The 235768-nt window shown below is 39.2% G+C and overlaps 2 protein-coding genes across 4 annotated transcripts; one reads left to right on the top strand and one right to left on the bottom strand.

Annotated features, from left to right (window-relative positions):
• Window positions 1–10116: 10116 nt before the first annotated feature.
• On the bottom strand, window positions 10117–14958 carry TMEM60 (transmembrane protein 60). Its single transcript, XM_025379496.1, has 2 exons — window positions 14595–14958; window positions 10117–10812 (listed from the first exon to the last, which is right to left on the bottom strand). Exon 2 carries the CDS (start codon window positions 10760–10762, stop codon window positions 10361–10363), a length of 402 nt encoding a protein of 133 aa, XP_025235281.1. The 5' UTR covers window positions 10763–10812; window positions 14595–14958; the 3' UTR covers window positions 10117–10360.
• A 155-nt stretch (window positions 14959–15113) lies between these two features.
• On the top strand, window positions 15114–178962 carry PHTF2 (putative homeodomain transcription factor 2). Of its 3 annotated transcripts, XM_025380416.1 has the most exons (19): window positions 55884–56039; window positions 70825–70926; window positions 115780–115836; window positions 116149–116160; window positions 122828–122897; window positions 123839–123997; window positions 131178–131343; window positions 132961–133125; window positions 143332–143524; window positions 145676–145831; window positions 152063–152281; window positions 159999–160127; window positions 161973–162245; window positions 162471–162602; window positions 164618–164704; window positions 171062–171217; window positions 173064–173159; window positions 175305–175430; window positions 176320–178960. In XM_025380416.1, the coding sequence occupies exons 1-19, from the start codon at window positions 55995–55997 to the stop codon at window positions 176338–176340; spliced, it is 2364 nt and encodes a 787-aa protein (XP_025236201.1). In that variant the 5' UTR covers window positions 55884–55994; the 3' UTR covers window positions 176341–178960. The 3 variants fall into 3 exon arrangements, with proteins under 3 accessions (XP_025236202.1, XP_025236203.1, XP_025236201.1); XM_025380417.1 differs by lacking the exons at window positions 70825–70926; window positions 116149–116160 and adding an exon at window positions 15114–15312 and having other exon boundaries at window positions 55960–56039; window positions 176320–178962; XM_025380418.1 differs by lacking the exons at window positions 70825–70926; window positions 116149–116160; window positions 171062–171217 and adding an exon at window positions 15181–15312 and having other exon boundaries at window positions 55960–56039.
• Window positions 178963–235768: the final 56806 nt, after the last annotated feature.

Genomic DNA, 235768 nt, shown 5'->3' with positions numbered 1-235768 from the left:
ATTAAAATTTGTAACTTGTATGTTTAATTACCGTGAACTGCCTACCAAGAACTGCACTGTGAACATGTGAGAACTCTGGATCATTCTGTACATTTTGAAATTTAGAACTTACGCATCTATGTTGTTAGAATGTTAAATCTACACTTTTCTGTAAAGTTCACTGCTGTTGTGCTACTTAAGACTACTAAGTGTACAGAGTCAGAGGCAAATCAGTATTATAGTCACACAGCCTGGCCAACATGGCAAAACCCCGTCTCTACTAAAAATATAAAACTTAGCCGGGCATGGTGACACGCACCTGTAATCCCAGCTACTCAGGAGGCTGAGGCAGGAGAATCGCTTGAACCCGGGAGGCGGAGGTTGTAGTGAGCCGAGATCGTGCCATTGCACTCCAGCATGGGTGACAGAGCAAGACTCAGTCTCAAAACAAACAACAAACAATATTATAGTCACAAATGTTGTGTAATAGAGAGTTGAGAAACTTCTTTGGACAGACAGTTTGATCCCCCTGCCCCGCCAACCCAAAGTTTTTTCTTGAAATTTTATTTGTCAACTAAGCCAGATTTTTACCTGCCTCTACCTCAAATCTGTTGTTTTTAAAAATACCTTTATCTTTAAGTCTGGCTTTTGTTAATGCTCTTGTTCCGTCTTTCTTCCGAAGTTCTTGGCAATTTCTGTCTGCCTTCACTTCCTCATCTTACATTTATTCCTCATTTCACTACAATTTCATTTAAATCCTCACATGTATGTTGAAATGGTTTTCTCAAAAGTTACCTTTTGACTGCCAAATCCAGTGGCTGCACTTCTTTTTTTTTGAGATGGAGTCTGGCACGATCCTGGCTCACTGCAAGCTCCGCCTCCCGGGTTCACGCCATTCTCCTGCCTCAGCCTCCTGAGTAGCTGGGACTACAGGCGCCCTCTACCATGCCCAGGTAATTTTTTGTATTTGTAGCAGAGACGTGGTTTCACCGTGTTAGCCAGGATGGGCTCGATCTCCTGACATCATGATCTGCCCACCTCGGCCTCCCAAAGTGCTGGGATTACAGATGTGAGCCTGCTGCACTTCTTAGTATTTCTATTTGACCCTTGCAGCACTATCATTTTACTCCTAAAACTCTTTATGACTTGTTCTTTTCATGTTGTGTTTCAGTGTCTTTGGAAGGATTATTTTGCCTGTCTGCCACTATTTAAGGCAGTCTCCATGGTCTTTAGGCCTCTACAGTCTGTCCCTGAGCTACCTTCATGATCCCACAACTTCAGTCAGCCTGGTTTTTCACTTTAGTTCTAATGATCCATATGGTCAAATCTAAATTCTTTTTTGCCTTGCCCTCAAGCATTAGCTGTTTCTTTCCTCCCAATTTGGTTATTGTCATCACTTCCTTCATAATCACCTTAATTTGACTTTTCTCTTTTCCTGTGTCCTTTTGTTTTGTTTTGTTTTGTTTTTTGAGACAGACTCTCCGTTGCCCAGGCTAGAGTGCAGTGACATGGTCTTGGCTCACCGCAACCCCTGCCTCCTGGGTTAAAGCGATTCTTGTGCCTCAGCCTCCTGAGTGGCTGAGATTACAGGTGTGCACCACCACACCCCACTAATTTTTGTAGTTTTAGTAGAGATGGGGTTTTGCCATATTGGCCAGGCTGGTCTGGAACTCCTGACCTCAAGTGATCCTGCCTCAGCCTCCCCAAGTATCGAAATTACAGGTGTAAGCCACTGTACCTGATTCCTGTGTCCGATTTGTTATGAGATTGAGTCAACCCCAGAAGTACTTAATAATTCATCTGTTGCTCTTGTCACATCACAGCCATAGTAGATGTTCATCTCACCTGGACTCAAAATACCCTAAAGTGTTCTAGTCCTGTGCCCTTTCCCTCTTTATTCCATTCCGTTCTTTGTGTTACCAACAGATTAACCTTTCTAAAATATAGAATTATTACTCTTCTTTGTAGAAGTACTCCTTGGCTTTTCCTTTGCTAACGAATAAAGGTCAAATGCTTAGCATAGCACTGAAGAGCCTTTATTATAGGCCCTCCCTTTCCAGCTTCATGTAACACAATTTCTTCTATTTGATGTGACCAGTTTTCCACTTTACCAGATGGCAGTAATTGCCATTTTGTGAACTTTTAAAATTCTTTGCCTTTGCTGGGGAAATAAATATCTGGAATACAACATTGTGAGATCTTCCTCTTTTCAAAACTCAGACATCATCTCCTGTACTGCCTTTACAGCAGTGGTCCCCTAGCTTTATGACACCAGAGACTGGTTTTGTGGAAGACAGGTTTTCCATGGACAGGGGTTGGGTGGGGGATGGCTTCAGGATGAAACTGTTCCACCTCAGATTATCAGGCATTAGATTTTTCAGGAGCATGCAACCTAGATCTGAACTGCATGTGCAGTTCACAATAGGGTTTGCCCTCCTATGAGAATCTAATGCTGCCACTGATCTGACAGGAGGTGGAGCTCAGGTGGTAATGCCCACTTGCACCCCACTCACCTCCTGCTGTGTGGCCTGGCTCCTAACAGGCCACAGGCCGGGACCAGGGGGTTGGGGACCCCTGCTTTACATACAGCGTTTCATAGGCTTTTACAGGGGACATCTCCAACTGTCCCCTCACCCAGTAGTTGGTATAGACCCAAATCTGTCTGCTGCCCTCTGCTCATAGCATTAAATATACATATTAAGTACATGTTGGACTGTAGCTAAACCATGAGCTAGAAGTTGGGTATTTTATCACTGTGTATCCCCAACACCTAATATATTTTATACTTGGTGTTCAATAAATATTTGATGGAACATACTGTACACTAGGGGTGGGGGAAGATTAGGTAGGTTTCCTTTCTTTTTAAAGACAGTCTTGCTCTGTCACTCAGGCTGGAGTGCAGTGGCACAATCATGGCTCACTGCAGCCTCAAACTCCTGGGCTCAGGTGATTCTCCCGCCTCATCCTCTTGAGTAGTTAGGATTACAGGCGCCCACCACCATGCTTGGCTAAATTTAATTTTTTTTTTTTTTTTGTAGAAACAGAGTCTCGCTATGTTGCCCAGGATGAACTTTAACTCCTGGCCTCAAGTGATCCTCCCACCTCTGTAGATTTGTATAATTTAAAGTCAGTCTGACTTCAAATTCAATTCTAGGATTACAATAGAAAGAAAAATGGAGACAAGTTGGATGAGAAGGTATTATAAAGAAACCAAGTTTCTTGTTTTGTACTGCAGTCTAACCAAAACTCTTATGGATACAGTTTAAGAAGGTAGTTATTAGACATCCAGGCCCTGTTGGACAGCTTGCAGAGAGTCAGTATTGTAGAAATAAACCCGTAAAACCTGTGAAACTTACCCAACATTTTTCCTTCAGCTGTTTTTTCTAGAGACACACTGAAAATTATAACAAACTAAAGATAAATTTTAGCTATTCCTAAAATGATTAAAATGGCAAATATAAGCACCTATTTTTTTTTTTTTTTTTTTTTTGAGACAGGGTCTCCCTCTTTCGCCAGAGCCACTTTATTTATCTTTTTGAGACGGAGCCTCAGGGAGGAGTGCAGTGGCACGATCTCAGCTCACTGCAGCCTCAACCTCCCAGGCTCAAGTGATCCGCCCAGCTCAGCCTCCTAGTAGCTGGAACTACAGGTGCACGCCACCATGCTCAGCTAATTTTTATATTTTTTGTGGAGACAGTGTTTCACCATGTTGCCCAGACTGATCTTGAACTCCTGGGCTCAAGCATTCCTTCCGCCTCAGCCTCCCAAAGTGATGGGATGACAGGTGTGAGCCACCATGCCTGGCTACATAAGAAACACCTTGATATCTCAGAGTCTGAGGCAGAATTTCACATTTTTAAGTCTTAAGTGGTAGATAAAGTCTGGTTATCAGACAGGCATTCTGTTTAAGCTTTTGTGGTTTTCCCTACTCATGTTTAAAAAAATTCAAAAATTGAAAATACTGAAGATGACAACCTGCCCTAGTTTTTTCCGGTCTATATCCATTCCATTGCAGGAATGGAAGAAGGACATAAAGGTTGCACATTTTCATACAGTTAGTCCTTCTGTAAAACCTGTAAAGCCACTTTATTATTTAGAAACAGGGTCTCACTCTGTTGCCCAGGCTCACTGCCACCTTGACTTCCCTGGGCTCATGTGACCCTCCCACGCCTCAGTCTCTCAAGTAGCTGGGACTACAGGTGTGTACCACCACACCCCGCTAATTTTTAAAATTTTTTATAGAGATTGTGTTTCACCATGTTGCCCAGACTGGTCTTGAACTCCTGGGCTCAAGCATTCCTCCCACCTCAGCCTCCCAAAGTGCTGGGATGACAGGCATGAGTCACTGCTCCCAGCCATGATATTTGACTGCAGGCATTTGTAGCAATATAGCTGAAGTTCAGTAAAAGGGAATAAGGCTGGGCATGGTGGCTCACACCTGTAATCCCAGCACATTGGGAGGCCCAGGTGGGAGGCTCACTTGAGTCCAGAAGTTTGAGACCAACATGGGCCACACAGCAAGACTCCCATCTCTAAATAATTAATAATAGTAGTAAAAACAGCCAGTCATTGTGGCACACACCTGTAGTCCTAGCTACTCAAGAGGCTGAGGTAGGAGATGGCTTGAGCCCAGGAGCTCGAGGCTGCAGTGAGCTATGATCAAGCCACTGCACTCCAGCCCGAGTGAAAGCGAGACCCTGTCTCAAAACAAAAACAACCCACCAAAACCACACTTGTATAACTGTGAGAAAATTACTTAGTCTGTATTTCTCATCTGTAAATGGGAGGGATAATATCTGTTCTGTTAATTTGTGGTGAAAGTTAAGTGACAGAACATGCCAAATGTTTACTGAGCACATTGCCTGGCTTACTCTACATACCTTACATGTTAGCTTCTGCTTCTGGAATTAGTCAAAAGAATAGTTAAAAGAGTTCTGTGCTGGGTCACTCCAGTCATTTCACACCTTCCTCACTAATTATCTCCTCTTTGTATTCTAATTTGGGGCAGAGGATAGGCATCTGTGAGGAGGAGTTTCATGAAGGGGTCAAGGCAAGGTATGGTAAAGGCAGGTGGACATCAAAAACTATCTTCCTAGTTCACTGTTTTTCCCAAGCTGGCATTTCAAAATCGTGTCTTATCATAGACTGCCTATTCTTGATTGAATTACAAATTTGTGACTGTCATGTATAGATGATAGTGGTAGACAGGCAAAAGTATAGATAGATGACAACTGCCTTATGGCGTCATACAGTATGACTGACTGACTTGAATACAGGGCAACACAAAATGAGAAACGTGAAGTGTAAGGCAGGTCCCTCAGAAAAGCTTGTAACCCAGTGGTATCTTCAGGGTTTGACAACTGGTATCTTCCACTGTTACTTTTTATTTTTTCCTTTAAACAGGAGACATATTTGTGGAAATAGCATCTGGAGTCCCACTCCTCTACTTATCCGTGACCATGGGCTAATTATTTATCTGGGCTTTAGTTTCTCCATCATTACAACAAAGAGATGTCCTGTCCTTTTCCACCCTATTCTAAAATTGTGTAACTTTTTTTTTTTTTTTTTTTTTTTTTTTTGGTAAGGTTTTCCTTGTGTCACCCAGGCTGGAGTGCAGTGGCGTGATCTCAGTTTACTGCAACCCAGCCACCTCCTTGGTTCAAGTGAGTCTCCTGCCTGAGCCTCCCGAGTAGCTGGGATTACAGGTGTGCACCATGACACCGGCTAATTTTTGTATTTTTAGTAGAGACAGGGTTGCACCATGTTGGCCAGGCTGGTTTCAAACTCCTGACCTCATGTTACGCCATGTTGCCCAGGTTGGTCTCGAACTCCTGGTCTTAAGTGATTCTCCCACCTCGACCTCCCAGAGTGCTGGGATTATAAGTGAGAGCCACCAAACCCAACCCTCTGCATGTTTTAATATTTATGCCACTAAGTATAAGGACACCAATAATACTTTGTGCTCACAGTGATGTTTACTGTGCAAACATGACCAATCAACAGTAAGGAAAACTCCTTTGGTAGTTTGTGGCTTGTATATATAACACCGAAAGGACTCTGATATATTTTCCTCTCAATAAAGAGAAATTGATTGATTTTCCTGATGACTCAGGTGCGTAGTGATATGCTGGCCCTTGTATGAAGATGATTCTGTGGTTTCCTCTCCTTTGGCTATCACTTCTGTTCATTAGTCAATAGTTCCCTCCTATTTGCTGCACTGTGAAAAAGCAAATTGGAAACCAGATGACCAAATTTATAAGGTTAATAACTTTTTTTTTTTCCCTGAGATGGACTTTTGCTCTGTTACCCAGGATGGAGTGCAGTGGTGCGATCTTGGCTCACTGCAACCTCTGCCTCCAGGGTTCAAGCAATTCTCCTGCCTCAGCCTCCTGAGTAGCCAGGATTATAGGTGCCGGCCACCACACCCGGCTAATTTTTGTATTTTTTAGTAGAGATGAGGTTTTACCATGTTGGACAGGCTGGTCTCGAACTCCTGACCTCGTGATCCACCTGCCTCGGCCTCCCAAAGTGCTGGGATTACAGGTGTGAACCACGGCGTCCCGCAGGTTAATAACTTTTAAAATTGCCGTAAGCTTGAACCCAAGGATAGATCTCTACTTCTTGAAGCTTTGTACAAGTATTTTTCTTGGTGCTTGAAAGCTCTTTGTTGGTAGATTTGTGTTCATGTTTTACATGTTTGGTTGAGGCTACCATATTTGGTCCCTATGTTCATGAAATGTTACTAAGTTCTGGATCATTTGAATGTTTTTTAAAATTATTATTATTATTTTTTTTGAGACGGAGTCTAGCTCTGTCGCCCAGGCTGGAGTGCAGTGGCCAGATCTCAGCTCACTGCAAGCTCCGCCTCCCGGGTTTACACCATTCTCCTGGCTCAGCCTCCCGAGTAGCTGGGACTACAGGCGCCTGCCACCTCGCCCGGCTAGTTTTTTGTATTTTTTAGTAGAGACGGGGTTTCACCGTGTTAACCAGGATGGTCTCGATCTCCTGACCTTGTGATCCGCCCGTCTCGGCCTCCCAAAGTGCTGGGATTATAGGCTTGAGCCACCGCGCCCGGCCTAAAATTATTATTTTATTTTTTGAGACGGAGTTTCACTCTTGTTGCCCAGGCTGGAGTGCCACGGTACGATCTCGGCTCACTGCAACTGCTGCTTCCCAGGTTTAAGTGGGACTATAGGCACCGGCCACCACACCCAGCTAATTTTTTGTATTTTTAGTTAAGACAGGGTTTCACCCTGTTGGCCAGGCTAGTCTCGAACTCCTGATCTCAAGTGATCCACCCGCCTCGGCCTCCCAAAGTGCTGGGATTACAGGTGTGGGTGTGGGCCACCACACTTAGCCTTTTTCTTTTTTTTTTGAGACAGGGTCTCACTTTGTCACCCATGCTGGAGTGCAGTGGCATGATCATAGCTTACAGTAATCTTGAATTCCCGGGTTCAAGCGATTCTCCCACCTCAGCCTTCCATGTAGCTGGGACCACAGGTATGAGCCACTGCACTCCGCCCCTTTTCATAGTTTCAAGTCTTATAAAAAGTTATTTTGTGCACAGGTTGCTTTTACTCAGATTGTTGATGACAAATCTTTTGCCCAAACCAGAGTAAGTTACATCCATGCTAACCTAGAAAAAATCGGCTTTGGTAAGAACCTCTGATGTTTAAGTTTCCTTCATGAGGCATTGTGTGTTTAATCTTAAAAAACGTCATTGGTAGATTTCTCTGTCATATAAACAAGAATCCTATAACTAAAACCTAGGAAGGTATTTTCGTACAGTACTGTTTACATATTCGTCCATTTGTTTTGATTTTTCTACCTGTAAGCATGATTTCTATCTTTAATGTCTTTCATTACGTAATGTTGTAATACATTATGGGAGTATTGAGGCACATATCCATGATAATTTATTGTGCTGCTTCAAGTGTTTATTTAGTAGAGCAGTTCTGCTTTCTGGGAATCCTTCAGATGCTGTAAAAATTCATTGACCCTCATGTGTAAACAAGTTGGTTATTGTGTTGCCGTTTACGTACAATTCTTACCTAATTTCTCTCTTCCTTCCTTGTAGAACTGTTTAGGGGAGCAAGAGACCTTTCCTCTTAACATCTCACACAGAATTCCATTCTGCTTTTATTGCCTAGCACAGGGGTCAGCAAATTACCTCCCGTAGGCCATATCTAACCACCAGTTTTTCTATGGTGTGTGAGGCAAGAATGGTTTTTATGGCATTAAATGGTTGACACAAAAGTAAAAATAGTATTTTGTGATATGAAAATCATTTGAAATTTAAATTTCATGTCCATAAATAGGGTTTTATTGGGATATAGCCATGGTCTATGGCTGCTTTCTCTGCCATAAAGACGGAGTTGAGTAGTTGCAAAAGAAACCACATCACCTAAAAGCCTAAACATTTACTGAGCAGCCCTTTACAGAGAAATTTTGCTGACTTCTGGCCTAGCTGGTTGTTTGCCGCGGTGCCATCCCTTCTTTTCCTTTTCCCTGTACTCCAAAATCCTCTTGGCTGGTTTTTTAGAGAAATGTAAGCTTTCTTCTACTTGGAATTTATTTAATGATAGATCCCATAAACCAAAGCATGGATGGATCTCTCAGTTGAGTTAGAGGTATCTGATCAAGCCTGGAACATTCTATTCCTAGTACTAACTATTCTCAATCCTATTTTTATGTACTGAAAATACTAATTATTGCCAATTATAAGATGAAAATATTTGCAGTTGATTAGTTTTTATTTAGCCTAGTTCTCTAGTTCAAATGCCTAATGAGTTACGCTGTATTAATCTGTTGTGTTGTGAAACTTGTTATCTGTCATTACAAGGCAGAACTAGACCTTCTGTTTCAGTAGCCAGAAATCACTTTTTTGTTTGATCTTTTTAAAACAGAAAAAAAATAAATCACTTTAGATTTCTCTTAAAGCTAAAGGTGAGGGTTGTATAGGGTAAGAACAATCATCGTGCTTCAGGGTTATAAAACACTTCAACCTCTTTGGAATTTTTATAAGTACTGCCACCTCTGCTTCATTGGAATTGATTAGTACCTTGAAGGTGATAATATGCTTTCTCAATTCAAGACACTTCTAATTGTGAGAGGGGCACTAATTCCTTGAGACCCGAGGACAACAGGTATAAACTGGGCCTGTCCTGACAGAATCAGGATTATTAGGTCCCCCTAACTTTAGTAAGTGGCAAGCTTCTGCTGTTTTTTGTTGTTGTTGTTGTTGTTTTTTTGAGATGGGAGTCTCGCTCTTTTGCCAGGCTGGAGTGCAGTGGTGTGATCTCTGCCTCCTGGGTTCAAGCGATTCTCCTGCCTCAGCCTCCCGAGTAGCTGGGACTACAGGCATCCGCCACCATGCCCAGCTAATTTTTGTGTAGTACAGATGGGGTTTCACCATGTTGGCCAGGATGGTCTCGATCTCTTGACCTCATGGTCTGCCCGCCTTGGCCTCCCAAAGTGCTGGGATTACAGGCGTGAGCCACCGCGCCCAGCTTTTCTGCTTTTTTAACATGCCACCTCAGAATTATTTGTCCCAACCAGAAGATAGAGGTAATAATGAATTTAGCCTAGATAAAAATTTGTCAAACTCAGATTCTTTCTAAATGTAAATACAAAATGGCATCCCTGTTTTAGTAACTAGGTTTTTTTTTTCCTTCATAATTTAGAAACACAAATGGCCATTTACTTTGGTCATAATACAACCGTCGTATATTAAACTTCTATTCAAATATGTAGGTTTTGTTTTGTTTTTGAGATGGAGTCTAGCCCTATTATTGCCCAGGCTAGTGCAGTGGTGTGATTTTGGCTCACTGCAACCTCCACCTCCAGGGTTCAAGTGATTCTCCTGTCTGAGCCTCCTGAGTAGCTGGGATTACAGGCGCCCACCACCATGCCTGGCTAATTTTTGTACTTTTAGTAGAGACGGGGTTTCACCATGTTGACCAGGCTGGTCCTGAACTCCTGATCTCAAGTGATCCACCTGCGTCGACCTCCCAAAGTGCTGGGATTACAAGTGTGAGCCACCTCGCCTGGCCCAAACATGTAGGTTAAAGGTTTTATATTTACTTACTTTAGATACTGACCACATACAACCGATTATTCAAGAGTCATGTAGAAAAATGAGGTCCAAAACAAACTTTATTTACATAGAGACAATAAGGATCTCAATAACTCAAATACTGAATAATTAAGCTGTAGGTTGACTGGAAGTCCGTGATTCACCAATCCTGTTTTATGGAAGTAGTATAAAACTACATTTGTTATTTTCCCTCAGTTCTCTGGTATTCTTGAAGCTTGAAAGATTCAGAACACTTTAATGGTAACTTGTTGAACAGCAATAGAAATGAGATGATGTACTTAAAAGTCAGTCTCTCACAAAAAAGACGTTATATCCGAGTTCTGTTAAAGCCCCAGTCAGCAAGGCCCATAAAGGAATGAAGACATAGGATAGATTCATGGTAGTAAACTGTTCCAGTTTAGCACAGAGTGCGAGGCAGAAGGCTAATTTAAGTAACATTGCAATGAGGTACCAGGCTTTTTTTTTAATATTGTGTGATCCATGTCGAGGGTCAAAGCCAGACTTACACCGCCCAGCCATTTTCACAATCAGCATGACAAGAAGGATAGTATCAAATATCCAGACTGGAATAAATATGAGGAACCAGTTCCAAGGTGCCTTCTCATCCAGTTTCAACACCAACATGATCAAGAAGAGTAATGTGAAAAGCCAGGTGAGTAGTACTCTCTGAGCCAAGGACATTCTCATTTAAACAGTTTAAAGAGGCTGTTGCAGGATCGAAAAAAAGGAAATACACCCTAAGAGAAGGAGAAAAAGTCAAGATTGTTTTGATACCAGAAAAAAAGTATCACTTCCATTCCTAGTGAACAAAACTGGTTCTTTCCCAACTGACTTCCTAATTTTGAAAACATTCTACTATTCTTCCTTACAAATCCTCTAAAACTTAGTGATCATTGACATTATATCCACCATTCCTTACAGCCCATGACAAAATACAATTTTTAGTATATCCACTGTATAAGCTCTATTCAAAATGTCAGGTGATTCCTTTTCAATGCTATCACTGGAGTCCAGGCACTTACAACTTTATTCTTGCACCGCAAAGATGTTCTTCATCTTCCTATACGTTTGCAAATCTGTAATTTTTCATTCAATTTCAAGGGGTACAAAGAAAAAAGCATTCAAAGTAGTGAAAAAGGGAAAGGTGGGTATCAAGCTGAGAAGAGTTTTAAAAGAAGGGAATGGGAAGGGTGCGCGACTCACGCCAGTAATCCCAGTACTTGGGTAGGAGAAGGTGGGCCTATCACTTGAGCCCAAGAGCTCCACGCCAGCCAGGGCAATATAGCGAAACCCTGTCTCTACAAAAAATAAAAAAATTGGCAAGGCGTGATGGTATGCACCTTGTAGTCGCAGCTACTGAGAGGCTAAAGTGGGAGGATTGCTTGAGTCCAGGAAGTAGAGGCTGTAGTGAGTGACCCGTGAGATCGTGCCACTACACTCCAGCCTGGGCAACAGAGTGAGATCCTGTCTCAATCAATCAATCCATCAATAAAAGGAGGGAACGATTAATAAAAATTACAAGAATATAAAGTAGAATTAACATTTTAGTGGCTGGAGGCAGTGGCTCATGCCCATAGTCCTAACCCTTTGGGAGTCCAAGCAAGGCAGGTGCATCTCTTGAGCCCAGGAGTTCACGACTAGTCTGGGCAACATGGTGAAACCCCGTCTCTACTAAAAATACAAAAAATTAGGTGCAGTAGCACGTGCCTGTATTCCCTCCTACTCGTGATGCTGAAGTGGGAGAATCACCTGAACCCGGGAAGTCAAGGCTGCAGTGAGCCATGTTGCTCACTGCACTCCAGCCTAGGCGATGGGAGTGAGACCACTGTCTAAAAAAAAAAAAAAGATTGTAAAGAGGTTGTTAGGCTATATAATATAAAAGGCATTGGTAACACTGGATTTTCACATAGTCTGAAACTTATATTCTTAAATTCTCACTTATTTTCTCATAAAAATTCTTACAAATATCTTCTTGATATAATAGCTTTTTTTCCTTTTAACAATACTCTCACTGATTTGTGGAGAGAGAGAGAGAGAGAGATAAAACTACTTGTTATCCATTCAATAATCAGGACCACCTAATAACTTTTGATGTTTTGTGATTATTAGATGCTAAATTTTGGGGGATATTTCTTATATCACTATTCTGCCTCCCTGATCCATATGTTTCTCTTTTGCACTAATACTGTATGACTTACTGTTGCTCTAGGAATGTATTAATATCTGGAAGACCTAGTATCTACTCGCTGTTCTCTTTTCTAGAATCTTTTTTTTTTTTTTTTTTTTTTGAGATGGAGTCTCACTCTGTCACTCAGGCTGGAGTGCAGTAGCACGATCTCGGGTTACTGCAGCCTCTGCCTCTCGGGTTCAAGTGATCCTCCCACTTCAGTTTCCCAAGTAGCTGGGGTTTCACCATGTTGGCCACGCTGATCTCGAACTCCTGATCTCAAGTGATCCACCCACCTCAGCCTCCCAAAGTGTTGGGATTACAGGTGTGAGCCATCATGCCGGCTTCTTTTCTAGAGTATTTTCTATTTTGTCCTTACAGTTTTTCAATGCTAAAATTGCTAAGCTGATTCTTAAAAACTTAGAATTTTGATTGTGAATGCATAAAACTTAGGGATAGCATTTATTTTATTTAATCTTCACATATAGGTTTATGATATGTTCCTCTACTTACTCAAGTTTTTTATACCAACCTTTATGACCATTTGGAAAAAGGATAAGTAGAATGGGAAATCAGAAGCCAGACTGTATGCAGTTAACAGAAGATCAAGAAATGGAAACAACTGAGAACACTTTATTCCTTTGAGGCATTTGGAGAAGAGAAAATGAAAGATAGGGTATATGAAACTGAAAGAAGAAATTTTCAGGAAAGGAAGAATTTATGACTACAAACAGAGAAATAAGCCAATGGGGAATGGCACTGAAGATGAGAGAGGATAATTGATGGAAAGAGAAAAAGATCAGAAGGTGCTACCCATAGGAACAAAAGCATGCGTGGTAGGAGGAAAGATGCAGGAAGATAATAGAGAAAAGGTGAAGAAACTGGCTAATTGAGCCAAATACCCTAGATTAGCGTGCTCAATTATGTTTTAGAACTAACTTTGATGTACTGTGCAACATCTATACTACTTTAAATAGTGGATGGCTATCACGGTGCAAGAGGACACATCTGTTCTATTTCAACAGTTAAGTATGAGTCTCCTAACTCACCTCTTTTCCCTTATACCCATCTAGTGGCACTTAAACTTGTTTACTTAATTGGCACAGGCTTCATACTGCAGTACTTTTGCTCCTAAGGAGGCATTTTTCTGTGTTGGTTTCCTTTCCCGGCCAGAGGCTGCCATATAGTGGGATGTGGGACTGAATTTGGAAGCAGGGTTGGATGGGTGTGTGTTGATTAATAACCATGGATGGATTTCATCCTGTAAATTGCACAATCCCCATCTCCAATCTATCTGGCCGTTTTTGTGAACCTCTGAAAAACGGTTTACGATTATACATTTGCTTAAACCTAACTGTTCCATCTGCCATCGGATAAGACAAGCTTCATTTTTTTCTTATATTTGGCTGCACTCACCACAGGTGCTTTAAGGCTGGAGGTGAAAGGATGCAAGTAACAATCTTATCGTGCCTACAAGATTTATAATGTGGGATGTAACAAAATTCTGTTATGTTCTTGCACGAAAATACCCTCAGTGGGGAAGCACTGCTGATACTTAAATGACGATTGAAGGATTGTACGCTTGTAGGCTGAGCTACAACGATGACATACGATCCCAGTTTTACATTTACGTCTTCATCAATTTGGGCAGTCGTTATGTTTCCTACTATTCTCTCCACATGAAAGGGGGAGGTGCGTACTCCAAAAATGTGCTCAACTAAAATGTTTCCCATTTAAAGTGGCTATTTCCTGCACTAGGAAGACACTTAAATATTTGTTAATGACTCCTTATTCATTTTTAAAACCTTCGGAGTGACCCCGTTATGGAAATATATAGAGCCCCACCCACATCGCCCGCGGGTGGGTATCAGCCCCCATTTCCCTTCTCTCGCCACTGCCAGTACTCTACCAAGTGAACCTGCCTCATCCCAAAGATAATTTTGCTTCATGAGTCCACATATTTATTCTTCATAATGAGTCGCTTTTGAAAAGCCTTGCAGCAACGGCCTTGCCAAAGGAACAGCGTTCTGCTTACAACTTAGCTTATCTGGGGGCCTACTTGCCCCTGGAACTTCAGGACGCTCCTAAACTATACTTGCCCTTCTGCAAACACCGACAGTCGGCTCGCGGCGCCCCACCCGGACGCTCCCCTTTTATGGGCTGTGGGCCCAGCACACGTTGGAGTTTACCACGGTTCCTGCTGGATGCGCACAGAAGCCCTGGAGCCAAGCAGGCGTGTGCGCGTTTGGGGCTGGCTGTGTGATGGGTTGGGGGTCGGCCGCACAGCCCACGGAAGCATCAGGAGACCAGCGCCGGTCTACCGTGCGGGCTAGGGCAGAGCCCCAGACTCACCTGGCAGCGCCACCGGCCGGAGAGCGGAGAGGGACGCGAAGATCAGGAAATTCGCCAGTTTGGATCCTTGTCCTTTTCCGCACTTTTCCCCCCATTAAATCCAGAACCCGTCACATGATAATTAAGAAAAAAATTCAGTTCCGCCTCCCCAAAACACTGCGGTATAGGATCTCTCAGTCCTACCTCAGTGCCGCGCCCACATCCGGGGCTGGTTCTCACCGCCCCTGAGCCTATCCGATAGGTAGGGAGGACGCCAATCTGGATTCAGAGGTCCCTTTTCCGCGGTAATTGGACCATTTGTCCTCCGGTGTAAACCAACCGACCTTTCCTAACTTTCGGGTTGGACAGAAAGGCGGCAATAAAAAGCCCCATTGGTCCCGCCTCTCTACTGTCACGGGTTAGGAGGGAAATCAGTCCAAGTTCAGCCTGGAGTTTCCGTGCTCCCATTGGGCCCACAGATGTTAATCAGAGCAGCCGGCGCTCAGCTCCGCCCTCTCGGGACGCCCCGCCCCTCCACCCATCCTCCCCGCCCGCGCGCAGTGACTGCAGGCTCCGGCGCAAAATCCTGCGGGAGAGGGGGTGGGGCAACGCTCTGGAGGCAGCGCGCCCGCCGGCAGCCTCGTTGTGGCTCCTCGGGCTCTGTCGGCGGCGGCGCTAGCCTCGGAGTCTCCCGCGCGCACCTCAGCCGCCTCCTAGCGGCGCGGCGCCCGCTCCTACGGTAAGAGCGGCATCACCTCCGCGCTCGGGTGGGCCGTGTGGAGGTCGTCGAGTTCTGACACAATCTCGAGGATGGATCGGGACGAGGGAGGATAGCGGTCGTCGGGATGGAGGTGGGAGCTCTGGGGCCAGCGCGTCGCCCTCCGCCGCCGGCGACTTTCCCGGCAGTCTCCCGTACCTGAGGGCCGGAGTCAGCCGCGACCCCCTCCTATCAGTCGGCTGGTGGCGGAGGCTCAGCCGCCTTCCCCCCGAGCTCGCGCGGTCCTCAAGCCTTGATGGTGACGGGCCGAACCCCAGCACCGCCATCCGCCCCTCGGGCCCCGCTCCCAGGCCCCTGTCCTTTGCTTCCTTCGCTTAGCGCTGTGCTGAGGGGACGTCGGGTCCTGGAAGGGCGTTCAGGGGTCTCGGGTGGCTAGCCCGGCGGGCAGGGAGAGGTCAGCTAGCGGCCGGAGGAGCGGGCTCGGGGTGGGGGGCAGCGGCTCGCGCGCTGGCGGAGGTGGAAGGAGGGTCGCTGCCCTGCCCCCTCTGAGCAGGCGGTAGTCGAGTTTTCCGATCCCAACACGGCGGAGAGGGTGCTGAGATGCTAGGCATGGGCCTTAAGGGGTAGTTCCCGTCTGGAAACAATACCGTGCTCCAACAGCATGCTTCGGTTTTTCTTATTTTTATCTGTCCAGTGTTGACAGCCAGCATTCTGGTATTGTCCTTCGAGTCATGGCTTTCTAACTCAGCACCTCCTTGTGTAACTTCAGGGATCATTCTGTCACTAATCTGTCACCCTTTTTATTTTTAGCGTGGCAAAAACAAGGAACTGCCTTATACTAACCTGTGCAGGATCTGGAACAATTTATTAATCTCAGTGCGTACTTTACATGCCAAGTAATTTTGAAATTCATGGTGCATATTAAATATTTTGTAGTTTTCGGTTAGTTTCTTTGTGTATAGTATATCCTCCTTGCTTTGAGACTACTTTTTAGGTGTGATACTTTAATCTTACAGTTTTTGGTTAGCTTTTGCCATTTTTAAACGTTTTTTTCATTTTTTTTCCTCCAAGACTTTGGCTAGAGACTTAGTATTTGATCTTGTTTTCAGGTATTTTTGTAAAGTTTGTTTTCTTTCAAACTGGGCTTTTTTCACCGTATTTTTAATACTGGAAGGGGAATTCTGAGAGTCTGGAAACTGCGCACTTTAGCCTAAAGAGTCACAAAACAGTATAACAATTTGAAATCCTAACTTGGATATGGTGTATGGACTGCAAATTTTAAGAGAAGGAAATGGATATGCCTTATCAGTTGCAGTGGCTCAACCTCCATAACCTAGAGGAGAGGAATCTGGAGGTCTGGGGAGAATGAGCCGTGTCTGGGGCCAGAAACAAAGTGGTTCCAGGAAATTTTTTTGCTCCAGAAATAGCCTGCCTCCCACACAGACTAGCTGTCTGAATGCATCTGATAGTTTTAAGTTAGGTGTTAGTGAGGTGGAGAGTTTTCGTGTTCTAATTTTGACCACTTTCTGGTGGAACATGAAAATGTGGTGAGTAAACAAGTATAGTATACAATAGGGGCACTCTTGCATAGTCAAGCCTCCATGAGTAAACTTTCTTTGAGCCCAAACTGGCACTGGACAGTTGGCCTTAAAAATAAGGTGACCCACCCAGTTTTTAAACCATGAACCTTTTTTGGCTGGTCCATTTAATGCAGAATTGCAAGGAATTTGTAACGAAAAAAACCTTCACTAAAATGAAGAGAATTTAGGGTGTCATGTGGATAAAATGAGACTTGAAATAGTTGGACTACTTGTATATTATTTAATCATTTTAGTCCTGTGAGATGGGTACTGATTACTGTCATTTTATAGATGAGCAAACCAAGACTTAGTTTAACTAATTTGTTCGAGATTTCTTCACTAATGAGTCAGTAGAGGTGAGATTTACACCTATACACTCTGATTCCAAAGCCTACATTCCAAGCCATTATACTTTATTACCACAATAAAATTGGATTCTTGGAGACTTTATAGTAGGAGACTACTCAGTGGAAAATAATGCTGCAAAACCGTAAATTGAATCCACTGTTGTACACAGTAACACTTTGAGATCATTGTATAATAGGCACTATTGGATTTTGCTGAAGATAAAGGGATGGAGTTACCTTCTCTGTGTTTGAGGAGCATCCATTTGATGGGAGAGATAGGTATTTGAACAAACTATGATAATACAATACGATATATACAGATTCAACATCTGTAAACTGAAAATCTGAAATGCTGTAAAATCTGAAACCTTTTGAGTGTCAAGATGTTGCCACAAGACACTTGACTTCATATGACAGGTTACAGTCAAAATACAGTCAAGCCGGGCGCGGTGGCTCACGCCTGTAATCCCAGCACTTTGAGAGGCCAAGGAGGGTGGATCAGCTGAGGTCAGGAGTTCAAGGCTAGCCTGACCAATATGATGAAACCCCGTCTCTATTGAAAATACAAAAAAATTAGCCGGGCGTGGTGGCATGCGCCTGTAGTCCCAGCTACTCCGGAGGCTGAGACAGAAGACTCACTTGAATCCAGGAAGTGGAGGTTGCAGTGAGCCGAGATTGTGCCACTGCACTCCAGCCTGAGTGACAGAGCAAGACACCATCTCAATAAAAAAATAAATAAATAAAAAAAGTCAAAACTTTGTTTCATGCACAGAATTATTTTAAAATGTTATATAAAATTACCTTCGGGCTATGTGTATAAGGTGTAAATGAAACATAAATGAATTTTGTGTTTATACTTGGGTCCCATCTCTAAGATATCTCTTTATGTATATGCAAATATTCCAAAATCCAAAATGCTTGTGGTCCCAATAATTCTTGAGACAAGAATTCAGTTAAAGTATAGACAGTCTGGATTTGAATTCCTGGAACATAATACCAAACCTCTTTTAGCATCAGTTCCCTTATCTGTTTAATGGAAGGGATAATACTTCAAAGACGATATTAAGCCTTAAATAAAATTATATAAAGTACTGGCACATGGAAAGCAGTGAATAAAAAAGAAACAATAATTTTAAGAGAGAACTAGTTGGGTTTCAGGGGAGCTAACACTGAAGCCTTAAAGGTCTGAAGGTGGTGTTTGTAGGTGGGGAAGGAGGGCATTCCATGCAGAACAGGAAGAGGCAGAGTCTCAGAACAGAAATGTGGATTGTTGAGGGAATGGTAAGTAATTGTAGCTTTGTATAAAGTGTATGTGTGAAGGCCAGGTTTAAGTGATAATGGTATGTAAATGTGGTTGGACAAAGTGAGTACTACCCAATTTTGATAATTGGAAATTGCATACTTAGATACTAAAATTACAGGAAAACCTCAGCAGTTTGTCCATTATTACATGTTTATTTAATATTTACCTTCCAATACTTATTTTCCCAGTTCAAAGTAAGACTCGAAGAATTCCAAAGTGACGGTTGCCATCCTTTAACCCCTTTACCTAGTCTGTAACCACCTGGAGTCATTATTGCAAACTCCCCTTTGCATATTTTGACTGTCTTTTCTTAACCCCTACTTGATATATGATAGTGGGCCAGAATTTTTTTTTATTTTGAGACAGAGTCTCATTCTGTCTTCCAGGTTGGAGTAGAAGTGCGATCACTGTAAAACCTTGAACTGTCAGGCTCAGGCAATCGTGTTGCCTCAGTCTCCTGAGCAGCTACACCTGCAGGCATGCACCACTGTGTCCAGCTAATTTTTTAATTTTTATTTTTTTGTAGATACAGGGTCTTGCTATGTTGGGCAGGCTAGAGACCTCAAGCGATTTTCCCACCTTGGCCTCCCAAAGTCTTGGGATTACAGATGTGAGCCTCCACACCTGGCCAGTGTGTTTTAAATTGGGACTGCCCTTGAAAATCTGAGAAAGTCTCATGCTTCTGTCTTCTCAGATTAATACCGAACCATAAATACATTAAATTTACAAATCTGAAACATCACTTGATGACCAGAATCATGTGAAAGTGGAAAATATTAAGTGACATTTAGGAAAACTGCATTTTTAGTCCACCTTGTTAGTCTCATGAAAATTGCTAATGTGACACAAAATATAGAAGTGAGTTTTCAGATGAGAACAACTGACTGCTTCCTAGAACAGGTAGTTGTAGAGCACTAGGAATGAAAATATGCTGGATTTTATTCTGGGTACTGAACAGGAACTGGGGCAGGAAATAGCTGTGGCTGAACCACTACCTGATAATAATCATAACATGATTAAATTTGACATTTAAGGAGAGGAAGTAAAGGGAAAAGTGCATAGTGTGCAGCTTTCCAGTTGCAAAAACAGTTCAAGAAAGGGGCTGTTCAAAGTATATCTACAGCAATTTTAAAGACATGTAGGCACTCATATTTGTTGCATGAATGAAAGTACTTTTGTAAGACCTTCTGTATAGGATTTGTTACAGATAGCAAAAAATGTATGAAACTTAGGTGGCACGGGTTTTGGTGCTCTATAGACCTAGGTTCAAGTCCTGATACTGACATCACTGGTTGTGTGACATTGGACTCCTTATGTAATATTTTTGAGGTTCAGTTTTATTTATTCACTAAATGGAGTTACCTACTTTCTGAGATTTTAAGAATTAAATGAGATAATAATGTATGTAAAGCACTTAACATATTCTTGGTTTATAAGACTAGCTAAAAAAGTGGTTGCTGCAATTATTTGACTAAGTTGAACAGGCGTGTGTGCGTGTGTGTATGTATGTTTTAAAATAACAATTCCCAGATAGAATAAGAGAAGCCAGAAAATGTCCAACAAGCAAATAAAACCTTAAAAGGAGGCAATAGGATTCAACAGGCAGAGTTGAATAATCATTTTACCCACACAAAAGAAGGGAAAATATATGGAGAGAGCTTCACATTATCAACTTTTTTCTGAAGAAAGTAAATCAAATTCATTAAACCAGATGGAGTGCATAAATAAGGTTTTGCTATTCGAAATGACAATGAAAAACATAAGTGAAGTAGGGTTTCAGTACCATGAATTAAGTGTATAGGGAAAGGGACTTGTTTTCTCAAATCTCTTAACCACTTTCTTATTTCTAAAATTCTTTGACAAGGAAAAGCTATTAATTGTATAGTTATAGGAATGCTTTAATTGCAAGTAATCCTGGGAGACAGAGCATACTGATTTATCTACACAGATTTCCTGCGTGTTCATTCCGTATATCCCATTGTCTTTTGTGTGTCTTTTAGGTGCTGAATGTATGAATGCATCATTTGTTGAAAAATAAAACCCATCTTCTTGTTCCTAAATCTGTTTTACCCTTGTAGTCTCTATCTTAATGAGGGTTCTTTTTTTCGTTTGTTTGATACAGAGTTTTGCTCTTGTTGCCCAGGCTGGAGTGCAATGGTGCGATCTCGGCTCACTGCAACCTCCTTCTCCTGACTTTAAGCAATTCTCCTGCTTCAGCCTTGCGAGTAGCTGAGATTACAGGCGCCCATCACCATGCCCAGCTAATTTTTGTATTTTTGGTAGAGATGGGGTTTCACCATGTTGGCCAGGCTGGTCTTGAACTCCTGACCTCAGGTGATCCACCCGCCGTGGCCTCCCAAAGTGCTGGGATTACAGGCGTGAGCCACCATGCCTGGCCTTAATGAGGGTTCTTTTAGTGTTCAAGCCAAGAGTCATGTGGTGTCCTTACTCTGTTCCTCTCCATATCTTTAATTGCCAGTCAATTACTACATCTGGTCCTCTGTCTGCTTCTACTAACATCCATCTTTCAATCTGGCCTGGTCCCGACACCCACAATTAAGAAAAAAACAAAACAACCATTGCCACTGACTTAGTTCAAACCTCATTATTGTCCCCAAATTATGTCATTTATTTCCTTTTAGGAAATTAAATTCTTCACACAGCTTCTTCATACAGTTCTTCACACAGCTTCCTTCAGAATAATTTTGCTGAAATACCAACATAATGATATCAAAATTATATTTTTAGTGTCTGCACATGACGGTTAATAAATATTTGATCCTTCCATGTATCTTAAACTTCAGACAATACTAAGTGACTTACATATATAGGCTTGTTAGGCTTGGGATTTTCTTTGTGGGAAGGATTTTAACTGTAAATTCAATTTCTTTAATAGACACAGACTTACTCAGTTTATTTCTTCTTGAGTTAGCATTGATAGTTTGTATTTTCCTAGGAATCTGTTCATTTCATCTAAAGTTGTTAAATTCATTGGCATAAAATTATTCATGACATTTTCTTATTAATCTTTTTAATATCTGTAACACATATAGTGCTGTCCTCTCTCTCATTCTGACTCTGCTGTCTTTTCTCTCCTGTTCTCCTGGCTAGAGGTTTATTGATCTATTTTATTGATCCTCTCAGAGAACCAGTTTTTAGTTTTTTGTATTGATTTTCTATCCTCAATTTCACTGGTTTCTATTCATCTTTATTATTTTTGTTTCTACTGTTTATTTTGCATTTTATTTGTTCTTGATTTGCTAGAATCTTAAGTTGGAAACTTGGCTCATAATTTGAAACATTTATTCTTCTCGAAAATGAGTGTTTAATTCTGTAAAATTCTCCCCTAAATAGTGTTTTGACTGCATCTCATGAATTTTGATATGTTTTCATTTTCATTAAAGTTCAGAATCCTTGATAAATTCCTTTGTGATTTCTTTGACTCCACTTGTTATTTAGAAGTATGTAGATGAGTTTCCAAATATTTGGGGATTTTTCAGATATTTTTTCCTTAGTTCTAACTTGATTTCGCTATGGTCAAAGAACATACATTGTATGTTTTGAATCATTTTAAATTTATTGAGACTTGTTTTATGGCCCAGATTATGGTCTGCCTTGGCAAATGATTCATTCACACTTGAAAATAATTTTGGGTGAAGTGGTTTATAAATGTCAGTCAAGGCTGGGTGGGATGGCTCACACCTGTAGTCCCAGCACTTTGGGAGGCCGAGGCGGGGGGATCATTTGAGGTCAGGAGTTCGAGACCAGCCTGGCCAACATGTTGAAACCTCGTCTCTACTAAAAGTACAAAAAATTAGCTGAGGTTGGTGGTGTGTGCCTGTAGTCCTAGCTACTCAGGAGGCTGGGGCAGAAGAATTCTTTGAACCTAGAAGGTGCAGGTTACAGCAAGATCACACCACTACACTCTAGCCTGGGTGACTCCATCTCAAAAAAAAAAAAGTCAGTCAAGTCAAGTTGGTTGATAGAATTGTTCAGGTCTTCTATATGTCCTTGTTGATTTTGTCTACTTGTTATATCAATTTTTGAAAGAATGGTATTGAATCTCTATAGATGTGGACTTGCTGATTTCTCCTTGCAATTCTTTAAATTTTTGCATTATGTATTTTGAAGTTCTATTGCTAGGTGCACGCATATTTATGATTGTTATGCTTGCTTGGTGAATTGGATCCCTTTATCACTGTGAAATGGACCTCTTTAATCCTGGTAATATGTTTTGCTCTGAAATCTATTTTGTATAGCCATTCAAGCTTTGTTTTCATTAGAGTTAACATGATATTTTTTTCCATCTTTTTACTTTCTACCTTTTTTATGTTTATATTTAAGTGAGTATCTGACAGATACACATAAAAATAGGTTTTGCTTTTGGGTCTTGGGTCTTGCTTTTTAAAATCCAGTTTCCTAATCTCTGCCTTTTAATTTAGACCATTTACATTTAATGTGATTATTGATATTATTGGGTTTAAGTCTATCATCTTGCTATTTGTTTTTTGTCTCATCTGTTCTTTTTACCTTTTTTGGATTCTTTGAGTATTTTTATGACTTCACTTTATAACCGTTTTTGACTTGTCTGTAACTCTTTTTTTCTTGTAGTTTTGTTTGTAGTAGCTAGTATGCATCATTATTACAGTCTACTTTTGAGTAATAAAACTACTTCATATATTTTATGAGAACCTTTTAACAGTATACTGTTTCCCCTTTCTGAAACTTTGTGCTGTTATTTGTGCTGTATATTTTAAATCCCAAACTATGTTGTTGATCTTTTAGCTTTAGTCAGTTCTCTTTTAAAGAGATTTAAACACACATACACACACATACATTTTATATACATAAAATTTTTTAAAGACTCTTAGATTTGCCCCTTTTAAGGTTGAATAATATCCTATCATATGTATGTACTATTTTTTGTTCATCCATTGATGGACATTTGGGCTGCTTCCGCCTTTTGCCTATTGTCAATAGTGCTGCTATGAATATGAGTGTGTGATTATCTCTTTGAAACTCTGCTTTCAATTCTTTTGGATATATTCACAGAAATGCGATTGCTGAATCATATGGTAGTTCTATTTTTAATCTTTTTGTACCATTTTACAATTGCATCAACAGTGCAGAAGGGCTCCAATTTTTCCACATTTTCATCAATATTTATTTTCTGTTTTTTTTTGTTTTGTTTTTATGATAGCCATCCTAATGGATGTAAGGTGATATCTTGTGGTTTTGATTTGTACTTTTCTGATAATTAGTGATGTTGAGCATCTTTTTGTGTGCTTGTTGGCCATTTGTGTATCATCTTTGGGCACATGTCCATTCAAATCCTTTGCCCATTTTTAAATCAGGTTATTTGATTTTTTGTTATTGTGTTGTAGGAGTCATCTATATATTCTGGATATCAACCCCTTACCAGATTTATTTTTTGCAAATATTTTCTCCCATTCTGCAAGGGAGAAAAATATATGCCTTTTGATGCACAAAAGGTTCTAAGTTTGACGTAGTCCCATTTGTCTGTGTTTGCTTTTGTTGCCTATACTTTTGGTGTTATAGCCAAGAAATAATTGCCAAGTCAGATGTTTTGAAGCGTTCTCCTGTGTTTTCTTCTAGGAGTTTTTTAGTTTTATTTCTTATGTTTAGGTGTTTAATCAATTTTGAGTTAAGTTTTGTAGAGGGTGTAAGATAAAGGTCCACCTTCATTCTTTTTGTTGTATCCCATTTTCCCAGCACCATTTGTTGAAGAGATTGTTCTTTTCCTACTGAGTGGTCTTGGTACCCTCGTTGAAGATTATTTGACCACATATATGAGGGTTTATTTCTTGGGTCTTTATTACATTTGTTGATTTATCTTTATACCAATATCACACTGTTGTGATTACTGTTTTGTAATATGTTTTGAAATCAGGAAGTGTGAGTCCTCCAAATTTGTTGTTCTTTTTAAAAATTGCTTTGGCTATTTGGGGTCCCTTAAGATTCGATATATATTTTAGTATGAGTTTTTTGGTTTCTGCCAAAAATGCTCTTGGGATTTTGATAGGGATTGCACTGAATCTGTAGATTGCTTTGGGTAGTATGGAAATTTTAACCGTGTTACATTTCTCAGTCCATGAACATGGGATTTCTTTTCATTTATTTGAGTCTTTAATTTCTTTTAGCAATGTTTTAAATAACAGATGTTGCAATATCCTTGTTTACAAGTCCTTTCATCTTTGTCATTTGTGGGTCTGATTCTGTTTCTTCATCATGAATTATATTTTCCTGTTTACTTATATGCCTGCTAATTTTTGTTTGAATGCCGGACATTTTGTATTTCACGTTGTTTAAAGCTGTAATTGGTCTTCCTGCTCCTTTTTGGTGATTCTTTCTCTTGCTTCAGGTAGTTTTTCCTACACTGCATATGCCAGTCAATATTCAACTGAAGACTTAAGGGGAATCCTCTACAGAGGTACAGAACTGTCTTTGTGCAGTTCTCTCCTCTTTGGATACTTTGCTCTAGGAATTCTAGCTGCCTTGATGTCTCTGAATACTCAGATCTGGCTTGTCAATGTAGGGATACTTCTGGGCTTTGGATTTTCCCCTTCTGGCACTGCATCCTGGAAACTTTGCAGACAGCACACTTGGACAATCATTGGGCTCACTTTTTGTTTCCACTCTTTCAAGGATGTGCTATCAGTTACCCAGTATCTGAAAACATTTCACTTTTTTCCCTAACTTTTTAGTTTTTAAATGGAGAGGAATAATCTGGTTCTCATTACTCCCATCATGGCTAGAAGTGGGAACTCCTGTATACTGAGTTTTGAAGTAATATTTTAAATGGAAAGTATAAAAAGTACCATTTTGGTTTTATTATTTTTAAATCCCAAATTTGTGTTTAGGGTGCATAAGCATTGTATAGCCAGAACCAGAGTAGACTATAGGTTTGATTGGCTGAATGTGTTTAGGTTCATTGTCAACATTCCTGTTTCCCTTGAAATAAATGTAGGCATGTATGATGAGTTAAAAGGTAAGCAAATAATTGCATTTTTTTATATAAACCCAGTTCATTTTTTTTTTTTTTTTGAGTTGGAGTCTCTCTTTGTCACCCAGGCTAGAGTACAGTGGCGTGATCTTGGCTCACTACAACCTCCGCCTCCTGGGTTCAAACGATTCTCCTGCCTCAACTTCCCAAGTAGTTGGGACTACAGGCAGGCACCACTGTACCCAGCTAATATTTGTATTTTTAGTAGAGACGGGGTTTTGCCATGTTAGCCAGGCTGGTCTCATCTGACCTCAGGTGATCTGCCCACCTTGGCCTCCCAAAGTTCTGGGATTACAGGCATGAGCCACCACTCCCAGCTGAATGATGTTCAGTGTGAGATTGGTTGATTTTTCCTCGTGATTAGATTTGGGTTATGTATTTTATTTTTATTTTTTATTTTTGAGACAGAGTTTTGCTCTTGTGGCCCAGGCTGCAATGCAGTGGTGCCATGTTGGCTCACTGCAACCTCCACCTCTTGGGTTCAAGCGATTCTCCTGCCTCAGCCTCCAAAGTAGTTGGGACCAGGCACCCGCCGCCATGCCCAGCTAATTTTTGTATTTTTAGTAGAGACAGGGTTTCATCATGTTGGCCAGGCTGGTCTTGAACTCCTGACCTCAAGTGATCCACCCACCTCAGCCTCCCAAAGTATTGGGATTACAGGCGTGAGCCACTGTGCCCAGCCCTGGGTTACGTACTTTAGGCAGGAATACTACAGACGTGATGTTGTGTACTTTCTAGTGCATTATATGAGGAGGCAAATACTGTTATTTCTCCTATTACTGGTGATGATAACTTCTATAATTTAGTTAAGGAGATATCTGCCAGGTTTCTACAAGGTAAAGTCACTGTTTTATTCTTTGTAATTAATACGTACCTGTGGTTAGATATTTTTAAGTTATGTTAGTATCCTACTACTCTTAAACTTACCCATTAATTTTAACATCTATTGATGATTCTTGTGTGAATCCATGATTATCAAGATGGGTGCCAAATGGTGATTTTTCTGATTTTGTAGTTTCTTTTATGTTTATTAGCTGACTTCTGTGATAAAGAAAAGCTTCTACCTCTTTTTTCACTTATTTATTCATATCAGTGTAGACTCATGGATTCTTGTTTTATCGTTTTGCCAATGACTCTATGATTCTTTGAGCATTTTCTTTCTGATCCAACAAGATATTCCACAGTCATCTGGTACTATCTCTGTGCCAGCCCTAGAATAAGACATTTCTCTTAGCAATGTTGGTTTATTTTACTACGAAGTGGTATTTAGAGATCTAGGTGTTAGGTGTGCTTATTGCTACTGAGGAGTCATTGTTTCTAGGCCCTCTCAGTGGACGTAAAGTATATATGTATATGGATGAGTATATATATGTGTGAGTGTGTGTAATACACTTTTATTTTCAGAAAGAATATTAACTAGTGTCATGGCTGCTAAAAATAAAAAGGTGAATATAAGCTTAGGCTACATGACCAAGTGATCATATCCTTATCACAAGAAATTGTAGCTCCAATGTTTTGCATTCTTTAAGTACATTGTTTTGTTGACTAACTGGATTCCAGGAATTACTTAGATCTTATCTGATGAGAAAAAGAACCTGTATGGTGAGGGGCCTGGAAATCATGTTATATGAAGAACAGGTGAAGGAACTGGGAACATTTAGTCTGGAAAAAGATAAATGGCAACATATGCTTATTATATTAAGTTGTTTGAGGCAGAAGAAATGACACACATTTATTCTGTGTTCACTTAGAGTACATAATTAATACAGATGAATGTATTTTAAGAGAGAGATAAATTTATCTCTGCATAAGGAAAATTTTGAGGCGAGTTTTCCTCAAATGGAGTAAAATGACTTGAATACCTCAAACCCAATTATTATCTCTAATCAGGAGAAGCTTGCTTATTACATAATTTGTGTGTGCTGTAAGACATTAGAACTACTTGAGAGATGTCTAAGTATGCTATATTTAGTGGCTTAGTCAATAGTATGTTTCATGAGATGCATCACGAGGAAAGGATTCTGTTCTAAATAAATGTAAGAAATAATGTGTACATAATCTTCTATTGGATATTTATAATGCAGAGTAACATGTTAAAAGGCTCTGAGAAGTCCTCAAGTAAGGAAACTTGTTTGACTTTTTCTAATATAGTGGATATAGGAACAGGTAAGGTTATGGGTATAATCTAATAGTAGCCATACAGTAGTCATCTATAGATGCATGGTCTTTCTTTCTTTCTTTCTTTCTTTCTTCCTTTCTTCCTTTCTTCCTTTCTTCCTTTCTTCCTTTCTTCCTTTCTTTCTTTCCTTTCTTTCTTTCCTTTCTTTTCTTTCTTTCTTTCTTTCTTCTCTTTCTTTCTTCTCTTTCTTTCTCTCTCTTTCTCTTTCTCTTTCTTTCTTTCCCTCTCTCTCTCTCTTTCTTTCTTTCATTTTAAACCAGGCCTTCAAGCATTTTATCCTTTGAGTTACAAACAATCCAGTTACACACTCTTTTATACATGGTATTTAAACCAAGATATTAGATGTGATCATCAAGGGACTGTGTGAAGATAGAGATGTGCAAAAACTGAGCTCAGGGAGAAGAGGCAAACTAGCAAAGAAACTGAGAAGGAGTAAGTAAAGAGGAACAAACTAAAGAGAGTGGTTTCCCGGAAGCTAAGTGAATAAAGTGTTCCGGGAGAAGAGAACATGATCAGCTATGCTTTATACTACCAGTAGTTTGAATAAGATAAGCAACCGAGACCTGACCATTGCATTTAGTGACTGGAAGTCATTGGTGTCCTTAAAGAGAGCTTTCAGTGGAGTACTGGGAGCAAAAGCATGATTGGATTGAGGAGAGGAGATGGAGAAGTGGGAGTAGATAGCAATGTTTTGCACTGAAAGGGAGAAGAGAAATGTATTTATTGAGCACCTTCTGTGTGTCATATTGCTGAAAATATTTAAGCAGTGATGAAATATATGAGCTATACATAGCTTAGCTCATCATTCTGGCTTAAATAGTAGTTGCAGTATGTTTATTAAGTACTTTTCTCTGTAATGTAGATTTGAATAGACTAGAAATTGAAATATTGGTTTCCTGACTTACAGAAAATTTCTTCAGATTAAAAGAACATTGGGGATAGTAGCTGTTAAATTGTATTGCATTCTCCAGTTTCTAGGTGGTTTAGGCTAGTTGGCTTAGTAGTTTTATCAATCATGAATTGATGATCTGGACATGTTAATAACGGTGTTACATAAAATAGTAAGATTTGGTGTCCAGTCATATGTTCATCATTTTTAAAATGACTTAGTATCAAGAGTAATATTTAAAGCCACATATCCTAATTTTAAATTGGCCCCTGTAACCATAGGAGGAGAAAACTCAGGAAACAATTCAGTCCTCATTTCTACTTCATTAACTTTCCATCTACCTTCTTGGAGCTAATTGCAAGCCCACTCTGTAAGTCCAATTGCGGCAACTTCTCATCGTTCACAGCTGTGTTAATATAAGGTCGCTGCAAACACTGAATTAGCCAATAGTGAAGCATTGCTCTTAGAGGAAATACAGAGTTGAGTTCCTGTGAGCCACACTGGTCACAACATTTTTGTCATCAGTGATCAATCCATAACCTTGTTTCATATGTGTTTCTATTTAAAGACACCTTTTTTAATTTTGTTGTTAATTTTGTTAACATTGAACTGACAACCAACAGCACTATAACTCATATCTGAATGAAACTTAGCTAACACAGTATTTTCTCTGTAAGACACATTAAATCTTTCTCGCATTTAGGAGCACTAGACCGCATTTCAGCACTACGCTTGGGGGGCATTTTTTGTTTGTTTGTTTGTTTTTTGAGACGGAGTCTCACTCTGTCACCAGGCTGGAGTGCAGTGGTGCAATCTCGGCAATCTCGGCAATTTCTGTCTCCCTGGTTCAAGCTATTCTCCTGCCTCAGCCTCCCGAGTAGCTGGGATTACAGGCACGTGCCACCATGCCCAGCTAATTTTTGTATTTTTAGTAGAGATGGGGGTTTCACCATATTGACCAGGATGGTCTCAATCTCCGGACCTCGTGATCTGCCTGCGTCGGCCTCCCAAAGTGCTGGGATTACAGGTGTGAGCCACCACGCCCAGTCCCGGGGGTGGTGGGGGGCATTTTTAAACAACAGTATCTAGGCCGGGTGCGGTGGCTTACGTCTGTAATTCAGCACTTTGGGAGGCTGAGGCGGGTGGATCACTGGAGGTTAGGAGTTCAAGACCAGCCTGACCAACATGGTGAAACCTAGTCTCTACTAAAAATACAAAAAAATTAGCCAGATGTGGTGGTGTGCACCTGTCATCGCAGCTGCTCAGGAGGCTGAGACAGGATAAGCATTTGAATCCGGGAGGCGGAGGATGCAGTGAGCTGATATCACACCACTGCAGTCCAGCCTGGGCAGCAGAGCGAGACTCTGTCTCAAAAATAAAATAAAATAAAACAGCAAAATCCCAACAAAAAGCAAAAAAAGAAAAAAGCTTAAAACATGACACACCACAAAAAAGGACACTTGTTTATAGTATAACAGCTATCTTATTTAAGAAGATAGTGTCACCTTCTTCAGCCTTTGCTGGGAACATGCATGTTGGGAACCTCAGATTTTTCTCTGCTTTGTGCATGTCTGTAAATGACTGTAAAAGTACCAGGAGTATTGATTTTAGCAAACAGGCAGATTTGCAGATAATGAACTCTATGAAAGTGGCTGTCCAGTATGTTAAATGGAAATTTTGAAATATATTGCATAATTCCATCATATTTATGATGGTAAGAATTCCAGTTTACTGAAGCTATAACTATTGGGAAATTGAAATTTAAAACTGGTTTCAATTTGTAGTTTTATCAAAGTTCTGCAGATAGATGTTTTCAGAGATAGTTATACAAAATTTAGGAAAATAGCAGCCCTAGAGCCCCTTTTCCACAGTTTCTGTTTCCCAGGGACAAACAGGTTCAGCTCTTTCAACTGATATTTTATTTACCATTCATAAAGATACATGTTTGACTTCCAGTTACCTGCAGGGTCATAGATAAAGTGGATCTTTTATTTTAACAGCTTTCAACTAGTCTGCCTAAAGATGGGACTAACTTTATTCCCATTTCCAGGGAATGCTTAAACCATGAATCCCTGAAACTTTTTGATTTTATTGCATAAATTGGGTTAATATTCTCCTTTCTCTACTATTGCTGTCTGCTATCTCAGATCTGCTAGGTCAGTTACAAGTCACATATCTTCTTTCAAGCTTCATTTTTGTTGTTTTTTTCTCTGTTCTCTCTGTTCTTGTGTACGTATGCCTTTGCTGTCATTTCAGTTAGATATTGTAAGGGAGTAAAGTTAGATGCCTATGTTTAGTTCGCCTTTTTTTTTTCCTCGTGGAAATTTGGTTGTTGTTTTTAATATATTGGAATAACTTTTTTTTTTCTTTGAGATAAGAGTCTTGCTCTGTCACCTAGGCTGAAATGCAATGGTACAATCTTGGCTGGCTGCAACTTCTGCCTCCTGGGTTCAAGTGATTCTCGTGCCTCAGTCTTTCAAGTAGCTGGGATTACAGGTGTGTACCACCATGTCTGGCTAATTTTTGTATTTTTAGTAGAGATGGGGTTTCACCATGTTGGCCAGGATGGTCTTGAACTCCTGACCTCAAGTAGTCTGCCCATCTCAGCCTCCCAAAGTGCTGAGATTGCAAGAGTGAGCCACCATGCCTGACATGAAATAACTTTTAATAGTTTTCCTGTTTAGAGTACATGGGTCCAGGACAGATACACATTTTGTTTTGCTCAATTCAATTACATTATTTAGAAAATCTACTTTTATTAATTGACAATGTACATATTTGAGGGGTACATAACGATGTTTCAATACATATAATGTATAGTGATCAGATCAGGGTAATTGACATATACATTATTTCAAACATTATTTATTGTAGCTATTTGAACTGTATATTATTGTTAACGATAGTCATCTAACAGTGGTATAGAACACTAGAACTTATTCTTCCTATCTAGCTGTAATTTTGTAACCTTTCACAAATCTCTTCCCATCCCTCTCTTCCTTATGCCCTTCCCAGTCTCTAGTATCCTTTGTTCTACTTTTTACTTCTATGAGATCAGCTTTTTAGCTTCTACCATGAATGAGAACATGCAGGGTTTAACTTTCTGTTCCTGGCTTATTTCACTTAACATAATATCCTCCAGTTCCATCCACGTTGCTGCGAATGACAAGATTTGATTCTTTTTATGGCAGAACACTATTCCACTGTCTGTAGACCCCATTTTCTTTATCCATTCTTCTGTTGTTGGGCATCTAGGTTGATTCCATATCTTGACTATTGTGAATAGTGCTGCAATAAACAAGGGGTGCAGATGTCTCTTCAATATACTGATTTTCTTTCCTTTGGATAAAATTCCCAGTGGTGGGATTGCTGGATCATATGGTAGTTCTATTAGTAGTTTTTTGAGGAATCTCCATGCGCTTCTCCATAGTAGCTGTACTAGTTTACATTCCTACCAAATGTGTAAGAGTTCCTTTATCTCTGCATCCTCACCAGCATTTGTTATTTTCTTGTCTTTTTGATCGTAACTATCTTAAGTGGGTGAGATGGTATCTCATTATAGTTTTGATTTGCATTTCCCTGATGATTAGTGTATTAGTTCGTTCTCATACTGCTAATAAAGACATACCCGAGCCTGGGTAATTTATAAAGGAAAGAGGTTTAATTGACTCACAGTTGAGCATGGCTGGGGAGGCATCAGGAAACTTAAAATCATGGTGGAAGGGGAAGCAAACACGTCCTTCTTCACATGGCAGCAGGAGAGAGAAGAATGAGAACTAGGCAAAGCGGGGAACCCTTTATAAAACCATCAGATCTTGTGAGAACTTACTCACTGTCATGAGAATAGCATGAGGGAAACCACCCCCCAGTGATTTAGTTACCTCCCACTGGGTTCCTCCCATGACACATGGGGTTTATGGAAACTACAGTTTAAGATGAGATTTGGGTGGGAACAGAGCCAAACCATATCAATTAGTGATGTTGGGCATTTTAAAATATATTTATTGGCCACATGTATGTCTTCTTTTATGTGTTTAGATTTTTTGCCCATCTTTAAATTGGATTGTTTGTTTTTTGATGTTAAAAAGTTTGAGTTCCTTTTATATTCTGGCTATTAATTCCCTGTTCCATGAATAGTTTGCAAGTATTTTCTCCTAGTCTATAGGTTATCTTTTTACTCTGTTGATTGTTTCCTTTGCTGTGCAGAAGCTTTTTGTTTTTATATAATCTCCATTTGTTTATTCTTGCTTTTGTTGCCTATGTTTTTGAGGACTTATTCATAAAATCTTTTCTCAGACCAATGCCCTGAAGTATTTCCTCTATGGTTTCTTTTAGAAGTTTTGTAGTTTTGGGTTTTACATTTAGGTCTTTGATCCATTTTGGGGTCAATTTTTGTATAGGATGAGAGATGGGCATCTAGTTTTATTCTTCTGCATATCTAGTTTTCCCAGAAGTATTTATTGAAGGGACTATCCTTTCCTCAATGAATGTTCTTGACACCTTTGTTAAAAATCAGTTAACTGTAGATACATGGATTGATTAATTTCTGGGTTCTCTATTCTGTTCCACTGATCTATGTGTCTGGTTTTATGCCAGTATTATGCTGTTTTGGTTACTATGGCTTTGTAGTATATTTTGAAGTCTGATGGTATGATGCCTCCTCTTTGTGCTCAGGGTTGCTTCAGCTATTCAGAGGCTTCTGTGGTTCCATATGTATTTTAGGATTGTTTTTTCTATTTCTGTGAAGAAGGTAATTGTTTTTTTGACATGTGCATTGACCCTGTAGATTTCTTTGAATTTTGGGGTCACTTTAACAATATTCTTCTCATCCGTATGCATGAGATGTCTTTCATTTGTTTGTGTCATCTTCAGTTTCTTTAATCAGTAGTTTATGGTTTTTCTGGAGAAGTCTTTCATCTCCTTGTTTTAATTTATTCCTAGGTATTCTTTTATTGTTGCTGTTGTTAATAAGATTACCTTTTTTGATTTCATTTTCAGCTAGTTTGTTGTTTGTGTTTAGAAATGCTACTGATTTGTGTATATTGATACTGTATCTTGTAATTGTACTGATTTCATTTATCAGTTCTAAGAGTTTTTGGTATAGTCTTTAGGTTTTTCTATATATAAGATTGTGTCATCTCCAAATAGACATTTTGACTTCCTCCTTTTCAACTTGGTTGCCTGTTATTTCTCTTGACTAATTGCTCCGACTAGGACTTTCAGTACTATGTTGAATAAGAGTTGTGAAAGTAGATGTCCTTCTCTTGTTCTAGTAGTCAGAGGAAACACTTTTGGCTTTTTCCTAGTCAGTATGATGTTAGCTTTGGGTTTGCCATATATCGCCTTTATTATGTTGAGATACTTTCCTTCTATCCCTAATTTGAGAGGTTTTAATCATGAAAGAATGTTGACTTTTATCAAATGCTTTTTCTGTATCTATCAAGATGACCATATGGTTTTTGTCTTTCATTCTGTTGGTGTGATGTATGATGTTTATTGATTTGTATTTGTTGAACCATCCTTGCATTCCTCAGATAAATTCCCCTGAATCATGATGTATTATCTTTTTGGTGTGTTGTTAGATTTGGCTTCCTAATATTTTGTTGAGAATTTTTATGTATATGTGCATTGAATGTATTAGCCTGCAGTTTTCTTCTTTTTGTTGTGTTCTTGTCTGGTTTTGGTTTCAGGGTTATCCCAGCCTCATAGAATGAGTTAGGAAGAATCATTCTGCTTCAATTTTTTGGAATAGTTTGAGAAAAATTGATATTAATTATTCCCTAAAGGTTCAGTAAACTTCAGCTGTGAAGCCATCCAGTCCTGGACTTTTCTTTTTTGGAAGACCTTTTGTTTTATTTTGTTTTGTTTTGTTTTGAGATGGAGTTTTGCTCTTGTTGGCCCAGGCTGGAGTGCAATGGCATGATCTCGACTCACTGCAACCTCCACCTCCCAGATTCAAGTGATTCTCCTGCCTCAGCCTCCTGAGTAGCTGGAATTACAGGCATGCGCCACCACACCCAGCTAATTTTGTATTTTTAGTAAAGATGGAGTTTCGCCATGTTAGTCAGGCTGGTCTCAAACTCTCGACCTCAGGTGATCTGCCCGCCTCGACCTCCCAAAGTGCTGGGATTACAGGCATGAGCCACCGCACCCAGCTTGGGAGACTTTTTATTAGTGATTCAATCTGGTTACTTGTTATTGGTCTGTTCAGGTTTTCTGTTTCTTCCTGGTTCAATCTTGGTAGGTTGTATGTGTCCAGGAATTTATCTAGTTTCTCTAGGTTTTCAAATTTGTGTATAGTTGTATTTTTTTGTTTTGTTTTGTTCTGTTTTGTTTTTTTAGACAGGGTCTCACTTTCTCCCAGGCCAGAGTGCACAGGTGTGATCATAGCTCACTGTAATCTCAAACTTCTGGGTTCAAGCAATCCTCCTGCTCCAGCCTGCTGAGTGGCTAGGACTATAGGTGTGCACCACTACTCCCAGCTAATATGTATATAGAGATAGAGTTTTGCTGTGTTGCCCAGGCTGGTCTTGAACTCCTGGAATCAAGTGATCCTTCCTCCCCGGTCTCCCAAAGCACTGGAATTACAAGCATGAGCCACTGCACTCATCCCAAGTTGTTTGTAGTTCAGTATTTCTGTGGTATCTGTTGACAAGTCTCCTTTTTGATTAAATGGGGAATTTAATCAGTTTACATTCAAGATGAGGCCCTCTCCTGATAGGCAAGACCTTCTCCTGTCATTTTATTGATTGTTTTCTTGTTGTTTTCTATTTCCTTTTTTCCTCTCTTATTGTTTATTTTTGTGGTTGGGTAGTTTTCTGTAATTAGATTTGGTTCTTTTCTCTTTCTTCTTTATCAACTCTACTGGTGAGTTTTATAGTTTCACATGTTTTTATGATGGTGGTTATCATCCTTTTACTTCCAACTGTGAGACTCCTTTGAACATTTCTTATAACGCTGGCTTAGTGGTGATGAATTTACAGAGTTTTTGCCTGTCTATAAAAGATTTTATTTCTCCTTCATTTCTGAGAGATAGCTTTGCTGGATATAATATTCTTGGATGGCAGTTTTTTTCTTTTCAATATTTTGAATATATCATCTAATTCTGTGCTGGCCTGTAAGGGTTCTATAAGAAATCTGTTATTAGTCTAATGGGAATTCCCTTATACGTGACTTGATGCTTTTCTCTTGCTACTTTTAGAATTTCTTTGTGTTTGACTTTTGACAATTTGAATATATTTTGCCTTGGAGAGGACCTATTTGGGTTGCATCTATTTGAGGTTCAGTGAGCTTCCTGGACCTAGATGTCTGTCTCGGACCCAAGATTTGGGAAATTTGCAGCTGTTATTTCGTTAAATATGTTTCCTTAACTTTCCCTTCTCTTCTGCTTGGCTGGCCTGTGGATATATCTGCTGTAGATGGCCCGTGGGGCTGTTTCTCAGGTTTGGGAAATGGGTACAAGGCTGCTCAGGGAACTCAGGAGTGTGTCCACCATAGACGGCCCTCAGAGCTATTTCTCAGGCCCTTGACATGGCTTCACAACTTCTTGACTGGCATGGGAGATGCCCCACATGGAACTGTTTCATAGGTCCAGGAGCAGGCACAGGGCTGCCCAGCCTGGGAATCAATCTGTCTACTAGGGGTGGTTCACACAACTTTTTCAGGTTTGGCATTGTGGGTACAAGGCTGCTTGGCTGGCTCAGGGTTGTGGCTCAGAAGTGAGCCCTCCATAGGGCTCAGGTGACATGTTTGCCAGAGGTGATCCACAGGGCTGTTTCTCAGGTACAGTCGTGGGCTCCTGGCTGCTTGGATGGACTGAGAGTATGCCCACCAGGGGCAACCTGCTGTGCCCAGGGACAGGACTGTTTCTTAGACCTTGATTGCAGGTGGAGAGCTAAGGGCATATCTGCAGTGGGGGAGTGCTGTAGGGCTGTTTCTCAGGACCTGAGTACAGATGTGTAGCCTCTCTGCCAGCCCAAGGGATGTATCAGCTGCTGAGAAACTTAGGGGGTGTGCTCCCACTTGGAGGGCATGTAGCAGTTTTCTCTGGCTCAAGGGCAGGTTTGCCTTGGGTGGGACTGCCAGACTGTTCCTCTGACTGGAAGTGTGGCAGTGGCGGCAGAGTGTTGGGGAGCGGAGGGTAAGGGAGGTTGATTTCCCTGCTGTGCAGGACTGGAGTCACAGCCGATCCTGGGCCCTGGCTCTGCATAGTTGGGGTTGTGGTGTTCAGCCACCCATGTGGGTTTGGTGGAATGAAGATGGAGCTCCAGTGCTAGAGAAATTCAGTGGCTACTAACCTCCAGAGCAGGGTGAGCTCCAGAGGTGGCTCTGGTCTCAAGATGGCACCATGCTGCAGCAACTTTTCTCCCAGGGAGTAGATGGATGGGGGAGGGGAGTGTGCACCTTGTGCTCCTAATCTGGGGCAGTGCAGCTGCATGAATTCCTGGCAGCTCTCCAAACTGGGCTGGAGGCTTGCAAGGACTGTGGGCTTCTCCTGTAGTAAGGATTGTAGGTGTTTGCAGTGGCAGTGGGGGCTGGTAGGGATCTTCTGCTTACCTTTTCCCTGAAATGGGAAGTCCCTCCTGGCTCTGGGCAGATCCAATTGGGTTGGGGAGACAGGGCTGCAGTGGCCAGGTATTTCCATGCTGCCCTCATAGACTTCCAGTCTCCACACCTGCATCTCCAGTTGCTTGCTGCACCCCAGTACTCTCCCATTGACACTCAAACTGAATCTTAGCTGTTTATTTGATGCCTAGGTTCTTTCTTATGGGGGGATGCGTGCTGGGTATCTCTAGTCAGTCATCTTATTGATGTCACCCTCTGAAATTAAAAATATTTAAATCTCAAATTACCCTTTTTTTTTTGAGATGGAGTCTTGCTCTGTCTCAGGCTGGAGTGCAGTAGCGTGATCTTGGCTCACTGCAACCTCTGCCTCCCGGGTTCAAGGGATTCTTCTGCTTCAGCTTCCCGAGTAGCTGGGACTACAGGCGCGCATCACCATGCCTGGCTAATTTTTGTATTTTTAGTAGAGATGGGGTTTCACCATGTTGGCCAGGATGGTCTCGATCTCTTGACCTCGTGATCCGCCCATCTTGGCCTCCCAAAGTGCTGGGATTACAGATGTGAACCACTGCGCCTGGCCTGAATCTTAAATTACTCTAAGTAGTCGAGTTATTTGAACACCATGGCTTGTATGTTCTCACAGTTTGATTTCCTTAGAAGGAATTTAGGTAACTTTTCAAATAGATCAGAACAAGGAGAAAGTTATTTTAGACAAGGAATATTACCTGGAGTAGAAGGCAGGCATGAAAGTATATGGTATATTTGTGAACCTGTGTAGCTAGAATGTAAGATATGTATATGGATGGGAGGTTGGGGAGGGCGGGTAATTGAAACTGTGTGGAACAAAGTAGAGATGATAGATGCTACTGACTGGAGAAATAATAAATCTATGGTCAAATTGTAAAAGAAGGGTTTTGAATACAGTGTTGATTAAATTCTTTTCTTCGGCAGTGGGAGACTAGAGATTTTTAAGTGATGAGGTCAGTAATTTAAAAAGATAAGAAGTGAAAGTAAAGCAACAATAATAGATTGTTAGTGTAGTCATGGTATTAGATATCAGCTTGTACCAGGTGTATGGTAGTGGGGCTAGAGAGGGATCATATGAGAGAAGTTTGGAGGTATGACAAATAGGTTATATTAATTTATTCCTTTATAATTATTGAGTGGTTTCTGTGTGCCAGGTATAGAATTTATAGTGGTGGGAGGTGGGAAAGGGGAGGAAACAAGAAAGATTCTAGGGTTCTTTGTTGGAAAATTGAACAGATAGTAAAAGATGAGTAGATTTGAGGAGGGAAAATACATCCTGTGTTTTGTTTTTTTTTTCTTGGAGGTAGTTGTAACAAATTCACAGAAGAGCTTAGTTTATGCTCTTACATTTTTTGCTTAGTATCTTGAGTTTATAAAAAGAATTGAAACTGGGTATCCTCCCTTTACTTCCTTCTGTTAGAAATAGCAGAAGTAAAAGTGCAGCTGTTGTTAGTTTAGAATCTTATCTTAGAATATTTAAATTTTACTTCTAGGCTGGAGTGCCGTGGTGCAATCTCGGCTCACTGCGACCTCCACCTCCTGAGTTCAAGCAATTCTCCTGCCTCAGCCTTCTGAGAAGCTGGGATTACAGGTGTGCGCCACAATGCCAGGCTAATTTTTGTATTTTTAGTAGAGATGTTTCACCATGTTGGCCAGGCTGGTCTTGAACTCCTGACCTCGTGATCTGCCCGCCTCGGCCTTCCAAATAAATTTAACTTTTTAATTGAGTCAGTAATGTAAAGAATTGAGTTGAGTACTTTAAAAATAAATGTTAAAAGAAGTAAAATGGCAAGCACAGTGGCTTACTTCTTTAATCCTAACACTTTGGGAGGCCAAGGTGGGAAGATTGCTTGGGGCCAGGAGTTTGAGACCAGCCTGGACAACATAGCAAGACTCCACAAAAAAAAAAGTTAGCCGAGTATAGTGGCTGGCACACACCTGTAGTCCTAACTACTTGAGAGGCTAAGAAAGGAGGAACACTTGAGAGCCCAGGAGTTCGAGGTTGCAGTGAGCCAAAATTGTGCCACTGCATTCCAGCCTGGGTGACAGAGCGAGCCTCTGTCTCTAAATAACAACAACAACAACAACAATAATAATAATAATTAGAGATTTCTGAGTAAAAATTAAGTGGGGTCACATAATTTTTCTTCATAAAACCAATTTAAAGAAGGAAAGAGTAGATGGTGGGTTGAAGAAAGAGGGCAGAAATGGAAAGAAGCAGACAAAAAAGGGGTATCTGTAGCCTTATACCAAATACTTCAAAAGTGGAAGGTAAAGAAAGAATGAGAAGATACTAGTTGCATATGACAAGTCTTCTAATCCCAGCCCCGTATCCCAGAAACAAGACTAAGGAAAGAGGAAGCCTACAAAATATTGCGATATCTCATTCATACTTTTAGAGAAGTAGACCTAGGAGGTGAGTAGGAAGCAAAAAGTCAAGGAAAAATCCTTGAGAAGACCCTACATACCAGTGCTGAGCCTCAGCAGAGGCAGCAAGCATTGACATTTTGAATGGTACTCAGAGTTAAGGGCAAGAGCCAAAGCCCATGAAGGTAGGCTAGATCCCTCACTAGGGAGATCAGTCTTGATACAGGACATTTAAGGACACCTCAGCCATGCCTGTGCTCAGTCCAATTTTAACTCTTCCTTTTCTGTGTCGTTGGATTATAGAAAAGTAGATTAAGAGTAGTTCCTAATTCTCAAACTGAAGTTTGTGTGTGTATGCATAAACATGTGTACACAAAAATAAAAATGGACCCAACTAAGATGAGAAAGGTGTTAGGGGTTGCCATGCAGAATCTTAGATATCAGAGTAAATAGGAGCTGAGGATAGCAGTTTCTGTATTAAATGTGATTTAAAAAAATATAGGATGACAACTCTACAAATATAGGAGAAAAATAAAGGAAAGAAGTAACTCTGAAAAGACTAGGTAAGAATAGCTGATATCCCTAAAATAGAGACTTCAACAAATGGAAGAGAAAAAGTATTCAGAAATAAAATCCAGACAAAAGCTTTTGAAATGAAATGTGTATTTGCAGATTGACAGGCACACTAAATGCTAGGAAAAAAATATGAAATGATTAAAATTGACCATATCCTAGTAGTTTTTAACTTCAGAAATAAGGAGAGAATTATTTTGTTATCCTGGCCAGAAAGAGAAAAACATGACCTATACAAAGAGAAAAAAATTCAAGGTGGCTGAATTTTAACTTCTCAGTTATTGTCAATTCCAGAAGACAATGGAAAAATGTTTACAAAGTTTTGACGGTAGGAATTTGTGAACCAGAAGTATTATACCCAACAGGATCAGATAGATTTGTTTTGGCTGCTAATAACAGTGGCTTAAACTACAATGATTTATAATCTTGGGAGAAGAAGTATAGAAATAGTCAGTCTAGAACTAGTATGGTGGCTTCACCCAAGGCAACCCAGGATCTTCCCTATCTATGAACACACCTGGTTTCTAGTCTCAGTGTCACTGTCCATGGTGGCTACTGGAGCTGTCATCATTAAAATAACATTGAAAAGATCAGGAAAAGGGAGGGGAGAAAGAACAAAAGGGCTTTTCCCAACTACAAGTACTACCCAACACTTTTGGGTGGTGTTTGGAGCAGAACTTAGTCTTGGCCACATCTAACTGCAAGAAAGGTTAGGAAAGGTCTTTATTTTGGGCAGCAGTGTGCCAGCACAATTTTCAAAGAGGATGATGGAATAATGGGTGTCAATTAGCAGTCTCTGCCATGCCAACCAAGTGGTTAATCAAATACACAGGAAGCAATGAAGATGTTCTCTAACATGTAAGAGCACAGAATATAGCAGTCCTTTCTTGAAAAATACTCTTTGATGATTAAATCAAGTCAACCTCAAATGAAACAAAATTAAATAGTAATGACTTCAGGTATGGCAAAGCCATCTTAAAATAATCAAGGGTGATCATCAAATCCATTTAAATACAGAAGAAAATGGAACAACTTTGAGAAAGGTGGCTGTGGAATAAAATCTAAATGTGAGATCTTTGGAGAAGTATAAGCATGTTAATTATGTCTGCTTTCATAGCAGGAAGCTATGGATACAATGTAAAGTTGAACATTGTAGATAAAAGTTAAAATCACTGTGGATTTATTAAAGAATGATTTTTGTCACTTTTTTCTTTTGTTTTGATGGCTCTATAAGCTAAGGAAACTTTTTTCTAAATGTTAGGAGGATGTTTTAAGACCTAAATAACTCTTGTGGCAAGACACCTGAAGTTCGTGAGTTCTTCCAGTTTTCATTTTCTTTTCTTAGAATTCATGGAAAATTAAATTAATATTTTATTTTCATTTTATTTTTATTTACTTATTCTTTTTGAGATGGAATCTTGCTTTGTCACCCAGGCTGGAATGCAGTGGTGCAGCCTCGGCCCACTGTGTCTGTTTATTTGGTAAAATGAAATCATACTCTTTATGATTCTGCATCTTAAAAAAAAATCTCAAGTGGGAATGATGGTTCATCATGCCTGTAATCCCTGCACTTTGTGAGGCTGAGGTGGGAGGATTGCTTGAGCCCAGGGCAACATAGTGCGGAAAAAAAAAAAAAAAAATTAGCCGGGCATGGTGGTGTGCACCTGTAGTCTTGACTACTTGGGAGACTGAGGCAGGAGGATCGTTTGAGTTGGTGAGGTTCAGGTTGCAGTGAGCCATGATTGCTCCACTGCACTTTAGCTTGGGTAACAGAGTGAGACCCTGTCTCAAAAATAAATAAATAAATAAATAAATAAACTCTTACTCCTCTGTTTAGTTTATTTCTTCTTTGACTTCTTTATTTTTATGTTTTGTAGCTATGGTTAACTTAACAGGCCACAAACTAAATTTTTGTGTTTCCTTTCATAACCATTGTTTTTTTCTGTCTCAGAAAATGGTTTAAGCCAAAAACCTAGATTCTTTTCTTCTTAATCCCTCCCTCAACCTGCCCCATCCCAGTCTATTCCTAGATTTTGTTGATTTTACCCATACATATGACTCAAAACTACCTCTAGTCCATCTATACTGCTTGCCTCTGAGCCCACTATATCCTCTTCTTTTGCGTGGAACTGTGATCATACTTTGTTAACTAGCCTCACAACTTCCACTCTGAGCCTTGCAGTCCTGTTCATTCTCTGTGCCACAATAAGAATGGTCTTTTGGAAATTGGATGGTCACTGCTCTGCTGGGATCACTTCAATTACTTTCTGTTTTATTTATAACAAAATTACTTGCTATGGCATCTATTACCTGATGCCTCCTATCTCCTTCTCAGACTTTATCTTGAACCACTGCCATTTGTGTCCCAAGGTCTTTGTGTTTGCTCTTTCTGCTGCCTGAAATGTCCTTTTCTTAATTCTTAGCATAGCTGGCTGTTATCCTTCAGATCTCAATTCAGAGTATTGAGAGGGGACCTTGTTAGCCATCCTTTCCAAAAGTATCCCATCCAGTCCCAATCATCTCCCTGTTTGTTTAGGGCACTTCCTCAACACAAGTCTTGATCATTTTGTATCTTCTCTGTGCAATGCAGGTTTCATCAGGGCAGCCATCTTGTTTGTTGTACACTGTTGTATCCTCAGGGTCGATTACTGTGTAGTGTTAGTAAATGTTCAGTAAATATTTTTTTAAATGATTAGATAGTGGCTGAAACATCTCTAAAGCAATGTTCAAATTTTATTCAATTGCATTTTTTTTTTTTTTTAAATTCAAGACAGAGTCTTGCTCTGTCACCCAGAGCTGGAGTGCAATGGTGTGATCTTGGTTCACTGCAACTTCTGCTTCCCAGGTTCAAGCAATTCTCCTGCCTCAGCCTCTCGAATAGCTGGGATTACAGGCATGTGCCACCATGCCCGGCTACTTTTTGTACTTTTAGTAGAGACAGGGTTTCACCATATTGACCAGGCTGGTCTTGAACTCCTGACCTCATGATCCGCCCGACTCAACCTCCAAAATTGCTGGGATTACAGGTGCGAGCCACCGAGCCCAGCCTCAGTAGTATTTTTGATGATGAGGTATTGTTAGCAAATTTTAATCTCTAAGTCATTTTTAAGGTCTGTTAACTCTTTAAGCCATTTAGTTAACTCTTTAAGCCATTTAGATATCATTTAATCCATTATTATTTTGATAAAGAGTACCTGGAACACTAATTTAGAATGTTTCTACTGAAAACGAGTAATAACATGTCCATGTTTTAATTGAGCCTGATAGGTTGGTGGTAAAACTTTCCTCTGAGTAAATGAGGAAGTTAAACCATTTAAATGGGTCATATTTCATTACTGATTTTTCTAAGCAGCACAGCAGTCAAATAAAAGAAAAAGCCAGTACGTTATAATTAGCTATTTAAAGGACATTTAAGTACTTAACAAAATAACAAAAAACCCAAATAATGCTCAAGGAATGGTAGAGTAAATTAATTCATCTGTGGTTGTACTTTGGTTGGTAATAGTAATACTGAAGTTAAGAAACCCTGAAATTTAAAAAGTTGCTTTAAAAGACATATCAGGTGGTTTCGTCGTACCCATCAGGAAATTCTGCAGAGGGCTTTGTGGTTAGTATCAAGATTATAACTCCAGGCCATGTACAGTGGCTCACGCCTGTAATCCCAACACTTTGGGAGGCCGAGGCGGGCAGATCACTTGAGGTCAAGAGTTCAAGACCAGCTTGGCCAACATGGTGAAACCCTAAAAATTCAAAATACAAAATTTATGTAGGAAAAAGATAGCAACATGTATGTTTGGTACTATCTGCTAAAAATACAAAAATTAGCTGGGTGTGGTGGCATGCACCTGTAATCCCAGCTACTTGGGAGTCTGAGGCACAAGAATTGCTTGAACCCAGGAGGCAGCAGTTACAGTGAGCCGAGATTGCACCACTGCACACCTGCCTGGGTGACAGGGTAAGACTCCGTCTCAAAAAAAAAAAAAAATTGTAACTCTAGGCTGGTCGTGGTGACTCATGCCTATAATCCTAGCACTTTGGGGTGCCAAGGCAGGAGGATTGCTTGAAGTCAGGAGTTTGAGACCAGCCTGGACAACAAAGTGAGACCCGGCCTCACAAAAAGCAAAAAAATAAAAAATATTAGGCAGGCGTGATGCTGTCCACCTTTAGTCCCAGCTACTCGAGAGACTGAGGTGGAGGAACTCTTGAGCCCAGGAGTTTGAGGCTACAGTGAACTATGATTTCACCATTGAACTCCAGCCTAGGTGGCAGAGTGAGACCCTGTCTCCTAACAAAGAGATTATAGATATAGAAATTCACTTAGATTTTGTAATAGCACAAAACACTTTTATTAGTACAGGTTTAGAGAGACGTTACTTGCCTGTAGTTTTTCTTCTTAGATTATGTATCATCTTCTAGCCCAAAGTACACAGACTATGCATTGGTTCCATTAAGGAAAATAAAAATTACAGATACTCATTTTATGACAGGTATAATAGAAAATGTATAGCTGTTTATTAGACCTTATTTTGCATTTCGTTTAAAATTACAACTTTGACCATAAAACGTGTGGTGTTTATTCTTCCAAACATTTCCATGAAATATTATCCTCATTCCAGATGAAGAATTAAAATTGTTCCTATAACTTGTAATAATTTATAGGTCACATGATTACAAAGTAGGAGCCCTGAAACTAGTAGGAGATTGCATTCTTTTTGTTTAGCTTTTGTATCAATATGAAAGATGTGATTTGAACCTTAGCATTTATTACCCTTTTAAGGGCAGAGCAACTTTGTTCCCAGTTTTCAAGGTCTAAAAATGTCTTGTTTTGTTTGTGGAGAAGGCAGCTGAGTTATATTTAACTTTAGCATTTAGGAATGGTGTTAGACTAGACTTTAACTTACTTTCATTGGACCTTTTAGATTTGCAATATATAAAACCTTTTAAATCTTACATATTGGTGACTGAGTGACAGATCAGTAAATAAACCAACCATATTTATTATACTTCATGATATCTTTGTACCCTTTAATGTTATGAAAAAGTATGTTTGTTTATGTGCGTGTTGGGGGAGTACAGGAGTTGGACAGGTAGAGTTTTCAATTCTAGCCCTTAAATTAATTAGTCTGTGGTGGTACTTTGGTTGGCAACTTTTTAATTTGATTTGTAAATATTTGTGTTTAATATAGGCGAAAAGTTTTAGGAAAAATCAGAGATAATAAAGACATTGGACTACTCTCAAAGAACGTATGGGTGGGAGGTAGGGGCACAAACAGAAAAGTACACTAAAGTCTATATAAAACAATATATTAAGTATATAGCAGTCCCCCTTATCTGTGAGGGTTATATTCCAGGATCCCCAATGGAAACCTGAAGCCACAGATAGTACCGAACCTATATTTGCTATGTTTTTTCCTGCATATACATACTTATGATAAAGTTTATTTTATAAATTAGGGACAGTAAGACAGGGTCCCCAACCAGTTGGTCTGCAACCTGGCAGGAACTGTGGGCTGCACAACAGGAGGTGAGTGGTGGGCAAGTGAGCGAAGCTGCATCTGTATTTACAGCTGCCCCCAGTCACTTGCATTGCCATCTGAGCTCTGCCTCCTGTCAGCTCAGCAGCGGTATTAGATTCTCATAAGAGTGCGAACCCTGTTCTCAACTGTATGTGAGGGATCTAGGTTGCATGCTCCTTATGAGAATCTAATGCCTGATTGTGTGAGGTGGAGTTGAGGCAGTGATGCTAGCTAGCACTGGGGAGCAGCTGCAAATACAGATTAACATTAGCAGAGAGGTTTGACTGCACAGAGACCACAATAAATAAATTGCTTGCAGACTCATATCAAAACCCTATCAGTGAGTTGAGTGCTTCATTTTTACAGCTGTATCTGGTGACAGGCTTTAAGTCAGAATCCAACACTTAATTTTAGTCCATGCATGGCCCAGCTATTATTTTACTTACCTTGTCCATCCACACGTCTTTCTCACACTGCACTTAACTCAGTCACAGATTTGGTTAAGCCCACAAGCTAACCTTAGCCAAAATGAGTAAATAACAAAACATTACTAGAGAGCTTCTTTGTAAAGGGGGAAGACCCAATGATGAGACAGCAGAAGACTGTAAGACTGCCAACAAAAAGAAAGCTGCATTTAAAAGAATACCAAGAGTCCCACTTAAATTATGGGTTCATTGCAACAGGTGATTCACATTCTCCAGGCCTGCTTTGTATATGTGGTGACTAGCTATCCAACAAAGCCATGAAACCTTCAAAACTGCGTTGTCACATGGAGACCACTTATCCTGCATTAAAAGACAAGGCTTTGGAGTTTTTCAGAAGAAAAAAACGTGAACCTGAAGAACAGAAGCAATTATGGAAGGCCACCACTTCATCAAATGTGTCTGCACTGAGAGCATTATTCTTAGTGGCTAACAGTATTGCTAAAGCTAAGAAGCCGTTTACTATTGGTGAAGAGTTGATCCTGCCTGCTTGCTGTTAAGGACATTTGTTATGAACTTTTAGGAGAGGCTGCAGTTCAGAAGGTGGCACATGTTCCTTTTTCAGCTATTACCATAACTAGATGATTTGATGAAATAGAGGATATTGAGGCACAATTGTTAGGATTAATGAGTCACCATGGTGTGCAATCCAGGTTGACAAGTCTACTGATGTTGACAACAAGGCTGTAGTGCTTGTTTTTGTGTCATATACTTCTCAGGAGGATGTGCATGAGGATATGTTATGTGCCCTTTTGTTGCCAACCAGTACCACAGCTGTAGAACTGATTTGGTGATTTTGTGTTGGTGTATACATGAACAGAGCGGCTGCCATGACTGGACAGCTTTCTGGTTTCACTACTTGGGTCAAAGAGGTTGCTTCTGCATGCATGTCTACGCACTGTGTCATTCATAGAGAAATGCTGGCTAGGCACAAAATGTCACCCAAACTTAACCAACATTTTCAGGATGTGATTAAAATTATCAACCACATTAAAGTACATGCCTTTAGTTTATGTCTGTTTGTGCAGCTCTGTGAGGAAATGGATGCAGAGCACACACAGCTTCTCTTATCCACAGAAGTAAGATGGCTTTCTAAAGGTAGATCAGTGGCCAGAGGTTTTGAGTTACAAGGTCTCTCCAGAGATTTTTTTTTTTTTTTTTTGAGACAGTGTCTTGCTCTGTCCCCCAGGCTGGAGTGCAGTGGCGCGATCTTGGCTCACTGCAAGCTCTGCCTCCCGGGTTCATGCCATTCTCCTGCCTCAGCCTCCCGATTAGCTGGGAGTACAGGCACCCGCCACCATGCGCAGTCAATTTTTTGTATTTTTAGTAGAGACAGGGTTTCACCCTGTTGGCCAGGATGGTCTCAATCTCCTGACCTCGTGATCTGCCCGCCTCGGCCTCCCAGAGTGCTGAGACCACAGGCGTGAGCCACCGTGCCTAGCTTTTTATTTTTATTTTTAGAAAAATTGTTATCACTGGCAGCACATTTCAGTGACACAGAATGGATCACAAAACTTGCTTAATTTGTGTGACGTATTCAACCTGCTCAAAGAACTCAGCTTGTGACTTCAGGGGAGAACGACAAATGTGTTCAAGTCAGTAGATAAAGTGGCTACATTCAAAGCCATACTGGAATTATGGGGGTGATGAGTAAACATTGAGGGATTTTTTGACATGTTTCAAACATTAGCAGAGATTTTGAGAGAGACTGAGCCAGGACCTTCTTTCTCCCAGCTGGTGCATTATCACCTATCTCAGCTTTCAAAAGAGTTTGAGCATTACTTCCCAACCAGAAAAGACCCCCGAACTGGAAAGTAATGGATCTGCAACCTGTTTGTGAATAAGCCAACTGTATCGACTTTGTCCGTGCTAGAAGAGGATCAACTGATTAAGGTCGCAAATGATGGTGGCCTTAAAAGTATGTTTGAGACAACTTCAAATCTCCATACATTCTGGATTAAAGTCAAGGCGGACTATCCTTGCCACAAAAACACTGAAAAGTCTGTTTCCATTTCTATCATCCTATCTTTGTGAAGTAGGGTTTTCTGTAGTATAGTTGACAGCAACCAAAGTGAGATTATGGAATAGACTGGACATAACACACTTTGGGTGTCACTGTCTCCCATCATCCCCAGATGGGACCATCTAGTTGCAGGAAAAGAAGCTCAAGACTCCCACTGATTTCTACGTTATGGTGGGTTGAAGAATTATTTCATTATATATTATTATGTAATAATAATAGAAATAAAGTATACAATAAATGTAATGCTTTTGAATCATCCCAAAACCATCTCCCCACCCTGGCCATGGAAAAATTGTCTTCTACAAAACCAGTCCCTGGTGCTAAAAAAGGTTGGGGACTGCTGTAAGTAAGAGATAGATAATAACAAATAATAAAATAGAACAGTTATAACAGTATACTCTAATGAAAAGTTATGTGAATTTGGTCTCTCTCTGTCTCCAAATAACTTATTTTACTGTACTGGAGTGACTGCAGTAACTGAAATGTGGAAAGCAAAGCCTTGGATAAAGGGGATGCTACTGTAAGGGGAACACAGAACAGGATGAGAAATATTGAATGGAAGAATTTGGGAGAAACATATGGAGAAAGTGAAATTTTGGAGGTCTTGTCACAATCTTCCTTGTTTTAGAAAAAGAAGTGTTAATTTTGGCACAGAGGTAGAAAATGTTGAAAGGATGGGATGGTTGAAACAAGTTGTATGAGAAGATCATGAGCAATAATGTTGGACAATTAAGGTCAGATTGTAGAGAGTCTAAATACAGTACTTGTGGATTTTATTTTATAAGCAGCAGAGAATGATACAAGGTTGTTGGAATGGAATAATAATATGAGGGCCTGAAGAGATTATATAAACTACTTTTAACAAATTAAAAGCTCTTTAGGGCCCAGCGTGGTGGCTCATACCTGTAATCCCAGCACTTTTGGAGGCTGAGTTAAGAAGACTGCTGAGGACAGCAGTTCAAGACCAGCCTGGGCAGCACAGTGAGACTCCATCTCTCTCTACAAAAAATTTTTAAAATAGCCCAGTTTGGTGGCATGCAACTTTAGCTACTCGGGAGGCTAAGGCAGGACAGTCGCTTGAGCCCAGGAGTTTGATGTTACAGTGAGCTATGATCAAGCCACTGCACTTCAGTCTGGGTGACAGCGAGACCCTGTCTCTAAAAACAAAATAAATAGATGTTTTTTATTTAGTCTAACAGTTTCTACTATGTTAAATTCCATATATGTAACACTTATTTAAGAAGTAATATTGGCCGGGCGCGGTGGCTCAAGCCTGTAATCCCATCACTTTGGGAGGCCGAGACGGGCGGATCATGAGGTCAGGAGATCGAGACCATCCTGGCTAACACGGTGAAACCCCGTCTGTACTAAAAATACAAAAAAAATAAGCCGGGCGAGGTGGCGGGCGCCTGTAGTCCCAGCTACTTGGGAGGCTGAGGCAGGAGAATGGCGTAAACCTGGGAGCCGGAGCTTGTAGTGAGCCGAGATCCGGCCACTGCACTCCAGCCTGGGCGACAGAGCGAGACTCCGTCTCAAAAAAAAAAAAAAAGAAGTAATATTAATGTTTTTTGGGTGTGTTAGTAAGAATTCAGAGGAACTTCTGTACATTATTGGAATTGGTAACTTGAGAGGAAGAAGCTGAAACAAAATTAATATAAGTAGAGGGTTTATTTGAATCAAGCTTGAGGATTGCAACTGGGAGCACAGATTTGAGTTGCTCTGAATATACTCTCTGATTAGCAGCAGTTCAAAGTGGATTTTTCCAGCCTGGGCAACATAGTGAGACCTCATGTCTACTAAAATTCAAAAAAATTAGCCAGGCATCGTGGTACATGCCTGTAGTCCCAGCTAGTTTTGGGGCTGAGGCAGAAGGATCACTTGAGCTGGGAATTCGAAGCTGCCGTGAGCCCTGATCGTGCCATGCACTCTAGCCTGGGCAACTGAGTGAGACTTTGTCTCAAAAAAAAAAAAAAAAAAAAAAAAAAAGATTTTTTTTTCCTTTAAAGGGAAAGAAGAAGCAGTTCCTGAGTTGTTTACTGAGAATTTATGTTAAAATAACATAAACTATTGATTTGCTATACATTGTACTTTGTATCACAAATTCCAGAAACATGAAGATAAATGAGTGAGGCAGCTAGTCAGGAAGGAATGACTTTAAACAGTTGTCCCCCAGGCTTGGGTATAGGGACTTGACTGAAGTCCTATACTCACATGTCTGTGCTTGCATACCTCACATGGCTCAGACTGCTCTGAACTCTTTCTTTTCACACAATTGTTATTTAACCTTTGTTGAGTTGTGGAATATTTGGCTAGATGGCACTTGGAAAAAACTGAGGTCCAGAGAACTCAGTACTTATTCAAGAGCACACAGCTCTTAGTATCAGAACTTGGATCTAGAACCCAGTCCTCTTGATGCTTAGTCATTACTTTTTGTCTGCTGTACTTCCTTTACCATATATTACAGTGTACTGAGTACTTAGAGACAAAGAAAGACTGATGCCACATTTTTTCTTTAGGAGTATTTACATATGACCAAGTGACCTGTGTGGTCACATATTGCTTTACATTTCTATTTAAATTACAGATTTTTGAGCATATATTGGTGCTAGAAGAGAGACATTAAGCTTCAGCATTTTTTAGTCCAAATGAAAGCTGGCCGAGTGTGGTGACTTATGCCTGTAATTCCAGTAGTTTTGGAGGCTGAGGCGGGCGGATCACATGAGGTCAGGAGTTCGAGACCAGACTGGCCAACATGGTGAAACCCAGTCTCTATTAAAAATACCAAAAATTAGCCTGGCATGGTGGTGGGCACCTGTAATCCTAGCTACTGAGGAGGCTGAGACAGGAGAATTGCTTGAACCCGGGAGGTGGAGCTTGCATTGAGCCGAGATCACACCATTGCATTCCAGCCTGGGCAATGAGAGCAAAACTCCATCTCAAAAAAAACAAAACAAAAGAAAAAAAAAGAAAGCTTCATCTTGGAGGAGTAGGATTTGAGCTGATTTAGAAGGATGTATGAGTGGAGAAATGGATGGAATAGGAATAATAATAACACACGCAAAGTGTCAGAGGTGGAAATAACATTGTTTTCTGAGCCTAGTTAGAGTCATGCCAGAACGGAGAAATTTGTTTCAGATAATGAGAGATGTACATTGTAACATTATATAGTATTTGATACAATTTTTGTAACATAGGGATTGGTTAAAAATCTGACAATGTGGGAGACCATATTTGTGCAAAGAATACTCATGGGCATTATTATACAGCTGACCCTTGAACAATTGAGGGTTGGGGTACTGACCCCTGTGCTGTGGAAAATTTGGCTATAACTTTTGAATACCCCAAAACTTAACTACTAATAGTCTACTGTTGACAGGAACTCTTACTAATAACATAAACAGATAATACATATTTTATATGTTATAGGTTTATGTACTGTATAATTACAATAAAGTAAGCTAGAGAAAAAGTGTTATTAAATTGTAAAGAAGGGAAAATAGGCCGGGCACAGTGGCTCACACCTGTAATCCCAGCACTTTGGGTGGCCGAGATGGGAGGATCACATGAGGTCAGAAGTTCGAGAACAACCTGACCAACATGGAGCAACCCTGTCTCTACTAAAAATACGAAATTAGCTGGATGTAGTGGCGCATGCCAGTAATCCCAGCTAGCAGGAGAATCGCTTGAACCTGGGAGGCAGAGGTTGCAGTGAGCCAAGATCATATCGAGATCACACCATTGCACTCCAGCCTGGGCAACAAGAGTGAAAACTCCATCTGGGAAAAAAAAAAAAAGAAGAAGAAGAGAAAATATATTTACTATTCCTTAAGTGGAAGTGGATCATGATAAAGGTCTTCATCCTTGTCATCTTCACATTGAATAGGTTGAAGAAGTGGAGCGGTTGGTTTTGCCTTCCTGGATAGCAGAGGCAGAAGAGGTAAAAGGGGAGGCAGGAGTAGCAGGCACACTTGGTATAACTTTTATTGAAAAAAATCCACATATAAGCGGACCAGCGCAGCTTACCCCCCATGTTGTTCAGCTGTATTTGATTGAGATTCCGTAGAGGCAGACTTAACATACCATCTGTTCTGTACTCATCTTTTCCCACCACCCTGGTCTTTGGCATTTTGTGTGGAAATCAATACAGTAAATAAAGACACATACACACATATGTTTATTGTGGCACTGTTCACAATAGCAAGGACTTGGAACCAACCCAAATGCCCATCGATGATAGACTGGATAAACAAAATACTATGCAGCCATAAAAAAGGGTGAGTTCATGTCCTTTGCAGGGACATGGGTGATGCTGGAAACCATCATTCACAGCGTATTCTCACTCATATAAGTGGGAGTCGAACAATGAGAACACATGGAGACAGGGAGGGGAACATCACACCCCAGGGCCTGTCGGGGTGGGGGGCTCAGGAAGGGATAGCATTAGGAGAAATACCCAGTGTAGATGACGGGTTGATGGGTGCAGCAAACCACCATCGCACATGTATACTTGTGTAACAACCCTGCACGTTCTGCACATGTACCCCAAAACTTAAAGTATAATAAAAAAAAAAGCTAAAAATAAAGAAGAATTTCAGATATTTTGTTAAGATGTGATAATTAAATCTGTGTCAAGGATAGTATTAGCTTAGAGTTAACTGCCCAATGTTATGCCTGCAGTTAGCCCTATGGTTTTAGGATTGGATTATTTCTAAATAAATAAGTATTATGCATCATAATACCCATGCTTATATCAGATCAGTTGATCAAAAAAGATTAAGATCCTCTAGTAAAGGTCCCCAGTAAGTTTTTTTGCTTTTTTTCTGTAAATAAACTTTAATATGATAATTTAACATTAAATCTGAGCTATCATGATGGTAGAGACTATAAAACTGTATTCCTGTACTATCATAGAATCGAAGAAGTTGGAAAGGCTTTAGAAATAATCTTCATTATTCATGAAATAACTTGACTTATTAATACATGTTGTTTATACCCACGTGTAATTTGGGTATCTTTGAGTGTGCTTTGTCAGATATCCAGTTCAGAAATCTATCTCAGCATGCTATAAAACCTGTTTTAAAAATAGGTATGAGCCATTCAGTTTGACTGAAAGGTTGTTGACACAATGGAAAAACTATTAAACAAGTTTGCACAGAAAATCACCATTACTGAAGAAAGGTGTTTTTTTTTTTTTTTTTAAAAAAGAAAATTCGCTGAATTTTTATTTCTATAGACCCAAATAAATATAGTTTAAAATATTTAGAACGCTTTATATAACTAGAATGCTTAGATTTTTGGTATTTATCTAAGTGTAGCTAGGTAAACCAAATATATATATATAAAGTCTTTGCGATTATTTTCTTGTGAGGCAGGCAGTATTTTTCTCACTTTCATTTGAGCTTTTTCTTTTTTTAAAAAAACTGTTATTTATATGTGAATGTTTAAATATTCCCTAAATATATTAAATATCTGATATGTTTAATATACTGACAAAATCCTTTCACATTTTGTATATGAAATGTATATTATTTACATTGTTAGGGGGTTAGGAAAGAGGATCTTTATTTTGTTAGATAATCTGGAATATTTGTCAATAAAGATTGGGTAAAGTGAAAAGAGGGTAAGTGAAAAGTTGATATTCTTATATTTTTGTACCATTTTTCATACTTTGCTTGGGGGGACAGGTTATAACCAATCTGGAAAGCATTTACAGTTGTCATGACAAACAAATATAATGAGGGTGTAATGTCTATTGAATAGTCCCCTAGCAAAATCAGTGGGGAAAACCTCTGGGATACAATGTGGTTAAAGTTAATAAATCATACTCAAAGGCTTCCAGGACAGAAAAACAAAAATGGGAAATTTTAAGTTGTAAGGGAAAGCTTCCTCAAAAAACCCTCGTGAGAGAAATAAAGATAGCCACACCTGACTGAGAAATTAGTGGAGGTGAACTTTGAAATCTGTAAATAATCCATGTGTATGTAATTGAGAATTGACATTGTAACCTTATGATAATTGGGTGGCTGTTTTTATTTTCAGTGTGAACAAAAACTGGTTGCATGTATTTCTCTTTAAACTGCTATGTTTAAAAAAGGAAATATAAATACTTTCTAGTTCCCAGATTGGGGAATTTTTTATATGAAAATTGATGATAAAAATAATTATAATTGAAAACCTACTGTATGTCCTGGACTGTGGCAGGCATCTTATGTATATTTATTGGTCACAAAGATCCTATAAGGGATGGGGAGGTACAGTTATTTCTAGTTTATAAGTGAAAGAAACAGGTTGAAAGAAATTCAGTGACTTCTTCAATTTTACGTAATAGATAGTGGAGCTAATATTTGAATTCAGGTCTTTTGACTATATCCTTCTTTTCTTTCCATTATATTAGGCTGTTTGTCAGGAAATTCAAAACATAGTTTGCTTGAATTTGATCAGTTAGAGTCACTAATATCTTAGGAAAGGTTATAAAATAATTTGGTTTATAACACTGTCAAAAATACAGGCATTAAATAAATTCTGCTTTAAATTTTAGAGGTTTATCATCTAAACATCTGAACTTGCTGATAATTTTTATTGTATCTGAATCTTAATATGCTCAAAAAACATGCATCCTCCCAAGAGTGATGTATAAAACCTCTGGTACTTTGTTTACTGAGGCAAACTAGTAGTAGTGTTTCTACAGTTGGAGATTTGTATGTACTAGGATTGGCTCAGCAGGGTGCTTTACCCCCAGGATTTTCCTGAGATCATCCTGTGTGGCCTTGGATGATCCTGGTTTGTAATGAGTTCTGGGGCCAATAACTGCTTTTGAACCTGTTCTAGGCTAATCCTTAACACTAGACTAGAAGTACCCTCTATGCCAGTGTCATCTTATGACTAAAATAGTATTCTGGAGTTGATGGGAATCAGTCTCAAATAACGTCTAGGGTTAAAGAATCATTAAGTTTAGTACCAATCCTGTTTTAGACAAATACAGAAAAGATGCTTATGAAATGGTTTTTGCTATTTGTCTTAGTTTAATTATTTTCAAAAGAGATTTGCAGTTATATAACATATCAACTGTTTTAATCTGTTTCTTGTAAGTTACAATTCAGTAGCTTAATTTTTTCAATAAAATAAACTTAGGGACTATGTTTTATAAACTGAAATATTAAAGTGTTTATTTTGATCTTTGAGGATTGTCATAATTACTTAAATGACAGTTAGCAAACAGTGATATCTGGGAAGTCTTTAGTGTTAATTATTCCTGTGTATTAACTCTAATATTGGCTTAGTATTTAACATAAATACTTTTTGGCTTCTTGGGTTATTTTAATTCAGTTTTGTGTTTACTGAGTATCAGGGAAAATTAAATGTCATTATAAATTCTGTCATCTCTATTAAGCCATCCTTCAGCAACAGTAACTGACACTGGTTTTTAGAAAAAAACTACATTACTGATTGAATTAATTGGTTTCTTGTGTGTGGATTTGTAGATGTACAATTTCTGGTATAACCTAGGAAATTCTGAAATTTATTTAAAATATTTTTTAAAAGAGACAATTCAACCTATTTTGTAAGAAAACAAGTGTTATTTATTCATGTAAATAGAACTTTCTTTTATTGTGGCAACTGATTTTTGTTTACTTAAGAGAACCTGTTGCTAAAATAGTAATGAGGAAGGGTGTAATATAAGTCTCGTCATACACCCCTTGCTCTGCAAGTAACCAGAGTGCTATGTCTGCATGCTGTTCTGTCTCCTTTTGGAAGGTGGAAACAAAGTCATTTGTATGTTTTTCTCTCTTGCACAGCCTAAAATGACTAATGTGTGATTTCAGTGGAATAAATGGCGTCCAAAGTCACAGATGCTATAGTCTGGTATCAAAAGAAGGTAAGTTGATAGTCAAAACTTTTAGCTTTCTAAATGTTTTAATTTCAAAAATATATGTTTATTTCATGCTATAGATGTTAGGATTTTGAGTGGAAAAGGAAGATTATTTTTATTTTCCTTGTACTTATTTTACTTCTAAATAAATTGGAAAGATGATGCTGAAAAATATTTTTTCTCTACTTTTTACTCTACAATAGCAAAGTAGCTAGATTAATTATAATATAATGCAAATCTCCAGGAGTGGATAAAATGAGCATTTTATACAAGCATTAACATTTTTCTTTAATTTTCTAAGAGAAAGATTAGCAGAGCTATTATGTAACAACAGTTATATATTACATATCAACAGTTTTTAATTTGTTTCTTGTGAGTTACAATTCAGTAGCTGAATTCTTCAGTAAAATAAAGTTTTGGGGACTCTATTTTACAAACTGAAATATTGAAGTGTTTATTTTGATGTTTTAGGATTGTCATACCTACTTTAAATAGCTGTATCATCTTATATATTTCAAAATAAGCTTTACCGATGTAATGTTTTTCTTTATAAAGTCCAAAAGAATATAGGCATTTTTGACAATACAGTAAACTGTTTACTCCTAATGAGTGTTGTTTATATTCTTTAAAATTTACATTGTTTCGTGTAATACCTTAGATCTTTTGTGTACATAGTGAATTATATTTGTTTTCACATTTTAAAACATTTTGGTACCTTATTCTTCAGGTGTCTATTAACAAAATATAATGATACATTTAAAGCTTTTCTTATATGGTAGAAAAAACACACTTTTTTTTTTTTTTTTGAGATGGAGTCTCTCTCTCTCTCTCTTACTCAGGCTGGAGTGCAGTGGCGTGATCTCAGCTCACTGCAACCTCTGCCTCCTGGGTTCAAGTGATCTCTTGCCTCAGCCTCCCAAGTAGCTGGGATTACAGACATGTGCTACCACGCCTGGCTAATTTTTGTATTTTTAGTAGAAACAGGGTTTCGCCATGTTGGTCAGGCTGATCTTGAACTCCTGACCTCAGGTGATCTGCCCGCCTCACTTAGCCTCTGAAAGTGCTAGGATTACAGGCGTGAGCCACTGCGCCCAGCCAAACAGATGATTTTAAAATTTTGTTCAATTGAAAATAAGTTATTTTAAAATTACTAATTTTAAAAGTAATTTTAAAAGTTAGACAAACCGAAGAATGTGGCCTTTTTTAAGAATATTTTTTGAGACAGGGTCTCACTGTATCGCCCAGGCTTGAGTGCAGTTGCACACTCATGGCTCACTGCAGCCTCAACCTCTTGGGCTCATGTGATCCTCCTACCTAAACCTCCCTTAGTAGCTGGCATGGGATTATGGTCTGTTTTTAGATGTGTTATTTGTTTTCTGGGTAGAACATGACACAGGTATGTAATTACATTTTTCATATAAGGTACTTTATTGGAAGTATTGATATCAATATACTCTTAATTGTCTTCTGTGTTTTTTAGTGCCTCCTTTTAAACTTTTAAACTTCCAGTCAAGTTAAAAATCAGTCTGCTTAGCTAAAGAGCTAAATAAAATTATAAATTAAGGAAAACAAAACAAAAAAAACTTTAAACATTTTCCTGTCTGTATCTTTGAAAGTTTTTCTCTTTTCTAATTTCTACCTAATAAACTTTTTCTCTGTTTGGCTTTTTACATTAAACACTTTAGAGTTTACTGAAGATCATTTATAGAACATACCTGCTTGACTGACCTTTCTTGGGATCAGAGGGTGTGAAATATTATACTCAGATTCAGTTAGCCCTGTAACTGAAATGACCCTCTTATCCAAGGGTCATTTACCTGGCAGCTTTGGATACATGCAACCAAAATATTCTCCAGAGCAACTATAAGAAATGTCATAAAATATACTAGCAAATGTAATCACATATTCTATTATATATATATTTAGTTATTTTTAAGACAGGGTCTCACTCTGTTAACCCAGTCTGGAGTGCTGTGGCACAATCACGGCTCACTGCATCCTTGACCTCCTGGGTTCAAGTGAACTTCCCACCTCAGCCTCCGAAGTAGCTGGGACTACAGGCATGTGCCACTATGCCCAGCTAGATCTTGTATTTTTAGTAGAGACGGGGTTTTGCCATGTTGCCCAGACTCATCACATAAATTAGGGAGTTGCCAGAACCATTAACTGGATTTGATTTGCTCTATTTTTTCCTTTTGCTTTTAAATTTAATTTTATTGAAGAAATACATGTGAATATGTTGAAAGATTAGTGTTTCAAGGATTATTGCAAAAAAAAAAAAAAAGGCAGCCTGCAATACTATCCATCCCTATCCTTACCTAGTCTTTGAGTTTTGCTCCCCCAGAGGCAATCATTTTAAAGTCTTTATAGCTCAGTGGTTCTGAAACCAAAGTTTCAAAGATGAGGAGTCCCACTCCTCATCCTAATGACTTTTGATGGAATACTGGCATTTATATGTAGGAGTCAGAGATACAAAATGTCATACAACGTTCTAAACTAGGATGGGATTGTCTGACTTTTTCTTTAAAGGAACAGATAGTAAATAATTTAGGTTTTGAGTCATAGGTCTCTGCTGCAACCACTCAACCTTGCGTTGCCATTGTAGCACAAAAGCAGCCATAGACAATATGTAAAATTAATGAGCGTGGCTGTGTTCCAGTAAAACTTAGTTTACAAAGACAGGCAAGGGTCTAGATTTGGCCTGTAGGCCTTGGTTTGCTGACCTATGCTCTAAGACAGCCTTTGCTGAATAACACCATTTTAAAAAATGATATTTCATGTTTTGAAGCATGCCTGCCTTGTTTTTTCTTGGTCATTTTATTGTAGTTGTTACTTGTTGACTTCTGACTATATGATTAGAATTTAGCTTTTTTATAAGCTTCCCCTAAGTTTCCTCCCTCTATCGTCCCAGTGACTCCAAATTTTGGTTAAATCAGTATTTGGTGCTTACATTATTATGTCTGTGTATGTATCATTTAAAGATGTGTTATGTTGTAATATTTCCAATCTGTGTAACTTTTCTTTCCCTTTGCTTGGTTTTTCAAATTCTTTTACTAAGTCTCTGATGAAATTGTAACACTTCTTTTGTTGCAGTCAGTCATATTCAGGTATTATCTCTTCCTTTTTTCCTTTCTTGGAACTGACCCTCCTAGAACTCTCTGTTTTATCTAGTCCATACTGAATAGATTGTTCTTAAGTCATGTCTCCCAGCTGCCATCTTAATATTTTCTTTTATCATTAGCTTGAGGGTTCCCCTCACTGGCTTAGGTCATACAGATCTGTTTGTCTCTTAAATATATGCTTATTAAAAAAATTTTTAGAGGCGTTTATGCGTCAGTGAAATGAAGGCAGGAGAACTGCAGTTGTACTTACTGATTAACCGCAGGCAAATAACTTTATTTCTCTGAGCATCAATTTCCACTTTTCTACATTGACTAACTAATAGTTCTCAGCCTGTTTTCAATCACGGACCACTTTGAAATTGTGTTGAAAGCTAAGGATCATATTTTGAGAAAAATGTATATAATGTACATATACAGAAAATATCACATCTATCTTAAAACCCAGGTTAAGAAGCCCTGGATTATATGATTTTTAAAAGTTTTAATATTGTAATGCTCTTTGATTTTGTAACTATCATTCGATAGTATCCAGCTTATACTGAGTAGTATCCTTGTAAATAAAAACCAAAAACATTTATCTTCATTTTCTTGAATATTTGTTTGGTAGTAACTCACTTCTTTTTATTTTTGAGGGAGGGTCTCACTTTGTAACCCAGGCTGAAGTGCAGTGGTGTGAACACGGCAGACTGTAGCCTCGACCTCCTGGGCTCAAACGATCCTCCTGCCTCAGCCCCCCAACTAGCTGGAACTATGTGCCTATACATGCTATGACTCCCACACCCACCTAATTTGTGTATTTTTTTGTGGAGATGGGATTTCACCATGTTTCCCAGGCTGGTCTCAAACTTCTGGCTTCAAGCGATCCTCCTGCCTTGGACTCCCAAAGTGCTGGGATTACAGGCCTGAGCTACCGTGCCCAGCCATAACTCACTTTAGAATCACCTTTCTCCACTAGAAAATTGTGACATTTTTATATTTGTATTTGAATATTGAATGGCCAAAAGCCATCACTTGATTTGTAAACTCTTGAACATGAGCTATAATGTCAGATGTGAAATTTCCAGGAGAAAATGAAAACAAACTTTTAAATTATTATAAATGTGTACAGAAATTCTGCTTAATTATCAAGTATTTTTAAATAAATTATTCTTTTGTTTTGTTTTGTTTTTTGTTGAGATGGAGTTTCACTCTGTCGCCCTGGCTGGAGTCAGTGGTGCTATCTTGGCTCACAGCAACCTCTGCCTCCTGGGTTCAAGCAATTCTCCTGCCTCAGCCTCCCGAGCAGCTGGGATTACAGGCGCATGCTACTACAGCCAGCTAATTTTTGTATTTTTAGTAGTGATGAGGTTTTGCTATGTTGGCCAGGCTGGTCTTGAACTCTTGACCTCAAGCAATCTGCCCACCTCAGCCTCCCAAAGTGCTGGCATTATAGGCATGAGCCATTGCAACCGGCCTAAATAAATTTTTCTATGCATGGTTTACTCTGAGATTTTAAAAGTCTTTTAATATCCAGTTTTAAACTTCATTTTATGCTGTTGCAGCCTTCATAGTTATGAATAATTTTAAAGTTCCTATTGGTCTGAAGTAATTTTCAGTTATTAACTTGGAGGAACTGTTAATGCAATAAGAATGATAGCAGGGGAGAAACCAGAATAGTTTTTAGTTAATAATGAGCTACTGAATGTGTTTTGTAGCAAAATACTCTGCTTTCATATTTCTAGTTTCTCATTTCCAAGGATAGGGAATGTAGTTACTTATCTTTTGGAAGTTATTTGAAATAGGGACCTGAAGTGACATGTATTCAAAGATAATTGACACCCTGAGTATTCCTTTAAACAGTATAATGACCCGTAAGATTCCACTGTGACTGTGCAGATAAAATTATGAGAGAACGAGGTTCTGTTTTCACTGGATAAATATATAGGAGAAAAGTGGCTTAGAAAAACTCCCCAAATTTAAAAGGGGGGGAAAAAAAGCACTAGCAACATTGTATAGTGATAGCAAAATAGTGAATTTAGCTTACAGGGCTAAGGAAGAACTGTATGATACAGATCTTGGTCATTGTCTTTAAGGAGTCAATTGGCAATGAGAAAACTAATGAATATGTTTAACGACTTTTAAATATGAGCCAGCATTGGGATTCATTTAGTAATTTAGATGAGAAACTAGCCTGAGTAATATGAACTTGACTGGTAACTGCTATCAGTTGTAAATAGTTGGGAACACCTTTTTGGTAAAGTTCAACCATGTTAATGTGCGTGTGGGCATGTGCATGTGTGCGTGTGTGTGTGTGTGTGTACTTAAGTATGTGTAGGGCATTTCAGAGTACTAACTTGCCTAAGGTTGCACGGATGGTTGAAAAGTATTAAGTCTCAGCTTTCAACTCCAAAACCATGTGCAGTCATTTAATATCCTTCCGCCATCAGTCTCCCGGATTCTTTTGCAAGTAAGACAAATCTAACTCAAACTATCTTAAAGAGGGAAATTTATTGGCTTTCAAGCTAAACCGTGCTTAGTGGTGAAGCTTTTCTCAGGGTTGACTTAATCCCAAGACGAGAGCACCATCAGATGTGTCCGTCTGCCTCTTTTTTCTTATTGCTTTTCTAGAGTTGGCTTATTCCTTTCTCCATGTTGTGAGAACAAGCCCCAAGGTCCTCCAGACTCCTCCTCTTTTAGCTCCTTGAGAAGAAAGGATGTGTGGAAGACTGCCATATAGAGGTTTCCTACCCAAAATTGTTCCTGACCTTTTTTCCTAGTGGAAGAGCCTCTACTTTGTTAAGGAATTCATTCCTCTCCACAGGCTTTATAGCCAAAGAATGTGTATCCAAAGTCTCAGAGGGGGTGAATCCTGGTAAGTCTAATCCAATCATGGCATTCTGTTTCCTTTGCCAGTGATTGGCATAGAATGGGACATGTATTCCAATTCTGGCTAATGAGAAATGAAGCCTTCTGGGAAAAGTCTCTCACATCCTAAAAACAACCAATAATAATAATAGCAAACTTTATGTGATGCTTATTATGTGCCACTTTTTCAGTGCTTTACATATATTAAATAATACAGTATAATGATATGAAATAGAGGGTTGCCTTCCTGTCTTGGGACATTGGTGGGTGAGGCATGTTGCCTGAAATTAGTCTTCTCTTCTCTTCTCTTCTCTTCTCTTCTCTTCTCTTCTCTTCTCTTCTCTTCTCTTCTCTTCTCTTCTCTTCTCTTCTCTTCTCTTCTCATCTCTTCCTGCCTGTCTTGCTCTGTCACTCAATCTGTTGTGCAGTGACACAGTCATGGCTCACTGCAGTCTCCGACTCCTGGGCTTAAGCAGTCCTCCTGCTCAGCCTTCCGAGTAGCTGGGACTGCAGGCTTGCACTATCATGCCTGGGTAGTTTTCTTCCTTTTTTGCTTTTTTGTAGAGGTGGGGTCTTGCTCTGTTGCCCAGGTTGGTCTTGAACTCCTGGCTTCAGGTGATCCTCTTGCCTCAGCCTCCCAAAGTGTTGATATTGCAGGCACGAGCCTGCAAGCCTGAAGCTTTTATAGTGACTTAGTTCCCATGAAAGGAGCTTTCTAATGGGCTGAGGATGTCAGAAATGAAAGATGGAAAGAAAACTTCAGCTTTTTAGGACTTTATGAACTGTAAAATTAATCAGTTCTGAATGACCTAATTTGGAATTTCTTACTGTGTGAGACAATAAATCCCTGTATTTTTTCAGTCATTTGAAGTTGGGTTTTTTAGTTTCTTGCTTCTGAAAGCATCCTAAGTGATACACAGAAGTGCCTTCTGAGGGGGTATGGTTTTCTATACATTCCTCTTGCCTTAGCTGGTTATAGTAGTAGAGAGAAAATTAAGATCTACCAAAAAGAAGTACTGAGCCATAGACAAAGGCGCTTATTACATTTTCACTTTTATGTCCTTTTCTTGAATGTAATTTTAAACTACCATGCTTTATAGTATAATAAGGTTGAAAGAGCACTGTGTATAGCATCGAGACCTCTATTTGATTTTGTGACATTTACCAGCTTATAATATTGAACATGTTATTTAATTTTTATGAGCCTCAGTTTTTTCTTTTTTAAGCTGCAGATAGTAATGCTTCCCTTGGATGAATCACACAGGTTGTGACAGGATAAGTCAACTTTAAATATAATTTTTAAATCTATTTTTATGTTTATGGGTACATAGTAGGTTTATATATTTATGGGGTACATGAGATATTTTCATACAAACATATAATCACATCAGTGTAAATGGAGTATCCATTACTTCAAGCGTTTATCGTTTCTTTGTGTTCCAAATGTTCTGATTATACTCTTTTAGTTATTTTAAATTGTACAGTAAATTATTATTGACTGTAGTCACCCTGTTGTGCTGTCAAGTACTAGATCTTATTCATTCTATCTAACTGTGGTTTTATACCCAACAACCATCTCTGTTTCCCATCCCTACTACCCTTTCCAGCCTCTGGTAATGATCATTCTACTCTCCATTTTCATGAGTTCAGTTCTTTTAATTTTTAGCTCCCACAAATGAGTGAGAACCTGTGAAGTATGTCTCTCTGTGCCTGGCTTATTTCACTTAACATAATGTCTTCCAGTTCCATTCATGTTGTTGCAAGTGTCAGGATCTCGTTCTTTCTCATGACAGAATACTATTCATTGTGTATATGTACCAAATTTTCTTTATCTATTCATTCATTGATGGACACTTAGGTTGATTCCAAATCTTGGTTATCGTGAATAACTGCTGCAGTTAACATGGGAGTGCAGATATCTCTTCAATATACTAATTTCCTTTTTTGGGGTATATACCTAGGAGTGGGCTTGCTGGATCATATGGTAGTTCTATTTTTAGTTTTTCAAGGAACCTCCATACTGTTCTCTGTAGTGGCTGTACTAATTTGCGTTCCTACCAACAGTGTACAGGGATTCTCTTTTCTCCACATCCTTGCCAGCATTTGTTATTACCTGTCTTCTGGAGAAAAGCCATTTTGACTGAGGTAAGATGATATCTCATTGTAGTTTTGATTTGCATTTCTCTGATGATCCATAATGTGAAGCACTTTTTCATATACATGTTTGCCATTTGTGTCTTCTTTTGATAAATGTCTATTCAGACCTTTTGCCCATTTTTAAAATGAATTATTAGATTTTTTTTCCCTATAAAGTTGTTTGAGCTCCTTGTATATTCTGGTTATTAATTCACTGTCAGATGGGTAGTTTGCACATATTTTCTATCATTCTGTACATTGTCTCTTTGTTGATATTGTCCGTTGCTCTGCAGAAGCTTTTTAACTTGGTGTGATCGCATTTCTCCATTTTTACTTTGGTTGCCTGTGCTTTGGTAGTATTACTCAAGAAACCCTTGGCCAGTCCAATATCTTGGAGAGTTTCCCCAATATTTTCTTGTAGTAGTTTCATAGTTTAAAGTCTTAGATTTAAATATTTAATCAATTTTGATTTGATTTGTGTATATGATGAGAGATTGGTGTCTAGTTTCATTCTTCTGCATATGGATATCAGTTTTCCCAGCGTCATTTTACCATTTATTGAAGAGAACATCCATTGTGATGTTCTTGGTACCTTTGTTGAAATGAGTTCACTGTAGTTATATGGATTTGTTTCTGGGCTTCTATTGTGTTCCACTGATCTACATGTCTTTTTTTATGCCAGTACCATGCTGGGGTTTTTTTGTTTTGCTTTTGTTTTTTTTTGAGATGGAGTCTCCCTCTGTCTTACCCAGGCTAGAATGTAGTGGCGCGATCTGGGCTTACTGCAACCTCTGCCTCCTGGATTGAAGTGATTCTCATGCCTCAGCCTCTGGAGTAGCTGGGATTACAGGCATGCACCATCATGCCTGACTAATTTATATATATGTGTGTGTGTGTGTGTGTGTGTGTGTGTATTTTTGTTTTTTTTTTTTTTAGTAGAGATGGGGTTTCTTCAGTTGGCCAGGCTGGTCTCGAACTGACCTCAAGTGATCACTCACCTCGGCCTCCCAAGGTGCTAGGATTGCAGGCGTGAGTCACCGCACCTGGCCACCATGCTGGTTTTGTTACAGTAGCTCTGTAGTATAATTTGAAGTCATGCAATATGATTCCTCCAGTTTTGTTCTTTTCACTCAGAATGTCTGGCTATTCTTGGTCTTTTGTGGTTCCAAATAAAATTCGAGGATTATTTTTTCTATTTCTCTGAAGAATGTCGTTGGCGTTTTGATAGTGCTTACATTGAATCTGTAGATTGCTTTGGGTAATATGCATATTTTAACAATATTAATTCTTTGCATCGGTGTTTCGTAGTTTTCACTGTGGAGACATTTCATTTGCATGATTAAGTTTATTCCTAGGTATCTTATTTTATCTGTAGCTATTGTAAATGGAATTACTTTCTTGGTTTCTTTTTCAGATTGTTCACTGTTGGTATATAGAAATGCTACTGATTTTTTTACGTTGATCGCATTCTGCAACTTTACTGAATTTGTTCATCAGTTCTGATAGATTTTTGGTGCAGTCTTTAGGTTTTTCCAAATAAAAGATCATATCATCTGCAAACAAAGAGAATTGGACTTCTTCCTTTCCAATTTGGATGTCTTGTATTTCCTTCTCTTGTCTGATTGCCCTAACTAGGACTTCGATTGCCGTGTTGAATAACATTAGTGAAAGTGGGCAGTGGCTGGGCATTGTGGATCATGCCTGTAATCCCAGAACTTCAGGAGGCTGAAGTGGGAGAATTGCTTGAAGCCAGGAGTTCAATATCAGCCTGGGGAACATGGCTTGACCCTGTCTCAACAAAATTAAAAAAAAAAAAAAAAAAAAAAAAAAAGGTAGCCAGGTGTGGTGGCAAGCCCCTTTATTTCCAGCTACTTGGGAAGCTGAGGTGGCAGGATCACTTGAGCCCTAGAAGTGAGCCTGCAGTGAGCCAGTTTGTGCCACTGCACTCTAGCCTGAAAGACAAAGCAAGACATTGTCTCAAAAAAAAAAAAAAAAAAAAAAAGGCCAGGCACAATGGTTCACACCGGTAATCTTAGCTAAGGCAGGAGGATCTCTTGAACCTAGGAGTTCTAGAGCAGCCAGGCAACATAGTGGGACCTTGTCTCTAAAAAAATAGAAAAAAAATAAGCTAGGCATGGTGGCATACACTTGTAGTTCCAACTACTTGGGAGGTAGAGGCAGGAGAATCACTTGAGCCCAGGAGGTTGAGGCTGCAGTGAGCCATGATTGTGCCACTGCACTCACTCCAGCCTAGTTCACAGAGCGAGACCCTGTCTCAAAACAAAACAAAACAAAAAAGAAAAAAAAAAGTGATCTGTTTTCTTCCCAGAATGTGGGGGCACTGGCGGGGGAAAGCAAAATGGGCATCCTTGTTGTGTTTCAGATCTTAGAGGAAAGTCTTTCAGCTTTTCCCTAATCAGTTTGATACCAGCAATGCATCCATCATATATGGCTTTTATTGTGTTGAGGTATATTCCTTCCATACCCAGTTTTTTTAGTGTTTTTATTATGAAGGGATGTTGATTGATTTTGTCCTTCATTTTGTTGATATGATGTATCACATTGATTGATTTGCATATGTTGAACCATCATGCATCCATGGATAAATCCCACTTGGTCATGATGAATGATCTTTTTAATGTGTTGTTATATTCGGTTTGCTAGTATTGTGTTGAGGATTTTTGTGGTTATCAGGGATACTGACCTATAGTTTTCTTTTTTTGATATGTCTTTGTCTGGTTTGGGTATCAGTAATACTGGCCTTACAAAATGAGTTTGGAAGTATTCCCTCTTTCTCTGCTTTTCAGCATAGTTTGAGAAGGATTGGTATTAGTTCCTTAAATGTTTGGTAAAGTATAGCAGTGAAGCCATAGGGTACTGGGCTTTTCTTTGCTGGGAGACTTTTTATTACAGCTTTGATCTCATTACTTATTGGTCTGTTCAGATTTTGGATTTCTTCATGGTGCAATTTTGGTAGGTTGTCTGTGTTTAGGAATTTGTCCATTTCTTCTGGGTTTTCCAATTTATTGTCATATAGTTGCTCATAGTAGTCTCTAATGATCCTTTGAATTTCTGTAGAGTTCATTGTAATATATCCCTTTTCATCTTTAATTATGTTTGTGTCTTCTTTTTTTCTTAGTGTGGCTAAAGGTTTGTTGATTATTTTTCATAAAACAAACTTATTTCATTGATCTTTTGTATTTTTTTGTTTCAATTTCATTTATTTCTGCTTTTTTGTTTTTTAATTTTTTTTATTTAGAGACGGGTCTCACTATGTTACTCAGGCTGGTCTTGAACTCCTGAGCTCAAGTGATCCGACTGCCTTGGCTTCCCAAAGTGCTGGGATTACTGCTCTGATCTTTATTATTTATTCTACCGATTCTGGGTTTGATTTGTTCTTATTTTCTAGTTATTTAAGATGCACTGTTAGGTTGTTTGAGTTTTTCTACTTTTTTGATATAGGGGCTGATTGGATTAAAGAGGATTAAACTTTCCTCTTAGTACTGCTTTCACTGTGTCTCATAAGTTTTAGTATGTTGTATTTCTATTTTATTTGTTTCAATAATTTTTAAAATTTTCTTCATTTCTTTATGGACTCACTGATAATTCTGGAGCATATTGTTTAATTTTAATTTCCATGTGTTTGTGTAGTTTCTAAAGGTTTTTTTTGTTTTGTTTTTTTTTTTTTGTGAGACAGCCTTGCTCTGTTGCCCAGGCTGCAGTGCAGTGGCACACTTACAACTCACTGCAGCCTTGAATTCCTAGGCTCAAGCAATCCTCCTGCCTCAGCCTCTTGAGTAGCTGGGACCACAGGCACGTGCCACCAACCTGGTTAATTTTTTAAAGTTTATTTTTGGATGGGCACGGTGGCTCCCGCCTGTATTCCCAACACTTTGGGAGGCTGAGGTGGGCAGATCACTTGAGGAGTTCAAGAGCAGCCTGGCCAACATGGTGAAACCCATCTCTACTAAAAATATAAAAATTAGATTTCTTGCTTTTTATTTTTTGTGTATCTGTTGTAGGTTTTTTGATTTGAGGTTACCATGAGCCTTGCGAGTAACATCTCATAACCCATTATTTTAAACTGATGACAACTTAATACTGATTGCAAAAACTAACAAGCAAAGAGAAAAGGAATAAAAACTTTATACTTTCACTTTATGCCCCTTGCTTTTTAATTTTTTGTTTCTATTAATATCTTTTTATACTGTCTTTATCTTGAACAGTTGTTATAGTTATTATTTTTAATAGGTTCATCTTTTAGTCTTTTTACTCAATATATGAGTGGTTTATATATCACAACTATAGTGTTACAATATTCTGTTTGTCTGTGTACTTAACTATTACCAGTGTGTTTTGTACCTTCAGATGATTTCTTATTGCTTTTTAACCTCCTTTCAGATTGAAGAACTCCCTTTAGCATTTCTTGAAGGGCAGATCTGGTGTTGATGAAATCTCTCACCTTTTGTTTGTCTAAGAAAGTATTTCTCCTTTATGTTTGAAGGATATTTTTCCTGGATATACTATTAGAGGGTAAAAGTTTTTTTCTGTCAGCACTTTAAATATGTCCTGCCACTCTCTCCTGGCCTGTAAGGTTTCCACTGATAAGTCTGCTGCCAGATGTATTAGAGCTCCATTGCATGTTATTTGTTTCTTTTCTTTTGCTAATTTTAGGCTCATTTCTTTATTCTTGACCTTCAGGAGTTTGATTATTAAATGCCTTGAGGTAGTCTTTGGGTTAAATCTGCTTGGTGTTCTATGACCTTCTTATACTTGAATATTGATATTTTCTTTAGGTTTGTTATTATCTCTTTGAATAAACTTTTTACCCCAATATCTCTCTCTCTACCTCCATTTAAAAGTAAGTAACTCGGCCGGGGGCGGTGGCTCAAGCCTGTAATCCCAGCACTTTGAGAGGCCAAGACGGGCGGATCACGAGGTCAGGAGATTGAGACCATCCTGGCTAACAGGTGAAACCCCGTCTCTACTAAAAAATACAAAAAACTAGCCGGGCGAGGTGGTGGGCGCCTGTAGTCCCAGCTACTCAGGAGGCTGAGGCAGGAGAATGGCGTAAACCCGGGAGGCGGAGCTTGCAGTGAGCTGAGATCCGGCCACTGCACTCCAGCCTGGGTGACAAAGCGAGACTCCGTCTCAGAAAAAAAAAAAAGTACGTGACTCTTAGATTTGCCTTTTTGAGGGTATTTTCTAGATCTTGTAGGCATGATTCATTCTTTTTTATTCTTTTTTCTTTTGTCTCTTCTGACTGTATTTTCAAATAGCATGCTCACTAATTCTTTTTTTCTGCTTGATCAGTTCTGCTGTTGACAGACTTTAATGTATTCTTTAGTATGTCAGTTGAACTTTTCAGCTCTGGATTTTTTTTTTTTTTTTTTGAGACAGAGTCTTGCTCTGTTGCCCAGGCTGGAGTGCAGTGGTGTGATCTCAGCTCACTGGAACCTCTGCCTCCTGGGTTCAAGCAATTCTCATGCCTCAGCCTCCTGAGTAGCTGGGACTACAGGCGTGCACCACCACACCCAGCTAATTTTTTGTATTTTAATAGAGACAGGGTTTCAGCGTGTTGTCCGGCTGGTCTTGAACTTCTGAGCTCACCTTGGCCTCCCAAAGTGTTAGGATTACAGGTATGAGCCACGGGGCCTGGCCACTCAGCTCCAGATTTTTTTTTCTCTCTCTTTTTTTTAAAGTCAGCCAGTGTATCTTGAAGCCCCAGAATTTGATTTACATTTTAAAATTATTTCAATCTTATTGTAAAATTTTTCTAATAGGATTCCAAATTCCTTCTCCTTTTTATCTTGAATTTCATTGAGCTTCCTCAAAATAGCTATTTTGAATTATCTGTCTTAACAGTCGCATATCTTTGTCACTCTGGAATTGGTCACTGGTGCCTTATTTAGTTCATTTGGTGAGGTCATGTTTTCCTGGATCGTCTTGATGTTTGTGGGTGTTCATTGATGTTTGGACATTGAAGAGTTAGGTATTTATTGTATTCTTTGCAGTCTGGGTTTGTTTGTACCTATCCTTCTTGGGAAGGATTTCCAAGTATTCAAAGGGAATTTAGTTTTGTGATCTAAATCTTTGGTCATTGCGGCCGTATCTGCATTAGGGGGCAACCCAAGCTTGGTAATGCAGTGACTCTTGCAGACTTGTGCAGGTACTGCTTTGGTTGTCTTGAGTAAGAAGTGGGAAAACTCCCTGGATTATCAGGGAGAGTCTCTTCCTTTCCCTTACCTTTCACCAAACAAATGGAGTCTCTGTCTGCTGAGCTGCCTGGAGCTGGGGGAAGGGTAGTGCATGCACTCCTTTGGCTACCACTACTAGGACTGTGCAGGTTAGACCCGAAGCCAGTATGGCACTGGGTCTCACCCAAGGCCTACAGCGACCACTCCCTGGGCTATCACTAACATTCACTGAAGGCCCAAGAGCTCTTCAGTCAGCAGGTAGTAAATCCAGCTAGGCTTGCATCCTTCCCTCCAGAGCATCAAGCTCCCCTGCCCCACTCTCCACACCCCCGACCCCAGCCCAGGGTAGGTACAGAAATGCCATCCAGGAGCCAGAGCCTGGAGTCAGGAATCTTAGAAATCTACTTCATGCTCTATTCTGCTGCAGTTGCATTGGCACCCAAGCCACAAGACAAAGTTCTTTGCACTCTTCCTTCTCCTTTGCTCATGTAGGAGTTTCTCCCTGTGGCCACCACCACCTCAAGCCCACAGCAAGTACTGCTTGGCTACTGCCAGTGTTCGCTCAAGGACCAAGGGCTCTTCATTCAGTGTTTGGTGAGTGCTGCCAGGCCTGTTTTCTCCGTTCAGGGTAGCAGGTTTTGCTCTGGCCCATGCTGGGTCCAGAAATGCTGACCGGGACCCAAGGCCTGGAATCAAGGAACCCAGGAGTCTGCCTGGTGTTCTACTCTACTGTGGCCGAGCTGGTGCCCAGGCTGCAAGACAAAGTCCCCCTTACTCTTCCCTTTCTCTTCCTTAAGCAGAAGGAATTATTCCTTGTAGCCATCACAGCTGAGAATGTGCTGGGTCACACCCAAAGCCAGCAGGACCCTGGGTCTCACCCAAGGCCTGCAGTGAGTACTGCCTGGGTACCACTTACATGTTTTCAAGACCCAAGGGCTGTTTAGTCAGCAGGTGATGAATCATGCCAGGACTGTGTCCTTCCCTTCAAGGCAGTGGGTTCCCTTTTGTCCCAGGGTGTCTAGAAGGGTTGTCTGGGAGCTACAGCCTGGAATGGGCACTTCAGTACTCTGCCCAGTGCCCTATTCTGTTGTGGCTTACCTACTATCCAAGTTCCAAGACAAAGTCTTCTTAGTCCTCCTTACTCTTCACTCTCCTTTCCCCAAATGGAGGGAAGGAGTCTCTCCCAGAGCTGTGAGCTGCGCTGCCTGGGGTTGGGGAAGGAGTGGTGCAAGCATTCTCTTGGCTACCCCAGCTGCTATCTCATTGGGTTGCATGCACACCAAGTCCACTGGCTCTGAGCCCAGCACAGTACCAGGACTTGCCTAAGAATTCCAGTCCTTGTGGCCTAGATTGCCTTTCACGTTTATTTAGGACCCCAGAAGGCATTAGTCTGTGGTGGTAGGGCTAGCCAGAATGCAGTTTCTGACTGTTGGGCTGGATAATACCCCTCTGCCTAGGACTGGTCTAAATGCTGCCTCCATGAGCACCAGCTGAATTTTGCCCCATGTTGCTTTCCACTGTGACAGGGCAGCACCAAGTTCCAATGCAAAGTCTCATAATCACTACACTTTCTGTCCCCCAAGCACGTTGATATACTTTGTTCACGCCACACGGCTGCTACTGGGAATGTGGGAGGGGTGGTGTTGACAATTCAAGACTGTCTTTCCTACCCTTTTCAGTGTGTCTTTCCCTGATAAGGGTTAAAACAAAGTACTGTGTTTACTCACCTGATTTTTGGTTCTTATGGAAGTGCTTTCTTGTGTAGTTTGTTCAATTTGGTGTTCCTTCTGGGAGCATGATTGCTATTTGGCCATCTTGCTCCAATAATCTAAATAAGATTTCTTGAAAATTTTTTACCAGGTATGATGTTGCACACCTATAGTCCCAGCTACTTACACAGCTGAGGCATTGATTGAGTCCAACATTTTGAGTCCAGGTTGGGTAGCATAACAGGACCCTCATCTCTAAAAAATAAAAATAAGTGTTTAAGTGGTTTATAAATTGTCAATAAATATGAAGTACAGTCAGCCCTCGAGGTCTGTGGGCTCCACATCTGTGGATTCAAGCAACTGTGGATCAAAAATACATTTTTAAAAATTTTTATTTATTTATTTATTTATTTTTAGAGACAGGGCCTTGTTGTCTCCCAGGCTAGAGTACAGTGGTGTGATCATATCTTACTGTAACCTAGAACTTCTGGGCTCAAATGATCCTCCCACATCAGCCTCCCAAGTAGCTGGGACTACAGGCACGCACCACCACACCCAGCTCATTTTAAAATTTTTTGTAAAGGTGGCGTCTTGCTATATTTCCCAGGCTGGCCTTGAACTTCTAGCCTCGAAGTACTGGGATTACATGTGTGAGCTACCATACCTGGCTTAAAAGTATTTTTAAAAAATGGGTGGTTGTGTGTGTACTGAGCATGTACAGACTTTTTTTTTTCCTTGCCATTATTCCCTAAACAATACAGTATAACCAGTATTTACAGAACAGTTATATCATATTAGGTATTATAAATAATCTAGAGATGATGTAAAGTATATGAGAGGATATGCATATGTTATATGCAAATACTACACCATCTTATATAAGGGACTTGAGGATTCATGGATTTTTAATATCTGCAAGTGGTCCTGGCATTAATCCTCCACAGATACTGAGGGATGACTATATCACTCTTAAAAATAATAATAATAACTATCTTATGACTTGCAATAAAATAGATGATAAATTAGCGTGTCTTTCAGTACTTAAGAATATCTCTAATGACCATGTTTTTGCTACGAATACTCTTCCTTTGATCCAGCCAAACTGGTGGATATATGGTTAAGGCAAAGCCAGAGATGATTCTTCATCCCCTTGGCCACAGTGATCAGTCCAGGTATGCGCAGTGACCTAAGCTGTCCTTTTATAAACTTTTCAAAAATTAGAGCTGATAGAAAAGACTCTTGCTTCTTTCATGGGGGAGTTAACAAGGACGAAAGTCTGGAGCTAGCTCTAGACGTGTTACCGTATTGGAGAAAGTTGTGGAAAGGAGGAAATGAGATAGCACTAGAGGTCATGAATAGGAAAAAGAGACAACCACAGGCCATCATGGTACTCTGGTCTCTGGATTCTCTCTACCCCAAGATTAGCTTTGAGTAGTTCAGCCGTTATCTTCTAAAGAATTCCCCTTTGTTGAAGCTAGTTTGAATTGGATTTTTTTTAAGAGCCCTGACTAAAGCATGGAGGGAGTATGTATATACAAACACATATTAATTTTTAAAGAGGTAATAGTATATATTCAGCAAATCACATGGACTATAAATCAGCCTGATGAAGTTTTACCAGCTGAACACTGTGTAAAATAGGGCTCAGACCAAAAACCTTGTCACAACCATCTGATGGTAACCACCATATGAGGCAGTGTATCTTAATAGTTAACAAGAACACAGGTTTTGGGTTTTAGAAAGCAGAGATTTGAATCCTTGTTCTTGACAGTCTGTGTAACTTTGGATAAATTGCCTAATTTCTCTGAATTCCGCTTTGTTCATGTATATAAAGGAGTAACACTGTCTTTTGTATTTATTTAAGGATTATTGATATATGGGTCAGCCGTCAACCCAGAGTGACTGCTTTATATTCCTTAAACTTGTCAGAGTACTCTATTTCATGGATTCAAAAAATTCTCATGAGGCTTAAAATTCCTTGTAGATGGAAAATCTGAAATAGTAGACTTCTAATATCCGGTGGTAGAAAAGTGGGTATTTAGTTGATGTTTGTTGTCTAACACTTATACAGCAAAATCATGATTAAGTAGCACTTATAAACCTCAATTTTGCTTGCTTCAGTCACTGATCATGTTTTCCACCTCTTCCTTTTTAATGTCACTTACTCGCCAAAAATAAGACTTATCCTAGCACAAATGGATTGGTTAGTTTAGTTGCTGTAACATTTGCATTTTCACTTAGGATTTTTCTTCCCTATTTTGGTTATGAAATTCTTACTTTTCCACTCACACACTGTCTCCAGTTTGGGTATCTCTAGCCTAAATAATTTGGGTTTTAGTTTTACTTGTTTACAAGGAAAAAAACTGTACTATGTGATAGTCGAGGGTTTGACATTAGAGGTTATCTAGTTCCTGTTAAACTTTTTGCTTTATAGGTAAGAAATTGGACACCCATAGAAGTTAATAACTTGATCATGAATTAGTGATTAAAGCCAAAACTAAGGTCTGCTGACTTTCAGGCCACTGGTCTTCCTATCCTAAAGTTTCTTTGAGAAACAGACTGAAGAGACTTTGATATAACCCATTTGTTTAATTTGAGAGGTTTGTTTGTTTGTTTGTTTTTAGGTGACTTCAGATGTCTCTGTCTTTGGAAAAGTATACACTTTTTTTTTTTTTTTTTAAAGAGTTAGTATTATAGATACATATGTGTTGATTTAACAATGACAGGAATGGTGATGATGTTAGAGTACCACCATACATTTATATAGCATTTTTCCCCAGAGTGCTTCTATATATAGTCTCATGGTTTAATTTATTGTGATAATGAAATAAATTAACTCAGTGGTTATAACAAGATATAAATTATAAGAAGTTATATTGGTTTTCTATATCTTTCATAACAAATGACCACAAACTGGGTGACTTAAAACAATAGAAGTTTATTTTTTCACCATTCATGAGTCCAGAAGTCCAAAATCAAGGTGTCAACAAGGATGGGTTCCTTCTGGAAAAAGGCTCTGAGGGAAAAACTGTTCTCTGCTTTCTCCTAACTTCTGGTGAACAATCCTTGTTGTTCCCTGGCTTGTAGATTCATCATTCCAATCTTCACCTCCATCTTTACATTGCCTTCTTCACACTCTTTCTGTGTTCTCTCCTCTTCTTATGAGGACAGTAGTCATTGGATTTAGGGCCCATCTAAGTTAAGATCTCATCTTGAGATCCTTAACTAATTACATCTGCAAAGACCCTATTTCCAAATAAGGAAATATTCTGAGGTTCCGGTGCATGTGAATATTTGTGGGACACTATTCAACCTACTACTGAAGAGTAACTGAAGTATATTACTGGTTTTGATGGATTTTGTGTGGAGATGTGTAGCTTTGTTTCCATCTGTGTAGCTCTATCCTAGACCACCAGTGAAGAACTGAGTAAGAGAAGATCAGGATCCTAAATATTTTCTTCGTGTTCTTAGATGTTATGATTGTCAAACACCTAGGTCCTCATTTCTCTTTTTTTTTTTTTTTTTTTTGAGACAGAGTCTCGCTCTGTTGCCCAGGCTGGAGTGCAGTGGAGCGATCTCAGCTTGCCGCAAGCTCTGCCTCCCGGGTTCACGCCATTCTGCCTCAGCCTCCTGAGTACCTGGGACTACAGGCACCCGCCACCACGCCTGGCTAATTTTTTGTATTTTCGGTAGAGACCGGGTTTCACTGTGTTAGCCAGGATGGTCTCGATTTCCTGACCTTGTGATCCGCCCGCCTTGGCCTCCCAAAGTGCTGGGATTACAGGCGTGAGCCACCACGCCCGGCCTTTCTTGTTTTAATTTAAAACATTTTAAATATAAAACATCCTTACAGATACCTTGCAGAACAGGAAGTGAGAATTTCTTTTCTTCTTTCTTTCTTTTTCTTTCTTTCTTTCTTTTTTTTTTTTGAAGCAGGGTCTCTCTGTTACCTGTGTTGGAGTACAGTGGCACCATCACAGCTTACTGCAGCCGCAACCTCCCAGGCCTAAGCGATCTTCCCACCTCAGCCTCTAGAGTAGGTGAGGCTGTGACTATAGGCATGCACTACCACACCTGGCTAATTTTGTTTTAATTTACAATGAGACAGGGTCTCATTGTGTTGCTCAGGCTGACCTTGAACTCTTGGGCTCAAGCAACCCTCCTGCTTTGGCCTCCCAAAGTGCTGGAATTACAAGTGTGAGCCACCATGCCTGGCACCTATCTCCTCTTATATGAAGTGTTAAGGAATACATTTGGGCAAAATCAAGCACAATTTTCTGCTTTCAGTTCTTATTAAATAAATAGATATTTGGGTTGTTTAACCTAACGATTTTGAGGTTTCCTTTCTTATTATAAATAATAACATTCTTCACTTTTTAAAAAGTGCATATAAGTTAAACCAGAGTGTATATTTCTCAATGTCCTAATCTTGGAGGATTGTCAAACCTACTTTGTGATAAATTATTGATTGTCTCTTAAAATGCTGATTGTGTCTATTAGGACCAAAAGACATTGAATATAAAAGTTTACATTTAGATGTATATAAAATATTAATCCATTGTTTTAGTTATAAAATTGGAGCAGTTGAGTTGACATGTGCAGTTTAAAAAATTTATACTCTCATTGAAATCAAATACGTGAGAATGTTATTTTTTCTGTAACTGCTACAGGCTACTGGAAAGCCATTCCTCTCTTTGAGGCTACAAGATTTTGTATTTGGGCCTAATTATACACAACAATTTGCAGTGATTATGTACTAGAGGACATATTTGGCTATCCAAAGTTAGCTGGTTTTATTTTTATTTAGCAACTTTGGGTGAGTTTCTTAACTTTCCTAAACCTTGGTTTCTTTATCTGTAATATTGAGAAAAGAATCCTTTTAAAATTGCTGTGATGATTAAATGACACAACGTATATAAACACCAAGTACAGTGCTTGGTGTATAGTAGCTATTCAATAAATACTGCTATAGCACTTCCTTTCCCTTCTGTTCACTTTTGCTAAATATAGACTGTTGTTATTAATAATATATTTAATTAAAGGTTTTTGTTAATTGCTCTTTTTTTTTCTTTTTTGAGGCAGGGTCTCACTCTGTTACCCAGGCTGGAGTGCAGTGGCACAGTCACAACTCACTGCAGCCTTGACTTCTCAGCTCAAGCAATCCTCCCACCCCAGCCTCCCACCCCGTGCCTATAGCTGGGACTATAGGGACGTGCCACCATGCCCTGCTAATTTTTTGTTTTGTGTTTTGTAGTGATGGGGTCTCACTCTGTTGCCCAGGCTGGTCTTGAACTCCTGGGCTCAAGTTATCCTCCCACCTCGGCCTCCCAAAGTGCTGGGATTACAGTCATGAGCCACCTTACTTGGCCTTAATTATTCTCTTAAATTGGACATTTCTATATCTGTTAAAATGGAAAAACACCATTAGAAGTGGTCAGTTTTCCTTTGTATTTTTGAAAATTATGTGCTTACATTTAATTGCTCTCTCCCTTATTCTTTAATTTCTTTTTTATTTTTATTTATTTATTTTTATTATTTGCTTTAATTTCTAACACAGTTTTTTCCTTAGCATGTGTCATTCTTTATCTGGGATCCTTTGAAGTACTTTGTTTTCATGGTTAAGAGGGGTGTTTTAGGAAGGAACAAAACAAATGATGCATTAAAAAGTGGATAGAATAGATAACTATAAAGACAGATATAGTTTCAGTTATATCTTACACTTAATTCTACATGGTAATTTTGAGGAATGCAGTATCCTATATGGTGAATTCTTTGGGTATGTTTTTTTAAATGATCAAATTTTCTTTTACTTTTGACTGTTTCCTTTAACACTGCAAATAGAGTAGAAATGACCATTTTCTAATATTTACCTGATTTGTGGTTGTTATTGTCTATTATGGCTTTGGTTATAATACATTGTGATAGATCTGTCCTTTATTGTGAGTTTTCTGTTTAGCCTTATCTTGATTTGTTGTTTAATCAGTTTGTAGAATTGTAGGTGAATAGGCCAGGCACAGTGGCTCATGCCTGTAATTCCAGCACTTTGGGAGGCCAAGGTGGGCAGATCACTTGAGACTGGGAGTTTGAGACCAGCCTGGCCAACATGGTGAAACCTCGTCTCTACTAAAAATACAAAAATTAGTCAGCTGTGGTGGTACATGCCTGTAATCCCAGCTACTTGAGAGGCTGAAGCAGGAGAATCGCTTGAACCTGGGAGGCAGAGGTTACAGTGAGCCGAGATCCCGCCATTGCACTCTAGCCTGGGCGACAGAACAAGACTCTGTCTGCAAAACAAAACAAAACAAAAAAAGAATTATAGGTAAATAAATTACGTTATTCTAAAGTAAAACCTGAATAAAGTTCTTTGGGTGAAAAGTCAAGTACTACTCCAATGAACTGATTTTACTGATAGCTCTTTTGATGTTTGTTTGTTTGTTTGTTTGTTTTGATGCCATGTCTCGTGTCTCGCTCTGTTGCCCCAGCTGGAGTGCAGTGGTGCGATCTTGGGTCGCTGCAAGCTCCACCTCCCAGGTTCAAGCGATTCTCCTGCCTCAGCCTCCCGAGTAGCTGGGATTACAGGCGCCCATCACCATGCCCAGCTAATTTTTTGTGTTTTTAGTAGAGGTGGGTTTTCACTATGTTGGCCAGTCTGGTCTCCATCTCTTGACTTCGTGACCTGCCGGCCTCTACCTCCCAAAGTTCTGGGATTACAGGCTGAGTCACCATGCCGGCCTTATTGTTGTTCCTTTGTTTTTGTTTTGCCTGAGGCTACAACTGTTTAGGCTACCTTGTGCTAGAACCTAACCTTACTTTTCGTTATGTACCCAGTAGTCATTCAGGAGCAGGTTGTTCAGTTTCCATGTAGTTGAGCGGTTTTGATTGAGTTTCTTAGTCCTGAGTTCTAGTTTGATTGCACTGTGGTCTGAGAGACAGTTTGTTATAATTTCTGTTCTTGTACATTTGCTGAGGAGTGCTTTACTTCCAATTATATGGTCAATTTTGGAGTAAGTACGATGTGGTGCTGAGAAGAATGTATATTCTGTTGATTTGGGGTGGAGAGTTCTATAGATGTCTATTAGGTCTGCTTGCTGCAGAGATGAGTTCAATTCCTGGATATCCTTGTTAACTTTCTGTCTTGTTGATCTGTCTAATGTTGACAGTGGAGTGTTGAAGTCTCCCATTATTATTGTATGGGAGTCTAAGTCTCTTTGTAAGTCTCTAAGGACTTGCTTTATGAATCTGGGTGCTCCTGTATTGGGTGCATATATATTTAGGATAGTTAGCTCTTCCTGTTGAATTGATCCCTTTACCATTATGTAATGGCCTTCTTTGTCTCTTTTGATCATAACGAAATGAAGGCAGAAATAAAGATGTTCTTTGAAACCAATGAGAACAAAGATACAACATACCAGAATCTCTGGGACACATTTAAAGCAGTGTGTAGAGGGAAATTTATAGCACTAAATGCCCACAAGAGAAAGCAGGAAAGATCAAAAATTGACACTCTAACATCGCAATTAAAAGAACTAGAGAAGCAAGAGCAAACACATTCCAAACCTAGCAGAAGGCAAGAAATAACTAAGATCAGAGCAGAACTGAAGGAGATAGAGACACAAAAAACCCTCCAAAAAATCAATGAATCCAGGAGTTGGTTTTTTGAAAAGATCAACAAAATTGACAGACCACTAGCAAGACTAATAAAGAAGAAAAGAGAGAAGAATCAAATCGACGCAATTAAAAATGAAAAAGGGGATATCACCACCGACCCCACAGAAATACAAACTACCATCAGAGAATACTATAAACACCTCTACGCAAATAAACTGGAAAATCTAGAAGAAATGGATAATTTCCTGGACACTTACACTCTTCCAAGACTAAACCAGGAAGAAGTTGAATCCCTGAATAGACCAATAGCAGGCTCTGAAATTGAGGCAACAATTAATAGCCTACCAACCAAAAAAAGTCCAGGACCAGATGGATTCACAGCTGAATTCTACCAGAGGTATAAGGAGGAGTTGGTACCATTCCTTCTGAAACTATTCCAATCAATAGAAAAAGAGGGAATCCTCCCTAACTCATTTTATGAGGCCAACATCATCCTGATACCAAAGCCTGGCAGAGACACAACAAAAAAAGAGAATTTTAGACCAATATCCCTGATGAACATCGATGCAAAAATCCTCAATAAAATACTGGCAAACCGGATTCAGCAACACATCAAAAAGCTTATCCACCATGATCAAGTGGGCTTCATCCCTGGGATGCAAGGCTGGTTCAACATTCGCAAATCAATAAACATAATCCAGCATATAAACAGAACCAAAGACAAGAACCACATGATTATCTCAATAGATGCAGAAAAGGCTTTTGACAAAATTCAACAGCCCTTCATGCTAAAAACGCTCAATAAATTCGGTATTGATGGAACGTACCTCAAAATCATAAGAGCTATTTATGACAAACCCACAGCCAATATCATACTGAATGGGCAAAAACTGGAAAAATTCCCTTTGAAAACTGGCACAAGACAGGGATGCCCTCTCTCACCACTCCTATTCAACATAGTGTTGGAAGTTCTGGCTAGGGCAATTAGGCAAGAGAAAGAAATCAGGGGTATTCAGTTAGGAAAAGAAGAAGTCAAATTGTCCCTGTTTGCAGATGACATGATCGTATATTTAGAAAACCCCATTGTCTCAGCCCAAAATCTCCTTAAGCTGATAAGCAACTTCAGCAAAGTCTCAGGATACAAAATTAATGTGCAAAAATCACAAGCATTCTTTTTTTTTTTTTTTTTGAGACGGAGTCTCGCTCTGTTGCCCAGGCTGGAGTGCAGTGGCCGGATCTCAGCTCACTGCAAGCTCCGCCTCCCGGGTTTACGCCATTCTCCTGCCTCAGCCTCCTGAGTAGCTGGGACTACAGGCACCCGCCACGTCGCCCGGCTAGTTTTTTGTATTTCTTAGTAGAGACAGGGTTTCACCCCAGGATGGTCTCGATCTGCTGACCTCGTGATCCGCCCATCTCGGCCTCCCAAAGTGCTGGGATTACAGGCTGGAGCCACCGCGCCCGGCCCACAAGCATTCTTATACACCAATAACAGACAAACAGAGATCCAAATCATGAATGAACTTCCATTCACAATTGCTTCAAAGAGAATAAAATACCTAGGAATCCAACTTACAAGGGATGTAAAGGACCTCTTCAAGGAGAACTACAAACCACTGCTCAGTGAAATAAAAGAGGACACAAACAAATGGAAGAACATACCATGCTCATGGATAGGAAGAATCAATATCGTGAAAATGGCCATACTGCCCAAGGTAATTTATAGATTCAATGCCATCCCCATCAAGCTACCAATGAGTTTCTTCACAGAATTGGAAAAAACTGCTTTAAAGTTCATATGGAACCAAAAAAGAGCCCGCATCTCCAAGACAATCCTAAGTCAAAAGAACAAAGCTGGAGGCATCACGCTACCTGACTTCAAACTATACTACAAGGCTACAGTAACCAAAACAGCATGGTACTGGTACCAAAACAGAGATATAGACCAATGGAACAGAACAGAGTCCTCAGAAATAATACCACACATCTACAGCCATCTGATCTTTGACAAACCTGAGAGAAACAAGAAATGGGGAAAGGATTCCCTATTTAATAAATGGTGCTGGGAAAATTGGCTAGCCATAAGTAGAAAGCTGAAACTGGATCCTTTCCTTACTCCTTATACGAAAATTAATTCAAGATGGATTAGAGACTTAAATGTTAGACCTAACACCATAAAAATCCTAGAGGAAAACCTAAGTAGTACCATTCAGGACATAGGCATGGGCAAAGACTTCATGTCTAAAACACCAAAAGCAATGGCAGCAAAAGCTAAAATTGACAAATGGGATCTAATTAAACTAAAGAGCTTCTGCACAGCAAAAGAAACTACCATCAGAGTGAACAGGCAACCTACAGAATGGGAGAAAATTTTTGCAATCTACTCATCTGACAAAGGGCTAATATCCAGAACCTACAAAGAACTCAATCAAATTTACAAGAAAAAACAAACAACCCCATCAAAAAGTGGGCAAAGGATATGAACAGACATTTCTCAAAAGAAGACATTCATACCGCCAACAGACATATGAAAAAATGCTCATCATCACTGGCCATCAGAGAAATGCAAATCAAAACCACAATGAGATACCATCTCACACCAGTTAGAATGGCGATCATTAAAAAGTCAGGAAACAACAGGTGCTGGAGAGGATGTGGAGAAATAGGAACACTTTTACACTGTTGGTGGGATTGTAAACTAGTTCAACCATTATGGAAAACAGTATGGCGATTCCTCAAGGATCTAGAACTAGATGTACCATATGACCCAGCCATCCCATTACTGGGGATATACCCAAAGGATTATAAATTATGCTGCTATAAAGACACATGCACACGTATGTTTATTGCAGCACTATTCACAATAGCAAAGACTTGGAATCAACCCAAATGTCCATCAGTGACAGATTGGATTAAGAAAATGTGGCACATATACACCATGGAATACTATGCAGCCATAAAAAAGGATGAGTTTGCGTCCTTTGTAGGGACATGGATGCAGCTGGAAACCATCATTCTTAGCAAACTATCACAAGAACAGAAAACCAAACACCGCATGTTCTCACTCATAGGTGGGAACTGAACAATGAGATCACTTGGACTCAGGAAGGGGAACATCACACACCGGGGCCTATCATGGGGAGGGGGGAGGGGGGAGGGATTGCATTGGGAGTTATACCTGATGTAAATGACGAGTTGATGGGTGCAGTAGACCAACATGGCACAAGTATACATATGTAAGAAACCTGCACGTTATGCACATGTACCCTACAACTTAAAGTATAATAATAATAAATAAATTTAAAAAAAAAAAAAAAAGGGTCAGGGATGGGAGAAAACCTAAAAAAATAAAAAAATAAAAAAATAAAAAATAAAAAAAAGAATCAGAAATGCAGAAAGGGAAAGATTCCTTGTAAATTAATCTTCTATTATCTTTATTTTACAGATGAGAAAACTAAAACATCGAGAGAAATGCAGAAAGGGAAAGATTCCTTATAAATTAATCCTCTATTATCTTTATTTTACAGATGAGAAAACTAAAACATTGAGAGATAAGGGAACTTAAAGGTCTTGTGTTTTTTTTGTTTTTGTTTTTGTTTTTAACCTGGTCCAAAGATGTTGTCAACTGTACCATGAATTTATAGAATTTTATGTTTAGAATTAGCAGTATGTGTACTTAATGGAGATTACAGATTCAACTCCCATTTGTAAAGAAAATGGAAAAATAGGCCAGGCGCGGTGGCTCATGCTTGTAATCCCAGCACTCTGGGAGGCCAAGACAGGTAGATCACCTGAGGTTGGGAGTTTGAGACCAGCCCGACCAACATGGAGAAACCCCATCTCTACGAAAAACACAAAATTTGCCGGACGTGGTAGCGCATGCCTGTAATTCCAGCTACTTGGGAGGCTGAGGCAGGAGAATCGCTTAAACCTGGAAGGCGGAGGTTGCGGTGAGCCGAGATCATGTGATTGCACTCTAGCCTGGGCAACAAGTGAAACTCCATCTCAAAAAAAAAAAAAAAAGGAAAAATAGAAAAAAATACCTTTCACTCTTCCCTAGCAGTACCTTTTTAGGCTTCTACACAGTAATGTTTATAGACTCCAGTGGGATCCATCTATAGTTCTCCTTAGTGTAAAAGTACTGACTTCATAAAAACATTATCAGCAGAAAATTCTTTAAGGTTTTTGAGATGTCTTTTTTACAGTGTTAAGGCACTATAATACATACATTTCTAAATTCTTAGCATTTTATATTTGTTCTCTTTAGAAGTTAAGTATTTGGTAATAGAATGTTTTTGGTTTTTGGTTTGCAAATACCTTGGTACATCAAGACTAGGAATTTCTACATAGTATATAATTTATTTGAAATACTGCAGTCATTTGCTTATGACTTTTTTTGGATAAAAGGAATAATTTTTCCATTAAAAGGAAGCAATCATTTGCCAATAGCAGTTGCCAGATACAGCACCTAAAAATTAAAGTAGTAGTTTACACAGGTATGAGGAGATCCAAGAAATGATGCTGTTTGAATAGAGCTGAAGTTCTTTATTGAATAAAGCTTCTTATACCTGTGGGGTATTGGAAAGAAAAATATTTTATGACATACTGGAAAACTAGCCTCTAACCTTTTTCGTTTTTTGATGAATAGGTTTAAAACAGAAATGTTCATCAATGATATAATGTTTGCCAGTTATATTCCAAATGTCTTGCAGTCAGTTTATTTTTAACCATAGCAACAGACATGATGGTGAAATAAAGTAGTAAATTACCATCAGCAGCCTAAAATTAGGCAAATGTACCAACTTTGAAAGGCCTGGGAGTGACTAAAACACTGTTGTTAACCTGCTGTGTGTTTAAGTTCTACAAAGAATGACATTTGCAAATGCCATTTAACAGGTCAACTTAGAAGCTAAATTGCTCTTTACCCAATGGACCATAGAGTTTATTCAAATAAAAGCTGTTGATTCAGCACCAAGGATTGATTCACAGAGAATAAAATGCCGAACATATACAACCTGAAAGTTTCCCATTTGAACGTTTGCCCTGAATCAATATCCTTATTAGGATATATTTTGCCTGGCTATTTTTAGTGAAGTCTTGCTTTAGTTTGCTTTCTGTTTTTGGTATCTTTTTCTCTACCCCTGTGGTGGATTTGAATTACAAAGAGTTCTGGTTTACCTAATTTGTGGAGAAGGGGGATAGTGTAATCTCCAATCAAGTAAGATGGTATATAAAGAGCTAGTTAGTAAGGTAGCCTTATTAAAATGTACTTCTTTTACAGCTTTGGGGAATCAGAGGAATGAGGTCTTATTTTTCCAATCTCAAAATGGTAGGCAGCAGGATGTATTTCTAATTACTGCTGTTTTGTCCACTGTGACACTTTATTATATGGTTTATTTTTATTTACTGGTGGAAAACCAAGGAGAAAATTACTAGGTAGAACCTCCCTCCATTGATTTCATATAGGGAAAATTCAATACATTTAGTTTTACCTGTAGAGATTGATTTTTAGGATTAAATATTTTTTCTTCCCTCCCCCCCCAACCTGGTCTCAGTGTAGTTCTTAAACTAAAGTTTATTACACATGGATTATTAAAGGCTTTTTTTTTTTAACCAAGACTTTCTCATTCCAAAAAATCATGTCCTGATAGGATTTACACGCATTTATGTTTAAATAACACTTACGATGTGTCTACTATGTATCAGGCACTGAGTTCCTTGTTTTTTTTTTTTTTTTTTTTTTGGAAGATAGGTTCTTACTCTGTCGCCCAAGTTGGAGTGCAGTGGCACGATCATGGCTCACTGCAGCTTCAACATTCTGGGCTCCTACCTCAGCCTCCTGAGCAGCTGGAGACTGCAGGAGTCAGCCACCATGCCTGGCTTAGTTGTTAAAAAATTTTCTGTAGGGATGGAGTTTCTCCATGTTGCCCAGGCTGGGCTCAAACTCCCGAGCTCAAGCTATCCTCCAGCCTCTGCCTCCCAGAGTGTTGGGATTTACAAGTGTGAGCCACCTTACCCAGCCCGACTGAGTTCTTATCTTTAGGAAACTGCATCATGGGGAGCCAAGATGTAAACAAGTAACTGTTATACTTTATGGTAAATGCTGCAATAGAATTACCTTGAAAGTGTTACAGTAACTCACACAAAGTTCCCTGTGAGTTTGTTCCTCTAGTCACCATTCTGTTACTGCTTTTGTCTTCTAAATATTTCTCAAGTCTGTTGTGATCTCCCTACCTTCATTATTCTTTCATTCTTGTTCCAGTTAAATATGTTTCACACCCACCAGAGTGATTTCTCTTAAACAAAAATTTGACGTTGTCACTCACCTTTTTAACACTCGTCAAAGGCTTTCTTTCATATGTGGTATAAACTCTTTGCAAGGCCTATAAGGATTTTTCTGTTCTAATTCCAGTTAGCTTTGTAGCCTCATTGCCTACCCCTTTCAGCCTTCAACTTTTCTTACCTTCTAACACCATCCCTCTGAGTAAAACTAGTTAAAGTCTTCCCATGCTATTTTTCACCTTAGTGTTTAGACTGCCCACTTAGGCTTTTAATTTTTTTTTTTTTTTTAACTAAAGTTGGTCCTTAAAACTCAAAACTGGCATCTTCCCCTCACAGATATTTTTCATAATCCCCTGAAAACTGGATTAGGTATCTCCTCCTGCTAGTGCTCCTATGGGAAAGTTGTGTGTGTTCTTTTTGTGGCAGTGGTATAGTGTTGTTTTTTTTTTCTTGATTCTTTCTCTTTACAGTTTACAGAGTAATGTTGTAGTTACCCAGCATCCTCCAAAGGTCACCACTGTGTTGCTTATTTATTTAATTATCATTATGAACTCATGGCTTTAAAAATATTTCATGTTTCCACCTGTTGGAGTTATTGTCCCTAATAATGTCTTTCCCATTGTCAGACAGATTGTTCTGTCTTAATAATAGGAGCTTATTTAGGTTGGCTTCTGAGTCTTCTTGACATGACCCTAGTAATATGTGATAGTATTCCTTGAGGAAAAAAATTTGAAAGGGGAGTTGTTTTTGTGTAGGGACAGGGAAAGCTACAGAGAGATCTTCATCCTCTTTTACCATGCTAGACATAAACATCCTGAGATTTTCCATATAAGCTAAATTCATTCTGCTCCATTTAACAATAATTTGGGAATCTCCCCCCCCCTTTTTTTTTTTTTTGGAGACAGAGTCTCGCTCTGTTGTCCAGGCTATAGTGCAGTGGCACGATCTCGGCTCACTGCAACCTCTACTTCCCGGGTTCAAGTGATTCTCCTGCCTCAGCCTCCTGAGTAGCTGGGACTACAGGCACGCATCACCATGCCCAGCTAATTTTTGTATTTTTAGTAGAGACGGGGTTTCACCATGTTGGTCAGGCTGGTCTCAAACTCCTGACCTCGTGATCCGCCTGGCTCGGCCTCCTGAAGTGCTGGCACTATAGATGTGAGCCTTGGCACCCAGCCAGTCTCTTTTATAATATCGGTTATTCTTCTACTTCTGTATGACAGTGGTATTTTGTTTATTCTACTGCTTATTACAGGCTGACTTGATAATTAATCTCCCCTGCTAATCCATGAGAGCAAGAATCATTATCTTTGTATCTCCATTATTTCAGGGTCTTACTGTATACTTGGTACTTGGTAAATGTTTACTGCTTTGAAAACAGTGCTGTCAGGAGACAGTATTTATATTAAACTTTTAGTTTATATAGTTTTTTTATTCTTAAGTATCTTTGATGTGCCATGAATCAAGCCAGGCACTTATTTCAAGGGACTTGGTTTGAGTTGTCAAATCTGTGAAATAGGCTCTTTATACTGATTATCTATTACATTAAGTATTAGGCTGGGCTCGGCTCATGCCTGTAATCCCAGTACTTTGGGAGGCAAAGGCGGGCAGATCAGTTGAGGTCGGGAGTTGAAGACCAGCCTGGCCAATATGGTGAAACCCTGTCTCTACTAAAAATACAAAAATTAGCCAGGCATGGTGGTGCACACCTGTAGTCCCAGCTGTTTGGAAGTCTGAGGCAGGAGAATCGCTTGAACTTGGGAGGCAGAGGTTGCAGTGAGCCAAGATCACACCGCCACACTCCTGCCTGGACGACAGAGTGAGACTATGTCTCCAAAAAAAAAAAAATTAAGTATTAAACGTAATGGTTTATTCTGTAGTAACATTTCCTGAAGTGTGCTCTGCATGATGTTAATAAGTATTAGGAGAATAAAAGGATTTCATAGTCAAATCAGTTTGGAAAATATTGAGTGAGACACATGTAAACAAGTTTTATGATTTCAGGATTTTCCAGGGCAAATAATGTGTAGTTGACTGTCTAAGAGACAGACAGAGAAAACATCATTTCTCAATTTATTTGACTTAATTTTTTCCCCTGAGTATCTGTTGAACGTACTTAGGAAAATACTGGCCTGTGGTTAACAAGTTACGTAAAAGAGTGTGGTGCAGTGGAAAGGGCATGGAATTGGAAGTCAGAAACTGGGTTTTACCAGATGTAAAACCTGAGATCTCTTAAAGCCTCAGTTGTGTCGTCAGTGAGAAAAAAGTTAATACTGGTCTGTACGGCGTAAGATTGTTCTCTTTAATGGTCTCATATTTGATTTCAAATGAATGAACAGCAATATTATGTTAGGTATTTTTAAAATAAGTAACTAAGATATGTTAATATTCTTGGCATTTAAATTGCTTTAAAATATGACATAGCTTTTCATGCTATTTATAGTAAACTATTAGAAATATGTAAACAAGGATGGTGCTGTAGCCTTGATTTATATTTTGTACACATTATTTAGTCAGAGTTGTGTTTTAGAATGATAAATCAGAGTATATGCTATGATGAGTAGTAAAAGAATGCAAATAGGCTTTTACATTCTTTCCTTGTCACATGCTGCAATATGAAGGAAAAGGAAGCATTAGGTAATATCCAGATGATGTAATGGCTAATTATTGAGCTTTTGCATGTCTGTTCCTGTTGTTAGCCCCATACGTATGAGCACATTTAATCCTTATAATTACCCTTTGATTAATAATACTAATTATTTTACATATTGTTAAGGCTAATTCTTGAAGAGTTTTGTATATTTTTATTTGCTTTTTTAATAAGCCCTGATGGCTTGCCTGCTGGCAAGATAGCCCACAGAAGGTAATACAGGGAGAAGTATATGACAATGATTAGGGATTAAATGTAACCCTTCCCAGACATCTCTTAGTGATCAGAACCAAGGCAAGTGAACGTAGGGTTGTTTTTGTGGATGTATATTAATGAAATTACTGGTGGGTAAGAGCACAGCTATGGAGCCAGGTTGTCTGTATTTGAATTCCTGTTTATTGCTACTGTTTAACCTTGTACAACCTAAGTTTTTATACTGTAAAAATAGAGATAGCAGTAATATCTACTTAGTAGTACTGTGGGAATTAAGTAAGTTAATATGTGGAAAGGGTATCAGCACTTGATAAATAAATTCTAACTACTACTTACTGCTGTTATTGTAATATTGTGAATATTAACGGCCTCAACTGGCATTTGAGGAGTGAAAAGCAGAGACGTTAGTATCCTTCAGTAACCATGGTTGGACCTTCTATCCAAGGTGGGGGAAGGGGGCACAGCTAAGGAGTTGTGGTATATCATAGGAAAAAAAATTATCTAATAGTAGATGGCAGTTGAGAAGAAATATGTGAGAGCTTTCATTTTTTTTCTTCTAGCATCATCTTAGATTGGGTGATAGACAGTGTAATAAAGTAAATACTTAATCTACAGCTTCATGCTGTAAAACATCTGTGCAGTTCTCCTATACATATGATCTTTTGTTTTAGTAGATTGATGAATCCCTGTTTAAGGAATTTACAAAGTTGGCAGAACTTTAAAGCAAGTTGTGTTCTGGGAGGCAAATCATGCCCAATACCTTTTATAAAGTAGTTAATATAGATGAGAGAATATCATAAATATACCCATTAATGTTAAGAAACATTTCCTTTTTTCCCCCCATTCTACATGAAGTGCCTTGGTGGAAACTTCCCAGTCTCCTTGGATGGCATTTAGCCTCTTATATGTGAAAGAAGTAATAAAATTTGATTTTTTGTTTTTTTCTTTTGAGACAGGGTCTCACTTTGTTGCCAGGCTAGAGTATAGTATCCTGCAGTATCATAGCTCAATGCAGCCTCCAACTCCCGGGCTCAAGCAGTCTTCCTGCCTTAACCTCCTGAGTAGCTGGAGCTACAGGCATGCACCACTTCGCCTGGCTAATTAAAAAAAAATTTTCTTTTTTGTACAGAACAGAGTCTTGCTTTGTTGCCCCGGCTGGTCTTGGACTCCTGGCTTCAAGCAGTCCTCCTACCTCAGCCTTCCAAAGTGCTGGGACTACAGGCATGAGCCACCTTGCCCAGCCAAAATTGGACTTTTTATTACAATCATGAATACAAAGAAAAAATGAAAGCTATTCTTAGTAATCTGATTAATTAAAAACAAATTTCAGCAAGTCAAAGAATGGATATACCTGAAATGGGTAGTATATTTACTTAATTCTCATCTCAACAAGTAGTTTGAAACGATTTCTGCCACTGAGAATAGCAATTTCCACATTGCTATTATTTTGAGAAAAGACAAATCAGATTTATCCTAGGAAGGCAGCATTATATAATGGAAAGCCTGTGGGCTTTTATGCTTTGCAGGTGGAATCCAACTTCTGTGTTTTAAAAACTATCTGACCTTGGGCTAACATCTCTGAGACTCAGTTTCCTCATGTTTAAAAGGGGAGTGATAATGTTAACTTTTAAATGATTTTTGAGAAAGCTCTAACATAGTATCTGAGAAATTTTAAAATAAATTTTCCCTTTCATTTGAATTCGTACCACACATAAATCTAGATCCTATTTGTATTTTATTAATCTTAGTGACTTAAAAATCAAGCAGGAAAAAAACAAAAACAAAAAAACAAAAAAGATCTTTGGAATAGAACATCCTTTCAGTCTGGTTCTGTCATTGGTTGTCTTTTGACTTTGAGCAAGTTATTGAAGGTCTTTACATCTGTTTCATTTTTTATCTTTAAAATTTTTAATTGATAATTATATGTCTTACGGGGTACATGTAATATTTTGATACTTACATAGAATGGGTAATGATTAGATCAGGGTAATTAGGCTATCCATTACCTCAAACATTTATCATTTCTTTATGTTGGGAACATTTTAAAACTACTCTTCCAGCTATTTTGAAGTATATAATAAATTATTGTTACCCTCCTGTGCTATCAAACACTAGAACTTATTCCTTCTATGTGTGTTTTGCACCCATTAACCAACCTTTCTTTATCCTCCTCACTTCCCAGTCTCCTGTACTACTGTCTACCTCCATGAGATCAATTTGTATAGCTCCCATATATGAGAACATAGCAATCAATATTTGTCTTTCTGTGACTGGCTTATTTCATTTAACATAATGACCTTCAGTTCCATCCATGTTGCTGCAAATGGCAGGACTTCCTTCTTTTATATTGCTGGATCATATGCTAGTCAATTTTTAGTTTTTTAAGGAGCCTTCATACTGTTTACCATGGTGGCTGTACTAATTTACATTCTTACCAACAGTGTATTAGCATTCCTCTTTCTCTACATCTCACCAGCATATGTTATTTTTTGTCTTTTCAATAGTAGCCATTTTAACTAGAGTGAGATGATATCTCGTTCTTTTGATTTGTATTTCCCTGATGATTAGTGATGTTGAGTTTTTTTGTTGTTACTGTTTTGGTTTTTTTTTTTTTTTTTTTTTTAACATACCTTTTGGCCACTTCCGTGTCTTCTTTTGAGAAATGTCTGTGGCGCTATTTTACCCATATATTTGAATTGGATTATTTGGGGTTTTTTTGCTGTTGAGTTGTTTGAGTTCCTTATATATTCTGGTTATTAATCCTTTGTTGGGTAGGTAGTTTGTAAATATTTTCTCCCATTCTGCAGGTTGTCTCTTCACTCTCTTGTTTTCTTTGCTGCGCAGAAGCTTTTTAGTTTCATATAATTTCATTTGTCTATTTTTACTTTTGTTGCCTGTGCTTTTGGGGTCTTACCCCAAAATTATTCTTTGCCTAGATCAGTGTCCTGAAGTGTTTCTCCAGTGTTTTCTTCTAGCAGTTTTATAGTTTTAGATCTTGCGATTTTGTTTCTTTTCTTTTCTTTTTTTTTTGTAACGGAGTCTTGCTCTGTCGCCCAGGCTGGAGTGCAGTGGTGTGATCTTGGCTCACTGCAAGCTCTGCCTCCCGGGTTCACACCATTCTTCTGCCTCAGCCTCCCGAGTACCTGGGACTACAGGCGCCTGCCACCATGTCCAGCTAATTTTTTATATATTTTTTTAGTAGAAATGGGGTTTCACCGTGTTATCCAGGATGGTCTTGATCTCCTGACCTCATGATCCACCCGCCTCAGCCTCCCAAAGTGCTGGGATTACAGATGTGAGCCACTGTGCCCAGCCTAGGTCTTACTTTTAAATCTTTAATCCATTTTTGTTTTTTTTTTGTATGTTGTATCAGGGTTCTCTAGTGGGACAGAACTAATGAAAAAAAATTATATATATATATATATGAGTTTATTAAGTATTAACTCACACTATCACAAGGTCTTACAATAGGCCATCTGCAGGCTGAGGAGAAAGGAGAGCCAGTCTGAGTTCCAAAACTGAAGAACTTGGAATCTGCTGTTCAAGGGCAAGAAGCATCCAACACAGGAGAAAGATACAGGCTGGGAGGCTAGGCCAGGCCAGTCTCGCTTGTCACATTTTTCTGCCTGCTTATATTCTAGCCACACTGGCAGCTGATTAGATTTTGCTCACCTAGATTAAGGATGGGTCTGCTTTTCCCAGCCCACTGACTCAAATGTTAATCTCCTTTGGCAACAGCCTCACAGGCACACCTAGCATCAATACTTTTTATCCTTCAATCCAGTCAAGTTGACACTCAGTATTAAGCATCACAAGCCCACCCCTAACCCATACACATCTCCTGAGATCATATATAATCTTCAGATAAAGACAATAATAAGCCTAACATAATACAACTATCCTTTGTACAACCAGAAATGCACCAATCCCCATTCCAAATAATATTACATGAAGTTAACAATACTTAAATGCTGATGTGAAGTCAATAAATTTTATGTCACATGATAAAGGAGAAAAGAAATAAAAATGAAGTTATTTTCTTAGTACAAGTGTATACATGCACACACATTTTTAACAGAAGAAGGTGGAAACACTCATGAGAGTTACAGTCCTTGTTTCTGCAGCTGATCATGTGATTGTAGCTGGTATTGATGACTACCTTCTTCTACTACCCATTCTGTATTCCCTTGGCCTTCAGCAAGCACCTCAGCAAGTCATGGTTTTTTCCCTGGTGGAGTGCCCAAACCTTCATTCCTGAATGGTCTGGGTCATTTCTGTCCTGTGTGAACTGGGCTGTTGTAGTTTCCCATTGACCTTAATCACAGGGCATGGTGATACTAAGAGACGCCCTAATGGATCTCGTGTATTCTGTGCATACTCTTCCTTATTTCCGTTGTGGAGTAGTAGACTGATTTCTTCTTGATAGTCTGGGCCAATCACTGTAACTCCCTTCTTAGCCTGTTGACTTAAAGGTAGGAGGAGCCCGAAGTGTCCAGGTGGCACTCTTAACTTCAGTTTAATGGAGTTGTTTTGTCTCCTAGTGGCAGTGTTCCTCCCTCTGGAACTGAGACCTCCAGGCCAGCAGAACGTAATGTCTCAGGAACAGGAAGCCAAAATTTTACTAGTGGATCACTAGGGGTGATGGTGAGTGGTGCTACTTCCACTTCTACCCCTTGATTCCTGAACCTGTGAATCCTGGCTATGGGAGAAACAGTACCATATATTGTACGCTGATTCAGAGCATACACTTTGCCCCAGCCCTGCAAAGTATTGTCACCTAGTTGCTGTTGTAATTGTGACTTTAAAAGCGCATTCCACTGTTCTGTCAATCCAGCTGCTTCAGGATGATGGGGAGCATGGTAAGACCCATGAATTCCGTAAGCATGAGCCCACTGCCACACTTCTTTAGCCATAAAGTGAGTGCCTTGGCCAAAGGCAATGCTGTGTGGAATACCATGATGTTGGATAAGGCATTCCATGAGTCCATGATGGTAGTCTTGGCAGAAGCTTGCATGCAGGTTAGGTAAAACCATATCTGGAGTAAGGGTTTATTCCAGTGAGGACAAACCTCTGCCCTTTCCATGATGCAAAAGGTTCAATATAATCAGTCTGCCACGAGGTAACTGGCTGATCACCCCGAGGAGTGGTGCCATATCGAGGGCTCAGTATTGGTCTCTGCTGCTGGCAAATTGGGCACTCAGCAGTGGCTGCAGCCAGGTCAGCCTTGGTGAGTGGAAGTCCATGTTGCTGAGCCCATGTGTAACCTCCATCCCTGCCACTTTGTTCATGGGCCCATTGGGCAATGACAGGGGTGGCTGGGGAAAAAGGCTGAGTGGTGTCATCCTGTCCACTTGATTGTTAAAATCCTGCTCTGCTGAGGTCACCCACTGGTAAGCACTCACATGGGATACAAATACCTTCACAGTTTTTGACCACTCAGAGAGGTCCATCTACATAGCTCTTCCCCAGATTTCTTTGTCACCAGTTTTCCAATCATGCTTCTTCCAAGTCCCTGACCATCCAGCCAAACCATTTGTCACAGCCCATGAATCAGTATATAATTACACCTGGCCATTTCTCCTTCCATGCAAAGTTCACAACCCCAGGTACACTGCTAGAAGTTCTGCCCACTGGGAAACCATCTGTGAACCAGGCCCTAGTCTTCTCTTTCTCTGTCAGCTGACCATAGGGAACTCCCCATGAGGCCCATTGTTGCAGGCTGAGGGAGAGAAGGCAGGCTGGCAGGAGTGGAGACCGTGGGCATTTGAGGCACTTCCTCATGTAACTTATTGTGCATTCAGGACCTGTTCGAGCCCAATCACGTATATACCACTTCCATTTGATGATGGAATGCTGCTGTGCATGACCCATGTTATAGCTAGATGGGTTAGAAAGCACCCAGTTCACAATAGGCAGTTCAGGTCGCATGGTGACTTGATGACCCATAGTCAAACGTTCAGTGTTTACCAAAGCCCAGTAACAGACCAAGAGCTTTCTCTCAAAAAGAGAGTAGTTACCTGCAGAAGATGGCAGGGTCTTGCCTCCACTGTAATTCACCTATGGGGACCTGCCAAAGGCTCCAAACAGCATCCCTATCTGCCACTCACACCTCAAGCATCATTGGATTGGCTGGGTCATATGGCCCAGGTGGCAGAGCAGGTTGCACAGCAGCCTGGACCTGATTCAGAGCCTTTTCCTATTCAGGACCCCACTCAAAACTGGCAGCCGTTCAGGTCATGTGATAAATGGGCTGGAGTAGCACACTCACATGAGGAATGTGTTGCCTCCAAAATCCAGATAGGCCCACTAGGCGATGGGCCTCTTTCTTGGTTGTAGGAGGGGCCAAATGAAGCAACTTACCTTCACCTTAGAAGAAATATCTCAACAGGTCCCACACCACTGGACCCCTAGAAATTTTTCTGAGGTAGAAGGTCCCTGAATTTAGTTGGATTTATTTCCCATCCTCTGGCACACAAATGTCTTACCAATAAGTCCAGTGTGTTTGCTACTTCTTGCTCACTGAGTCCAATCGGCATAATGTCATCAATGTAATGGACCAGTGTGGTATCTTGCGGAAGCAAAAAGTGATCAAAGTCTCTCCGAATAAGATTATGACACAAAGCTGGAGAGTTGATACACCCCTGAGGTAGGACAATAAATTGCTTGCTGGTCTTGCCAGCTGAAGGCAAATTGCTTCTGGTGGGCCTTATGGACAGGAATGGAGAAAAAGGCATTTGCCAAGTCCATGGCTGCATACCAGGTACCAGGAGATGAGTTAATTTGCTCAAGCAATGAAACCACATCTGGTACAGCAGCTGCAGTTGGAGTCACCACTTGGTTAAGCTCATGATAATCCACTGACATTCTCCAACATCCATCTGTCTTCTGCACAAGCCAAATGGAAGAGTTGAATGGGAATGTGGTGGGAATCACCACCCCTTTGTCTTTCAAGTCCTTGATGGTGGCACTAATCTGTGCAGTCCCTCTAGGGATGCAATATTGGTTTTGATTACTGTTTTTCTAGGTAGAGGCAGCTCTAATGGCTTCCATTTGGCCTTTCCCACCACAATAACCCTCACCCTACTGGTCAGGGAGCCATTGTGGGGGTTCTGCCAGCTGCTAAGTGTGTCTGTGCCAATTATGCATTCTGGTACTGGAGAAATGACCGTAGGATGAGTCCATGGACCCACTGGACCCACCGTAAGTCAGATCTGAGCTAAAACTCCGTTAATTACCCAACCACCTTAAGTCCCTACCTTAACAATGACATTTTGGGTCCCCTAGAATCAGTGTCAACTCAGAGCCAGGGTCCAGTAGTCCCTGAAATGTCTGATCATTTCCCTTTCCCTAGTGAACAGTTACCCTGGTAAAAGGGGAAGGATGGGAGAAAGATTCACTGCATAAATTGTCGGTAGTGTAATGGGGCCCTTCGTTAAGGGGACCCGGCCTCCCCTTCATTCAAGGGGTTCTGGGTCTGTAAAAACAGCTCAAGTCTGGAAATTGATTGAGGGGCCATGATTCTCTGTTTTTATAATTCAAATTAGTCTTTTGTCCATTTGACCTAGAAGTTTTCTGCTTGTATAAATTAAGCAGAAATGAAGTAGGCTTCCTATCAGTTTTGCTTCTAGGAACACTGTGATTAATTAGCCAATGCCAGAGCTCTACATGAGTCAGACTTTTCTGATTGCCGCTTTGTCTCTGCTGTCCATTATGGTAGCCACACCCACCTTGCCTTTGAGGGTTGATTGCTGCCACTTGGCCCCTGCCACCTGGGATCCAGTTATTCCCATTGTAATTTAAATTTTGTAGTTGAGAGACTGCACTTCCCACTGTTAGATCGTACCCAGAAGAGCAATTACAGGGCTCTTCGGAGATGCAGGTGCTGCCCTCACAAATCTGTTTCACAAGGCATTGGTCAAGGGTACCTCTTCTGGACCCTCCCAGCTGGGAAGGTTAGTAGTTCTAAAGTTACTAGGTCTAAAGTCAGTAGGTCACTCCACCAGCCCAATCTCCCTAAACCTTTAGATCCTTTCCTCTACGTTAAACCAAGGGAGATCAGACATTTGCAGCTCACTCAGAGTGGGCCATCTTTTAATCCATATCTCAGCAAAACAAGCAAATAAGCTATTAGAACCTTTTTTTTTTTTTTTTTTTTTTTGAGACGGAGTCTTGCTCTGTCATTAGGCTGGAGTACAGTGGTGTGATCTCAGCTCACTGCAACCTCCGCCTCCCGGGTTCAAGTGAGTCCCCTGCCTCAGCCTCCAAGTAGCTGGGATTACAGGCATGTGCCATGCCTGGCTAATTTTAGTAGAGACGGGGTTTCGCTATGTTGGCCAAGATGGTCTCGATCTCCTGACCTTGTGATCCCCCCACCTTGGGCTCCCAAAGGGCTGGGATTACAGGCGTGAGCTACCACGCCCGGCCTAGAACCTTTTTTAACTCCCGGAGTTGGAGCATTAAATGCAGAGTCCCTACTTAGTGGGCCCACATCCACAAATTCAGCCTGATCCAAGTCTGTGTTCCTTCCATCATTATCCCATACCCTTAATATCCATTCCCATGCCTGTTCTGCAGATTTCTATTTATATAAATTAGAAAACTCAAGCAGATCTTTTTGAGTGTAGCGCATGTCCTCATGGGTCACACTCTGAACCCCATCTCTAGGGGCCCGCTGGGACTTTAGTTATGGGTCTAGAAGCAAACAGGGGTTTGAGTGGTGGCACCTGAGGAGAATCAGTGTTATCTTGCCTCACAGCTGCCTCAGGGGAGGTCATCACTGTTGCCTCAGGCAGCACAAGGTTTATCTCTTCAGACAAAGGTGGAAAGGCTAATGGCAGCATGGGTCGGGGAGGGGATGTTGCCACTACTGGGGATGGGGAAGCTGTTTCTTCTGGCAAAAAAAGATTCATCAGAATTTACAAACTCAGTGTCCTGCCTCATCAGGGTCCTCCCACATGTCCCCATTCCACGTTTCAGAGTTGCATTCTTTTCCATCAATGCACTCACTTTAACAATAGACACCTGGTGATGCTGTGCATGCACCTTCCGTTGAAGGTCAGCCACTCGCGTGATAAGAACTTCTGTCTGGTTTTCCACAATTTCAGCTATTTCTGTAGAGGAGATAAGATTCTCCCCCAGGGCAATCTTAGCAGATTTGAGGCTCAGTATCTGCTTCTGAAGCCAGGAGATAGAATCCCTGAATTCATAATTTTCTTTCATCACTTTGTCCACTGAACTTAGGAGCAACCAAGCAGTTTCATTATGTTCCTTGGTTCTCCACATATGGTCAAAGGTATCGTGTTGAGTCACTAAGCTCCTTGCCTCTCACAAGTGATGAATCAAGTGTCAAATGCATTTATTTTGCATAACTCTCCAAACATCACGCCAAGGACTAACAGTGTTCTCCATACTATTAGAAGTAGAGTCCTGAGCATTTTTGGGTCTAATCATATTAAGCAGCCAATTCCAGACCCCAAAACCAACAAAAGAACTCCATCCTTAATATTCTGTTCCTCTAGAACCACTCCTGGTACCAAAATCTGTTAGTCAAGGTTCTCTAGAGGGACAGAACTAATGGAATAACTATATATATATAAAGGGAAGTTTATTAAGTATTAACTCACATGATTACAAGGTCTCACAATAGGCCGTCTGCAAGCTGAGGAGCAAGGAGAACCTGCCTGAGTTCCAAAACTGAAGAACTTGGAATCCGCTGTTCAAGGGCAGGAAGCATCCGGCACAGGAGAAAGATACAGGCTGGGAAGCTAGGCCAGTCTCTCTATTCATGTTTTTCTGCCTGCTTATATTCTAGCCAGACTGGCAGCTGATTAGATTGTGCCCACTCAGATTAAAGGTGGGTCAGCCTTTCCCAGCCCACTGACTCAAATGTTAATCTCCTTTGGCAACACCCTCATAGACACACCCAGGATCAATACCTTGTATCCTTCGGTCCAGTCAAGTTGACACTCAGTATTAACCATTACATATGTGGTAAAATATAGGGGTCTAGTTTCGTTCTTCTGTATATGGATATCAGTTTTCCCAGCACCATTTATTGAAGAGACTGTCTTTTCCCCAATGAACGTTCTTGGTGCCTTTGTCAAAAATCAGATGGTTATAAGTATGTGGATTTATTTCAGAGTCCTCTATTCTGTTCCATTGGTCTCTGTGTCTGTTTTCTGCCAGGCTCATGGTCTTTTGGTTACTATAGGTTTGTAATATATTTTGAAATCAGGTGGTATGCTGCCTTCAGCTTTGTTCTTTTTGCTTCCAGTCACTTTGGCTATTCTTTTTCTGATATTATGTGGTGCCGTATGAATTGTAGGATTGCTTTTTTCTGTTTCTGTGTAGGGGTTGCGTTGACTCTGTAGATTATCTTTGGTAGGATGGTCATTTTCACAATATTCTCCTAGTCCATGAGTGTAGGATGTCTTCATTTTTTTGTGACCTCTGATTTCTTTCATCAGTGTTTTGTAGTTTTCTTACATAGATGTTTCATCTCCCTGGTTAGATTTATTCCTAGGTTTTAAAAAAAATAGTTTAATTAAAAAAAAATCTATTCGTGTGTGTGTGTGCGCGCGCGCGTGTGTGTTTTAAAGAAAACAGTCATCTTCTTTAAAATTGGAATAACTGTGTCTACTTCCAGGATTGTTACAAGGATTAAACAACATTGTTTAAGTAAAGTAGTTGGCCCAGAGCCTCCTATATCATGGTGGTTATATTTCTTGGCTAATAATAACAAGTAATGTTTATTTATTTATTTATTTTATTTTATTTATTTATTTTTTGAGACGGAGTCTCACCCTGTTGCCCAGGCTGGAGTGCAGTGGCACCATCTTGGCTCACTGCAAGCTCCACCTCCTGGGTTCACGCCATTCTCCTGCCTCAGCCTCCCGAGTAGTTGGGACTACAGGCGCCCACCACCATGCTTGGCTAATTTTTTCTATTTTTAGTAGAGACAGGGCTTCAGCACATTATCAGCACATTAGCCAGGATGGTCTTGATCTCCTGACCTCGTGATCCGTCTGCCTTGGCCTCCCAAAGTGCTGGGATTACAGGCGTGAGAAACCATGCCAAGCCAATAAGAGGTAATATTTATTGAACACTTCATGTGTGCCACACAATGTCTGAAAGTACTTTACATACATTTCATCATCACAAAAACCCTATTAAATACATATTACTGCCATTATCCTGATTTTATAACTGAGGCCATTACAGTTTAGAGAAGTCTAGTAGTTTTCTTAAGGTCATACAGTGCCTGTGTGCTTGAGCCAGAATTCAGATCTAGTTGGTCTGGGCCATAGTATCTGCACTCTTTACTTAACAGTGATTTCACTCCCCACTTAACAACCAAATCTCCCCTATTTCTTTTACTTTTTTCTTACCTGGCTTTGGGTTCTTAGGTGGTTGAGAGAAGTGGCATTAAATGTGTTGTCTGTGTCTCATTCCCTGCCTGGACTGCCATCAAGGACCAGCAAATGCTCAATAAATGGTAGCAGCAGTTACTGATTATTAATACAACTATCACTTTAACTTAAGTGTTTTTATTCTATTAGAGGTCGTGTACATTTACTGACTAGGTTGATTTTGGTCAGTGTTATTTAACTGAGTAAATTCAATTTTTATAAATGCGTCTGTGGCCAAGAGAGTTATAACCAGTGTCGATTAATGTCTTAAATTAGGTGGGAAGATGAAGTTCATGTCTTTTGAAGTTTTTTTCTCTTAAGTTTGATATGTAAAATATGAGCAACACTGTTGTTAGTGGTAAAATGAAGATAATGTTTATATCCCATCTTCCACTGTGTTTCTTTGATTTAGAAGCTAAAAAAGTCAGCTGGGCTTAGTGGCTTACATCTGTAATCCCAGCACTTTGGGAGGGCAAAGAGGGAGGATCACTTGCGCCCAGGAGTTCAAGACCAGCCTGGGCAACAAAGTGAGACCCTGTCTCTATGAAATAAATAAATAAATATAAAATAAAATAAAGTAAATTATCTAGGCATGGTAGTACACGCCTGCAGTTGCAGCTACTCAGGAGGCTGAGATGGGAGGATCACTGTGATTGCACCACTGCATAATTTAATAATTTATTTTAAATAATTTTCAGTGATTTCCATTCTATAATAATTCAAATAACACTTATCAAAAATTCCAAATAATTATGAATTGAGTAATGTTAAATTTTATGGATTTGGCTCTAAAAGCTTTAATACTTGGGAATTATTGTTATAGGTTTGTTAAACAGAACTTGGGTATTTACTCTTAAGTATTTTCACCCTCTGTTTGATTTAAATAAGATATATTTGAATTATTTTCCCATGATTAATAGAAGTCAGTAATGATCTTTTCTTTTTCTTTTTTTTTTTCTTTTTCTTTTTTTTCTTTTTGAGACAGTCTCACTCTGTCGTCCAGGCTGGAATGCTTGGCTCACTGCAACCTCCACCTCCTAGGTTCAAGCGATTCTTCTGCCTCAGCCTCCTGGGTAGTTGCACTGTGCCACCATGCCCAGCTAATTTTTGTATTTTCAGTAGAGACAGGGTTTCACTATGTTGGTCAGGCTGGTCTTGAACTCCCGACCTCGTGGTCCCCCCTCTCGGCCTCCCAAAGTGCTAGGATTACAGGCGTGAGCCACCACGCCCAGCCAGTGATGATCTTTTCTTTCCTCACTAGCAGGGTCTTCACAATTCATCATCCAAGGTTGAAAGCAGAGGTTAAATTATCTTTGCTAAAATGACTTTTTGGGAAAGGTTATTAATCACATAGTCGCTTGATAAATAAATCCACTCAGAATGTACTGCCATGTACCAGCAAGTTGGAAAATAAACAGTCTTCATAAATTATGCAGAATGGTATTGGTTTGCATGCATTAACAGCAATGTTCTCATTAAACTTGGGCCAGGGAAAAACACCACGGTGTTCTGCTTCTACTTTTCATCACATGTGTAAACTGTGCCATCAGCCAGCTAAGACGTGGGAAGGAAAGGAAACCAAAGCTGTGTAGGGCCCCTTAGCAGCAGAATTTCTAGAAACTTCTCTCTTGGAATCTGTAGTTAATGTTAATTTTATTCCTCTGTATTAGCTGTCTGTCTCTGTTTCTCCTACTCATGTGATGTCTGGAATGGAAAGTCTGGCTCCACTTGAGTTGTGTGTCTGCCTTTGGATCATTGTTGGGGGAAGGGGATGTGCAGGATAAAATAACACAGACGTGGAGGTTGGGAGTCTCTGTCAGAGTATAGCAAGACTTCAGTACTTTACGCTTAGTGATGTAGTTGCCCAATTAATTCATCTTGCCTACTGCCCGGAAAAACCAAGGCACTGAGAACAGCAGGTTTTTGCAGCCAAGAGTTGAAAAATCGCAGGGCCAGGCAAGCAGAAAAGATAGTTTATTATTATTCAAATTGGTCTATGAAATTTTGGAGACTAGGTTTTGTTTTGGTTTTGTTTTTATTTTTTGGATTTTTTAGGATAATTTGGCAAGCAGTGGGCTAGGGAATAGGAAATGCTGATTGGTTGGATCAGGGATGAAATCATAGGTTGTTAAAGCTGTCTTCTTGCACTGTCAGTCCCCGGGTGGGATTACAAGACCAGTTGAGCCATTTTATGGGTCTGGGTGGCGCCAGCTGGTCCATCAGAATGCAGGGTCCGAAAAATACCTCAAACACCAATCTTAGGTTTTACAATAGTGATGTTATCTGTAGGAGCAACTGGGGAGGTTATGAATCTTGTGACCTCTGGCTACATGACTCCAGGGCCATAATTTCTAGTCTCGTGGCTAATTTGTTAGTTTCACAAAGGTGGTTTCAAAGGAGGGGGTAGTTTTGGGAAGGGCTATTATCATCCTTCCTTTAAACTATAAGCTAAATTCCTCCCAAAGTTAGCTTGGTTGCTCCCAGGAATGAGCAAGCACAGCTTGGAGGTTAGAAGCAAGATGGAGTCAGCTATGTCAGATTTATCCTACTGTCATAATTTTGCAAAGCAGTTTCAGTGATTGGTTTACTGATTTTACATAAGTATAAGGAGAGATGGGTATTGAATCAACTAGATGTGTGTTTTTAATCTCTAAATTAAAGATTTAGTTCTTTATTTAAAAGGGTGGCTTGGCATTTGAGGGTTTTTGAGGGACCCCTGAAGTGACACTGTATCTAGATAGATCTATCTAGATCTAACTAGGTAGGTGGATCTATCTAGTTCACCTGGCCAAATGGCCTTTTTTCAAACCTGCTTTTATTCTATGATGCCGTGGTTCATAGTAGCAATGCAGTCCCAGGTGCTTAAGCCAGAAACTGTCATCTTTATTTCTTTCTCATGCATCCATATCCAGTGAGTTTCCTATTCTTGTACATTTTATCTTACAGACATTGGTCCTTTCAGACCATCTCTCAGTGGCACGCAATAGTACTTGCTTGGTTCTGCTTTGAATTTGACTTTTTGAATATTTTTTCTTTGTCTTTATAACTTCTTAGAAGCAGATTCTACTGTAATCATAGTGTTACTAGTGTTGAGGGCTAATCTTTTTAATATTTTTTGAGGACTGAAGGACAGTAGTTGGGGAGGAGTCAGATGAGACAGTCCATGGCTGTTGCTGCTGCTTCTCATATGGCCAACCCCTCATGGCTGCAGAGGCCAAAAGAACTCGTGATGGCCTTCTCTCCTTGGCTTCTTCCAGAACTTGGAATTCTCCCAGCTCTACCACAAAGCTGTTTGTCGAGCTCCCTTTCTTCCATTCCCTCCCTTTCCTGTATGAACCAGTTAAATTATTTCCACCACCACCTAATGCAATTTAAGTTACTCTTCTGTCACACAGATGGAATGATTTTGTTTTCCTGGGTAATTGGCATATTTTCGCATTTTGGCTCTTTAACTCATTTTTTTTTTTTTCCTGATGTTCAGGAATGGATGGATAATTGACATAGTCAATTGTTTATCATCTATCTGCCCTTTTATGCTACTTTAATACTACTAAAATTTCTGATGGTTTTGTTGTTAAAATATCTCTTTAGCTGAAAGTTTCTCTTATGTATCTTATAGGAAAAACCAAATTTATTTTCATAAATTGATTTTGAGCGGTGGCAGTTGCTTTCTTAATAACTCGCCCCCTTCTACTCACAGTACTTTTCCATGAGAAATGTATACAAAAGCATCTAGCCTAACACCTAACACTTGATTGTTAGTTGAGGGTATTAGCTCCCTTTTCCTCTTGATTTGTAAGATACTGGTTTTTATTATAAATGTTAAAGTGATACATATGTATCATAGGAAAAGTGGAAAATGCAGGTTAAGTATAATAAAAGTTAAAATCACACAGTTGCTCTAATGTTGACATTGTGACTTTTCCCCAACAATATTAGCATCGTATTTTTTATTTTCCTGTTTTCATGTAACATTACCAAAAGTATGTTCTCACATTACTAAATATCCTTTAAAAACATAATTTTATGACCATAACATTTTATTCTCTGAGTATGCCATAATGTATTTATTAAGCCATTTTCCTATTTACAAATAGCTTCGGAAGTTGTCAGACTAATCTTTTATTTCTTTAGGAGCATTTTAGAGATAGAGATTTCTCAATAACTCAGTAAATAGGAACATTCTCAGGCTCTTGAGATATCAGTCCCCACATATAAAATCATTCTCTCGTCTTAGCTGCCATCCCATCCTGTATGTAGATACCCTCTTCATGTCTCTCAAGATCTTTATTCTAGACCTTCTTTGTTTTTCTTGGGCTCCAACACCTCACACCAAGATGTCTTACAAGTGGATATCCTCCTTACGCTTCTTGAGCTTCTGTACCCTGTGCTGGGTCACCCCCACATGTGGTCATCCTTCTTGCTCTGCTTAGGCTCTGACTCTCCTCACCCCCACAAGGTTCTCCTTCACATCCCATTTGGATTGATACCCCATGCTTTGCTACACCCATGCATCAGGCTCTCTCCATTGTAGCTCTGGCACCCTGCTTTAGGCCCCCGTGGTTCTGCCCCATCTAATGGCTTTAGTGCTGAATTGTTCAGGAGAAGCAGAGGGAAAAGAGAAAGGAAGCTATAAAGATTAAATGAGGAAACTTGCAAGTGCATAGTATCATGCCTGGCATACTGTAGGTGTTTGGTGGTAGAGTATGTTGTGGATATTTAAATTCCACTCCTGATCCTGGACTTTTGAACCTTGGTGGTAAAAGGAAAAATACAAACATAACTTACTTGACTGCTTCTAATACCAACTCGGCTGCATATGCTCTATCTGGTATCCCTCCAATCACTGTCTCTAGTGGACAATATATTCTGTCTCTCCAAGTGGTTGTTTTTTACCTTTTTTATTGTCCCCATTCCCCAAACTCGCCAGCTTCCAAATCTCCTCTAATGACTGCCTACTGTTTAAACGAGATTAAGTTTACTGATATTAACGTATTTAACTGCCATGACCACTTCAAAATATTTCAGTATTTTTAGCCCTCCTTGCTTTACCTTCTTTCTTGAAACTCTTTCCTTGTTTAGCTTTTATTAGTGTATTGTCCTGGTCCTCTTCCTACCTATCCAATTTTGGTAAGTCTCATTACCTGCTTTTGATTCTTCTCCCCTCCATATATATGTTTATCCTTCTTAATATTTTGTTCTTGGTCTCCTTAATATATTCAATTTCCTTAGGTGATCAAATTGACCAGATAACATCCAAACACCCAATTTATGCTGCTGAGGTCCAGATTTTGTACCTTCCCTACTCTGCTGATCTCTAGCCATAATTCTTGGCTGTCTTAGGCTCCAATGGCAGTTTTTTGGTTTTTTTTTTTTACTTCTTTTTTCTTTTTTTGTAGAGACAGGCTTTCGCCATGTTGCCCAGGTTGGTCTTGAACTCCTAGACTCAAACACTGCCCACCTCAGCCTCCCAAAGTGCTGGGATTATAGGTGTGAGCCACTGCACCCGGCCAAATGGCCTTTTTTCAAACCTGCTTTTATTCCAGGATGTCATGGTTAATAGTAGCAGTGCAGTCCCAGGTACTTAAGCCAGAAACTGTCATCTTTATTTCTTTCTCATGCATCCATATCCAGTGAGTTTCCTATTCTTGTACATTTTATCTTACAAACATTGGTCCTTTCAGACCATCTTTCAGTGGTATGCAACAGTATTTACTTGATTCTACTTTGAATTATGACTCTGTGAATATTTTTTTCTTTAGATTTATAACTTCTGAGAGGTAGATTCTACCATAATCATTTCTCTTCATTGAAATAAAGAATACCTTCAAGATGTTTTTCTAAACTTGAGTCAGTGTTTTACTATGTCATTAGCTGGCTTTCCTTGGCAATAGGAGATTGATCAGGATTCGTGATTTGGTTATAGGTATGTGGTCTGTAGTATCCTTTTTTGGGGATTAATGCAGAGAATGGTGTTGTTTTAGATGATGTTGGGAATATTTTAAGTAGCTTTAGCTTTAATTACTGATAATGAATGGAATCTTTGATAACTAGCTAGATTTTAGTATCTGCAGAAAAGAATGTGTTTGGTGTTTTGATCCAAATGGGTAGCTAGATATATAAATTGACAAAATTCTAGAAATCTGTTTTCTTCCTTGAAAAGTCACATTGTCCCCCAGCCAAAAGATTTCAAATCTTGAAAAAAAAATTTATTTATTTTTAAATTTGCCTTCTACTCAAGTAGCTTTACTTTTTTTGTAACACTTTTTTTATTATATTCCGATAATGATTGATAGAAAATAAATAAATGATTGGTTAAAGCAAAGAGATTTGCAAGTGGTTGCAAAGCAAACTCTTTGCTTATAGTCAGTAATATTTATTCCATGGTTTAGACTTCTTTTCCCAATTAGGATATCTTAAATTTGAATACTTACCCATTTAAGGTCTTCCTGAAATAACTCTAGAATTGTAAGGCAATATTTTTAATGATTGGGTTAAAGATCTTCTATGGTTTGGCCTCTCATTATGCTTTTAGAGTTTTTCAAAAAGATTGATTCAGAAAAGTTAGAGATTTGGTAAAATAATTTGGTAGTTGTTATGCATTTGAAAGAGTTGCTAGCTTTGAACATTTTCTCAGACCACAGCTTTCTGTGTGACATTATCATCATAGTTTATATTGTGTAATTAAATGATTCATCTTCCTCATTTGATCCTCATCATTAAAGTCACCTGAGTGTCTGACGTATACAAACTTCTTTAGGGGTGTGTGTGTATGTGTGTGTAATTGTCCATTGCACATCTGTGTAATGGACACCTAGAAACATTGAACAATATGTAGATTAAAATAGGATGTTGTAAAAAAAAAAAAAAAGAATGGGGTAGTACATAAATTGAGTAGTAGTGAGAATAGTAGGTTAGAAATAAGGCCTATTAGGAGCAGTTTCAGGATTCAGAGAGATTTCTAGGTGGTTCAGGAGACAAATTTGTTTGAGAAGTAGTAGTTATGAGCCAAAAAACAGTGAAAACCTATTTGGTATCCAAAGGATTGAGAACTTTACTTCCAAATTAAAAGTCTTAATGTCAAAATAATTATTTTTTACTATTTCTGGATAAGATTTGTCTGAAGGTTATTCATCATTCTAATGATTTTAAGTGGCCCAGATGTCTCTTCTTTATTTTTTGTAATATGAACAGAAGTACTGAGAATAATTGTCGAATGTTCATCATGACAACATAATTTTGGGGATTATAGATAATAATTTTCTTTCATTGGTGATTAGTGTTTTATTCTCACATCCACTATTTTGTTCAGTAACTTAACTTTGTTATATCACTTAGCCCTCTCGGTTTTCTCTTTTTTATCAAATTTATAGGTAGATAATTATGGCAATGCAAACCATATATTTTAGGTATCTTGGCAAATGTGATCTTGTCAACAAAATGATTTTGTTGACAGCTCCATTTTCATCTGTAAACTGTAAGCAGTTATCAAAGGTATTACATTGGCAATTAATTAGGAAAAAGACTTTTATCTGCACACCCCTGTTTTGGCTTTCTTCATTGTATCACTCTCTATGCCTTTGTGTACTACCCATAACTTAGCTCCCACTTATAAGTGAGAACTTACGATATTTGATGTTCCATTCCTGAGTTGACAAAGTGTATTTTCTGACTGATAACATTTATTTTTATAAAAAGACTCAAAAAATTACGTTTGGTTGTCCAGCTATTAAATCACCATTAAAATATGGAATGTTGGCCGGGGGCGCTGGTTCACCCTTGTAATAGACAACATTTATCCTGGCACATGATTAGCCTCTGATGTTTATTGCATGGGGTTCATCTAGGAAGAAATTGGGGCTCTGTTTTCTTTTTGTATGGTATTTAGTGTTTGTGAGAATTTATAGCTTGCTTTTCAGAGTTTCTTAAATGAGATTCAGAACAAAGAAACTAAACATGGTGGTAGGAAAAATTAGGGCTTTGACATACAGTATTATGATATATCTGTTCATTAGTTAAGGAAACTAGGTGCTTTAAATATGTTTGCAAATCTGGGTCTCCTTTTGCCTTGCTTATTTTTATTTGTGAATTATTAATCTTTTATCTAAGCACTTAATCTAATTAAACTATTGATAACTACCTTTTTGAAGCAAGACACCTTCTCTTTGGCCTCTTGATACCTGAGCCACTGCTGTTCTGAATGTGATAACCTAGGGGTAATTAGATAGCCTAAGAGTAGCTTTTCAAATTGTTTTTCAAAGATACTTCTTTTCTAAAATTCCTAAGTGATACATGTTTCTCATTTCACCATCTAATTATCTAGGTTTTAACATTTGTATTTTTGATACCATCATATTCATTACAAAGTTTTTTCGTAGGAGCCAGAGCTGACCTTGGCAGATACGTAGACAAAGGCAGTCTTTTTCTCTACCTACCAATCATCCCATTTCTTTACCCTTTTCTTTCCCTCCCAGTTTTCCCTTCCTCCATTTCCCCCTTTCCCTCTTCTTCCCCTTTCCCATTTCATTTTGTTTGTCTCAGTGTGTAGAGACTTGTAAATATATAAAATTAGAGTAATGGTAGGAGGAGGTAGATGATTCTCTATAAAGTTCCTATTCAGTGATAGTAACTTAACTAGTTACTGTGGAACATATTAGTTTCTAAGATAACTAGTTCAAATTACTTTGGAGTCCAATAGACCTGGGTTAGAATCCTGGTTTATAAAAGTAGTACATCTCCATTGTGGAGAGGGGCAGGGGGAGGAAGTGATACAGTGGCTGGGCGCAGTAGCTCACACCTGTAATGCCAGCACTATGGGAGGCTGAGGTATGTGGATTACTTGAGCCCAAGAGTTCAAGTTCACATAAGGAGCAACATAAGGAGCCCTCATCTCTACAAAACATAAAAAATTAGCTGAGCAAGGTGGGGCGCACCTGTGGTCCCAGGTGCTCAGGAGGCTGAGGTGGGAGGATTGATTGAGCCTGGGATATCAAGGTTGCAGTGAGCCAAGATCATGCTACTACACTCCAGTTTGGGCGACAGAGTGAGACCCTGTCTTTAAAAAAAAAAAAAAAGTGATACGGTAACAATGAATATAAGGCAGAAAGGAAAAGTGCTATTGTCTTTGGTACTTCTCAGAGGTAATCATTATTAATGATTTTCATGTATCATTCTAAATATCTGCTGTATATATTTACATATATTTAATATAGCATATTAGCTGTGTTAATTTCAGTTTTTTACAGCATGTTTAACGTGTTCATTTTCCTGTTAGAAATTTTCCTGTTAGAACAGTCTTCAGTAGGTCAGAAAGCATCTAAAGAATATTAATTTAGTGGAATTTTCATCTGTTTGATATTACTAAATTCTAGTTTCTCAATTCCTTTTTTTTTCTTTTGAATCTTATTCCTCTTACTGCTTTCAGGATGCTGTTCCATAATTACTGTTTTTTTTTTGTTGTTGTTTAATCAGTTTTGACCTCTGTAATGGCTCAAACTTTAGATGAGAAAACATACTAGAAGTAGAGATGACAGAAAATGATATTTGTATTTTAAGACTTCAGTCTTCTCAGGGAAGTAGTAACTGGCTAGACATTCTTTCAGGAATGGTGATGGTCACAGTAATTAGGAATTAAAGCTTGTGGGAAGAAAATCTTTAATTGACCTTGCTGTCATTAAGAGGAAAGAGTTATTGTGAGGCATTGATATAGGAGTGCAGGACATGTTGCCAAAGATACAGGATGAGTTTGTAGATGACAAAGTGCTTGGTCATCTGGGACCAGGAATGGAAAAGCTGACTGTAGGTCAGCTCTGGGTATGAGTGCACCAGAGGCTTAAGGTATTCAGGGCATCTCTGGGAGTAATAACAAGAGCATTGATAAAGTTGCTTACCATAGCCAAGCACCAGAGAAAGGACTTCACATTCTCACAATGTACAAAACTATTGGCTACAGAATATAAATCAGGATTTCAGAGTCTCCTCTTATGTGATGGAACAATGTTTTTCCCTCCTTGAAACACATCATTACTTATGAAGAATATGGTTGGATATCTGTACCATTACTTGTACATTAATTACCTTGGTATATCTCTTTCTGTGTATGTATCAACAAAACATTATTTGACTATATTTCCTTTTAGAATGTTAAGTACTTTCTTTTTTAAGACAGAGTTTCAATCTTGTCGCCCAGGCTGGAGTGCAATGGCGCGATCTTGGCTTAACGCAACCTCTCCCTCCGGGTTGAAGTGATTCTCCTGCCTCAGCCTCCTGAGTAGCTGGGGTTACAGGCGCGTACCTCCATGCCTAGCTAATTTTTTGTATTTTTAGTAGAGATGGGGTTTCACCATGTCGGCCAGGCTGATCTGAACGTCTGACCTCAAGTGATCCGCCCACCTTGGCATCCCAAAGTGCTGAGATTACAGGCATGAGCCACTGCGCCCGGCCTAGAATGTTAGGCACTTTTAAAGAAATCTCTTTTCTGTGAACCTATGGGTTATGTTGAATAGGCCCTTTTCTAAACACACAAACACCAGAGGCATTGGGGGAGGGAGAAGAAAAAGAGAACAGTTAAGAGGTACCAAAAATGTTGAAGTAGTCAAAATATTACATAGTATTTATTTCTCAATTGAAGACATACCATCTTATTAAAATTACTGTACCATTAGATAAGCGTTACCACTGAGCTTCTTTTAATCTTTTGTATGCCATTTTTTAAAAAGTAGTTATCTTCTTCCTGAGTTTTCTTTCACAGAGAACTATAATTGAACTTGGCCTTGCAATTTAATTTTATGTAGAAGAAATTTGTTAAAAACCACCTATCAAACTTGTGTGACTCAGTCAAGTCTGCCAAGTTGCTCTGGGCAACAGACTGAGACCCTGTCTCAAAAAATTTAAAAAAAAATTAAAAGGGATACAGTAACAATAAATATAAAGCAGAAGGGGAAAGTGCATTAATTGTGTTTAGAGGTAAAGTGGAAATGTGTGTTAATGGGAATGTCTGTTAGGGGTAAAATATAAATGTTGGAAACTTTTGGTATATTTGTGTGTTAGAGGTAAAATAGAAATGTTGGAAAACCTGTCCTGTTATTTTTTAACTTTGGTAGCACAGCTCTGCAAATTATTCTTCATCCATGACCCTAAGTCTTGAGAAGATGGTTCTTCTCTTTCCTAGTCCTGTCACTTCTTTTCTTGCCCTATAATGACTGACAGTAGAATTATGTTTCATTCATGGAAGAGCTTCAGTCTAGCCACAGGGATTCTGATTTACTGTCTTGCCAGCTGGGAATAAAGTGAGACTAAAGGCCAGAAGAGATCTTTAGAATCCCTTCACTCTTACTTCTAGCATCTGGCTACCACTCTGATTTCATGAGGCCTCTGATGTACTACACACATATCCCAAGAAACAATTTCAGAGATAATTCATTCTGAATTCATATGTAAGGGTAATTTGTTGAAGGCGTATACATTATTAAGCAAAACCCTGAACATCTCCTTCTGAGACATCTGCATTTAGGTTAACCAGCATCCTCACAGTTTTCTCCAAAAAAGTAGTCTGTTTGCTTAAGTAACTAAAATGTTCATTCTGGTGGGTTTTTTTTTGTTTGTTTGTTTGTTTTTTTTTGAGACTCTGTCACTAGGCTGGAGTGCAGTGGTGCGATCTCGGCTCACTACAACCTCCACCTTCCAGGTTCAAGCGTTTCCCCTGCCTCAGCCTCCTGAGTAGCTGGGACTACAGGTCTCCACCACCACACCTGGCCTTTTTTTTTTTTTGTATTTTAGTAGAGACAAGATTTCACCATGTTGGCTAGGATGGTCTCCATCTCCTGACCTCATGATCTGCCTGCCTTGGCCTCCCAAAGTGCTGGGATTACAGGCGTGAGCCACCGTGCCTGGCCTATTTGGTAGTATTTCCAAAACAAAAGAAGTCTGCTGCAAAGGAGAACTGATTCCTGCACTTACAGACATTTAATTGCTGTAATTGAAAATGAAATTTATCTAGCTTAAAAAAATTAAGACCCCGCCCCGACACCATGAGACATTCTATTAGTAAAAGTTGCCCTTCCTCTCACCTATCAAATCTTTGAATAAATGTGTCTTTCCAGTAAAACAAACCATTTTATCCTGTGTCTTTTTTAATAGGAATGTCTATCAACCCACCTTTAGGATTGCATTCTGCTGTTTACAATGAACTATGTCAGCTTTCAGGAAGCATTTCCACTTTTACCTACTGCTTCACTGTGGAGTTTCTTAGGCTTTCTGTATCTTTCTAAGCCTGGGCCTCTTGAGTACCATGCTGGAGTTACACTGAACCTAGTTATGCCAAGGATTGACATGCATTTCCGATTTGGTCTGTTGAATAGGATTATTTTATTTTTCCTGATTTTAGGATTATAGGACATATATCTACACATTCACATTCTTGAGTCACCTAGAAATAAAAATAGTTCTTTTGTAGACAAGTTAGGCACCCTTTTGTATATGAAAACAAAATACTGCCGAAATAGTTATTAAAACATGTTGGTACCTGTTCTTTATTGGTTTTAAGTAGTATTTTACTGAAAAGTATGCAGTGCATTGGAATGTTACACTTTTTTTTTTTTTTTTTTTTTTGAGACAGGGTCTCACTCTGTCACCCAGACAGAGTACAGTGGCATGATCGTGGCCCACTGCAGCCTCAACCTCCTGGGCTCCAGTGATCCTCCCACCTCAGCCTCCTGAGTAGCTGGGACTACAAGGGCGCACTACCATGCCCAGCTAGTTTATTATGTTTTTTGAAGAGACGGGATTTGGCCATGTTTCTCAGGCTTAAACTCCTGGGCTCAAGCAGTTCTCCTGCCTCGGCCTCCCAGAGTGCTAGGATTGCAGGCATGAGCCACCGTACCCAGCCTAAAAAATAAATTACCACACCTGGCCTAAAAAATGAATTTTTTATTTGCATAAGCCCAGTTATTCTGAATTACTCAATTAGAGCAGAATTATTCATGTGGAATCTATGTTCCTATACTTACCTTTTCTGATTTTAAGGAAGATGATTGATTGATTGAATTTAGAATTTAAGAGGATGAGGGGCAACTAGTCACCGCAGGTCAGCTCTACCATTAGGACTAACCAGTTGGTTATTGTTTACCTAGAGTTTCTTAATCCTGCTTCATAGAGACTCATGGCAGTTTTAGTTACATATAAGCATGTTGTTTGGTCTAGGTGTTACAATATTTTAATTTTGGGGGTATAACACGATTTTGTTGTTGTTGTTGTTGTTTGTTGTTTGTTTGAGACAGGATACTCTGCTGCCCTGACTGGAGTGCTGCAGTGGCATGATCATGGCTCACTGCAACCTCAACCTCCCAGGCTCAAGCAATCTTCCCACCTCAGTCCCCTGAGTAGCTAGGACTACAAGCATGTGCCACTACACCCAGCTAATTTTTTAATTTTTTGTAGAGACGGGTCTTACTACATTGCCAAGATTGGTCTCAAACTCCTGGGCTCAAGCGATTCTCTCACCTCAGCCTCCCAGAGTGCTGGGATTGCAGGCAAGAGCCACTCTGCACTCAGCCATAATATGATTTTTTTTTTTTTTTTTTTTTTTTTTTTTGAGACGGAGTCTTGCTCTGTCGCCCAGGCTGGAGTGCAGTGGCCGGATCTCAGCTCACTGCAAGCTCCGCCTCCCGGGTTTACGCCATTCTCCTGCCTCAGCCTCCCGAGTAGCTGGGACTACAGGCGCCCGCCACCACGCCCGGCTAGTTTTCTGTATTTTTTTTAGTAGAGACGGGGTTTCACCGTGTTAGCCAGGATGGTCTCGATCTCCTGACCTCGTGATCCGCCCGTCTCGGCCTCCCAAAGTGCTGGGATTACAGGCTTGAGCCACCGCGCCCGGCCATAATATGATTTTTAAAATAAAAGAGTCATAGGAAAGTGGTAAAAAAGAGAATAGGATTTACAGGACCAGAAGAATTAATACGAGCAAGATAATGTATAAGAGAGACTAGCCGGGCATGTTGGCTCACGTCTGTAATCCCAGCACTATGGGAGGCCGAGGCAGGTGGATCACGAGGTCAGGAGATAGAGACCATCCTGGCTAACGCGGTGAAACACCGTCTCTACTAAAAATAGAAAAAGTTAGCCAGGCATGGTGGCAGGCACCTGTAGTCCCAGCTACTCGGGAGGCTGAGGCAGGAGAATTGCTTGAACCCAGGAGGTGGAGGTTGCAGTGAACCAAGATCGTGCCACTGCACTCCAGCCTGGGCGACAGAATGAGACTCATCTCAAAAAAAAGAATAACAGACATTAAAGGCTCTTATCGAGTCACGTAAGTTATTTTATTCTACCTCTACGTTGAAACCATTCTGGTATTCTCAATTTCTCAGTTCTTAAAATTGAGATTTAAAAAATAATGTATAGATTAAAGGACTTTAGGGTAAATTATGTTGTGAGTCAGAAAATACTCTTTCTTCCTGTATTTTCTTATAATATCTTTGTCTATATTTGGTCATTTTCTGTCTCTAGTCTCTTAAGTGTAGTTATCTGAAATATTTTTAATTTATTAGGATTCTAATTTTCAATTAATGCAAATAATGAAAACTCCTAGTCACAATTGTATGGTGTTGACCCATTTCAGTGTCCTTTTGGATATGGGGAATTAAATGGAAACTGGAGACAGTAGGAGCTAATAGGAAATAACTTGGGTGGGAACAATAAAGAATGATTTGGTCATCCTGCCCTGTTGGAGGTTTAGTTCAGAGAACTTTCCAGCATCTAAGAATAAATAAAAATAGAAGCCATAAGAAATTCTGCTTCATAATTATTTTCCTGTGTCTTCAATCATTTCACAACTTTGTTTTCCAGTTTAAACTTTTAAGTGGTAATTGTGGTCTGCATGTTTATAAATTTTTAATTGTATAGAATATTAGTACTTTTCTTCTTTAAAAATAATGCCATAAAGAATTTATCACTTGGAAACTTTTCCCCAAATGTAACAGAGCTGTAGCAATTGTGTTTATTTACAATTAAGGATTCCCTAGGGTAGTGGTTTTCAACATCAGAATCATCAGGAGGGATTTTAAAAAGTTTTTAAATTTTTATTTTAGGTTCAGGGATACATGTCCAGGTTTGTTATATAGGTAAACTCATGACTTGGGGGTTTGGTATAGAGGTTTTTTCGTCACCTGGGTACTAAGCATAGTACCTGATAGTTTTTTGGTTTTTTTTTCTGAACCTCTCCCTCCTTTGAACCTCCTCCCTCAAGTAGGCCCCAGTGCCTGTTGTTCCCTCTCTATTCAAGAGGGATTTTTAAAACATAGGTTTTGGGGCCTCACTCCTATATTTCTGATTCAGTAACTCTGGAATGGGGCCTGAGAGTTTGCATTTCTAACAAGTTCCAAGGTGACACTAATACTGCTGGTCCTGAAATCATACTTTGAGAACCACTGCAATAATACGATACTGATCTGAGAAGTCTGAGATAGACTGAGAAGTCTAATCTGTGCTGAATGAATACTGAGTTGCTTATATTTCAAGCAGAGTTATACCTATTTGATGGGTACCAGCAATGATCATTTAGTGTAGTGTTGTCTTCTTTTCATAGATTGGAGCATATGATCAACAAATATGGGAAAAATCTGTTGAACAGAGAGAAATCAAGGTAAGGAGTTTCATTTTATTTTGAAACATAGTTCTATGAATTATTAATTACATTTTCTGTAGTGTTTTTTTCATGTACTTTTAAGATATAAATTACTATTCTATTGAAGTTTTTAAAGAAAGGAGTAAGCTTTATTTACCATAGTCACGTTTACTTCTAATGGTGGTTTTTTTCTTTTTATCATCTTTCTGTTCTTTTAAAATTGAATTTCTAATGACTATTTTTTTTGTCAGCTTTTTTCCCCTTTCACTTGTCACCTTATACTTCTAGTTTGCTTTTCCTCCCTTTTGATGCTGTCATTGCTCTGTACAGTTTATTAAACTGGTAAGTGTTTCAGGATTTTTCCCGCCTGAGTGATCCTGTGCAAATGCTGCTCTGCTTAATTGAGATCTGCTTTTTGGTGCTACTAACAGATTGACTTGGACTCAGAAAGAGTCACTGAAAAGTTGGTCATTTAAAAAAAGAATTTAGGACAGTAAAGCACTAATTAAAATGTTTTTATAGTAGGCATTTTCTTCCTGAACATTTAATCACATCTCTTATGCTGATAAAATATTCTCATAGATTACCTCGCTAGCATGAAAACTGTTTTTCAACTGAATTTATTGTTTCTCAGCACTCTTTATTGATAATAAGATTTATATTTTTCATTTGCATAGATACTAATCAGTGTGTTTCTGCACGAGCTAAATTTAATCTGGGCACAGACAATATTACTTTAGTTACTTGACATTTTCTGTTTTGTACAGAAAGGTTTACATTAGATTGAAAACCAGTCTCTAGAGTTACTAAAAATCGGTCCAAAAATTTGTTAATGTTTAGACTACTTAGTCACTTGTAATAAAGAGCAAGGTTCTTTCCCATTTGGCAATGATAATCTCTAAACTTTTGAGGAAGGATTAATACATTTAACAAAGTAGTGGTGTGTGTTAAATACAGGATTAAGTCATGGGACAGAAAGATAAAATGGATTATAGTTTTGTAGGGGAGATACATAATTACACGTGAGATAAATTCCTTTAAGAGAGGCATGTCTAAAACTCTATAGGAGAGTGAGAGGGGAGACAAGCCTGGGGAGGCTGGGAAAGATTTCATAGAGGAAGCGGTTCATTAACTTAAGGAAGACATTTCAGACAGATGAAGAGCAGATGGAAATATATGTAAAGGGTGGAAGAAACATGACTGAGGCAGGGCTCCTCAAGTGGTTTGATTTGGTAAAAGGTTGGATAGAGGAAGGAGAGTAGTGTCAGTAGGAGTAAAACTAGAAAATGGAAGTCAGATTATGAAGGGGCTTGAGTGCCTTGCCGAAGAGTTTAGACATAATCTGGAAAACAACAGGGGAGATATTGGAAGATTTTTAAGCAGAAGCTTATATTTTAACAAATGTACTCAGGCGGCACTAAGGATGATAGGAAATACTGGAAGAAGAGCACATTTAGAATTTTGTTATAGAAATATCTATTTGGTACTTGGGAGGGACATTTAAGAGTTCTCAGTTTATAAAGTGAATATGTATAGGTATGTGTTTGTATGTGATACATACATATGTATATAAAACATTATATAGATATAGCCATAGGAATGAGTAGATTTCTGTTGAATGATGAAAGAAAAGGGCTGAGAACAGAGCATTGGGAAATAACTAACATTTAATGGGTAGGTAAATAAAGAGATGCAAGTAAAGAAGGAAAGAAAAGTAGGAGATCTATGAGAAAATAGTATGGAGAGAGTATGAAGAAGAGTTGGGATAGTCAAGCAAATAAAAGAGCAGCAGAGAGGTCTAGTAAGATGCCATAATACCTTTTATTCTCTCTGACAGAAAGCCTTTAACTCATTGGTCAGGAGATATTAAGTACCTTGAGAGGTTATGTTATCAGGTTGACACATTTGGAATTTAAAAGCCTCAGAAAAAATATATATAAATAATTTTTTTAGTTTTTGGGAGCTGTTCACAAATTACTGCATTACTTATATAATCTCCTCTTTTTAAAAAGAACTGTTGTAAATCCTAAGTAGAGATTAGGGTGAAGAAGGATTATATTAGGTACTACTTGGTGCTACTAACAGGATGATCTTAGGGAAAGTTAGGACCTACAACTTCTTTCTGAAGTATGTCTCCCTTTAAAGATAATGCCTTGTAATAGTAATTGAAGAATTAAAAACCTAAAAACTTGCTCTTTTGGCAGGTCTGAAGGTAGCAAGTTATCTTGATTGTTCACAGTCAGCTACAGATCAGATGAATTCCTTGTTTCACTCTTTCCCTCTTTCCCACTATTGCACTTGACTAGTCTTTAAAAATAAAGATAAAAATAAGACAAAATTAAAGAAAACTTGTTCTCGTTATTTTTTTTTTCCTTTTGGGGTGATAAATTTCTAAAACTAGATAGTGGTAATGGTTGCACAATATTGTGGATGTACTTAGAACCACTGAATTATAGACTTTTATTTATTTTTTCCTTTTTGTTTGTACAAAGTCATGGAGTCCATGTGCAATTTTGTTACATGCATAGCTTGCGTAGTAGTCAAGTCAGAACTTTTGGAGTATCCATCACTTGAGTAATATGCACTCTACCCATTAATCAGTTTTATCTGGCTCACACCTGAAATACCAACACTTTAGGAAGCCAAGGTGGGAGGATTGCTTGAGTCCAGGAGTTAAGACCAGCTTGGGCAACAAAGTGAGACACTATCTCTTAAAAAAAAAATTATTTTTCTTAATTAGCTGGAACGTACCTGTAGTCCCACCTACCTGAGAGGCTGAGCCAGGAGGATCACTTGAGCCCCGGAGTTTGAGGGTGTAGTGAGCCATGATTACACCACTGCACTCCAGCCTGGGCAACAGAGTGAGACTTTGTCTCTAAAAAAACATACATACATACATACATAATCAACTTATCCTCCCTACTCTTGTTATTTTTAATTAAAAGGATCAATTTGTTAACAAGCCTAAAAGCACATTTCATTCTTACTAAGCATTCTAATGAAGGTAAATTATAGTGTAAAATAATTTTGTATTTATTCTAAGGAAGTTAGAGAGGTACATAACTGTGGTGTATTAATGTTAATATTCGATTAAAAAAAACCACTCTACCTGTTGTTTAGAGAACAGTGTACCAAATGTATTGAGTTTGTCCCATGTAATTGATTCTTTCATTAGTTGTCAAAGCAGTGAGCAGCTACTAGAGAAATCAAAGACATGAAAATATATATTTTTTGAAATGTTTATTTTTCAATTAAAGACCCAGAGTTGATATTGCTAAAGCGTAAAATCTTTTGTAAATTGCAAATTATTTTTTCATAACTATTTTAGAAATTATAACTAAAAACTTTGTTTTTTTCTGATTACCTTGACCAAAAATTAAAAGTAAATTTGGAAGTTTTTCCTGTTTTACTATCTACTAGACTTTTAAAGCTTCACCAAAAAGCTTATAAAGTCATTACAGAGAAAAAGGGGGATGGGGGAACTAAACACGATTTCTAGAAAATGAAACTGTTTATGTACTTTGATGGAGTCTAAATATTAATAATACACAGACGTCTAGATAACAGAAGCACTTTCTAAACTTAAACAGCCCCTTTCTTTTTTTTTTTTTGGCCCAACATTATCTGTGTACTTAGAGAATTTTTTTTTTTAATAAAAAACTTTATACTACTGTGTTTGAGTCATTTCACTGTAGAAACATATTGTAAGAGTTTAAATTATATTTAATAAAATATTTTTGATATTGGTATTAATTGCATTTGTGCTGCTTGTTTCTACTTTCTAGTTTGTGCATAAATTAGTAGTTTTAAAAATCTCATTCTTTTTTTAAAAAAAACTTTTCATTTTTTATTTGTTCATTTAAACTGTTTAACAGTTCAAACAGTACTGAAAGCTATGCTACTTTGTGTGAATGTGGTTTATCCCAAGCCAGTTGAAAATTTTCCAGTGTAAAATATCTACTTAATTAAAATCAGACTTTATGAATGTTTGTATCTTGATGCTTTCTTTTATTTTTGTGAATAAAATAATTGTAGATTCAATCTCAGCTCACTGCATCCTCTGCCTTCTGGGTTCAAGCGATTCTTCTGCCTCAGCCTCCCAAGTAGCTGGTATTACAGGTGCCCGCTACCACACCCGACTAATTTTTGTATTTTTAGTGGAGATGGGGTTTCACCATGTTGGCTAGGCTGGTCTTGAACTCCTGACCTCAGGTGATCCTGCCCACCTCAGCTTCTCAAAGTGCTGGGATTACAGATGTGAACCACCTTACCTGGCCTTCTGTTTTTTTTTTTTTTAAACCTTTAAATTATCTTGATAAGCTACCTTAGAGGGAAAATTTTATTGAAACTGGCTATTAGGGTATAGCTCTACAATATAGCTTAAAATAAATATATTTTAATAGAATACAAAATTGGAAATGAACCCCATATGAACAAGGTCGATTAGAAGAAGCATGTTGAAAAACAATATTTGCACAAATCAAGAAAACTTACTGTTTCTCCTATAGGGACTCTTAGTTCTTAAAACACTCTTGATAAAAATTTTAGGTATACAGCAATAAAGATTCAGATTAGTTGGAAGACATTGGCAATAAGGTTACTTTCAAGTTGTTAGGGAAGCAATTTATAAAAAACAAGTAAATTAAAATATGTTACTGTTTTCAAGTATTTTTACAGTAATAAAGGTAAAATCTTACTGTAATAAACTTAATACCAAATCCAAATAGTGCTTTATTAATGAATTTTTGTTTAAATATGTATTATTACTGTTGCCTCTCCAATATGCAAAATCTTGGGAATGATTTCTAATCCATCAGCCACTCTATAGTGACAGTAAAATCAGAAATAATGTACAGATACAGCCCATACTCATTATTTGGGGTCTATATTCTATGAAGTCACCCATGAACAATGAATGAGTGAATACTGAACCATTGCTGCCTGGGGAAGTACCTTGTTTTATGTGTATTTCTGTTTAAAGACACCTTATTTAATATATATTTTTGATTCATTAACAGTTCATGGCCAACAGCTCTGTAAATCATACCTTAACAGAGGTTGTATTTATTTTTTTAGTTTTTAGTTTTTACTTTATATTTTTTGGGACAGAGTCTTGTTTTGTCGCCAGACTGGAGTGCAGTGGCATGACCTTGGTTTATGGCAACCTCCAACCCCTGGGTTCAAACAGTTCTCTGTGCTTCAGCTTCCTCAAGTTGCTGAGATTACAGGCAAGTGCCACCATGCCCAGCTAATTTTTTGTATTTTTAGTAGAGATGGAGTTTCACCATGCCGGCCAGGCTGGTCTCAAACTCCTGGCCTCAAGTGATCCGCCCACCTTGGCCCCCGCAAAGTGCTGGGATTAAAGGTGTGAGCCACTGTGCCTGGGTGAACAGAGGTTATCTAACACATTTTCTCTGTAAGGCACATCACAGCCTTCTTGCACTTAGGAACACGAGGCAGTGTTTTAAGCACTATACTTATACTTGAGGGCCATCTTGAACAACAGGATTGCCAACAAAAAGCACAAAAATGTGAAAAACACAACAAAGGACACTGTTTACAGTAATCAGAGCTGAAACAGGAAGGTTAAAGCATCACCTTGTTTGACCTCAGCTGGGAACATGCACGTTGGGTGACTCAATTTTTTTTTTTTTTCTACTCCATGCATGCCTGCAAATTAGGGCAAAAGCACCGTGAACATTGATTTGGGGGTACAAAGAAATTTTACCAAGTAGGTGTGTTTGCAATTGTGGAATCTGAGAATATGAGGGTCAACTATATATAAAATTGTCATTGCTATTTCTTTAACTTTTACCCTTTCTCCTTCATTTTTGTTTTTTGTATCTCTGGGTGGTTTGCAACTTCAGACAGAACTATTTGAAGGGATTCAAAGATTAATTACGTCTTGGTTTCAGGTCACATTTTTGGTTTAGACACCTCAGTTAATTCTGACCTTAAATATGGTTATCTTCTTTGTTTTAGATGCAAACAGAATACTTAATCAGATTTTTACTTTGTTGGGGGGTGTCATTGTTACTTGGATTAGGACCAGAGACAGGATTTACTGCACAGTTACTTGCTTAATTGAATGAATAAAAAACAAATCATCTAAACACTTGTGTCGTCTCGCAGTACTTGGCTCCTGAAGAGTTTAGCTTAAGCTCTTGCAATTCTTTTTGTTTTTTGTTTTCTCTTTTTTGTTTTTATTTTTGTTAGCTCTTCCAATTCTTAACATTCTAGTCTTAAGTAATAAAGTAATTAATTTTGTTATAGGTTTTTTTTTCCCAATAGTTTTGATCTACTTCCCCCACTCCACTCTATATACTGATAGCAGAAACTTAATTTTACTCAGTGTTCAATAATTTCATGTTTAAATGAATTCAGTTTATGACAACTGCCTCTCCCTCCCCCCTTCCTGGTTGTGGTGTCTAAGTTCTGAGGTGATGAGGTGGCATTTATGGTCTGATGAGGGGTTGATATGTGAACATAATGGCAACCATCATCCTTGAGTAGTGCATCGTCCTGCCTGGCTCTCAGCTGACTGGCGTCTGCTGAGAAGTCTGCATCCTTTCTGGTCCTCAGCTGTGTGATTTACCGCTTTCTGAAATAATGCCTACAGCACCACACCTTGAGGTTCCTTCAGGGCTGCTGCTCCCCTAGCTAGCCTCAACACTCTCCAAATGCCAATATGGGGCCAATGCAGTTCCCTCTACACCTAAAGCTGTACACCTAAATTTGCTTGGTAGTAATAGTATTTGTATTAGAATTTTACTGTTGGTAATAAACTGGCCTGGCATGTTATACACATCTCTAAATATATCTTTTTGAACAATAATAAAATTCATTACAATACTGTAATTGTGTTCCATTTGTAACAAATGCATAATGTGTTACATTTTTTCGGTACTATTAACAATTTTATTGTAAATTGAAATTTTCAGAAATTGATTTTCTCCTGTTCTAGATTTAGGTATATACACAATTCCAATACTTTTTTGATATATTATAGGGGCTAAGGAATAAACCAAAGAAAACAGCACATGTGAAACCAGACCTCATAGATGTTGATCTTGTAAGAGGTGAGTCTTGGATAAATAAATGCTTACTACAAGTAGACATTGTTCTGGAAGAAACAGAATTCAAAATTGGTTTAAATATTGTATTGGGCTGTTTTGCATTGCTATAAAGAAATACTTGAGATTGGGTAATTTATAAGAAAAGAGGCTTAATTGGCTCATGGTTCTGCAGGCTGTACGGAAAGCACAGCACTAGCACCTGCTTCTGGCGTGGGAAGCTTTACCCATGGCAGAAGGCAAGCAGGACCAGGCACATCACATGGCCAGAGCAGGAGCCAGAGAGTGGTAGCGGGGAGGTGCCATATACTTTTAAATCACCAGATCTCCTGAGAACTCACTCACTATCTCGAGGACAGCCTCAAGCCATGAGGGATTCACCCTTATCACCCATACACCTCCCACTAGGCCCTGCCTCCAGCATTGGAGATTACAATTCAACGTCAGATTTGGACAGGGACAAATATTCCAAACTATGTCAGATATGTGTCTGTCTGTCTATCTTTTTAGAAATAAAAACATTGTGAACCTTGATGAAGACAAGAATAGTATTAAAAAGAGAGAATGGGACCAGGTACAATGGCTCACACCTATAATCCCAGCACCTTGGGAAGCTGAGGCAGAAGGATCTCTTGAACCCAGGAGTTTGATACCACCCTGGGCAGCAGAGTGAGATCCTGTCTCAAAAACAAAAAGACAATTAAAGTGGTAATTTGTAATTTGAATATCATTCTGTATTTATAAAATATGTGGGATAAATTCCGTTATTTCAAAAAATGTTTTTTTCAAAATATTTAAAGTATCTACAAATTGGACATTTCTGACTCATAGTATAATACAGAATAAAATTATGTGGTCATGTTTTTCAAACATTGAAATTTTTTTCTTTAAAGAAATTAAAGAATAATATGTAAATATACTCTGTTGTCCTATTTTACTTTTTTCAGGGTCTGCATTTGCAAAGGCAAAGCCTGAAAGTCCTTGGACTTCCCTGACCAGAAAGGGAATTGTTCGAGTTGTATTTTTCCCCTTTTTCTTCCGGTGGTGGTTACAAGTAACATCAAAGGTCATCTTTTTCTGGCTTCTTGTCCTTTATCTTCTTCAAGGTATAATTAAGTGATTTTTGCTTTCACCGTTCAGAATGTTATATTGTCAGGTTTAATAAGGCTTTGTTTTAAACATATGCTAACTACTACTGAGTATGATGTATAAGTATGTTAATAAAGGCACATAATTGATTTGGCATTAAAAATATTTGAGAAAACAAAGTTATTTTCCAATATAATTTTATGAATATTTGAATCTGTAGATGGTTAAAGAAAAATAGAAATTGAGAAGATTTTTTAAAATTAGAAAAAAAAACCTCATCAAAATGCTTCTTCCACACATACATACATACCAGTCTTTTAAAAATACAACCTATACAAGTTTATTATTCCTGTCTTAAGTATAGTTTCTTTTTTCTGTGCCTTTTACCACTGTGATCTGAGCTGTCCTTATACTTTATCAAAATTCTGTATACCATGCACTCTGCTAGGTGCTTTCTAGATTCTCATTTAATTCTCACATCAACCCAGTGAAGTATAGGGACTGTTATTACGCTTCACTTATAGTCGTGGGACCTGAACGACTTAAGGGCCCAAAGCCATGCAGTCATCAAGTATGGTAGAGTCCAGGTTCAAGTCTAAGCATTCTGATCCCAGAACCACACACTTAACAGCTCTTATGGTGCCTCCTAACACAACATTCTACTGCATAGTCTCAGCAGCAGTATATAACACAACATGTGTAACACTGTAGAGCATTTAGAAACTAATGAAGAAACTATTCATATTCCATCACGTGAACAAAGCAGTTATTTTCATTTGGTTGATGTCCTTTCAGTCTTTTTAATGTTATTAGAAAAAGAAAACCCATGATTACAGTCCTGAATGATTATTTAAATTTGTTTTATCAACAGATTCTAAGAGATAATTTTAAATAAATAAAAATATAATAAAAACTGCAGGCTTTTATTTAGATAAAGTTGTTTCTTCTAAGCCAAGTTACATCTTATATACATAAAAGGGTGTGGACTGTGATGATTTTGTGGTTGTTATTAGAATGTGTGTGTTTTCTGATTAAAGATATAATAATATTTTCATGGCAGAAAATTTGGAAAATGTAGAAAAAGCTAAAGCAAAAAAAAAAAACTACCCATCATCTTGCCTTTAAGTTTATAATACTTTTTAATAGTTGAGATTATTTTTGTGAACATCTACATATTTTTTTTACCTAATGTCATAATAAGTATCAGAGTCTTTGTAAATATAACTTCTTAGTTACTAGAAAGTATCTTGTCCTACATCAATATTGGGCAGTTAAGCTGATTGCTATTTTTTGCTATTATAATTACTGCTGAAGTGAACATATTTTCTTATCAATATTTTCTAGTTACAGTGATCATAATTTTTATCATTTTCTTGTTTGCTTCTCAAAAGGACTTAAGAGAACTGAATTTAAATATAGTTATCTTCAAAGGTTTTCTGGCTTACCTAGAGGAGAAAACTTTATTTGAATGTGGTCAGAAACTGCGATAGCTTATTAGAGTAATTCAGTACCATTGATTGTACATCACAGTGCATTGTGCTTTTCAAAATATTGCTACTTTCTAGTATTCCATGACAAACAAGTTTCCAATGTAACTAAAAGTTCACTGACATTGTATAATTATATTGTGTCTGAAATTTACTACTGGTTCCTCTAAGTTAAATAGGGAACACAGGTTAGATTGGGCATTAAATTAGATATTTTTAAGTTCAGAACCCAAGTTTAATCATAAGGCCCTTTTGATGAACACTACTAAACATTCTCCTAGTAAAGCTTAGTTAGAGAAATGACTTAAATTTCTTAAAGTCACACAGCCAGTACCAAAGTCATGATGTGACTCTAAGGACCCTCGACAGGCTGCCATTAGCTTTGAAAACCACTGTATGTCTATCTTCATTGCAGCAACCTGTGTAAAAGCAGGGTGCTACAGTGCTCTGAGTTATGTCGTCATTCTTGTTCCCACTTGTTGAAAGGCAGAAAGAGCCGGGCACGGTGGCTCATGCCTGTAATCCCAGCACTTTGGGAGGCCGAGGCGGGCGGATCACGAGGTCAGGAGATCAAGACCATCTTGGCGAACACAGTGAAACCCCATCTCTACTAAAAATACAAAAAAATTAGCCGGGCGTGGTGGCGGGCACCTGTAGTCCCAGCTTCTGGGGAGGCTGAGGCAGGAGAATGGCGTGAGCCCGGGAGGCGGAGCTTGCAGTGAGCCGAGATCGTGCCACTGCACTCCAGCCTGGGCCACACAGCGAGACTCTGTCTCAAAGAAAAAGAAAGGCAGAAAGAATCAAATGCAGTCATATTTGGTTTTATATAACGATGTATAGTTTTTTACTTCAATTACTTGCTTTTTAAGTATCTCAACTATTTATTCTCAGCTCTATCCCCACTTCTCCATGTCTTGGTTGCCTAGTTTCTTGCCGAGATTACTGCCAGGAAACCTTATATCATCTACTTTCTGTCCATTTACCTATTAAATGACTAATTCAAACCAGCTGCTTAAGGTCTAAATTACTTCACTAGTTACTGCTTTCAAGATGCAATCTGAGTTTTCAAATCCCTCCTTGAATTTCTATCCCACCCTAACCAGGCTAAACTAGCTCTTTGCTGTTTCTTAAACATTCCATGCTTTTTTGCCTATGTGTCTTTAGGCATGCAACTCCCTTTGCGTGGGGTAGCCCTTTTCCCTTTTGTTTAGTCAATCCTCTGTGTTCTCTCAAACTTAGATTAGACATCAGACAGCACTTTCTTTGAGAACCCTTTCGTAACTCCCCAATGTAGTTATGTATCTTTTTTATGTGTATTATAGCAGTTAATCATAAGTATTATATTAGTCACCTTGGGCTACCATCACAAAATGCCACAGATTGGGTGGCTTATACAACAGAAATTTATTTTCTCACCATTCTGAGGGATGGAAGTGCAAGAGTGAGGCAATATCAGAGTTGGTGTCTGATGAGCCCTCTGACTTGTAGATGTCCACCTTCTTGCTGTGTCTTCACAGGGCCTTTCTTGTGTGTGTGAGTGGAGAGAGAGAATACTCTGGTATCTCTGCCTCTTCATATAAGGACAAGAGTCATATCAGTTTAAGGCCTTACTCTTACGAATTTCTTTAACCTTTACTACCGCCTTATAGGCCCTGTCTCCAAATGTAGTCACATTGTGGGTTAGGGCTTCATTCAGCATGTGCATTTGTGTGGGGAGGATGAAAGGAGCACAGTTCGGTTCATAACAGGTATTTTCATTGTTTCTTTATATGTCTCTTTTTTCCTCTAAACCAAACCTGTCCAACCAATGGCCCATAGGCCACATGCAGCCCAGGATGGCTTTGAATGTGGCCCAACCTAGGTTCATAAACTTTCTTAAAACGTTATGAGAATTTTTAAAATTTATTTTGTTAAAGCTTATCAGCTATCATTAGTGTTAGTGTATTTTATGTTAGCTATCATTAATGTTAGCCCCAGACAATTCTTCTTGCAGTGAGGCCCAGGGAAGCCGGAAGATTGGATACCCCTGGTCTAAACCAAGGGATAGGGAGCAGAGACTGTGTCTTGTCTTTTTTCCTCCATTGCCTAATTGCCACTGAATCTTAAAGATTTAACAGTCCTAAAAATGGAAGATAATATTCTATTCCATTCTATTTTTTAGACACAGGGTCTTCTTGCTCTGTTGCTCAGGCTGGAGTGCAATGATGTGATCATAGTTCACTGCAGCCTTGAACTCCCAGTCACAAGCTATCCTCCAACCTCAGCCTCCCAACTAGCTAGGACTATAGGAGCACGCCACCATGCCCAGCTAATTCTTTTTATTTTTATTTTTGTAGAGATGGGGTCTTAATATGTTGCCCAGGTTGGTCTTGAACTCCTGACCTCAAGTAATCCTCCCACCTCACCCTCTTAAAGTGCTGGGATTACAGGTATCAGCCACCATGGTTTCTCTCTGTTGCTCAGGCTGGAGTGCGGCGGCACAGTCATGGCTCGCTGCAGCCTCGACCTCCAAGGCTTGATAATTCCTCCTACCTCCACCTCCATAGCTGGAACTACAGGTTCCCCCGCCATTCCCAGCTAATTTTTGAATTTTTTTTGTAGAGACAGGGTTTCGCATTGTTGCCCAGGCTGGTCTCAAACTCCTGGGCTAAAGCAGTCCGCCTGCCTCAGCCTGTCAAAGTACTGGGGTTACAGATATTGAGCCATTGCATCCAGCCTGCTCCTAGAGTTCCACTTGCCCAGTACGTGAAGTCCTGCCGTGGAAATGTTTGTGCCCAGCAACATTCTGTCTTAGTTGATCCCCAGCAGAAATCTCTAGCAGCACTGTCTAGTTCGTAGGACTTCATTAAATGCTCAAAAAGTATAATTCAGCATTATAAAAAATAAGTGAATGTTTTCTCCGTATATCTTCTTCTTCTTCTTTTTTTTTTTGAGACAGAGTCTCGCTCTGTCGTCCAGGCTGGAGTGCAGTGGCATGATCTTGGTTCACTGCAACCTCCACCTCCCAGGTTCAAGCGATTCTTATGCCTCAGCCTCCTGAGTAGCTGGGACTACAGGCGTGTGCCACCACGCCCAACTAATTTTTGTGTTTTTAGTAGAGATGGAGTTTCTCCATATTGACCAGGCCTCAAACTCCTGACCTCGTGTTCTGCCCACCTCAGCCTTCCAAAGTGCTGGGTTTACAGGCAGGAGCAACCACGCCCGGCTCTCCATGTATCTTCTAAACCTTCACTTGAGAGGAAAACAAAAAGGAGAAGTGATACCAGAGTCATGGAGGAAAAGCCACTGTCTCAGGAACTGACACCATGGGAGGGACATGATCACTTTTAGGAGAGACACAGCCAGAAGAAAAAAGGAAAAAGAGAAGAAGAAAGTAGCTCCTCCCTCTTTTTCTAAAGGCTTGTCATCAGAATTTCACAGTATGTAATAACTTCCTGTTAAGATATACAGAAAATATAATTTGTATGCTCCCAGACCTAGGATTACAGAGAATGATGATCACAGAGCTGAAAGAGTTCAGATAAATAACTATATAAAACCTAAAGTTTTAAAAGATATTCTCCTTTGTGTCTGAAACTCTGAACTTCTTAAGTAAGCATTTGTATTTGCCCCTTTTAAAATTAGAGTTAATGGCATGGTGAAACCCTGTCTCTACTAAAAATACAAAAAATTAGCTGGGCATGGTGGCGGATGCCTGTAGTGCCAGCTACTCGGGAGGCTGAGGCAGGAGAATGGCGTGAACCTGGGAGGCGGAGCCTGCAACGTGCCGAGATCACGCCACTGCACTCCAGCCTGGGTGACAGAGCGAGACTTCGTCTCCAAAAAAAAATTAGAGTTAATGGTGGCTAAAAAAAAAAAAAAGCTGCTATTCCCAATGTTCAGTATACATTTACTGTGTATAAGCAGCTTTTCAAAATGTTTTACATGCATTACCTCACCTAAAACCTATTATAGTGCCTGTGTACTACTATATGTATATGTATGCTGTGTACTATGTAGATATACAGATGATTAAACCAAGGCTCAGAAATATTAAAGAACTTGATAAAAGTCACATTAGAATTCATACTAAAAACAAAAAAGACTCTGCTTTTCAAAATTCTAGACTGTTATGGAAGAACTAGAGAATTTGGGTTAAATTCCAGGGTAATTCATAAAGATGATTGGCATTTTAAATTTTTTGTTTTTTTCTTTTTAAGGAACCTTATTACTTACAGTTATATACAGCTGAAATTTGTTTTCATGATACTCCTTAAGTATATTAGCAGATTAAGTGGTGTTTTAAGCTTTTGGTATGTTAGACCAGGATTCTTTGAATTGCAAGTGGCAGAAACTAAATGCAAACTAGCTTTTGCAAGAAGTTGGTTTTTTTGGTCGTTATTTTTACTGTTTATCATAAAAACTAAAAAAAACCCCAGGAAACTAGATAGAATAAGTACAACAGCTGGGGTGGCCATTTGTCCCAGTTTGGCTGGGATTGTCCAACCCCAAGTTTACTCATGTTGTCCTGGTGCCTTTCACTCTCAAAAGTGTCCTGGTTTAGATGGTAAATTATATGGTCACCCTAAACACCCAAATACCCATCTCTTTAATTTACCAATGGTTAACATTTTGGGATGTTTACTTATTTTGTTAAGTAAATTATATACATTGAGACATTTTACCCCTGAATACATCAATATGCATCTCTTCAAAGTAAGCACATATAACCACATTACAGTGATCACACTTAAGAAAATAACCAAAAATCTTCTAATATTTACATTTTATTTTAGGTACTCCCTGGCTGTGGATTCAGGCATGGCTGGATTGAGAGGCTCAGATAATATCTTCTTTTTGCTATTGACTCTGGTCTTGCTGGTCACATTCTTAGGTTGGCTCTTTCTAGGTGGTGGTTAAGGTGGCCCCTAGCAATTTCATTTTTTCGTAGTCTTTAGTGTTTGTGATCTAGGAGAAAGGTCTTGAAGCACCTATATTAGTCCCTGAAAAAGACTGATTGGCCCTGCTTAGGTCACTTGCCCATCTTTTTATGAACTTTTGTATTCAGACTTACTAAGACTGTGACAAGCCTGGATTACATGTCTATCCCTGTGGTGGGAGAAATAAGAATATGTGATGATGGATAAAGGAGGGAGACAAAGGTAAAGACAGTTTTATGTCCAGAAAGTCTAAGGGATGCTGTATAGGCAAAAACAAGATTTCCCTTCATGTAGTAATGGTTAGCATTGATGGGTGTTTAGTGGTTTCTCTGGAAACTATGCCTAAGTAAATGTGTTATTAATTCTAAGGAGATAGATCTCTATTAATAAGAAGCTCTTTATAGCTGTATTATATACACTTATCATAAGATTTCCTTATTTGTAAAACAAAGAAATAATGTACTTGAGGTTAGGGTGGTTCTCTGATTGTCTGTGATGTTACTTAGAAATGTCCTTAGATTCATATGCATCTAATTTACGTTGCAGCGTTGAGGTGTACTTTAGAGACTATGTTGGGTGTTGTCTTGTTCCAAGAGTTTATTACTAAATACCATGGTTAGGCTGTTTCAGACAATAAAACAGTCTGAAAGAGCTTGTCTGTAGTAATACTTTAAACTCATTTAAATTTAGAAAAATATTTTGGCAAAAAATAATGTAAAAACAATTTTAAGAGTTTTGAAGAGGTGACTGTCAGATCTATAATTAAGCATATTTTCTTTCCCTTTTTGTAGTTGCCGCAATAGTATTATTCTGCTCCACTTCTAGCCCACACAGCATACCTCTGACAGAGGTGATTGGGCCGATATGGCTGATGCTGCTCCTGGGAACTGTGCACTGCCAGATTGTTTCCACAAGGACGCCCAAACCTCCTCTAAGTACAGGGGGTAAAAGAAGAAGGTACTGTTTTTAAAAAGCAATCTTTTTGTACATTGATGTAATTTGAATCCACAATTGTTCTTGACTCCTTATCTTCATAGACTAAAATCTTATCTTGTAAGGTTGCTCTTTCAAAAAAACCACTGAGTTTCAGAATCAATTACCAAATGATTTAGTTTCTATGTTTGCTTCAAGGCCATTTTAAGACCATATGCCTGTGTTTTTGTTTGTTTCTTTCTTTTTTTCTTGAAGCTCATTTCTAGTCACTTAATATCTATGTAGACAATATATGTTAGCTAGATTGTTAATAATTCCTACTACTTATAAAATCTTGTATTTCTAAGATGCTTTGGCAAAAACAAAAACCTAGAAAAAATTTCAGCTAAACTGTATTTACTAAATGCTGTTTTGTTTTGTTTTGTTTTTTTCTGTTTTTTTTTTTTTTGAGGCAGGGTCTCACTGTCTCTGTCACCTAGGCTGGAGTCCAGCTCACTGCAGCTTGGACCTCCTGGGCTCAAGTGATCCTCTCACCCCATCCTCCTGAGTAGCTGGGACTACAGGTGTATGCCACCCCACCTGACTAGTTCTTTTATTTTTTATTTTATTTATTTATTTATTTATTTATTTATTTATTTATTTATTTATTTTTGAGACAGAGTCTCGCTCTATCACCAGGCTGGAGTACAGTGGTGCGATCTCTGCTCACTGTAAGCGCTGCCTCCCGGGTTCACGCCATTCTCCTGCCTCAGCCTCCCGAGTAGCTGGGACTACAGGCGCCCGCCACCACGCCCGGCTAATTTTTTGTATTTTTTTAGTAGAGATGGGGTTTCACTGTGTTAACCAGGATGGTCTTAGTCTCCTGACCTCGTGATCCACCCGCCTTGGCCTCCCAAAGTGCTGGAATTACAGGCGTGAGCCACCGTGCCTGGCCTATTTTTTGTAGAGACAGGGTCTCACCTTATTGTCCAGGCTAGTCTGAACTCTTGGGCTCAAGCCATCCTCCCACCTCGGCCTCCCAAGGTGCTGGGATTACAGGCATGAGCCACCACACCCCGCCACTAAATTCTGTTTGAATCTGTTTAATATTACCCTTGATTCAGTAAACATAGCGTGTCTCACTGGCCACTCAGCACACTGGAGTTTGTTTTAAGGCTCTTTTGGAGCAGGTCCTCTTTTGAATATCATTGCTAAGAGATTGTGAAATTTGTAGTTTTTGGGTGCTGATATTTAAGCCCATCTCATTGTTAAAAGATAATACCTACATTAGATAAATAGCAATGTTGATAAACTAGATTATAATTCTCTCCAATCTAAATTTTCTTCTTTCTTCACCTGCAGATAAGTGGCATTCAAATAGGGAAGAAATGCTTTTGTAAATATTCATCCAATGCAATCCTTACAACCTTCTGTCCACTGACCTGCCAATATAAGCAAGGACCAATACCTTAACATTTCTAGAAATTGGTCTTGACTGTGCATCATGATATTTGGATTAAATTTTATCTAGTAAATCTAAATTTTATTATGTATTAAGTAAAGTTCCTGTGTTTATGGTTTCCAAATTTTTGATTGTACTACTGAGAAAGTGGTTATTAAAATATTAAAGCTGCCTTCCATTCTTAATCTCTTCTGACGAAGGAAATTAAGAAAAGCAGCCCATTTGGAAGTACATAGGGAAGGAGATGGTTCTAGTACCACAGATAACACACAAGAGGGAGCAGTTCAGAGCCACGGTACAAGCACCTCTCACAGCGTTGGCGCTGTCTTCAGAGATCTCTGGCATGCTGCTTTCTTTTTATCAGGGTTTGTATTTATTTAAGGCTTTATATGGTGTAGAGATAGCACTATCCCTTTTCTGGCACTTCAATCTCAGGTAATGAGTATTAATTACTTTAAATGTGACAGCCTCATTATGAATTTTGATAAATTATAATAGTATAGATAATGGAAAAATAGACACCATAAAGTTTATTTGGGTCATGTATAAATACATCTATATGAGAATGAATATACCAAAGCATATTTAGCTAGGATTTCTCTTTTTTTTGGGGGGGGGTGGGTGAGGATGGAGTCTGGCACTGTTGCCCAGGCTGGAGTGCAGTGGCATGATCTCAGCTCACTGCAACCCCTACCTTCCGGGTTCAGGTGATTCTCCTGCCCCAGCCACCCGAGTAGTTGGGATTACAGGCATGCGCCACCATGCCCGGCTAATGTTTTGTATTTTTAGTAGAGGTGGGGTTTCACCATGTTGACCAGACCTCGGCCTCCCAAAGTGCTGGGATTACAGGTGTGAGCCACCGAACCCGGCCAGGATTTCTTGATTTTGGTTTCTTTTATATATTTCAAGTACTATTTTACTTGTATTAATTGGTTAATTTATTTTTATCACCGTTTTAGGTCAGAATTGGCTGTATTAAAATGTCATGTGAATTGTATAATTTTTTTTTCTAAGTTCTTGCCTCAATTATCCACAATTATCTGAAATAAAACATATAGGCATTGTTATTTAAGTTAATAAAATGTATATTATAGTATGTAATTCTACTTTTGTACAGTGTACCATGTGCATTTTTTTACTATATAAAAATGACTTTTTGTATACAACTATACAAAAATAGCTTTTTGTATAGTTTGTATAGTTGTACCATCAATGAAGACCTAACAAATAGGAAAATATAATTATAGCAAGCATTAAAAAAAATTAAACCTAACTCAAGCTTGTATTATTATTATTTTGAATATTCAAAACATTTAAGGGTTATATTACTAGTTTATATATACCTATAATAAATGTGAAAAAGTTAAAAAGCTGTAATCAAAATATTGAGTGTAACTGATGAAAAGTACTAAATTAATCAAGAAAAGGGATACTGCAAATAACTATTCTGTCACTTTGTTAACTCTTTCACTAATACCGTATTTCATCAATTTGTGATTGTGCTCTTAGGATAAAGTTTATCATGCATTGTAGAACTAAGCAGTTATATCCTGGGCATATTTTCGTTGATTGTGATTTTTGGGAAAGTTTTCCAGATTTTAATAGTTTACAGTAACATGGCATTGAGTGATAACTCTTTCTATTCCAATCACCTATTCTTCTTCCAGAGACAATATGTTTTGTTTTTGTTTTTTAACGGGTTGAATTCTGTCTATATCTCTCTCTTCTTTAGTCTTTTTTTAAAAAAATGTTTTACACGTAACTAACTTGGATGTAATATAGCTCCCTTTTCTAACATTGGCATGCAACAATTTAGTCACTGCAAAGTCAGTTTCTTGAACATTTCCAGATAAGCAGTTATAAATAGCATAGTGGATATATTTCACTTTTTGGGAATCATTCATTTGTTTTGGTTGTCTACAACTGATATTATGTGTAGTATTCAGAGTCCCCCTAAAACTGGTAGGTTGATACCTTTGGAAGTTTACTATATTTCTCTTATCAAATGAGATAGAGACTTAAATATTCCTCCTGTTGGGCAGCAGCATGACCATGATCTTGACTGCCATTTCAGTGGCTGTCCATTGTCGTGGCTAACTCACTCTGGATTTTTTCTCTTTAATCATGACAGCTGTACATCTAAATATTTTTAAAGATGTACTGTGTTTATCTCATTTGGGGGCTGGTTTGCCAGCATATGAATGAGACTTTTAAAAATATTAGGTACAAGAAGATCTTAAGAGAAATGTTAATTTTAGAAGTCCTAAGCTGAGTTCAGAGATCTTGATGATATTTTCTTCTTTCAGACTTTGTTAAGACGGGAAGTGGTTAAACTAAGCACTTATCAACTAAGCACTTACCAACTTATCAACTAAGACTTAACAAAATTATTTCTGATGATAAATTGAAAAGCTGGATACTTCCGTTATCTCTATTAACATAACTGATAGGAAAATAAATTAATAACCACACAGATATCTAAGCTTTGTGTATGGTATCTTGATGGTTTTCTAGATGTTAGGATGAGGACCACTATTCTATTTTTGTATATATATATTTTTTTAACCTATCTCACTGCGCACACTGAGAGAACCACCCTTTTTTTTTTTTTTTTTTTTTTTGAGACAGGGTCTCACTCCTGTAGTCCTGGGTGGAGTGCAGTGGCATGATCATGGCTCACTGAAGCCTCAACCTCCCAGGCTCAGGTGATTCTCCCACTTAAGACTCTCAAGTAGCTGGGACTCTAGGCATTCGCCACCATGCCCAACTAAGAGAACCACTATTTTAAAACCCTGTATTTATAAGTTGGAAAGGTACTATTTGTCATCTCAAAGTACATTTTATTCTGAAGATAAAACTATTATTTTTGAAATGACATAGTATTTCTCATTTGAAAAATTGGGAATTACTTTAATAAACCTTTATGAACCTGACAAAGTCTAAGAAAGTATCAATTTAAAAAGATATAGAGGCTGACCACGGTGGCTCACGCCTGTAATCCCAGCACTCCGTGAGGCCGAGGCGGGTGTATCACCTGAGGTCAGGAGTTCAAGACCAGTCTGGCCAACATGGTGAAATCCCATCTGTGCTAAAAATACAAAAATTAGCCGGGTGTGCTAGTGGGTGCCTATAATCGCAGCTATTTGAGAGGCCAAGGCAGAAGAATTGCTTGAACCCAGGTGATGGAGGTTGTAGTGAGATCGTGCCACTGCATTCCAACCTGGGTAACAGAGCAAGACTCCGTCTCAAAAAAAAAAAAAAGATACAAATCAATTGTATTTCCTAAGGATTTAGTACTTTAATTTCAATGAATTGTTATCTTAATTAATATAATTTAATTATTATATTAATATTTATTTAATTTATCATTATATTAATAATTTAATTATATTAATATTAAATATATATTTGATATTATAATTTATTACTGTAATTTAATTAATATAGTTTAATATATTAAATTATATTTTCTACTAAAGAGATTGAATAGGACGAATTACATCTTGATTGTGTGTTGTTCAGCATAGTACTTACTTCAGAAGTCACATGAATCCTAAGTTTTCTTTCTTTCCTTTCATGTCCTCTAAGATTCATTTCACTGTGACAATATCAATGAAAAACAGCAAACAGGAATTACACCTCTCACTGTGTTGCCTAGGCTGGTCTGAAACTCATGGGCTCAAGCAATTCTCCCACCTTAACCTCCCAAAGTGTTGAGATTACAGGTGTGAGCCACCACACTCAGCTTCATTAAATCTTTAATTTTCACTTTAGTGTTAAAAACAGTAAATACTAAGGCTAAATGTGACAGGAATCTTAAAGGTAGGTCAGTCAGGCATATTAGTTAACATGTGATCTAGTTTTATTCTGATTATCTGTCTCTAAATCACCAGATCAAATTAAAATACAAAAAATTAGCAGGGCATAGTGGCATGTGCCTATAATCCCAGCTACTTGGGAGGCTGAGGCAGGAGAATCACTTCAACCCAGGAGGCGGAGGTTGCAGTGAGTCGAGATGGCACCACTGCACTCCAGCCTGGGCGACAGAGCTAGACTCTGTCTCCAAAAAAAAAAAAAAAAAGAAGGAAAAAAAAAGAAATATCTGAGAAGTACCATCCTAAGCCCTGCATTGAGTCACATGCTGGGAGGACAATGCTGAAGCTCATAAGCTGATGGAGGAAAATCACATATAAACTACTGAAATACAGTGTTACAAATGCAAACAGAATATCCTAGGAGAACAAAGGAGGGTACAATGATCTCTGCCAAGTAGAGTCAGGAAGGCTTCACATTTCAGTTGGGTCTTGAAGTGAATTTAGACAGGGAGTTGGATATGCAATGTTTTTACAAGAAGAGTAGTTCTCAGAAATCTGATAAGGTCATAGAAACTAAGCTAAACTCAAGAAGCTAAGAATAGGAGAGTGAGCAGCTAAGGCACAGTGATGGAGGACAGCGGCAACTTTATGATGGTTCACTGACTGGCTGAATGACTAAGTCTGGATTGCTGGGCCTTCTTCGAGGTCCTTCCCCCTCAGCATAGAAAGATATTCCTAGGAAAAGCCCTTAAGTTACCCCTGCAAGCTTCTTTAACACCCAGAACAGAATTAAATCTGTGATTTTTTTTCTCAGAGAATCATGGAATGATAGAGTCAGAAAAGATACAGAAAATCAGTCTTGTTGTTTCTAACATCCCTCGGACTCTTAGGGATTCTCAAAATGGCAAATGAAAGTCTGTAATCAATTTTCAGCATTCTGAAAAACCTACCAGAAATTTGACATTTTCTGGTAGTATTAAATCACAGCTTTCTTTGGTTTGGGCTAGAGTTATATCGGATCCACATTAAACTGAGATTCTGACTGAGCTGTCTTCTAAATATAAGCTGTTTTCTCATTATTATTGTTAGTAGTAGTAGTAGTAGTATTTTTTTTGTTGTTGGAGAGGGGTTGATGGAGTCTCGCTCTGTCGCCAGGCTGGAGTGCAGTGGCACAATCTCGGCTCACAGCAACCTCTGCCTCCCAGGTTCAAGTAATTCTCCTGCCTCAGCCTCCCGAGTAGCTAGGACTACAGGCGCACTCCACCACGCCCAGCTCATTTTTGTATTTTTAGTAGAGATGGGGTTTCACCATATTGGCCAGGATGGTCTTGATCTCTTGACTTTGTGATCCTCCTGCCTTGGCCTCCCAAAATGCTGGGATTACAGGCGTGAGCCACCGTGCCTGGCCATTATTATTTTTTATTTTTTATTTTTTTTGAGATGGAGTCTCACTCTGTCGCCAGGCTAGAATGCAGTGGTGTGATCTCAGCTCACTGCAACCTCCACCTCCCAGGTTCAAGCAATTCTCCTGCCTCAGCCTCCCAAGTAGCTGGGACTACAGGCGCGCACCACCATGTTCAGCTAATTTTTGTATTTTTTAATAGAGAAGGGGTTTCACCATGTTGGCCAGGATGGTCTTGATCTCTTGACCTCATGATCCGCCTGCCTCATCCTCCCAAAGTGCTGGGATTACAGGCATGAGCCACCATGCCCGGCTTGTTTTCTCATTATTTGTATGCTCAATTTGGTAAACAGTTTTTCAAAATCTAAGTGTAAGCTAATAAATTACTACAATATTTGCAATTTACAAATAAACATTTTCACTGATTTCATCTTAATTTATTCTTCATAACACTGTAATCACTAATAACAGCAGAGCCAGGAGGCCACCAGTCTCAGGCCAGGGTTCTTTTCAACGGTTCCAAGCTTCTAGGGCTTTTTCCTTGCTGAGGGTGTTGCCAAGGGTGCACTGTGCATGTCTAGGAAATACTGCTTCTATCATGGAAGAAATAAAAGCAGTATAGAGATGTATGTCTCCTGTTTTCAAGATACTACTAACCTTGCTTCCAGGTACCTTTGATTTGTGGTATTTGGGTTGATCTAAGAAAATAGCATTAACTCTAGTTTTATGAAATGAGTATTATATGCATGAATTGTAAATGTCAGAAGGTAGATTTGTGTGTGTGTGTAATACTAAAAAATATAATTTCTTCCTGTACAGTAATACTTTAATTCGTAATACTCGCTACTTTCTGCTTTCCATTTTTGATGAGGGATGGTGATTTTAGTATATATGTTTATTTTAAAATCAAAATGCAATTTTTCTTGCATCCTGTTTATTTTTGTGCATGTTTTAAAGTTAAATAGAATTAATTTCCCTTTTAAAAATGTAAGTAGAATTTTACAATATTTGTTTTTTAAATAAATCTCTCATCCCCACTGCCTTTACTGTATTTTTATTCCCTAAAACAAGGCAACAGGAGGAATTACTTAAACATCTGAGTCTCAGTAACCTGTGTTCCTTTTGATAAATTAATTTTATCAATACTATCCTTTGAGGTAGTTACTTTTGTTTATTGATGCCAACATGAGTCATATAGCAATCAGTGGTAAAACTAAACCTGCCTGGAGCAGCCACAGTTTTTGACCCTCTTTGCCTGCAGTAATTGGAATTTAGCTCTCTTGCCATTTATACTCCAGCCTAGGAGACAGAGTGAGACCCTGTCTCTCTTAAAAACAAAACAAAACAAACAAAATCACAGTTGTTTCTTGGTATCCATGGGAGATTAGTTCTGGGATACCCCCACCCACCACCACCCCCACACCCCCACAAGATACCAGCCTCTGAGGATGCTCAAGTCTTGTGTATGAATGGTATAATATTTGCATATAGCCCATGCATATCCTCTCATTTACTTTAAATCCTCTTTTAATACCTAATAACAGTATAAATGTTATGTAAATCATTATTATACTGTATTGCTTAGGGAATAATGACAAGAAAAAAATGTCTGTACCTGTTCAGTACAGGTGCAAGCATAGTAAGCCTAACTACATTTTCAATTTGAGGTTGGTTAAATCCACAAATATGGAACCTGTGGATGTGGAGGCCTGGCCATGACCCAGTTATTATCCTGCTTTCACCTTCTAGCTTTAGCATCTATAGATTATTCTTGCCCTAATTATTATTATGATTTCCAAGTGGTTATTTTTCTAACTCTATCATTCCTTCTACATTTATTAGTTGGCATTCTGCTTTAAGGAGAAGTTTTCCTTTATTTATTTACTCACAGATTTCTATTTTATTCAATTTTTTACCGTCATTATTTATTTTGATGATCAGATTGACCTAATTTTGGCCATAGAACCCCTTTGAGCAATTAACCTTGCTTTCTGACATATCTGTATCAGTCTTTGAGCATTTCCTTACTTTCTGGCACAACAAAATGTTTTGGATTCAACTTGTATTTCCTCTGTCCCAGCCTGGAATCAACTATTTTTTCAAGAAGAGTAGTGTATATAGAAACCAAAATCTGAGTTCAAGATGTGCTTGTTGCAACTGGGGTGTTGTTAACCCCAGACCTTTTCAGTGAGCAGAGCTAGAAAATGTATATTTGGCCCTTTACAATTATATTTATTTCTATAGCTATCTAGATATATTATACACCATCAATTTGCATTGATAGCTCCAATTCAAATACAGTCCTGCAGGGTTCATTCTATCTCTCCCTTTTTTTGTTTTTTGTTTTTTTTTTTTGAGACGGAGTCTCGCTCTGTCACCCAGGCTGGAGTGCAGTGGCGCGATCTCGGCTCACTGCAAGCTCTGCCTCCTGGGTTCACGCCATTCTCCTGCCTCAGCCTCCCGAGTAGCTGGGACTACAGGTGCCCGCTACCACGCCCAGCTAATTTTTTTTGTACTTTTAGTAGAAATGGGGTTTCACCGTGTTAGCCAGGATGGTCTCAATCTCCTGACGTTGTGATCCGCCCGTCTCGGCCTCCCAAAGTGCTGGGTTTACAGACATGAGCCACCGCGCCCGGCCTCTTCTTCTTTTTATATCTTCTTTCTCTATCAGTGAGAAAAATTTGATTCCCATTATCCTCAATATGTTTACTTATTCCAATTGTCGCCTTTATGTAGGTCAACTTCTAACCCTGCCAGGCTGCACCTGGTACTCTTCTCTAATATTATCCCTAAATGTGCTTCCATTATTGACTATCACTGGGCTGCTCTTGCTGTCCCACTCCATTGATATTCTTGCAAGTGCTTTCATTACCAGCTACTACCAGGCTGCCTCTGTTTGTAAACTCTGAGAGTAATACTTACATTTAGCATTTTTCTTTTGCCACTGCAGCTTAGTTTGCAACTTACCTCCATAGGGTTCATAAGAAGCATCAAATACCTACTACAGCTTAGTAAATTACTGTTCTTGTCTCCTGAGGGTGTAACATGAACTTTGAGGAGATAGTGGGGAGAGCAACAACCCAGAGAAGATTGGAAGGAAGCAGAGGTAAGGACAGGAGGAAGTGAGAGATAGCTGAAAGGTATCATTTGGGATGAATGCTACCGGTACTCTTTCTCCTGGTTTCACATAGTATTTACCCTGCTCTGTTAAGAAAAGAATACATTCTCCTTAGAAAAATGGTTAAAGCAACAGTTATTACAGACTCAAAGACCCTTTTACTGGCCTACCCCCACCCCCCTACCTTACCCTTTTTTAACCCTGTAGAGTCTGGTTCATTCTACACGTTCCCAAATTTTCAGCCACTATTTCTACTTCGACTGCTGGCCTCCAGGCTCATGTTTTCAGCTGCCTACTAACATTTCTCAGAGTGTTCCATCTTTCTTCCTAAATAAATTTCTCTTCTTGCATATATTGTCTGATTAATGGTTCTACCAACTTTTCCATCTTCTTTGACCTAATTTATCCCCCTTTTCCTCTCCCTTCTCAGCCCAGTCTGATTTTCATGAACCTTTTTAAATACCTTTCCAGTACATTCTCTCTTCCTTATCTTTGAGTTTCTGACATTTTCAGGATATCAAGTAACTTAACTTCACTTGGTCTTTTTCCACATCTGCACATTGCACAGTATTCAAGGGAGAGGTAAAGGAAACAATTAATAACTAATGTTTTTGTCACTTTCTCTCCCAGAGAAAGTAACATGTTTCCTCTGCATCTTTAATTTTCTATTTTTTGCCCATTTTCCTCTCTCCTGTAATTCATGTTCTTCCCTCTCCCCATCCTCTTTATCCTATGGCTTATTGTTCCCTTGGTCTCTCCATGCTTCTGAGGATCATACAGAAAGTAAAGGATCTGGAAATTTGACTTTTCAGTCTTGCAACTCTGTGGAGATGTGCTCTGAATGACTAAAAAGCACTGGAGCTCTGTAGAGCATATGGGGAATGATGGTCTTTTTGGAACCTTGCAGAAGAAGGACAAGGAAGGAAAGGGGCCAGTTTGCATAAGACAGAAACTTTCTAGGTTGATGAGTGTGTTAAGAAATCCTAACAGGCAGTTTCCCGGAGAGTGGGCAGTTTGAGGTAGTATGGAGAATATAATTAACTTAATAGTCAGAAGGTCTGTACTCTAGTGCAAGCTTTGCTTCTAACTGGCTGCGTGACCTTAAATAAGTCACTTAGACTGGTTCTTGTTCCTTGTTTCCAAAATGAGCATTTAGAATAGGTGAGTTTTAAGGTCCTGCTCAGTTCTAAAGTACAGATTCCAATAGAACTGAGTAACTTAGTGTTAAAACTAATGTGGGGTTTTTTGGTATGTGTGCATTTTTAAAAAACTTTTGGTTTTTGACCTAACTGAAGGCAATATACTATTTTTATTTTTCCTTACTTGCAAAACTGATACCTCCAACAAAAATTCAAGGGAATTTATTTAAATATAATTGCTTTAAAAATGTTTTATGATAGACTTAATCTGCATTGAGCACATTTTAATTTTGTGTGGGACTAACTTCATATTTCTACTAACCATTTCCTTTGAATAACTGTTCTTTCACCCGCTGTAGTCTTTGAAGAGGACTCAAGTGTTTGCCTGTTAGTAAAAAACATCTTATTTCCCATGTTATATTTTGTATGTTGAAAAAAAATTTATTCTTATAAATATCCTCAATTCTAGCCCTTTAGATATTTATAAGCTGCATGATTACTAATATCTTTTCCAGAGATTATTTCAGTGGGTGAAAGAGATTACTCTTTTATTTTCTTTGTGTTGTTCTTTTTCACTTCTTATATTATTTAGAAACTTATTTAAAATTTTCCTTTTTTTATATCTTTTTATGTTACAAAAGACCTGTGTCTTCATTGTATATTAAAATGAGTTGTGTACTAAAATGAATTTATCAAACTAAGTTAAACCATGAATTGCAACTTAACCTGACAGATCATTTTTTAAATAAACTTCAAAATATATTTTTAATCAGAAATGGGCAAAATTTTGTTTCTATATTTTGTTCAAAGACCATTTGATTTACTAAGAATTTTTTGATAAGTTAGGGCATGTCTCCTAGAATTGTTGTCTGTAAGACCTCAAAACCTTTGAAGTAAGCTGAAATAGGAGACATTAATTTACATGTTTATTCTAGCTGTTAGATATATTTCTAAATTATTTATTATACAAATAGGATGGTCATTAAAATTTAGAGAAGTAGCTATCTGATGTAATTATTAACAGATTATAATTGCTATCAGTAACCTATCCAAAATAAGCTAAGTCCAAACATTCTCCTGCATATTTTAATTTTTAGATCGAAGAAAGCAAAGAATTCAATTGATAAATCAACTGAAACTGACAATGGCTATGTATCCCTTGATGGGAAAAAGACTGTTAAAAGCAGTGAAGATGGAATACAAAACCATGAACCTCAGTGTGAAACTATTCAACCAGAAGAGACAGCCTGGAACGCAGGAACACTGCGTTCCAGGGATGGTCCTAGCAAAGTACGTGTGATTTTTAAAATAGTTTGCCTGTGTGATTTTATATTAGCTAATGTGAAGTGACTTAGGTATAGTAGTTGCCCTTGAACTATTTTCTCCAGAATTAATTCTGTGAGCCTTTGTAACACGAAACTGTAAATGAGATAAAGTGTTGTGATTCAACTTGATTGACGATATAATCTGACACCTTCTGAATTGATGGCTTCAGTTTTTTCAAAATGTTTTTTTTGAGACAAGGTGTTAACTCTGTTATCCAGGCTGGAGTGAGATGGTGTGATCTTGGCTCGCAGCAGCCTCAGCCTCCCAGGCACAAATGATCTTCCCGCCTCAGCCTCCTGAGTAGCTAGAACTACAGGCATGCGCCACCATGCCCAGCTAATTTTTTTTTTTTTTTTGTAGCGACAGGGCTTAGCCATGTTGCCCACACTGGTCTCGAACTTTTGTACTCAAGCAATCCACCCACCTCAGCCTTCCAAAGTTCTGGGATTATAGGCATGAGCCACTGTGGCTAGCCCCAAAACGTTAAAAGCACTTTATAACTTACAGTTGTTGTTTGTTAAGCCTTTTTCTTTCCCTACTTCTATGTATGTAAGAATTTGCACTAAGTGGAACATGTAATAATTCAGAAAGCTGAACTAGGAAACCAGTTTTCCATTCATGTTCTCTATAAGAAGATACCTTGTTTTTCCTGCATTCATTACCTGTGGTGTCAACATATCTGTTTTGTTTTCTTTTGTTTTGTTTTTGATCTGGAAAAAATCTTACTGGGGACATATTTGTTAAAGAGAACAATTATTTCTTTACTTTTCCAAAATAGAGAGACTCTGGTTTTATTGCAACAAAGCTTAATGTGATGTCTCTATTTCTTTGCTTCACTGAATTTTTTTTGGTTGAACAGTTTATTCTTTAGAAGCTGTTACTGTAAAAAATATAGAGAGAGTCAAATTAAAAGATGTTACCTCTGTTACATTTGGGAATGTGAGCATGAACATATTGTGTTGAGGAAAATAAAGAAAAGAGGATTCTCTAATTTTGGGTAAAGTATATGTTACTACTTGAACGTTCATGTATTTTCAGTACCAGTAACCATAGTACAGCATGGGCCTGCAATGAATGTAGTCCCTTACTCTAATTTTAGATTTTTTTCAGCATTTAGCTCTGATGATGTGAGCCTCTCATCACTGTTATCATTCAGCAGATAAATTTTCAGTCATACAGCTTTCAAACACATTTTCAGGCTTGTATTAATATTACATAGTAAAGTTGTATGAGGAACATGAAAATATCCATAAAACGTATGCTTTAGAGTCATTTAATTTCATAATTTCTAAACTCTGGATATCTTTTACACATTGATGTGTGTAGAATGTTGTCTGACATGTGCACACATGCAGTTGCTATTTACTTCCTCTTGTCCTATAAACTATTATTAAATTAGTGGTGTGTCTTACAATTGATGGCTTTTCCAGTTTGAAAAAATAGTATAATATGTTCTTTCACCTTCTTTTAAGTGGTCTCTGTTCTGCTTTTCTCCTGTTTATATTTCTTTTTGTTTGTTTGTTTGTTTTTTGAGACATGGTCTCACTATGTTGCCCAGGCTGGAGTTTAGTGGTGCAATTATAGCTCACTGCAGCCTAAAACTCCTGTGCTCAAGTGATCCTCTCACCTCACTCTCCCGAATAGCTGGGAGTACAGGTGTGCACTGCTATGCCTGGCTGATTTTTTATTTTTATTTTTTTTAAGAGACTGAGTTTCGCTCTGTTGCCCAAGCTGGTCTCGAACCCCTGGCCTCAAACAGTCCTCCCACCTCAGCCTCCCAAAGTGCTGGGATTACAGGCTTGAGCCACTGTGCCTGGCATATTTCTTGTTTTTGGAAACTGTTTCAAATCCTTTTATGAACAGAAATATTATGGGATAATATTTGACAAATGGCTATTGAAGTACTTTTAAAAGTAAAAATGCTTTAAAAGTATAGTTACTGATTTAAGATATTTTTTCAGAAAATCAGGTAATACTAATTAGTTACTTTGTGGTAGTTGAGGATATTTTGAAGTTATGTGTGTATATGTATGCGTAATTTCAAATTTCATAGTTTAAAAGCTAAAAGGTTGGTTAGAAATTACCTATAATCCTCTTTGTGTACTCCCCACTTAGGATACCCAAAGGAAAGTAACAAATGTCTCTGATGAAGTCTCCAGTGAGGAAGGTCCTGAAACAGGATACTCATTACGTCGTCACGTGGACAGGACTTCTGAAAGCGTTCTTCGGAATAGAAAGTCACACCATTATAAGAAACATTACCCTAATGAGGTATATACTTTGTCCTTAAGTATATACATACATATCTATTTTATATGTTACTAATTTATAACTTCTTTCAACAATTAAAAATTGTTGAAATAAATATTTCACATTATTATCAATATTTATTGTTGCGTGATCTGGATTTATAAAATAGCAGTTTTATGTTTATGTATTGCACATGTATTGATAGATAGCCACATATTTGAGCTCACTTTGTGCATTATCTTTGAAGACTCATACATTGCTTGTTGTTTGCTTTTAAAGAAGATCATTCTGGAGAGAGAATCTGCACACTCCTATGTTCACTTTTCTACAATTTGAAAGGCTTCATACATTTGATCATAGCAAAGTTATTATTTTAAGTAACTTCCTTCACGTTGCTGTCACCAGTTATTAAGTCCCCATACTGCAAAATTCAGTTCTTTTTTCTTTGTTTCCCTTTTTCCTTATTAATTTTTATTGTCTCTAAACCCTTTTCAACTATATGATATCTCTTAAGCTTAAAATTATTTAAAGAATTTCATTCAGTTGTATTTTCAGTTTCTAATCTGAGGGTAGAACATTTGGCTTTAAGGCAAATAAATTACACTGTTTATCACTTTTTTTTTTTTTTTTTTTTTTTTTTGAGACGGAGTCTCACTTTTTTATAAACATTACCTTTTACTCTTTTTGAGCTATGTTAGTATTTTTTTCCTTGATGGTTTTGGGTTAAACTTGTAAAAAAAACCACATGTTACGCTGTGCTGGAATATGATTGCCTTCAGAGTATTAAGATTAGAAGAGTTACTATTCTTGGCACACTCTGCTTTGTGGTTGTGTCTCTGGTTAATCTTCTGGTGATTGTGGTTTTGTTTCTTTTCCCAGTGGTTGCCATTAGACAGACACAAATGCCGGTGTGTCTGCTCCATTGCCTCTTCACCCACGTCATTTGATGTAGTGTCCCTTGTTCCTAAACCAGATAACCAAGCTTGTAAAATTTTGTCTTACTGTATGTACTGTTAGAAGTCAGTTGGTACTGCAAGGGAGCTGGAGGGCTGTTTGACCTCTCTCCCAGAATAAATTATTTGGCAGTAGAGGTATTTTTCTTACTCCATGATCTTTGCTCTTGTTGGTTTGCAACTGTATTTTAAACGATTGAGGTTCTTGAAGGGCAGAACATTATTCAACCTATTAATTTTAACTTTTAAATTAAAAAGTTGCTTAAAATCTTGATTTCCAGCTAAGTAAGGCTGATAGTAAGCATTGGTTGATTCACATCTTTTTTAATGATATAAGTAATTACATGAATATAAAATATGGCTATAAAATTCTTCATCTATAAAGTGAAGAATGTAGACTAGGTGATATTTTAAAAGCTGCATTCAGTTCTCAAAAATTTTTACTCTTAAACCAGCTTTAAAGGGCTTTTCTAAAAAAAGCAAAATAAAGCCTCCTTTGAATAAATAAAATGGAAACAGAAGATTTGTAGTGCTCTTTTGCATTTTTATTTATAAATTTAAATTTATAAATTACTGTACTCTCTTCAAATTACTAGTAATGTTTTTTCTTTAAGAGTGAGGTATGAAAAAATCATTTGGACCCACCCAAACACAAATGAGCAAGCATCTCTAGCACCTAGATTGTGCCATTTATCACTAAGTAAACAAAACAAAACAAAAACAAAACAACTTCTTGAAGAAGTGACTGATTCCTGGTTGTTGTTTGTTGCAGGAAATACACAATACACAACCTCTTACAATATGAGACAGAGCAAGGAAGCCATCAAAGACTACTAAAGTCTTTTCAGAAAGACTTGGGAGCCAAAGATAGAGTAGTTTGAACTTTAGTTTTCCTTTATAAAAGTATTCCAATGATAAACGAAAAACAAAATGAAAAAGAAAATTCTTTGGGGAAGTATTTTGTGCGTGGATGGGATTGGTGGGCTTTATTGTAAGATAATGGGTCAGGAACCTAGCCATTCGTTGTAAGCCTCCCAGATGGCGATATCTATAGATAAACTTTTTAGGGGCATGTATTTTTTAGGGAAGAATCGTCCAATCTTCTAGTGGGATGGCGGTAGTAGGTAATAAAACAGGCTGCTCTGGTGTTTGGCACCAAAGGAAGTGGGGATGAGTTGGGAATCTTGTAGACTTTCATTTAATCCCCGTTTTTTGCCTTTTTCTACTCTCTACTATATCTAGTTGACTTCTTCCAGTGTTCTGTTGGGAGGAGTTACTTGGTTATCTGGGATGCAGGAGGCATCCTAGGGAACTGACAGCTTCTTTTAAGTGTTTCTTCTGTTTCCTACTCTGTCTTGCTTTGTTCAACTCTACAAATATTGTTCGATTTTTACTCCCAATTGTAGGTTAGCTTTTCATCTCAGAAAGTAACATTTGATGAGAAGCATAATGAAGAAACCATGGGCTTGGAGTTAGACTATTTAAATGACCTTGGGAAAATTATTTAACTTCTGAGTTTTTTTAAACACTTTTCCTTCCACCCCCCCAAAAAACATTTATGTTTTAAGTTCATATTCCCTTCAAATAAATACTGTGTGTTCTCTAACTTTGATTATATGTTCGGTTTGGGCGTCTCAAGATTTGAAATGATGAGCAGTACAAACTAAAACAAATGTGTTTTAATTTGAACTGTTCAATTCTAAAATTTTCTTTTTTTAGACTTTATTTGGCAATTTGTAGTAATATTCACTATTAATCACACAAATATTGTAGGTAAAATTCTGTTTGAAATGAAGACAATTATAGGCAATAGTTTTTAGTTTAGTTTAGTTTTTTTTTTTTTTGAAACGGAGTTTCACTCTCCTTGCCCAGGCTGGAGTGCAGTAGCGCGATCTCGGCTCACTGCAACCTCTGCCTCACAGGTTCAAGTGATTCTCCTGCCTCAGCTAATTTTTGTATTTTAATGGGGTTTCGCCATGTTGGCTAAGCTGGTCTTGATCCACCCACCTGGACCTCCCAAAGTGCTGGGATTATAGGGGTGAGCCACCGCTCCCAGCCAGATTTTTAAATGTATAAAATGACCCACTTGGCCAGGTGCGGTGCTCACGCCTGTAATCCCAGCACTTTGGGAGGCTGAGGCGGGCAGATCACAAGGTCAAGAGATCAAGACCATCCTGGCCAACATGGTAAAACCCCATCTCTACAAAAAATACAAAAATTAGCTGACTGTGGTGGCACGCACCTGTAGTCCCAGCTACTTGGGAGGCTGTGGCAGGAGAATCGCTTGAACCCAGGAGGCAGAGGTTGCAGTAAGCCAAGATCACGCCACTGCCCTCCAGCCTGGTGACAGAGTAAGATTCCATCTCAAAAAAACCCACTTATTAATCTGCATTTGGCAAAAAACACTTCTAAAGAATTATATATATTTTCTTAATCAGGTAATCATTAATTAGTTTCAGTTAAAGTCATCAGGCCTTTAATCCTGTTACTATTTCCAAATCTGATTAGCAAGTCTGCATCAGAAGTTATAGATAATAAACTATCTTTATCACAAATTTTAAATTAGCAATTATTAAAAGCTTAATGCTTTCTGTGCCTTGCTAATGAAAACTGGTGACATTAGAGAACCTGAAATATTTTTGGAGTGCTGTTTATAAAACAAAGCAGAGTGATTTTTGTCTTCTTTTTCTTTCTATATTTATTTTGTTTTTACTTATTAATCATTTTCTTCTCTTTTAAAAGTTTTTCTTTTTACTTCTTTCTAAACAAACAGCCCTTCTCCCACAAACACTCTATTAACACATTGTAGATTCATAATCCCCATTCTAATACCAGTAGATTAATTATTAATATTGTACCTCATTCACTCGAGGTATTCTGTTACCTGTGGTAAGGAGATGGTCCCAAAAAAAAAAAAAATCCGTCTTTTGTGGACTTGTAGTGTATTGAGATTTGCAATCTATTTGAGAATATTAAACACATGAATATTAAGACAGACAATATTGACCGCACATGCGGTGGCTCACACCTGTAATCCCAGCACTTTGGGAGGCTGAGGTGGGCGGATCCCTTGAGCTCAGAAGTTAGAGACCCACCTGTGCAACATGGCGAAACCCCACCTCTCAAAAAGAAAAAAAACGAAGTACAAAATTTAGCCAGGCGTGGTGGTACATGCATGTAGTCCCGCTTCAAAAAAAAGAGGCCAGTGCCATGGCTCACCCCTGTAATCCCTGCACTTTGGGAGGCTGAGGTGGGTGGATCACTTGAGGTCGCGAGTTCCAGACCATTCTGGCCAACGTGGTAAAACCCCATCTCTACTGAAATACAAAAATTAGCCTGGTGTGGTGGCAGGCTCCTGTAGTCCTAGTTACTCAGGAGTAACTAGGTATATATAGGTAACCTATGTATATATATACATATATGTGTGTGTATATATATATAGAGAGAGATTGATTCTGGAAAGCAGTGCAAAATTTATTGTCAAATGAATATAAATAATAACTCACTTCAGGCCGGGCTTGATGGCTCAGGCCTGTAATCTCTGTACTTTCGGAGGCCAAGGTGGGTGGATCACCTGAAGTCAAGACCAGCCTGGCCAACATGGTGAAACCCCATCTCTACTAAAAATACAAAAATTAGCCAGTTGCAGTGGCATGCATCTGTAACCCCAGCTACTCGGGAGGCTGAGGCAGGAGAATCACTTGAACCTGAGAGGTGGAAGTTGTGGTGAGTGGAGATTACGTGTCACTGTACTCCACCCTGGGCGACACAGTGAGCTTCTGTCTCAAAATAATAATAATAATAATAACTCACTTCAGGGACAAAGTGATCACTCTAGGTAGGTGGCTTTAAGGTAGCATTTGTTGAGCCCCTGCTTTGTGCCAGGTTTGTATTCAAACTTCCCATGCTCATTTAATTTTTAACAGCTTTTTAAAGGAGTGCAGGATTAATGATAAGAGGTAGGAGCATAATTAAGGCCTAGGGTGGAACATAATCAAAGCAAAGAACAAACCATGCTTAGGGACTCAGGAGTAGCCTACTGTCACTGGAGAAAAAGGTTGTGGTATGTAGTGGAAGACAAGGTCAAAAAGTAGCACATATGAAGATGAACATGCTAGGTGAAGGAGTCAGAACTTTATCCAGGGGAGCAGTGAGAAGCCAAGGAAAGATTTCGACTAGAGGAGTCAAAGAACAGCTGTGCTTTAGGAAGGTTAATCTGGAAAGAAGAGGAAGGCCTTTTAGGCAAAGATCAATTAGGAGGTGCTTATAGCAATGAAGGTATAAATGATAAAGTCTGAACACGGTGATAGCACAGGAAAGACAAAGGAATATAATGCATTTTAAAGGTACATGACAAATCTAGTCACAGAGGACAGCAGAAAAAAAAAAACAAAAGAATTTGAACGTACCTGACTATAAAGGATGGCTATGACCATGATTTATTCAGTAAAAGTTATTTTTAATTAATTTAACTCAAAATTTTACTCATTTTTATTTTGTACATTACAGACTCCCAGGATAAAGTAAACTGATTAGAAATTATTTAACTTGTTTTAGTTTTTTACTTTTATACCACAGATTATCTCAAGAACATGAATTGGCAATTACCTTCTTGGTTTAGATACCAATTTTATGTTGATTTCACTTCCATTTGCAAAACAAAAACAGTAGATAAATCCATTCTTGCTTAAAAAAAAAAAGAAGACTAGAATAAGAAAATACAGTCATTCCTTGGTATCCACGTGGGATTGGTGGATATCCTGCCCTTCTACAAATACCAAAATCCGAGGATTCTGAAGTCTCACAGTCAGCCCTATGGAACCTGATGACACATAAAGTCAGCCCTCGCCCTCCAGTTCTCCAAAACTGTGGGTTCTGCATCTCAGGAATATTGTATTTTATCTGCAGATGTGGAATGCATGGATATGGAAGGCCAATGGTATCGCCATTAATAACATCAATTAAAGTCAGTTAATGTTCACCGTGCAGACCATATGCACTTAGACTACTCTTTGTGCCTGAGTTGTGAACTTCATATAAAGTTTAAGATAAAATAGATACAACCCTTGTATGCAAAGTAATATCTGAGCTGAAATATGAAATCAAATAAATTTTGATGTGAGGGTTTTTTGTTACTGAATAAAAACTAATATATTTTGTAATGTTTTGCTGTCTCACTGTCTTTTGAGGGTGTATTTGTTGTTTTAGCAAAAAGTATCAATATACGGGTTCTGTAGAATCCTTTGAGTTGGAAAGGGTACATAAATTGTATTAATGTCCAAGAATATCTTGATTTCAGGATGCCCCTAAATCGGGTACTAGTTGCAGCTCTCGCTGTTCAAGTTCCAGACAGGATTCTGAGAGTGCAAGGCCAGAATCTGAAACAGAAGATGTGTTATGGGAAGACTTGTTACATTGTGCAGAATGCCATTCATCTTGTACCAGTGAGACAGATGTGGAAAATCCTCAAATTAATCCATGTGTGAAAAAAGAATATAGAGACGACCCTTTTCATCAGGTTGGTTTATGGTTTTGGCTTATGTGGAGCTATCAGTCAAGCTCCTTTGAATTTATGTTCAAAATTTTACAGAGGTGAAGAAAAAGCTTACATTCAAGCTTATATTTCTATAATTTTTTTTCTTTTTATGTGAGCTGTGGTCTGGCTTCATCAAAACATAGAATCTCAGTACTTACATTGTGGTTATGTATGTTCCTGAAAGGTTATTGGTAATTGGAGTTTTGTAAGTCAAATCGTGTGTTAGGTGCATTAGTACTTTCTTACTCAACATACTTAGTGGCCAGATGCATGTACACCTTGGTCTAAACTCCACCTATAAGATTATATTCACAAATCTACATCTCATGAATATCAAATTTGTATCTCCAAGTGCCCATAGTAATGCTATCCAATGGAAATATTATGAGAGTCAGATATATAATTTTAAATTTTCTAGTAGCTTCATTAAATTTGTTTTAAAGGGGAAATTCTAATATGTTTTATTTAGTCCATTATATTCAAAATATCACTTTAACATATAACTAATATGAAAAATATTAATGAAATATTTTAGATTTTTAATACTAAATTTTCAAAATCCAGTGTAAACACTTAGAGCACAACTCATTTTGGACTAGCCACATTTCTTTTTTTTTTTTTTTTCTTTGAGATGGAGTCTCACTCTTGTCACCCAGGCTGGAGTACAATGGCACGATCTCAACTCACTGCAACCTTTGCTTCCCAGGTTCCAGCGATTCTCCTGCGTCAGCCTCCTGAGTAGCAGGGATCACAGGCGCCCACCACCACACCCAGCTAATTTTTGTATTTTTAGTAGAGACAGGCTTTCACCATGTTGGCCAGGCTAGTCTCGAACTCCTGACCTCAAGTGATTCTCCCACCTCGGTCTCCCAAAGTGCTGGGATTACAGGCGTGAGCCACCCTGCCCAGCCGTACTAGCCAATTTCAAATGCTGAATAGCCACATGTGAGGAGAGCATAGGATGTCTTTATTTGAGTGTCCCACCAATACCTCAGATTTAGCCAGTTCTCCCTCATAAATCTGTTTTTCTTATTCCATTCAGAATTTTGGTGAATGACCTCTCCATTCATCTACCCACTAGTCTAGAAACTTGGTGGTCATTTAAAATTCTTACTGGGCTTCCCCTTATCTCTCTTATCCAACTCTTTATCTAATCCTGTCAGTAAAACCAAGTCAAGTCAGAAAACTAGAGACAAAAAAAGAGAACTTTCAATCTGATAAAAGGGTAACGCATAGCCATCAAAGAACCTTCTGCTATAACAATACCAGAGGCTGGGTGGCTTAAACAACAAACATTTATTTCTCACAGTTCTGGAGCCTAGAAGTCCAAGATCAGGGTGCCAACATGATTGGTTCTTGGTAAAGGTTCTCTTCCTGGTTTATAACAGCTGTCTTATCCTTGTATCCTTACATAGTAGAAATAAGAGAGCTCTGGTCTCTTTACCTCTGTCTGGTTTTGGTTGGAGTTAGACTGATTTAAAGTCCATATTAAAAAGCAAAATATCAAGAATAGCAAAAACAATTTTGAAGAACAACAGGGATCATTCCCTACTGGATATAAAAATTTAAATTAAATTTAATACTCTTAAGATAGTATGATATAGATACATAAACATATATACCAATGGAACAGAATAGAAAACCCAGAAATAGACCTGTTTTTATAATGGATCACTAATATGTGACATTAAGTGGCATCACAAATCAGTAGAAAAAGAACGGACTATATGGTTGTGAGTCAAATGATTATACACATGAAAATTTATTCCAGATAGTTTCTAAAGCATTTAGAAAAGCAAAACTTTAAAACATTTAGAAGAAAATACAGGAGAAAAATAAAATATTTGTTACTTCAGGTTAGAGAAGAATTTTTAAAAACAAGTTATAAAAAGCACAAACAAAAATGGAGAGATAAATTTGAATATCTTAAGATTTAAAACTTTGGGCATGTTAAAAGATGAGCCACAGGCTGGGAGAAGATATTTCCAGTACATTAACTATCAGAGTGTTACTACATACAGGACATAAAGAACTCCTACAGATGAATAAGTAAAAGACAAATGACTCAATAGAAAAATAAAAGGATGTGAAAAGACAACTCCCCTGATGACTAATAAAATATAAGGGAGGATGATCAGCCTTGCTATTAGTTGGGGAAATATAATTAGAACAATTAGATACTATTTAATATTGATCAAATTGTCAAAATTTAAAACCTGATAAATTACAATGTTGGCAAGAATGTGAAGAGAGAACTCTAATACTGATGTTTGTTTGTACAGCTACTTTGGAGAGCAGTTTGTCATTATATAGTAAAGCTGAAGTTCCGTATATTCTAGGAGCCTTTCATTCCACTTTAGAATGAAACTTTAGAATATAGGCACTATCATTGTATTGTGCGTGATAGTGAAAGTTGAAAATATAATAGCCAATAGTAGTGGAATTAATAAATAATGGTGTGTGATAAAACAGTATACAGCAGTGAAATGGAATGAACTCGGCTGCATAGATCAACATGAATAAGTCTTTTTGAATATAATTTTGAATGAAAAAGGTAAGCTGCCATTACTTTAAATAACCCTGTCTCTACTAAAAATACAAAAATTAGCCGGGCATAGTGGCAGGCACCTGTAATCCCAGCTACTCTGGAGGCTGAGGCATGAGAATCACTTGAACCTGGGAGGCAGGGGTTGCAGTGAGTTGAGATTGTGCCATCGCACTCCAGCCTGAATGATGGAGCGAGATTCTGTCTCAAAAATAAAATATAAAAAGGATGGCTATGAATGTTTAGAAAAAACCAAGTGGTAATTAGAAGGGAAATTGAGCTGAGTGTTTTGGTGTTTACTCCCTAATATATGAGATATTTGAAAACATTGATATACACAGGGGAAAACCGGTAGGGAAGAATCAAAGAGGTACAGGAGAAAATGTTGACTGGTGGAATGACGTTTCTTAGGATTCTGGAGGGGAGTCATAATCAGGAAGCTTAGCATTTGACAGGAAGAGGAAAACATTCTCTGCTGAGATAGGATAAGGATGAGTGCATGCAGCAAGCAAGGTGGTAAGAGAGTTATTGCCTGATGATCTCTTTTCTGTGAAGTGCAAGAGTCCAAGGGATCTACTGGCAATAAGGGAGATGATACAAGAGGAGGCTTTTGGATGGTGGTGAAGGCTTTAAGTTAACATTTGTGGAGAGTGGAGGAAGGAGACAGAGAGGGAGGGAGAAAGGGTGGGGGCGGGGGGGGTGGAGAGAGAGAGAGAGAGAGTGTGTGTGTGTGTGTGTGTGTGTGTATTCAAGCCAATGAACACATCAAAACAATCATACTACCTTGCCACATTGTTGAGGGTCCAGCTGGAATCTGAAACCATGAATTTGTAGTTGCCTATTCTACACAGCTATGTGATGTTTTCTGGAATGTAGTTGTTACTATATCTGACATTTAATAAGCATTTACTTATGCCACACACTGTGCAAAGTAATCTAGCTGCAGTATCTCATGTATATAACCTTCACAACCTTTGGTAATGTAGTTTATTTTCATTTTACATTGCTCAGAGTTGAGTAATGTGCCCAAAGTCACACGGAGTAAGTGCTCAATAAATAGTTGCTATTCAAGGGACAGGAGACGGGATGATTGAAATGGTGGATCTGGTAGGAGTCTAATCATTAGATTGTTAAATCGAGAAGGCAATGAAATCAGGAAGGGACTGATACATTTACGGATAGGTGTGTTCAAGGGAACAAGTGTTTTAGAATTGAAGGTTTGAGAGACCAGTTAAGATGGGAAGTTGTAGTAGATTCCTTTCAGAAGTAGAGCAGTTCGTATGGTGACAAGGTCTAGGGTGTGGCTATGGGAGTAGTTTAGAGTCCTTGGTATTGAAGAAATGAAAAAACAGTGAACAATCCATGAAAGCATAGGGTGTTGAATGAATCATCTGCATATTCATCTAAGTCACTGAGACTAACAACTGGAGGTAAGACTGCGGGAAATGCCTGTGAGCTATTTTCCCAGAGATAACTGTAAGCAGCATAAAAGCAGGGACCGTGTGTTTTTTTGCTCAGTGTTGTATCACACAGTGTGAGGTACACAGTAGGTATTTAATAAATATTGAATGCCTGAAACAAAATTAAATTTTTTCAAAACATGCCAATTCCAGTGCTTTCTTAAATGATATTAAAAATTGTTTTATGATGTCTATGCAGAGTAAATTGCTCCTAAGTCTGTCACATAAAATTTGTTAATACTCTACTCTGTATATCTAATTATAGTGTCTTAGGCTTATATTGTTTTTGCTTTTAGATTAAAGACTTGATCTTACTCAGATTTTTAATTCTCAGGTTTCAAAAAATAAGCTCATGCTTTTAGATTTACTAGTAGCTAAGTAATGGAAATTAGCTCCCTTTACCTAAAAAGCTACTAGTTTTTTTCTTGTTTAACCAGTCTGTGCTAGGTTTTCTGCCTACTATACAGATAGAAAAATCCCTTCTCATGAGAAAACACTGAGCATTTGAATTAGTATATTCTAATCAGAATATTCCCAAATGTATATCTTTGTTTTATTTTGTTTGTAAATAGTAATTGAAACATTTCCACAGGAGAAAATTTTTCTCCTCTAGTCCTTCTCTATAGCTGAATATATACTAAAATATAAAGCTATATTCAGCTGAAATTCAGTTTTTAGTAAGTGTAAAGCTTAAATGGCTGCATTCCCACAGTTGGAAACAACGAGTATGTGGTTGTCATGGTGAATTTATTTGAAATAAAACATGCCACCATTTAAGCATTAAGGTTTTCAGGTAGTTTTGAATGAACAAGGAGCAAAGCAGTTGAGATTTTAAATAAGGATAAAGTATAGTCATTTTAAAAGTTCTACATTTTTGGATCTGTGATGCTGTCTCCAAAGGAAAAAAAATTTTTTAAGTTCTAAATTTTAGTTTGAAAACATATATAGCGGCCAGGCACAGTGACTCACGCCTGTAATCCCAGCTTGGGAGGCTGAGACGGGTGGATTACTTGAGGTCAGGAGTTCGAGACTAGCCTGGCCAACATGGTGAAACCTTGTCTCTTATTAAAAATACAAAAATTAGTCAGGCATGGTGGTGGGCACAGTGGCGGGCACCTGTAATCCCAGCTGCTCAGGAGGCTGAGGCACGAGCACTGCTTGAACCCGGGAGGTGAAGGTTTCAGTGAGCCAAGAACTGCACTCCAGCCTGGGTGGTAGAGTGCGACACAGTCTCAAAAAAAAAAAAAAAAAAGAAAGAAAGAAAAGAAAAAGAAAAACGAAAATATATTTAGAGTAACCTATGTGATAAAATTATAAAATGAAATTATTTGCTCTGATGTTTTCCCTGAATCTTTTAAAAAAGTATTTCATGTGATGCTATTCTCCACACTGCAGACATGATTCAACAAGACTGTTTTTCAATGTACATTTCACACCGACACACACATAGAGAGAGACAGAGAGAGAAAGAGAGAAGTATAGCAGTCTTTTCAATTTATTTTTTCAAGTTTCTAAACACAACATTGAACATGTAATTAACTCTTTTAAAATTCACCAGTTTCTAGTTGTTGTCTTCTCTTTTGCCTTTAGGCTTTCTAGAAATATTGTGATATCAGATGCTGGATAGAGTAATCGGCAAGGTAGCTAGATGTAAAAGGAGTGCTTTTGGAAGGACGATGAGAATGTCCTGATTTCCTATTTCTGTCTCTAGATGGGCTTTCTTGGTATTGATATATTCCTTTCTTCATGTAATTAGGAAGACGTTAATTCACTATTCCAGACTGAGAGTTTAAAAAAGTCTGTAAATCAGTGGTTGAAATCTGTTGGCTCTCAAGCTTCTTTCCTTCTAGCTTCTTGCATTTCTTGTTTCTGGCTTTTTGGTTCCATTATGCTTAACAATTACAAAATTTCTAGAGAAAGTTTGATATATATTTTGGTACAGATTATTTCTTTCCCAAAACAGAATATTTTGTTTGGAGATAAATGAGGAAATAACATTTGAGAAATTAAGTTGGTAGTTAATAACTAGTATCTTAGCACTCTTCAGGACCTCAAGTAGTGAAATGTATATCATGAAAGTTAAAGTATATTAAAATCCCTTATCTCTGGAAAAGATAAAAATTTCCCACCTCTGTTTTTTTACATCATTGAATTATTATTATTCAACTTTAGTTGAAATTAATCAATGCAACTTTAGTCCCCCAGAGGAAAGTGTTAAAAGTTTACAAGAAACTGTTTTTTTACCATATTTTAATCACATTTTTGTCCTCTAAAGAATAAGTGTACCTAGAGTAGATTCTTCTGTTCGTTGTTAGAAGTTATATTTAACTAAATATTTTATAAAATTTGAGGTTGCTACGAATGCCAAAACTATCGTTTTTTAAAAATGTGGGAAGTGGCCAGGCACTGTGGCTCACTCCTGTAATCCCAGCGCTTTGAGAAGCTGAGGTGGGCAGATCACGAGGTCAGGAGTTCGAGACCAACCTGGTCAACATGGTGAAACCCCATCTCTACAAAAATTACAAAATTAGCCGGGCGTGGTGGTAGGCGCCTATAGTCCCAGCTATAGCAGAGGCAGGAGAATCACTTGAACCCGGGAGGTGGAGGTTGCCGTGAGGTGAGATCACGTCATTGCACTCCAGCCTGGGTAACAGAGCAAGACTCCATCTCAAAAAACAAAATGTAGGAAGTATATGAGTCCTTTAAAATATGCTAGAAATACTGCAATATAAACAAGCAAACTCATCTCTATCTGGGTTTAATCTTTTAGTGTTACTTCTCCTCTTGAAGTCTGATTATATAAAGGTTTAGTGTTTCATTAATCTTGTTGCCATCATTAACTGTTCTACTTTGGGGCTGGGTGCAGTGGTTCACACCTGTAATCCCAGCACTTTGGGAGGTAGAGGCCAGTGGATCACCTGAGGTCAGGAGTTAGAGACCAGCCTGGCCAACATGGTGAAACCCCGTCTCTACTAAAAATAAAAAACTTGGCCAGGTGTGGTGGCACATGCCTGTAGTCCGAGCTACTCAGGAGGCTGAGTGCTTCAGTTTGTAATATTTGCTCTATCTGAAAAAAACAAAAAGTTAGACTGGTCCTTTGGAGAAATGCTGGATTAAAATATCAGAAAAGTAACTAAATCAGATATTAAACATTAAGTATATAAGGAAGATTCTTTTTCGGGATAAGACTGTAGCACTATGTAGTCTTTCAGAGAGATTCAAATCTCGGCTGTCATATTCTTTTTTAATGAATGATCATAAGTTGAACAATGATTACTATGAACAAGTTGATATCCATTTGTCTTTTAGCATTAGTATATTGCAACTATGTAGACTGATTGACAACTAAATACTTTGCTGACATGTTTTAGTGTATTTTTGAACATATGTTGACTAATACTTGTTACAGAAAATTCTGAACTTGTACAGTCGTGTAACTTCTTATGATATCTGTTCAGTGTATATGCTAATTTTAAGATAGAATTTTAGTGTTTTAGAGTTGTGTGTATAAATATATTAGCTATGCACAGATCTACATATCTCATTTATAAAACATGATAAATGTATTCACCAATTTTTATTTTTAGTGTCATTAAAATTGTATGTGTATATAGAGATATATATACAACTTTATATACAAACATTTTATTTGTTAAATGTGATCATATATTTACTTTTTTTTTTTTTTTTATAGAGTCATTTGCCCTGGCTCCATAGTTCCCACCCAGGATTAGAAAAAATAAGTGCTATAGTATGGGAAGGTAATGATTGTAAGAAAGCAGACATGTCTGTACTTGAAATCAGTGGAATGATAATGAACAGAGTGAGTTTTTAAATTTTATTCTTGTAGTTCAAGGGTAAGACTTAGTGATTATCTGTATATTAGATAATTACTGGAATGTTATACTAGTAATCTACTGACCTCATTTCTTCACCCTGAAAAAAGAGTTATATGTGTATATTTGTTTCTGTCTGTGATTTAAACAGTGATTTGTCACCAAACCGCTCTCATCTTCTAGTGTTTTCACTTATCTGACCTAGAACAGATGATACAATCTACTTTTATGTTATTCATTCTTTTGAAATTCAGGAGCTTGTAGATATATACAGGTATTAATAAAGACTTTTCTTTGGTCTAGAGATTGTTGTTACAAAAACTTTAAAAATAAAATAATTAAAAAGGTGTATGTTTCTGTATCATTCTTACTGGTTCATTTGTTTAATAGGACTTAAAACATGAAAAAATCAAACTAGTAAATTTGCATTCATACTTGCTTGCCTGCTTAAATATATAGAAGTAACTCAGGTAGCGGTAAAAGTCTTGAGTAGTTCAAAGAAATCTGATCCAAATACTGTGGATTTAAATTTTATTTTCTATTATTTCTTTTTTCAGATAATTGCTGATTTTTAAAATATGTTGATTTCTCTGGACTTGTTTTTAACTTGCAATTTCTAAATTTCTTTAGTGCATTATTATGCTAGAACTCTTCTCCACACTTTATGTAAGACAGGAATGAAAGTAACTGGGTCTAGAAATTGATAAAACTCCCAATATCATACTGAGATATTGCTCATACATATCTCAGTATGAGCAATTAAAAGCAGTTGACTGGGAAGTCTCTGGAATCTTGGATCTAGTTTGTGCTCTGTAACTTAATTACCTGTGAATTGGCAGATCACTTAATTTACAATAGTCTCATTTATCTAATGTATAATATAAAAAGTTGGCTACATGATAGTTAAGATCCCTTTTAGTTCTGCCAGTCTAGCATATTGGAAACTCTTACATTGTCCCATTACCTAATTTCCTTTTTTTTATTTTTTATTTTTAATAATCCCTTCATCTTTTTCCCTTCTGTTTAATTTCTTCTTCCTTCTATCATCTCTCTTCTAAAATGCTTCTAGAGTTTAAGGAGACACTTATTTATATATTGGACTATTCAAAGAGAAACATAAGTGGCTGGGCATGTTGGCTTATGCCTGTAATCTCAACACTTTGGGAGCTAGAGGAGGGATTATCGCTTCAGCCCAGTAATTAAAGACCAGCCTGAGCAACATAGTGAAACCCTGTCTCTACATCTCTACAAAACCCAAAAAATTAGCTGGGGCCTGTGGTGTATACCTATAGTCCCAGCTACTACGAATGCTGAGTTGGGGGGATCACTTGAGCCCATGATTGCGCCACTGCACTCCAGCCTGGGCAACACAGTGAGACCCTGTGTCTGGGAAAAAAAAAAAAAAGAAAAGAAAAAACCCTGAGGTACGAATGTATGAAATAAGTGTAATGCTGAGTTTTTTTCTTTAATGAACTGAATTTAAGTGGATATGAGATCTCATTCTCTTTAATATTACAGTATTTGTGAATATTTCTAACTTGAAATAATGAAATACATAAATTTTTTTTTCAAGATCTAGATAAGACAGTCAATCCTTTCGCCATCTACTTAGTGAATTAGAGATCTGATAATGAATTGTTTTTAAGATCTGAAGAATTAATGTCATTTTATGTGTAGTAGGCTCTCAAACTTGAATGGGATTCAAATTACTCATATTAAAATGAATATATTTTAACAAATTATTTCATATTGCTATAAATAATTTTACTGTAGATAACATTTATGGTATAATTTTATTTTTCTTTTCTCTCTCTTCCCCTGGCTTCCTCAAGGTGAACAGCCATATACCAGGAATAGGATACCAGATTTTTGGAAATGCAATCTCTCTCATACTGGGTTTAACTCCATTTGTTTTCCGACTCTCTCAAGCTACAGACTTGGAGCAACTCACAGCACATTCTGCTTCAGAACTTTATGTGATTGCATTTGGTTCTAATGAAGATGTCATAGTTCTTTCTATGGTTATAATAAGTTTTGTGGTTCGCGTGTCTCTTGTGTGGATTTTCTTCTTTTTGCTCTGTGTAGCAGAAAGAACTTATAAACAGGTAGGTATAATGTAGACTTCTGAATAAGAATATTTTATCGTTTTCATAATATTAAAAGTATTCCTGAAATACTTTATTATTTCATTGTCATTTTTACCTAATTATTTTTCTATTTTGCTTTTATAGTACCTAACCAAATAAAATCTTAACAATTCATATTTTGTTGATTTTTGTTTTTCTGTGGTAATCTACTTGAAAATTAATCCTCATCTTAATCTTTTTTAGCGATTACTTTTTGCAAAACTCTTTGGACATTTAACATCTGCAAGGAGGGCTCGAAAATCTGAGGTTCCTCATTTCCGGTTGAAGAAAGTACAGAATATAAAAATGTGGCTATCTCTCCGTTCCTATCTTAAGGTAGAATGGGAGTGATAAAAGTAGTTTTAACATGCTGGCCCTTTCTGATAGTTCCAGTTTCTTTATCAATATATATTTCTCTCTAGATGTATAGTAACCAGCTTTTACTCATTCAAAAGCTGAATTAGAGATTTTGTTTCTACTTGCCTGGTTGTCACAAGCCAGCAGAGGGAGCCCATTACTTAGAAAAGAATTTTTAAAAAAACTAACCAATGAGTTTCCTCACAGAAGGGACCTATTACTATTTTAAAATACTAGTTTGCAATTCAGTGTCATTCTTTTCATGTCATTGTTTTCCTTTAAACTTTTAAATAATTGTCCTAGTTGTGGAAGTATGATGTAAAAACTCTGGAGGGAAGAGGGAAACATCTAAATTGGTTTTAGGAAAACGCTTTTTTTCCTGAGGATTGCTTATTGCATTAAGTAACAGTAGAATGTCATATATGGAGTAATCATGCAAGTTCAATGATATTTATTCACAGCACTGTCTATATCTTGGTAAAGTTGACCTAAAGACCAATTATCCTCTGACATACCTAGATCTTTAATGCTTTATATTTTGAAATAATAATGAAAGAAGTAAAAAAAAAGTTTGCCCTATTTATCTACTCTTATATTTAAAAAATTAATTGTTCTGTTTATTAATTTAACTTATTAAATTTAGTCCACTTAGTGTCACTGCTGCAAATTGGCATGGATATTTTTTTCCTATGACATATCTGTTGTATGGAGGGATGAATCTGATCTTTGTTGCTTGAATTCATCCAAAATTTCCCCCATTATCAACCCTAAGCAGGTGTTACATTCTTTTGTACATTGATTATTTTATTCAGTAAACACTTATTTATGTTAACCGTGTGCCATTCACTGTTGATGAGATGAAAGCCCCTACCGTCATACCTAAGCTTATACTTCAGTGAGGGAAACATGAAAGCCCAGACCTAGGAATTATCCTTGTTTAATCTCTAGTATCTAATTTATCACCAATTCCTATCTTTTCTGCTCCCAAAATATATCTTGAATCCATTTGCTTCTCTTTGTTCCATTTCTACCACCCTCATTGAAACCATCAATCATCTTCTGCCTTGTGCTACTACAGTTACCTCTTACCTGGCATTCTAGCATTCACATTTCTTCCTTTCATTCCTTTCTTCAGTCTGCCACCAGTGATCTTTTAAAAATGTATATTTGGCCCTATATTCTTAAAACTTCTTGGAGGTTCTCCATTGCTCTTAAGATAAAGCACAAAATCTTAACAAGGTTTATAATGCCGTTTATGATCTAAGTTCTCCCTTATTCACCTGTCTTTTGTTTCATTTTGAAACACTCTCCTTCCTAGTCCACTACATTCCAGCCATGTCAGACTGCTTCGGTTCTTTACATGAGCTGTGATCTGTCCTGCTTTATGTTCTTGCATATGCCCTTCCTTCTACCTAGAACACTGCTGTGTGCCGTCATGCCCCTGCCCCTCCCCCTTAATCTGGAGATCTTCCCAGGCCCACACTCCTAACCCTCAAATCTAAATGAAGTCTCCCTGCCAAGTATCTCGAAGCATCCTATGTCTTTCCCTTTTAGCACTCATCACAATTTATCACATATATCTGTGATTATGAGCTTGATGTCTCACTCCCCTCCTAGTTCCTGTGAAGGTAGAGGGACCATGTGTTGTCCTCTGTTGTATTTCTAGCACCCAGCACAGTATCTAGTTCTAAGCAGGTGCTTAAGAAATATTTATTGAATAAATGACTTATGTTTGACAAAATGAAGTATTTGAAAGTTATACCAATAATTTTATGCTATATAGATATAGATACCTTTTAACTCTGTTGCAAATCCTCAGGAAATCATAACACTTTATCATTAAAATTTGCCTAACAAATTAGGTATATTCAACATTGTGGGCTATGATCAACTCATGGTGATGAGTCGACACCTTTATTGAAACCATGGAAATTATCTGCTAATTAGTAAATATATTTTAAAATGTTTCCTTTTCTCCCACCCACACCCTGCAGCGTCGAGGTCCTCAGCGTTCAGTTGATGTAATAGTTTCATCTGCTTTCTTATTGACTATCTCAGTTGTCTTTATCTGTTGTGCCCAGGTGAGTTAACTCGCTCCATGTAGAAATTAACCAGATATATAAATATTAACTTTCAGATTAATAAATAAATAATAATATAAGTAAGCCTAGTTAGAAAAGTAAGTTTTGAAGTTATCTTTTTGCAGTTTATTTTTTTGGTAGAATAAACAAGTGTATCTTATCTCTGTGCCATGAACAGTGAACATATATGCTCAAATGTCTGTTGAAAGAACACAGATTAATTTTTGCCTAGAATCCTTCTCATTATCTTTACTTCCCAGAAGAAACATATGAGTTATGAAATTGTCCCAGGAATGTCCGATTTATTCATGTTTACTACTCTTTTATTTCTTATATCTGAATAGTTACTGTTACTTAACTGCTGCATACTCTGAAAAAGAATTTTTAGTGACCCAGATTACTTAGGGAGTACAAAAGTATCTCAGGATATGCACTGCTATAATGCAGGGGAACATGTCCTCAGGGTCTCCTGAGGGTTGTGTCATGGGCCATGTAATATTAAAAAATAAGTTTAAAAGTATTAAAATTTTAAAAACAAAAATAATAAAACATATGCAAACTTCCATTCCAAGTAGTATGAGGTACTAGCTTATCTGAAAATTCTTCTACTTTAAAACATAAAACAGGCTGGGCACAGTGGTTCACACCTGTAATCCCAGCACTTCGGGAGGCCAAGGAGTGCGGATCACCTGAGGTCAGGAGTTTGAGACTAGCCCGACCAACATGGTGAAACCTCATCTCTGTTAAAAATACAAAAGTTAGCCAGGCATGGTGGTAGGCGCCTGTAATCCCAGCTATTCAGGAGGCTGAGGCATGAGAATCGCTTGAACACGGAAGGCGGAGATTGCATCACTGCACTCCAGCCTGGGGGATAGAGCGAGACTCTGTCTCCAAAAACAAACAAACAAAACATCAAACAATGCTGGGGGAAACCCTCAGCTTTTGAATGTACATATTGTGTATATATATCTAAGTTCATAAGATAATAAAGGGCCAAAAATGAAGACAAAATTGAAAACCAGAGCATTTAAGAATAAGCATTAATGCTATGGCAGCGTGAGAATAAGAGAATGAGGTACACTGCCAGTCTTAGTATTGTATCCCAGAGACTTGAAATTTTATGCCCACGTAGGACAGGAGATGAGGCCTTGACCTGTAATACCTCCCTACTCACACCATGAAGTCCAAGATCTACAGCCTCCGTGAAAAGTTGGATAAGAAAAACAGTCTGCTCACCAGCACTAGAAGACAAGAAGGAAACTTATCTGACTCTGGATGACAAGGATGGGGGAAAAGTCTCTTCTAAGAATATATAACTTTGCCCTTACTACAGGTTTAGGGTTCAGATTGACATTATACATCTTGTCCTGTAACCCTCATGTCAAGAAGTTAATATAAAAAGTGGTCCTAGGCCCCTGGATACCTGACAGAAGCAAAACCAAGGCTGTTTGGGGGCATGCGACTTCAGCCTAGACCTCATGGGATCCACAGATAAAGCTCCTTCTGATATCAAAACATAGGAAGAAACAGTGTAACATGAAGGAGTCAGCAGATAAACCAATAGCAGGATTAGGTCTCCAGCTATTTCAGTTTGATCAGGTGGAAACTAAATTTGTTTATAGTGATGAAAGACATAGATAACACTGTGAAAAGAGAACAGATAAGTTTGAAAAAGAACTTCAGAGAAATGAAAAATACAGTTAATGACTTTTGACTTTTGTTTTTTGCTTTTCACTGCGGGAACAAAGTCATTGACTTTTAAAACACAATGAACAGAATAAATAGCAAATTAAAGACAGCTAAAGACATAGTGAACTGGGAAATGAAAGCAATGACTAAGATACAGGACAGAGATAAAGAGACAGAAAATGTCAAGTGGATATTGAGACTTCGTGGGAGATCCAACATATGTCTAATAAGAATTCCAGGAGGAGGCTGGGTGTGGTGGCCCACACCTGTAATCCTAGCATTTTGGGAGGCCGAGGCAGGCAGAACACTTGAGGTCAGGAGTTCGCGACCAGTCTGGCCAGTATGATGAAACCTCTCTCTACTGAAAATACAAAATTAATCGGGCATTGTGGCTCACGCCTGTAATCCCAGCACTGGGGAAGCTGAGGCAGGAGAATCACTTGAACTGGGGAGGCAGAAGTTGCAGTGAGCCGAGGTTGTGCCACTGTACTTCAGCCTGGGCAACAGAGCGAGACTGTCTCAAAAAAAATAAATAAATAATTCCAGGAAGAAAGAATGCTGAAAAACAACATTTGGAGAGAGAATGGCTAAGAATTTTTCCGAGTTGATGACTTTTTTTTCAGGCACAAGGATGTTTATAAAACTTTCCCATGTATTAGGCAATAAAGTAAAAACTAATCCAAATGTCTGATACTATACAGACCACAATATCTAGCTGTCATATAGTCAAAGTAGAAAAGAGTGATAGCAACAAAAAAAAATCTTATGTATTTGGAGATTTTAAAACATACAAATAATACATTCTTTGAAAGAAAAAGCACACTATTAAACTGTAAACAATTTAATACTGGCACAATTGAGAATTTTTTAAAGATACTAGTATGAAGTGCTTTATATCATTAAAGTTGAAGACATAAGTGGACAATTTTATAGAAATACATAATCTATTAAAATGGACTCAAAAAGTAATTGAAAATCTGAAGAGATTTGTAGCGGTAAGTAGTTTAAAATTTTAGTAGTTTAAAATATGCCACCAACAAAAATCCCGTATGGTTTTACTGATGAATTTTGTCAAATATTTAAATAGATAATACTAAACTTACACAAAAGATCTAGTCAATAGACAAAGGGGATATTCTTCAGCTCCTTTTATGAGGCTAGTATAACCTTGATGCCAGTACCATAGAGCTAGTATGAAAGTGGGAAACTGAGCTGGTTTCATTTATTAGATACAAAATTCTTCAACAGAATACTAAGAAGATGAAGCCAGAATGTGAATTACAATAAATAGGCCATGACTAGTATGAAAATGGGAAACTGAGCTGGTTTCATTTATTAGATACAAAATTCTTCAACAAAATACTAAGAAGATGAAGCCAGAATGTGAATTACAATAAATAGGCCATGACTAAGATTGTCCCTGGAATGCAGATTTCAACTTTAGAAAATCCATTAATGCAATTCAAGCTGATTAAAGGCAGAAAATAGGCAATCATATCAATAGATGCAGAAAACAATTTGTAAATTTTCAGTGGACATTCATAATACAAGGACTAGGAAGTATTGTCCTTAATCCGATAAAGTATATCTTTTAAAATTTGGAGTAAGCATTATACATAATGATATCACCTTAAGAGTTATTTACTTTAAAATTGGGAATAAGACAAAGTTACTTGCTTTACCACTTCTAGTCTGCATTTGATGGAGGATATTAATCAGCAAAGATGGGGGAAAAAAGTGGTCTAAAGTTTGGGGAAAAAAATCATAGACTATATGATTGCTTATATAGAATATCCAAGTGACTTTACAGACACATTATTTAAAATATATTTGTTATATCAAGATTAACAAAAATAGATGCAACAGCATTTTAAAAATTAATTTTGTTTCTATAAACCAGAGATCAGCAAACTTCCTCTGTAAAGGGCCAGATAAATATTTTAGACTTTTGCCTGACACCTGCAGTCTCTGAAATATATTCTTTTTCTTCTAATTCCTCTTTCTCTTCTTCCTTTGAAATAATATAAAAATTACTTTTAGCTCTGGGGCCAGACAGAGGCCTAAAGCTAGATTTGGTCAATGGACCATAATTTGTTGACATCTGCTATATACAGAAATAGATAATTGAAAACTATAAATACTGGCCAGGCACAGTGACTCATGGTTATAATCTTAGCACTTTGGAAGGCCAAAGTGGATGGATCCCTTGAGCCCAGGAGTTCAAAACCAGCCTGGGCAACATAGTAAGACCTGGTCTCCTAAAAAAAAAAAAAAAAAAATACAAAAATTAGCCAGATGTGGTGACACATGCCTGTGATCCCAGCTACTTGGGAAGCTGGGGCGAGAAGATCACCTGAGCCTGGGAGGTCAAGGCTGCAGTGAGCCATGATTGTGCCACTGTACTCCAGCCTGGAGTAACAGTGAGACCCTGTCTTTAAAAACAACAGCAAAACACATATGTCATTTCCAATAGCAACAACAACAACAAAAAAGATTCACAAGAATAATTCTAACAAAAGATACGTAGGACGTTATGGAGAAATAGGATAAAACTTTACTGAAAATTATAAAAGAAGGTACACAATGAGGCTGAGCGCGGTGACTCATGCCTATAATCCAGCACTTTGGGAGGCCTAGGTGGGCGGATCACCTGAGATCAGGAGTTCAAGACCAGCCTGGCCACCATGGCAAAACCCCACCTCTACTGAAAAAAATAGCCAGACGCGGTGGCGCATGCCTGTAATCCCAGCTACTTGGGAAGCTGAGGAGGCAGGAGAATCACTTGAACTTGGGAGGCGGAGGTTGCAGTGAGCCAAGATCACGCCACTGCACTCCATCCTGGGCAACAGAGTGACACTCAGTCTCAAAAAAAATTTAAAAAAGAAGGTATACAATGTTAGTCACAATGTTAATAGTTGGGAAGGTTCAATTTCATACTGATTCTCCTGGGGGAATTGTTGGAATCCCATGTAATTAAACAGAATGCTTTATTTTAAAAAATAAGTAACTCATCAAGCTCCCTAAAACTCATCTGGAAGCACAGAAAGACAAGAGTAGTCCAGATAATTTTGAAGAACAAGTTGCTGTACCAGAAATATGAAGACTTATTTTGTTTTTTCTTTTTGTTTTTCTTTTTTAAATTTCTCTTAGAACCTTCAGATGAGAGACTTATTTTAAAATTACAGAAAGACTATGATTTTTGCCCAGGTATAGAATGACCAATGGGATGAAATAGAGTTGTACATAGCCATATACATGTAGAAACCTAATATATGATCAGATGGCATATCTGTATATCATTCCTGTATATCAATGCAGGAAGGCTTTACATAATGGAAATATGAAGTACAAATGGAGCAAAATGACTTCATGCCATACATAAAAATAAATTCTAGGTGGATTAAAGATCTAAATGTGAAAAACAAAATTTTTAATATGATCACAAATAAAAATTAAAATTTCGTGTCCTGCAAAGACACCATAAACGACAAACCAGAGTCTGGGAAAGATAGTGGCAAAATGACTTAAATAGCATTGGTAGTCACATTATAGACATAACTTCTACAAATCAATAGGAAAAACAGACAACATACTAGAAAAAATGTAGATGTAGAATATAAAAAGATAACTCACAGAGGAGGAAATTCAGTTATCAATAAGCATATGAAACATACTCATCCTCCCTAAATATCAGGAAGAGTAAAATTAAGGCAATGAGAGAACACTTCACACCCATCAGATTGGCAGATATTAGGAAGTTAGATAATAACAAGTATGAATGAAAATGATGGCAAAGGGAACTCTGATACACTGCTGAGAGTATAAATTGGGGCAACTATTTCAGAGACAAACTTACAATATCTAATAAAGTTGAAGATGTAATATCCAAGAACCCAGTGATTTGACTCCCAGATAACTTCTAGAGAAAGTTGCATGTGCATACAAGGAAACACATACAAGAATGTGTATTGCAGCATTGCTTGTAATAATGGAAATTGGCAACAAAATATTAATGATAGGGTTGACCAATAAGTTGTGGCTGATTGTTTTACTGGCCAATAAATCGTGGCTGATTTTTTTACTTTAACATAGGAGTTAGAATGAACAAATTTAGAGCTAAGTCTGTCATCCTGAATCAGCCTTGAAAACAAAATTCAGTGGAATAAAAAGTAAATTAAAGAATGATGTGGATAATGTGGTAACATATAAATTTTTTTTCTTTATTTTTCCCAACTCCCAAGTGCTTGGAAAATAAATTTTAAAATATACAAAAAATAATATAGTTTAAGGATGTATATGTAGCTAAACAATAAAAACAATTATGGAAAAGATAAACATAAAATTCATTACTTCTGGGGTGGGAAGGGGAAGAAAAATGAGAATCAAGGAAAAGTTTAAGGTGATTTCAACTGAATCTAATATTTTTTAATCAGAAAGAGATGTTGCAAAATATTAAGATTTGACAAAACTGGGTAGAGGCCCCATGGATATTAATTACATTATACTCTATATTTTTGATGTGCTTAAAATATTTCATAATTAATGTAGACTGTTTCTAAAATGTAATACTAAATTTATGAACTATCTATGAATTAAATGTTTATTTCTTTTAAAAAGAAATTGTTTGAATCACATTGCTGCTTTATGTTACCTTTTTCATACTTTTAGCTACTTCATGTACACGAGATCTTCCTTGATTGTCACTACAATTGGGAACTGGTAATCTGGTGCATCTCATTAACACTTTTTCTGCTAAGATTTGTTACCCTTGGATCAGAAACAAGTAAAAAATATAGCAATACCTCAATATTACTTACTGAACAGGTGAGTGTGCATGCTGATTATGCTATAAATTAATGTCTATAAGTTAAAATGTTTTCATTTCCTTTACGTTTTTCAAGAATGTGTTTTATTTGATTAAGGTCATTTGTGCTATAAAGCAAAACGTAAAATTTAATAGGACACAAGCCTTTCTTCAGTGTTCCTGCCTTGATTCATATTTCAAATCCAATCTCCTTTTTTAATGTCCCATTTTTATTTGACAAGAAGGAAGTACCACTTAATAAATTAATGTATTTTAAACTATGAATGGGACATGTTTGCTTTGCAGTGTAGCAGAGCCGCATTTGAGTAAGTATCATTTTTACTCAGTAGAAAGAATAAAGCATAATTGGTTAATTTTATTTTGTATGAATTTGTTAAATATTTTCCTCTTGCCATTTTATAGGAATTTTGTAAAGAAGCTTATTCCCATGAATATTTTAGTTAGGGATAGTTTGATTTTAAAGAATCAATAAACCTGTCAAATGAGCTCAAACGGAAGAGTAACCACAAAGATAAAGATCCCTAAGAAAGTATACTTGAGCCTGCCAGGCGCGGTGACACACCTGTAATCCTAGCACTTTGGGAGGCTAAGGCAGGCAGATTACCTGAGGTCAGGAGTTCAAGACCAGCCTGGCCAACAAGGTGAAACCCCAAGGTGAAAAAATACAAAAATTAGCCAGGTATGGTGATGCGTGCCTGTAATCCCAGCTACTTGTTAGGCTAAGGCAGGAGAATCGTTTGAACCCCAGAGGTTGCAGTGAGCTGAGATTGTGCCACTGCACTCCAGCCTGGGCAACAGAGTGAGACTCCAACTCAAAAAAATAGTATACTTGAGCCTTATGGAATTGGACAAAATCAACCACTTCCTCCAACTCACTCTGAGGCTAACGGTTTCTCATTTCTGCCCTTCTCTTCACCTTTCTTCCAGTGGCCTTTCTGTAGACTTGCTACCCTATAATTTTGGTTTACACATGGTTTTGGTTTGGTTTAGCATGAGTTCTGGCTTAGACTTTTACTGACTTTTCAGTTTATGTTCCTACAATATCTGATAGATCATGTTAGTCTTACCTAGTCAGTATATATATATATATATATATATATATATATATAAATACATCAAAATTGTATTCTTTTGTTACCAAAGCTATATATATATATATAGCTTTGGTTTGGGTGTACATTCCAGCCTAATCAGCGATGGCTGCCAGATTGTGGGTGAAGGTGAGATCTAATGGGATAAGCACAGTTGCCTAGCCTTGCTTCTTCCACTGGCTTGGGGTTAGAGCATTTTTCAAAGAAAGGAACTGTGGACACCCCAGAATTGTCTATCATAGAGTAGATAATACAAATACACAAATATTTTTTAGTGACTTTCAAATAAATCATAAAACAGCAAGGCATTGTGACTGTCTATAATCCCAACACTTTGGGAGGCTGAGATGGGAGGATCACTTGAATCCAGGAGTTCAAGACCAGCCTAGGCAACATAGCAAGACCCCATCTCTAGTGAAAAAGAAAGAAAGAAATAATAAACCATTGATTTAATTTATTATAATTATTATTTATTTTTTAGGTTGATTTGGCTGTGATACTAAAGTGTCTCACCTTTTAAATAATGCTGTCCAGTCTTTTTTATTTTGGCTTTTGATTACATTTGAAAAGTGTTTGAGTAACAGTTATTATTTTCCTATTATAAAATAAGTATAGGAAATTTGGAATGTATAGTATAAAGAGTATTAAAATCGCCTATAATCTTGATAACCAGATACTTGAATGAATATCTTTCAAGTCCTTTAAAAATGTGTATTTATTATAATTTTAAGCATTTCTATTCTTTTTATAAAAGATAAACCTCTACTTGAAAATGGAGAAAAAACCTAACAAAAAGGAGGAACTGACACTAGTGAATAATGTTTTAAAACTGGCTACTAAACTGCTAAAGGTAAGAATAGAATTGAAAATGGTTATAATGTCAAATATGCTGTTCTGACATAATTTTTGTTTTTTGTTTATAGATACTACTTTATATTTGGTTTTCATGATTATCCAAGTTGTTTCCAAGTTATACTTGTGCACATACATACAATTTATATTTTACTTCTCATTGCAAAAGTGCTCAAACTAATCCAAATAATTTCTTTGGAAATTGTATATTAATACTTAATATTATGTTTAGAGTATTGTAGAGGTTGGCATCTTTGGAAATGTATGCCTCCTAGACCTTAAAATAGATTTCAGAAAAGAAAATTTGTTGTTAACTTGGGAAGGTTTTTACTTTGTGTTTCTCAGAGCAGTCTTCTGGTTGGCCTGGTTGGCCTGAGTTAGCTTAAAAAGTAATAATACCTAATTTTCATAATAAATGTATGTCATAAACATTTAATTTTTGGTAACAAAAGAATACAATTTTGATGTATTTTATCTCATAATAATTCTTTGGGGGTAATTTAATAAAACATTTTTTATCACTGCTTACAATATTCATTATGTTTTTAGTTCTTAAAAGGAAAAAAGTTTTTAAAATTTCAACTTCTATAACCAATTGAATATAATTGTTACAGTTATTTATATATTTTCAGAGGATGGTATGAAATTAGTTGTGTTTCAAAGTTACAGTTAATTCTTCAGTCAACTAAACGGTGTGAATTGGGTATAGACTCTGCACCACATAGTATTGAAGGGTTCAGAAGAAGTGGGTGGGGGGATAATAAAAAGCAATTACAGATGGCTTTCATTTTCAAATCCCTTTAATTATCTTGAGGAAGATGGTGACATTTAAATAATGAACAAGATAATAGAGGCAAATTCCATTTTTGACCAAAATGCTCAATGGGGAAAAATATCTTGAATTAATAGTTTTATGTTTGCTTGACACATGTATATTGGGTATCTTCAGAGTGTAGCCACTGTGTAGTCGTATGTTTGCTTGACACATGTATATTGGGTATCTTCAGAGTGTAGGCACTGTGTAGGAAGGGGCTACAAAGGTGAGACTTAATGAGCAGCCACAATCTCAGAGCAAAGTATAAAAATGACTAGAATAACAAAGCATAATAGTATGATTCTTTTTGATCATACATAGCCTCTAGTCAAACTACATAGATTTCTAGTCAGAAATCTGGGACTTAACATAGATTGTACCTTCTTTCTCTCTCTCTTTACAGCCAAGAAATTCTCAAGTCCACTGATTCAGTCTTTTTAATATCTTCCAATTCATCCCTTCTCTATTAGTACTGCCCTATGTGAGATCCTTGTCTCTCACTTAAGCTTTTGATACACTGAACTCCTTATAGATATTCTTGCTTCTGGTCTCATTGCTCCCTAGTCTTTCTTCTACATTGCTGGCCCAGTGATCTTTCTTCCTTGTACTTGGGCCCTAACAATGCTGAGCAACCTGTAGCCATTCAGATGTGTCATGTTCTCATGTGTCTTAGAATGTATACTCCCCACCATCCACAAAGTTTCAGGAGCACCTTCCTCTATGGCCCCATTATTTGCTTTTTATATGTACCTTTGAAATGGGACTTTCATATTTTAATTATTTGTTGCATGTCTACTAAATGTAAGGTCCTTCAGCTCAGGGACTGAATCTTAACTTCCCAGAGCCTAGCACAGGGCTTGGCATATAATAGAACTTTAAATGTTTGAATTAACCAATTAATCAATCCATGTATTTGAAAATGAACTGACTCAAAGAGGAGTTTTTACATGTTATAATCTTATCAGAAAATTTGGTCAATTTCTGATTCTTCTACCAAAAGGTATTGTTCTCTTTCAGTTTCTAGTCTAGTTCTTATATTAAAAAATGTTCTCTAGCCTCCTTATAATAGCTTAAGGGACAGAAATTGGAGTTACAAATTTAGTCACAGAGTTCTTTTAAAGGATGTTCCTTTTTTGTTTAAAACCATTAAAACTATTATTAAAATTTACTTGTTTCAAGTTTAACCAAGTTTATCCTTTCTAAAAGCATCCATAATTGGTAACTTTTTTGAAAGTGTTTTTTAAAAATTCTCATTGTATATTGTTCTGAATTAGCTTACGTAGTAATTCTTTTTGAATCTGGGACTGACTTTTTTTTCTCTTCTGCTAGGAATTGGACAGTCCTTTCAGATTATATGGGCTTACAATGAATCCGCTGCTTTATAACATCACCCAAGTGGTTATCCTGTCAGCTGTTTCTGGTGTTATCAGTGACTTGCTTGGATTTAATTTAAAGGTAAGAGGTTGCAAGTACTTTTTGTTTTTTAGCTTCCTGTTGCATTTTTGTAGCACCCATTTTACCCTCACATACACAGTAATGCAGTCATTTTGGTAAGATTGCAATTAGTGAACATTTCACATTTAATTTCAAAGAATTATATATATTTATGTTTTATAATACTGACAGGAATTTCTAACTTGGAACAGTATTTATTGTAAATAGAAGTCTTGTGTAGGATAAGTAGAAGTTTTTATTTTTATTTTTTATTTTGAGATGGAGTCTTGCTCTGTCGCCCAGGCTGGTGTGCAGTTGCGCGACCTTGGCTCACTGCAACCTCTGCCTCCCGGGTTCAAGCAATTCTCCTGCGTCAGCCTCCCGAGTAGCTGGGACTACAGGTGTGCACCACCATGCCTGGCTGATTTTTGTATTTTTGGTAGAGACAGGGTTTTGCAATGTTAGCCAGACTGGTCTCGAACTCCTTACCTCAAGCGATATACCCACCTTGGCCTCCCAGAGTGCTGGGATTACAGGTGTGAGTCACCACGCCCAGCAAGAAGTATTTATTTTTACTAATAAAACTTTAATTTAGATGATAAAAAAGAAAAAGAAAAGCCCTATTTCTGTTTTTGGCCAAAAGTTATATTATTTATTTATATAGCAATGCATACATCTTCCAATATATGCACAGCTAACTGTTAGGAAGATGTAAGATAATCATACTAAACCAGTTCTGTATATACATATATATATATAGCCACTTCTCAAGAGAAAGCAATCGAAATCTGATTTTCACATTTTTGTTTGTGTTTAAGGTTAGTTCTTCTTAAATGGTATTACTATATATAATTTAAGCTTTGATATTAAAACTGGCTTGTCACCACTTCTATTTTTTTTTTTTTTTTAGCTGTGGAAGATTAAATCATGACAATTCAAAGAAAAGAAGATGTAGCCTTTTTTCCAGAATAAGAGTACTGACTAAGCTGCCTGAAAGCTTGTCACTGATTCTTTGCTTCAGGAGTCTCAGCTGGGGAGTTGAAGTGTTTACATCAGACTGTCTTGTGCAATTCTTATATTTATTTTACTTGTTCACTTTTTTTACATTTATTTTAGTCTTTATATTTTATTTTTAAGCATTGATGTACTTAGTTGTTGAAAGGGTGATGAAACTGATATCCAGATACTTGAGATCCTGGTAATTGGTCATAAATATTGGCAAAATAACAAATTGTGAAAATAGAAGCCATTGCTAAGCACTGTTTCTCCATCAATGCCGTGAACTTGCCTTACTTGAGGAAAAATTCTTTAACTTTGGAATATTGCATTGGACTCAGCTATACACATAAAACATTTTCTTCGGTAAATCAAGATCCAGTCAGGGTTTCTCTTGAATTATTTTGGAACAATGCCAGGATCCAAACTGATTAAGTTGCAGTTTAAGCACCCTTCAGTATTAATATATACGGTATTATATAACAGGTCAACAAGTGCTCTTTGATGATAAAACTTGTAATAGAGCAATAATTGTAAATGGTTACCATACTGTAAGATATTTTGATAAAAATTAACTAGTAATACTTGTATTTATTTGAAACACTGGGCTGTTTGCACAGCTCCAGCTGTGCATGCTCAAAATGTGCACTTTTTAAAATTGTTACTTTTAATGCGTATCTTTATATGGGATCTGTTATAGTGTACTAGGGCATGATATGGTATCCTTTTGAGTGAGGTATATACTCATCTCACAAGTGAAGTGCCTACTGATATTACTAAAGTACATTATGTTTACTCAAGTAAATAATTTTCTCCCCATGGTACACTCTAGTACAGGCTATTCATACCACACTCAAATGAACAACTTAAGAATAAGGCTAAGAACCAATAAAATATTTCTCTAATTGCTAGTTATAAAACTATATCCAAATTTTCAGAAAAGACAGCTTCAGCTTGCAAATTCTATCCTCTAAACTTATCTGGTGCATTATCCCTACCCCACCCCCATTATATAAGGGCTATTTTAGATGCTTTTAACCTCCCCAACGAATAATTTGCCAAGTGTCCAATGAGAACTTATCATGTTGGTGTATTAGGTAAATCGGGCGAATATGATAGTATCTTACATTGGGCCTTGATTTTAAGTTGTTATATTTGTACAATCGAGTATTTTAGGAATTACATGAAACATGAAATGGTTTTTGCAATTTTTTTTAAACTGGGCATCTGGTTTCTAAAAATTCATTTGAAACAATCTAGAATTTTCTTGGTGCAAAGTGTATCATGTGGAATATCCTCGTATTTTTACCATATTTTAAGAACTTTAAAATGATTAATTGTAAATAATTTGTTTGATTGGTGCAGTTATAATCCCCAAATCATAATCTTAAAATCAGGAATGTGTGGAGAACAGAGCCATGTCGTATCACTTTGCTCTTACCATTCCTTTTGATCAACCTCAATTCAGCCTCATTGTGTAGTATGTTTTTTCTTGCTATGAAAAACAACAGAAAGCATTTCATTTGATTTGCCTATGTTCAAATATGTTTAATAATGACCAAAGTGCATTCTGAGTTTTTTCAAGGAATGTATTACTGGAGCTTTAAGAACATACTTAGTTTCTCATGTGAAAACTTAGGCTTTGTCTGATGTTTCTTCTTCCTGTATTGTCTAATGTTGAGGTTGTTTTTAGGAATTATATTTTATAAACTTTTTCAAAATAAGGTACATACCTATACAGAACTTAACATTTTGCACAGAATATATCAAATATATTTTGAGAAAAAAAGTACGGCATGAGTTCTGTTAGGAATAAAAGATGAAACTATTGTATCTCACAAAAAAATCTTATTTCAGAATGGAAATATTTTTGAGAAAAGTAGCTGAGTATACTGGTTTAAGAAAATGCTTGTTTTAGATTGAGGTTAACTTAGAGTTGGGAGTTGATTTATTAAGTACAGTATACCTCTCAACAGTTTATTAATAATATGTTGAATTATGTCAGTGTGGGCAGCAGTAGAATACTAAAAGGAAAATGGCATTTTAAGCAATTTCAGAACATTAACTGAACTATTTTCAAAGCAGAAAAATTGACATTGCTGCCTTTAAGAATACCATGAATGTAAGAAGTTGAAAGAAATTGTAACATACCACATACTATAGAAAAGGCAGTTCAAAGATAGAATTGTGGCAGATGTTGTGTGTGAACTGTTGTTTCTTTGCCACATGTGTTGTATTTGAAAGTTTGACAGCAAGTTTAAAATAAAACATTCTATGACAGTGTTTTTTTTTTTTTCAATTTTCAGGTCATATACATTTCTATGATAATTTTGTGTTTAGTTAACAAAATTTAGTTAGATTTGGGGGGAGTGAAAATAAATTTTTTATAGCTTTCCAACATTTTAGATTTTGTTATGATTCTTAGAACATGAAAAAATAATACATACACAGGCTTTTCATCACCAAAATGATATCACTAATGTTTGTTTGCTTGTTTGTTTTTGAATACAGCAAACTGGCTGTGGCCTGGAATATTAAAGCTCATTGTGAAAAGATAGTGTTTTTTTTTATTTTTGTTTTTTGTTTGTTTGTTTGTTTGTTTGTTTGTTTTTGAGATGGAGTCTCGCACTGTCACCCAGGCTGGAGTGCAATGGCATGATCTCGGCTCACTGCAACCTCCGCCTCCCAGGTTCATGCCATTCTCCTGCCTCAGCCTCCCAAGTGGCTGGGATTATAGGCGCCCACCACCACACCCAGCTAATTTTTTGTATTTTTAGTAGAGACAGGGTTTCTCTATGTTGGCCAGACTGGTCTCAAACTCCTGATCTCATTATCCACCCGCCTCAGCCTCCCAAAGTGCTGGGCTTATAGGCATGAGCCACCGCACCCAGCTGACAGTGGTGTTTTTAAACAAATGATTTTACCACATGAATTCAGCATGAGAGATTATGATCAACAGAGGATGGCTAAACATTCTAGTATTTCTGTTATCTGATTGGTCCAAGTGTTCACTGGGATTAAATTAATCTAGGACTATTAATTCAAATGCACTTTCAAACTTACTTTAAGCTTAGAAATGGCTCTTTCAATGAATCTCCCTTCATACTTCAAAATAGCAATATGACTGGCACCTCTTAATTGTTTGCTATATCACTTAGAACATAATTCTCAACCTTTTTTCTGCCAAGCCTATACAAAAAGATACCACAAATGCTTAACAGTAGCACTGGCTCCCCAAAGAACTTGCTGCCTGGAGAATCTAAAAGGCCATTAGGGATGGGAAAAACCCAAGTGCATAACACTTCTGATACCAGATTCTCTGGCAGACACCAACTGGGTGTTTTCGAATTTAACTCAGCTCTAACACTATACCTGAAAGAGCGTCAGATCCCACAGGTTGAGGGCTCATTCCCACAAGACTGCCCCCACTTCACATGCCAGTCACAAGACCCAGGTTGTGAGCTGGCTCCCCATCAGGGTTCCTATGACCCTCTTCTTGGGTTCAATTAATTTGCTAGAGAAACACTTAACTTTTACAGGTTTATAAAGGATACAGATGATGGAGGAGATGCATAGGCAAGGTATGGGGGAAGGAGTGTGGAACTTTCATGCCCTGTCCAGAGTGTGCCACACTCTAGGAGGCTCCATGTGTTGTGCAACCCAGAAACCCTCCAAATCCCTTAGTTGAGGGATTTTTATGGAGACTTCAAATCACATAGGCATGATGAATAAACTCCATTTCCAGCCTCTCTGGAGGGAAGGTGGAACTGAAAGTTGCAAGTTTATAATCCTGGTTTGGTTCTTCTGGTGACTGGCCCTCATTCGGGAGCCCACCAAGAGTTGTCTCCTTATAGTAAAAGACTTTCCTATTACCTGGAATTACAAAGCTTTTAGGAACTGCGTGACAGGAGCTAGAGTCAAAGACCAAATATTAGAACAAATGATTCTCCTAGCACCCTTGTCATTCAGGAAATTACAAGAGCTTTAGCAGCTCTGCCAGTGACTGGGAGCAGAGACCTGTATATATATATAATTTCACAGAGGTGGTGCAGATACACTTTCAAGAAAGTATTCCCCAAGTGATTTGTAAAATTTGTTCCACTTAACCACTTGTCACTGCCTTGAGAATTATTGGCTTAAGATACAAAATTTTGTAGAATGTGTAAAAGAAAATAAAATTTAAGGACCCTCCAAACTTACTATGTCCAGGGGAAGCTAAGCCCTAGGGACAGAGTAATGTAGCATATTTGCCCCTTCTGCTTCTTAGATTATAGATTAACTTTCTTCCTTATTGTTCTTGTTCTGTAAATGACTAGGAAAGACCAGAGACCAGACTTCTCCCTCTTCTAGTCCCTAATCTTTGTTATAGATTAACTGCCTCTTTTATTGTTCTATACCTAAATCAGACCAGGTGGAGCAAAAGACCCCCATGACTGTTACATCTTCAGTGTAGAATATTAAATACACATTTTAAGAGAAAGAAAAGACCACCTCAGCTAATTAGATCATTGAATTATGCATTACACCTTCTATAGAAAGATGTAGAAATTCTGTTAAGCTCCCCTAAACTTTGTCTATATAAATGATCCCAAACTTCCAGACTTCAGAACACTGACTTCCATCCTTTGGAATATGTGCTTCCCCAGGGGCTGTTGTCAAACTTTGTGCTTGAGTAAACTTACTCAAACTGAGATTCTTTTTTTTTTTTTTTTTCCTGAGATGGAGTATTGCATAGGCTGCAGTTCAGTGGCACGATCTCAGCTCACCGCAACCTCCGCCTCCCAGATTCAAGTGATTCTCATGCCTCAGCTTTCCAAATAGCTGGGATTACAGGTGTATGCCACCATGTCTGGTTATTTTTTGTATTTTTAGTAGAGATGGGGGTTTCACCATGTTGGCCAGGCTGGTTTTGGACTCCTGACCTTGGGTGATCTGCCTGCCTTGGCCTTTCTATGTGCTGAGATTATAGGTGTGAGCCACTGCGCCTGGCCAATTTACTGGATTCTAACCCTTTTGATTATTTAAGGTTGACAAATGTAAATTCCATGAGATATTAACTGTATTTACCACTATTCTCAGCACCTGAAACAGTGCCTGATACACAGAAAAATCACAATATATTTACCTAATGTGTGACTTGAGTCGAATAGGACCTTCGACACCACTCATTCCAAAGTCCCCATTTTACCACATGAAAAAAATAGGCCCCAGAAGGTGTTAAGAAACTTGCCCAAGGTTGCACAACTACTTAATGATAGAACCCAAACTCTCTGTATCCCCTTTGCAGGTATACATTCTATAATCGTATCTTTGTGTAAGCATTTGACACCTCTTGACTGATCAAAATTGTTCATCATAGGAAGAATACCCTGGGGGGAACAAAAATATTGATGAATTATCTGTCCATTTTTTAGTGAGGTCATATACAAACTAATAAACCTTGGCAGTAGGAAAACATCAGAATTCATCTTGACATCTCCCTGTTCTACTCTCTGCAGTGTGTCCTAGTGGTAAGAACACATGCTTTGGCATCAGGCTTCTTTTAGTCTTGAGCAAATTAACCTCTGTGAGCTTTGGTTTTCTCAGCTGTAAATTACTAAGAGTAATAATACCTACCTTACAGGGCTATTAGGAGGATTAATGAGATAGCATATGTAAAGCACCTAGCAAGGAACTGATGTGTTGGTTATGCAGGAAAATTGGTTCTCTTCACCTTTCTCACCAAGAAAAACAAGTAATGGCCTAGGGCAATTAACAAAAATTTCCAAGCTAAATCATTCATATGACATAAGATATCACATGCATCCCCACCAAATATGAGAACCATTAAGAGTCATCCTTCTCACAAACTATCACTCTTCTCTATGAGAAAAATTTTTACATGAAGTTGACATTTAATTCCCTTTCTTCCTAAGCAGGCACACTAAAATGTGGGAGGAAAGGCTCATTCTTTTGCAAGCCTACTTGTTACTGTATATCCAATTATGAGCAATTTTGCTAAATTCTCAGATGCACATTCCATTCATATCTCTTCATTATTAGATCTCTGGCTCATTTGTATGTGGATACTCCCACTAACAGCACCCTAGAGTCCTTTCATTTTCAACCTGCTTCTCAACTTTTAAGTCGACTGCTCACTGTTCATACTTGGACTTGCTGGAGAGCATCGAACTTGACTTTCTAGAAATCATGCTTGTCAAGATCTAACTGAAATCTCTCAGCTCTATATTTGGCATTGTGCCTTTTAATCCATTTCATGTCCATTTATATGCTGCCTACAATGGCTTTTTTAAACCTCCTTTCTCACCCTCAAGTTCCTCTCATCTGTATCTGTTTCCTCTAACTTTACTGAAAAGATATAGATCATTAAGCATGAATTCTACCATCTTCTCCCTACTACAGCTCTGTCGAAAAGATGTTGCTCTCTGAGCCCAACTCTCCCTCAGTCCCCAGGATTCGGTCCCTGTCCGCCTTTAATCTTTTCCTTTCCTGATTTTATAAGTTATTTAGATTTTGATGAGAGATAATTGTACCTAGAGTATGGGAGAACTATTTAAGGTTTACAGGTTGGGTGGAACCCTTGTATACTAGATGGCTCTGTGCTGTGAGGGCTTGCCACACTCTCAGCCTTCATCTGAACAGAGCAGAAAGTTGTTTCTGCATGTTCACCAAGCCCCGCTGGACTGTATCACTTTTCTCTCCGGGCCGTAACTCAGTGGTCAGTGATTGGTGCCTTGCTCTAAAGCGGCCCGCCATTTTATGTGCCTGCAAGTAGCCTGTAGGGTTGGTTTTGGCATGAGAGCTTTGCCCAGTAGATGTACTGTATCCTTGATGGTGACTTGCTGACTCAGTGAGATTCTCTCTTACTGCAAATTTGAATTTAGGATACAGTGTTAGCAGGAGGAGTTGCTCGAAAAGCAGAAACCCAAGAGAAACTATGAATTGAGCAAAGCCATAAAGTAAAAAGGAGGTAGTGATAATGGAGAAAGGAGAGGAAAGTAACAGAAACTGCCCAAAACTGGCAGGAGCAGAGAAACCGAGCAATAGCTTGGGTAGTTTTAGACCTTCACCATATCATTACAATGCTAAAATCCCTGCCCCTAAATGAAGATGGCCACCATGTTGTATACATACAATGTATGAAGAATCATGTTTGGGGACTGCACCTGTGCGTCTGGAACTCCACCCTGAGCATGTTATATACCCGCCCTGCCCCTCATCTAACTCTTTGCAATCCCCTGACTCCTATTGCTCCAGGAGAAGTTGCCTTTGGAGCAAGAGCTCCCCCTCTCTATTCCCTGGCCACTGAATAAAACCCAATTGCCTTTTCCAATTGGACCTACTTTCTTTGCAGCTGATACAAAGTAGGCAAGGTACCAGTTTACTGTATCACATGTGAACAGTTTAGTATGGCTGGAGAAAATGATGTGTAGGCAAGAGTAGAATATAGTGCTGGAAGATGACTTTGTGGAGCCAAGAAATTTGTATTTTATCTTCAAGATGAGGACTGCCTAGCACAGTGCCTGGCATGTCCTAGTTGCTTGGTGAGTACAACACTGAGATGTCACCATCTTCACTAGGATACTTAGTAAACAGCTCCAGACTGAGACTGATTGATTGATTGATTGATATTTTGAGGCAGGGGCTTGCTCTGTTGCCCAGGCTGGAGTGCAGTGGTGCAATCATGGTTCACTGCAGCCTCAACCTCCTAGACTGAAGTGATCCTCCCACTTCAGCCTCCCAAGTAGCTGGGACTACAGGTGTGCACCACCACACTCAGCTAATTTTTTATTTTTAGGTAGAGATGGGTCTCACTATGTTTTCAGGACTGGTCATTTTCTAAACTTAAAATTTAGTATAAAGAGTTCTATTCACTATGCTAGAATTTTTTTATGTAACTAAAATATTGACATGGTACAAGTTTGTATCCAAGAGTGTCTCAGTCCATTTAGTGTTGCTATCTAGGAATACCTCAGACTGGGTAATTTATTTTTAAAAGATATATTTGGCTCATGGTTCTGCAGGCTGTAAAAGAAGCCTGGTGCCAGCATCTGCTTCTACTGAGGGTCTCTGACTGCTTGCACTCATCAGGGAAGGGAAGAGCCAGCATGCTCAGAGATCACATGGGGAGAGAGGAAGTAAGTGTGGGGAGAGAGGAAGTAAGTGTAGGGAGAGAGGTGCCATGCTCTTTTTAACAACCAGTTATAATGGGAACTAATAGAGTGAGAACTCATTGCTAGGAGGATGGCACCAAAACATTTATGTGGAGATGAGTAAATCATGAGTAAGACTTTCATGATTTGTCCTATGACCCAAACACCCCTCATTGGCTGCATCTCCAACATTGGGAGTCAAATTTCAACATGAGATTTGGAGGGGTCAAACTATAGCACAGGGTATGTATAATTAAGTTGACCTCAGTTTCTTTCTCCACCTTTGTTGTTGTTTTTATTTGTTTGTCTTTTGAGAGACGGTCTCGTTCTGTTGCCTAGGCTGGAGTGCAGGGGCAGAATCATGGCTCACTGAAGCCTCCCAGGCACAAGTGATCCTCCCCCCTCAGCCTCCTGAGTAGCTGGGACCACAGGTGCAGGCCACCACGCCTGGCTAATTTTTGTATTTTTTGTAGAGATGAGGTTTCCCCTGTTGCCCAGGCTGGTCTTGAACTCCTGAGCTCAAATGATCCACCCTCCCGCCCTGGCCTCCCAAAGTCCTGGGATTACAGGTGCGAGTCACTGCACCTGGCCTTTCTTCACCTTTGAATGACAGAGTTGATTTGTAATTACTTGCAAAGTGACACCATTTTAAAAAAATTGACAGAATAGCTCAAGTTATCTTGCACTATGGTGAAGATCACAGGCTCTGGAATCAGGCCGAGCTGGGACTGCCTTGAAGCATGTATATGCCCTCGGGCAAGTTAATCTTTGTAATCCTCATCTGTAAAATGAGATAGGAAGCAACTAATTCTGGAGCCTCATGAGGTTCTTGTGAGTGTGAAATTAAGAGATGTCTGTGTAACAGGCATGGACTTGTTCCACAACAACTCCCTAAATCTGGCTTTGAGTACCTATTCAAAAGGTATCAAGAAGTCAGGCTGGGCACAGTGGCTCACACCTGTAGTCCCAGCACTTTGGGAGGCTGGGAGTTGGAGACCAACCTGAGTAACACAGCAAGACCTTGTCCCTATGAAAAATGTAAAAATTAGCCAGGTATGGTGGCATGGCACATGCCTGTGGTCCCAGCTGCATGGGAGGTTGAGATGGGAGGGTTGCTTGAGCCCAGGAGTTTGAGGTAGCAGTGAGATATGATTATGCCACTGCACTCCAGCCTGGGCAAAAGAGCAAGACCCTGTCATTTAAAAAAAAAAAAAATCAAAAAAAGAATTAACCTGTTATGTGTGGAGGAGCCCCTCCCTCCTCGATTGGCACAAAAGCCCAGGGCTTCAGCTAATACCTGAAAAACATGGAATTGGGTTGCTCTTTGTTCTCTGGCGGCACCTGTACTTCCACCCTGTGCTTTCTGGTGTCCAGCTGACTCCCCCTGTGCCAGCTGGGTGTGGATGCTGCAGCCACTCAGCAATGCTCCTCACATCCTCCCTGCTGACCCCAGGCTGAGCCTCAAGATCCTCACCTCTGCTGCAAGGCTTCAGATCCCAGAATCCTTCCACACATACCTCCTAGCCATACTCCATTCGGCACACCTGCAACCTGTCTTGGGGATGAGTGCCTCTACCAGCAACTCCCACCTCCAGTCTCCATCACCTCTTCTCAGTTCACCAGACTTCCAAACCAAAGCCTGGGTGAGTAGTTGTCCTCAGGGACTTGACAACTTCTGTTTTCAGTCTAGAAACTCCAAGGCAATAATACCCTAGAGGGGAGGGAATCGGTCTCAAAATAGGATTGTATGACTATCTTCTGGTCATCTTGGAATAGGGGAAAGGAAGACATTGCTCATTCTTTTGAGTCTCTTCCAATAGCAAATTATTGTGCCACTTAGAGAAAGTGCTTAGTTCAGAGTTTGACACATAGTAATCTTACAATAACTGCTGATTATTAGTATTATTTTTATTTGGCTCCCCTTTGGACAATTCAAAGTGATCTCAGTAAACAAGACCAACTAGAAAATGAACTTGGAGAAACCAAAGTTGTCTAAAGAAAGAAATCTAAGTTGTTAAAAGGATGAAATATAAAGGCTTTAGGAGAAAACAGTTGGATTACTCAATATGGAAAATTTTTAAAATGGAAAACCTACTTTGTGTTTAGGGCAAAGACCAGACCAGCTGTTCTTCATTAACCCTAGGATGTAAAACAACACATGGTCATTTGGCTTGTAAGATCTGGGCTAGCCAAAAAACCTATCAATTACTCCCTCAACATAGAGTGTTTCTTGTTTTTGTTTTGTTTTGTTTTGTTTTTTGAGACGGAGTCTCGCTGTGTTGCCAGATTGGAGTGCAGTGGTGCGATCTCGGCTCACTGCAACCTCTGCTTCCTGGGTTCAAGCGATTCTCATGCCTCAGCTTCCCGAGTAGCTGGGATTACAGGCGCCCGCCACCACGCCCAGCTAATTTTTGTATTTTTAGTAGAGACAGGGTTTCGCCATGTTGGCCAGGATGGTCTCGATCTCCTGACCTCGTGATCCACTTGCCTCAGCCTCCCAAAGTGCTGGGATTACAGGCGTGAGCCACCACACCTGGCCAACAGGAAGCATTAATAGAAGCTGTGGATTCTCCAACCCTGATGATGCCTTGGGCAGTTTTGAAGTTCACCTGCTTGCAAGGAAGAATTGGCTTAGTGGATGCATTCAGGCCCTACTCAACATTGTGACTCTACATATGCTTTTGCCACATAGCAGGTGATCCTGAAAATCGTATTTTTTTACAATGGTATATTTTTCATGTCAATTGACTATGCATAGAAGGAAGGTCCTGCTCTAAATATAAGGAACCTAGGTTTGACCTTTGCATTCAGACAGGTTTCCTGGGTGTGAACTGGAGTAGCCATTTAACCTCTATCTGAGTAAAGATGGGACAGAATTAGAATTACTTGATCTAATCATCATTCTGCTTTAACAGTCAGAGACATTTTTCCTTCAAATGTTCTTTCTCTATTGCTAATAAGCAGTAGAATTAAGAATTCTTTTATTCTCAGAAAGTAGAACTGTGGTCATAATTTCCTAATGTAAACATTTAATTTAAATTTTCTTTCCTTTTTTTTTTTTTTTGAGACGGAATCTCGCTCTGTTGCACAGGCTGGAGTGCAATGGCACGATCTCGGCTCACTGCAACCTCTGCCTAGGTGTTCAAGCGATTCTCCTGCCTCAGCCTCCGGAGTAGCTGAGACTACAGGCGCCCGCCACCATGCCCAACTAATTGTTTTGTATTTTAAATTTTGTTTCTAAAAGGAAATTAAAAGGATTTTCTTGCGGAGGAATTCAGCCACCCCGTTATTCTAGCAGACGGTTTTCATCAGTTGTCATAATTTGAGGAGGTCTATTTTTTTGTGGGACAGGTAATTTAGGACGCTTTTGTTTCTTACCATGCCCCATCACTTTAGCAAATTAGGCTTTTGCACTGCTCCCTGAGTGAGTTTTCACTTGTTTTGGGTTGGCAGGATTAAGCAATCGCACTTTTAAGCAGGACCTTGGTGTTCAGGCGTGACCCTCTTCCGTTTCAGGTTTTCCTAATTCCTGGAAATCAGCCTGTCTTAATTCAGCCGTTCCACCAGGAGTTAATCAGACTACATCTCATTAGTAGGCCCTTGTTTTAAAACTCTGGGAACAGAAGTTTCTTCTCCCGTTAATCTTCTATCCAGCTCTAAAATGTAGCTCTTGGTGGCAATTCTCTTCTTATTCTCTACAGCCTTGTCTCTTTCTAAATAGTGAATCCCAGGATTGGGACACAGGACCCTGGACTGATTTCCATTTCATTTTTCCCTCTGTGCTGCCGTCCCCACCAGGTACTAAACTCTGAGTGCCACCCTGCGAGCTGGTGACAAAACCTCTGCCTTTGGCTCTTTGTGTATTGTTTAGCTTGGCCTTCTCTTTCCAATTTACTTTTTCTGTCCTCTTCACACATCTTATAAAATTGCTAGGTAGATATATAATTTAAGCCAGCCTAACTTTGCCACTCCAGTGTTGCATAACATTTATGTAGCAAGGTTGTAAGATGCTCATCAAAACAAAGTCTATGTCTTACCATTTTTATTTTTATTATTTATTTTATTTTATTTATTTTTTATTTTTGAGACAGGGTCTCTCTGTGTTGCCCAGGCTGGAGTGCAGTGGTGTGATCATGGCTCACTACAGCCTCCACCTCCCAGGCTCAAGCTATTCTTCCACCTCAGCCTTCCAAGTAGCTGGGACCACAAGTGTGTGCCACCATGCCTGAGTAATTTTTTAATTTTATGTAGAGATGGGCCTCCCTATGTTGTCCAGGCTGATCTCGAACTCCTGGGCTCAAGTGATCCTGCTGCCTTAGCCTCCCAAAGTGTTGGGATTATAGATGTGAGCCACTGTGCCAGGCCCATTTTTCTATATTCCAAAACACGTAGTGTAGGTCTTTGAACATAGGTACTCATTGAGTGGAGGGTAAAGGAGAACATCAGAAAGAGATGAGAGGTTTGCTTAGAGTATGATGTCTTCATGATGGGCTTAATGCTGGCTGCCTTTCAGAATGACTTAGGTTATCTTTAAAGCCATACTAACAACTCTGCCCCACCCCCAGAGATTCCAATTCAATTTGAGAAGAAATTTTTTTTCTTTTTTTTAAGCCCCAAAGTTATTCTTGGTGAGCCAAAATTCTCATTATTAAAACATTGATCAGAAACATTTTTGGACAAATGATGAAGGCATTGTCAGTGGGTACAATGATTGAGGAGGCTGGGACAAATGTTTCTGTTACGTTGACATCTTAAAAGTTTTGTGCCCTAAATAATGTAGCAGTATTTTCCTTTTATTTTGACACTTCTTAGGCCCAGAGACCCTGGTTGATATAGTCAGGCTTTGTATACCCACCCAACTCTCATCTTGAATTATAATCCCAAGGTGTTGAGGGAGAGACCTGGTGGGAAATGACTGGATCATGGGGATGGCTCCCCCATGCTGTTCTCCCGATGGTGAGGAAGTTCTCATGAGATCCAATGGTTTTATAAATGGCAGTTTCCCTCGGGCTTTTCACTCTGTCTCGCCTCCTATCATGTAAGATGGGCCTGCTACCATTCCACCATGATTGTAAGTTTCCTGGGACCTCCCCAGCCATGCAGAACTGTGAGTCAATGAAACCTCTTTCTTTTATAAATTACCCAGTCTCGGCTAGTATCTTTATAGCAGCGTGAAAACGGACTAATAACACTGGTGATCCTAGTTACATGCTGACAGTAAACAGAAATAATGCTGTTCCTTCCTCAGGGACTTAAGATAGATGCTATGTTCCAACAGAATATGTCAGCTGAGTGGTGTCAGTGACATTTAACCCTGCTTCCTTGAGTGCTCATATGTGGCACACAGTTACAGCAGCAAGTCTTCTAGGAACTTTGTTTCAAGAGGGTGTTAAAAAAGAAAGTAGCAGTTGGGTGCAGAAATGGAAGTGATCCAAACTACCCACCATATCTAGTTCTTAAATCAGCACAAAGCCTGCCTTCCTCCCTTCGTCCCTTCTGCATGGTCTGAGCTCAGTGAAGAGAGCTGCCTACACTTCAGTTGATTATTTATTTATTTACTTATTTATATTTGAGGCGGAGTCTCGCTCTGTCACCCAGGCTGGAGTGCAGTGGCGTGATCTCTGCTCACTGCAACCTCCGACTCCCTGGTTCAAGCAATTCTCCTGCCTCAGCCTCTTGATTACAGGCACACACCACCACACCCAACTAATTTTTGTATTTTTAGTAGAGATAGGGTTTCACCATGTTGGCCAGGATGGTCTCGATCTCCTGACCTCATGATCTGCCTGTCTTGGCCTCTCAAAGTGCTGGGATTGCAGGTGTGAGCCACCGTGCCTGGCTTGATAATTTAATCCTTAGAAGAGAAAACTTAAAAAAAGGAATAATCTAAATCAGTGATTGTCAAAGTGTGGTTCAGGGATCTCCGGGAGTTTTCCAAGACTCTTTCAGGGGTCTGCAAGGTTAAAATCACATAAAGGTAAAAGACCCATCAAAGTGTAGTATGAAACAATGGATTTTAATGTAACAGAATAAAAAGTATATTGTATGGTTTTAGATTCCACCCAATGACTTAACCTACCACGTGTCAAGTTTTGGTATAGCATAAAAGAACATCCACAGTTATTGGAAGGGGCTAATAAAATATTTTTCCTTTCCAACAACACATCTGTGTGAGGCTGGGTTTTCTTCATGTGCTTTAAAACAACAGATCAAAACCAACTGAATGAGGAAGCACAATAGGAACATAGCCGTCTTCTTTATTTGCTAATATCTTTTTGGAAGCACAGTATAATGAACATAAACTGCGCATTTAAAGTGTACAGTTTGGTAAATGTTGACACAGATATGCAATAAAACCTCAACATCGTCTCCATAGGTTTCCCCATGCCCTGTTGTATCCACTCACTCTTGTAGCTCTGGACATCCTTGCATATCCAGACAAATACTAATCTGCTTTCTGTCATAAGTTAGTTTAGAAGTTTATATATATTATATTATATTCATGTTTGTCAGGATTTTTACATTTAGCATAATTATTTTGGTATTCATCCACATTGTAGCATATATCAATAGTCCATTCCTAGTATATTAGTGCATAATATTCCATTGTATTAATATATCAGGCCAGGAGGGGTGGCTCACACCTGTATCCCAACACTTTAGAAGGCCAAGGCAGGAGGATTGCTTGAGGCCAGGAGTTCAAGATCAAGCTGGACAATATAGCAATACCCTGTCTCTACAAAAAAATGAATTAGATAGATGTGGTGGCATGCCCCTGTAGTCCCAGCTACTTGGGAGGCTGAAGTAGGAGGATCTTTTGGATCCTGGAATCAGAGTAACAGTGAACTATGATTGTACCATTGCACTCCAGCCTGGGTGAAATATGTATATTGTGATATGTATCACATTTGGTTTATTCATTCACCTTTTCATAAACATTTACATCTCTCACTGGGGCTATTACAAATAAAGCTGTTATGAACATTCGTATATAAAACTTTGTATAGACATAAGCCTTTATTTCTCTTGGTAAATACTTAGCAGTAAAATGACCATACAGTAAGTGTCTGTTTAATTTTTTAAGGAACTATTAAACCGTTTTCTAAAATGGTGACACCATTTTACATTCCCAGCATCAGTGTATGAGGCCTCCAGTTGCTCCATATGTTCCCTAGTGCTTGGTATGACCAACCTCTTTATTATTTTATTTTTGAGACAGGGTCTTGCTCTGTCACCCAGGCTGCAGTGCAGTGACATGATCGTGACTCACGGCAGCCTTGACTTCCCTGGCTCAAGCAATCCTCCTGCCTCAGCCTCCCAAGTAACTAAGACCACAGGCGTGTGCCATTATACCCGGCTAATTTTTTAAATTGTTTTGTAGAGACTGCGTCTCACCTGCTTGCCCAGGCTGGTTTCAAACCCTGGGCTCAAGTGATCCTCCTGCCTTGGCCTCTCAAAGTACAGGGATTACAGGCATGAACCACTGTTGAAAAGGTAACCCTTTCTCCACCAAATTGCCTTTGCTCTTTTGTCAAAAATTAGTTGTCCATATGTATGGATCTGTTTCAGGATTCTCTCTTCTGTCCTGTTGCTCTGTTTATCTTTATGTCAATGCCATACTCTATTGATTACTGTAGCTTTATAATAGTTCTTGAACTCAGGTATTTAAAGTCCTCCAAGTTTATTCTTTTTTCACAGTTGTTGCCTATTCCAAGTCTTTTGCATTTCTCTATAAATTTTAAAATCAACTTGTCAATTTCTACAACAAAAACCCTATTAGGATTCTGAATCTATAGATCAGTTTGGGTAGAATTGATATCTGTACAATATTGAGTCATTCAATCTGTAAACACAATCTATCTCTTAATTCATTTAGTTCTTTAATTTATTTCAGCAATGTCTTATAGTTTTAATATACAGGCAGGTCTTACACATTTTTTGTCAGATTTATCCTTACATATTTCATTTTTGAATGCTATTGTAAATGGCATGTTAAAAGTTTTGGTTTCCAATTTTCGAACATTTTTGCTAACATAATACAATTGATTTCTGTTTATTAGTCATGTATTTGGCAACCTGGCTAAACTCACTTAAGAATTATAAATATTTTTCTGTTGTTGTAGATTCCACTGGATTTTCTATAAAGCAAACATGTTGTCTGTGATTAAAGATAGTTTTTCTTCTTCCTTTTCAATCTGTATGACTTTTGTTTCTTATTCTTTCTTTATTGCACTGACTAGAACTTCCAGTACAATGTCACATAGAAGTGGTGAGAACAGCTACCTTGTTTCTGACGTTAGAGGGAAAACATTCTTTTTCACCATTACATATAACATTAGCTATAAGTTTTTTATGGATGGACAGTATCAGAATGAGGAAGTTGCCATCTATTTCTCATTAGCTGAGTATTTATCAAGAATTGATGTCGGATTTTATTTTTAAAAGTTTGCATTTATTGAGATGGTTGTGTGGATTTTTTTTTTTTTTTTTTTTTAGTTCATTAATATGGCAAATTACATTGTTTGAATCTTGAATGTTAAAACCAACCTTGCATTCTTGGGATAAACCCCAGTTGGTTGTGTGTCATCCTTTTGTTTATATTGATGTATTCAATTTGTTAAAATTTTGTCAAGAATTTTCATGTCTATGTTCATGAGAAATACTAGATTGTAGTTTTCTTTTCCCGTTATAACTTGTCTAGTTTTGGCATGCTGGTTTCATAAAATGAGTTGGGAAGTTTTCCCACCTCTTCATTTTGTCTTGAGAGGACTTGTGTAGAGTCATATTATTTCTTCCTTAAATGTTTGGCAGAATTCCTCAGTGAAACCATCTGGGTTTTGCTTCCTTGTAGGAAAGTTTTGTAGCTACAAATTCAATGTATTTAATGAAAGTGATTTTGGGGAGCTTGTGACTTTCAAGGAATTTCTCCTTGAGTAAGCTTTGGTGGGTTGTCTTTCAAACCACCAAAGTGGCATAACATTTTTTTAAATTTCCCTTTTTACCTTTCTTCTTTAATTTTTTTTTTTTTTTTTTTTTTAAGAGGTAGGGTCTCAGTCTGTTGCCCAGACTGGAGTGCGGTGATGCTATCATAGCTCACTGCAGCCTCAAATTCCTGGGCTCAAGCCATCCTCCTGCCTCAGCTTTCTGAGTAGCTGGGTCTACAGGTGCACGACACCATGCCTGGTTTATTTTTTATAGAGATGGGGTCTTGCTATGTTGCCCAGCTAGAGTTTCATAAATTTCATTGTAATTTTCTGAAAACCATCTTTTGATTTTACTGATTTTTCTCTGTTGTTTTTTATTTTCTATTTCATTGATTAACATTCTCATATTTGGTTCTATTCTTCTGCTTTTTCCCCTCAAGTTTTGTAAAGTGGCAGCTGGAGTCAGTGTGTTGAAACCTTTCTTCTTTTCTAATATAGGCATATAATGCTAAAAATATTTACTAAACACTGCTTTAGCTTCATTGCACAAATTTACATATGATTTGTTTTTAATTTCATGTAATGCAAAAATACTTTCTAATTTCCCTTTTATTATCTGAAACATCAGTTATTTACAAATATGTTTTTTGTTTGTTTGTTTTGTTTTGTTTTGTTTTAGATGGTATCTTACTCTGTTGCCCAGGCTGGAGGCTGGAGTGTGGTAGCGTGATCTTGGCTCACTGCAACCTCCACCTCCCAAGTTCAAGTGATCCTCCTGCCTCAGCCTCCTGAGTAGCTGGGACTACAGATGCACACCACTGCGTCTGGCTAATTTTTGTATTTTTAGTGGAGATGGGGTTTCACTGTGTTGCCTAGGCTGTTCTCAAACTCCTGACCTCAAGTGATCTGCCCACCCTGGCCTCCCGAAGTGCTGGGATTACAGATGTGAGCCACTGCACCCGACTTTAATTTCCAAGTACTTAGGGATTTCCAAACATTTGAGACAATCTTTCTGTTGTTGATTTCTAGCTCAATTTCACTGTGGTCAGAGAACATGTTTTGTATGAGTCAAATCCTTTTAAATTTATTGAGAATTGTTTTATGTCCATGAATATGACCTATCTTGGTAAGTGATCCATGTACACTTAGAAAGAATGTGTATTCTGCCCTTATTTGGTGAAATATAAAATAAATGTCAATTGGGTCAAGTTCGTTGACAGTGTTATTTATGTTTTCTGTATACTTACTAATTATCTGTCTACTTTTCTCATCAATTGTTAAGGAAGGGGTATTGAAATCTCCAACTATATTTGTGAATGTGTCTGTTTTTCTTTTTAGTTCTATCAATTTTTATTTATTTTGAGATCCTTATTAGGTACATATATGTTTAGTATTGTTATGAACTCTTGAGGAGTTGATGTCTTTTTCATTAGGAAATGACTCTCTGTATCCCTGATAGTATTCTCTAGTCTGAAACTGGCTTTGTCTAATATTAATGTAGCCACTCCAGCTTTCTTTAGTGTTATTGTGGTATATATTATTCCACTCTTTTACTTTTAGTGAACTGGTATCTGTTGCCCAGGCTAGAGTGCAGTGGCATGATCTCAGCTCACTGCAGCATCTGCCTCCTGGGCTCAAGTGATCCTCCCACCTCAGCCTCCCAGTCGCTGTGATTGCAGGTGCTTGCCACTATACTTGGCTAATTTTTGTATTTTTAGTAGAGACAGACTTTCACCATATTGCCCAGGGTGGTCTCAAACTCCTGGCCTCAAATGATCTACCTGCCACTATACCTGGCCAAAATGTGATTACTGATATGGTTGGGTTTGAAATGTGATTATTGGCGTGGCTGGATTAAATACAATGTTGGTATTTGTTTTATATTTGTTTCATCAGTTATTTGTTCCCTTTTATCTTTTTTCTGCCTGCTTTTGGATTGAACATTTTTATAATTCTCTTTTATCATTTTTCTTAGCTTATTAGCTATAGCTATTTGTTTTGTTTTGTTTTAGTGATTTCTTTAGGATTTATATAATACACCTTAAATTTACCATATTCTACTTTCAATTGATGTTATACCACTTCACTTATAGTAAAAGAATTTTATAATACACTTGCATTTCTAGCTTCTGAGCATTTGTGCTATTGTCATGCATATTGCTTCCACATATGTTATAAATGCCACAGTGCATTGTAATTATCTTTAAATAATTTGTTATTGTTTCAAGATATTTAAATGATTTAAAAGACTATATTGATTGACATAATTACTAGTCTGGCCTGTTTCATCCATTTGTGTAGCTCTAGATTTCTAGCTATTGTTCTTTTGATTTTGCTTGAAGCACTTTCTTTAATGTTTCTTTTAATGCAGATCTGATAGTGACAAATTCATTCAGCTTTCGTCTATCTGGAAAAGTCTTTATTTCATTTTGCTCTTACTTTTGAAGAATTTTGTAATGAACTAAGACTTACAGTTTGGAGGCTGGGTGCAGTGGCTCATGGCTGTAATCCCAGCACTTGGGAGGCTGAGGTGGATGGATCACTTGAAGCCAGGAGTTCGAGACCTGCCTGGACAACTGGGCAACATGGCAAAACCCTGTCTCTACTAAAAATACAAAAATTGGCCAAGTGGGATGGTGTGCATATGTAATCCCAGCTACTCAGGAGACTGAGGCATGAGAATCACTTGAACTTGGGAGGCACAGGTTGCAGTGAGCAGAGATCGTGCAATTGCACTTCAGCCTGGATGACAGAGTAGGACTCTGTCAAAAAAAAAAAAAAAAAAAGACATAGTTTGGTAGGGATTTTTTTTTTTTTTCAGTCACTTTTTTTTTTTTTTTTTAACCTTGCACTGTTCATGACGAGAAATCCACTGTCAGTCTGGGTACCATGGCTCATGCCTATAATCCCAACACTTTGGGAGGCTGAGGCAGGAGGATTAATTGCTTGAGCCCAGGAGTTTGGGCAACACGGTGAGACTCTGTCTCTAAAAAGATTTAAAAAAAGATTAGCCGGGCACGGTGGCATACACTTGTAGTTCTAGCTACTCAGGAAGCTGAGGTGGGAGGATCACTTTAGCCTGGGAGGTCAAGGCTACAGTAAGCTGTGACCGCACCACCGCACTCCAGCCTGGGTGACAGAGCAAGACCTGTTTAAAAAAGAAAAAATCCACTGTCATACTTATTTTCGTTCCTCTATATATAATGTGGAGTTTTTTCCCCCCTCGTTAATTTTAAGATTTTTTTTTTCTTTAAAACTGGTTTTAGGCTATTTGAATATGAAGTAAGTTGGGGTAGTTTTTGTCATAGGTGTGACTGACTGGGGCCGGATAGTAAAAGAATTTACCAAGACAGTAGTGGGTACAGAAAGGCAGATTTATTATAGAAAGTATAAAGATACATTGCAAGAATGCAGTGGGCAGCACAGCAGAGAAGGGGCTGTCTACCAAGAGGCGGGGGCTGGAGGGAAGTTTGATAGGGTTGTGCTGAAGGGGCTCCTTGCAGAGTGAGGTATTTGGAAACAGGATGCTGTGCCAGCAGGTTGTTTGTGGTAAGCCATCTCTCAGAAGAGCTGTTCTCCCCACCCCCGGGGCCCCTTCCTCATTGTTGTTTACTTATCAAGACTCCACAGTTTTATGTTTCCTGTGTTTGGGATTCACTGAGATTCTTAGATATATGAGTTTATAGTTTTTACCAAATTTGATTTTATTAAAATCTTGGCCATCATTTATTTAAATTTTTTTCTGTCACTTATCTGCTTCAGGGACTCCAACGGCATTTATCAAAGCTCTTCTGCATCTCACTCTGATGTTCTGTTTGTTTCTTTTCATTCTTTTTATCTCTGCATGTTTCATTTTGTATGGCTTCAATGGTGATATCTTCAAGTTTACCAGTCTTTTCTTCTTCAGTGTCTAATTTGCTGCTGACCCCAAGTTAGTGTATTTCCATTGTAGTTTTCATCTCTAGAATTTCAAGTTCAGTCTTCTTTATAAAGCTATGTCTCTACTTAACCTGCTCAATCTTTTAGCTTGTTCCTTGAATATATGGAATGCAGTTAGAATAAACTATTTTAGGCCAAGAGTGGTGGCTCACACCTGTAATCCTAACACTTTGGGAGGCCGAGGAGGGTGGATCACCTGAGGTCAGGAGTTTGAGACAAGCCTGGCCAACATGGCAAAACCCCATCTCTACTAAAAATACAAAAATCAGCCGTGCATTGTGATGTGTGCCTATAATCTCAGCTACTCAGGAGGCTGACGCGGGAGAATCACTTCAACCTGGGAGGTGGAGGTTGCAGTGAGCTGAGATTGTGCTACTGCACTCCAGCCTGCAAGATGGGAGCAAGACTCCATCTCAATAATAATAATAATAATAATAATAGAATAAACCATTTAATATTCTTTTCTATAAATTCTATTATCTGTGTCATTTCTGGTTCAGTTTCAATTGACTGAATTTCCTTCTCATTTTATGTTCTATTTTCTACTTTTTTGTATTGGTGATTATTTATTGGATGCCAGACATTGTGAATTTTATTTTGTTAGGTGCTGTATTTTTTTTTTTTTTTTTTTTTTTTTTTTTGAGATAGGGTCTCTCTCTGTTGCCCAAGCTGGAGCACAGTGGCACGATCACGGCTCACTGCAGCCTCAACCTCCTGGGAGCAAGTGATCTTTTTGCCTCAGCCTTCCAACTAGCTGGGACTACAGGAACACGCCACCATGCCTGGCTAGTTTTTGAAACATTTTTTAGTAGAAATGGGGTCTTGCTATGTTGCCCAGGCTAGTCTTGAACTCCTGGCTCAAGCAATCCTCCCACCTTGTTCTCCCAAAGTGCTGGGATTAGAGGTGTGAGTCACTGCACCTGGCCCTGTGTGGGGTATTTTTGTATTCCCGTAAATATCCTTAAACTTTGTTCTGGGAAATAATTAAATTACCTGGAAACAGTTGATCTTTTGCGATCTTGCTTTGTAAGCTGTTTAAAGCAGGACCAGATGATGTTTAGGTTAGTTTTGGGTTAATTTTTTCTCTACAATTGAGGCACACTCTTCTGAGTACTCTACCTGCTCTTCCATTATGAGGTTTTCCATTCTGGCTGGTGGAAATAGACACTGTTTTCAACATTGTATGCCCTTCCTAATCTTTTCAGGTTATTATTTCATGAACTTTGGTTAGTTTATTTTCATGCATTCACTGACCAGTTCTCGGCTGAATATTTGAGAGGTGTCCTCTGAGATCTTGGGAATTTTCTCTCTGTTGAGTGCTCTCCTTTTTTGGTATTCTTCCTGGGTTCTCTATCCAGTTTGACCCACCTGCATGCCCAGCTTTATCGCCTCAGCTCAGGGAGACCTCAGAGCTTTACTGCGTTTTTTTCCTGGCACTGCTGCCTGGAAACTCTCTCAAGACAATGGTACAGTTCTTCTTGTTTGTTCTCCATCTCTCCAGAAATCACTATCCTTCATTTCCTAATGTCTTAAGAACTATTATTTCATATTTCATAAATTTCTTTTCTTTTCTTTCTTTTTTTTTTTTTTTTTTGAAATGGAGTTTCACTCTTGTTGCCCGGGCTGGAGTGCAATGGCATGATCTCAGCTCCCTGCAACCTCTGCCTTCTGGTTTCAAGTGATTCTCCTGCCTCAGCCTCCTGAGTAGCTGGGATTACAGGCGCCCACCACCACATCCAGCTAAAACACCCAATTTTTTTTTTTTTTTAACGTAGAGATGGGGTTTCACCATGTTGGCCAGCCTGGTCTCAAACTCCTGACCTTGTGATCTGCCCACCTCGGCCTCCCAAAGTGTTGGGATTACAGGCATGAGCCACCGCACTTGGCCCATTTTGTCCAGTTTCTTAGCTGTTTCAAGCAGGAGGGTAAATCCAGTTCCTGTTATTCTATCTTATTTTAAAGCAGAAGGCCCAGCCATCTTTTAGGAAGTTTGATATTAAGATATTTGCAAAGATTTAAAACAATTCTATTCTTTAAGTCATTTGCTTTGGAAAATATCATTATTTTCATAAAAATATTTCTGTTAACATGTTGGCTGGGTGCTGTGACTCACGCCTATAATCCCAGCACTTTGGGAGGCCAAGGCAGGCAGATCACCTGAGGTCAGAAGTTCAAGACCAGCCTGGCCAACATGGTGAAACCCCGTCTCTACTAAAAATACAAAAAAATTAGCCAGGCGTGGTGGCAGGCGCCTGTAGTCCCAGCTACTTGGGAGGCTGAGGCAGGAGAATCGTTTGAACCCAGGAAGCAGAGGCTGTAATGAACTGAGATTGCATCACTGCACTCCAGCCTAGGTGACAGAGTGAGAAAAAAAAATTCTCAAAAAAAAATTTTGTTACATGTAATTGGCTTGTTGCTATCGTCAAATAAATTAACAAGTAAATCTTTAAAAAAAATTTTAGGTTAAATTTTGAATATGGTAAATCTTGATAAAAATAACTCATGTAAACAAAAGGTCTTTGGGTTCCTCAACAATTTCTGAGGATAAACGTGTCCTGTGATCAAAATGTCCGAGAGCAATTGATCTAAATGAACTGATGGGATTTTTGTTTGGATTGAAGGAAACTAAAATATTTTTCTTTAAAATACTGAGTATTGTTGAGTGTAACGAAGTTAAAATGCAGGGGGACACTCTGCCATTCCTTCTGCTTGCCTGATGATAGGACAGTGAATCACAAAGATGAAAGTCCTCTCCACCTCCTCTGCCCCTTTCCTGCCTAAAGACAGAGATGTAAATTCTCACTGGCTCATCAGCCCAGAGACAGCACCACAGGACCAGGGAAATCTGGGAGCAAACGATGCTACCTTCCCACAGTTTTCCCACCGTTGAGAGACTCTTCTTTGTCTTGTCACTCCTCTAAGAGTTACGGCTCTTTGTTGAAATACGATTTGAGGCCAAACTGCAAGCCATTGCCTCGAAAGATAGCCCTGAACCGAGGTTCCTCCTGTGTGATGTACACTGTGTGTTTAAATAAAACTTGCTTTTCTCTTATTAATCTGTCTTTAGTTACATGAAGTTTTTCTCAGCTGTAAACTTTTGAGGGTTGAGAAATTTATTATATTTTCTCTCCTTTAGGATGCATGAACTGGGCAGTTGGGTAACCCAGGTGCTGGGGAAGACATGAGTATCAAAGGTGAGAAGGCCCAGAGACAGGGAGAGGAAGGAAGAAGAACAGAGAAAAGCAAAAGTTAAGAAGCCACGTAGCCCCCAAGAGACACAGAGAGTAATACAGATTCCTAATTTTCCAATGGCTGTCTAGACATTTGGATGGCCCAGTTATACTTCCTGCCCTTGGGATCTTTAAGATAATCTTAAAAATAAATTCCGTATTTTTTCCTTAAAGAGAAAAAAAAAATACAAAAGGGAGAAAGTAAAGCGCAATGGTAGACTTGAAAAGAAGGTATTTGTACTTGGGCAGTCCAGGATCATTTTGGCATCCAGAGATTCCAGCGCTCGGACAAAGACTGACACTGTTCATGCTGATCAGACAGGGGTAGAAGATCACATGGCTGGGGTGTGGAAAGGAATCTCCAACCGCGCGATTCTGGGGTTATTTTTAGTACACTGGTTAATCCGTTGGCATTGTCTAATCTTGGCCAGCACTCTCCAGGGTTTAGTTTCTCCACATGTACAAAATGAGGGTCAAAAGACTTTGCAGGTCTTTGTTTCCAAGTGACAGAAACCTACATCAAAGTAGCCTAAGCACAAAAGAGCATGTATTGACTCCTGTAACTGGAAATCAAGTTAGGCCAGTGCTGGCTCTGGCATAATTGGATCCAGGCGTTCAAATATTGCCATCATGACCTTACTCTGGTTTTCCTTTCCTCCTCCTTTTCTTTCCCATTCAGCCAAGTTTTCTCCATTCAACTGCAAAATAGCCCCCAGAAGCTCCAAGTTATTATGTACCTTTGTGGTTATGATCCCAGAGATAGAAACAGAGGCACTGTCTCCCAGCATCCAGTTCCAATCCCATAAAGACGATTTTATTGGCTTTACTTGGTCGTACACCCATTCTTTGAACCAATGACCTTGTCCATGGCTATGGAGTGCCAAGATGGGCCAGACTGGCCGTGTGCCCACTCCTTAGGCAGGGGGTGGAAGAGGAATTGGAATTGGTGGTCCTCCCAGAACCACATGGAATGAGCAGGAAGTGGGAGGCAATTTAGAAAACAGAGGGGTGCTGGACAATGGTAACCTGCACACTTGAGTTGTTGTGAACTGAAGCAAACTGTGCCTGCATTGAAGATTTTTAAAAGAAACACAACCATGTGGCCATTATAGCATTGTTGGGAGTTTGACGTTTTCTTCAGAGTTCCCCCAATCTCTTCTTAGGAACAGTTTAGTCTTTTCCTATTGATTTTCAAGTATTTCATCTGCTTGGGTAAGATTTCATTTTTTGCTCCAAGGCCTTTTACCAACTTCTGTTATGTCAAGAATAGAGTCAGCCGTACCAACAGCATTTGCAGGCAGTGACGCCAGTGCCCGCCAACACACTCATGCTTCCTTTCCAGTCTAAGTGTTTTCTACCCAAAGAAACGTTTTTCTTTAATTCTGATGTATAACAAACATGTAGAGTCAGAGTCAACATAAAAAGACAACAAGTCAATAAAAAAGCGAAAAGGAAGGCCGGGCACATTGGCTCACGCCTGTAAACCCAGCACTTTGGGAGGCTGAGACAGGCATCACTAGAGGCCGGGAGTTCAAGACCAGCCTGGCCAAGATGGTGAAACCCTGTCTCCACTAAAAATACAAAAATTAGCAGGGTGTGGTGGCGCACGCCTATAATCCCAGCTATTCGGGAAGCTAAGGCAAGAGAATTGCTTGAACCCGGAGGCAGATGTAGCAGTGAGCCAAGATCATACCACTGCACTCTAGCCTGTGCAACAGATCAAGACACTGTCTCAAGGAGAAAAAAAAAAAAAAAAGTGAAGAGGGTGATTTCTTTATATGGAGTGCTCATCAGATTTAATTTTTAGTTGACTAATCACATCCAGCCTCCTTGGGAGTGCAAAGGAAAGTGAACACATAGGTCAAGGGTTTACTCACTGTGCCAGAAATACCTGGTATGCAAGACGTAGTCTGCTCTCCTCAAGGTAGCTGCCCTTAGTGAACAGTTCACTGTACTAATTCACCTTTGAATCTTCTTCTTGTGTTTTTCTCCCTTGTTTTTCAGAGAACTGAGCAAAAATGTAGAGTCTCAATCTCTTTACTCAGGAAAATAAGGTCAATAGTATCATTACAGTCATAGTTTCAGAATGCACTTATCACCTACATGTTATGTTTAAATTGGTACTATCAAAATGAAAAGGCAAAATGCCAGGTGGCCATTATATTCTAGGATACTCAAGCAAATAAATTTGTGTTTAGAATTAAAACATAAGGGGCTGCTTCACCTATGGAGTAGCCATTCTTGATTCCTTTACTTTCTTAGAATTAAAATATAAGGGTCTTGACCTTCCACAGACCCAGCTGAGTGACAGTTCAGTGAGAGGCAAGAAGCTGGTATTCACTTGTTATGTGCCATTAAATGGGTGGGCTGCTGTTAAGAAACATGCCAAAATGTTACCAGAAGTTGTCTCTGGAATACATGCAATTTTGACTTCATTTTTTCTACTCTTCTATGCAGATCTTCTGCAGTGGGCACATACTACTTTCACAATAAAAAATAATTGAAAGAAATTACATCTATACCGAATTATATTAGGTTGGAGTAACAATCGCTGTTTTCTTCATTAAAGTATGGTGGAAACCACGATTACTTTATTAGAAACCTAATAAAAGTTGTTGGTCTATACCAAAGTTTGTTTAAGCAATATCGACCTACTGAATGAGACTGGCTGGCAGCCAGCAAATGCCTCGGCTTGAACCCCACTTGGGACACTGTCCTGACTCCGGAGAAAGGGCCCTGGAAGAGTTGGGCTGGGCACCCGCATCAGGACCCTTTGCTGTGCCATAGGCCATGAACACCAGAAGGCCTCTTAGGACAAGCCCAGAGAGGACTCTGGAGTGGAAGTCAGGTCTCCAGTGCCCAAGGTTTCAGACTGTATTAAAAAGAAGAGAATTTCCCCAACTTACACGAGTGAGGGCTGGGGTGGGGATGGGAGTGTGTCCATGTCGGTGAGAAGCGCAGCCACAGGCGTGCCACCCTTCTTAGGAGCATCAGGCCCCTGCCCTGAAAGCAGACGCTTCGCTCTCCACCATCTCCTCCCTGTGCCATCCCCCAGCATTTTCATCTGGCTCAAAACCTGTTCTTTAAGTTTTCCATTGAGCCAGTTAATAAGACCAGCAAAAGTTTGTTTCTTGTCTCTGAACCAGCTGTAAATTGTCCTTATGATGCCTCAGCGACCACACACGAGCTGAAAAAGACTTAGCATCATCTTTTGGATTCTCAGGACGACTTTTCTCACCTTGAGAGACTAAAGCATGCTTAGTCATAGGATGTGCTAATACTGGGGCAGATCATTATCACTAGTGCTGAAACTGAAACATATCGGAGTATAGTTTTCTTTCTTTCTCTTTCTCTCCTTTCCTCTCTCTTTGTCTCTCTTTCCCTTTCTTTCTCTTTTCTTCTTTCTTTCTTTCTTTCTTTCTTTCTTTCTTTCTTTCTTTCTTTCTTTCTTTCTTTCTTTCTTTCTCTCTCTCTCTCTCTCTCTCTCTCTCTTTTTCCCATCCTTCCTTCTGTCCTTTCTCCCTCCTTCCCTCCTTCTGTCCTCCCTCCCTCCCTCCGTCCCTCCCTCCTTCCTTCCTTTTTCTCTTTCTCTCTTTCTTGACAGGGTCTTGCTCTGTTGCCCAAGCTGGAGTGTAGTGGTGCGATCACAGCTCACTGCAGCCTTGACCTCACTGCAGCCTGTAGTGGCTTGAGGGGGCTCAAGTCATCCTTCCACCTCAGCCTCCCCAGTAGCTGAGACCACAGGTGTGTGCTACCATGCCTGGCTAATTTTTTTTTTTTCTTTTTTTAGAGACAGGGTCTCACCTTATTGTCCAGAGTGGTCTCAAACTCCTGGGCTCAGGTCAGACAATCCTCCTGCCAAAGTGCTGGGATCATAGACATGAGCCACTGTGCCCAGCCTGTTTGTTTGTTTGTTTTAAAGAAGAAAGAAAAGAAGAACCAATCCTACTGAGCCTACTGATCCTATAGTTGACGTTTGCATACTCTTCTGTAACTAGGTTAACTTTCATATTTTACTCTTTTCTAGTTAATAAGACCACTTTTGATGAAGACATGATCACCAAATCAGTCTGTTTCTCTACTAGAGCAACACGTGCTGGAGATAACGGAAGGCTTCAGACGACTGGTCTTACCAGAAGCTGACTAAAGTGGGCTGCCATGGAGTGAAGCAGAGGAAAGTTTTGTTAGGAAGCTTGGAATTTTCATTACGTCATTGACACTGTGGATAATCTTATTTGCCACATGCAAATGTTAAAATAAGGAAATGGCTACAGTTTATTTTTTCCCAAGATTATAAATTAACCAATAATTTCATATGAACAAGTAGCTTGCAATACAGTGTTTTATTGAATCTAAGGTGCCATTTATTATAAAATACATCATTGTTTTATGTATTACTAAGAAAGGAAAAGCACTGCCATTGATCACGAGATACTAAATGTGAAAAAGTGAGTCTTGGAATTAACAAAAGATGTTATGTCCTTCTATGTTTGATGAACCCATTTTAACATCCTTCCTGTCCCCCTCCCATTAATATTTAAAGGTATTAGTTGACTACTTTGAGAACATTAATCACAATTAAAATAGATGCTCCACTTTAAGCAACACAAATACTCCATTCACTGCTGGATGCCCTAATCATCATGACGTTTTAAGCACTAATGAAATGAAGCTAGTTTGTGTTTCTTGAAGTGATTAGACAAAGCAAGGGCTCAGTCATTAGGCAGATCAAGACAGCCATCACCAGGAGAAATGGCAGGGTCTTAAAGCGTTCAAAGGATTTGAAAATAAAAATGTCCTTTTTTCTCACTCTTACCTTCGTGAGTACTTGTTCCTAATAAATCCTTGGGATAATAACAGATTTTTTTTTTTTTAAGAACCATTGCAGAAGGACTCCAAACTTAGGCTTATATTAATCAGTTCACCCCAGGCAGTTATGACATGTTCTCCAGGAATATAACAGGCAGAGTCGTTCGGCAAGAGACTTCTCCTAGCAGAAGCTAAGAAAAATCTTAGCGAAGAAAATGTAGATGGAAAATGTCAGGAGAGAAATTGGGTTTCTATTTTGAGGCTAGTAAAACCATTATGTCTTAATGCATTCAGGTTCAGACTGATTCGTAGCCAATGAGCATGCAAGTGAAAGCCGGAAGGAGCACACCCCCACCACGATGCGGTGGATTTGGGCTGTGTCAGGACTCAGAGCATTGGAGGTACGGGCTTAGTCTCAGTCTCCTCACGGAGGCTGCTGGACTGGATGGTCTCCAAGCTCCCGTCCGTCTATGATGCTGTGGTCTCTCCAGAGGTCACTGTTGGGCCACAAGGTGAACCCTGGGTCAGCCTCCCCTGTGAGGAGGTTTGGACTGAGCAACTGTGTCATGGTGCCAAGGACTTCTGGCTTCACACAGGCACAAGACCTCACACTTACGCTTCCTGGGCCTTGCAAAGTGGTCCCTGAAGTTGTCGTTTGGGCTGCTGTATATCCAAACATCCTTTCTTATTGGAAACAACCCCAAATGAGGTGGAGAACAGGGCCTAGCCAGCTGTTGCAGAGGCCGCCTGGAGGCCAGGACAAGGGCACGTGCCAGGGCTTGCTCAAGCACAGCCACAGATGGGGAGAGCTAAGACTTTCTAAGGTGGCCTCAGCAGCAGAGGTGGGCACTGAGCACCTCATCCCGCATCCCACGGCAGCGCTGTAGCCAGACAGCGCTGGGACTCCGGTCTGGCTGTGTTCACGCTCTCCAGTCTCCCTTTGTTCCTGCCCATTCTGAGCCTAGTTTCTTGTCCCTCCCAGGGGTTCTCATTACAAATTCTTCGGTTTCCACTAGTTCCTGTTGTTTGCCACTAAGAACTCAGACTCCCTGATGTCCATGAAGGGTAGGTCTGTCCTGTGCTGAGGAAAGCCAGAGATGAGGGCCAATCCAGAAAGGTGGCACCGGAGGATGCCCAGAGTGGCCCTTCCAGGCGTCCTGAGGGGTTAGAAGGCTCTGCAAGAGGAGCCATGCTGATAGATGGTCCACACTGCCTAAGAGGGGCCCATCTGTGTCTCTTCTCTGTCCTCCCACCTCTGACCATGAACGCTTCCTGATGCCCTGGGCATGTAACTAAATGCTATTTTAACAATCATGTTCTATCAATCTTCCTTATGGGCTGTCACTACTCCCACAGAGGTGCAGGAAACTCTGGCAGCACAAGATTTGCACCGAGCTTGACCGGAGGCAGCCTGGGACATGGAGACGGTGCGGGAGCCCTCTTCTTGGCCTGCTTCCCTTGGGGGCTTTCAATGCTTATCTCTTGAGCCAGTGAGATTCTTGTTGTGCCCCCCACCCCAATCCCCAACATAAAGAATGTCCGACATCACAGTGCTGGGGTAAAGTGGATTTCTCTCTCTCTCTCTCTCTCTCTCTCTCTTTCTTTCTTTCTTTCTCACTTATTCAGGCCCTGGGGAATATAGTTCCTGGCATTCAAAAGAGGTTGCCTGTTCACTTCTGAATCAAGCCGTTTCCTCTGCAATTAGAGACTTTTGACTCAAATAAGATCTCTTCCGAGAAACTATAAGCCAGCATTCTGGTACTGTGACGTTGCATTCCTCATTCTGCCCCTACTCCTCACTAGAATTCATACTGACCGACAAATTCAACACCACCATGAAGCAGTCACCCAAACTGACTCTTCCATTTTGTAGGCTTAAGAAAATGAAGTTAAACACACACACACACACATACACACACACACACACACACACAGAGCCAAAGAACCTTCAGTAAAGCTTTAGCCCTTATATATGTGAGGAGCCATTTCCACAAGGAATAATAACTAGAAGGCACAAAGTACTGAAATAAAATCCCCCTTTGAATTATGCATAAGCAAAGTAAATTAGTAAAATCCAAGTGCACTTTAAACATAGAGATTTGCCATTTGCTGGGACTGGGACTTATTTAATCACTGGAAAGGAAGGTAAAAAACCAGAAGTAATAAAGTTAGTTGTGCTTAGTGTTGATGACAAATGTGCTTCACATTTCTGATGATCGTCTCTCCGCTCGGTCTGTGCGTTGTCTCAGCTGCACCTGGGTTAAAATTGTCAGCAAGGGGGCCGAGCACGGTGGCTCATGCTTGTAATCCCAGCACTCTGGGAGGCTGAGGCGGGCAGATCACTTGAGGTCAGGAGCTTGAGACCAGCCTGGCCAACATGGTGAAACCCTGTCTCTACTAAAAATATAAAACTTGCCAGGCATGGGCACCCATAGTCCCAGCTATTTGGGAGGTTGAGGCAGGAGAATCACTTGAACCCGGGAGGCAGAGGTTGCAGTGAGCAGAGATTGCACCACTGCACTCCAGTCTGGGTGACAGAGTGAGACTCTGTCTCAAAAAAAAAAAAAATATATATATATATATATACACACACACACACACACACACACAAACAGACACATATACCAAGAAATCCACTAAGAAGAACCTGTTTGGCTCTTAAGGTGCAGGCTTCCTCAATTCCGAAACACTTAAGTTGTGGAGGAGATGAGTGAATAAAGAGGTATCTTTCCCAAACTCCATCGAGAAGAGAACCCATATACATCCTGGAAAACCTAAAGGTTCCCACCAGCAGTGTAGAAGGGTTCCCTGATCTCTGCATCCACGCCAACGTCTGCTGTTTTTTGACTTTTTGGTTATGTCCATTCTTGCAGGAGTAAGGTGGTATCGCATTGTGGTTTTGATTTGCATTTCCCTGATCATTAGTGATGTTGAGCATTTTTTCATGTTTGTTGGCCATCTGTGTATCCCCTTTTGAGAATTGTCGATTCATGTCCTTAGCCCACTTTTTGATGGAATTGTTTGTTGTTTTCTTGCTGATTTGTTTGAGTTCATTGTAGATTCTGGATATTAGTCCTTAGTCAGATGTATAGATTGTGAAGATTTTCTTCCACTCTGTGGGTTGTCTGTTTACTCTGCTGACTGTTCCTTTTGCTGTGCAAAAGCTCTGTAGTTTAATTAAGTCCCAGCTATTTATCTTTGTTTTTATTGCATTTGGTTTTGGGTTCTTGGTCATGAAACCCTTGCCTAAGTCAATGTCGGGAAGGGTTTTTATAGCCACTATGGAAAACAGTGTGGAGATTCCTTAAAGAACTAAAAGTAGAACTACCATTTGATCCATCAATACCACTACTGGGTATCTACCCCAGAGGAAAAGAAGTCATTATACAAAAAAGATACTTGCACACACGTGTTTATAACAGCACAAATCACAACTGCAAAATTGGGGAACAAGCAGGAGTTGATTTCCAGTTTTAGTCCACTGTGGTCTGAGAGAATACTTGATACAATTTCAATTTTCTTAAATTTACTGAGGCTCGTTTTATAGCCTATCATATGGTCTATCTTGGAGAAAGTTCCATGCACTGTTGAACAGAATGTGTATTCTGTGGTCGTTGGATAAAATGTCCTGTATATATCTGTTAAGTCCATTTGTTCCAAGGTATGGTTTAAATCCATTGCTTCTTTGTTGACTTTGTGTGTTGATGACCTGTCTAGTGTTGTCAGTGGAGTATTGAAGTTTTCCACTATTATTGTGTTGCTGTCTATCTCATTTCTCAGGTCTATTAGTAATTGTTTTATAAATTTGGGAGTTCAAGTGTTAGGTGCATATATGTTTAGGATTATGATACTTCCCTGTTGGACAAGGCCTTTTACCATTATGTAATGTCCCTCTTAGTCTTTTTTAACTTCTATTGCTTTAAAGATTTTTTGTCTGATGTAAGAATAGCTACCTGTGCTTGCTTTTGGTATCCATTTGCATGAAATGACTTTTTCCACCCATTTACTTGAAGTTTATGTGTGAGTCCTTATGTGTTAGGTGAGTCTCCTGAAGGCAGCAGATAGTTGGTTGGTGAGTTCTTATCCATTCTGCAGTTCTGTATCTTTTAAGTGGAGCACTTAGGCCATTTACAGTCAATGTTAGTATTGAGATGTGATGTACCATTCCATTCATTGTGCTATTTGTTGCCTGTGTACCTTAGTTTTTTTGTTTTTGCTTTTTAAATCGTATTTTTGTTTTATAGGTCCTGTGAGATTTATGCTTTAAAGAGGTTCCATTCTGATGTGTTTCCAGGATTTGTTCCAAGATTTAGATAGCTCCTTTTAGCAGTTCTTGTAGTGGCAGCTTGGAAGTGGTGAATTCTCTCAGCATTTGTCTGTCTGAAAAAGACTGTATCTTTCCTTCATATATGATGCTTAGTTTTGCTGGTTACAAAACTCTTGGCTAATAATTGTTTTGTTTGAGGAGGATGAAGATAGGACCCTAATCCCTTGTAGCTTGTAGGGTTTCTGCCTGGAAATCTGCTCTTAATCTGAAATGTTTTCCTTTATAGATTACCTGGTGTTTTTATTTCACAGCTCTTAAGATTCTTTCCTTCATCTTAACTTTAGATAACCTGATGACAGTGTGCCTAGGTGATGATTTTTTTGTGATGCATTTCCCAGGTGTTCTTTGTGCTTCTTGTATTTGGATGTCTAGGTCTCTAGCAAGGCTGGGGATGTTTTCCTGGATTATTTCCCCAAATATGTCTTCTAAATTTTAGATTTCTCTTCATTCTCAGGAACACTGATTATTCTTAGGTTTGGGCATTTAATATAATCTCAGACTTCATGGGGGCTTTGTTCATATTTTCTCATTCTTTTTTCTTTGTCTTTGTAGAATTGGGTTAATCCTACAAAGCTCTGAATTTCTTTCTTCTACTTGTTCAACTCTACTACTGAGACTTTCCAGAGCATTTGTCTATAAATGTGTTCAATGTTTCCTGAAGTTTTGATTGTTTTTTCTTCATGCTGTCTATTTTCTTGAAGATTTCTCCCTTCATTTCTTGTATTGTTTTTTTGATTTCCTTGCATTGGGCTTTGCCTTTCTCTGGTGCCTCCCTGATTAATGTCATAATTAACCTCCTGAATTCTTTTTCAGGTAAATCAGGGATTTCTTCTTTGTTTGGATCCATTGCTCTTGAGCTAGTGAGATTTTTGGGGGGGTGTTAAAGAGCCTTGTTTTTTCATATTCCTCGAGTTGTTTTTCTGGTTCCTTCTCATTTGGGTAGGTTCTGTCAGAGGGAAGGTCTAGGGCTGAACGCTGTTTTTCAGATTCTTTTGTCCCCCAGGGTGTTCCCTTGATGTAGTACTCTCCCCTTTGTCCTATGGATGTGGCTTCCTGAGAGCTGAGCTGCAGCGATTGTTATGTCTCTTCTGGCTCTAGCCACCCAGCAAGCCTACCAGACTTTGGGCTGGTACTGGGAGTTGCCTGCACAGAGTCCTGTGATGTGAACCATCTATGGGTCTGAGCCATGGATACCAGCATCTGTTCTGGTGGAAGTGGCAGGGGGGTGAAGTGGACTCTGTGAGGGTTCTTAGATTTGATGGTTTAATGTTCTATTTTTGTGCTGGTTGGCCTCCTGCCAGGAGGTGGCACTTTCCAGAGAGCATCAGCTGTGGCAGTATGGAGAGGCAGGGCCCTAGAACTCCCAAGAATATATGCCCTTTGTCTTCAGTTGCTGGGGGGGGTCAGGAAGGACCATCAGGTGGGGGCAGGGCTAGGTGTGTCTGAACTCAGGCTCTCCTTGGTTGGGCAGGTCTTGCTGCGGCTGCTGTCGGGAATGGGAGTGAGGTTCCTGGGTCAATAGAGTTATGTACCTAGGAAGGTTATGGCTGCCTTTGCTGAGTCATGCAGGTTGTCAGGAAAGTGGGGGAAAGCTGGCAGTCACAGGCCTCACCCAGCTCCCACACAATCCGAAGGGCTGGTCTCACTCCCACAGTGCCTCCCCTAACAGCACCAAATCTGTTTCCAGGCAGTGAGCAAGCAGGGCTGAGAACTTGCCCCAGACTACCCATCTCCCAGCTGCAAAAGAAAACGCTCAGTTCCTCCCCCTGCCTGTGGAGTCTGCATGCTGGATTTGCGCTTTCCCCCAAGTTCTGGCCAGGAGGCTTCTCACCTGGTTCAAATTGTTATAAAGTTCAGCTGGAGACTTCCTTCTCCCTGTGGCATTTTCCCCACACCTCTGGCTGCCCTCCTGAAGGATCCCTGTGGTGCCAGACAGGAATTGCCTGCCTGGGGACCCAGCGAGCTCCCAGGGCCTTTCCTACTGCTACCTCTACCCTTGTAGTTCGCTCGGCTCTCTAAATTGACTCAGCTCCAGGTAAGGTCGGAAACTTCTTTTGCAAACTAGGCCTTCAGTTTCCCCAGTGCGGGTGTGTTCCGGGGTGGAGGATCTCCTCTTCCCACTTCCACAGCTGGGGCACTCACAGTATTTGGGGTGTCTCCTGGGTCCTGCAGAAGCAGTCCACTTCCTTCAGAGGGTCTGTGGGTCCTCTCGGGATTCCTGGTTTATTCCTGCAAGTGTTCTGGAGCTAAAATTCATCATGTGAGCCTCCATATGCTACTCTGAGCTGCAATCTGGTTCTGCCTCCTGTCTGCCATGATGATCCCTGTTGTAGTTTCTGTGTGTCTTCTTTTGAGAAATGCCTTGTGCCCTCCCCCTCTTCCCGGGTAACTCAGGGCCTCCACCTCCTCTTTTGAAAACTGTAAGTGGCATCTACCTTCAGGTCATATTTAATACCTTTCACAACTGCTATGGCCCAGGCCCAGGCCTAGGTCCAGGCCCATAAGAATAGAAGTGGATTATAAATAATTCGTTAGGACTTACTGGTGCCATCCATCTGAATATCAGCCTTCTTGGGGTAAAATTCAGTGAGTTAAGTGAGAATTAAGTGAAGTAATGTGCTTGGCACAGTAATATGAAGTGGCTAGGGTTATCCTGATGGTCCTGGATGCCCAGAGTGTGAATGGTTTCACTGAGATTACATGAGGTGCCAGTGGGCAGTAGCCTGAGATGAGACTGTGAACACACCCAAGGCCTTAAAGGAGGGAGAATGCTGTGGCATTCTCAGAGAAGAAACCCAGGATGCTTTGGGGAAGAGGCTGGCAGCCTGGTCTTGTTCTCTGCACATATAGGCCTCTGGACCATGCACCTGACTATAATACCTGCACAGAAGGCAGAGGCGAGGCAGGAGTTGAGTGGTCTATGAAGGAAGGAGGAGGCTTGCTCTATTTCTCAGCTGCTGTTCTGCTGAAGCAGGTGGATGAGTTTGAGCCTGAAAGGTAATAAGTAAAGGAGAAAGACTGGGAGCGTTAGGCTCTGGGATGCCCTCTGCATGAGAATGATGGGCACTAAACCTGTCTGAGGGGAAGGTGTAGCCAGAAATAAACACGCCACGGCCTGGAGTCCAGAACCTTGAACGTTTAATGAGAACAGTTAGTGAAGCACTGCCTTGTGATTCATCTCCTCACAAACAACACTTAAATCAAGTAGGATCAGGGTGGACAACGATCATTTCATTTAGCGACTTAAAGGGTATTTGGAACTCTTAATAGCATGTTGTCAATAGGACCTGGCTTCTAAATCCAGGCAGATAAAGGTCCGTTCGTTCCCCAGAGTGGAGGACTTAGGATCTGAGCCAACTCCATCAGCCTGATGCACCTGAATATGTGAGAAAAGGCAAAAGGAGATGGGAGTGAAGGGAGTTGAAGGGAGCTGCTGCGGTTTTGTGGTTTTATTAGTTTTTTTTTTTTTTTGCTTTTAAAAAATTATTTTATTTTTTCATGATTGCCTCCCAATAAGTCTTAGAAAAGTAATACTAAGGCCAGGTGCAGTGGCTCACGCCTGTAATCCCAGCACTTTGGGAGGTCAAGGCGGGCAGATTACTTGAGGTCAGGAGTTTGAGACCTGTTTGAGCCTGGCCAACATGGCAAAACCCTGTCTCTACTAAAAATAAAAAAATTAGCCGGGCATGGTCGTGGGCACCTGTAGTCCCAGCTATTCAGGAGGCTGAGGCAGGAGGATTGCTTGAACCCGGGAGGCAGATGTTGCAGTGAGCTGAGATCGTGCCAGTGCACTCCAGCCTAGGTGACAGAGTGAGACTCCGTCTCAAAAAAAAAAAAAAAAAGAAAAAGAAAAAAGAAACGTAATATTGAGAAAGGCAGTCACTGAATAAAAGGTTGCTGTTAGAGGGAATATTGCTATTGTGCTTTGTGAGCAAATGAACATATTAAACAAGCAGCAAGTTATAGGGGCTGTGCACACAGGGCAGAGTTTTAGTATCATCAGAAAACAAAGCTTACAGCTGAATGTATCTGATGTATATTTAATAAGAGCCTAACCAAAGGATATTAGAGCTATAAGGGACCTTGGTGATGATCTGATTTAACCTTCTCATTTGCACCCATGAGGAAAAGAAATGGAGAGATAATGTGTCCTTGGTTTACAAGGGGTAGGGCAGGGACTGGCAATCGAGGACTCAGCCCCTCAACTCTGTCCAGGGTCATGCACTGCATCATTACTGTGCTTCAGAGGCCTTAACTGTCCATAGAGAAACATGTCATGATTTTGTTGCAACTAGACAAAGCCCTCGGGGAGGTAGTTAGGGAAGGGAGAATTGAACAGAGCCAACATAGCTCAGGAGATCTTAAAATGCATGGATCTGGAAGCCAAAGGACAGAGTCTCCCTCTTCCCTGAGAGGAGGTGTCTAGAGGTGTCACTGCAACTGTATGTTAGCTGTGGATAAGGATTTGACAAAGTTCAATGAAAGCATATGTCAGAATCAATTGGCTGCATGGAATTTACAATACAGAGTATTATGTACTATTATTTGCTTATTGTGGGATAGACATCATTTATAGCAGCAAAATTTATAATAAACGCATACATATATATGCACTTTTTCGGAGAACTACTTGAACTAGCCAATGAAACACCAGCATACCTCTGCTTACAGAGATATAAAAATAAATAGGACAACACAAATTTGAAGTGGGTGAGAAAGAAAAAGGAACGGCAAGAAGAGGAACATATTAGAATAGGAAATAACACTAATAGAAAATTTCATCTCCTTGTGTGCAGCTATATGACAGGGTTGGCCACAGATTTTGTATCTAAGCTTCCTAGCAGATCTTGTATAAAGAACATTTGATTATGTACCCAAGTTTTAGTGTTTTGGTGAGAAATTGTGAAGTTTCTCCTAAGCACGGTCCAGAAGGAATTTTATCCTGAGGATCTGGGGAGAGAAACAATTTGTTTTTATAAATGTCAGCACTGTCCTTAGAGTAAACCCTCATTTAGAGACACATGGGGCCGGGCAAAGTGGCTCCCACTCCTGTAATCCCAGCATTTTGGGAGGCTGAGGTAAATCATTTGAGACCAGGAGTTTGAGACTAGCCTGGGAAACATAGCGAGACCCTTTCTGTAGAAAAAATGAAAACAGCCAGGCACATGCCTGTAGTCCTAGCTGCTGAAAAGGCTTACGTAGGAGGATCACTTGGGCCCAGGAGTTTGCAGCTGTAATGCACTCAAACTTCAGTGGAGTGCCACTGCACTCCAGCTTGGGTAACACAATGAGACCTCGACTCTTAGAAAAAACAAAACAAAACAAACCAAAAACAGTCACAGGTATGCTTCCAGGGGAGCCCCTTGTCAAAGGCTGAAAACATTTTGCCAAAGTGTACTTGTAAGTGACATACATTAAAGTCCTTATGGATGAAATAATAGAAACTCTAGGATTTACTTTAAAATATTGTTGTTTTAGTCTGTTTTGTGTTGCTGTAACAGAAACCTGAGACTGGGTAATTTATAAAGAATGGAAATGTATTCTTTCACAATTCTGGAAGCTGGCAAGTCCAAGATTAAGGCATCAGCATCTGATTAGGGCCTTCTTGCTGTGGCCTCACATCATGGAAGGTGCGAGGGCAAGAGAGGAGGAAGATTGTGTTCTCACGTGCAGAACAGCGGAAGAGGGAAAGACAGAGAACTCACTCCCCAAGCCTTTTCCATAGTGGCATTAATCCAGTCACAAAGACAGAGCCCTCGCGACTCACCTCCCGAAAGGCCTTACCTCCCAACACTGTTGCACTGGGGAGATTATGTTTCCAACACATGAATTCAGGGGGACATGTTGAGACCATGAATTCAGGGGGACACGTTGAGACCATAGCTACTATACACAGCACACACACACACACACATATACACACACACACACACACTCTCACATGCCTGTTGAAGTGAATATTTGAAGCAAGAAGAACAAAATATTGATAAACATTGATGGTGAGTGATGCACAATTGGGGATTCACTATACTCCTGTCTCTACTTTGAGACAAGACTGAATCTGAGTAATGCTTTTCATTTCTTATGTTATAGCCGTTCCTCCCCTTCACCTCCACCTGATTATTCATGTGGTGAAGAAACCGGGCCACTTGTCCTGTAGAATCGCCCACATTGTGGATTTGGCCATTGCTTCCGCATGATGATAAGAGAAAGTTACATTAGCAGAGACATCCATTAAACAGGAGAGCTGAGGCCATCTGACCCTAAGAATCACAATAACAGGGACAAAGCCAAAAGGGAAGGAAAATGGGGGCCAAAATGGTGAGGGGAGCCAAAAAGTGCGGGAAGAAGCACGCTCGGCCTCACCGGCTCCTGACTTCTCTCTGAGTGATTCTGGCTTTCTGCATCTCCCCTCTTCGAACTGGCACCTCGGCCTTCAGGCAGGATGGTGAGGTGAGGGCAGCAAGGGAGGAAGGCGCCGGGGCATCTCCCCCTCCACCTGCACTGCTGAGCTAACACTTACAAAGGGAGATTTGAAAAATTCTCTGAAACTACACGCTCAAAGAAAGGACAAATGCACTTCCAATCAAATCAATGTTGAAGGGGCAGCATCTTTATCATCTGCCATCCTTCGGATTCATTTCACATTCAAATAAATAGAAAACTACTTGCAAAGGCAAATTAGACCCAGATTTACCTGCAGGTGGCATTTCCTGCCATAACTTGATGGCACTTCATCAACATCGGCTTTTCTGGGCTCACTGATTAGTTCACGCTATATGAAAAGTGCTTTACCATAATTTTTAGTTATCTTCACAAGTTATGCCATTTGGAATCACGTAAGGTGGCTAATGTTTCAGGGATTCTTTTAAACACTTTACAATCAGAGACTCAAAGGCCAACTGCTGGTGACTCAGGGACCATTAAGACATCTGAGACATGACCATGATTAAAGATTAGTTGCGATAGTTATTTGGATATGATAGAGTCTTTGAAGTATAGAAACACTCACACAAACTAATGGCGATGAGCATCCGGGGCTTGGTGTTTCTCTGGTTCAGCTGCAGTAGAGGTGGGCGGCTCTCAATGCAGGCTCATTCAGTGTCGGTTTCACAAGAAAATGCCAGGCCTGCCCCCAGCTCCCCTAGCTGCTAAGGGAAGTACTTCTATTTTCCATGCAGCACAGAAGAGGGGGCCTCACCACAGGCACCAGGAAGAATAATGTCAAACCCATAGCAATCCAAACCTGGGAGAAGCTTGAAAACTGAGGATTGATCTTGTCAATCCTACCAGCGGGTCTTGTCCGGTTTTTAAAAATGAAATAGAACAGAATGCAACACAATGGGAAACAATCAGAGCACATTAAAAGAATAAGTACTATTTTGTGAAACTTTTGTTTCAGTTATGTATGTGGGTATCAGTGTGTACTGAGGGTTGATGAGAAATATATTTTTAAAATGTGAGTCAAGTTAAAAGGCCTCAAAGAATGATGCTCTAAGAAATCATATACTGGAGACAGTCACAATTATATATTGGATGATGAAAAACAAAATAGAAATTAAAAATTAGAAATTTATAATTCACCTCCAGAATAAGCCACACTTGTAAGAAGCGATTACTTGGAAACATCACAGTGGTCTTGAATCAATGCTTTTTCCCCCCTGCTGCTCATGAGCTGTAGAATCAATGCTTAAACATTTCCTTAACAACAAGTAGAAAATGAAACAAATCTGTTGTCTTTTCTGTCTTACCTCCCTGAGGTATATATAAGTTTGATGAATTTCTCTGCTCAGGTAATAGGATTTAGCATCCACTCATGTATTCGTTCACTCAACAAACATTTACTGAGACTATTGAAGGTGCTGAGACTATAATGGCAGAGAAAAAAAAAAGACAAAAATCCCTGTCTTACTGGAACTTTTGTGTAGGAGTCATGGGGGAAGCATATGACATCAGCAAGGGAAATTGGTGAAATAGAAAATATGTCAGAAAGTGGGTAAATGCTAAGGTGAAAAGATAAATAATAGAAAAGGGTCCTAGGGAACATTTGGGCTGTAGTAGCTTGCTTGCTTGCTTGTTTTTTTCTTTTCTTTTCTTTTTTTTTTTGTTAGATGGAGTCTGGCTCTGTCACCAGGCTGGAGTGCAGTGGCGCGATCTTGGTTCACTGCAACCTCTGCCTCCTGGGTTCAAGCAATTCTCCTGCCTCAGCCTCCCGAGTAGCTGGGACTACAGGTTCCTGCCACCACGCCCAGCTAATTTTTTTTTGTATTTTTAGTAGAGACGGGGTTTCACCGTGTTGGCCAGGATGGTCTCCATCTCTTGACCTCGTGATCCACCCACCTCGGCCTCCCAAAGTGCTGGGATTACAGGCGTGAGCCACTGCGCCCGGCCTAGGGTATATTAGATTTCTATTTTTCTGCATAACAAATTACTACAAACATAGCAGTTTAAAACAACACACACACTTATTGTCTCACAGTTTTCGTGGGTCCAGGAGTCTGAACGTGGCTTCACCAGGTCTTCTCTCCAGGGCCTCAAAAGGCTGCGATCAAGGTTTCAGCAGTTGCATTCTCATTTGAATAATGGACTAGAGAAGAGTCCTCTTCCAAGCTCATTCATGGTGTCAGCAGAATTCCTTCCTTCCGTCCCTCCCTCTCTCCCTCCATCCCTGCCTTCTTTCTTGCTTTTCTTTTGTTTCTTTCTTTTCTTTCTTTGTCTTACTCTGTTGCCCAGGCTAGAGTGCAGTGGTGCGATCTCTCGGCTCGTTGCAACCCCCACCTCTCAGGTTCAAGAGATTCTTGTGCCTCGGCCTCCTAAGTAGCTGGGATTACAGGCTTGCCACCACCATGCTCAGCTATTTTTTGTATTTTAATAAAGATGGGGTTTCACCATGTTGGTCAGGCTGGTCTTGAACCCTTGACCTCAACTAATCCACCCGCCTCAGCCTCCCAATGTTCTGGGATTACAGGCATGAGCCACCATGCCCAGTCCAAAATTTATTTCTTTATGGTTGTATGGCTGAGGTTTTAAATTAAGATTAGAGGTTTTAAATTTTGATTTAAGTCCAATTTATCATGTATTCAGGTTTTCAGATGACTGAGGGCCCCTGCTTTTTGACAGCTGTCTGCTGGAGGCCACCTTCAGATCCTAGAGACCTCCTAGTTCCCATGGGCCCTCTCACAACATGGCAGCTTACTTCCTCAAGCCAGCGAGGACAATCTCTTGCTCCAGTCTACTAAGATGGAGTCTTCAATAATGTAACATAACCGCGAGAGTGACAGCACATCACCTTGTCATATAATGTAACCTAATCAAGGAATTGACACCCCATTACCTTTGCTATATCTTATTAGTTAGAAGCAAGTAGGAACAGGTTCTGTCCTCCCTGAAGGGGAGAGGGACACTTCAAGGGTTCATTGAGGTCACCTGAGGGTGTGCCCGCCGCAGCGGTGTTGCAAGCTTAGGCAGGGAAGGCATCCCTGAGAGGTGTCCTTTGGTAAGGGCCTGCGAAGGAGAGGGAGAGAGCCATGTGGCTATCGTGGGGAAGAGCAACTCCCCTAGAGGAAAAAGGGAATGAAAAAGCCGCCCAAAGGAAAACATAGCCTGTGTACTGATGAGAAAGATCAAAGAGAGAGGGAAAATGAACGACGCAGGAGCAAGAGAGAATTGCTGCAGTATGGCCCCTGAGCAGGCAAGCTCAGTCTAGCCCAGAAGGGCAGGGGTTGCCATTTGCTAGTGGCATCGGCAAGTAATTGAGAGTGAAAGGCCTGGAGGCAGAGTATAGGGGCACAAATACAAGTGTAGATATGGTGGTAGAAACTTCTTCTAATATCTTAATGTGAACTAGGAAGCAAGGTCATCTGCTGAGAGCAAGGATTAAGGAGGAAGTGTTGGCGATTTGAAGGGAAATGAGAAGGTACGAAATAGTCATCTACGAGAGGTGGATGGAATGGGTCTATCCCTGGGAATGGACCAGGGAGTGTCAACCTGTTTGCCCAGCAGCATACCGGGCCTACTTGAGGTTAGTGGTTATGAATTATAGAGATACCAGTCAGCATGGTGAATGTTTTTCTTCAATATCTATGGGGAGATAGGCAAGGTACATGCAGAGTTGGCTTGGACCATAATTGTGGTTTATGCACAGAAACAAAGAGGGGCAAGGGATTTGAAAGTGTGTCTAAGGTAGTGAGTAGAGTGATTGACCATGGACTTTGAGGTAAGTCAGATCCATCAAGCAGAAAATCAGTAAGGATATAGCTGAACTGAACAGCACCACCACCAATCAACAAGACATAATAGGCATCTATAGATGACTTTATCCAACAACACCAGCACACAAATTTTTTGCACACTCACATGAAGATTCACCAAGATACAACACATTCTAGGCTATAAACCATACCTTAACAAATTCAAAAGAATAGGAATCATACAAAGAATGATGTCAGACCACATGAAATTAAACTAGAAATCAACAACAGAAAGATAGCTGGAAAATCCCCAAACATTTGGAGATACGCATTTCTAAATAACCCATGGGTCAAAGAGGAAGTCTATCTTAGTCCATTTGGGCTGCTATAACAAAATATCATAAGCTGGCAATGATAGACTGGATAAAGAAAATGTGGTACATATACACCATGGAATACTATACAGCCATAAAAAGGAATGAGGTCATGTCCTTTGCAGGGACATGGATGAAACTGGAAGCCATTATCCTCAGCAAACGAATGCAGGAACAGAAAACCAAGCACTGCATGTTCTCAGTTATAAATGGGAGCTGAACAATGAGAACACATGGACACAGGGAGGGGAACAACACACACTAGGGCCTATTGAGGGAGGGCAGAGAGGGGAGGGAGAGCATCAGGAAAAAGAGCTAATACATGGTGGGCTCAATACCTAGGTGATGGGGTGACAGCTGTAGCAAACCACCATAGCACAGGTTTATCTATGTACAAACCTGCACATACACCCTGGAACTTAACATAAAAATAAATAAATAAATAAATACATACATACATACATACATACATACATAAATACGTAAGCCTATTTCAACTCTATAAGAAACTGCAGGCTGGGTATGGTGGCTCATGCCTGTAATCCCAGCACTTTGGGAGGCTAACATGGGGGGATCACTTGAGTCCAGGAGTTTGAGACCAGCCTGGCCAACAAGGTGAGACCCCATCTCTACAAACTATACAAAAATTAGCTGGCATGGTGGCATATGCCTGTAGTCCCAGCTACTTGGGAGGCTGAGATGGGAGGATCACCTGAGCTCAGGGATGTTGAGGCTGCAGCCAGCCATGATCAAGTCATTGCCCTCCAGCCTGGGTGACAGAGTAAGACCCTGTCTCAAAAAAAGAAAGAAAAGAAACTGCCAAATACTTTCCAAGATGGTTGTATCCTACTAACAATGCATGTCAGTTTTTTAAATTTTAGCCATTTCTAGTAGGTATGTAATTGGTATCACCTGGTGGGTTTAATTTGCATTTCCCTAATGACAAATAATGTTGAGCATGCTATTATGCAGTTGTCTTCTGTATATCTTCTTTGTTGAAGTGCCTTTTTACAACTTTCTTTTTTTTTTTTTGTTTTTGATCGATTGGTTGACTTTTTTGAGACAGAGTCTTGCTCTGTTGTCAAGGCTGGAGTGCAGTGGCATGATACATCTGACTGTAAACTTGAACTCCTGGGCTCAAGTGATCCTTCTGCCTTGGCCTCCCAGGTAGCTGGGACTACAGGCACGTGCCACCATGCCTGACTTTTTTTTTTTGTAGAGATGGAGGTCTTGTTCTGTTGTCTGGCTGGTCTTGAGTTCCTGGCCTCAAGTGATCCTCCTGCCTCAACCTCCCAAAGTGTTGGGATTGAAGGCATGAGCCACTGTGCCTGGCCCACTCTTTTAAAGAATTGAGTTATTTGGTTTTATTATTGAATTTTGAGACTTAAAAATATACATTGAGGATACAACTCCTTTATCAGATTTTTGTTTTGCAAATATTTTCCACCAATCTGTAACCTTTTTTTTATTTTCTTAACTATCTTTCGAAGATTAGAAGTTTTAAATTTGTATTTAAGTCCAATTGATCACATATTCAGATTTTCATATTTAGGCCTCTGATCCATTTTAAGTTTAATTTTATATATAGTATGACATATGCATCAAGGTACATTTTTCTTATATATAGATATTCAATTGTTGAGACTATTCTCTCTTCTTTGAATTGCCATTGTACCTTTGTTGAAATTTAATTGACAGTATATGTATGGGTCTGTTTCTGGACTCTCTGTTCTGTTCCATTGACATATGCATCTATCATTTGCCAATGTCTCACTGTCTGGGCTCCTGTAGCTCAGTGGCCCTCAAATCTCCTCTACCTCGGAGGATATTAGGCAATGTCTGGAGATATTTTTCGTTGTTATAATTGGTGGGTAGAGGTCAGGGATGTTACTAAATATCCTGCAATGCACAGGACAGCCTCCCACAACAAAGAATTATCTGGCCTAAAGCTAAGGCTGAGAAACTCTATGTAGCTTTACAGAAGAGTCCTGGAATGAAGTTGTGTGACCTTACAAAAGCAGTTTTGGAGGTGCAAGGAGAAGATTATGAACATGCAGGACTGCTGTGAGGATAACACTGGATGCCATATGTCAATGTCCGGGCACATGGCTCATGATGATTTCATGCTATTTCCTCATTATTTGTGACTGCTCCTGACCTTGACCAACTTTTCTCTTAGCAATCCCTTCAGTATGGCCTCTGTACTTGTCTAGGGCCTCCATATTAGGTTTTGAGCCCCACACTGATGAGTCCTCTGTTAATAGGTCCCTGCTTGTCTCTCTGCTGCATGTACAAGCATTGTTTGTCTTGCTGTAGGGCCTTTGCTTTCAAGCTGGTGGCCACCTGCTCACTGGAGAGAACGGGTCATCAGGCCTTGCTGTTCTGGAAGAGCCCTTCTTGGGCCAAGTTACCAAAGGTTATGACCTGGTGGATGACTTCCTTTTGTCTTATTCTGATCATAGGCTTCTTGGCCACCTTGACTATGTGGATCTCTTGGCCAGGATGGACCTCTTATAGCTTGCTGTAGTTCTTCCAATCTGTAAATTTTCCCTTGCTGGATGTTCATTTGACCATTCATTCTTTCATTCTATAAAGGTGCCAGTCACAGTGCTATGTTCAAGGACTAGAGTAAGGAACAAGATAGATATAATACTTGCCTTCATGGAGTTTACATTTTGACTGGGTTCAGAGACATTACATTGCTTAATACGTGCTCAAGAAAGATTTGCAAAATAAATGATGGTGTCAGTTCTCCTGTGCCCTGTTTATATAATGTGAATTCATTTATATTTTATCTGTGGCGGCTTTCATGCTTCAGTGGCAGAGCTGAGTGATTGTGACAGACACAACACGGCCTGAAAAGCCTAAAATATTTATTATTCAACACTTTACAAAAATGTTTGCTGTTCTGTGGTCAGATGCCTCAGATGTGTTTGGAGGAGAAGGTCATCTGGGGACACCCTCTGTGTTAGGGGTGAGGGGAAGCAGGCACTGCTGGGAACCACATGGGATCACAGACTCTTATGAACATGATGGCTTGTGGCGAAGAAGATGTTTTATCTTCTTGTCTGAAATATTAGTCCAGTTAGCACCACCTTCACAGAAACCTGGAAAAATTCCCATGATGCCGTCCCCCAAGGCAGTTTCTAGAGGAGAGGAGGAAATACTCTTTCTTCTAATGAATAAATAAAGGCCAAGCGCGGTGACTCACACCTGTAATCCCAGCACTTTGGGAGGCCGAGGTGGGCGGATCTCCTGAGGTTAGGAGTTTGAGACCAGCCTGGCCAACATGGCAAAACCCTGTGTCTACTAAAAATAGAAAAAGCTGGGTGTGGTGGCAGATGCCTGTAATCCCAGGTATTCGGGAGGCTGCGGCAGGAGAATCGCTTGAACCTGGGAGGCAGAGGCTTCAGTGAGCCCTGATTGCACCACTGTACTCCAGCCTGGGCGGCAGAGCAAGTCAAAAAAAAAAAAAAGGAAAAAGAAAAAATACAAAAAGTACTGTGTGTGAATGAAAAATATCTGTCTACCAAAATCTGTCCTCTCAATTCCATAGTGTGGAGTGGTATCTGCCAGACAGCTGCCCAGTCAGGGACTACATTTCCCAGCTCCCTTGTGTCCAGTTGTGGCCATGTGACTAGTTCTCATCAAGGGAATACGAATGAGTGTGAGCGGTCACTTGAGGAAGCAAAGAAGGGGCTATAATTGCTCCAGACCTTCTTTACTCTTCTTCTATCTGGTTCCAGAGGACTCTGGGGCTCCAGGGCAGGGCCTCTCAAACTTCTATGTATAGGTGGTGCCTAACTTAATGATGGTTAGACTTACAATTGTTTGATGTTATGATGGTGTGAAAGTGATACAGTAGAAAGCATTCTTCAAGTACCCATAGAGCCATTCTGTTTTTTACTTTTAGTACAGTATTCAATAAATTGCATGAGGTATTCAACACTTTATTATTTATTTATTTTGAGACAGGATCTCACTCTGTCGCCCAGGCTGGTGTGCAGGGGTGCAATCACAGCTCACTGCAACTTTGACCTTCCTGGTCTCAGATGATCCTCCCACCTCAGCCTGCCGAGTAGCTCAGACCACAGACTTGTGCCACCACACCTAGCTAATTTTTGTATTTTTTTTTTTTTTTTGGTAGAGATCAGGTTTCATCATGTTGCCCAGGCTGGTCTCAAACTCCTGAACTCAAGGATTCATGTGTCTCCCAAAGTTTTGGGGTTACAGGCGTGAGCCACCGCACCCAGCCCTCAACACTTTATTCCACAATAGGCTTTGTGCTAGATGATTTTGTCCAACTATAGACTAATATAAGTGTTCTGAGCATTTTAAGGTAAGCAAGGCTAAGCTATGGTGTTTAGTAGGTTAGGTATAGTAAATGCATTTTCTGCTTACGATTATTTTTCAACTTACAATGGGTTTAGTGGGATGTAACCCCATCACAAGTTGAGGAGCATCTGTATATGAGTCACCTGGCCATGGGCATCTTCTTAAAATGCAGCTCTGAAACTGTAGGTCTAGGGTGGGGCCTGCCATCCTGCATTTCTGACAAGCTTGCAGGGATGTCCAAGCTGCTGGCACTCAGGCCAGTCTTTCAGAAGCGAGTCTCCTGGAGGATGGTGGAGCTGAAGAATGAAAGGAACACAGGGCTCTGAATCACTGCACAAGAAAGGCCACCTCTCCCTGCAACTTCTGACCTGTCACCTGAGTGAGGAATAAGCTTTTTTGGGGGGTTGGAGGGTGAGGGTTATTTGTCACGCAGCTAGTCTTCTAGAAGTAGTTCAGATGATTCACTGCTGCTGTTTTCAATATCTCGGCAGGGTAATTCAGGACAAAATCATCCCCGCTGCCCCTACTCCCTTAGCAAGGCTGTGTGTTCCAGATGACTGCTTTATGTTTTAAGGTATTTATACCTAACTGTGCATTTAAACCTTACAAAGCCCTCACCCTATACCATTAGTTCCTTGATGATGGTGGTGGTTAGAAAAAAAAAAATCTTGGTTTTGTCTTTGTTGACACAGATTAAAAACAGAGTGAAAATGTGTTTTGAGATTGGGTTGTGAGGAAATGGCCTCTTCTGGTGGGAAGGTCAGTGGAGAAAAGGCCATGAGGGACTTTGGTCTTGAGAGGCCAACGCAGGGAGTTCAGCTGGAGTCGCTTATCCAAGGGGCTGGCTGGTGAGTGGCAGGACCCCATTGCAGGCTGCAGGGCTGAGGTTGGTTGAAACAGCTCAAATGTGCTGCTTGACATGAGTAGCAGGAGCCCAGGCAGGGAGTCAAATGGGATATATAGGCTGTGTGTTTGTGTGTCTGTGTGTGCGCGCGCGCGTGTGTGTGTGTATTATTTAGAGGAGTTGCAATTGGAGCAGAGAGGCAGAGGGAGTCTGGACCAGTCCTGGCCCAGACTGGCAGAGGCCTTTTACACACTTCCTGCAAACATTCACAGTTTGAAGGCCGAGTCCATCTAAAGAATCCTGACCAGCTGGACACCATGTACCTGAATTCAGCCAAGGATATTAGTGGAAAGTTTCTCCCTGGGTTTGTATAAGGAAAGCTGGAACAAGAAGGCCTGCCCTGTCATTGTAACTCTGCTCCTGCCCTTGCCTTCCCTCACTGCAAAAAAAGCCAGGGCCAGGCCTCCTCAAGCCCTAATGGCTTCAAAGGCTGGGCCTCAGCATGAGGAGGAGAAAGTCCAGGGGAAAGAGTTATTGGGTTTATTTTGGATAAAGCACCTGAATGAGTCCCAGAAGCTTAGCTTTCATCCCAAGGGATGCTCAAATAACAGTATCAGGCTCCTGTGTCAGAACTTTGTAGACACAGCTGCAAACCTGAGGAAAATCACAAATTGCCCACTCTGACTCATCAGGGCTGCTTGCCAGGCTGAAAGCCATTCCTACTCAGTGATATGGTTTGGCTGTGTCCCAACCCAAATCTCACCTTGAATTGTAACTCCCACAATTCCCACATGTCATGGGAGAAACCCTGTGGGAGATAACTGAATCATGGGAGCAGGTCTTTCCTTTGCTGTTCTCATGATAGTGAATAAGTCTCATGAGATCTGATGGTTTTAAAAATGGGAGTTTCCCTGTACAAGCTCTTTTTGCTTGCTGCCATCCATGTAAAACATCACTTGCTCCTCCTTGCCTTCCACCATGATTGTGAGGCCTCCCCAGCCACGTGGAACTGTAAGTCCATTAAATGCTTTTTCCTGTATAAATTATCCAGTCTTGGGTATGTCTTTATCAGCAGTGTGAAAATGGACTAATACACTCAGGGAAATGATGTTGGATTTAGAGAAGAGACCAGTTCTAAAAAAATTATTCAACCTTCAGCAAGAATTCACTGAGCACCTATTCTATACTAGGCATAGTGAGTATTAATTCCACAGACATAAGATCAACTTTCAATCTACACCTTGGTGTTGGAGAAAAGGTCTTAGAACCTGGAAAGTGAGGGTTGTGAGTTGGTGTACTGATGACACCTGTCTGGGAATGTTCGTCACAGAATTGTAAATGTACCAGTGAGGCCTCCGGAGCCCTCCCTGAAAGGCTCATGCCTGCCCCAAGACAGAAGTTCAGGAAGGCTGAGCTTGGTGTCTCCAGCCTCCAGGACTCGGGAGCCTACAGCACAGGACACAGAGGATGGAGAGTGAGGAGAGGAGGAACTGAGGCCAGGGGAGAAAAGTTGGGTAGAAAGCACAATGGTGGTCTCCACAAGGCCTATCCCCTCTGAAGTCTCCACTCCATTGCCAGAGTGTTATTTACAAGAAACCCACATCACATCAGGTCGTTCTGCCCAATTAGAACCCATCAGCAGCCTCCTGCTGCCTTTTGAATGGAGGCCCACATACTGGCCAAGGCCGATTAGGCCCTGTGTGATCTGGACTCTGTGGCTCCCAGCCTCCTGCTGGCGACTTCTCTCTCATCCTCTGTGCCTGAGGCAACTGGCTTCTGTCGGGGCCTCAGGTTTGCCAGCCTGATCACGGCACCATTCCTTCTTGGATAATCAAGCCCTGTAGTTCGCCTGCGCCTGGGAGGTTTGCTGCAATGTGGATTTTTAGTTTGAAAATCAGGCCAGTCACTGGCTAATAGGTGAGTTGATCATCCTGGTTCCCTCAGGCCCTGACTCTCCCCCAGAGGCTTCCGTACCACAGAGCATGTTCCTGTCTGAGTCCTGGGCACCTTCAGTCTTCAGCAGAGCAGTCACTTCCTCCGGAGAAGCTGGGCTCACCTGCCCCCTCAGCCAGCAAGCCTCCTACTGTGGTATCCTTGACTTCGCTCTGGGGGCACCCACCACCCTGTAATTGTGTCACTGATTGTGGCATTACTTACCTGATGATGAAAAGAGGTGGGGAACACTGCCAGTCTAGTTCACTGTCACAGGTGTGGCCCTTGCACAGTGCCTGGCACCCGGCTGACAGCTAAAACATACTTGCTGAATGGCAGTCCCACAGCACCACTGCAAATGGTATATGTCTCTTGTCTCTTAATTAATGATAAGAGTACTAATAAAAGTACGTGTCAAGTATTTACTCTGTATTAGTCTCAAGTAATTTTTTTTTTTTTTTTGAGACAGTCTCGCTCTGTCACCCAGGCTCTCTGGAGTGTAATGACGTGATCTCGGCTCACTGCACCCTCCTCCCCACCAGGGTTTCAAGTGATTCTCCTGCCTCAGCCTCCCAAGTAGCCAGGATTATAGGCGCACTCTACCATGCCCGGCTAATTTTTGTATTTTTAGTAGAGACGGGGTTTTGCCATGTTGGCCAGGCTGGTCTCAAACTCCTGACCTCAGGTGATCCTTCTGCCTTGGCCTCCCAAAGTGCTGGGATTATAAGCATGAGCCACCGTGCCTGACCCAGTCTCAAGTAGTTGATCCCAGGCTGTTTCTCAGCATGGATGATGGTTCTACGTGTACCTATTTTAAAACTGAGTAAACCCTCCAAATGTTTTTTGTGTACTTTTTGGTATAGATGTTATTTTGTCACAATAAAAGTATTAAAATTGGAGTCCATGGATAGATGTGTGTGCATCTGTGTATCTGTGTGCTCATGAGTCTCTGTGTGGTCATGTGTGAGTATATACACATATATATTCTCAGCCTTTGTCTTGTAGTGCTGCATTTGCTCACTTTGGCTTGCTTTGAGCCATGACTAGGTCTATCTCAGAGTTGGAAATCTAGATCAAGAAGCAAGAATCCAGGCATGCCTGCATAACACAGAGACAGTTGAAGGTATGTTCCTGAATCTTATGACCCCTGCTAGTTTTTAACATTGAAAATGTAAATTTTGAAAAGGGTAGTGTACACAGGTCTCTGTTCTGAAGCATTCTTTCTATGAATTTCTCGTTTTATTCCATGTCCATTATGGTTGAAGCAGTTGCAGCTCATTTGTATTCTCTTGCTAAGCACTGGAAAAATAAATTGGCTCATGTCTTTCCTGGTGGTACCTGGATTTCAAGAAGTCAAATCTTTTCTGTCTTTGCCTCCAGTAACAAGGCACTCTTTGCGTGCTAACACTTTTGTGAATGAATTTATGATGCATAGGACAATTCCTTTGCCTAATGGTTCAGCAGTCTCCCTTTGCTGTGGCTTTTGCCTTAAGGCAAGCATTTAAAGATATTAAGAGAGCATTCTGCTTTCATTTGCATGTTTTATTCTTTATTCCTAAGAGTCGTTTTAATCACATTGATTTGGAAGGACCCACCTGAAACTGCATAACCTCTTGTCTCCCTCTCTCTGAGGTCCCCTCCAGCTACATGGTCTAGGAGTGCCTACCATCTTACCCACTTCTGATATCCTTCTCTTGTCTTGACCCCTCTCCTGCCCCTTTGCCCAGAACATGGGCTCCTCCCACTTGGTGGCCTTGTCCTTGTACTCCCTCTACACCCTTCCTCATGCTGTGTGCTGGAAAGGGTCCAAGATTGGGATTTAGAAGCTGAGTGCTATGCTTCTTAGTAGCTGTGTGACTTTGGGCAAATAATCTTAAAGACCGCAACTTCTTCATCTCTGCAAAGATAATCGTTCCCATTCCCATTTTATATAGTGTGAGAATCAAATGGGAATATGCATAATAACACTTTGAAAACAATTGTTATATAATAATAATAATAATTATCCTGCCATAATAATCCTGCCATTCTAATGCTAGATTAACTCTACTGTTCATGTTCTTGGCTCCTGGCCTTGGAACAAGGCTAGATGTCTTAGTGTTAGGGGACAAATCCTGTAGACACATGGGCTGTGTCTGGTGAAGAGATGGCCCAGGAAGTCCTAAGCAGAGCATGCTCTGTTTCAGAAATGCCTGCAGATAAACAGGGAGGCTTGAATCATTCCTGCTCTCAGAAGTGTTTTGGAAGGAGTATTCTTTTATTTAACAACTCTTTATTGAGCACTTATTCAATACCAGACTTTGTATTAAGACAGACCTGAGTTAGAATTCTAGATCTACCCAAGGGTACACAGTAAGACTGGTTAAGCCTGGAACCAAGAACCAAGGGTATACAGTAAGACTGATTAAGCTTGGAACCCAGGACGATGGGGGATGCCCCATCCAGAGTAATAGGAAGAAAGGGAGGATGCCTTCTTTTTTCTTTTTTTCTCCTCCTTTGTTCTCTTCATGAGTGGCAGATAGGTAATCTCATCTCCATATCACAGGACATGCCCCTTGGATGCATTCCCCAAAACTGGGAGAAGTTTAATTTCCTCGAATCTTAAACTTCTTGGCTTAAAAATAAACTGGAAAGAAATTATAAGACTCAGCTTCGAAACCTAGTACCCCTGTGCAGGAGGTCCTCAGATTAGCCTCTTAAGTCTTTTATAATGGAGAGTAGAATAAGGATGACAGGGCTAAGCCTGTTGGGTGGGGCAAACGGCATCCCCTTCCTCCAAAAGAAAATATTAAAATTCTTAACAGTCAGACTTCTGGCTTCTCTCTCTGTGAAAACTGGTTGTAGAAATGCTAAAAATCACTGTATTCCCTGCCCCTCCATGAACAACTTCTGACTGATTTCTCCGTTTTTTTGTTTTTTTTGTTTTGTTTTTTTGAGACAGTCTCACTCTGTCACCCAGGCTGGAGTGCAGTGGTGTGATCTTGGCTCACTGCAAGCTCCACCTCCCAGGTTCGTGCCATTCTTCTGCCTCAGCCTCCCGAGTAGCTGGGACTACAGGAGCCCACCACCACGCCTGGCTAATTTTTTTGTATTTTTTAGTAGAGATGGGGTTTCACCATGTCAGCCAGGATGGTCTTGATCTCCTGACATCATGATCTGCCCGCCTCAGCCTCCCAAAGTGCTGGAATTACAGGCGTGAGCCACCGTACCCAGCCTGATTTCTGTTCTTAAATTTTCCTTTCTCAGAGCTACTTTTGTGGACTCTAAATTTTGTAAAAATTGCTTATCACTTTTCTAAAAATACCTTGTACACTCATGGTTAAGTCATAACTTTAGTTAAAACTTATTGACTTCACCTGTGAGTTTGCCTTTGGCAAAGCTCAAAAGACACAAGTATTTGCCATTTGGCCAGGCTAAGGTTGGGTATAAGAGATTAAAAAGATTTTAAGAGCACTATGATCAAAAGTCAACTTAATTAAAAGCAGATATCCAAGCTATACCTATATAGAGCTGAAATGTCCATGAATATCAAGCAGAACAGGGTTTAACTGAATGGATTGAACTAATAGAAGAGTGAAGTAATCTTTTTTTGACTTTTTGTTGAAAACATTGCTAATCTTTGTTTTATTTTTCAGAGTCAAGGAAACTTTTTAGCTCTTTGACAACTGAGTATAGTATACACCTGTGAACAAAATTTGGAACATATTTCTCTCTACCTGATTTCTCTAGAATTTGGAAAATTTGTGAGTATTCTTATGGCAATATAGTTATTTGCAAAAGTGGAATAAGAATGTTTTCTTTTGCAATTGGAGAAATTTGTTGTTTTACCAAGGCTTTGACTGAAATGATATGCATTTCTTTAAGAAATCAAGCTTGACTTATAGAGCCAATAAAAGCCCCTTGGGAAAATTGGCCTCATTCCTTGTCTGCACAGTCCCTGTACAGGGTTCTTAACCTGTGGTGAGTAAAGACTGTCACTTTCTAACAGGCCCAAGAGTCCCAAGTTATCTTGGTACCTTAAAAGAAGAGGAATTTACCCAATTCATAGGTATTTGGGGGTACAAACCCATGGCTGGGCTGGTCTTTAAAAAGTTTTATCTAAGATTCCTTATGGAACAGAGTTCCATCAAAGCCAATTTTAAAAGCCTATGTGAAAAATAATTATTCTTGCTGCACTTTATGCAAATAATAAGGCCAAATATAATAAGACTAAAGTTAATTGTGCAAAAAAATCAGTCCTATCATGATTTGTTAACAAAAATAAGGACTGGAGAAATGATGTTATTTCTGAGAAACAGGTTATGGCACACCCATCATTAAATTCACGTCTCATAAGTTGCTTTTAAGTTTTTGTCTGGATTTTAGATCAACCCTGCTTATTCCTGTAAACCAACCAGTGATCTCTGGCTGCAGCTCAGAAGAAACAAAAGGGATGAGTAATGTAAAAATCCAGATCAATGTTCTAATTCTGGGCAATTATCCTCCAAATCCTGCCAGGTGATGGGGGTAAACCTGGAGGTTTCTTTTTTGGGAAAATAAGACCAACGGAGCTAACCAAAGCCAAACCCCATGCACCCAAGTCTTAGCAGGCATCACTATAGCCACTAGCTACCTGGGTGTGTCAGCAGCCTCAGAAGTTTTGGATATGTCCTCACCCCCTTGTTTTGCTTTGGTCTGTGTCTTCTAATCTAATAACCTGGTTTGTCTCCTCTTGCCTTCAGGCCATTAAGTTCCACATGATCCTCAGTGAGGGATACCATCCTCTCAATATTTAATAATCACCCTTCTACACAGACCCTCTAGACTGCCTGTCAGTGGGACACAACAGAGGCAAAATCCTCTCCCTGTCACCCTTGACCTGCCTGGATACCGCTTTCACCAACTCATGGAGCCAACTCAGTCCTGCAGGCAAGAAATCAAGACCCACAGAACCACCACTGCCCCTCTGTCAGCACGAAGCAGTTACAGAAGGCAGACCTTTGTCCTTTGTCCATTTTACCCCAAAGATTTGGGGTCGTGGACTCTTGAGGGGGAAAATGTTACAGTCGGCAGCTAGTTAGGTAGAGCAGGGAAGGATAAGGCTCCACCCCCACCACGCGCACCAGGAGTGTTGGGAGACCCTCAGGGGATGGTCAGGCAGTTGTTAACTGTTTCTCTAAAGTAGTAATTGGTCACAGCCAGTGCCAGGGAAAGACCGGCTCCTAACAGAAAACACCTGAAACTAATCAGCAGCTTCTCAATAAGATCTCAGGATTGGGGAGAAGTAACGCGAGATCCCAGAAATAGGCCAACAGATCAAACTCCAAGTCAAGAGGTAAGCTGTGCCCCTGGTTTCTCAGGTCACCTGCTTGGCCCTCTTCCAAGTTGTACTTTCCTTCTTTCCTTACTCTTCTAAAGCTTTTTAGTAAACTTTCACTCCTGCTCTGAAAAGAAAAAATTCTAGATCTGCCACTTAGTAGCTTCAGAAAGGCCCTGTCTTTATTCTATTGTTCTCTTGTTTGTGTTTGTTTTCTCTTGTTTAAGATTTCCAGGAAAATGTTTTAATTCTTTTCAAATTTTCAGTGTCACCTCTACATTTTACAAATTTGAGCAGATTTCCACTAGCTGAAAACACAGAAGGCACAGGATATGGACTCCCTTAATTTGCCTCTTTAGTATTTTTCCAAATCTCTGAAAGACATACAACCTTCTCGAAGTGGATGAGTGTTCTTCTGCCAAGTCTCCTCTCCATGCTCCCCGATCCCTCTTGGGGTACTCCGTATTCCTTCCCTACCTCCATTTCCTCCAGGCTCTCTGACTACCTCCTTCCCTGCCTGCAGCCCACAGTCACTTTCCCTCCTTTCCCCCAGCCCCCTCCCCTTGGGCTGAAGCAGGCAAAAGTCACCTCCAGACTAAAACAACCAGCCAACCATGAGTAGCAATTTTCCTCTGTTTCTCTTTTGAATCGACAATGTTTCTGTCAGCAAGACCTCTGCCTCCTTACTCTTCATTCACTCGGCGACCTTTAAAAATGTACTGTTCTACTAAAAGGTCTCTTGAACCTCCAAAAATAAAAATAAGTGATTCAGTCATACTCCTGCTTCTGAGTGACATCATTGCACATGTGGTCACTGATGTCACTCCTTGTTCATTGAAATCCTCTCCTCCCTAGGAGTCCATGACCCTGCACTGTCCAGTCTCTCCAACCACTCCTTCCAACCACTCCTTTCCCGACCCATCTCCCCAGTGTGGCTCCTGTCCCTTTTCCCTTTGCCCATTTTCTACCTTGAAGATCATAATCAACTTTTACTCCTAGGGTAGTGGTTCTCATCCTTGGCTGCCCAACCTTTGTCTCCTTGAGGAGCTTTGAAAGAAATCCTGATGTCCGGGTCCCATCCCAACCAATTACATCAGAATGTCTAGGAATGGGTCCTGGTGGGGCTCTAGGGAGTTGACTCTTAAATCTTTAGACTTAGTTTCTCACCTGAATCTAATTTACTGAAACACCTTCACTTTTAGTCTTTGATTATTGGCTGGATGAATATTTCCATCTGGGCAATCTAAGAGCCCCGTGATGTCCCTTGTAGATCTGATTCTCTTCCTATTTTCTCCTTTCACTTGGGCTTGAAGGCTGTGATTGTCCTTAACTCTCAGCATCCAGTAGGTCTGAGGTCTGCTTGTTTCCCCTCCTCAAAAGCCCTCAAAACTCTCCCCTCCATTCCAGGTGGGCAGGTCTTGTCTCTCACCAGGACAGATATGAAGCACCTATAAGAGTTTCTCCACTTGCTCTTCTTCCTAGACAAGGCTGCCAGGACTAACTTCAGAGCCCAGGGCTGACTTTGTCTTCTCTGCTCTGAAATCTTTCCTGACTCTCCACTGTTCACTAATGGCTTCGTGGTCTGCTTTAATTCCCCCTCCACCTACTCTCTCATATACTCTCAGCCAAACCAATAACTTCCCACTACCTTGACATTCCTCCAACATTTCCCTTAACTTTGCTCAAGCTGTTCTCTCCCTTATACTCGCTCTGCCTCTTGAGATATCAAGAGATTTCCTTCCCATCCTTCAAAATCCAACCAAAATGCCACTTATCCAGAACAACTTTTAGCATTTCTGTATCCTACAGAATCCTGCATTCCTACTGTCACACAGACCACATTCTGTCCCGGGTTAACTGTCATGGTCTTTTACCTAGATTATAGGCAACTTGAGAATAGGGCCTGTGCTCTGTACACCATTAGTGTTTTTATATAGCAGCTATTTGAAAATTTTTATTATACTAAATTAAGGAGGTTTGCCTATGTGAGTGCTCTTTTTAGCTCACATAACCCCTAAAATAACGTTCTAAACCATTAGATCCAATTTCACTGTTAAATTGACATCTCCGTTTTTTAAATCATAAATTCAAATATTGCAAAGAATGTATTTCCTCTTGTATGCATGCATGCTCTAAGTATATTTTCATTTAAACCTTAAGTAATTATAGATTTGATGCCTTTAATCTCAAACTCCTGTGCTCAAACGAGCCTCCTGCCTCTGCCTCCCAAAGTGCTGGGATTTCAGCTGTGAGCCACTGTGCCCAGCCCTGATGCCTTTAATCTAGGAAAATATGTGCTGTATAATCTCATTGGCAGAGCTAGTCTAAGTGGTCAAGGCAGACAAATAGCCAATCACACATTCAATCAGAAATCTGACTTTATTTGAAAACTCACATAAATGTAGGTGCCAATTCTGGGATCACCAGGATCTCTGCCTGGGCTCCTCAATCAAATAAGGTGTTGCCCACTTAACTATTTCTTACTGCTGAGGGCTGCATTCGCCAATTGTCCCTTTGTTTAATTCCCTAGAGGTTTTTACACCATAATGTACCAGTGTCAAATGCAGGACAGGTGACAGATGGAGCCTTTCCTTGCCATGTAAAGGGCCGTTGTATAGAGCAGGTGGACATGCACACAGCCTGCTAGTTTTAGAAAATGTACCTCTCCCACTTAGGAGGTCAAAGGTCACTTTATTGCTTCACAGAATACCAGGTTCTTCCAGGTGAGATCACTCTCCAAGAAGCAGTTTCATCAGAAGAAAAGATTCCATCAAACTAGAGTTCTTAAGATAAGGCTGTTATTTGTAGTGGCCAGTTTCCTTCCCCAGGGGTGGTGGGACAGACTTAAGCTTTTATGAAGTCCCTGATCACTGAGTTGCCTGGGTGATCTGCTACCAAATGCCCAGCAAGGGTTTGGTTTAATTCTAGGGTGTTGCCCCATTGTTTATACCCAAATGTTTACAACCACAGCTGTTATTACCACCAATAATCATAATCTCTACACATATAA

Source organism: Theropithecus gelada, chromosome 3 (genome assembly GCF_003255815.1).
Source record: "Theropithecus gelada isolate Dixy chromosome 3, Tgel_1.0, whole genome shotgun sequence".
NCBI lineage: Eukaryota > Metazoa > Chordata > Mammalia > Primates > Cercopithecidae > Theropithecus > Theropithecus gelada.
Note: the sequence above shows the minus strand (reverse complement) of the source record. Positions and strands in the feature narration are given on the sequence as shown.

Excerpts from the sequence above, each read along its gene's own strand:
- TMEM60 (XM_025379496.1), bottom strand. The coding sequence starts at position 10,762 with ATGAGAATGTCCTTGGCTCAGAGAGTACTACTCACCTGGCTTTTCACA.
- PHTF2 (XM_025380416.1), top strand. The coding sequence starts at position 55,995 with ATGGCGTCCAAAGTCACAGATGCTATAGTCTGGTATCAAAAGAAG. Across the intron at positions 160,128-161,972 it reads GTGGAATGATAATGAACAGA|GTGAACAGCCATATACCAGG; the intron begins GTGAGTTTTTAA and ends GGCTTCCTCAAG. Across the intron at positions 162,246-162,470 it reads CAGAAAGAACTTATAAACAG|CGATTACTTTTTGCAAAACT; the intron begins GTAGGTATAATG and ends AATCTTTTTTAG.